The sequence below is a fragment of the Pseudoliparis swirei genome, chromosome 2 (genome assembly GCF_029220125.1).
Source record: "Pseudoliparis swirei isolate HS2019 ecotype Mariana Trench chromosome 2, NWPU_hadal_v1, whole genome shotgun sequence".
NCBI classification, from domain to species: Eukaryota; Metazoa; Chordata; class Actinopteri; order Perciformes; family Liparidae; genus Pseudoliparis; species Pseudoliparis swirei.
The window spans coordinates 14,764,853-15,018,517 of NC_079389.1; the positions used below are offsets into that span (position 1 = coordinate 14,764,853).

General features: G+C 40.4%; 10 protein-coding genes across 17 annotated transcripts; 7 read left to right on the forward strand and 3 right to left on the reverse strand.

Moving 5' to 3' along the window:
* Positions 1-259: 259 nt before the first annotated feature.
* Positions 260-3,065, forward strand: LOC130204417 (olfactory receptor 2G6-like). The gene is made up of 2 exons (XM_056431145.1): positions 260-315; positions 407-3,065. Exon 2 carries the CDS (start codon positions 1,545-1,547, stop codon positions 2,496-2,498), a length of 954 nt encoding a protein of 317 aa, XP_056287120.1. The 5' UTR covers positions 260-315; positions 407-1,544; the 3' UTR covers positions 2,499-3,065.
* A 9,659-nt stretch (positions 3,066-12,724) lies between these two features.
* On the forward strand, positions 12,725-13,648 carry LOC130202122 (olfactory receptor 6C4-like). The gene has a single exon (XM_056427396.1). It carries the CDS (start codon positions 12,725-12,727, stop codon positions 13,646-13,648), a length of 924 nt encoding a protein of 307 aa, XP_056283371.1.
* A 2,899-nt stretch (positions 13,649-16,547) lies between these two features.
* Positions 16,548-17,477, forward strand: LOC130205667 (olfactory receptor 5F1-like). Its single transcript, XM_056433169.1, has one exon. The coding sequence runs from the start codon at positions 16,548-16,550 to the stop codon at positions 17,475-17,477; it is 930 nt and encodes a 309-aa protein (XP_056289144.1).
* Positions 17,478-24,119: 6,642 nt separating this feature from the next.
* On the forward strand, positions 24,120-25,049 carry LOC130206436 (olfactory receptor 6B2-like). Its single transcript, XM_056434417.1, has one exon. The coding sequence runs from the start codon at positions 24,120-24,122 to the stop codon at positions 25,047-25,049; it is 930 nt and encodes a 309-aa protein (XP_056290392.1).
* Positions 25,050-29,787: 4,738 nt separating this feature from the next.
* On the forward strand, positions 29,788-31,433 carry LOC130202124 (olfactory receptor 6B2-like). Its single transcript, XM_056427410.1, is given in 3 exon segments — positions 29,788-30,497; positions 30,499-30,687; positions 31,280-31,433. Coding segments are annotated over 3 exon segments (1,053 nt in total).
* A 1,846-nt stretch (positions 31,434-33,279) lies between these two features.
* On the forward strand, positions 33,280-34,209 carry LOC130202127 (olfactory receptor 6B2-like). Its single transcript, XM_056427424.1, has one exon. It carries the CDS (start codon positions 33,280-33,282, stop codon positions 34,207-34,209), a length of 930 nt encoding a protein of 309 aa, XP_056283399.1.
* Positions 34,210-41,076: 6,867 nt separating this feature from the next.
* Positions 41,077-57,877, reverse strand: agpat3 (1-acylglycerol-3-phosphate O-acyltransferase 3). 3 transcript variants are annotated; one of them, XM_056430630.1, is made up of 10 exons: positions 57,690-57,877; positions 49,127-49,184; positions 48,755-48,985; positions 48,280-48,449; positions 48,012-48,173; positions 46,132-46,285; positions 45,948-46,050; positions 44,542-44,617; positions 44,031-44,229; positions 41,077-43,839 (listed from the first exon to the last, which is right to left on the reverse strand). In XM_056430630.1, exons 3-10 carry the CDS (start codon positions 48,930-48,932, stop codon positions 43,748-43,750), a joined length of 1,134 nt encoding a protein of 377 aa, XP_056286605.1. In that variant the 5' UTR covers positions 48,933-48,985; positions 49,127-49,184; positions 57,690-57,877; the 3' UTR covers positions 41,077-43,747. The 3 variants fall into 3 exon arrangements, with proteins under 3 accessions (XP_056286605.1, XP_056286614.1, XP_056286620.1); XM_056430639.1 differs by lacking the exon at positions 57,690-57,877 and adding an exon at positions 53,309-53,697; XM_056430645.1 differs by lacking the exon at positions 57,690-57,877 and adding an exon at positions 50,674-50,696.
* A 1,255-nt stretch (positions 57,878-59,132) lies between these two features.
* Positions 59,133-65,803, reverse strand: LOC130208524 (pyridoxal kinase-like). The gene is made up of 11 exons (XM_056437705.1): positions 65,565-65,803; positions 64,600-64,654; positions 62,434-62,538; positions 62,078-62,161; positions 61,631-61,665; positions 61,374-61,459; positions 61,194-61,239; positions 60,999-61,110; positions 60,758-60,894; positions 60,591-60,657; positions 59,133-60,260 (listed from the first exon to the last, which is right to left on the reverse strand). Exons 1-11 carry the CDS (start codon positions 65,643-65,645, stop codon positions 60,133-60,135), a joined length of 936 nt encoding a protein of 311 aa, XP_056293680.1. The 5' UTR covers positions 65,646-65,803; the 3' UTR covers positions 59,133-60,132.
* A 3,138-nt stretch (positions 65,804-68,941) lies between these two features.
* On the forward strand, positions 68,942-107,486 carry chpfa (chondroitin polymerizing factor a). Of its 3 annotated transcripts, none has more exons than XM_056432217.1 (5): positions 68,942-69,423; positions 70,494-71,058; positions 72,515-72,697; positions 72,810-73,984; positions 107,302-107,486. In XM_056432217.1, the coding sequence occupies exons 1-5, from the start codon at positions 69,134-69,136 to the stop codon at positions 107,303-107,305; spliced, it is 2,217 nt and encodes a 738-aa protein (XP_056288192.1). In that variant the 5' UTR covers positions 68,942-69,133; the 3' UTR covers positions 107,306-107,486. The 3 variants fall into 3 exon arrangements, with proteins under 3 accessions (XP_056288192.1, XP_056288186.1, XP_056288176.1); XM_056432211.1 differs by lacking the exon at positions 107,302-107,486 and adding an exon at positions 74,367-76,522; XM_056432201.1 differs by lacking the exon at positions 107,302-107,486 and having other exon boundaries at positions 72,810-76,522.
* On the reverse strand, positions 80,570-159,514 carry asic4a (acid-sensing (proton-gated) ion channel family member 4a). 4 transcript variants are annotated; one of them, XM_056432240.1, is made up of 11 exons: positions 158,770-159,514; positions 93,266-93,410; positions 92,795-92,922; positions 92,535-92,688; positions 88,877-88,930; positions 87,087-87,240; positions 84,334-84,425; positions 84,097-84,176; positions 83,477-83,593; positions 83,254-83,319; positions 80,570-82,543 (listed from the first exon to the last, which is right to left on the reverse strand). In XM_056432240.1, exons 1-11 carry the CDS (start codon positions 159,343-159,345, stop codon positions 82,409-82,411), a joined length of 1,701 nt encoding a protein of 566 aa, XP_056288215.1. In that variant the 5' UTR covers positions 159,346-159,514; the 3' UTR covers positions 80,570-82,408. The 4 variants fall into 4 exon arrangements, with proteins under 4 accessions (XP_056288215.1, XP_056288205.1, XP_056288232.1 ...); XM_056432230.1 differs by having other exon boundaries at positions 80,570-82,546; XM_056432257.1 differs by lacking the exon at positions 83,254-83,319.
* Between the last annotated feature and the right edge of the window lie 94,151 nt (positions 159,515-253,665).

Sequence of the window (253,665 nt, forward strand, 5' to 3'; positions counted from 1 at the left end):
CCTTTGCTTCACAACGCTTCAGAATCATTTTTCTTTTTAAAATACATACGACAAAATAACTGAAACACCTGACAGTAAAATGCAATCAAAAACAACTGGCACCTACTGTCGTAGATATTACACATTATTACACATGCTTTACAGATGGCATGGTATTGTGATTTCCTCTTATTATGTCTACCCGTGTTTTACAGGGTAAGAGGGAAAGTGGGGAGCAAAATGTACAATATTATGTATTTTTGTTATAATATAAAACAAACTGAAATAAAGATAGTTTCCCCCTGGCTTTTACCTGGTGAACTTTAAGTTTAAAAGGTAATAAGGTTGCATTGACATATATTGTAAATGCATCCTAAAAATGATGGGAAATATGATTTGATATGTGTGTGTGTACCCTATGCCTTAGACTACACCATCAGGAAAAAGGCCCAGCAGAGGTTGTACTTCCTACACCAGCTCAGGAAGTACAACCTGCCTCAGGAGCTGCTGATCCTGTTCTACTCCGCCATCATCCAGTCTGTGCTCTGTTCCTCCATCACTGTGTGGTTTGGACCGGCCACCAAGCAGGACTGAGACAGGCTACAACGGGTAGTCAGGTGTGCGGAGAGAACTATTGGTTCCAGCCTGCCCTCCATCCTGGACTTGTACACCTCGAGATTCAGGAAACGGGCTGGAAAGATCACTGCAGACCCTCACACCCTGGACACAGGCTGTTCCAATCCTCCCCTCTGGAAGGCGCTACAGAGCCCTGTAGGCCCAAACCAGCAGAGACAGGAACAACTTCTTCCCACTGGCCGTCACTCTGATGAACAGTTAATCAGACACATCCACATACTTGCACTATCGCCACATTCTTCTGCACCAACATCCCCTATCATTGTCACTGTTGTTGTTTATGTTGTTTTATATTGTACATACATTTGTGTTGCTATTCTGATGTCTTCCAAGTCTCTTTTTATATTTATCCTGTTATTTGTAAATTGCATGTACGTACAATGAGAGTGTACGTGAAACCGGAGTCAAATTCCATGTATGTGCACATATATATGACCAAAAAACCTGATTCTGATTCTGATCCTGATGTAAGCACAGAGTCCACCTCCTTTGTCCCACAGAAGTCCTGTGCTCTGTCCTGCTGTCCGCCGGTCCAGTGCAGCTTGATCCGGGATGAATGATGGATAATAATGATATTCTGCATTAACAATTCTGAGGAAACCAACAATTTTTCTTGCCGTTAATTAGATCCATGACATTTGTAGACTCTTTCGTCTGCAATATATTTCAATTAATAAAATCTTCAGAAGAAAACAACTTCTGAGATGCCAGCCAATACCATGCCTGCAGTAGAGAGGGAGTTCCCTTTAATATTCAACTATAAATTTGAGAAACACTGTGCAACACCAATGCTATACAGTTGGACATGCTGTTTAACATACATAGAGCATATTCCTGTCTAATAATTTATGTTTTTTACAGCATTGCATCCAGTCTTCTATTTTTGTTTTTTAACTTTCACACTTTTGGCTTAGGAGCATGACTGCAAAATGAGAAATACATCTAATTTCTCGTTTGTTATATTTTCACTGTCTGGCTTCAGCGCCACTGCCAACTACAAAATAACCCTTTTCTCTCTCACTTTTCTATATTATTGTCTAATTATCTGTGTTAACATGGCTCTCATTTTAACCATAATATTGGATCAAAACTTACATGAACCCATGTATGCTTTTATATGTAATCTGTGCATGAATGTACTTTTTGGGACTGCAGCCTTTTATCCTAAATTTCTTATTGATCTTCTGTCTGATATTCAAGTTATATCATATGAAGGATGCCTTTTACAAGTCCTTGTGATATACACTTATGCAACGATTGATTTTTCTATTTTAGCTGTGATGGCCTATGACAGATGTGTGGCTATATGTCGACCCCTGCAGTATCACTCTGTAATGTCTGTGCGAAGGACTGCAGTTTTAATTGGTTTGACCTGGCTGGTGCCTTTATGCTGTATGGTTGTGGGTATAACTATCACATCTACATTGAAATTATGTGGATCCCGCATAGATAAACTCTACTGTGAGAACTGGTCAATTGTCAAACTAGCTTGTAGTACATCGCGAGCAAACAACATTGTTGGATTGATTATTATTGCTTTTTATTGTGTGCATGTCATCTTCATTGTGTGTTCTTATGTGCGGTTGGTAAATTCAGCTTTAAAATCTAAAGAGGGCAGGAGAAAGTTTATACAGACATGTGTGCCACATTTGTTATGTCTGCTTAATGTCGCTGCTGCTTTGCTTTTTGATGTTATGTACTCTCGGTATGGATCAGCATCCGTGCCCCAGAGTGTGAGGAATTTCATGGCTATACAATTTCTCATGATGCCCCCTCTTCTCAACCCTATAATATATGGACTGATTCTGACTAAAATTCGATACAGAATGGTGGCATTGTGTCTGAAGGCAGGTCAGAGATTTAAGTTGAGACTGAAGGCTTGATTTTTAGAATTAGTGTACCGTCCTGTCTGAAACACGACACTGGTCTGAAGTCTGTTTACAGAGACAGTTTCTATCATCCATTCTGCACATTTTATTATCAAACAATCAGGTTTCATACATCAAATGCATGAAGCAATTACATGAAGCTTACAGCATCTGAACACCTGCATCGAGTATGATACTTCATTTTAAAAAGGAAGATCACACATCTTCTTTACCAGGAGCAGAGCTCAAAGGAAAACATTGTTTAAATCAGGCCAGAGTATTAAGATCTGTATTATTCTCTGGTCCCTGACCAGTTTTCAAACTGTTGTAAAATGTAAAAAGAGTCATGAGAGTCCCAAGTGCAAGATGCCAGTTTAATATATGTGTAACAAGTGAACTGAATGATATAATATTGAGATATGTCTGGCACCTGATATTGATTTAATGTTATTCTTTAGACACTTTAAACTTTTTACAATATTGTACTTGTCTGTGGAAATATCCTTTCACTTACTTTCACAATAACACCGGTTTCGTCGATAGTGAACTTGGTCACTATCTTAGACTACTGCAACTCCCTCCTTTCCGGCATTAATCAAAATCCATCTCCGCCTCAACTAGTTCAGAATGCAGCAGCTAGGCTTCTTACTGGTTTTAACAGACGACATCACATTACCCCAGTCCTGGCCTCTCTCCACTGGCTCCCTGTTCGTTTTAGAATTGATTTTAAGATTTTGCTGATCACTTGTAAAGCACGCCTCGGTCTGGCTCCAAGCTACATCATTGAGATGTTAGCCCCTTATGATCCAGCACACAGCCTTAGATCCTCCGGTGGGGCCCTTCTGGCCGTTCCAGAGTTGAGGCTTAAATCAAAGGGTGACCGTGCCTTTGCTGTTACAAGAACAGCTTTTAAGTGATCTAGTTTTTTTATGCAGAACTTTGGTTTCCCTAATTTAGTGGTCTGTTTTTAATTTATTTGGTTTTGAATTTATTTATTTTTTATTTTCCATTTAATTTTTAATTTTAATATATACTTTTAAATGTAATATTGGTTTCTTGCTATTACACTTGTTTTGCTTTGACTCTCTGTGGAGCACTTTGTAAACATTGTTTTTAAAGGTGCTATATAAATAAAGTTATTATTATTATGATTATTTGGTTATCTTAATTGTATACACAATCTGTCTCTTTTCTCCTTGTGATGACAGCAGACAAAATCCCACTAAAATCTCACTGAAATTAGTCTATTTCTATAAATACAAGCATCAATGAGTTTTTTAATTTGTAGGACATTTTTGATAACAATTATTATAGATTATTTATTTTCATTATGTTATTCAGCATTCACCTTTGCTTCACAACGCTTCAGAATCATTATTCTTTGCAAAATACATACGACAATATAACTGAAACACCTGACAGTAAAATGCAATCAAAAACAACTGGCACCTACTGTAGTAGATATTACACATTATTACACATGCTTTACAGATGGCATGGTATTGTGATTTCCTCTTATTATGTCTACCCGTGTCTTACAGGGTAAGAGGGAAAGTGGGGAGCAAAATGTACAATATTATGTATTTTTTAGGGCTGTGAAACGATTAAAATTTTTAATCGGGTTTCAATACCTGAGTTTCTGTAGATTAATCCAATTGATTAATCATATTACCCGATATTCTCGGTATATTTGTGAGAACATAGAGATTACCATGACAAAAGACGGATATATACATTTTTGGTGCTGCAACTCAGGCCCCATTCTTCTTTACAATGGTGCTGCAACTCAGCAGTTGTTGTGATTTTCTTCCATATGGAACATTAATACATCTTCATCCTAAACAGAATGTTTAACCCTCCTGTTACCTTTCGGGTCAATTTGACCCCATTCAATGTTTAATGTCGGTGTTCTTTGGGGTCAATTTGACCCCAGGCTGTTTTCACTGTGTCAAACATATAAGAAATATCAACTTTTTTATTTATTTAAAGGGCTATTTAGGTAGTCAACAAACAAACATAAAGTACCTCATACTTAAACTTGGGAAGCAATATTAATTCTAATAATTTTCTGGAGGTTTTAATTGCTGGGGTCAAATTGACCCCGAGGGTAAAATATGTGAGTAAATGTAAAGGTAACAGGAGGGTTAAACAGAACATTTTTCTCTTGTTTGTCAACCATTAACTCCACCATGATACAATCTAAAGGCCTCTAGTCTTCCTCGAGCAGCTGCTGAGGCAAACTGACTGTGTGGGTTTTCTTCATGAACTGGACCGTGATGAAAGGGACGGCGGGGACACCGCTGCAAAGCTGAAACTTAAAGGAATTGACCAGCAGGAGTGGAGCCTGCGGCTTCATGTGACTCAACACGGGAAACCTCACCGGCCCGGACACGGACAGGTGGACAGATTGACAAGTGACTTTTTTTTTGCTCGGTCCCGATGCGCGCGCACGGAGCTCTGTGGCGCGCGAGACGGAGATCGATAAGTGTTAACGCAACGCGAAGAGACAGAAATGACATGCTGCTGTGGAGATACGATCAACAACAGACGTTTAGTTTAATAAAAGAACAAAGACGTGCTATAGAGAACATGTCAGGGGGCGGGCCAATCTCTTTAATGTCATGCGATCTACCAACACTACGCCGCGATCGACTGGCAGGTCGCGATCGACGTGTTGAGACCCCTGATCTACAGGAAGTAAAAGTCGTAACAAGGTTTCCGTAGGTGAACCTGCGGAAGGATCATTACCGATGAACAGACCGTCTGCATGAGAGCGGACAGAGTTCAGATTGAAGTGGTGTATTGGAAGCTCATTTTGCAAGTGACTTTTTTTTCGTCCCGAGGACCAACAACAGACGGATTGGAAGCTCATTCTGCGCATGCGTTAAATGCGTAAAAAAACAAAAACTAGTTAAACCTGTAATTGAATTAACTGAGTTAACGCGTTATTTTTCACAGCACTAATTATTACACATGCTTTACAGATGGCATGGTATTGTGATTTCCTCTTATTATGTCTACCCGTGTCTTACAGGGTAAGAGGGAAAGTGGGGAGCAAAATGTACAATATGTATTTTTGTTATAATATAAAAGAAACTGAAATAAAGATAGTTCCCCCCTGGCTTTTACCTGGTGAACTTTAAGTTTAAAAGGTAATAAGGTTGCATTGACATATATTGTAAATGCATCCTAAAAATGATGGGAAATATTATTTGCTATGTGTGTGTGTACCCTATGCCTTAGAGGGATGAAAGGTCAAAAATGTACAATCACAATGGAAACATGCAAGTGACGTCATTTGATCCAGAGCGATTTGCCTATCGTTTCCATTGCTGACTCCATTGCTGACGACAGTGGCGGGCCGTCAGGGCCAGCAAGGCCTTCTCTGCTGGCCTAAACATCATCAGAATATAATTTTTTTTTAAATAAATGTTCCCACAAATATGTATTCAATTATTCCCCAGAGTAAGAGTTCTACTCTTCATTTCATAGCTTTCCTCTTGGTTGCACTGCTTCCAGCCCCAGGTTGAGATTTGGAGGGCTGGTCTTTATGTTAGATCTTTTATCCAATCATATTCAGCCATCATGTGTTGCCAGGGGGCTAAAATCTGCCCTTAGGCCTTCAGAATCAACATTGCGGGCGCTGGTAGCTTAAAGTGAATGGGAATGAAAATGTTGTGTCAACCAATCAGCTTTAGAGTTGGCTCCTCTAGGCCTAAGGCCCCGGAACCGGCACAGGAGCCAGCTAGCAGGCGTAGTGCGTGCACGTCTTTTGATTGGATTACCAATATTGAGAGGCGGGGCCTATGGGCAGGTATATGCAGAACCTCAGAACTAGGAAACTGAATTTGATAAACGAATTAATTCGCGTACTACTAAACTGTTTGTTCAACCCACAATGGCGGAAGGAGGAGAAGATATCGATTTGGTCGAGGATATAATTATAACGCCATTCTCAAGACAAACTTTAAGACCGACGCCGACGTTACAAAGCCCGTCACAGGCGGGGAAGGGGTTCGTTCGCCACTTTCAAAGTTCCAACTACGAGCGCTACCAACGGCTCTCAGGCTCCGAGAAGCTCTGCACACCGGACTGCTGGGAATGCCTGTTATTTGCAAGTGATCGATTTGGTGTTGGGAGCCACACTGGCTTTGCAAACTTGAGTTGTCTAACCGAGGCAGCAACGAGACACCAGAGTACGACTCGGCACCTACAAGCAACGGTGCTTTGAAAACTTTTGGGGACACAGAGCGGATCTACAGATCAACGAACAAGCGCGCAGGGCAACCGATCTGCACAATGAAAAGGTGAAGAACAAGAGGGAAATCTTGAAAAGACTCATTAATTGTGTCATGTGTTTGGGTAAACAGGAACTTTCTACTTCATCATCACGGTGAAGCTGCTCTGGTGACAATGCGCTGTTTAGTGAACACACTGTAAAAAAAAGTTGGACTTAAAGCTCAAAGTTTGTGGACCAGAAATGGATAGAAGAAGAATATTAATAACTCTGTTGCACTAGAGCAGGGGTGTCAAACTCATTTTCACCGTGGGCCACATCGGCCTCATGGCTGCCCTCAAAGGGCCGGTTGTCACTAACACGGTATCATTCTAACTACTCCAAAACATATTGTGAAATAACTGTCTTTGCATTTGTTTATTGTTTATTTAGGTGTACTTATATAAATGTATAACTATATATGCAAATGTATTGAATATTATAAAATAAATCTATTTCATTTTATTTATTTTAACCCACATTACTTTATCAAAGATCAAACAAACATTATTACATTAACTTTGTTAAAAGCTTTGTCACAGTTGAGACAGGTGGTTCTCCACTGGTCTGGGCAGTGGTTCTCTACTGGTCTGGGACGGTGGTTCTCCACTGGTCTGGGGCTGTGGTTCTCCACTGGTCTGGCTTTGGGACGCACTATCACCCCTGAATGACAAGCTGAGACCTAAATCGAGGGACATTTTTAACTTCTAAAATGTATTTAATGAAAAGATGGTGCAGTTTGAACCTGAGAGTTCAGAATATCACAGTATGCACAACAAAACTATTTAGTAATATTCCCTTTTACAGTCAATTATGAACCAACAAGTGAATCTTAAGGACACAAGGTAATACAACATACATTACTACTCAGTAACTTCAGACTTTAAAACATGTCTCAACAGTGCTTTCATGCATAAACATGAAATAAAAAAGTCTGGTTTTAAAAAGCCTCAAAAGATGTAATTCATGTCTCACTCACTGAACCTATGACACATAAAGCTGCTCGACAAGTCAGAGTCTTGAGGAACAGCTTTTATACACAAACTATAAATAAATTAAACAAGGGTAATTAAAAAAGATTCACATATTCAACATTAACTTTTCTTCTGACTATATTATAAATACTGAACAACATGAAGCAGCACTCACTTCAACCTTAGTGACCACTGACATAGACCTGATGGAGGAATTCATAATAGGGGAACTGGGGATGTTTGTTAATACAAAGTCAATGTGGTCACACGCACGCACGCGCGTCTGGATGTCCGCCGGGCGCGTGAATGACAGGACCCGAAAAATGCGCCTCATTCGGGCTGATTTTTTAAACTCGGGCGGTAAAAGTACGTGAGACTGTTCAAATGCTCCGCGTGACGTCACTGACGTCATGCCGTTGAATCAGAACCTACGGAGGATATCGATCGTCTGGAAGCGGCCGTCATCCAGACGCAGCTCCTGGAGAAGCTGCGTGCGGCTACGGATAATATAATATGTAATATTAATATTATTAACCCAGACTCGAGGGCTTGATGGTCCGACGTGTGTGGGACTTTCTCAACAGAACAAAGAGTGTGTATTTCTTCTGTGGTGGACGGTGGTAACGAACTGTTATATGCCACGATAAGCCACGCCCCCTCTCCAGCGATTCTCGCGCGAGTGAAGAAAACCTGACAAATAGTCCGGCGACTGAACTCACGCGAGTACATTTAGTAAAGCAACGCAAGGGTTCGCCTCTCCTCTGGCTGAACGCAGCAGGAAGGAGAGTGAACAGACCGCAGTCCGCTGCAAAAAAAATGACCTTCAAAATAAAAGCACACGATTTTTCCCCTCCCTTTTTTAAAGAAAAGGCATCATATTTATTTCATGCCGTCGCGGGCCACATAAAATGACGTGGCGGGCCACATTTGGCCCGCGGGCCATGAGTTTGACACATATGCACTAGAGTATGTTCTTGCCTATTAGTTGAACTGGACTGTATTGTACTCTTCCCCTGCAATTCTCTGAATAAAAATGTCAATTTCAAGGTGACGCAACGCTTGGTTCTCCTGCGTCTCTGTCTAACTGTATAGTGTCTAGAGCCATGGCATCATAATGATAATAATAAGAGGTGGATTAATTCGGGTGGGACTGTGTAGGACCTCACTGAAGGCCCAGGCCCCAGGCCCACGGCACGCCACTGGCTGACGAAAGGCTGCCGTATCGGGTATGATTACTGTGCGCTCCCCGGTGAGCCCCAGTGGAAAACAACAAGCCTCAGGGAGCAGGGAGAGCTACAGCCAGCTAATTAAGATCCAACGGTCACTGCTGTACGCTAACCTCATGGGATGGTCTGTGAAATAAATACATTCATGCATTGAATAATTAAAGAAAGGACAATGACATTTAATATTTGACAGTGTTTTATTCTCATTTAACAGTGACTTTACCTAAAGACCAAAAGATGTAAACAAGTTTCAATTCAGTCACGAGTACCACCGAGCGGATGCTGTAACTGTTATCTTTAAAGAGTTCCATAGAGTACACACAGTCACTGGTCAACAGGTCATTAACGCCACCGTCCTCTGAGAGCAATTAACAAAACAACACCACTCTGGAGAGTCAGTCTAAGTCGAACATATTTACACAAACAAGTTCTCTCCTGAAAGCAGAACTCAATACATTAAACATAGTTAATGTTTACTTTAGTTTAATACATACAGTGCAGTATATTAAGCTGTTGAATTTGCATTCTTATTATCCATCTTCATGAGTGTAAAACCCATTAAAATCTATTTTCAACATAATTGTATGTATGATGCAACCATTAACGACAGCCATAACATGTCCACAGTGCTAATGTAACAACCCTCATGCACAATCCCAAGTTAAAATCACAAGCTTTTTAATTCAAGATATATTGGATTGCATTGTGCTTTGGCAGAATGTGGTAGCTTAAGAAGATATGGTTTTTTAACCAGCCATGAATTACGTGGCTAAACATTTCTCGACAAATCTTCCTTCCATCATATGATTGCACTTAACTCATACCTGAGTTTTAAACTATGCAATATCCTAAAAAATATGACCTTTGTCCGCAGTTTGTGATGCTCTGACACATTCTTCATCATACATGAAGGACTGATAGCACTGTTTTGTATCTGCATCTTCAGTGTACCTATATGCTGGCGTAAACAGCCATGTGTAACACAACTGCCCCCCCCCCCCCCCCTTCCCCCATTTACCAGTCTAGTGTCATTCCAGCCAGACCAAACCATGAAAGAGAGTACATCATCTCCAACAGATGGAACCTTGGATGTCACCCAAAGGGTGACCTCAACACTCTTCTGCTAAACAAGGCCGCCAACATTGCCATGTTGGGTGTGGAAGGATCTCCTCCTGCCTCCATATCAGATTGGGAACACACTCAGAAAGCCATCCCGCCAGGCGGTTTGTGGATGGACCTTTGCAGCCACACCATCCCGAAAGAACACAGACAACTATTCAGTGCGTCTGATGGGGTCTGTGTATTTTACATAACATCTATACATCCATCACCTTTAACTGCTTATCCTGTTCAGGGTCACGAGGGGTCTGGAGCCAATCAGGGTGACCAGACTATCGCATGGCAGCCAGATAGAGACAGACAAACCTTCAGGCTCACATTCAAGCACACATTTACACCTATGGGCAATTTTAGTGTCAACAATGAACTTATGGACTGTGAGAGGAAGCATGAGAACCCGGAGAGACCAGCATTTAAACAGGGACCCTTTACCAAGGCCTCTAAAACCAAAAGGCTTTCACTTGGGGATGGTCCAGAGCTGGGCTGCCATCATCTAATTAATTTCTGAATACGACTGCCAAATCTGCTTCACTACCTCGGGGTGAAGCCTCTCCTCATTCTGGTAGGCTACCCCGTCTCAACAGCACACCTGTTGCGGAGACCACCGTCTTCAACGGGGCAGCCGACAGAACTCCACCCTGTCGACAATCACATACTTCCCCCATATCAGGGGTCTGATGTGCTGGAGGGCTGAGAACATTGCCTGAAACTTGAGGTTAATGTGTTGGTCCTCAACCAAGTCTACACACCACGAACAGGTCTAGTCCGACAGCCCCCTTCCATTCCCGCACCCCCACTGTACACATTACTTCTATTGCACTTCTGTCCATCCTGGGAGAGGGATCCCTCTTATGTCGATCTCCCTAAGGTGTCTTCCTTTTTTTTCTCGTTAATGCTGTGTTTTGGGGGAGGATGTTGCGGTTGTACAGATTGTAAAGCCCTCTGAGGAAAATTTGTGATTTGTGTTTTTGGACCAAATATAATGATAAACATTTGAATTGAATTAAATGGAAACCAAGCACCGCTTGTGACTCTTGGCCTCCAACTAGAGGTTGGCAAACTATCTCTGCAGGCGTGGCATTTGCAGGAACCCCAACGGTACCACCGAAAGACACCATGAACCCTATTGCCAGCATGGCGGTCAGTGATGACCCCCGGTCGCAGTTGGCTGCTGCAGACCCTTCATTTAAACTCTTGTCCTGCTTGTTTCCCTCAGATGTATATTATTTACACATATGCTTCCGATCAATTAATAATTCTCAGCATTATGGCATATGATCGATATGTTGCTGTATGTCTTCCTTTACACACTATCATAGAAAGAAGACCTTTAAAATAGTCTACACATTGATTGTTTCTGCTTGGATTTGTCCAGCCTGTAACCTTATACATGAAGCATTCATACTGTTGTCAGGCTTTCTCTGTGTGATAACAACATACAAAAGGTATACTTTTGAACTCTTGTATTGTGCTTGCTTGTTGGAAAAGGTCATCAGAGGTCTCTGGAAAAGTATTACAAAGTTGTCTTCCTCATGTTATTTAATTCGGGATTTATTCAGTCACATCATTTAGTGGTACCGCACTGAGCCGACAAAATCCTAAAGAAACAAATCCATTTGCTGCTGGATTTTTATCACAAGCATTTATTTTCATTCCTCCAGTTCTGAATCCCATTGTGTGTGGCCTTAAATTGCCAGAGATTAGAAAACACATTTTCAAGATATTATGCTTAAAATCTCAGACTAAAAAGAATTAATGTCAAACTTTAATTTATTTGCAATGATTGTGTTAATGTTGAATAAACAACATATAAAAGTTTCTAAGCGAAAAGACAACGTATCTTGTGTTTAATTTAACTTTCTTGTACTACGAACAACCAGGCTGATTGAAAGTACATCACGGCTGGCCTTTACAAAAGTACATAAAAGAACCTAAGAGAGTTCATGGTTCATGGTTAAGTTAAGAAAAGACCATAAACAGTTTGAAACATATGTATCTGGTCTCACAGCAACAGACAACAGTAAAAGTATACCAGCATCCACAATACGTATGAGAGTAGTCTGATTCATTCTAAAGAATTTATAGACAGCTGCAGTACAAAAGACAAAGTGCATTTGAGTGTTCTTGCTTGCATAATTGCATATATAAAAACAAATATGTTTCAACTCACGAAAATAAAAAATGAATAAGAGTGTGATTAGTCATGTGGATGCTGCTTTATGGAGTTTGAATGCATAGGGGGCACATCTCGCATCCCACCATGTGCAGTAGGTCTTAATCCTGAGGAAATTAATCTGTTGATGGAAAATAGAAATAGGACATTTTTTGAGTTACAGGACAATTCCTGCATTTTGAAAAGGCTGAAACCTACAGCTCATATTACATCCCCAAGAGAAAGGAGGCCGAACATACTCATAAATCTTCCAAAATTCGACAAACTGAACTTAGGGTGTCGTACACAAAGCAACACACTATTTGATGAAAAGATATCGTAGGAAAAGAATATTTGATTTTGAAAAAATTGCCTACTGGGTACACATCATGTTCAGGGTGGGGTGACACAGAAGAGGATGCTCTTGTTTTCATCTCATGGTTTAGGTCAAACATTTGCAATTTCTCTCTGTTCAGTATTAAAACTAGACATCTATGATGGATAATTTTTCAGTAATAACTATGTTTACTCTGTCAGGCTTAAGTGGGACAACAAACTACAGAGTTATTCTCTTTGTTCTGACTTTATTGTGTTACTGTGTGATTTGGCTGGTAAACTTGACCATTATTGTGACAGTCATTGTGGACAAAAAGCTCCATGAGCCCATGTATATCTTTCTCTGTAACCTATGCATCAATGGACTGTATGGGACAGCAGGCTTTTACCCCAAGTTCCTCATGGATCTTGTGTCTACCACTCACATCATCTCTTATGCTGGATGTCTTCTGCAGGGTTTTGTGTTGCACTCTTCAGCTTGTGCTGATTTCTCTTTTCTAGTGCTCATGGCCTACGACAGATACGTGGCTATATGTCGCCCTCTGGTGTACCACACTGTGATGACTAAACAGAGAATTTGTGTTTTTGTGTTCTTTGCTTGGATTTTACCCTTTTTCTTGATACTCATGAGCACAATAACAACAGCAACATCCAGGTTATGCAGCTCACATATACCAAAGATCTACTGTGTTAATTGGTTAATTTCTAAACTTGCTTGTTCTACCTCTGTAGCAACAATTTTTATTCCAGCTTTTAATTATACTTTTTATTTTGGCCATTGTGTCTTTGTTTGCTGGTCTTACATATACATGATCAGAACATGCCTCAAATCCAAAGAGAACATGACTAAATGTATGGAGACATGTGTACCACATTTATTCTCTTTAATTGTAGTATTAGGTTCTTTGCTTTTTGATTTGTTGTACATGCGATTTGGTTCAAAAGACTTAGTACAAGGTGTCCAGAATCTCATGGCGATGGAATTTCTCATTGTTCCTCCGATTGTGAACCCCCTGATTTATGGTTTCAAATTGACACAAATAAGAAGAAGGATTCAAAATGCACTGTGCAGTAAAAAATAATGTTTTTGAATCATGTCATGAGTTGGTCCACAGAAAGGATACTTCTGTTTGTATATGTATGTCGTTTGGGAGAAATACCCAATAAGTCTAACATTGTTAATCCTGAGTCAATGTGACATGTACAGTACAAAAGTGCCAACACAGAAAGCAGTTTAGAGAAAGGCTCAACTGAATCAACCTTTATTTATCTTTACAATCATATTTGAAATGTTTCTTCAATCGAATGTGGCTTTCAATAAAGTTGGACTTGTTTGACATAGATGTGTTATTTTGGATGCGTAGATTAGATTAGGAAACGTTACTAATCCCCAGTGGGGAAACTCATTTGCCACCAAAAGCTACAGACAACAATAGACACAGTCCACAGTGCACAACAGACAACAAACAAACAGCAATGGAGTATTGAAAGTGATAAAGTAAAAAGGAGCGCACACAAACAGAGTTTGTAGAAAAGGGTGGCTGTTTATTTGGGAAGCCTTTGTCAAGTAGTAGCTGTTGGACACAGCATTCAAAAGCACTCTGAAGCAAACCAGAATATCTAAAGCAGTGATTTATTAATCTTGTAAAATATTGTTTTTTTCTCTCTTTCAGATCTGTGTGTGAACATGTTGTTCTTCCCAAACCGACTTATTTTTAGGTCTCTGCTTGAAATTACATACCCAAACTAAAAAGGTTATTTCTCCTCTACCACAAAAGCTATTTGAATAATGTTGGTGTTATAATAAAGGCAACCCATGTGAACCTTTGTTCAGATGTGTAAATATTAGTATATGTTACTGGTTAAGAGTAAATGAAGATGAAACACAGCAAAAATAGAAGTTTCAGGTTCGCCGAGGGAAAACACACACTTTTAGGATGATTATCTCTTGGAAGGATGTAGAGCAAAGGTCTAAACTGACCCAGATCACAGCACAATATGTGAACATGGCCTACGACAGATACGTGGCTAAACGTCGCCCTTGGCGTACCACTCTGTGATGACCAGAGAGTTTGTATTGTTATGCTCTTTGCTTGACTTATACACTTTTATTTGAATGTCATTGGTACAGTAATAACATTAAGATTGAGAAATATGCGGCTCACATATACCAAAGATCTACTGTGTAAATTGGTTGATTATTAAACGTGCTTATTCTGCCTCCATAGAAAATATTGCGATTCAAGCTTTTATTATACTTTTTATACAGGCCATTTATTTTTCATTATTTGGACTTATGTTAACCAGATAAAAACATGCATAACTTCCAAAGAGAAAATAACAAAGTTTATGTAGACATGTGTTCCACATTTATTCAGTTTATTTACTTTTTCTGTGTGTTTAATGTTTGTTTTGTTGTAAATACGATTCGGCTCAAAACAGTAAGAACTAGAATGGGCACTCGGTAGAGCGCATACCTTCGCATATCACAAGATTGGGCATTGAATTATGAACATTTTGGCATTAGTTGCATGCCAATTGGACAAAAATGTATCGTGCTATGGTAAAAAAAGAGTTTGACCTTTCCATGACCTTGACCTTGACCTTTGACCCGATTGATCCCAAAATCTAATCAAATGGTCCCCGGATAATAACCAATCATCCCACCAAATTTCATGCGATTCAAGAACATTTTGACCTGTTCATGACCTTTGACCTTGACCTTTGACCCGATCGATCCCAAAATCTAATCAAATGGTCCCCGGATAATAAACAATCATCCCACCAAATTTCATGCGATTCGGTTCAATACTTTTTGAGTTCTGCGAAAGATTTTGACCTGTTCATGACCTTTGACCTTTGACCTTTGACCCGATCGATCCCAAAATCTAATCAACTGGTCCCCGGATAATAAACAATCATCCCACCAAATTTCATGCGATTCGGTTCAATACTTTTTGAGATTTGCGAATAACACGCATACAAATAAATAAATAAATAAATAAATAAATAAATAAATACACGGCGATCAAAACATAACCTTCCGGCATTTTCAATGCGAAGGTAACAAAGTGCTCTGAATTTATTGGAAATATAAAAACACTATTTTTGTACAATATGTAAAACGTTAGTCCACTGCAAGCGTAGGTAGGCCCCATAGTAGCCATTCACTTAGTGAGACCATTTAAAAGCTGCTGATCTCGAGGTTAATTACAGCCTCATGCAACTACAACCACAAACTACAGAACTAGGGTATTCAGGGGATGTATATTGCTTATATCTGAGGGATCTTTAATCCCTTTTTATATATTCTCAAGTAGTAAAAATTGTCAGAAAAAAATCGGTGTAACAAATTGTATCAACCTACAAATTGCTGCAACAACGTATAATCCATGAATGAGCATGTGAACATATACTTCCATCATATTGTTCTAAGCCATTTTACACTTTCCCAATTTATTTTAATTAATTAATTATTACAATTTTATTTCTGATGACATCATGAAATCTATCATAATATTATAATGAAAATGATCAATGGTTGCAACCCAAAGCTGCCCACACATGACCAAAACCAATGAGATAACAATACTTTGCCTCTGCAAAACAAATGTATGACCATCAGAAGACAGATTTGATGTGATACATATTTTGCATTTGTAATGGAGTTGCAGATTTTTTGACAGATGACCCAATAAATACATTATACATTTTATTTTGTTCATGTCCGAGAGATTAGTCCACTAGTTGTTTGTAATCACTCATCCTCAAGTGTTCCTGGACTAATGATCAAAGTTTAAATTCCCACATGTGGTGTTGTCATAGTCAAAGCTGTTATTAATAAGTTTGGTGGAGGGAGACCAGAGTCAGAGCACACGGCACCTTCCTGCCTTACGCTCTGCAACCACTTCATGTATGTGTGACACTGGACTTATACAATTTGAATATGTTTTAAAACAGTGATTATTTGCTCTATACACCATGGATAATGATTCTTTTGAAGGAATTTTCATTCTCTCAGGGCTAAATGAGACAGTGAATTACAGAATTGCTATATTTTCACTTACTTTGCTGTATTACTGTATGATCTTGTTTTTAAATATCTCTATCATCATGATTATTATCTCAGATCAAAACCTACATGAACCCATGTACATCCTTTTGTGCAGTTTTTGCTTTAATGGACTTTATGGGAGTACAGGTTTCTACCCCAAACTGCTCTTAGATCTGCTGTCTTCCTCTCAACAGATCTCATATGAAGGATGCCTTTTACAGGCTTTTGTCATGTATTCGTTTGCCTGCTGTGAATTATCCATTCTAGCAGTCATGGCCTACGACAGATATCTGGCTATATGTCGACCACTTCACTACAACTCTGTCATGACAAAGACGAGGCTCTCTCAGCTCATATGTTTCTCCTGGCTAACACCTTTCTGCATCTTTTCCATTAACATTCTGATCACGTCAAGACTAAAGTTATGTGGTTCAAAAATTCCGAAACTCTTTTGTGTGAACTGGGTAATTGTCAAACTCACTTGCCCTGGGACTGACACTGTTTCAAGTAATATTGTCTCATATGCAATAATTATCATTTATGTGTGTCATGGTTTATTCACAGTTTGGACTTACATGCATATGACTAGAACTTGTGTGAGGTCCAAAGATGACAGGATAAGGTTTATGCAGACATGTGTGCCTCATTTAGTCTCTTTAGTCACATTCCTTGTTGTTATAGTTTTTGATTTGATGTATATGCGATTTGGCTCCACATATTTACCTCAGAGCATTCAAAACTTCATTGCTATAGAATTCCTGCTCATTCCTCCAGTGATGAATCCTCTAATATATGGATTAAAACTGACAAAGATACGAAACAGAATTTTAGGTTTTGTTAACTTTAAAAGAAAATGACGTCCTTCACCGAGTTTAATCTCTAATTTATTCGAGCAAGAAAAAGAAGTGATGTTTGAGGATAGATCATGATGACTGCAGAATGTCCCAATCTGCTCGATATGACTGAATACAACACTCAATATATGTTGACTAACATACATTTTCAGTGTTTATTGAAGAGCAACCAACAATGCAACATGTTTAGTTTAATCTGTTATGTGTATGTTTGATATGCTACAAGTAACATGTATGACAAATTTAATATGTTCATGTTATGTTCCTGCATGAAATAAAGTGATTGTAAAGCAGAAATTAGTGCGGACGTTTCAAGGGACACAAATGTTTCACTTTCTTTTTTAAAGCCTACACTATTAGTTGTATTACCCATAAAGACATATTTATCGTTTAACTGTGCTCCCAGTAGAGTGCAGATCTGAGACAGGTTTGTCTGCATTGACCCCGGCTGTAATGTTTGATTGAATGAATACAAACCCTAATTGTCTGACTCCCATCTAGTCAGCGAGCGTGTCGCATGTTCTTCCCTCATGATTCTCACGCAACAGATACTCTCATGTTTATCTGTGCAGCTGTCTGCACTGGCTCCCTGCAGGCTTGTGTCAACTGAGGAGGTCTTCAGCAGTTTCAAAAGTCAGGTTTTTGCTGATCTCTGGGTTACAGTTTTCCAAAAAACATCTGCAAGGTCCCACTCTGGTGAATACAGGCCTCAATATATGTTGAGTAACAAGGCGTGCCATTTTTAGATTTTCCCCTGCATGTAAATGCATTTATTGTAAACCAAAAGATTGTTAGAAACATTTTAATGAACAAAAGCTCCATTTAAAAATAACCCATTTTCCTTCTTCGTTGTAATGTCCCTGCTCCTCATCCTGATTTTTCTATTGGCCAGATGATGTTAGTTGCATAACCTATTTTTGTAAATGTGACTGTCTGAACTGGAGCTTCCTGGTCGTGGTGCCTCATCCATGACTGAATATTTCATTCATCACCACATGTAAAAGAACCCAACTTCTTATTTGTTAAACACACTTGAATGAAGTACATCCGTTTAAGGATGAACAAAAACATATTTAACAATGTTTGTTTCCATAAATAAACTTACTATATAACTCTCTCCCTGTGTACCTTACTGTTTATTAATCATGCAATTACTGTCTATCAACATTTCTTTTTTTTAAATTCATGTTTTGTTAATGTTATCCCCATTTTTAAACTTGTGCACTATTTTATGTTTTAAATTCACATTTTATAAATGCACATTATTCTTTTATAGATGTGAATGAGCATTTTTGGCATAAGCCTGAGATCTATTATTCCACTGCCAACGACTTCTTCCCTGTTATTGTTTTGTATCTGACAATAAAGTACTCGTATAACATATTTCTGTTATCCTGTGAGTAACGGACTGAATATGGAGGCAGCAACACAGATTGTTATGTTTGAACAAAACCTTTTATTTCACATATAGCGTTATATCACGCCCAATCTCCCCTTTTCGGTTCCTACTGCTCTTTATAGGGAAGAGATGGCACAAACACACAGACAGATTATTTACAGCTGGGGCTGATTGATCGGCCGATTAGACCTCGTCTCGGCACTGTTCCCTGAACTACACCCCCTGCTCAATCCACTCTGCAGCTGTGCTTAACCACACCCCACTGCCGCATATCTCTACCGCCCGACTTAGGCCAGGGCAATATCCGGCCTAACCTACTCCCCCTCCCCCCATGAGAGCAGGAGAGGAAGTCGGCCACAACCTTCTGCGCCCCTGGCCTATGAATCACCTTGAAGTTAAAAGGCTGTAAAGCTAGATACCACCGCGTAATCCAGGAGTTGGTATATTTCATGCGGTGGAGCCACTGGAGCGGGCCGTGGTCCGACCAGAGGATGGTACCTAAAGGGAAGTGTGGTGAATTGGTACAAACCAAACGGAGTGGAGGAGGCTGTTTTTTCCTTGGACTCTGGCGACAGAGGAATCTGGCAGTAGCCCTAGGTTAAAAAATGTGCAGTGCCCAGTTGGTCCAGGAGTTCGTCGACCTTGGGTAAGCATCAAACCGTGACACGTCATTCACCCTGCGATAGTCCACGCAGAACCGTATGGACCCATCCTTCTTGACCACAAGAACAATGGGGCTACACCAGGCACTGTGGGACTCTTCTATTACCCCCATCTCCAGCATGGCAGCCAATTCCCTCTGAACCACTTCTTTTTTGTGTTCAGGTAACCTGTAGGGTCGCGACCGCACCGCCATGCCTGGAGGTGTCTCAATCTGGTGCGTTATGAGGTTTGTGCGTCCTGGAAGGAGAGAGAACACATCAGCAAACTGCTCTTGCAACTGGGCAACGTCTGTTCTCTGGGTCCCGGAGAGACGGTCTTCACAAAGGAGCGAGGCCGGATTGGTGGATTTTGGGACCTCAGGCCCCAGCTCCTCTCTCAGATATCGAGGACACCAGAGGAACAGACTCCTCCTCCCTCCATGCTTTTAGGAGGTTGAGGTGGTAAATCTGTGTAGCTCCGCCCCTGTCAGAATGCACCAACTCATAATCAACATCCCCCACTCGCCGTTTAAAGCTGGAAGAAGGAAGCAATACCTTCTCTCCCTGTGCCTGGAGAACATTCTCACGTGACATCTTACCGCAGGTCCAGGACGTGTTGGATCTCACTTTTACTGGTGCTCGGCCCCTCTTCACAGTTTCCTTTAATGAGGTTGAGCACCCCCCGCGGTGTCCTGCCGAACAACAGTTCAAAGGGAGAAAAACCCGTGGAGGCCTGGGGAACCTCTCGTACTGCAAACAACAACAAGTCAATCATTTTATTCCAATTATGTTCATCTTCAATAATAAATTTAGAGATCATGGAATTCAAAATCTTATTCAGACGCTCCACCAGACGGTCTGCGGGTGGTACACACTGGTCCGAATGGACTTGATGCCCAGTAACCCGTAAAGTTCTCAGTGTACATGACACACTGCGTGCCCTGGTCAGTCAGAATCTCTTTCGAGATTCCGACTCGGGAGATGACCTGAAACAACGCCTGCGCGACAGTCTTTGCAGAAATGTTGCGCAATGGCACCGCCTCCGGATATCGTGTTGCATAATCCACGAGGACTAACATAAAGCGATATCATTATCCCCCCCGTGTCTAATTTCCACTGACACCATGGGATACTCGTGAACATCCTCATGCAAACACCTCATCTTCACCCACAATGCCTCCACCAATACCCCGGGCCGATACAGGTTCTGGTGGATCATAGACTGCATTGTTACGACCGGCCGAGGGGAGCCTGAATGTGACATTAATACGGGTCTCCCCAAATTAGGACCAATGCGGCAGCTTATCGTCAACAAAAGGTTTTTATTTGTGAACTCAAGTGTCAACCATTCTTCAGGGTGAGGCCTGGCCCAAAATAACAAACAAAATAATCTGTGCAAGTCACCTAAATTCCCTAGACCACAAAAGGAACAAAGAAAGTACAGATGTCTTACCTATCTCCCTAGCAGAAAACAGGTTTAAACAAAAGGGCTCCTCACCCCTACCGACACGCTAAATAACCCCACCACCCACAAAACTGTGCTGCGCCGCATGGCCCGGTTGGAAGCTGGAGGGGAAGGGCCGGCAACACAGGTTCCCTCCTAAATAGCCATCCAATTACCTGAAAAAAAGAAAAGCACAACACATAACACACAGCACCCCCCCTCAGGCAGGGAGGTGAACAACACTACTAATCCCCTTGACACTAGGTCATAACATCCCCCCACCTAAGATCAAACATTTCTTCCCTTGAAGAAAAGTTTGTTCAACACCCTATCCGCCACAACATTATCAGTCCTTCTAATGTGATGAATCTCGATGTTAAAGTCTTGTAGCCGTAGCGACCAGTGCATCAGATGTTGATTGTGTTTCGCAGACGAAACACCACAAGTGGATTGTTGTCGGCATATACCCGGACCGGGGTCGAGCTCGAACCAATATACACCTCAAAGTGCTGCATTGCCAACAGCAATGCCAAAGCTTCCTTTACGAGAGTGCTGTAATTCAGTTGATGTTTGGTAAATTTCCTCGAAAAACACACGGGATGGTCAATAACATGATCATCTTCCTGTAAAAGAACAACGCCTGCACCATGAGCACTGGCATCTACCTCCACTTTAAAGGGACGCACAAAACCCGGTGCAGTCAAACCAGCCTGGATGGCCTGGATTTTGGCAGATAGAGGGCTAATCCCCTTGACACTCTGGGTCATAACAGCCCGAATCAACCATCACCTGATGTATACCCTCAGTGTCCGGGCTGCCCGCACCTCCAACACTCCTGCCCTGACATTTGAGAATCTCCCCATAGGTCAGGAAGAGTGCCGGTGCTGGCCGTGGTAAGTGGTTTGGGGACCTGCGGGAGGGTTGTCGGTCCCGGAGTTGGCCCCGCCAGGAGCTTGATGGTCGCCTCCTCCGTGGGGTTGGTGTCGGCTGGTCCGAAGCCGGCACGCGACCGCTGTCCCCCTGCTCAGGGGGGATGAACAGTCAGGTGGCCCTCCGCTAGGGGGATGGTGGTCTCTAGGGCCGAAGGGCGGTGGCAGCGGCCCCACTTTGACGTTGGGACCGGCAAACTACCCACAAACTGTTCGAGGACCACCTTTTTCCACCACTTCCCGCATCGGCATCCCTTAGCCAGTGCGCAAAAGCGGATGGCCGGTCGTCAGGTCCGTCTCCCGGCGGTCCTCCGGCGAAAGTCCCAGTCGGTCGATCACGGCCTTGCGTACGTCCACATACCTCTGCCTGGCAGCCGGGGGAAGCCCAAGGGCTGCTGTCTGTGCCTACCCGGCCAGAAGAGGCAGGAGCCGGACCGCCCACTCGCCAGCCGGCCAGCCACATGCCTCCGCAGTTGCCTTCAAATAGTCGAGGAAGGACTGTGCGTCATCCCCTGCAACCAACCGATGCAGGGTCATCCCTGTAAGCGCAGAGGGGGAGCTGCAGCTGTCCGGGCTGCAAGTTGTTCTATGGCAAAATCCTGCCTCTCTTCCTGGATCTTGACCTCCCTCAGGAACTGAGGGTTGGTCTCCGCCTGGTCCCTCTGCATGGCCGCGATCCCCGCCAGCATCTGCCCCAGCGCCACGATCGGCTGGGACAGCTCCTCCGGCTGCTGCTCTCGGTGCGCCATCTGTCCGCCCCACGTTGGGCTCCATTGTATCAGCTTCCTCTGTTATCCCTTGAGTAACGGACTGAATATGGAGGCAGCAACACGGATTGTTATGTTTGAACAAAACCTTTTATTTCACATAGCGTTATATCACTGGCGGCCAGATGAGACCACACGCCCAAGCTCCCTCTCCCACGTCTCAGTTACTGCTGCTCTTTATAGAGAAGAAATAGAAACAAACACAGATTATTTACAGCTGGGGCTGATTGATCAGTTGATGCCGATTAGATATCGTCTCGGCTCTGTTCCCTGAACCACACCCCCTGCTCAATCCACTCTGCAGCTGCGCTTAACCACACCCGACTGCCACAGCTTGAAACACCCAAAAATCTACAAAGATTTTTACAATATTTCAGTCATGATGTGGCTGATTGATGCCTTTAAATCAGCATGACAAAGAAACTCGTTCTGTATCTGCTTCTGTCACCTTACTGTAGAGCCCAATCTTACAAAAAAGAGACAATGTCTGATTGAGGCACTCTGCTCCCCGGTTTGCTGGGGGGTTGTAGAATCCTCTGTAAATTTGCCAAATTCCCGTCGTCAGCCAGGTAGCATGTGAAATGAGTTTCTCCAATCCCGGCGGTCACGATTGAGTCCACTGCAAGCGTAGGTAGGCCCCATAGTAGCCATTCACTTAGTGAGACCATTTAAAAGCTGCTGATCTCTAGGTTAATTACAGCCTCATGCAACTACAACCACAAACTACAGAACTAGGGTATTCAGGGGATGTATATTGCTTATATCTGAGGGATCTTTAATCCCTTTTTATACATTCTCAAGTCGTAAAAATGGTCAGAAAAAAATCGGTGTAACAAATTGTATCGACCCACAAATTGCTGCAACAACGTATAATCCATAAATGAGCATGTGAACATATACTTCTATCATATTGTTCTAAGCCATTTTACACTTTCCCAATTTATTTTAATTAATTAATTATTACAATTTTATTTCTGATGACATCATGAAATCTATCATAATATTATAATGAAAATGATCAATGGTTGCAACCCAAGGCTGCCCACACATGACCAAAACCAATGAGATAACAAGACTTTGCCTCTGCAAAACAAATGTATTACCATCAGAAGACAGATTTGATGTGATACATATTTTGCATTTGTAATGTAGTTGCAGATTTTTTGACAGATGACCCAATAAATACATTATACATTTTATTTTGTTCATGTCCGAGAGATTAGTCCACTAGTTGTTTGTAATCACTCATCCTCAAGTGTTCCTGGACTAATGATCAAAGTTTAAATTCCCACATGTGGTGTTGTCATAGTCAAAGCTGTGATTAATAAGTTTGGTGGAGGGAGACCAGAGTCAGAGCACACGGCACCTCCCTGCCTTACGCTCTGCAACCACTTCATGTATGTGTGACACTGGACTTATACAATTTGAATATGTTTTAAAACAGTGATTATTTGCTCTATACACCATGGATAATGTTTCTGTCGTAGGAATTTTCATTCTCTCAGGGCTAAATGAGACAGTGAATTACAGAATTGCTATATTTTCACTTACTTTGCTGTATTACTGTATGATCTTGTTTTTAAATATTTCTATCATCATGATTGTTATCTCAGATCAAAACCTACATGAACCCATGTACATCCTTTTGTGCAGTTTTTGCTTTAATGGACTTTATGGGACCACAGGTTTCTACCCCAAACTGCTTTTAGATCTGCTGTCTTCCTCTCAACAGATCTCATATGAAGGATGCCTTTTACAAGCTTTTGTCATGTATTCGTTTGCCTGCTGTGAATTATCCATTCTAGCAGTCATGGCCTACGACAGATATCTGGCTATATGTCGACCACTTCACTACAACTCTGTCATGACAAAGACGAGGCTCTCTCAGCTCATATGTTTCTCCTGGCTAACACCTTTCTGCATCTTTTCTATAAGTATTGTTTTGACATCCACGCTAAAGTTATGTGGTTCAAAAATTCCGAAACTCTTTTGTGTGAACTGGCTAATTGTCAAACTCATTTGCCCTGGCACTGACACTGTTTCAAGTAATATTCTCTCATATGCAACAATTATCATTTATGTATGTCATGGTTTATTCACAGTTTGGACTTACATGCATATGACTAGAACTTGTGTGAGGTCCAAAGATGACAGGGCAAAGTTGATGCAGACATGTGTGCCTCATTTAGTCTCTTTAGTCACATTCCTTGTTGTTATAGTTTTTGATTTGATGTATATGCGATTTGGCTCCACAGATTTACCTCAGAGCATTCAAAACTTCATTGCTATAGAATTCCTGCTCATTCCTCCAGTGATGAATCCACTAATATATGGATTAAAACTGACAAAGATACGAAACAGAATTTTAGGTTTTGTTAACTTTGAAAGAAAATGACATCCTTCACCGAGTTTAATCTCTAATTTATTCAATCAAGAAAAAGAAGTGATGTTTGAGGATAGATCATGATGACTGCAGAATGTCCCAATCTGCTCGATATGACTGAATACAACACTCAATATATGTTGACTAACATACATTTTCAGTGTTTGTTGAAGAGCAACCAACAACGCAACATGTTTAGTTTAATCTGTTATGTGTATGTTTGATATGCTACAAGTAACATGTATGACCAATTTAATATGTTCATGTTATGTTCCTGCATGAAATAAAGTGATTGTAAAGCAGAAATTAGTGCGGATGTTTCAAGGGACACAAATGTTTCTCTTTCTTTTTAAAAGCCTACACTATTAGTTTCATTACCCATAAAGACATATTTATTGTTTAACTGTGCTCCCAGTAGAGTGCAGATCTGAGACAGGTTTGTCTGCATTGACCCCGGCTGTAATGTTTGATTGAATGAATACAAACCCTAATTGTCTGACTCCCATCTAGTCAGCGAGCGTGTCGCATGTTCTTCCCTCATGATTCTCACGCAACAGATACTCTCATGTTTATCTGTGCGTCTGCACTGGCTCCCTGCAGGCTTGTGTCAACTGAGGAGGTCTTCAGCAGTTTCAAAAGTCAGGTTTTTGCTGATCTCTGGGTTACAGTTTTTCTGAAAACGTCTGCAGAAAGTCCCAATCTGGTGAATACAGGCCTCAATATATGTTGAGTAACAAAGCGTGACATTTTTATGATTTTCCCCTGCATGTAAATGCATTTATTGTAAACCAAGAGATTGTTAGAAGCATATTAATGAACAAAAGCTCCATTTAAAAAGAACCCATTTTCCTTCTTCGTTGTCCCTGCTCCTCATTCTGATTGTTCAATATAATTTAGTCAAACATGCCTAAACTTGTGCACTTTAACCACCTGAATTAATCCGGCCAGATGATGTTAGTAGCATAATTTTTTTGTTGTAAATGTGACTGTCTGAACTGGAGCTTCCTGGTCGTGGTGCCTCATCCATGACTGAATGTTTCATTCATCACGACATGAAAAACAACCCAACTTTTTATTTGTTGTTAAATACACTTGAATGAAGTACATCCGTTTAGGGATCAACAAAAACATGTTTCCATGTTTAACAATGTTTGTTTCCATACTTAAACTTACTATATATCTCTTTCCCTGTGTACCTTACTGTTTATTAATCATGCAATTACTGTCTATCAACATTTATTTATTTTTAATTCATGTTTTGTTAATGTTATCCCTATTTTTTAACTTGTGCACTATTTTATGTTTTAAATTCACATTTTCCAAATGCATGTTATTCTTATATAGATGTGAATCAGCTTTTTTGGAGGAAGCCTGAGATCTATTATTCCACTGCCAATGACTTCTTCTCTGTTATTGTTTTGCATCTAAAAATAAAGTACTTGAAACACCAACAAATCCACAAAGATTTTTACAATATTTCAGTCATGATGTGGCTGATTGATGCCTTTAATCAGCATGACAAAGAAACTCGTTCAGGTTTTGTCTGCATTGACCCCGGCTGTAATGTTTGATTGAATGAATACAAACCCTAATTGTCTGACTCCCATCTAGTCAGCGAGCGTGTCGCATGTTCTTCCCTCATGATTCTCACGCAACAGATACTCTCATGTTTATCTGTGCAGCTGTCTGCACTGGCTCCCTGCAGGCTTGTGTCAACTGAGGAGGTCTTCAGCAGTTTCAAAAGTCAGGTTTTTGCTGATCTCTGGGTTACAGTTTTTCTGAAAACGTCTGCAGAAAGTCTCAATCTGGTGAATACAGGCCTCAATATATGTTGAGTAACAAAGCGTGACATTTTTATCATTTTCCCCTGCATGTAAATGCATTTATTGTAAACCAAGAGATTGTTAGAAGCATATTAATGAACAAAAGCTCCATTTAAAAAGAACCCATTTTCCTTCTTCGTTGTCCCTGCTCCTCATTCTGATTGTTCAATATAATCTAGTCAAACATGCCTAAACTTGTGCACTTTAACCACCTGAATTAACCCGGCCAGATGATGTTAGTAGCATAATTTTTTTTTGTAAATGTGACTGTCTGAACTGGAGCTTCCTGGTCGTGGTGCCTCATCCATGACTGAATATTTCATTCATCACGACATAAAAAACAACCCAACTTTGTATTTGTTGTTAAATACACTTGAATGAAGTGCATCCGTTTAGGGATCAACAAAAACATGTTTCCATGTTTAACAATGTTTGTTTCCATACTTAAACTTACTATATAACTCTTTCCCTGTGTACCTTACTGTTTATTAATCATGCAATTACTGTCTATCAACATTTTTCTTTTTTTTTCATGTTTTGTTAATGTTATCCCTATTTTTTAACTTGTGCACTATTTTATGTTTTAAATTCACATTTTCCAAATGCATGTTATTCTTATATATTTTTGGAGGAAGCCTGAGATCTATTATTCCACTGCCAATGACTTCTTCTCTGTTATTGTTTGGCATCTAACAATAAAGTACTTGAAACACCAACAAATCTACAAAGATTTTTACAATATTTCAGTCATGATGTGGCTGATTGATGCCTTTAAATCAGCATGACAAAGAAACTCGTTCTGTATCTGCTTCTGTCACCTTTCTGTAGAGCCCAATCTTACAAAAAAAGAGACAATGTCTGATTGAGGCACTCTGCTCCCCGGTTTGCTGGGGGGTTGTAGAATCCTCTGTAAATTTGCCAAATTCCCGTCGTCAGCCAGGTAGCATGTGAAATGAGTTTCTCCAATCCCAGCGGTCACAATTGAGTCCACTGCAAGCGTAGGTAGGCCCCATAGTAGCCATTCACTTAGTGAGACCATTTAAAAGCTGCTGATCTCTAGGTTAATTACAGCCTCATGCAACTACAACCACAAACTACAGAACTAGGGTATTCAGGGGAGGTATATTGCTTATATCTGAGGGATCTTTAATCCCTTGTTATTAGGGCTGTCAATCGATTAAAAAGAATTAACTAATTAATCGCACATTTTGAAATTGCGATTAAAAGTTTTTTCCTTCTTTTTAAAGACAAAACTTCACACAGAGCTGTGTTTTCAAAGAGGCTCCTACCTATAAAGTGCCAGCGAGGTATTTAATATCGTGGATGATAAATTGTTTCTTCAGTGAAACATCAGATTAGTAAAAAAAAGAAGTATATTGAGACCCCATTGGTCCTGTCATCTTTAACATTGAACAGCAGCAGAACCAGTGGCCTTGGTAACTGACTGACATTCAAATATGTCCTGTTCACCCTCTGGAGGCTGGGGGCATTTTATACATTTTACAAAAACAAAAAAAATTCACCGTTTAAAGTCTTTTGCATGTGACACACCCCCATGTGTTATACATCAAACATTCCAGAACAATCTCAGCTCTGTAATGAGGCTCATTGTCCTCGCGCCGTGTTCTCTGGTTCTCTGACTGACAGGCTGCTAAATGAGCCTCACCTGTGAGGTGGGAGGTCCTTTGTGATTTACTGAGTGTTCATTGGTTGTTTTTTACCCGAAATGTTGACAGACAAACGGATTGACAAATCACGTTGAAGGTTTCGTGTGACGAGTTCTTTCCGCGCCGCGTCACCCGACACGTCGCCCCTCCGTTCCTCTGTGTCTCAGAGGGGGAGACGGGAGGAAGGAGGAGCAGGAGGAAACCTGACTGATTCATCTACGAGTTAAACTGATTTCTGCTCCTTATTTTCGCGGAGAAATAATTGTTTTAAAAACGGAAACAGTGTCAAACCGTACTGCCGCGGTTTGACACTCAGAGGAGTGTAAAAACTTCAACGAACACCGGAAGCAAGTCGAAGTGTCCTTGAGCAAGGCACTGAACCCCCAGTTGCTTCCCGGGCGCATCACTGCAGCCCACTGCTCCTTAATAACTAAGGATGGGTTAAATGCAGAGAACTAATTTCCCCTTGTGGATTAATAAAGTATATTAAAAAAATTTAAAAAAAGTTGCGTGAATTGCGTTAAAATATTTTTGTGCGTTAACGCGGTCAAATTAATCGCATAGATTAACGCGTTAACGCTGACAGCCCTACTTTTTATACATTCTCAAGTCGTAAAAATCGGTGTAACAAATTATATCGACCCACAAATTGCTGCAACAACGTATAATCCATAAATGAGCATGTGAACATATACTTCTATCATATTGTTCGAAGCCATTTTACACTTTCCCAATTTATTTTAATTAATTAATTTTTACAATTTTATTTCTGATGACATCATGAAATCTATCATAATATTATAATGAAAATGATCAATGGTTGCAACCCAAAGCTGCCCACACATGACCAAAACCAATGAGATAACAATACTTTGCCTCTGCAAAACAAATGTATTACCATCAGAAGACAGATTTGATGTGATACATATTTTGCATTTGTAATGTAGTTGCAGATTTTTTGACAGATGACCCAATTAATACATTATACATTTTATTTTGTTCATGTCCAAGAGATTAGTCCACTAGTTGTTTGTAATCACTCATCCTCAAGTGTTCCTGGACTAATGATCAAAGTTTAAATTCCCACATGTGGTGTTGTCATAGTCAAAGCTGTTATTAATAAGTTTGGTGGAGGGAGACCAGAGTCAGAGCACACGGCACTTTCCTGCCTTACGCTCTGCAACCACTTCATGTATATGTGACACTGGACTTATACAATTTGAATATGTTTTAAAACAGTGATTATTTGCTCTATACACCATGGATAATGTTTCTGTCGTAGGAATTTTCATTCTCTCAGGGCTAAATGAGACAGTGAATTACAGAATTGCTATATTTTCACTTACATTGCTGTATTACTGTATGATCTTGTTTTTAAATATCTCTATCATCATGATTGTTATCTCAGATCAAAACCTACATGAACCCATGTACATCCTTTTGTGCAGTTTTTGCTTTAATGGACTTTATGGGACCACAGGTTTCTACCCCAAACTGCTCTTAGATCTGCTGTCTTCCTCTCAACAGATCTCATATGAAGGATGCCTTTTACAAGCTTTTGTCATGTATTCGTTTGCCTGCTGTGAATTATCCATTCTAGCAGTCATGGCCTACGACAGATATCTGGCTATATGTCGACCACTTCACTACAACTCTGTCATGACAAAGACGAGGCTCTCTCAGCTCATATGTTTCTCCTGGCTAACACCTTTCTGCATCTTTTCTATAAGTATTGTTTTGACATCCACGCTAAAGTTATGTGGTTCAAAAATTCCGAAACTCTTTTGTGTGAACTGGCTAATTGTCAAACTCATTTGCCCTGGCACTGACACTGTTTCAAGTAATATTCTCTCATATGCAACAATTATCATTTATGTGTGTCATGGTTTATTCACAGTTTGGACTTACATGCATATGACTAGAACTTGTGTGAGGTCCAAAGATGAAAGGACAAAGTTGATGCAGACATGTGCCTCATTTAGTCTCTTTAGTCACATTCCTTGTTGTTATAGTTTTTGATTTGATGTATATGCGATTTGGCTCCACAGATTTACCTCAGAGCATTCAAAACTTCATTGCTATAGAATTCCTGCTCATTCCTCCAGTGATGAATCCTCTAATATATGGATTAAAACTGACAAAGATACGAAACAGAATTTTAGGTTTTGTTAACTTTGAAAGAAAATGACATCCTTCACCGAGTTTAATCTCTAATTTATTCGAGCAAGAAAAAGAAGTGATGTTTGAGGATAGATCATGATGACTGCAGAATGTCCCAATCTGCTCGATATGACTGAATACAACACTCAATATATGTTGACTAACATACATTTTCAGTGTTTCTTGAAGAGCAACCAACAACGCAACATGTTTAGTTTAATCTGTTATGTGTATGTTTGATATGCTACAAGTAACATGTATGACCAATTTAATATGTTCATGTTATGTTCCTGCATGAAATAAAGTGATTGTAAAGCAGAAATTAGTGCAGACGTTTCAAGGGACACAAATGTTTCACTTTCTTTTTTAAAGCCTACACTGTTAGTTTTATTACCCATAAAGACATATTTATCGTTTAACTGTGCTCCCAGTAGAGTGCAGATCTGAGACAGGTTTGTCTGCATTGACCCCGGCTGTAATGTTTGATTGAATGAATACAAACCCTAATTGTCTGACTCCCATCTAGTCAGCGAGCGTGTCGCATGTTCTTCCTTCATGATTCTCACGCAACAGATACTCTCATGTTTATCTGTGCGTCTGCACTGGCTCCCTGCAGGCTTGTGTCAACTGAGGAGGTCTTCAGCAGTTTCAAAAGTCAGGTTTTTGCTGATCTCTGGGTTACAGTTTTTCTGAAAACGTCTGCAGAAAGTCCCAATCTGGTGAATACAGGCCTCAATATATGTTGAGTAACAAAGCGTGACATTTTTATGATTTTCCCCTGCATGTAAATGCATTTATTGTAAACCAAGAGATTGTTAGAAGCATATTAATGAACAAAAGCTCCATTTAAAAATAACCCATTTTCCTTCTTCGTTGTCCCTGCTCCTCATTCTGATTGTTCAATATAATCTAGTCAAACATGCCTCAACTTGTGCACTTTAACCACCTGAATTAACCCGGCCAGATGATGTTAGTAGCATACCATTTTTTTGTAAATGTGACTGTCTGAACTGGAGCTTCCTGGTCGTGGTGCCTCATCCATGACTGAATATTTGATATTCATTCATCACGACATGAAAAACAACCCAACTTTGTATTTGTTGTTAAATACACTTGAATGAAGTGCATCCGTTTAGGGATCAACAAAAACATGTTTCCATGTTTAACAATGTTTGTTTCCATACTTAAACTTACTATATAACTCTTTCCCTGTGTACCTTACTGTTTATTAATCATGCAATTACTGTCTATCAACATTTCTTTTTTTTAAATTCTTTTTTTGTTAATGTTATCCCTATTTTTTAACTTGTGCACTATTTTATGTTTTAAATTCACGTTTTCCAAATGCATGTTATTCTTATATAGATGTGAATCAGAATTTTTGGAGGAAGCCTGAGATCTATTATTCCACTGCCAATGACTTCTTCTCTGTTACTGTTTTGCATCTAACAATAAAGTACTTGAAACACCAACAAATCTACAAAGATTTTTACAATATTTCAGTCATGATGTGGCTGATTGATGCCTTTAAATCAGCATGACAAAGAAACTCGTTCTGTATCTGCTTCTGTCACCTTTCTGTAGAGCCCAATCTTACAAAAAAAGAGACAATGTCTGATTGAGGCACTCTGCTCCCCGGTTTGCTGGGGGGTTGTAGAATCCTCTGTAAATTTGCCAAATTCCCGTCGTCAGCCAGGTAGAATGTGAAATGAGTTTCTTCAATCCCGGCGGTCACGATTGAGTCCACTGCAAGCGTAGGTAGGCCCCATAGTAGCCATTCACTTAGTGAGACCATTTAAAAGCTGCTGATCTCTAGGTTAATTACAGCCTCATGCAACTACAACCACAAACTACAGAACTAGGGTATTCAGGGGATGTATATTGCTTATATCTGAGGGATCTTTAATCCCTTTTTATACATTCTCAAGTAGTAAAAATTGTCAGAAAAAAATCTATGTAACAAATTGTATGGACCCACAAATTGCTGCAACAACGTATAATACATAAATGAGCATGTGAACATATACTTCTATCATATTGTTCTAAGCCATTTGACACTTTCCCAATTTATTTTAATTAATTAATTATTACAATTTTATTTCTGATGACATCATGAAATCTATCATAATATTATAGTGAAAATGATCAATGGTTGCAACCCAAAGCTGCCCACACATGACCAAAACCAATGAGATAACAAGACTTTGCCTCTGCAAAACAAATGTATGACCATCAGAAGACAGATTTGATGTGATACATATTTTGCATTTGTAATGGAGTTGCAGATTTTTTGACAGATGACCCAATAAATACATTATACATTTTATTTTGTCCATGTCCGAGAGATTAGTCCACTAGTTGTTTGTAATCACTCATCCTCAAGTGTTCCTGGACTAATGATCAAAGTTTAAATTCCCACATGTGGTGTTGTCATAGTCAAAGCTGTTATTAATAAGTTTGGTGGAGGGAGACCAGAGTCAGAGCACACGGCACTTTCCTGCCTTACGCTCTGCAACCACTTCATGTATGTGTGACACTGGACTTATACAATTTGAATATGTTTTAAAACAGTGAGTATTTGCTCTATACACCATGGATAATGTTTCTGTCGTAGGAATTTTCATTCTCTCAGGGCTAAATGAGACAGTGAATTACAGAATTGCTATATTTTCACTTACTTTGCTGTATTATTGTATGATCTTGTTTTTAAATATTTCTATCATCATGATTGTTATCTCAGATCAAAACCTACATGAACCCATGTACATCCTTTTGTGCAGTTTTTGCTTTAATGGACTTTATGGGAGTACAGGTTTCTACCCCAAACTGCTCTTAGATCTGCTGTCTTCCTCTCAACAGATCTCATATGAAGGATGCCTTTTACAAGCTTTTGTCATGTATTCGTTTGCCTGCTGTGAATTATCCATTCTAGCAGTCATGGCCTACGACAGATATCTGGCTATATGTCGACCACTTCACTACAACTCTGTGATGACAAAGACGAGGCTCTCTCAGCTCATATGTTTCTCCTGGCTAACACCTTTCTGCATCTTTTCCATTAACATTCTGATCACGTCAAGACTAAAGTTATGTGGTTCAAAAATTCCGAAACTCTTTTGTGTGAACTGGGTAATTGTCAAACTCACTTGCCCTGGGACTGACACTGTTTCAAGTAATATTGTCTCATATGCAATAATTATCATTTATATGTGTCATGGGTTTTTCATCTTTTGGACTTACATGCATATGACTAGAACTTGTGTGAGGTCCAAAGATGACAGGATAAGGTTTATGCAGACATGTGTGCCTCATTTAGTCTCTTTAGTCACATTTGTTGTTGTCGTACTTTTTGATTTGATGTATATGCGATTTGGCTCCACAGATTTACCTCAGAGCATTCAAAACTTCATTGCTATAGAATTCCTGCTCATTCCTCCAGTGATGAATCCTCTAATATATGGATTAAAACTGACAAAGATACGAATCAGAATTTTAGGTTTTGTGTATGTTGAAAACAAATGACAATTCAACTCTAATGTATGTATTATATTTTTTGTTTGATCAAAGGAAGTAATGCAACAAATGTAATTTTATATTGCATACACATCATCTAGCTGAAACTAATATGTCCCTGGTTAGACAGATACATTTAATGTGTCAAAGAAGAAATTCTATAAAGAAGCAAGATATGTGAGAATGTTTGAGTTTCCCTAAAATGTCTGAACACCCCAGAAAGCAGACCTCAATATATGCATACGAACAAAGCATTTCACTTTCACTTTTGCTAATATATATATATATATATATATGTTTTTGTTCTGATTTTGTATTAAATCAGAGTGCCTTTAATCATGTAAATGTGTGAAACAACATCGTACAAAGTAATAAATATCCTGACATGCAGACACACAAACACCTCTCTTGAATGTATCAGAAGATGTAGAAATAAAAATTAACTTTTTACTAAAGCTTTTGTTTGGGCCTCTTTGTGAATGTAATTCATAGAATATGTCTGTTTTCAACCCACAGTAGAGCACGGCATTGAGCAGCCATGTTAAAAACACACGAGTTGAACCGTAATGAATTATTCACCGAAACTTGAATATACACATAATACATATATAAATGAGGATAGCTTTTTCCATTCATACAAATATTCCAAGTAAAGCTTAATTGTTTAGATTCATTTCGACATGATACATTTTTCTTTTAAACAACATCCACACAGATGTTTTAATTTATTTCGTCTGATCATACCTGGTGTGAATATGTACAGACTTTGCTTGATGGAGAAATAACGTATGAAATAACAGTTCAATTCCCTCGAGATGTTCTGCTCCTAATTAGTCTCACGGTAGAGATTTACATACTGTTGTGGTCTGCCTCTGTTTCCTCCTGCTGGAGCCCGGCTCCTTGGACCAGTAAGCTGCCCAGCAGAGCCCCCGCAGCGGCCCCCACAGCTAACCTGGTACTCACCCCTGTGGTCCCCCTGGAGGAGCCAGCAAGAGCCCCAAATACAGCTCCCAGTGCAGCACCTCCTGCCCTCAGACACGAAGGAGTCCAGTCAGCCTCAAGTTGCCACACTTGGCTAGCAGTCTCTTTCTATGGACCCAATACGAATGACTGAATTAGTATACGTTAAGTGCACCATATCTTACACCTGATAAAGAATCTGTAAGTAAGTGTATGTACAGTATATGTAGCAGAGGAAGCTGTTCAGTAGAGGGAGAGGAGGATTAAAATACAAGTAATTGGTTGAACTAAACCATCACCAAGTTCCTGTTTCACTTATAAAATATTGTTCTCTCTTCGAAGAAAACAAAATCAATGGTGAAAATTTACATTTGAATGCAATAACCGTGACACTTGCAGGGCAGGCAAGACAGTAGTGGTGGTGGGAGGGGGGGGGGGGGGGGCTCCTGCTGTTCTTTCTTCAGGCGGGCCTCTTTTATCAATTGAATGTAGAAAAATCGAGGTCAAGGCTGCGTCAGCAGAGCAAAGCTCCCCATTGTCTCCCCTGAACCCCCGCAGGACGACGGTGGCGTGCTGGACCCGGCGTGCTCCTGCATCCACTCACCTGGTCATGGATCCCTGTATGAGCAATGGACCGCTTACTGACACGCTTCTGATGCCGGACACCAGCCACCAAGTAGGAAATAGTTTGACTGCATTTGGTTAACTGATTTTCTATTTGCAAGAAGAATGTGTCTCAAAACGTTGGACCAAACCAATGCATGAATTAATTTAAAAATGCCAAAATAGAGCTGATCTCATAGGACCATGGATAGGCATACCCTGAGTATGAAACTAGTGGCAACTGCAGGTATCTTGTTCATTGCTCATGACAAAGTGCTTCCATTTATTGCTCGTCTGCACCCTGAGAAAATCAATTTCGCTCACCTTCTTGTGGAGCATGATGTCATTGTCCAACACAACCAGTCTTATCTTTCCTGTCTCTGTGAATAAAAAAGGTTACATTTACTTCAATATTCACACCGGAGACATATCGCTCAGAATCTTGGCTGCTGATGAGTTTGTACTCACTTGATTTAGCTTCTTCTTTCTCATGGTTGTTCAGTTGCACTGCAAACGGCCATTTTTGTTGTCGGGCAAGCTCCTCTAATGACTTGATGTCCGTCATTGTTTTCCTGCGTCGGTTACTTTTGTTAAAGTCCACAGTTTTAGCCCCATTTGTTTTCTCAATTTCTTTCTTCTGATAGTGCCTTTGCATCCCTTCGATTGTGGCCTTCAACACCTTCTTTATATCTTCATTTTCTTTCTTCAGCCATTTAATTGTCTCTTTAAGCTCTGTTGCTTCTCTTTTATGATTCACCATCATTTCATCAAGAGTTTGATCTTTCCTAGCACACTTTTCCTTAAAGACTGCTGTCTCTTGCTCGTGTTTCTTGACTCTTTCCTCCGCCACTTCTTGTTCCACCTCCCTGCTTTGCTTTGTGGCTTTAATCACATCATCTTTGGCAGCACATGTTTCACTCAGGCTTACTATCATTCTTTCTTTCCCTATAATTACTTGTTTAAGCTGGTTGTTCTCCCTCTTAACTGCTAATCCTTTGCCAATCTCTTCTTCAAAGCCTCTATCTTTCTTCTCCTCTGACTCCCTCTGCGCTTTCAGAGCTTCAATCTGTTCATCTTTCTCTATAGCTGTTTTAATGCTGTCCTTCTCCATGGCTGTTTGTGTCAGCAGATCAATGTCCCTCCTTGCCTTCTTGAGCTGTCTTGCTCTCTTTTTGGAGCTTTGATCCAGCTTTTGGTTTGTTTCTTGGAGTTTAATAAAACGATGCAATAACTGTTCAGTATCATTCTCCACCTCCGTTTCCTCAATCCTTTCCAGCAGTTCTTTAACCTGGATATCTCCCACCTTGTTTGAGTTATCAAACACATGATATCTATTCCCACATTTGTCCACCAACCACTTTAGGGCAGGCCAACTCTCAATGTGCTCCTCAATGGGAGTGACTCCCAGTGTGTCTCCCCAAGTGAACAGCACGATGACTCGAGTCCGCCACCAAACTCCAAGCAAGCTCAAGTGTTCCTCCGCTCTCAGGCGGTCCGTTTCAGTGAACGTCTCATCGCTGCGTACGACCAGCAGGACAGCACTGGGAATGGGGGCACACAGAGACACACCATGGGCCATCTGCTGTTGGACCTCCCGTGGAGTGTCTTCAGAACAGTACCTCCCATGCCAGCCGGGAGCCTCAACCACAGTCACTTGCTTCTTCAGAACTTCTCCCCGTCCCTCGGTACACTGTGGTGTTGGAAGTTCGGCATGGAATACTTCCTCTCCGAGAATGGTGTTTCCAGCTGAGCTTTTCCCAACTTGCTTTGGTCCCACGATGAGAACTCGAAGCACTGAGATCGGAGGACACTCTGCTTGATAAAAGAAAAGAAAAAGGTCAATAACAAAGGGATCAAATAGGATAGGCGGAGGGTGCCTGAACTCTTAAAAAGGGGAAAGCTTTGTTTTAAGGATCTTCATTAGATAATATTTGGAAGAACCAAGAACCATAACATTGTTAGGATCAAGAGTAGCATTACAATTCTTTGTTGGTTCATCACCTCAAGTGATTCCTTTCACATCACAGATGGTCATTTGATCCAGTGTTACCATAACATATTCATTGATGAACTGATATTTTACCCATGAGGGATCTGAGTGTCTTTCTGGACTTCTGCACATCCATCCGCCTCAGAATCGTCCTCTCTTCTAATTCGTTCCTTTCTTTACCAGTTATTCGAGAGAATTCCTCATTTGTTGTCAACCAACCAACTCCTCCGGCCTTTATGTTTCCGGCAACCATTGCATCAATCTTCTCCAGAAGTTCTGCAACCTGAGCGTCATCATCTCCTCCCCAAATGCTTGTATCCAAAAGGTGGTATCTATGAGCACACCTCTCCAGAACCGCTTTGAGGAAGCTGTGACTCGCAGCGTAGCCTTCGACGGACGACCCTCTCAGTCTCTCACATCTGGTGAATATGACGATCGTGTTTCTCCACACGGTATCACTCAGCAGCTCAAGAGCACCCTCGACCGTCCACTCCCTGCCTCGGAGAGGGCCGATGGGTATGACCATGAGGAAGGCATGAGGACCTGGCGGGCACATGGTCACCCCGGTGGCCATGTTGTCGTTCACCAGGCCGGGGTCTCTGGACGAGTAGTGGATCCACCTTTCAGGGCTATTGATGATGATAACTGGATGCCTATTTTCAAGAGCACCCTGTCTCCGAACACACATTTTCACGTCTCTGCTGATATCAAACATCTGGCAGCCGAGGATGGTGTTTCCTGTCAAACTCTTTTCCAGCCAGTCGTTGCCCAGGAGGACAATCCTCAGCTCCTGAAGACAGCGTTTGTCCCCTGGCAGCGGACGAGATATGTCAACAGCGGTGTGAATGTGTCATCATATCATATCGTCTTGCTGTCATGCAGGTATTGTAAATGCTAACTATATCCTAAATGATTAGGTATTTCAATCTTATTGAATGAGCATGAAATATATCAAGAACACACCTACATTTTCCAATGAATTTGGAAACAATTAAAAGTTATTTCTGGACCATGGAAACAGTAGTTTATGTAGTATATGATTAAAAGGTCCAGCTACAATATGGACTGTGTTTGGCTTGTTTTTGTTGTTGTTGAAAAGGTCAAGAATCTCAATTTTTAAACCATCAGGGATTAGACGTCTTGAAATTCAGAAGTGTGAACATGACAGCTGGGCATACTCAATTAATTAAGGATAATAACTACATTGAACTTTCTGGGAGATTGATCAGTCAGATCTGTGCTCCTGCTTGCTCTTATTTGACAGCTGTCAACTTACAGTTATAAAAATGTGATATAACAGTCAAAAAGACCCACTGCTACTAATTAATACTCAGTTAAGTGTTAAAGACCAAATGTAATCCACCAGCATACCTTTCCTCGTCTCCACTGCAAACCTTTCTTCCATCTTTCATGCCGTCACAGACCTCACTGTCCTTCCTAGATGTGGAGCTGCGCTTTAATGTTTCACTCAGCTTTCTCTCTGATAAGTGGTCAAAGTTCAGCCAACTCAGCCAGTCATACAGGTCGATAAACATAGTATCTCTCTAAGTAGAGATGTAATCATCTCACACCTTTAGAGCTGACAACAACCTTTTCTTAATCTTCTACATGTGCTCTTCTCTTGACTTTGAGGTGGGCGGGGCTAAATTGGAAAAAAGGTGATGACATTTACTTCTGTGCACCAATCAGGGCTGAGTGACATATTATCACTATCTGTATTTTAAAACTGTACATACTAGCACCTTTCTTTTTCTTGTACATATTACCACCTTCTATACAGGATTTTTTTTATATTTTGTATTTTCTAAACTATTGACTCGGAGAGCCCAGCACTAGATTTCCGATGGGTCTGGACTGTTGGTCCAGGTACAAATGGCAAATAGATCCTTGAATCTTGAGTGACCTTTGACCTGTTGCAATCTGATCAGTCTAATCTGATTAAACCACACCCACACAGTCCCGATGAGTGTTCTACATCAAACTCTGGATGAGTAATACCTCACGAAGTTGTACTTTCTCAATTTGATATTGAACAGAAAAAACATGACTTGAAACTCAGGGTCATTTGGCCTTTAAAGAGGACAAAGCAGCAGCAAGCAAACCATTTTCAGCACCTTAAAAGCTGGTCAGCACTGTACTCAGAGCAAAGTTATTATGGCTCGTATTAGTTACTTTTATTGGGTTTTATCACTTACTTTTAATAGTATGCATTACTAACTTGTAATGTGCTGTACTGTAGCTTCGCATTGTGTGTATTTGTTTTCTTCTTACCACATATGCTGTTGTCGTGCATCTTATCCTGTACCGTTTCTTATTGTTCTATGTTTGTTATGATCGGTCAAGGGACTACAGATGCAAATTAGCTGGAGCTACAATCTGGTGCATTAAATGGTCCCTTTTAAATAATTACACTATTTAACAAAAAGGAAGTCACACTTCTTCAGCTTGCTCAGAAAGCGTTTTATTCAGGTTCAAATTCAGAGTTAATGCCACAGCTGTTGCATTGCCAGTCTTCAATTAAGAGTCCCTGATTTATAATTACCTCGATTCAGTGACCGTGCAATAATGCACATCATGCAAAAAAGTAATCGACTACAGTAAGAAACCATCATTAATTACAAAGTTGGAAAACTGCTATGTAAGCATCATCTGTGCATGCCTCCAGCATTCCGTCTGGCTGTAATTAGAGAGGCATCACTGAAGGCATCAATTACAGCTCCAAACCTGAAACACTGGCAGATCATTTTGTAAAGTGAACCCCGGAGGACAGCTCAGTTTAACTCTTCTGCTGTAGCTTTTCCAACAGTGGAACATTTGGTTGTAGCCTGAAGTCAAAGCCAGTCATTCAAAAGAACTATTGCAACAAAAAAACAATAGAAGAGCATTGCTGACATTTCTAAAAGTGATAATTCATTTACATTATGTACATATTTATAGTCTTAACATCCTGCCACACATCCTCTAATTATATATACAAAATGTCCTCAAGACATTTGATGGATGATTGGTTGGTGTCATTCATAAAGGTCGACTGCTAAAGAACAGCTCCTTACATCTCTACAACTTCTAAAAGTGAATGTGACAGTCATCATTAACCATTTGTACATATTTTCAGTTTACGCCGTCTCTTCATGTAGTTACAATCTAAATGGCAAATTGTGGAAGTGTCATAATAAATGACGGCGGATAGATGTAGATGTGCCTCTGCGATGATGGTTCTGTTGATGGATGGGAGATAAACGGCTCAAACTAAAGTCTTTGTATATCGACCTTCTGGGCAAACGGAGAAACTCACACATACAAATGAGTCAAAAGAGTAAGAGTTGCTGTGTGATTAAATCCTTTAATATTATCAAGTGTTTTAATTGAAGAAAACATTAAAATAGACTTAAAAAACAAAACCTGACAAGTGTCACAAACTCAATTATCCTTGATCAAAATTAAAAAAAAGTAGTTATATTGTGTCAATTTGTAATGTTATTTGATTCCATTGGAGAGCTCAGAAAAAAAACAGCAAACACAAGTTCCATGTATATTCCTTTACTGAATAGAAAACATCCAGTGTACAAAGTTATTCTAGCGTAACTTTTCAGCATTCTTGCTTCTGTATATGAGTTTTACTGAATGACAGCATGAATTGGATGAGTTGGTATCCGATCAGATCTCTTGAGAAAAAAAGATAGCAGGCCAAGATACTAAAGCTGTAAACAAATAGGTGAAGCAAAGTATCTTATTGTAAAAAAATGTGAAGTGATGACAAACAAAGCTCTTTGTGCACAAGAGCAGTCTTAACCTAGTCTCATCTCTCTGTAATTCTTAATTAACTTTAGGACAAGCTGCTTGGCAACTAATTCCGGCAACTTGCTTTCTATACAGGACGACACAACAGGGGCTCAGTTAGCGTCTACACTTCCACACACAATTGAAGCAGCACTGTCTATTAAGGCTTGTATGAAATGACTCCAGAGGGGATGTACACGACATATTGCTGCTGAGGAGTGACGCAGGATGAACACGTGTGGAACGGGCGGGTTGGAGAGGAGACGAGCGGGACACATGTCCCTTCCATGTCTTGCTACCATTGTTTGCATTTTGGACCAGGACAACGGGCCGTTAACACGGGAAGAGATCCACTGCAGCAGCCAGTGTTGATTTTGTTGCGGCAAAAACAACCAACTCTGGGATGACCGATTATAAAAATGGTGAAATGTATGGAGCTGTGCAACAACAATGGCTGGGACAGCAAATGAAACTAAGCTTTGTGCGCAGCTTCCTTTATCTGACGACTACGTCCGGGTACGAGGACGCAACAAACTAACAACTTCCTGGGATTTGGCTTTCAATTACTCATTTGCTTTGGTGATCCAATTAAATGAACGCACACTGCTCAGTGCTCTTTGATGCAGTGTGATGAGGAACTGGGTGACCGGTCACAGCGCAGAGTGAAGAGGTGGGTGACGTTTTAAAGAAGACGGTTCATGACCTTTTCCAGGAATCTGGTTACGCGGAAATTCACACAGAAGCAGAGCAGAGCAGAGTGCACTGCATTGAAGCGGCCAGCAGAGGAGGAGGGCGAGTTGAACAGCTTCAGTGGTTGAACTGGGATTGCTGATTAAATAATCATCACACTTAGGGAGTAAAATTAAATAGTATGTATGCTAATTCCTATTTGTGTAAAGCAAGTGAAAATAGGAATAGAAACCGAAGAAGAAAAAAAACTGTTTCAATGAAGCCATGGGAGTTGGTGCTGCGGGCTCCAGAGGAGATCTGTAACCGATGGCAGGTGTCCTCGCCGGGCTTTATTTGAGCCGACGGCAACATCTCCATGCCAAGACGTCAATGGGTCAATTCACCAAAATCATGATAAAAAAAACTAAAAGATGTTGAGACTTAAGACCCGTGCAGTATCGAGCCCTGGAGATGATGTGGGATGTGTTCAGAGATCTCTGCCATGAGACTTCTGCTGCTAAACAAACACAAAAGAGGTGGACTGATGACGTCAGTGGTGCTGCTCAAATTATTGAAAACTAAACATGAAAAACTGTAGTCGATTCCAAGAAACAATTCTATTTGGATAATCCAATGAAGTCAATGTGGTCTTTTTTAATACTATTATTGTTTTTGTTGTTGTTATTGTCATAATTAATTGTTTTACAACGACAAATCGTAATAGTAAAATAGTACGAAATTATCAAGCGGAGACAGAGACATTGGTTTCTGGAAAGACAATGCTGTTACATTTTTCAAGTGTACTTTTATGGCATATTCAACAATTCACTCAGCTACATTGTACTGGAGGAGCAGGAGAAGTGTCAGTGAGGGCTCTCAGACTCTGGGCACAAACTATCCGCCTGGCCGGGCACCTAGAAGTTAAATGGTAAAAGTTTTGCGCTTTGGGTGAAAAGACCCTTTAACATAAGGAAAGCAGGCTGGGGCTCAAGGCATCAGTTCCCATTACGAGTCCCACTAAGTGAAAAAGGGGGGGAGTGAAATGTCCTGCATGTTACAGACACGCTTTGCCCTCGGGTGGTTCCGATTGAAAAAGATCCGAGACAAATCTGCTTGGTTCTGTGGGCTAAAAGAATGAGCATGTCACCACTCCGATTGGCTGATGACTCATGGTTGGGAGAGCAGAGCAGGAAATGGGCCGACTGGCTGTCCATGTGACCTCAGACAGGTTAGGAGCTTAAACTCGGGTGTTAAATTGGATGTAGGCTGTGGGATTAAGACAAAAGCAGGGGAATACAGTGCTCATCTCCCCTCCTCGTGTTCTGTGTTACAACAGAGAGCTTGAACCCCAGACCCGCCATGTTCTCTCTCACACTAGTGCCATTAGTATTTCTAACTCTGGTCTCCATGTTTTCACGGGTGGGTCTTCTCCCCTGTCTGCCAAATGACTCAACATTGGAGGAGAATGGAGTTGGGTAGGGGTGAGATACCGCAGGGTGACCGTACAGAAACGGCTGTACACAGAGGGGAGGGGGGTGACACGCTTCAGTTTTCCTTCTTGGCCTCCGGGTTGCCGTAACTGGAGCCTGTTTTGTTAACCTCGGTGACCCCTATGAGGCGACGGATCGCTATTGAGGCTGAGGAGAGAGCAAAGGAAGACAAAAAAAGAGTTGAGTAAATGAGGACAGCAAATCAAACTTGAAACAAAACTGTGCATTCAGAAATTTGAATAGTTTCCCCCAGGTAACGTCTAACCAGCTCCTGGTCAAAGAGGGTGGAAGCGGTGTTAATATTCACTCCAAGAGCCGCTTGCACAGAGTTTACTTACCGATAATGAGGAACATGATGAAACCAATGATGAGGAGGGGGGAGCCACTGACAACCACTCCATAAGCAAAGTTGATGAGGGGCGAAAGCAGCAGGGTGGCCCAAAACAGGAAGTTCAGCAGTGTCCATGGCCTGCGATGCGTGGTTATTGTGGGTCCGGGGAACTTGCCTTCCTTTTTGTAGAATTCCTGTAAGGCATCCTAAGCAGGACAGGAAGAAGAATAGTTTGTTGATCACTTTGGGCTCTTTCAACCAGAGGCATAGTAACCTCCTTTATACTTGCATCTAACATACTATACAGACTGCAGCTGATGATCAGAATCCAAGTGTATCAGGGCCAGAGAGGCCTCTGGGGCACGAAGGAAGTTTTCCCTTTTATACTATAAGGATTCAATACTTGTCCGGTCTACATGCAAACAGCTGAAAAGGAACTCATCAGTGCACAACCAGTGAGGGAAGATATCTCAAAGTGCTGAGGTTAACTAGGCAGTGTTAAACATTCCCCTAGTTACCTTCTCCTGGTAGAGCTTGTGCAGCCAGATTGCACACTCCTTCTCATCAGCTGGTATGTCCTCGACAGGAAACCGCCTGGTTGAAAAACAACAACATCGTCATGAACTGGCAACAGACTTTGAGATTCCTGAAAGTACAACGATTAGACACGAGCTAACCAACAGACACAGATCTTTTTCTTTTCGACAGTGAGAATTGAGCACATAAAGAACTGAGAAAACTCAATAGGACAACAATTTTCTAAACTATGTTGTAATATAAATGCAGAGCTGAAGGTGAATTTAAAAGAATGCTGTGAACTTCAGTTGCATTGTAAACTGATGATGTTGTTTGAGACACCACACATTTTACTCCTTGATCAAGTTTTTTCCTCCGCGTTAAGATTTGTTCCAATACGAGTATCAAAAATTGCTCTGATACGACCCAAAATGCTGGATCGGCTATTTCTGTGTGTTAGTCTATGAAACGATCGGCTATCACAGCATCATTTAATCCATCAACTCATTTTCGTTACGGAGGAACAACAACGCATCACTGGCCGATCTTTACCGCAAATGTGCAAACTAGTACGACACACCTGTGGTTGAACATTCTTGTGCTCCTCATTTGTACTCTGATAATACCAACAGCACAGATGATGTATCAAGTTATATTGTGATGTGTTGGAGCTATAATATAAAGCTATAAATACAAATAAAAATCCTGAGATGACTATCCGGTTGTGTTGAAAAATTGTATCTTGTAAAATAGTTTGACAACCATCAGTAAATTACAAATAAAATTCATTCACACATTATCTAGTAATTAATTCATCACATTAGGAAGATTTAAAAAAAAAAATTGTCGTCACAAATGTGGGCATTCAGTGATCATTTCATAAAAGAGTATGACTCAAATCCTAATGCCATGGACAAGAAGATGTAACGTACATTGCAACAGAAAATATTTCATGATGTAAAAACACTTTGTATGATGTTTCACCACCAGGGGGCTCCCTCACCTAAAGCTCTTACACTCTGCACCATAGATCCTCTATTTATGTGCCAAGAGATTTCTTTAAAGTCACTGGTATGTTTAATTAACTGTAGTCTAATGAATTATATTACCACAAAACAACAACAAATGTATTTTGCTGTGCTCTCCTTTTCTATCGAGTACAAAGAAGAAACACTACATTTCTCTAAGTTTAGCTGGCCAGACAAAAGACTGCTTGTCCCAGCTGAACGTGCTGCAAAGCACTCTTAGGTCTCGTTCATTGCTATGGGACAAGATGCAGTTGGTAGGAGGCATACAAGTGTAGAATACATTCGTCTTGTTCCTTTTGAAGAAACTAAGTACAGTTTGCATGCATGGTAATTACAAGTGATGATTCAAAAGGTAACTTGAGGGCATCAGTGGAACTCACCTCACACTCAAGTCAGCTTTGTATTTCTTGCCGTTGACGATGCCCAGGAGAGTCGGAGTTTGGTTGTCTTTGAAGTTCAGAGTCACATCGTATACAGCAGTTACTGTAAGAAAGAGAAACATAGATTAAGAGCAGACGAGTCATATGTGAACCGAGCATGATGAACTTGGTCTCCACACATTACCTGTGCCCTTAAGACACTGCAGTGTGGTGGTGAATCCTTTGGTTCGGGGAAGCAGGTGGTATTTGAGCTTGGGCAGGCCTTTACTCTCGGCAACCTGCATACTGATTTGGTGCTTCGTCTCTGTGAAGCGGGTTCCCTCGCAGTACAGCAGAAACTGTGGAGGGAGACGAGCTGCGTTAAGCACAGATCCATAACAAATACAAACTAGAATGGGCACTCGGTAGAGCGCATACCTTCGCATATCACACGATTGGGCATTGAATTATGAACATGTTGGCATTAGTTGCATGCCAATTGGATTAAAAGTGACTGTGCTATGGTAAAAAGATGTTGACCTTTTTATGACCTTGACCTTTGACCCCAAAATCTAATCAAATGGTCCCCGGATAATAACCAATCATCCCACCAAATGTCATGCGATTCAAGAAGATGTTGACCTTTTCATGAACTTGACCTGATCGATCCCAAAATCTAATCAAATGGTCCCCGGATAATAACCAATCATCCCACCAAATTTCATGCAATTCGGTTTAGTACTTTTTGTGTTATGCGAGAAACACGCATACAAATAAATAAATGGCGATCAAAACATAACTTTCCGCATTTCCAATGCGAAGGTAATAAAAGTCTGCTACCCTTCTTCTGCTTCACAGGTCAATTCACCTCAATGCAACACTGCTGAGAGTTACCAGTCTCTCTCAATCGGCAGGTGGATGGCAACTCCAGAGTGTTAAGCTTGTTTGTCTGAACACATCACATCTACGTCATCAGCAGTCTCCTAATGCTTATCTTAAGTTAATTAGATCAACTGCTGATCTGCCTAATCTCAGCTGGTGGACTGGTTGAGTCAAACTGAAAATCTGAAAGACACCTTCAGGAAAAGGTGCACAACTACCACCAGGTGAGTTGCCACAAATGTAAGTCACTTGCTTGTTTACACAGAAAAAAGCAATTTTGCCTGCGGCCATAACTGCAAAGTGGAAAGCTCAGTTCATGAGGTTTCAGAGAAAGAAAAAAAAAAAGGAAAAGAGAAACACACACCCTCCTGTTGAGAGCTTTTTAGATACAGCTGGTGTGGTGTAAGACGTGCGTGTCAAGATACAGTCGAGAGAAACTATGTCAAAGGGCAGCGTCTGCATTTCCTCATGTTCTTGAAGGGAGTATTATATACCTATGAATCCTTGAGGAATTCCATTAAATTAATACAATCGAGTTCATCATAACCTGGATTATATCTCTTTAGTTTGTACTTAATTTTTGTTTTTGGTTGTAATGACATTGCATTCTCCAAGTTAACAGCTGAATATTGACACAAGCGGTCATATACAATTAAAGTTGTTTAATGAACTTTAAGTCAGTCAAATAGCTTTGAAGAATAAACAAAAAGGTAAATGGTTCTCATACCCAAACTGCTCAAAGTAAAGAGTTTACTGGCAGAGTTTATGTTTGACCTTTGACCTGCTATACGAGGTGTGTAGATGTTATGGTTTCCTCTGTGCTCTGAAGATTTTTTACTCAAAGTAGATATAAATACATTTAAATAAATAATGTCTTGCCTCGTAGGACTTGTTAGTGAGTGCAATAATCATAACCAGTAAAAGGGATCCAATATGCCACATAAATTAGACGAACGTTGTTATTAACCAGAACTACAATTTTAAAGCTAATTTACTTGACATGTCGTCAGGTAAAAACGTGTCTGATTGTTCCCTAAGAAGTTTACTCCGAGACTGGGTAAGAGTTGAGTGATCGCAATAGTACATGATATGGTGTTTTTGCAAACGCATGTGCAGCAGCAGGATAATGACCGAACCAAACTGCGAATCCTTCCACACTCGCAATAGAACAAAGACAAACAAAGGCGCCTCACGTGTACCTACCCACATATATTCAGGATAGTCTTTGAGGTCGCTCAGTCCTTTGAAGACAGTCTTTCGGTCCTCCTCCCACTTTCTTTTGCAGAAGACTATTTCTAGGAAGTACCAGGTCCAGCCAATCAGAGGGACCTTCAGCAGCTCGTGTTTGGCTAGCACTTTTGAACTCTAGAGGGAGGATGCGTAAATATGTGTATAATGATGAAGCTTGGATATCTCGCAATTGGGATTATGACAAATAATTAATTGGATTCATTTTTGCTACATTACTAACCCCTAGGATGCCAAATCTTTCGCACATGGTCCAGCCACACAGGAAGTCGATTTCATAGTTGTGGTTGAGGATGGTGATGACATGCTCTTTGCCAAACTTGTCCACCGTAGCTTGGTCAGCGTACAGGGTGCATTCTGTGCCTGACCACCACTCTAGCATCATCACCAGCTCTGCACAGAGACAACAAAACATCATGTGAACTGACAAGTCCAGATTCACAGCATTTCCTTAAAAACATAAATCAGGTTTGTTAGTGGGATTTGCTGATTAATATAACACAGATTTATGCTACAAATCAGTTGCTCACGGTGAGAATGCAACATAATCACAATCAGCAAACGCAGTAACTGTATGGAGCTTTGTGTGTAAACTTTTGTGTTTTCTTTTTTACACTTTTGAAATGACATTTTCTATTGCATAAAAAAATAAAAAACTACAACACATTGAAAAAAAACCAAGAGTATAATGTACTCACGACTCCAGAGGGAGTAGGCCAGCCGGCAGTTGATTTTGCGATAGAGCTGCTTGTTTATTGGCCAGAGGATGCAGGTGCAGAGCTGAATGAAGTTTATGATGAGGCCGCTCACCACAAACACAAAGCCCATCAGCAACTGCAGGATGAACAGGCTCTTCAGGCAGGCCAGCACAGCCATCGCTGAGGAGCCTGGAGAGCTGAGTCGGCTCCTTTCTATACACTATGACCAGCCTGAGAGAGGGCAGAAACACAAGAGGCAGGGCCACAGTAATGAAGACAACGTTACAGCGATGGAACAGCGTAGACAGAACGATGTGGTCCGTTTAGGTCCGTTGTGCTATCACAAGTTGAATAAAAAGTTGTGCTTCTTACCCCGATGGGATCCTCTTACAGGCCGCGTTTACACGGTCCGTCAGCTAATACTACAGACCTGATGGAGACAGAAAAACAGAGGTTGAGGCAACAGGTCATAAAACAGGCTGAATTGTGTTGGCTAATAGCTGTACTTTAGTTGTGGAGCGGTTCTTTCGATGCAGAAAAGTGGCGTTACACTTTACCCAAAGTATATAACTAAATCAATTTAGTCCAATGCACGTGCACTGCAAATACAAATCGTTGTCATTATCCCATTGTCTTTTTAACAATAAGATGAGATGTCTGAATGCACAGTGCCAATCATTGTATTTTCTTGTGATCGGTATTAGTCAGATGGCCGGATCCATTTCTGATAGTTCCAGGTTCAAACTTGATAACTTTCTGCTTTTGACAAAACAAAAATAGACAAACAACCATTAGTTGGTCAAATTCCACCAATGCTGCTGCCCACCAGAAGAGACCTGGATTTAAACAGGTTCGGATTATTAGCACTGCAACAGACTGGGGACCGATCCAGGATGATTCTGTGGTTTTAAAAAGCATGCTGGGAAAGGTTCCTCCCCTGTGTGATGGTGAAAGGGAAAAGGGTTCAAACAACTTGTATGCCGACTATCCAAGGTTGGGTTTCCCATTAGACCAGCTTGCTACTCTCAACCACCGAGCGCCATCTAGTGGCTGAAAACTGAAGAAAAAGTTACTGCAAAGTGCTTATATCAAAAAAGGAACATGTTAAAAAACAAAGCAACTCAAACTCAGCATTATTTCAACATCTCCACCACAACTATGACATCAGCGGTCAACAAAAGTGCTTTGCCACCGTTTGCTAATAATGTTTCTGAGGATGCAACAACACAAAATGGATCGTTATTTTTAAAAGAAAAAGTTATGTCGGAGACAACTTTAGGCCAGTAAAAGCACCAGAGTGTAGTGTGGAAATATGATTGTGAATACATTAAATTTGTATTCACAGTGGCAAGCAGAGAGGGGGAGACTTCTGTCAGTCTGCCCCAGGGCAGCTGTGGCAACTGATGTAGCTTACCACCACCGGGATGACTGTGTGTGTGTGTGTGTGTGTGTGTGTGTGTGACCTCTGGACTCTGTAAAGCGACTTCGGGTGCCTTGAGAAGCGCTATATAAAATAAATGATTATTATTCCCCCCAAAATATCAAAGTTCACAGAAACACGTTTGTAACTGTTAAGCTTAAACTGACGACTAACGGTCGTGCAAAATCTTCCGTGATTGTTATTTTGAGTGAGCACTGATGTGCAACGCTCAGATAAATGTAAACAGCTGTGACATTATGGCTGGTTAAATTACACCTTGTGAATCACTCAACCAATCAGAATGCTTGATTTCATCTAGCCGTATTATAATATACATTAAAGTACCATCTCAGAAAGAAAAAAAATAAGCCAGCCACTTCACTGTGGGCAACTAAAGAGGACAAGGAGTCTAATCCAGTGCAATCAAACCCTCTCAAACATTGCAACACAACACACAGAATAACAAAGGAGCCTCAGAGTGAAGGAAAATAAGTCTTACATGCATTTGCACTGCAGCTCTCCTGGGCAAACGGACAGACAAGGTTTCCTAAGCTCTGAGGTGTTGAAATGCACCCGCCCGTGTCATCTATCGCCTGATGGTACTGATCAGTCCAAACATCCAGTTGTCTGAATACATTATGATCCAGATATGACCTTTGATCCTACTGGGAGAAAGTGGCTAGCAGGGGTAAAGTCACACTAGTTCATGTTCATCACGTGGCTCCCGTAATATTAGAAAGCTACAACACAGAAAAATCATGGAGGGGAGTTTGTTGTAAATGCAAAATGCCACAACAGATACATGTGATTGTTTGTTTGATAATGAAATATAAGCTAAATGCACGATGGACTTTACAAATAAAGTGGGTAGTTCCTTGAAAACCTCAACCTATTAATCGTTTTTGTTGAAAGTAAGACTGATCAATACATTTCATTAATGTTGTATATTCAGTAATGTAATCTAAAACTATTAACCAAATTTAGAATAAATAACTGCTTCAAACCATGTACCATGATACCTTCATTTATTTGGAGCGTAGCATCTTAACTATTTGTTTCCCTTTACACTCAGACACTGGTTTCAATGATTGTCAATCAACGTGTGATACTCAGAAAAAGACTCAATTCAATATCGTTTGGCCACAAGCAGCTAAGAGACAAGTTTTCCAATGAATATTTATTGTGGCAACAAGCAGTTATCTGTGCGAGAGCTTAGAGAAACAGATTTCCCCCCAAAAGACATGAATCATTTTCCATTTTCTTCCAAATTTTTTTTTTAGTTTCTGTACATGAGAGTTCTCCAACTCGGACCGACAACGCATTCCCATTAAAGTTAAAATGGAGGCCTTAATTCACGGTGCCGGGAGCAACCACTCACAAATGAATTTTTGTGGATTCATACCGCCTCCAAAAATAACTTGCCTTTGCAAAAAGCAACCAACCAGCAGCACTCAACTCATTTGCTTTGAGAATTATGGTCAGATGACGAAACAAGCTCTTATGGGAATGTTGGTCCATGAGAAACACATAGTTATATTCTTCAGATAGATTTTTAATGATGAATTAAGATTTGATGATACCAGTATTCAGTAGACGACCCCAAGTCCATTCACGTTCCATTTTTTCTTGGCTGCATCAGTGTACAGAGCAACAACATGGCACGCTGCAAACTTGACAAAAACTCTCGTCTCAAAATTAACAAAATACAAAACTAGCTGTTAAAGTGAGACAGGTAATAGAAACGGGGAGCAGTGCGAAGGCGGACAGCGCAAGGCAGTGAGGCCAATCTGGTGCTTGTTGGCTGCTCCACCGATCTCAGGTACAGTGTTGAGTGTAAACTACTTCTGAACCCCACGCTGCTCCAACCTCCTCTACCTTCAGTGCTCAACTGGGTTGTTGGTATTTTGTAAATGAAGGATATGCAGCTGGACGCAGATCTTTACTTTCTCTGACTATCTACAGATTAAAAAAAAGACAAATGAATCGCATGCCAAATCAGCATACTGAAGGAGACCCTCCGACGTTTAAGAGCAGAGCGATTCAGAGACAGCCCAAATACAGGAATTTAAGAGTCTATTGTTTGCATTTGACACAAAAATAAAAAAAATTCTACATATCCCAGTTTCATAGTACTCTTCGTTAAAAGTATTGAGGGTATATTGGTCCGTTTGCCACTTATTGTAAATCGGACTGAATCCTGAGCTGAATTGAATGTATTTGGCGTTCGGGTTGCATTTCCACCACAGTTATGTTTTAGTTTGAAGGACATCTTTAAATTATTTATTAGTTGGAATGTTATTTAACCCGGAGCTTAGGCCTAGTGGGCCAACTTGCAATACACTGTCGGAAAACCTGGTTATAGACAATGCTCTATTTTCTGACATACAATGCATTTACAGAGAATATAACATGAAATAAGGACCACATGAAGTTGCTTATCAAACATTCATAACCAAGATACAAACTGACTTCAGACAATAAATGAAGTTCTGTGGTGTTCAGCGTAATCGATTCGATCCAAGCTCTATTTCAGTTATTGAGGTTAGTAGCGAGTTAAAAAAATATTCACATCAAGTCCAATCAGAATATCTCCACTACCAAGTTCAAAACACAATGACTTCATCACATAATCACACTAATCAAATGCATCAACTTCTCTCTGTAGTGTGGTGGTTGAACCAAACTTCAGGTGTTCTCTTTTCAAAACCATATTTATTTGCATTGGGGTTTTCAAGGACCTCAAAACAATAAAGGAATAAATCATTCAGAGAAACAAACATTTGGTTCGACCATAAAAGCAGCCAGCGGAGATCCACCTCGCTGTGGAGACGACCCACCTGTAACCACACAAGATTAGAGATGCTGACTGAGTTAAAGCTGCTTACGGCTGGACGGGCGCTTCTGCTCTCAATTGCTGCTGAAATGCACATACAGAAATACTCGAGTCTTATCATGGCAAACACTGCCCCTTGTCAAGTAACTTTAATGTAAAAACAACTTAATTTGAACTTGTCTTACCACAGTGAATGATGAAGCCCTGTGGAGGCCATGCCGATTTCTATCTTTTACAAGTTAATAAAACTTGTCGGGCCTGACCTAGCCCGGCCAAACTACCTCTCTCGCATTTAACTTACCAGTAGACATAGTAGGCCATCGCCATGACCACCAATCCCCCACAAATCCCAGTGAAGATGATCACAGCGCTCTGGTTCAGCATTCTGGCTCCTGGTATTTCACCAAATTAAAGCCAGAATAATAAAAAAGGACAAAGAGAAGTCCAGCAAAGAGCAGTGGATAGTCACAAGCTGTAGTGCTTCATCGCCATGATAATCCCACAAAAGGAAAGAGAGGGATTATGATGAAGACAGCAAGAACACCGCCAGATCCCAGGTCCTGTTGGAGGAGCTGACTATTCAGCCAAGAGTCCACCGAGGAGCAGATCATTTCATGAAAAGAGGACCGTTACCAATAAGAATGGATCTTCATTGAGAACAAGGGCCAAAACAGTCCAGGAAGAGTGAGACTCACGCACTGTAAGAAGTGTCTTACCTGCATTCCCATCCTCTAATCCAATGGATCAGATTAGGGCTGATTAGCAGGCTATGGGCACCCTGGATATGTCACATTTCATTAAAATTAACAAAGAAGGCAGGGCTCCCCCCGACCGTGGTAGAGTTAGCAGAAGGGCATCTGTTACGCTGAAGGAACCAATCATAATGGAGACCTTCTCGCCCCACCTTGCCATTGGCCACCTGTTAGTCACCTCTAGCATTAGACAGCAGTGCTGACCTGAAAGAGGGCAAACCGTTCCTTAAACAACCTCTTCATGCGTGTCGTCACGCTGTGCGTCGTTTCTCTCTGATCAAGCGCAATTGGGGACGAATTAACGAAAATCCTGGGAATCAGTGATGTTCATGCACGTCGTCTGCCCGTCTCTTTTGGCAGGACGTGGAGAGCTGGTCATTTACAACAGATCTGTATTGCTCAGCCACACGAACATGGCAGACGGTGCTAGTGGGCAAGCCAACTCCAGCCTTTGGCTTCTCACACAAAGTTAATATCAAATGCGGTTCAGACAAGCTGGCAGAGAAATGCCAAAATTAACTCCAGCATTTACTGAAGCAAATAGATCAACGGTTAGAGTCCAGTCCCGAGGCCCGACAAGCAAATATAAATAGACACAAATACATTGGGATAGCTTGACAGTGAAGTTCATTCATGTTTCAAAGTATTAAGTGCTCTCAATGCTGGACATAGCAACACTGTAATGACGAGCCTTCAATAGCAAGGTCAGTGTTACCGTTGTTCATGAGGCCAAGCAGCCGCACCGCAGACACAAGGGACTCCACAGTCACTCGACAGGTGACACAAACTGAATGTGCATTCAATTCATTTGATCATAAACATACACACGAGTCGAAAGAAGAATATAGATTACACTGAGGATAATACACATGAAAAAAATTACCTTTCACTAGGAATGGGTTATAGTTGGGATTTTTTTTCCAATACCGGTGCTAAACCGGTACTTTTAAAACGATACCGGTGCCTAAACGGTGCCTGAACCGATACTTTAAGAAAAGAAGCACAAAACGACGATTGACAATGACATTACAAATCTCTTCGGCCATATTCCCTATAAAAGCCGTTTTCATGACCGCACTGACAAAAAACGGACATCAGACGTAGCTACGAGCTAGCTTAAACATGGTTATAATAGCGTATTTAATATTTGCGGGCCTACTTTTATGAATGCAAGACTTGCAATCAACGTTACGGTACCAATCTGAGTTGGCACCGGTTTTCGGTACCCAACCCTACCTTTCGCTTGCCAAAGTTAAATCCTAATTTTCATTCAATATTTGGATTTCAGTTTTAAGGATGGCCCGAAACGGAAATGATCACGGCAAAGTCATGTCTCATGAAAAGATTAAAATATGCAATTCAGCGATCCTAAAAGTGTCTGTAGTTATCTACCATCCTAAAAAATATAAGATATTTATGACAACAATTATTGTGGGTGTAGTTTAGTTCTCTCTGCAGTATAAACATTGTCCTTGAGCACGCTCAGTGATGCAAACTGCTCTTGAGAACAGAATAATGCAAGAGCAGCTTTGTGAAATAAATCACCGATTCACAGCAGTTAAGAGGAAATCTTGAGATCTACTCAAACATTCCATGCAAAGCCTCAACTGAACGGCTTCTCACCAACGACATTCAGTATTTAACAAATAATGTAAATGTTTGACTGATTTAGAATGGCCTTGCGTCTTTAAAAGGGTTACAACACTTTCAAAGCTCCCTCTGAAGTCAAGATGTAGCTAGAGTAAGAGGTGATGACTGATAAGACTCAAGGATATATAAAAAGGTCCTTCTTGCTGTAGTCAGCAAAAATAATGGGACTAATGGCAAAAGGAGGGGGGGGGGGTTATTGGGTAAAATCAACTGCTTGAGTATGGACACTGGGTGTGAACACTAAGGTGAATGCAGTTAAAGTCACAAACATGATTACAAGGTTAATCTAACTACACACTGCTAGAGGGATTACCTTTTATGGTGCTGCTAAGAAAAGAGGCGCATCTACAAATCTGTCTCAAAGTCCTATTGAACAATACTTGATTAGCTGACAAAGAGTTCAACAGGTTACAACACGCAGACATGTTTGGACTTTGAACAAACAATTTGTAAAATTACCAAGTGTGTTTTTGTGACACTTCTAAAATCCGAGCAGTTTGGAAGTAGTAGATGCTTCAATTTGGCCACTAATGTAACGCATGCCAATCTCAGTCTACAATTTCTGTTTGCACTTAGTGTTTGAGGCCAACCAGGTTGAGAGAGATTGTAATTACACAAATTGACAGAGGCTCATGCACAGCATAAACACCTACGCAGACGGCTAAAATGCTGTGGACCGTAAAGAGATAATCAAAATAAAATAAACTGACTGTGCTCATCTTTTAAGAGAAACTGAAAAAGTAATAAATGATTTGATTTGTTACGCACTTAAAGTAAAATAAGAAGCTAATGACCTAATATTGGCCTGAAGGATTTCTCACCATGTTGAAAGCTGCACTTTATATATGTCTGCATTTTTCTAATTTACTGTAGATCATAATAATTAACATTTTCTAGAGGTGATATCTGATTAATTGAGCAATGCCTATTAAGAGTCCCTGTGGTCAGCAGGATACAATTGTTATTACCACCAATACAGAAAGGATTACAGTCAAGGGGTTATTTAAAAAAAAAAAATCAACAGATTGCAATTTAGATAAGTGTCTCTTTGTCAGTCATTTATTAGATGACCAAAAAGGATATACACCGTACAAAATGAACTGTTAATGTAAATCAATAATCACTCCTTACTCGCGTAGCCGAGCACTAAAGCAATATACACATCTGTCAAGTTGTGTTGCATGCAGTCGCACCTGCAATATCAGTGTGGAACCAATAAGTAAAGACACATATTTACATTAAATATTAAACTATCTACCAAGACATATCCTGTATCAATGGACTCGGTTGTAGTCTAATTTAACTATGTGAAAAGTATTGCACTGTTTGTTCCGTATTGTATTGTGTTGAAATGTATATGTTGTGTAAGCACTGAGAGACACTTTACCTCGTCAGATTCCTTGTTTGTGCAAACTTACTTGGCCAATAAAACTGATTCTGAACACAGCTGCCTCTTGCGTCAGGAACATTCAAATAATTGTATGATTAATAGTAACTAATAAGCACATCGTTTCATGACCACGGTGACGTTATGTTCATCTTGCTCAACGAGGAGAATGCACTCCAGTCACCTCTGATGATGTGGTGCCACATCGTCACGCCACCCGGAGCTAACTGCCCCACGTGACGTACAGCGGGGCAGCGAGTGCGTTTAAAACGAGCCCAAAGACATACGACCATCGAGCTAGCTGGTTAACTCAACGCTGACACGCCGCTCTGTGTGCTACTTCCGTAAACTACGTTACTCGGCTGACGTGTGCAGCCCTTTAGCCCACTGAAATAAAATGCACGAGTGCACTGGTGCGATATGGCTAGCTTAGAGGAGGCTAAATCACCTACTTCTGTTCAACCAGTGACCAGGGCACACATGTTATGACTAAGATAGCCATTAGTTGCGCAGAGAAGTGAGTTGCAAAACAGGGATCATTCTACGTCTTTAGCCAGGTTACATCACAACAAATAAACATGAATAATATATATAGAGAGAGTGAGAGAGAACACATACGTATCACCTGCCGCTAGTGTGCAACAACGACAGAGTGGGCAGCTAACTGTGCGAGCTAGCGTGCTAAATTAACTAATTCAGCAACTATATTTGGGGAGGAGCACGTGGACGGCTAGTTCAATATTCAACAGCTAATAGGAGCCACAGCCTTCATATACACATATAACTAGCGTATCTGTCATAAGTCAAGTGACCCGTGTCACTTTATGCCGTGCTATGCTAGTTCGACAGCTAAAGCTAGCAGTCGGTGTCAGTAACGGTCTGTAACGGCTCACCTGGAAATGATCCACTTGGGAGTCGGTTTTTTCTTCTTCTTATACTTCTTCGCTGCTTCGTTTAGGGCCGTAAAGCAACTCGGTGAAGGAGTTGTTCTTTCTTTCGTCCGTTTCCCGAAACGCAATACAAATGACTTCGGGTAATGGGATTTGCAAAGAGCGCTATTGTTTGTCTGTTAAAGCCCCACGTTTCCTCAAAGCGCATCTGAAGGTGGCATGTCTAACATCCGGTCCGGCCCCTCGCTCGTTCTCAGAATTACATTCAATAAGCAATCTTTTTAAAGGTTTCAGCAACGGGCTTCTGCAACCGCAAACATGCCAATTATTATATTAAAATTCAAGGATAGTTGAAAAGAAAAAAATATAGCAGCAGCGTAGTGAAATTAGCGATGTTTTCTTCTCGCATATTACTGATTTCCTGCGATCAGTTGGATTACATCAGTTTATACATTAGGTTATTGCTTTAACTGTTGAAATTGTATTTCATGTTTAATTTTGATGCATTTTACTAACAAACGTCAACCTTACACATACATGTAACTAAAGTCATATCACTATTGACCTCTTTAGCCCTCTGCTGGTGTTTCTGCAGAGCTGCAGTATAAATTGTAAGGGGAAGTCATAATCTCTCAAACATGAACCAGACACTATAATAAATTCATCCCTTCTCTTACACAAGTGAATGGGAGTCCATCATTTAGTTTACATTGTAGATAATGCACACATATAATGCGTCCTTCTACCTTTGCTCACAGTGTCCAGGTCTGAGTTGAGCAGACATATTGGCTTGCTGGGTTATTTGGGTTAATGCTGGCTTTTCATACTGTGGATTAGTGATGTCAAAACAGAGCGTCACCTGGCCTTAATCACACAATATAGTAAGCACTTGGAAGCTGACCAGTTTGTCTTTCTTTGTTTCTTGCTATTATTTCCTACACTTTTAAATTACAAGCACATGATTTCTTTTTTAATCCTCTACAAATGCAATCATACTAGTTTTAAATAGATCATTAGAATTTTTTTTAATTTTTAATAAGACACTTTAGACTTTGTTTTTCAGTAAAAATGTAGTTGTAATTCTAAGTTTAAATGTACTAAAGTACTGAAGTGAACAATGTGTCACTCTATATCTATATAGCATGTTTATTCTATTTTGATCCCAGAAATTTGCTCTCATCCTTACCCAACCTGAACTTCATTTGGGGGATTATAGGTCTGGTCATGTTTAACACTTACAAAAGGAATAAAAACGTTTTTTGCACATAAGGGAGTACAATTCCCTCCCTCATGTGAACACCTTGTAGAACAGTGTCTTCAATGTGCTTTTACCCAGTTAATAGATTGAGAAAATGCATCAGGTAAAAGTCATGTATCACGCTTGGGTGACTCTTCCTGAAACCTAGCAATAAATAATAAATATCTAAAATCAAAACACAGTGTCAGTAAAATATGAATAATTTATTTCTGTTATATTGTGGTTTCTTCTGTCAGCGCAGCAGCTCAAGGTTTGGCACTTGACTTTCTAACATTTGTGAGGATACATTTTTACATTGTTACATGAAAACAGTTACAACCAATGTTTTTATTCTTACCCCCATTAAGGCTATTATAGAGCATGGTCTCTCATACCGACTCTTTTATTGAGATATGACAACAGTCAAAGAAGAAATTAACATTAAGAAATATATTAAAAGATTATCTGTGCAAATACCTCAATTTGAGATGCTTAAGACATGGATCTAACATGTTGAACATCTGCTACTTCAAGACATCAATGCATAATTATAAAGGAGGTGAAACACATTTTCAGAAAGTTGATTAAAAGACCAATATTAGTTTAATTATTATTAAGTTGCAATTGAAGTGAAATAAATTGGGTTAATGAAACTGTATAGACTACATATTCAATTGCATACAATGTTTACCAATTCATGGGAGTGATGATACACATTTCAGGACTTATAATGCATCCAATCTGCACATAGAAGACGATAACATTTTACTTTTAATGCATGGTAAACTATAAACTAGTCCTTACTTACGATCATAGTCAAAGCAAATAGAGGCATGGTCATGCATCTATTATTGAGTTTTTTACAGCAAGAAATCCTTTACCATGTTAACGAGGATTGAAGTACGTTAAAATTATCTTTATACCAATCCATAGTTGGCCAATGGTGTTTTTCTTCTTTTGAATGGCAGATGAAGTCTACACAGACCATAGTACAGACGCGTATGGCAGTGATACCAGTGCGTTTGTGAGCAGAATGTACATGCACCACATCCTGCAGACAGTGCTCATGAAAACATATTTGTACTCCCTCAGTGTTTCTGTAAGGCAGAGACACGAGAAAGTCTAAGATGTGAAAATCCTACAGTTCTCTGGTGGCCCACCGAGATTTGTACCAGCAAGATGTCAATGTCCGGAGTAATGGTACGGTCTTCAGCGTGAATACTTTCGTAAAACCTGAGCTTCCACTACAACGACAGGTTTCTCAATGTCCGCTTTGCTCTGAACCATCCTCAGCTCCAGTTGTGCAGGACTGGGCCGTTTCCCAGGGCCAGCCATCTCTGAAAGACAGAAGAGCAGTTTAAAGAAAACAAAGTGTAGGACTTGGGGTGGCTGGTGAGGAGTGAAAGGGTCATTCTTGTGTTAGTGCATGTCTTCAGGCTGTTAATCCTCTTTTGGCATTTTACATGCAGTTAGCAATGGTTATGACATGTTTTGTGTGCCTCCTTTTACATGTAATCAACTTATACTCGATACCTATACATAGCAAACCTACATAATGCACACTTCTGGTTGACATATTGCTACTGCTTGTGTAAATATAAGGCTAAAAGAAGGGGGCACACAGCGATCTTTTGTGTCCAAAGAAGCCATAAACACACAATCCTTACGATTGGCGTAAGTCATGGTCCTCTTAATGACGTGGTGCATGACGGAAACAGTCTTTTCACAGGCAGTCTGTGAAATCCAGAAGGAAGACAAGGTTACAAGCACATTGGGATTCATCGAAGCAGTGCAAGTGCAGCAAAACCAGATTTCATCCAGGTGTGCCACTGACCTTCAGGTCTTGAGGATGATGGTGAGTCCAGGCTAGCAACATGGCAGCAAACAGGTCTCCTGTCCCCACAAATACAGCATCCACTTTGGGGATGTCCATGCAGATTTTCTGACTGGTTTTAGTCCCATCTGCTTTCACTACATTGAAGACACATCCAAATTAAGAGTAACATCCCCAAATGTCTTACAAGCAGCAGAAAGTAGTCATTTCGCCTGGAGAAAGTTTTTTTCTGGTACTTTACCAATGTTTTGGCTCCCGAGGGCCACCAGGAACTGGTCCCCACGTTTCGAGGGCAGGTCTGTACTAGTGAGGACAACGGTCTCTGGACCCATTTTATGAAGCAAGTCCATCACCTGGAGAGTAGTAGGGGTCACAGAATAGCGTTTTACTTTTTGGTGTCACAAAATAAATACAGCACAGTGAGGAATATGTTTACCTCAACAGCATCTTCCTCTGTGGTGATTTTCCTCCCAGTTAATAGTCTGTGTAAGGCAGGGCAATAGATACACATACCAATCAGGTATTTACCTACATTGAATAATGAAGAAATGGCCCACCTTATATTCCTCCATATCAGCTAATATTGCCATATTAGTATCAGTATTAATGAACTCACTCTGCTTCAAACTGGTTGGGGGTGAGGATATCAGCCAAAGGCACTACTTTGTCCCTGTAGACTGGCAGCAGATACTCTGGAACGTACTGAAACAGACACCAAAAAAACAGGGTTTCCATGCAGTTTTTAAACCTCCTGACAAATGACTCCATCTATCTGAAAAATAGTTAACTTTCAAGTACAAAAATAAGTACAAAGTACATTTAACCCTCATCAGGTGTGAGGTTTAAAAAAAGAATGAACTGTAAGATGCTTACCATTGAACCGTGGTCTCCCATAACAGGATCACACACTGTGGACAAGAAGACTAAACATTAGACTTTGGACTATGTTAAGAACAACGGTTGCACTCTGTTACGGCTGGATTTAATTAATGTTAAGAACAAAAGTTACATTCTGTCAAGGCTGTAGCTAATGGTGATTTAATTTAGCTGAGTATTTGATGATCAATAAACATAAACTGTTTGGTCTGTACAATGTCCTACATAAAAAATAAATAAAAATAAACTCAGCATAACAGTTTGAAGCCTAAAAATTGCAACGATGGAAATAGTGAATCCTTAGCCCTTTTGCTTAAAAGAGAAAGATGGATTATCAAAATATGTAATTAGAAGTTTTCTGTCCATCGACTGATCACGTCAACTGACCAGTATTGGTTCTCAAAATTTGAAATGTGAACAATGAAAAAAAAGAAATATCCTGACCATATACCAGGCTTGGATTGGCCTTCTTCAGCTCCTGAATAATGTCCACCACCATCTCCAGGAAGGACGTGTCTCTGCTGTACCCTTGGAGATGAAAGTGTGAAGAAGAGGAAATGACCCAGGGTAGATGTGTTCCCTCTCAGAGTACTCCAACTACTAATCAAAATGTATTAATCCATTTATGGCATAGGGTCAAACCTAATGAAGTGAGACATGCTAGATACACTGGTGTTCACACGTCAATCACTTTAGAGGAAGTTTGGCCCCTTCATTCTTCTAGTAAAGGGCAACACAAAGCTGTAGCTGCTGAAGATCCACATTGCTTTACTCGGCAGTGACCCACTGCTGGGACTCACCTGTGAGGATGTAGTCATAGCGGTTCACCTTATTGAGCTTAATGCCCTCATACAGCTCATTTAGCTCTTCTGCTGTCAGTACTTGCCCTTTCCAATGGGCGTAGCCTAGGGTTCAAGAGGGAGAGCAGAGGTTCAAAATGACGTGACATTTTAAGGATAGAAATCAAGATTCTTTCAGACTTTTTGAGGATCCTTGGAAACCCTGACACAGTTAAACCAAGACAAACACTGTAATAAAATATTAACCCTGCTGTGAATCAATCTTCAGGGTTTTTCCGACATGTTTCTGCTTTTCTTCTCCCCTCTGCTGAGGTTCCTCTACTCTGTGCAGTGTCCAGGGCAACACAGGGGCCCCCACACTGACTGAATGGGATGCTTGTCTCCTGACTGCAAGCTTCCCCCTGTCTCCGCTGACCTAGAATAAACCCCACAAAAGCTGCTCCGACTGCAAATGATTGGACACAAACAAACGCCGGTGTATTCTTCATACCGTTCACACGGAGCCCAAACTGACCCCGAGCCAGCGAGAGACCACCTCCTGCAGCGAGGACTTACCAGAAAGCTTGAGGCCAAGTAGAGGCATGTGCTGCGCGGTTGGAGGGGAAACTTGTGTACCAACGCCTCCAAATTAGAGTTAACATTCATTTTCTCAACATTCGGAACACCGACTAGTTTCCTCTCAAAGAAGAGCAGACGTTTACATTAATATGATCAGCTCCTGCCCCTGTGGTGAAAGCACATTCTTCAAATACTTTGGTACATGGACCCCAGATTATAGTTGTGGAAATAACTGTATTTCCTTGTCGGGAGGGAAATCAAGGTGAAACGGTGAATTCAAGCAAATATGGCTTATTTAAAACAGGACATAAATAATAACATATAAAAGAATAATTATCAGATGGGGGTTAAGCACAGACACAGCATCTGTGCACGGTAGAATCCACATAGAAAATACTTTACGATGCGTTGTTACTTTAGTAGGCTGGGCTATCGAAACCCCCCTTTCTCTGCAGCATGGCTGTTGGTATGTAACAAGAGCTGAAAGTTGAAGGACAAACAATAAACTTATCTCGTGAGAAAATCGAACGGTTAGTAAAAGAAGAAACAAGGAGTAGCAGGTGTAACATTGGAGAGAGCCGAGAGTCGATAGACTGCTCAGGAGAATAAGTCCTTTGCTAGCAGACTGCGAACGTGCAGAAGGCCTCAATGGAAATGGCTTCAAGGTGCACAGAGCGATTAACTATCATCAACAACATTTTTCAAATTTTCCATTGTTTCCATAAATTGACACACCAGTTTATAACCCTGTCCTTTCTGGAGGTGTTTCAGATAAACAAGTTACTTATAATGTTGTTTTCCTTAATGGTTCGGCAGTTTTACTGCCCCATTTCACAAAATGACTTCAATAAAACCCACACTGTATGTGGGTTGCTGATAGTGCTGTTGATTGATTTGTAAAAAAGATGATCAACAAGCCAGAGATAAATATTTCTGCCGTTTATATACCTGATCGACCTGATTTTGCAATATTCAGAGAACGAATGCATAATGAACAACACAGGATGTTCTGCAACACAGTATTCATGCAAGATAGCGTACAGATACGCCCAATGGAAAGTTACCTGAAAAGGAAGCTTAACTTATCAGGGAGAAATGGTTTGTCAAAAACATTAACTCCAAACCCAGTAACTGATGACCAAAAAGATTATATTTCACAGTTAGCTAAAGCATGCATGCAGGGCACCAAAGGATTATATACAAGCAGGTGGAAAGAAAGAGCTTGGGCAATGATTAACTCTGTGCGTTACACTTCTGAGCCCCTTGCTTTGGTTTTTGTGTCCAGTGTTTCTCGCTCAAACATGTTGTGCATGTCCCTGACAAATACCTTGACTATGTATCTTCCCCAGTAAATCCTTTTCAAAGCCAATTATTGTTTTCAACATGCATTGACTTTTTGGGCTAAGATGCACACAAAACAACTGCTCAGGGTTAAAGGCTACACAAACTACTCTGAGGTACTTTATGACAACACATGGATCACAACGTCATAGTTTTTGACTGAAGAAAAAGATGAGAGGGTTGAGTGGTTAAGAAAGTGGAACAAAACTTAATATAAATATACTTTGTGAAACAGAATAAAAAGCACTTGGAAAGCACTCGGCCGACCTGTGTGATTGGAGAACTGCACAGAGTTGATCGAGTCCACTTCGAAGCCCAGCACCTGAGAAAAGAGAGCACAAGAAGCCGTTTACAGAGATGATGTTTACCAAGTCGACAGGAATGTATGAACTCCAATGTACTTCGGGAACATCATGGTGACAGATTCAGTGACACATTACACCGTCTTTTGTGATCACTGAAAGGACTGATATCCCTTTTGGAATATTGCAGTACACTTTATGTAAATCACATCACATAATAATACAGTTAGGCAATGCTTTTGTTTCTGAAGGCTTTCCTTTGAGCTTAAATATGGAGACAGACAAGTTTGGGGACTGAAAATTATCCCACGGATCCTTCTGCAGGAAACTTGTTTGACATAAAAGGGAAGGTAAAAGGAAATGTTTCAGATCAATTCATTCCATCATTGAAAAAAAACACTCAGGCCTACCTAATTTGAATGTCCAAAAAATCATGTTGACTAATGAATGTATACTTACTCATGTGTGCTGTAAGTCTCAGAAATGTGATTGATATGGGAATGAAAATGAACTAGAGTATGGAATAAATGCACAATGGTATTTCTGAACTATATGCTCTACATCATTCTATAATTTCAGATTTAAAACGGGCTTTTGGGTTGTCCCATTACATCGGGTGATTAAAAAAGATGTTAGTGATATTTCTGTATTTTCTTTTCTTCCCACAGCCATTATCTAATAAGATAACGTTAAGTGTGTAAAGTCGACACATTGGGAAACGGCCTATGGTGTTTAGACAGAAGAGGAAAGGTTTCCATGACGTTTCAATGAAGGCAATTGCCTTCAGTCTTAAGACTCGTCTCGCTATCTGGAAGCTACGCTCCATACTAAATGCATGTTCTCTAGCTTTCGTCTTTCTCCGTGTTAAGCTATTTCCTACGTGTTGATGAAGTCTCGTGGACCCACCTGCATGTATGATCAAAGTCTTACCTGCAGAGGGAATGTTGCCGACTTGTTCCCAACGTATCCCCTGACAACATGACTCTGAATGGACAACACACGACACTCCATTACCGCAATGAACTACCGTGACACCGGCTGCTCGTCGAAACACCGAACAGAGAAAACAGACGTCAGGCTCTCTAAATCTGCATGAAAAGCGATTGAACAGGTTCGGCCACGCTGATTATTTAGCATGTGAGGAACAACTCAAACACTGAAGGGCAGAAGAGGCGCTGTTGCTAGTGACATTTAGTTTGTCTACAGGCAGATATAAGGATACCTAAACTGGTGCATTCAATTGTTCACGAGAAATGTGGGAGCCCCCAGCTTCTAGTCAAAAAAATACACTTCACGTTACAGCATATCTTTCAGATAGTTAGCTACATTTTACATTTGAGTAGTTTTGTAAAATGTTAACTAAAAGGATTGGTTCACATTTAAAAAAAGCATTCTCAGATAAATCAAGTTGATATCTTCCAAACGAGCAAACACTGTTTTAATGTTATTTGGGTACCTTACGAGGAAAACCGGGGAATCATAACCTTTAATAATAGCTGGATAGTTATTTATACCACGTATGATGTCAACGAAAATGATTGTAAAGCAAAATGGAATATTGTATTTCAAGAGTTTTGTGTGACCTCAGGATGCATAACATACAATTAATGAATAGATGATTTCATGAATGAAATCTGAAATGTCTTATGACTAATAATAATGTGTTATATATGTTCATTAAAATACAGTTACTTAATATGCATTTAACGTTCGTAATTTTTTTTACCCACATTGCCTTTCTTCATTCGTAGCCTATTGTGGAGAAACAACTGGTTCACCTTATGTAATTTAAACATGTTACACTGACCAACAGTGTTAACTAAAAGGATTGGTTCACATTAAAAAAAAAGCATTCTCAGATAAATCAAGTTGATATCTTCCAAACGAGCAAACACTGTTTTAATGTTATTTGGGTACCTTACGAGGAAAACCGGGGAATCATAATAATAGCTGGATAGTTATTTATACCACGTATGCTGTCAACGAAAATGATTGTAAAGCAAAATGGAATATTGTATTTCAAGGACAGATACAGGAGAACATTCCTGCCGGCGGCTATGAGGCTCTATAACAGTTCACCTCTTGCCAGATCATAGTGCAATAACTACAACAATAACTGAATACTTACACTATGTTGATCTGCACTTCACACATCTCATTTGTTTGCACTACACACATACACACACATTTCATTTCATTTGCTCTGCACTCATACACACACTTTGCTTTTTGCACTCTGTCTATATTTAATATTTTTTGTATTTGATCTGTCAGTGTTGTTGTGTGTTGTGTATGCATGTGTGTTGTATATTTACATATATATTTTGTTTTGTATTTTACTTTTATTTTACTTGTATACTTCTATATCTTTCATCCCTGTTTCTTATATTTTGTGTTTTGTTTTTATTCTTGTGTGTTGCTGCTACTGTCACGACAAATTTCCCCTTGGGGATTAATAAAGTATATATCTATCTATCTATCTATCTATCTATCTATCTATCTATTTAAAATAATAAACATGATAACAGTTATCCACACCTCGATTTGAATGTCTTCAGTTATATATGAAGCCAGATGTAAAATAGTGTTGGGCTTTGTTTATTCTGTAACTCCTTGAACAACCCCTTTATCATACAAATTCAGATTAACCAAGACAAGTATTTTGGTTACCACCAGAGAGCACAAGAGAGCTAAGAGACGATTTTCTGACAAAATGCAAAAATGAACAATTGAGGATGTATACTAAAGCCCAGCAACAATATTCCAAGCTCCATATATGGAGAATGGAGGTCTTAGTAAGATCATTGGCCGCAGGTTTCAGATAAGGACTCAAAAGATGCAGTTGAAAGGTCGAGAGGCAGGAAGCACGCTGGCCCTGACATCTGGGTGAGGAGCACAGAGGCCAGATAGAGAACAGTGAGAGCCAGGTGGGTGAGCTGTAAACTGAGCTAATCACTAAAATACACATGAGGCAGCTGCAGTGAGAGAGAGAGACATCTGGTACTGACTTATTACTTGTCTTTTGGATCCTTGATATTGATCTTGAGAAACTTGAGGTCTGTCAGCGCACAATTGTTCATGTTTTAATCTCTGGATAAATCTTTTAATGAAGAAATATGATTGCAATTAGTTGCTGGTCAATATATGAAAACAACAACAACAATATGTTTCATTAGGTTTTAAAATGTGTGATAACAGTCCGTTTTTTAATCACTCTCACACAACACACACAAATCAACCCTCTTCACTTGTCTAGCCCAAAGCAAAAGCATTGACAACATCAAACCGACTGCCAAGCGAGAGCAAAACAAGTAAACAGATTCAACTTCATACAAATATCTTTAATCAAACATCTGAATCATACACATTATACAGAATGTATTGCACAGACATATTGGGTGTTTACCTTTTGAGTGCAACAAAGATGATGTTATATATATATATAAATATATATATATTTATCATCATTGCTGTTTTTATATATGAGAGATACCGCAAGATAGAACTTGAAGTCCAATGAAAGTGATAAAAGCAGTGGGAGTTAACAACCTTTGGAGTTTTAAGTTTTAGCATGAAAACAATCCTTGTCAGTGTAAAGTTTTCGGTGTTTTCAGCGGGAGGTAATATCTGTGCATTCAGTGATGTTATTGGCATGAGTCTGCTGAAGGAAGGTCAATCTAGACAGCCATGAAGGTGCATGTCAGTCCCACGATGGCGGAAGTATTCAAAACCTTTAGCCTAACCACACCCACAAATAGTCCATTACTGTGCAAGTAAAAGTCCTACATTGAAAATGTAATGTAAACTGTTATACATGACTATAAGCCTACTGATGCACACCACTGTCAGATGGTCGATGTGGAGCTTATATGTAAAACAAACTAGAACTGTCACATAAATAAGGTTTCCCTCTGAGTGTGCTTGTAAGTTGTAGGTGAACACTATCATGTCAGTGACAAATTGTTTTTTATAACTTGTAGTTTAGTTATGGTATTTGCAATATGTAAACATTTGAAAAAGTCAATAGCTGTATGTTATTTAAGTTTCTGTAAAATTAAAAAGTAAAAAACAAAACCGCACAAACATGATTCATTTTTTATTTATTTGTTACAGTTCGGTAAATACGACCGCACATGAATGGACGTCACCATGTAAACAGACGGAGGGACTTTGGTTGTGTTCCAGTTCACATTTCCCCGGTGGGTCGTTTTTATTATCCCTCCGCCCTGCGCAGCCGAATCCACCCATACAGTCTGGAACTAGACCCGCCTCTGATGCTATCGTCTGGCCGGGGAGGAGCCAGGCAGCAGCTACACTGACACGTACGAATCCTGCGTAAGATTTAAGGAGGAAGTTACATATTTTCCTTAAGTTAAAAACGTCCATACGGGTTGCTTCGACTCAGATTTGATGTAGTTGACCTGTCCCGGACAAGAAGGCCTGTTCGGACGCGTTTGAAGCGCCGCGGGACTCTCAGACAGAGGAGCCGGAAGAACAAGATGAGATTTTCGGCGTTTTTTTCTGTCCTGCGGTCGGTCGGCCCGGTGGTAATCGGTATTTCTTTAGGGTTCACGTTGAGTTTATTGAGCGTAAACTGGACGGAAGAAGCGTGCTACCTAGATGCCAAACAGGGTGAGGATGTGACTTCGGGTCACGATGGGCAGCTCAAGGGAGCCCGAAAGCCCAACTCTATTTCCAACATCAACGATGTGGAGTCCGAGGAGGATTTTGAACCAAGAATCGTCCCGTATAAACAAGTCCAGCAGAGTCCCACAAAGAAAGTGTTCAGGTAAGCGTTGGATTGCAGTTAACTTAAGATGGTGAACACTATTTATATTAAAATAAATACATACACACTATTATGGGCTCACGTTTGCAATCCAGCAGGCCATAGTACATAGAAGTCACTGGTTGCCATGTGGCTATGATATTTTACAGTGACAACACATGATGAGTTAGACGAATAATACAAAACCAAATAGCTGGCATAAGAAAGTATAATTATATATAATACAAGTACGTGTTGTTCTCCCTCTCCTGATGCCACTGGCCTTGATTAAGCTGTCACACACACAGACTGATGGAATAGGACGTTTACAGTTTACAGCCCACTGCTAGCTGCCAACATTTGCTGCCACAGAGCTGAGAGCATCCACATGTTGGGCCATGCCTGCATACTGAATGAGTTCTGCTCACATTTTCTTTGCAGACATGCAGACGTTTCCTGGACTTTCTTGATAGAGACCTTGTTCGAATGTTAGTTCTCACACTCATAGTGGTTGCATTTCATTGCATTGCAATTCTGAGAAAGAGACTTTTCCCCTGTGGCAACCAGTGCAATGCAGTGGATTGTAATCTAAAAGGGAGAGCAACTATCAATAATTTTCATTGTTGATTAATGCCAATTGTTTGCTCGAGGAGTTAGTCAAACGTTAAATTTATGCAGTGTCAAAAAGTCAAAAAAGGCTCATCAAAAGTACCCGGAGCCAGGTGGATTCTGTCCAACCAACAGCCCATAAAAACAGTGATGAATCACAATTCCAATCCTTACCTGTTAACTTTACCAGAGAGCTGATTCTTCTTGTTTGTCTGTATTTCTGCAACATTTAAAAATAGGATTTCCTTGACATTTAGTGGGCAAAACCACAGATTTGGTTTGGATCCAACACATTTTCTTTAGCTATTATTTTCAGTCGTTGTTATTCCCATTGATTTCCAGGTCAAGATGATGCATTTTGCTGTGACCGTAAGATAAATGGTTGAGGACAGTTTTTTCCCCTGTTTTTTTTCTCCCCTTTGTGTATTTTTAATTCAAACAAATTTAACATATTTTCAGTAGCTGTTTGGTGTCTTTTTCAGGGCTAAATACATAAGCACAGAGTTGGGGATGCGAGAGCGTCTGTTCGTCGGGGTCCTGACATCCAAAAGCACCATGAGCACTCTTGGCGTAGCTGTCAATCGCACCATCAGCCATCACCTGGACACTGTGATATTCTTCACCGGCATGCGCAACCGCAAAGTCCCTCACGGCATGTTTGTCGTTTCCCACGGAGACGAGAGGCTGATCTGGAACATGTTTCAGAATATCAAGTACATTTTGGACCATTACATCAATCAATACGACTGGTTTTACTTTGTCCAAGATGATGCCTACACAGAAGCGGACCGGATCAAAGCCCTGGTGGATCACCTGAGTATGGATCGAGAGCTTTACATGGGCAGTCCGGAGGAGTTCATAGGGGGAGAAATGGAAGGGAAGTACTGCTACGGAGGGTTCGGCTACATCCTGTCCCGTACCTTGCTCCTCCGACTCCAGCCCTTCCTGGAAAACTGTCGGAACGACATCCTGAGCGCGAGGCCTGATGAGTGGCTCGGAAGATGCATCATTGATTACACCAACACGAACTGCGTCAGTGAATATCAGGTAGGTTGAGTCTTTCTGGGCACGTGAGCACAATACACTTATTCAACACCATCTCTTTTATAATTGTGTGTGTGTGTGATGCTCAAAGGTAAGAGGAGGCTCGTAAATTAAAATGAATGAGGAGGGAAAAAAGGGCTACAGCAGGGGTTCTCCTTACAAAGAAAAATAAAACGTTCACAGCAGAAATCCCTTTAAAAAAAGTGATAGACAGCTTTATAAAAGTGTAAATATCATTCTACCACAGAGGTGGTATTTATACTACAGAGTAGATTGCTGATAGCCTTTTTTTCCACAGCTCCAGCAGCAACATGGAATAGGTAAACGGGCCAGCGCAGCTCGGTTCAGTCTTGCTTAGGTTCAACGGTGTGAAAATCCCCTGTGGGTCAACATGCTCTGCTCCTGTAATGTCATTAGCATTTAAGGTCAAAGAAGCTCTGTGGAGACCTAATCTGTCCCAGTGCCCTTTCAGGTGATTGTTGTTTTGCATTCTGCTCCCTCTATGCTAAGAGTGTGTGGTCTTTGTTAACATATTCAAATATATTGTCAGAAGGTTATCGATGTTAATTTGTCCTTTTGTAGTCAAGTCATTCCACTTGCTTCCATTTTCTCCTCCTTGGCCACAACACAGTGCTGGAAACCATCTTGTCTCACAGTTGAGAGTGAGTTGCATGGCTAACTAAAGTGCCCTGAGCCAGAAGAACTCCAGCAGAGCCCCTCCATGAGGGAGAGGAGCAGGGAGAAAGTTAAAAGGGCCTGGTGTGGGTGAAGAGAACATCTTGAACACAGAGCCAGACATGCATTTTTATGTGAAGAGAGAACCCTGATGACAGTTAGGCACGGATGATGCTTCACTAAGTGTACCACGACAGGCTGTTGGAAAACATTTACAACAGAGTGGCCTCACTGCTCAGTTAATCTGCGTCTCCATTCTTTGTTCTTTTAATAGCTTGATCAGATTGGATTCACTTTTTTTAATCACTCAAGCTCCTTAGGCGATGACTCGGTTTTCGGCTTAAGTGACTGTGTCTTTAAGTGGGATTCTGGTGCCAGTGTCACTCATATTCTGTTTGGTTTCAACATACAATATTTTTTCTCATTTGATTTTAACCTGATGCGGCACAGGTCCTATTTAATTAGAAATAAAAAGTGGCAAAATTAAGATAAACTTTACTTGAACCTCATGTTCCCAAAACAAAGGTAATCACGAAAATGATTACAACTTGGGACGACCTTTTGTTGTTGTAGAACAATAGTATTAAAATCTTAAAAAACGGAATCTCTGTTTTGCCTTCTCTATGTAATTATGTTTTGAACCAGATGCTGTCTAGATGGCGTGTGATGTTTGTTCCAATGGAAGTAGCACAGCATAACAATTATGCTTTGGAAAACATAAAGCATGTATCTGCCATTCAAGATTTAAGATGCCTCATGAATAGATGTTTCCCTTTTCTTTCAGGGAATTCAGTACTACCATTATGAGTTGGGAAAAAACTCTGATCCAAGTAAAGAACAAAGTGAACTGTTCAAGAAGGCTCTGACTGTCCATCCAGTGTCTGACCCTGACCAGATGTACAGGCTGCACAGATACTTCACTGAGATTGAACTCCAGAAGACTTACGATGAGATTTCTAAACTGCAGGTAAGCCCAAATCGCCCATGGTCCAGTCCAAAATAACAAACCTTGCTTCTCATTGCTTACTTCTGGCATGTCAGAAACTGTCTAGATCTGAAAGATTTTTGTGTTCCCACAGGCCGAAATAAAAAACGTGAGCGTGGTTGCTTTCGATGGCAACCGAAGCTCCCAGTGGCCCGTTGGGATCAGTCCACCATTTGAGCCCAAATCTCGGTTTGAAGTTCTGAAGTGGGAGTACTTTACAGAAGAGGAGATTTATTCGTGCATTGATGGCTCTCCAAAGTGCAAACTGCAGGGTATTGACCGCATGGATGTGGCCGATGTCATCGAGGTAGCCATGATAGAGCTGAACAAGAAGTACAAGCCTGTCCTTCACCTTAAGAAGCAGCAGCTGATTAACGGGTACCGGCGCTTCGACCCTCTCCGGGGCATGGAGTACACGTTGGATCTTCAGCTGGAAGTCGTGAACCAAAAAGGTCACAGCCGGTCAATCGCCAAGCGAGTTCATCTGGTGCGACCTTTGAGTCGGATTGAGATCATCCCCATGCCCTATGTCACTGAAGCGACAAGGATTCACATCATTATACCTCTTACTCTACACGACCGGGTCCATGTTGACCATTTCCTGGAAGTCTTCGCCGCAAATGCTTTTGAGACCAGTGAAAATGCCATCTTGACGTTCCTGTTCATTTATGACCCAGTGGAGGCGCAGCATGTTAACCAGAATGATATATTTTCCAGCGTGAAGACACAGATCAACACGTATGAGCGCAAATACCCAACAGTTAAAATCCCATGGATAAGTGTCAAGACGGAAACGCCATCCCAGATCAAGTTCATGGACATCATCTCGAAGAAGCACCCGGTTGACTCGCTGTTCTTCTTGGCTAATGTCAACACAAATGTCAATTCAGAATTTCTGAACCGCTGCCGCATGAATTCCATAAACAACTGGCAGACGTTCTTCCCCATCCATTTCCAGGACTTCAACCCCGACGTGGCCTATCACAACCAGCAGCATCCAGCCACGGTCGATCTGATCAAGGACGCAGGCCATTTTAACCGCAGGTCATTTGAAGAAGCGTGCTTTTACAACTCTGACTACATGACGACACGCACGCGCATGGTGGCAGACGTCCAAGAGAACGACGAGATTCTAGAGACCCTGGACATCTTCGACATGTTCCTGAAGTATTCGGGTCTGCACGTGTTCAGGGCGGTGGAACCAGCGCTGCACCAGCAGTACAGCTACCAAGCCTGCAACCCGCGGCTGAGTGAAGACGTCTACCACAGGTGTGTTCAGAGCAACTGGGAAGGTCTGGGTTCTCGCTCCCAGCTCGCCATGCTGCTGTTTGAGCAAGAACAAGGAAACAGCACTTGAAAGCAACAGTGAACTTCCCGCTCGTCTTTTTGAAATGGACGGTAAAAGCTCTGTTTTTACCGTACTAGAATTTAGGGCAACCCATGTCTGGGGGCTAGAGTACCCCGTGTGACCCCCGACTCCACCGCTCCGTGTCAATCAAGGATCGTTCGGATTGTTCCGATTTTTTTTTAGCTAGTTTTGAAAAATGAATTCAGTACATTCCCAATGAAACCTCTCCTTAAATGTTTACAATACCCATTTGTACAGATGAGTTGCTTGAACCAAATGTTTTCGCTTCTCTTGACGATTCAGAAAGCTACGTTCAGTAATGTCTGACCATTGGCTGGCAGAAACTCCCAGCAGCAGAGCCTTGGCTTAGTGCTGGCTCATCCAGTTATGCTTCAGGGTGTCGACGACACATCCAGCGGACACGCGGCGACATACAATCTGAGGTACTCGCGCAACGCTTTCACCCATCTAGACTGTCATTAGAATTCATGTTAATATTAAAGAGTTTGATCAATGTAACGTTTAGCTCACCAGAGGTTGTTGGTTGTGTTCTCCTTCACATGGAAACATTTAGCTTTAGATTTTTACACACTTTTAGTATTTACAAAAAAGCATTTTATGTGCCTTGACACTTCCTTTTTTATATGCCGACTGTTTTGAAAAAATATTTATGTTGCACAGTTTTGCAGGTCACTCCTTCAGGTGATGCACAGCTGATGTTTTTCATTATAACTTAAACATGAATAATAGTTCTGAGCAGGAGGGAGATATTAGCTTTTACTGTGGATAAAGTAATGTTACATAGCTGGGAGAACTGAATGGGTAGTCTGGCAACCGTACATCTATTTTTAAAGGTGTCTGAGATGTCCTGATCTCAACCGTCCACAGGTCGAGTACGTGCCTCCAAGCAGGGAGGGCCTTGGTAGAAAGGATCTTCAGAGGTCATAGATGACGACTGGTGTATTCCAGCAGTCTGCACATGACTTTTCTCCATGCAACCTTTTGATGTTACAATAAAATCTACATGCAGGAGGCAAAGGAGAATTATGAATAATGGGGAAAGTAAAGCACCTTGGTAAATGTCTGAAGTGATTGCCAAGGTGAGTCCTCATAAAACAGGATTTAATTAGTTTAGAAAGTATAGCAGAAAGTTTGTATACTCTGAGGGTGTTTTAAGTGCTCCAAAGTATTTTGGACCACATTGCTAAAAGTTTTTGTAAGTTATTGAATGATGAGCTCTGTCTTGGTTGCGTGACCCAGTCACAGTGCAGTCCAAAGGGAGGCCTTTTCGACATTACTGAGTGGTGGAGGTAGCTGTACTGAACACGAGAGTTATTGATATGTTATAATGTGCAATATTACAGATGACACAACTGGCTCGGTGTCCGATGGAGGGCAGGACTTTTCATTTCAAAGACATTAGCTAGAAGTAGAGCAGTGTGTATACCAAAATATTATTCCATAAAAACTTTGACTTCTTTCTGTTCTATGTCGAGTAAGTACACTGTAATTTGTTTTGATAATAACTTTAATGTATTTTACTGACACTAGACACTTTTCATCATCAAATTGACTTTGAAATACATAAAATGAAGGCATGTCATTTTATTTCACTTTAATTGGATGCATACGTACCTATTGGAAACACTACATCCACAGGGGTGATCCTCAACACTTGCTTTTCCGCCACATGAACACATTTTTCTAACGCATCTCTTTCTTGACGAGAGCAGAAGAGCACGACACTAATGTGTGCAATTGGAGACTGAATCTTCCAAAAAACACTGTGAAAGAAGGTGGGCTTAGATTACAATATCAAGTTATTGTGGTGATCCGCGTCGTCTCTGCCAGTGCAGTCCAAAGGGAGGCCTTTTCTACGTTACTGTCGACGTGAGGAGCTTCCATTTAAGCGAGCGTGGCAGATTAATCACCCAGTGTTGTTTTAACAGCTGCCGTCGCTGACTGAAGTCTCTTAAGTATTTTGTTCATAACTTATTTATCTGGCATTTCTCTATGAATTATGCAGATTTTGAATACTGCACTAACGAACGGAGGCTTTCATGACATTCTCTGTATAAATATTTTATAGATTCTATTTTTAAGCTTTTTGTAGCTTCATGTACACAGCGATTGATACTTTATTTTTGGTGACAAAAACATACTGTATCGAATTTTGTACTTTGAAAATCATAGAATTTGACCAGAAAGATGATTTATTCATATCCTTTTGTTACGCTCGCTTTCAATCAAGCAAATCATTTAAAAAAAGCAGGCAAATACATAGAATCGTTTTTTAAATTTCCATAGATTTTTGGATGGTTTACACTATTTTATGCATATGGGTACGAGTATAACCAAAGCACGTTTGAATTAATAATCATCACATTTAATTGTGTGCAGTAATTTCTAATGAACTGTGAATTATTGTGATTTTTAAATAAAGAGTATTTGAATATAAATATTTCCTCTTTGTTTTATTTATTTTTTATGGATAAGAAACTCGTATTCATAAGTGCAGTTTGTCCTTTAGGTGTCAGCAAAAGAGCACGTTTTGTGTCTGCAGCACAGGTCCTCGACCGGCCTTCAGTCGCTCAGGTGAACGGCGTTACTCAACAGCATTTAGAGAAAATACTTCTAACACAAACATGAATGCTTTTCTAATTCATGTTCACAGCGTGTGGTCAGTCGGACTGCAGTTTGCATTCTCATGTCAAACTAGAGGTCTTTCTGATGTCTGGGTTGGGTAGAAAAACTGGAAAAATGTTACAACCTTAACAACAGCTTTAGTTATTTCAAGGGTCCGCATGCACTACCCTGAGGCATGCTGTAAAACCGCATAACTACAGAGCAGCTGGGAGTTAATTGTAAGTCATTATTTTGTACTTTGTTTTACGTTCGATTCCAGGACTTTCTCCTCCCACATGGGGACACGGTCGTTTCAAGTCCCCTATAAACGAGAAGCTCTTAGTTTTCACCAGCAGAATTACACAAATTGCGAGACGATAAATAGAATTGTCAAGAAATTGCCCGTTTTTAAAGGCGCTCTGAGTCATCCCATATTTTCCAACGCCTTCAATTATAGTAACCTTGTACTCGAAATATCTTATAATAAATGTCAATGGTGGAAAGTGTGGTAAAATTGAAATGCATCTCGAGTGTGTGAATAATGAATACACAATGTGGAATTGAATTGGGCTCTGGATTTATGAGGCATTGGTTTTACCAATCTAAACTTTAATAGCTTTTTGTATATTTACCATATTTAACATTTATAAAATGTGTTCTAACAGAAGAAAATAACCACAAGATCACACATCTTTAAAAAAATTAAGTGTTTCTTGTTCCTGCAGTCTGTCAGATGTGTGATGACCTTTCTTCTTAAAGGTTTTCCTAGGAAGGAATTCCTGACAGCTGCTTGTGTCACTCTGCACTCATATTCTTTCTCTTCTCAGATGACCTCTCTGACCTCAGCCAAAAAACAAACGGCTGAAAAAGGAGAACAGATCTTCAAAAATGAACATCAGTGGCTGTTAAAATAGATTTTTATATAATAATACGAATAAGATGCAACAAGCACATATAGCGCTGCATGTGACTGAATGTCACGCAGTGATAAAAAGACAGACCCACCGAGATGCGCTTGAAGGGAGCTCAGAGTGGAGGCTTGAAGAATCCCTAGAATGTGAGCTCCATGTTATCAAGCAGGGAAGTTGTCCCATCTGCTACACTACCTGTAGTGTGGCCACCCTGGTGCATGCTGGTCCTGTGCCTATCCACCTCTACATATAACCACAGGTGCCCAGTGTTACCCAATCAGTGAACCTACAACTAAATATATTAAACTAAATTACAACTATCCTAAGAAACAACTAACATATCAAAACATAACCTAAATAAGCAATAATAAACACGACCGACTTGCAGCCCACCACTCGGTCCCGGGCGCCTCACGCGGACGGCATGCTGATGTAAGATCAATCATTTGTAATCAACTTGTCTTTAATGGCTTTTGTAATAAAAATGAATGGGCTCGTGTTTTAGCATCTCGAGGAGAGAACATCTTTTGACATTTGACATTGACATTGACCTCTGACTCGACCATTCAATCAAGTCTACAGTGATGAGCAGCCCAGTATTCATCCCAACACGCCAGCCCCTGCGTGACTTGTCTGAGGATCGCTACAATTATTGATGACAGAGGAGAAGATTGTTATGCATAGCCTGTACAGGATGCCATCAGAGAATGTGATTGGGAACCTTTTGAAAATGTCAAAGTGACATATGATTATGAATATTAAACAGCCACGTATAGCCCATGATTACTTGACAGGAGGAGGGGATTTGACAGATGGAGGGCTGTGAATCTCATCGTGAGTTAGAGTGATGAATGGCGATATTGCGGCAACAGAATGCACCAATCAAATTCACAGAAAAGTGATGTTGTCCTTTGTCAACATGATATCTTCTAATGTGAAGAAGTACACACATTCCCCAGACAAATGTTCTGAATTACATGAAGAGTGGATTGTCAAAGGCCTGTCAACATGTCGGGGGCATTAAGCGGGCTTGATTTTGTGCAGTTTAGGGTTGGACTTTAAAATGAAGTCCAAAGAGATTTGTTGACAATTAGCAACGAGAGAGAGAGGATGTGATGTTTTGATAGCGAATGACTTGCTGGCATGCTATGAGAGAAACATGATCAACAGCTACACCATAAATACAATTGTCTTGATTTAGCACAAGCAGTCCTGCGGTTCAACTGAATGTGAGTTACTTTATTGTACGCCAGCATTGCTGAATATATTAGTTGAGGATGGGGCAACGTAATAAATGATGCTGCACTAATACGGCAATACGTCAAGTATTTGTGCTTAAAGGGTACCTGTAGTGCAAAACAATATGTAGCCAGATCAAAAGATAATGTGTTTCTAAAGTGTATTCATGCACTGACGGTCCAGTATTCAATAACAATACGTAGTTTAGGCTGTTCAAAGTCCTCAAATCCGACATGCGACATTGCACTGGAGCTTGAATATGTCGCGGGTGGTGTGACGTCACATCGTTGAGAGATCGACAGCCAGCCACAGCGGATGTGTTCAGATACCAATGTAAACAACGTCGAGCGCTCGCAAACAAATGCTGAGAGATTGAGAATATGGACGATGAAAGATTGTCTGATTCAGCAACTGGATACTTGTTTGAACCTTTAAAAGCAGACTATCCCCATTTAGTGAATTGTGACAGCGATGATAGCGATGATTCTGATGAAGTTGATGCCGAAGGACCGCCGGTCCAGATGCTTCACCGTGCGGACCGTGCACGCAAGTCGGCGGATGTTTGGTGCAGTTGTGGGAAATGTGCCACAAAAACAGACAGAGAGTGCATTTGTTGTAAAAGCACGAACTTATGTCCGATGATATAGTGTCATTAGACCTCATCTGCTTCACACAAAAGAGTGAGCTTGATAGCTACATCGCGCATAAGCCAGCGCTGGAGATGTCTTTCATTGATGCAATGTTCGGCCGACATGTTCGGGGTGCTAGTGACTTTTCTTTGCTCCGTCCGTCCCGATGCGCGCAAACCGGTGTCGGAGCTCCGCGGCGCACGAGACGGCGGGCAGAGGACTGTCAACGCAACACGTAGAGACAGAAATGACATGCTGCTGCTGTAATGTGGCGCTATAGAGAAAGTGACAGGGGGGCGGGCCAATTTTTTTTAATGTCATGCGATCTACCAATACTACGCCGCGATCGACTGGCAGGTCGCCGCGATCGACATATTGAGCACCCCTGATACAGATTGTGTAATTCTTGAGGCCACCGATCTATCCCAAGAAGCAACGCGTGTAGAAGTGGCTCCGGATTGGCTGAATTCCTTTCAACGACTCTACGTCATAGTTAGCTTTGAGCTGGAGTAAATAACTAGCAAAATGGCTGCGCCCACGGATTCGGAATTTTGACAAAGAAATGTAAATCCTCGGGCTATGCGTGACTTGTTGACAATAGCAGCGGGGTAAATATGATTTATTTGATGCGCCGAATGGATGTAGCACGTTGTTGTTTTGCACTACAGGTACCCTTTAAAAAGACCACATTTTTGGCATTGCATCATTTCTGAATGCACATTCCTGAATGCTTCTTCAATGAAGACAAATAAGAGACTTCTTTAAAGTGTGTTCGTACTATAAGCAATATGAGATTAAAGCCCATTGATAATTGAAAAAGGGTGAGAAAAAGCTTGTTGCAAGTTCCAGGTACTTTCAGTTCTTAATGGTGATCTGCAAGCAGATGTGTTGTCACATCTTAGCAAAAATGACTATAACACCAACAACTGCTAATTTACTACTGGATCCATATTGAACAGGACAACCAATATAAAAAAAAGAACAAAACTGAAACAATGGTTGTTAGGCAAAACAAAGATGTCTGGGTGAGGGAAACATAAAAAATAAGGACAAGAAGATGTTTTAGCATCTGGCGACGACACACAAAATAAAATGATCAAGATGCTGAAAAACTACAAAGTGATTTTAAAGAGCTGGACCCCATTTTTGACCACCGACAGTAACAATGCCCTATAAATGTGCCGTAAAATTAATACCTGAACTACTTTGTTTGTTGTGGTTGGTCCCACTTATATGACAGTGTAGTTGGGACCGTTGTTGATTTTTTAACAGTGTAATCCAAAACATCTCAATTTATAGAGTTAGTTCTGAAGAAGAAGAAAGACCAAAGCCTCACAAAGTCGGGGTAAAGTGTTGTTTAAGTTCAAATAAGCAAGCCGACCATCCGTGATAACAACATGATTATGAGTGAATCAATGTGAAGGTCTCCTTTTTTAGTCTTCATTCCCTCTTGGCTAACTTGTGCTCTTCAAATAAGTTTTGTCTTTGTCCCGTCAATTGAGGATTAAGTTACCCAGTAAGACTATTTTAGCTTCCAGAGCAATTTTTTAAATCTAACTCTACGTTTATTAGATATAAACCTTACTACTGCAATAACACTCTATGCTTTTTTTTGCTAACTATGTCGATTTTCAAACCTTTTTTTCCCACCGAATCGCATCAGCCTAATGTGCTCAGTCATGTGTGCAGGATGTTAAAGTGCACATGCAAACAAACAAACAAACAACCACATACACACTCACTCACACACACATGCACACAGTAAATAGCTGCTACACTTCTACAGAGGCCTCACAAGCTGAAGGAGATGACTCGGCAAAAAACTAAATTCGGTTTCTTATTGCTTATGTCAGCTTGAAGTTATGGTGCTAACCAAAGTGAAGAGTGGACGGTGGGCAGAAATGCATTGAATAAGAATAATCTGAGTACAAACATGTCATAACGGTTGTACTTAGATCACATAACTCCTAATCCAGGATGTGTGTGTCATCTTAGAAAAACCAGGACTCAAAAAAGAAAACGATGTAGATAATAGTCACGATCCATACAGTCCATTTTGGTTTTCTGGACAAATGTATTGATTGATGTTTGGCAGTCTACCATACCTGCAGATTGTAAATGTGAGTATTTGCTACAATCGTGACCGCTTTTGTCATAGAAAAATCTCCTCTATTAATAACTCAAATTATTATGACATTAATTATATATTAACTGAATCTAAGCGACAACCATTGAAACAGAACTTTAAAACGTTCTCATTTTAAAGTTAGACTTTATGTACAGGTACAATGCTACTCTCTAACACCTCAAGCACAAACCAGACACAGTTTATCATGTGGAAAGATGCTGCTAGATCTAAAGCCAAGGTCTACAGTTCAGCCTAAATAATTCCCCTCGTATTTTGAGTGGATGTAACACGAGTACGATTTGTTTTCTGTGAGTATTGTCACCTTGTATACAATATAGAACATATATATAATAGTATCTCTTTCAATGAATACATCATTTAGAACATGTCTTTCAATGGTACAGTGTGTTTTCCGTGAAGTAGGAGGAACAGTTGGAGAAGGGATGAATGGAGAGATACAGACAGAAAGAAATCAGAGACGCTAGCTGAATAAATAAATCACTGGGATTTGAACTTGATTAAGGTGAAATACAGTCCTCTTGTCCCATTGTCGTGATCATGTCCCAAAAATTGGTCCTGATGCAAAAAGTTGAGGTGTCCCATCCGGGAGGAAAAAAAAGAAAAGCGGTGTCCATGTTGTGCCTACTGTATATGTACAAGTGCTTTGTTAGCAGCACGAGTTCGGTGTTTGACTTTTGCTGTAGCTTTTCACTGGTGACAGCAAATGAGAGACGTAAATGCCAAGGGTCCGTTATTGATCTGAACACAGGCGTTTTTTAAAATCTTTTGGCGTCACCAGGACGACGGTTGGTTTTAGCAAGCGAAGTCCTCAAATACCCCGTGGTGCCCGGCGTGGTGGTGGGGGTGTGGGACAGGGTGGTGGTGGTTGGGGAGGATCGTGTTGGCGTACGCTCCCTCTGGGTGGCTCTGGGTCGTGTCAGTCGGCTCCTGCTGAAAGCACAACACACGTCGACTTCACATGGGACACATATAAGTGATAATGCACATCGATATTACATCGATCCAGAAAGATCTCTTGACGAGGTCCTTATTAACTTTCTAGATGAGAGTGAGATAAATAGATATTCAAATAAATTTATAACAAGGCGCTTTACACACAACATCATACAAACTTTACACACATGACATCATCTGACCTTTGACCCTCACATTGGCACAGGAACTCCCCCCCCCCCCCCCCTCCGGTCCCCCAAAAGAACTTTAACGAGGAGAAAAAGGGAAGAACCCTCAGGAGAGCAACTGAGGACGGTGCCTCTCCCCGGATGGACAGATCCCAACAGATGTCATGCGTACAGAATGAGTAATATCTGTGTGTTAAGTACGCAGCTGGAGTTATGAAATAGTTAGCCTTGCTAGTGTATCCAGTCTGTCTGTGCAGCGGCTATAGATTTAAATACTGGGGTCTTCTCTCCATATTGTAAAACTAATTTGGCGTCTACATCTCCACTGGAAAGTCAAATGTGATGTTAGCCATCCACACCAGCCAAACCCAATCAAAGCTGCAAATATTGAAAGGTAACAAAATAAATTGTCTATTCGGTTTCTCTGGCAGCCTTGGTTAAAAGTGAAGACCCTATTATAGCTTTTGTATTTCATGTGGAATGATGAGACAAAAAGTCTATTGTTCAGATACGCACAGAATGAAGTTGTGCAATCATAAATCCAAGCTCCAGGGGAAGACGTGCTTCGCACTGTGGTAAAGACTAATTAGGAGGAACAATGCAGTATTAGTCATATCATTATTTTAGAAGTGAAAACATATGAATTTGTATATGAATGAGTTATTCCCTTGTAGTTTCCTGGTTACAGTGCTGCATGGCAAGTTGTGGAGTATTTGTTAGAGTACAGCGTGTGCTGTACCTTTGCTTTTATTTCCTCGAGACCCACTGTTGCAACAGTGCTGGTCGGCGGCTTGCTCTTGTTCTTCTTATCCTCTTTCTTGGGCCTCAGCAGGCGTTGGAGCCGGTGCTTGATCATCTGGTTTCACCCAGGGTGGAAGAGCAGAGATCAGCGAGGGAGACAAGAGACCAAGCAGAGTTATAAGTTTGTTCACTGTGATGTCCGCATTAAAGTCCCCCCCCCCTCCGACTATGCTTTATTCATATATGATTGGTAGTCAGCAGGTCGTCGGGTAGTAAGCTATATATCAGCTGAGGCAGCTGTTGCTAGTGGCATGTCAGACCTGAGCGGACATTGCTGCAGTTTCTCCAGCCTGGAAATACAATACACCTTCTTATAATTAGTAATACTATTTAAACGGTCAGTCCCAAGATGTTCTGATGACTAACACACATGTCACAAATACAATAACAAATTATTAGTCAATATTAAGGAAAAATTTAAACGTACAACAAATGCTCCAATGTGTTTTCAATAGTTACAACAGTCCGTAACATATTTCCTGCTCGAGACAATAGCCATACGTGTGTGCTCATTACATCACGGCTAGTTCTAGTTAAACAATTGACTGAAGACCATACCTCATAGATATAATCCAGTATTTCTAAGACTGTCAGGATGCTGGCTCCAATGAATAAGCCCATCTGTCCACCAATGTCACCTGAAAAGAGGGAGCACTTAGAGAGAAGCACATTGAACGTAATGTGTGCTGCTAATGTTGACGGAAAGTAAGTGCAGCCACAACACCCTTCACTTTGCTCCTGCAAGTCTATCGGAATAATCAGTCGAGAGAGGAACAAAAGTGACAGAAATCTTACCTAATAAACCTGCAACATCGTAGGCTTTTTTTTGCTCAATTGTTTCATAGTTGAGAGCTTCGAAGAAGATATCTAAGACCAGGAAGTTGTCTCTGGAAAAACAAGTGCAGTGTGGATGTCAAACACAGTGAAATGCATGCAATGTTTTTATAACTCACAACAAGTCTAAGGCCATTTGAAAAACACCATCCCCAGTCATCTTGATGCTCACTGTAAATTGTCATGATGGAATTGCCAGGCCTACAGCACTTCACACAGATCCAACCAGTCATATCTTAAGGAGCTTGTCGTACCATATTGCCCCACTAGAGAGCTACGCTCACTAAATGCGGGACTACTTGTAGTTCCTAGAGTCTTAAAAAGTAGAATGGGAGCCAGAGCCTTTAGTTATCAAGCTCCTCTTTTATGGAACCAGCTTCCAATTTCAGTCCGGGAGGCAGACACAGTCACCTCGTTTAAGAGTAGACTTAAGACCTTCCTCTTTGACAGAGCTTATAGTTAGGGCTGAATCAGGTTTGCCCTGGTCCAGCCCCTTGATATGCTGCTATAGGCTTATAGCTGCCGGGGGACGTTTTAGGATGCACTGAGTACCTATCTCCTCTTTTTCTCTCCTTAAGGATGAATTTTCATCTCTCAATCACACGTTACTAACTCTGCTTTCTCCCCGGAAGTCCTTTTGACTTTACGTCTCATGGGGTCATCGGACCCTATGAGACGGCATAGATCCTATCTGCCTGATGGATCGTCTGGGTCGTGGAATTCCTGCTCATGACTACGCCACTGTCCTGTTGAGACTCCGCCCTCCTCCTCCCCACCGCCATCTGCCTGATGGATCGTGGAGGTCTCCATCGTGGAATATGCCTACTATGAACTATTCATACACTCTGTCATATTCATTGAATGTATTTTAACTCTAAATCTGTCCTTCTGTACACATTACATCTATTGCATCTGTCCATCCTAGGAGAGGGATCCTCCTCTGTTGCTCTCCTCCAGGTTTCTTCCCTTTTTTTCCCCCTGAAGGGTTATTTGGGAGTTTTTCCTGGTCCGATGTGAGGTTTTGGGGCAGGGATGTCTATGTGTACAGATTGTAAAGCACTCCGAGACAAATTTGTAATTTGTGAAATTGGGCTATACAAATAAACTGAATTGAATTGAATTGAATTGATTGTGAGATAATGAGGTGTTGCAGGGTTTAACTGAGATGAGGAGAACGAGCTCCGGCAGCATGCTCCGTCACTGCCACGTCTCTGATCTCCCTGAGTCTGGTATTAAGGGATGTACGGCATCATGAGCTCTTTGGTTTAGGCATGTTTACCTTTTATGAGCCGCTGGGAGGAATGACAGTTTAAACACATTGTAAATGCATTAAATTGATTATAATCGGAATATTAGCAATTGTTTCTAATTCTAGTAAATGTTATTATTGTGCTAAAGGGATTTCACTGGGAATTTATCTCTCTCTCTTATATATACAGGACTGTCTCAGAAAATTAGAATATTGTGATGAAGTTCTTTATTTTCTGTAATGCAATTAAAAAAACAAAAATGTCATGCATTCTGGATTCATTACAAATCAACTGAAATATTGCAAGCCTTTTATTCTGATTTATTGCTGATTATGGCTTACAGCTTAAGAAAACTAAAATATCCTATCTCTAAATATTAGAATATCATAAAAAAGTATACTAGTAGGGTATTAAACAAATCACTTGAATTGTCTAATTAACTCGAAACACCTGCAAGGGTTTCCTGAGCCTTGACAAACACTCAGCTGTTATAAATCTTTTTTTTTACTTGGTCTGAGGAAATATTAAAATTTTATGAGATAGGATTTTAGAGTTTTCTTAAGCTGTAAGCCATAATCAGCAATATTAAAAGAATAAAAGGCTTGCAATATTTCAGTTGATTTGTAATGAATCCAGAATGCATGACCTTTTTGTTTTTTTAATTGCATTACAGAAAATAAAGAACTTTATCACAATATTCTAATTTTCTGAGACAGTCCTGTATATGTACCTTGGAAGAAGAGAAGGTGCATATTTCCCAGAAACACCTTCTCTTCTTCTGCAGAAAACATGAAAGTCAGATTGGCTTATCCCCAAAGCTCCTGGCAATTCATATTAGCTACACATACAATATCTTGTCAGCACTTTTGTAAAGAAAGTGTCCAATATTTTCAAAAGTTGTATCCGCAAAGGATTATTTGTTGTTCATATGATACAATGATCTTCTCGTTTGATATTTTCTGTAGTAGAGGGGTTTCACCCCAAAACTGGTGCTCTTAGGAGAAGACAGGAAGTCACGGACACCTTCTCATTGTTCTTTGAGGACCACGTAACACACATTTTGACCTCATTGTCAGTATGGACACTTCATAGGGTCATTCAGACCACACCAAAGTATTAGCTACTCAGTGTGATGGCAATCTGACTTTTTTTGTTTGACAGACCTTCGCAGAGTACAACTTCTCAGAATCTTATAATTCACAATCATAAATACATAAACTTTCCAGTAGAATACTTGTAATAACCCCATAATGCCTTACAATCAATTTGCAATCACCAGATTTTCTAATTCCAAGAAGATCAACTATTCACCTAAAGACGAAATACAAAATGCATGCATGTATGGAAATATAATTGTGTGTGTTTGTTATCACCGAATGGAGGTCATAGTTTATGGACCTTATTATTGAGCGCCACATCGCTGCCCATACGTGAGTTTAGTCATGGTGAACATCCCTGCCGTACCTGATGTAGTCCTCTGACTTGTCGTATTTCCTGGAGAGATAGCGAGCAGAGCCCTTGCTGGGGATTTTGACCATGGAGAGCTCTTTACCGTAGCGGGTGAGATTACAGGGTGTCTCGCATGGACATGTATCCCCACTGTTCTTCTGTAGCTGGGCTGCAACACAATTGAAAACGTGGTTTAACAGGTACAGACCGGCTCAGTTTCAGTGATGATTTGATGGCAGTCACTCTACCAGAGAATCACACAAGATAGATTACACAGAGGGAAGAAGCAAATTCAATCTTCAACAAAGGAAACAGTGTGAAGGAATAGAGTGTGTCCTATATGAGAACACTAGTGTGTTTTTTGGGTGTCTTTTTTTACCACTTAGGTGTGGCAGTACCTGCTGTAAACATAGCACTTACATATTATCACCATATATAGATGCATTAACAATAATTTCGAGCTGTGTTTCTCACTACTTGTCTTTTAGCTTTGTTTTGTTCTCCCCCAATATGTGGATGCTAAATGCTCCAATAAGCACCTGCAAACAAGGATGATTTAATTGTGGTGAGAGTAAACCAAACCACTAAGACCAAAACAATTAATCCATTGCTAGAATAAAAATATGAATTGGTCCATGTTAATGTTGGTCCATTCAATAACCATAGTAATGTCTGGTAAGCAGGCGGCCATTAATACTCTCTAATATACGAACAAACTTCAATTACAAGTTCCAGTCAACACTTAAGGGTTTGCAAAATCATTAAGACTTCTGTTGCAGTGGTGAAATCACCACATGATATTAACGAACCAATACTGGTCTGGATATATTAAAACAATTATGTGTTCGTCTAATTTAATAAAGAACTGCGGCAACACTGTTTACAGTAATTCAGTCACGGCACATTTAAGTAAGTGCCACTAAGGGCTCTGCCAAGCATACCTAGCATTGACACCCAATTAACTTGCAGGCATGAATTTTTCGCACATTAACAAATACATTTTCATAACCCGCACTCGTAAAAACAATGCAACATACACAGGAGAGTAAATAGCTTTTCACAATCGCTCTTTTCAAATTCTAAATGCATTTAGTCTCAACAAAAATGGAGAGAGGGAGCACTGAACATAGTGATTAAAAATCGATGATGATTTTATAACTCTGACAATAAGATTATGTATATGCAGGAGCACGTGGCATATATTCTTTGTCTGATATGGGAACAAAACCGTTATAATTTAAATATATTAATTATATTCTAATTTATTACTTTCTCATGGAGGGTGAATGTCTTCTTGGATTCAGGAATATGACCCACATTAATATGGCCAACTCTTGTAAGATATAAATAAGATTTCATTCAACCAAATTTTAAATAGGGTTTGAATGCAGCAAAGCGAGACGTAATTACATTTTCTGGCTTATTTGGCGGAGTTATGATAATTATATGTCTGCCATGAAACATATCTTTTTTACATCAACTCCTGATGCCTTTGAAACCAAGGCACTTTTGTTCATTCAAGATGGAAGTCATAGTTGAGGGTTAGGGGATGCAGATAGGTAGGAACTGAGGGTTGGTTTAATATTAACAGTACAACAATAGAAGCAGCTCAACCATCTAGCACTAAAGTGTCTAAATCACAATGAGGAAAAGTAATTTTAAAATATCAAGTATTTTATACCTCCAGGTATTTTTGTTACAGCAAAAAAAAAAAATCCTTATCATGCTTACAGGGTGTGTTTCCATTTCCCTTTTGGTGGAATCTATTGTGATGAGAAAAGAAATGAGGGAAGATTGTTTCTTACCGAGTGCTTTATCAACACAGTTGATTTTATTGGGAGGGCAGATATCTGCAGTTCCTGGAGAGGAGAACAGAAAAATGAGTCTGATAAATTTGAAACAAAATGATTAGTGACCCGAGTCTGCTGCAAGGAGGAGCCGTGGCTGCCAACAACACTCCACATCTTATTAGTCATCTTCAAATGAGGACAGGCACACAGAGGGTGACTTGCATCCACGGAGCACCGAGGACGCCTGTCCTCGGATGCACCGAGAAATGGAGCATCCTGGCTTCACCCATAACGCATATTTAGAAAGTCTTTAAAAAACAATCAATGAGTCCATTTCCTCGCAGACAAACATATCGCCCAGGCCATTAATGACCGGTATTCATTAGCAGCACAATTAATTGGCAGAGGTGTGTTCGTCTGTCTGTAAAATGTTCATGTTTTGTTGAAGTCTCCTTCGCAATCATGAAAACATGTTAATTAATAGGTAGTTCAATAATGTCTGATGAGCTGAAGAGTCATTTCAGCGGGTTCTGAACAGTTACACTTATTCTGTTGTGGAAATAACGGGTGATGATTTCACACAAAAACAACCATCATTAAATCTTATTGATGGAGAAACTTTTAATCATCTTGTGTATTTTTTAATTTTTTTAATTATTGTGCGTGGAAGAAAATCTGTCCATACAATAAGAACAAGAACAACTTTAAAGCCTTTTTTGGTGGTCATCCAAATATAGAAATAGGATGACATACTGAAATATTAATCTTGGAATAAAGAATCCAGGAAAACACAATTTTACTTCTCCACCTCCCAGTTCAGGAGCCCTGAGCAAAATATAAAATACTTTATAAATAATACCAAATGGCCACATTTTAGTAACAGCACACACAACATGAAAAAAAACTTAACAATATAATATAAATTCAGCAGGACAAGAAACATGAACGTACAAACCATAAAAAGACAATTGAACGTGCACAAAACTATTTAAAAACTGAAACCAACAGAAAAAATGAGACGAATTCTGGGATTACGCAAACACATGTCAATCAAAATTTACTGGCATTTTAAATTAAAACTGTGAACAGAAAGAATGAAACATAAATAAATGGATTTTAAACATTTGGGCTGTTCTCATAAAATCAACACATAACTTTAATGCTGTGGATGCAGCCAGCGGAGTTCTGGGGAAATAATTGTGACTGTAACTTGTGTAAGGCGCAGAGCTCCTGCCTGACACAGCACTGTGTTGTCACATCGGGGACATAAAAGGATTTTCAATTCACAAGCTGGCCTCAGACTCCTTTGGCGAGCATTTGAATTAATCGCTCTCTAAAATCTCTTGAAAGAGTTTCAGCAAACTTAATATGTAACCATAAATTGTATCCCCTATTGATGAGTGCAGTGAACTAATACAAGCTTCCCGCTACCTCACATAAGCTCTCTTCTAAATCCACACTGGGCAAATGGCCTGGAAAAGCTCCCACATTTATTACATTTGAGATTATAAATATAATATCTGGTGTAATGGAGCATCACAGATAACAAAGGGTGTTTTGCTGCTCTCTAAACACACCTGCTCTAGGAACAGCAGCACTATCTATTAGACTTCTTCTGACCTGTGACTGATGGGTGGCTCGGAGGGCTTTTCATAAGTTAGAAGCTGATACGCGGAGCACACGATGTGTTTGCACGTGTGTGAGCTAAACAAACAGGGATCACTAAAGTGAAAGCAGTGAGATGTGTCCATGCAGTGACCAGTTTTACAGGGAAGTCAACAGCCATCTTGGTTAGTTTTCATGAGCTCATAGCTGACTGCAACACAATCAGGATCTCGTAGCGAGGCACCGACACCCTGCAGAGCACACGGATCATAAATACACGTCCGCTTCACAGCCCGTCCTGATAAAATGATTGGCGGTGATTTCTCTTTGCAGATGGGACCGCCACTTTGGTGCGACAGTTATAGCAAGTCTAAAAATGTCACATAAGATGCACAGCAAATATATTCTAGAGACGGGTGAGCCTCCATTTGACCAAACTCCATTATGCAACAGTTTAGTTACAGCAGTGTGGGGTAAAATTAGGATTACAACTGGTTTCTACCTTCGATGTCTCTGACTGTGATGCTAACTTTACTTACATCAATAGACGCATTTTCAGGCGTGCCAAATTGATTGCTGCATCCAGTGTGAGTTTCCTTTCGTCACTTTAAATGCAACCACCTCGAACATGCCCACTTGAGCCATGAGGCAACATCAGTTTGCATTCAGTGAGTCAGCTCTTTGACTGCCTGCAGCCCAGCCATGATGACGCATGCGCTGAGCGAGTCCAAACATCTTATTATGTGTTTGTGACCTCTGCAACAAATCCCAGAGCGGCCCAGAGACACTTCGTGAATGGTGGAGCCACCGTGACTGTCCACGTCTTTGTGTGTCATGTCTTCAATCTGCTGGATTTGTGTCATTCTGCTCTGCTCATAATATCTATCTATCTATATATATCTATATATATATATATAGATAGATATATATAGATATAGAGGTGCACCATAATATTGAAAAGATGAAATCATTGGAATCATGTTTATGGTACACATATGATCATAAATTGTAGCTTTGTACAGTTATGGTTACCGACTCTCGCTCCACCTCACTCCACTTTTATTTTGAGTGTTATTATTTTGCCAAAAAAAGGAAAGATAACACACAACAAACTAAGTTAATGATTCCGTTTACCAATACATTGTTTAAAAAAAAAAGTTTAAATAAATATTGCAATATTGCAATATTGCAAACTCTTTGGGCCATAGTACTAGTGTAGTGAAAATCGTAGAAGGGCTTGTTTTTTTCCCTCTTTGTATTTAGCGATCAAAGACTACTATAATTGCTTATCGTTGAAAAATATTTTTTTAATCTTAAAATTGTCCTGAAAATGAAAACCTTCTGTAGGAATCCCAATGTTCTCTGTGCTACATCTTTGTAATCAGTTGACATTTTAAATTGATTGTGCATTGGAGGCAATCTCCCAGTGTGTAAGTCAATGTTAAATGAATCATTTAAAGGGCTGTTTGAAAACCATCTAGCAGTGGAAACTAAGCACGGGAACCACCGGGACTGATTACAAAAATCAATACAAAATAATGAATGAGCGCCACAGAAGCACAACAACTGAGATGAACAAACAAATGGCTCAAAAAGTCATTGAGAATTGTAGTCTGAAGAGTCAGCGTCCAGAGAGCCACCACCTGGAAAGCATCCACTCAAGATATTAAGCATCAAGGTCAGGCATGTGGCAGCCCACATTATGTCCACGCTGGAATTATTCAAGTGAGCAACAAGATAATGACTTGTTTTGTACATTGTGTCATGGGCAAACACATGTCTGGCTGTTTTTCAATTATACTACACCAAACAATCTTTATAGCAGAGGGAAATAATCTTTTGGAGGATTTAGATTGTCCCAATGTGAGTTGTCTTACTTTATACATATGTCTTGTATACATGTATACATTATGTCTCCACATAACATTGTCCAGATTTATGTTGGTGTGTTTCTACAACCGCACATACATTTTATTCCTAGTTTATGAATTTACTAATTCAATCACTTCAATACATCTTACTCCCCATGTGACCGGCTGTGTGAATGGGAGCTGGGGCTTGATCTTACCGGGCATGTGCACCATCCTGCAGCCGCACACTCGCAGGACCTCGTTGGTCTCGCAGAGCAGGCGACATGCACTGATGCTATATGTGTCGTATCCCGGGAACTTCTCTTTGCTGGTGGAGCGGCAGTTCCCCCAGGGCTGGGGCAGGTAGGTCAGCTAAGTACACAGAGATGTATTAGACCTCAGGCTGAACTACCAGGCGCCAACAGTTGCATGAAGAAGAGTAATCTTGGGGGGGGGGTCTGTGATGAGGAAGACCTACCCTCTGCTCCTGACATGAAACAAAGGTCTGGAAACCCGGAGAGACGCCAAAGCCCAGCTGGTGGATGTAGGGAGGCTCGTCCTGACTGTGGATCTGAACTCGGATGCCGGCCTCCAGGGACGTCTCATCTTCAGGATGAAACGGATCACAATCACGGAGCATTGCACAGGGAGAGAACAGGCAATTACAGATGGCTGCCTCGTATGACAGCTAACTGCAAGCTCTATTTCAGTCATGTTTAAAAAACATGGCAGTCGGGATTAATATTATGTGACAACGACAATGCAAACCCAAATCTGAGGTATTGTGTTCAGACATTTCCTCTCACAAATCACATTTTCCAGGTTGCAGGAATACATTCAAAAAATGCATTATTTACAGTGCATGAGCCAGAAAAATGGATGCAGGTTATTATAAAGCCCAGCAGAGTTTATGATGGGATTACATGGGAAAGATAGTTTTGAGGCTTACTTGTCTCTCTCCAGATGGGCAGATACTCATCCTGCTGGATATCCAACATGATCTCCAGCCCATTTCCCATTCCACCCTGTTTGCTTTTCCTGGATGTCGTCTTGTTGCCATTAAAGGTATAGCATTTCCCATATCGGGTGTAAACCTGGAAGAGAATAGATTCCTATCATGAACATCACCATAAACATGACAAAGTCCACGCGCTGTCTGTGACAAGACCATACCTGTGGTGCATTGCAATGAAGGCAGAGATATGGATGACAAGAATAGATAAACAAGCGGCGTGTCTGCTTGGGCAAGTTACTGAATAGTACACACAAAGCTCTGGATGCAGTCTGCCAGCTGGCTCAGCCCCTCATGGACTGTATTTATAAGCTGTATTTAAATTAATTCTCATTACCTACTACATTGATTGATTGATTGATTGATATATTTATTTGTCGTTTGCCAGAGTACGGGTACAAAAGCATCGAAATTACAAGAAAGGGTGGATGAAAGATTACAGCATAACATGAGGGAAGAAGGCGAAAACACCAACCCCGACTATGCCCCGAGAGGGTACAGTGTGGAGCAGGAAAACACCTTACCACATAAGCACATACATTTTAGACTTCACTTGCAACGAGTAGGTAGGGGGGAGCGGAGGGAATCCAACAACTGGGTGATCTAAGCCCATCCATTGGGGGCAGAAGGTAACCAGCACCGACAAGCAGCCAGCCGGTCCGGCGCCAACTCAGCAGCGCCAGCCACAGCCCCGTCCGGTCCCACTGGGGGTAAAAAGCAGGCGAAGGCGTGGGATGGGGGAGGGGGCTAGAGAATGCAATCAGTATTATTGAAAGTTCGTGTGCGTGTTCTGGTATGTCGTCCTCCCCCAGGCCACAACAGACAGAGTTCTCAGTCCGCAAGATGGTCGTTGCCATGGAGATAGCCTTGAAAGGTCCTGGGAGAAAACAACCACAGGTGTCTGTGGATAGGGGGAAGGGAATGAGAGAGGTTCTCACTTCAGCGATCTTCAGGGGAGTTGTTGTTCCAGTAACGGCCTTGGCCAAGGCACCGTTCTGGTTGAGGGAGCAGCAGATAAGATTGGGATTGTTTGGTCTGCCAGCAGCTACATCCAATTTGCGCACCTGCTATTCCACCACTTTCCTCCCATTTTTCAAATCGATCCAATTTCGTCGGGCAGCCTTAGGGGGCTTTTAACGGCTGTCACCGTTTCCTTAATTTTCCGATAAACCAGGGCAACGCCAAATCCAAACAGCAGAAATCCTGTAATCATAGTTCCGAATAGGTAGATGTCATCTACGTCCTCCACGGAAAGGCTGCTAGGCACACGACACGTCAGGACGGGCAGGTTCCCCCAAACCCAAGCTTCTCGTCGAGAAGACGGTGTCAATTGCGTTGAGAGACCAGTTGATCAGATGATCAGTTGATCGGTCCATGGTTTTTAGTTCGAAGAGCGATGAGGAGAGAGTCTCTCAAGTATAAAACAAGACAAGACATGACGAGAGAAGCCAAGCAGGGAAGGGAAGGTCATGGGGAGGAGAGGGAGAGAAAATGCGACCGCCTCCGAAGAGAGCCAATATCATAGAACCCTGCACAATACTGCGCAACAGTACTACCCTCCCACTGAAATAGCAAATGGCATAATAGATTTTTTAATCTTCCTTCAAGAGCAAACTAAAAACAATAAGAGAGAGACATCACGTCACCATCTTTCAGAGGAGCCGTCCCTGTGGGGGACACGGTGTCTCTTCTAAGCCGCTGCACTGCAGAACATCTCACAAATCATTTATCTGGTATCTCCCTGCCAGTTTTAAAGGGACAATCTTGGATCTACATGGAAACAATAACATAACTAGGGCAAGCAGTCAATAATATGAGGGGATATTTGGCTGCTTACATGTTTTCTCACAATTTACAGTATTATTAGACAGGTGTTCTGTGAAAAATGCTACAACAAGGAAGACAAATAAGATTTAAAAAAAACGTTGCCTCATGGTTTTTGCTGGCTCTTAGGAACACGTTCTTTTGAGAATGCCTCACATGGCCACGACTATCATGGGTGAACATCTCTCTCCTCCCAACACATTTATAATACATCATAATACATTTTCACACAGCGAGTAACCTATTGGATTTGCTTTGTTCGAACATCAAATAACAAAGGACAGCGATAAAGTCACAAGATTGGCTGGAGAAATGACAGTGAGAAGGCAATCGAGCTGAGAAGACGGCAGACGCATCATTAGAGAGACACCGCGACGGTCCTGGCAATCGGCGAAACATCGACATCTGTGTTCTGACTTTGATATCAGCTTGCTCCACCTAATGAGTGCTGTGATGTCTAAATAAGGGATCCTGGTGGAACAACAGACACTCTCATTTGCAGACCACAGGGTGTATTCACATCTGAGATGGTTGAACAACAAATCAAAGTCCCGGTTGTGAGGTTCAGTCAAGCAATTCCCTGGAACAGTTGGCAATTTAGCAATATCCACAACAGTGATTAGAGCAAGAAATGAGTACCAGATACAAAAGCTTGAGCTTGTGTAGAAGGAGAGCTGTATTTTACAGAATAATAGGCCTTGAGGCTTTTGATCTGAGTGTGTGTGCATGCATGTTTGTATTGAGTGAGTTTTTGAATGCATCAAAGTGAGTCGTAGTTAAGGATTCAGAGAAATGGCAGACTCAATTACAGATCTCCGTTTGGGATCTGATGCAGTAAAAAAGGATCTCCATGGGGAAAAATTGTACAGTTAGTTCTGCATTTCTTTGTAAATAGTAGACATTTCTTTCGGGTGGTGTGATTAGAAAATGGGAGGCGGCAAAGTGGGGGCGGGGGCCGGAAAGAAGTTTTCAAGTGTGACTTTTGACTGACACATGCTATTAGGTTGCAATGGTTTAGTCTCTATCTGGCTGGTGCGCAGCAGTTGAGGAGGTAAGCTGCACTTATCATTGATCCTCCCCCCCGTTCATTGACACACTTAAGCCTCCGCAGGCAGACGTTATCTGATGGAGCAGGCAACAGAGGCAAAGGAGGATTTCACTTTAGAAATGCTCCAAACACAGCGACCAAGTGCCTGGCTTCCGCTCTAAAACTTTGGGCTCTGGAGGACGCCGTTGAGTTTAAAAATGTCCCCAGAGAGTACGGCGAAGTTTTCCCATCATCTCACGCAGGAAATGGTTGTTGGCAGAGCTTCCGCTGGTTTGTTTCTCTGCCTCTGAGCCCCCCCCCCCCTGTCTGCATCTGCAACGTGATTGATGGATGCATTTTTCTCTTGTTACATCGTGCACCAAATTTAGCAAAGGCAACAGGGCTGACTTGAGCAATTCCCAAGAGGGGGCTTGGCACTACTGTTGACAAGCTGAAGCAGAGCAGCAGCATGGCAGTTACAAACCAAATAAAAAAAGGGTTCGTACTCCTCTGAGTGACTCAGTTGTTTACAAGAGCTAATTATTGCAGCTGCTAATGTTGCATTGTTCACTTTGTTGCCATTCGGAGAAACAATATCACTGCAATCAACAGACATTTAGATGGTAATGGAAAAAAGATTCAAACATGAGTTCCAGGTCTGTATTATTGTTATTATTATTATTATTTTTATGAGTTAGGTCTGAACACAAACATATTACACTTAATATTATATGTTCTGACCCTATGTTGTATTATTATTTCTGTACTGATTTTACATAATATTATTCTGTTTATCCATATTGTTATTTTACCATTCAAGGATGGATTATCTACTGGGCAAATGACGCTGTATACTCAGGGGCCCCAAAGTAGCAATTTGCTTGAATAACAGATATTTATGGCCACATGACATGACCAGACTTTCCTTGTCGTAGGACCCTGAAATTAAACTAAATATAGAGTTCAACCACTAAAGTCATTTATCTGGTGAACATACTGGAACATTTGGCAATGATTTTTTCCATAACTTGATGCTCGGTATCTCGTGTTATTATTCAATTATAACACCTTTCTTAGGTCTCTGTGCACTGTACTCAACACAATGCAAAATGAATGGGAGGCCTTATTGAATTTTTTGTACCTATATTACCTTGTTAATCTGGCAGTATCCCTGTCTAATCTATATATAAAAATATCTATTCAATGTGTGAGGGATCTTTTTGTTGTTGTGTGGATTGTTGTACTTATTAAAGTTGAGGGTCTCAGGGTAGAGGGTGTCTAATTCAAGATTCAAGATGTTTTATTTGTCACATACACACACAGGGTGTGCAGTGAAATGAAAGTGGCAATGCTCAGCAGGAATGTGCACACTATTTGTGTGTGTGTGTGTGTGTGTGTGTGGGGTCCTGGTGAGGTCGGAGTTCGTCCTGATGGCCTGAGAAACAGTCTGTTGTTGGGGTGGTGAGGATCCTTCCTGTCCTGAGCGGAGCAGTTGCCAAACCAGGCTGTGATGCTTCCCCTTTCTCACCAGAGTGTCTGTGTTTGTTGACCATGTCAGATCCTCGGTGATGTTCACTCCGCCAAGCCTTCTGAGGCAAATCTGTGATTCTGGACTTATAAATGCATTAAGATGGAGCCTCATCTATTGCTGCAACATATTATGGAACAATGCCCGACTTCATGACATTTGCATATACTGTATCTCACCAATTATTGCGTCAGTGTCCTAAATGTCAATTCACTATGTGTCTCTTGGCCATGTTTTTTCTTCCAAAGAATCTTGTTTTATTCTCCGTCTCTCCATGCTAAATGTATTGAGAGACCAACCCCATAGCATGTCATTCAGAGGCCCTAGTGGGAGGAACACTTTAAAACCTCTTTATGGCCGTGATCTGACAATCCCATGCCACTTTTCTATTTTAAATAACTTCAGTGCTTCTCCGGAGGACATCCATTTCCAGGCAGGCGGCGTGTCACAGGATAGCTCTCCGAGTATGAGGAAGGTGGATTTGAATTAATTTAAAGAGGGGTAGAATATGCCAGAGCACTGATTGGCAGTTGAAATCCATTAAGGCAGGCTCATGCAGGTTTAAGGTTGAGACAGTGCGTTCCTTGATTTAATGGCTTCATTATGAGCTCCCAGCAGTAAGACTTGAGTCGTGATGTGACATGAACTGAATATTTACATGGTATTTCTGAATGTTTTTGCGGTGTAGGCTGCTGGTCAATGTACTACGCTGAAGAAATCTTATTTTAGATATCATCACCTTTGTAATAGATAATGTGGTCACCATTCAGTTTGTTTCAATAATTGTCCTTTTTAGTTAAGTGATTATTCTGTCTAATAAGTCTAATTCTTTCAATATACTCTTTTTTAGAAATCCCTGGTATAAAGAAAACTGCACTGTAAGCAAATGCAAATGTAATTTTACCACATTTGGCAGACATGTTGTAAGAAAAAACTCTATTTGAGACAATGGGCAAAATTTGCATGAAGGAGCTGTTTGACAAAATATATTCCTCAATTTTCTGCCATAAAGGCAACGAATTACAAGGTCATGCATCCAGTTTGTATTTTAATGCACAGACATCCCTGTTAAACAACCAGGCGAATACATCATCATTGCCGTGACAATGCAATAATCTTGCATCAGAGACAGTGTCACTATTTTATCCAATCTGAACTGGAGGACAAACGAACATCCTGTAACAATGAGGCAATGTTGACAAGCGGAGGTACAAGAAGGACAGAAGGACTACATCTTTAGGTCATGGCTGACAGAGAAAATGTTTTGCTTACTTCCACCTTTGCACTCGATACCCTCATTTGTGTCCTGGATACAGAACTTTCCTCCATGAAGTTTCTCTTTCACCCAAAAAGAACAACAACGGGTTTATAAGGTGACACTGTGAGTTTCTGGGAAACAATAAAAGAGGTAGAGGAAAAAAGGGGGACGTCTCATCTTCATCGCTGATATTTATGTGTACAATTCTGTTTTGCTGTCTTTTATTGACACAAATGAAACAAAGGGCTTAAGGTGCAATTCTATTGCCTCTCAACGGCTCTCACCATGGCGACGACAGTGCCTTGCAGCTAACGGTGATAACAAAGCTAACATTGCAAACTATGGCAAACGTGCTGACAGAGATAACAGTGCCCGCTCACATGCATTTAAAGCAGGCACATATGTGAGTTCCCTCGCTACATTTTCAAGACATTCAGTTTTTAGGTCTGCTTGCACTATTCAGTATGATAGCACTGAACCTCTCGTGGGGTGGAAAAAACATGAGCAACACCTTTTAATGAAAGACAATCGTCAACAACACGACAGCCGTATGAATGAGTTGATAAAAACCTGTAACAGTGACAAAAAAAACATATTTAAAAGCTTCATTTAGATATGGTGTATTTCAGTATTTCAGTTGAATATTTTCTTCGTTTATCCTAAACTCAGCGCCAATAATCCTCTGCTGATGACCTTCGGTCTTCAGACAAGGCTAAGAGCAAGGCTGCAGAGATTCAGAACATGTTTTAAGGTCAAGATCAGAGAATAAAACGATAGTGATGTGTTAATCCAGCACACAACTGATAAACTGAAAAAATGAAAAGTACTCATGACTAAATCTTTCTTCTTCTTATGCACCATGGCTAAGCTTCATAATTCATAAAGAATCCTCAATCAAATGTCAGGCAGATTGCGTGTATCCTGGGTCAGCGCTTTGAGATCTCGACAACAGTGGGGAGTAAATACCAAAATAGCAAACATCATAACCCCCCTTCAAAGAAAACCAGTTTGCCTAAATAGAGGAGAGGATATGACATGTCGCACCAACAGTGCAGACTGGGATGTGAGGCGCACACGTTTTGCACCATTAACTTTCATCTGAATGTCGGCACTGGGAACGCAGCTTAGGTTTGCTATTCAACACGTTACAGTTATTGTGTATCAATTCCAACCACCATTACACAAGTGCCGAGATCTTAATGGTAGTTTAATACAGTCATTCAAGTGAGATAAATACGGTGCAATCAGAGGGCTGTCATCATGGTTGGTCTTGCTCTGCCGTTGGACAGAATAATTTTTTATTAAAATGCAATCTTTTCCACAAATAGTCACAAGAAATGTAAATGAAGACCGGCTAGCATAAGTGTTCCCAGAAGAGCTTCTGATTAATAATAAGAAAAGTATTATTGAATTCGGTCACTGATGCGCTGTGTTCATGATCAAACACTGGGGCTGGTTTACACTTCGAGGTGGTGAACTTGCTTGAAGTAGTCTCTTTACATTTTGCTCTTGTGTTTAAGTAAATACCATACATTAAAATGATAAACTCTGGTATAAAGCCGCAGGGCTCGTTTCCGTCATTAGTATAGGAGTTCTGACTCGTCTCTTCTCTGCCTTTGCTGCCTTCTTTCCGGTTTCCTCCGACAGAGCATCAAAAATAAGTAGAGTACCAAAGTAAGAACAGTGCACTCAGCAAACCTCTCTCTCTTCAACTGTTAGTATTCACATTTTTCTTCTGTCCCCCCATGCTGCATATCCAAGCATAATCAGCTAATGGAGCAGTGAGAGAAGCTCTTGAGGTTGTAAATGGACAGGCTCTCCAGCACAACACAGCAACTCACAAATAGAATAGTCATGACATGCAGCACTCCCAGACATGTGGAAGCTGTTTTACAAATGTGAGGATAAACTAATGTCAAATTGGGGATAATTCATCTCGAGCATCACAGAGAAACAGGTCCCTAATCAGTCTTTATGTCTAATTGAGATGAATCGTTTCCTGCAGCCCGTCCCCGGGTCTAACCAAAATGGTACTAACTCTTGACCTGAAGAGTCAAACTAAACAGATCTTATTAATTATGCTCCATCTGGAACAATAGTTGTCAGTATCCATGTATCTATGTACATATGACTCAACAGGAATGGTGATTTTGTGTCAAAATATCTTCAACCCTCAAGATAATGGCTCAAAACTGCGTCAAGAACATATCATTGTCTAATCCCTGGGGTGTTTGAGGTGTCCTGTCAACTCGGCTTCATCTGAGCCATTTAGGATCCTCTGTCAAAGTCTTACAGCGCCTCTGGTTAAGCTATGATTATGTTTGGGCCTATGGGGGTGTAGGAACAATGTGCAGACTATTTATTCCACTCCAGCGCTCAGGGTCATGGCTCAGAGGAGAGGTCTTGCTCAGTACAGTCATGCTGAATGTATGAGCTCATGGTACGCTCAAGATAGCAAAAGAGTATCTTGCCCGCTGTGCATCGGCCAAGAATGCTTTGCTTTTCCACTTCATTTCTCACACAGTTCTGATCAGTCCTTCCGTACAGTCGGCTCTGATACTGAAGAGAAGTCTGTACCGGCAAACATTCCCGCCGTAGGCATTTTTCGAACTGTCGACTTTGTTCTTCTGCAGTCATTTAGATATTCAGGTATAATTGAGGCACCTCTGTCATTAACACAGGGTTTTTATTTCCTAAGCTTTCAATCTCACACCATTCTCTGCTTCTCTCAGACTCTGGCACACAAACACTCCCGCCCAACTCTCACTGAAGAAACACCGCCACAGTACACTGGCCCAACTTATATTTAGTATTCATCATAACAAAAACACCCTGTTTGGTTGTTCTCCTTTCCAGGGAGCTCTAGGTACATGATATATGTTGGATTGGTGCTACATGTTAGGGTTGATGAAACTGCTGAGCAGGAAAAACAGGATCTACTATCTCCTGACATCATCAATATGTTTTTTCTTCATAGATATGAGAGAGAGATACAGATGCAGATACATATCAGTTGCTATCTCCTGTCATTTGGAGACACGTGTTTCATAACAAGTGATGAGATAGTTATGAATACATGTTTATGTTCCCTCCTCTTGTTCCCCAGTGGAACATGTCTAATGTCCAAGGACTCCTCATGACATGCAACACTTGCTTTGTTCACAAGATGGTGCAATAAGTGCACTTAATTACCCATTTACTGACTCACCAAACCTTTCAGGGAGTGCAAGAGTGAAACAATATTAGCCTCGTAACATTTATGAGCATGGGGATTCATTTATTTTATGCTACATAAATCATCCAAGTAAACAAGTCTGATTAGTGTTTTTGCTCAGACGAAAGAGCTTGTTTTGAGTCAAAAGCAGATCTCACAGTCCATTAGACGAAGCTGTATCTAAAGCCAGAGCCCAATGAACTTTGGTAGATGCAGGGGTTTAAACTCCTCACCTAAACACGCCCACTTTAATTTGGCATCCAATCTCTCTAATTGCTGAGTTAATGAAGGAAATTGCAGCAATGGAGCAAGGGACTGGCAAATTGAAGAGAAATCAAGATCTTCAGACCTCTTATCCTGTCCGTGACCGACTCTGATCAAAGTCTCAGCTACAAGAAATGCCCTAACTTCTGCACTGTGTATCGGGAGGTATGTATGCAAAGGCGAAACTGTGCTCAACGTTGACATTTTGTTGTAGTCATGAGTTGTCACTGTCCTGATTCATGTGAGTTGTTACCGTCCACACACAACACACACACACACACACACACACACAATCACACTCATCAATGAGTGTTGTTGCAAATCCAACTGTTCGCCAATGGAGGTCGATAAAGATCATTTGATGCACCTTTAATGCCAGGTTATTTAGAGAGCAGAGGACTACTGTAATCCCTGTCTGCAGATCAAAGACAGGCCTGCTATTAACTGGGTGGCTGGACGCCACCTGCCCAGATGTTCGGCATGTGGACTCCCAAATGGGAATCATAAGACCACAGCTCGCCTTCCAGGAATCATCTGAGGTTCCAAATTTCAAGGACAAGCCTGCAGTCAAAAGGACTCCACCTGGGCTGTCGGATGAGTGATGACATCTAGGGAGTGAGCCCGGGACGCCGGATCTCACTGCTGAACCCTCTGGAGATGTCGTGGGTCAATCAGCGAAACATCGAAGAAGGAGGGCGCCCACTTGATAACCCATAGGATGCCATCAATCATTCGACCAGCCCACGGAGTCTCGAGTATGCAGAAAGGGATATTTACACCTTGTCCTACATAACAGATGAAAAAAAATTTTTTACATAGTTTTATAATAATCTATGAATCCTTTTATGTTTGCCATATATGTATTCTGTTCAATGTCGAAGTTTTGTAAAACATTTTTCTAAAAATCTATTTCAAACCTTGCTAACAAGGTTATTACATTTGGTACAGACACCTTTCGAAGTTTATGACACCGCTGCTGCATTTTTAATTTAAATTTTCTATCAACATAACAGGCACTTTTGATATCCTGCATCAGAGGCCACAAAGCTCGGTGTGGATTAGAGAGAGTTGATGTGGGGCTCTGCATATCCCACCGCCTGTTGCCTCGGCTCTGACTGTCAGTTAAGAACTTGCTTGTTGTGATAGGGCCTCACAACATTGGAAGGCTTCCTGTGGTTACAGCCCCGACTGTCAATGTGCATTGGAGCTCCTTGGAGTTTACTCACACTGGAGCTGTTTGTTGTTTGTTTACAGCCACAGCCTCAGAGTGAACCGGTGCCATTGTACACTCGGCCGTGCTGTGGTGAAGCTGGAGTTGATTCTTGCCATTATTTTACCCATTATCGAAACACATTACTCACTGTCATAATAAGCACCGAGACAAAGACCAACATAAAGCATTCAACATCCCATTCAGAGGTCACGAGGCCATTTTGTTCCATGACCCTCATGTGACCTCACCAACTCTTTAGCAACAATGTGATATTGCAGTCCAAAACAACCACATAGGTTAAACGCATGTAAACGTCTGTCATGTCTAAAAGAAGAAATTATGAAATGTTATGAGGTCAGTCGGTTGGTCGGTTCCAGATCAAGACTAAAATATCTCAACAACTGAGCTGGTCTGGCATGACGTTTTGAACAGGCATTCATGGCACCCAGAGGTTGAACCCTTAAGACTTTGGTGAACCTGCTTGACTTTTCATCTAGTAATTACACTATAACGTATTAATAATAGCATCATAAACTAATTTATTTCAAGACATTAATAAGTATTCATAAAAAACAGGGCACCAGTATATACACAGCCTACGAATGCTAATAAAAGCCTTGAGGGGGTTAGTTTCGTAATTGGTTTATAATATCATCACAAACACATTTTATTGAATTTGACTAAATTGTATTTTTGTTAATTAGTTACTTTATTTTGTGCTTTTTTACAGTTATTAATGTTTTTTACAGCCAACAGATTCAAAGCGAGAACAATTCTGTATTTAGATTAATAAAGACATCATTTACTATTCAGTTATCAAAAGTACGTTTTTTAAACCTCTCTATTAGCACGTAGCACTACAAATGATCTACTAACCTGAACATTCAAACAATAATTTGTAAGGTTCTGTTCTGTTCTGTGTGTACTCTGTGTCTCCTCGGTGTCTCCTGTGTCTTCTGTCTCCTCTGTCTCCTTGATTGTTTCATTCCCTGCACCTGCCCTCAGCCACTCTCGTCTCGTTAATGTCTCATGTCATACACCTGTTTCCATGTCGTACACCTGTTTTCCCCCCTATATATTGTGCCACTCTTTCCCTTGTCTTTTGCTGGATTGTTGTCTTTTTTCCGTCGTCCTGTGTTTCGTGAGTTTACCTGATCCTGCCTGTTTCGACGCTGCCTGCCTGCCCCTTTTTGGACTTTGTTGTGTTTTTTGTTGTAACCTGTTTTTTGCCTCATTAAAGAGCGCCTTTTTGTTATTGAAGTTTCGATCCGTCTTGTTTCTCTGCGCGTGAGCTCCTGCACCTCGCTACCTGTGACGTCGGCGTGACATAATTTGACGAAGGCCACAAGAAGCTCACAAGACAATGGAAACTGTTTCCAGGGAACCTTTTCCCTCAGAAGCTAGATACCCACTAGGTGTAAGAATGGAGTATAAATACAGTATATAAAAGGGAAATATTTAAGATTGAATTAGACTGTTAATTTACATTGTAATTTAACTTCACCTTGAATATATATTTTTTCATTTTAACAATTGCAGAAACAGGAGAAAATCAAAGACTTCAAAATGTAGTCAACAGATACATATTTGGGTTAATATGAACAGATAAATAATTGCCTTTGTCTTCTTATGCAGATGGCAGTGTTTATACTGGATTTCTATCTACAAGACAATACTTTAATATATTGTTCCTTCTCTGTGTCACAGATGAATCTGTCTTTAACATCCATAATATGAAAGTATCAAGCGCATGCATTTTTTAGCAGACATTTGCTCGATGCGGATAAATCTGTGTCAAATCATTTTCAAAGGTGGCACCCTCGACTTTGACCTTATCCCAGGCTGCTCAGATTTGGACTGAATTCCATTAATACAACGCAGAGCAATTTCATTGCAAGTAACAGACACAAAGCCAACCTTGATGCCTCCAGTGACGAGCAGTTTTGCAAGCAAAAGTGAGACGATATCATGCAAACGTTTCATATATCTATCATCTAGAAATCCTTGCATTTCAAATATTCACCAGGTCATTTTAATTTTAATGCCTAGGGTTATGAGTGTAGACATACAATTAATGTATCATAAAGTATGAAGGAGTATTTCTCTTGCTTCAATATGAGTTTCATCGCCACACACGCACATACAAACACACACACCACACACACACACACACACAGAATCAACCCCATTACCCGAAGGTGTTAAGCAGCTGCAGTGTGTTTCTCCTTGTATTCTGCCTCTAGAGCATGTGTAGTATACGTCAGACCCCAGTCAGGCATTACAAACGCATGACTTATTGTAACTAACAACAAAGCTGTAAACCAAGAATAAGAATTGTGACTTCTGCAACTCTTCACGAGATCTATAATTCACTTTGACAGGTGTCAGCAACAGAGCATGTTTATTTTTGCTGTGTTGTGACAAGCAGCAAAATATACCTCTGAAAACATCAGAGGACTTAACATCCCACAGTCTGTGAATTCTGTGCTGTGCATGATATATCATTAGCGAGCGTTGACACCATTGAGATGACTAAATGATGATAACAAAGCCCTGTGTATCACAGTCTTCAGTGTGATGGAGAGAAGGCCCACCTGACTCGACACAAGGCGTGTCTGTTCCCTTCAGTCTTTAGTCATTTTACTAAACACGAGCAGCTGACTTTAGGTAAATGACAGTAAGTGCAATGCAGTAGAGCAAGCCGACTGTTCTCACTCAGACACCCCTCAGGATAATCACATTGGTTGTCATCATAGCGTGAACAAAAAGTCAAGACTTCTTTTTTAAACTGACAAAAACAGTCAAAGTAAAGATTTTTACCCCCGAAAAGAAACCAAAAAAGAAAGCAGCCTTCCAGTGAAATGAAATGAGTATGGCCTTTGACTCTATCACTCAGTCTGATAAAATTCTGTTTGCGGACTTTCAGCTCCAGCAAACATTGGCAAACAGAATGTCTCTAACTGATCGGTACAGCAGTCAATACATCAGTGTGTGCATTGGGATGAAGAAATCAATGTCAGTGCATTCCCATGCCTCATCCATCTCGGCCAGCGAGCCCTCATACAGGGATGGAAAGCCATCAACTGAACTTACCCAAAGGGGATGGCGCACACCCGATATTGATGTTTGAAGGGTTGCCTTGGTGCCAAGAAAGGCCCTTGTAAAAGCCATGGTAAAAGATTACCCAAGCAAGCATGTCCTCCTTCAGCACAGCCGAGAACACTAGTTTCCACCCTTGGTACCGATTTGAAGGGTCATTTTTAAACACAGCAAGGGATGAAACAAACAACAAGGGAGGCTAGCAGGAGCCATCCATCACTCCTACTTGGCTATACCCTGCTGTTTGTTGAGCTGGAGATAAAGCTGGCCCTATCTTCAATTAAACTTGATCAAACCTTATTAAGGCCCAATCTGTAATGCTAAACTAAATCAAAGAGGCTCGCCTGGGACGCAGTTTCTTTTGTCTGATAAAAAACAATTTTATTTTATAATTTTGCTGTGATGGGTATAATAGTGATGCAAAATTCTGCACCACTATCACTTTTACCTATACAATGTTGCACTTAAGGATGTTATGGTTGTGAAATTCCAGTCACATGTGTGACGGTCCCCGTGTCTAATCACTAATCATGCCCTTGTCCCTAGGTGAGTGATTGCCTGATGCAGCACACCTGGTCCGAGAGCAGGAGGGCATAAAGGCTTTGAGCTCTTGCTGTTAGTTTCCTTGGGTTTGGCTGACAACACTTACACTAGATTACACACACATGCACATGGACACTACTGATGTTACTGACTGCCACACTTCACTACGTTATGTTTCTTTATTACGTTAAATAAACACTTTTCATTAAATTACTGCTGTGTCCGCGCCATATTTGTCATGGCCTAAGAGCCGGGTTGTGACATGTATATCATTGGCCATAACGTTACTGCTGCAACAAGTCACATTCCACACATGGATCAATCCTGTTTTATTTTGCATACTCTCTCCTTATTTCTGTAAATCTAAATCTATAAATCTAAATATGTAAACCAATTCATATAATGTCAACACACTGTATACGGGTATATTTTCAACATTCACACTCATTAAAGTCAGTTGTGATCATTTCTACATGTTTAATATTACAGATTCATTCATATTAGACAGAAGGTAAGATTCTAAAATGAAGAACAAATAGATTTTCTGTCGGTATTGACAAAACACACAAGCAGATTCACTTCTGTTGCAGGTGAGAGGTTTGTGGCTTGTTGCATGCAGTTTAGTAGATACGATTGATGTGCCACTGCTCTACCACACAGACAATGTCATTAAAGTCATGCAACCATGGCCTGCAGCACCATAACTGAGGCACATGAAGCCACTTCCTTTTTCTCAGGGTACTATGTTGAGGACACTGACACAGAAACATTTTTGTTTCTACAACAACAAGACACTTATTGTTTCAAAGTAACAGCCTCTTATGTCTGGGTACACACACGTTTTAACTCAACATTTATAATCCATTGCCTCCAAACTTTGTGGTGCATTTCTATCCAATAGAAGAAAACAATTGGTAACGTCGACATCTGGAACATGGTAATACAGTAATGTAATGGACTTTTATACCATGTGAAGACAGTGACACATTGTAATCATTTCAGTTGGAGGAAATGCATGCTGCAGTTTAAGCCTTCACAGAGTTTGAGTGTGTAAGGCAATCATGAATAAGAATAGGAGCAACAGGATTCAGATGAGGTGATCAAATGCAACACTTTGGACTTTGTAGAAGTTGAGAGAGATAAAATAGAAATACTGAAGAGTACATTTCAGGACAAGTGTGAGCTCAGAAATACTTCACTCATATCGTTCTCTATACAGGCCCAGAACCCGTTGGAGCCAATAGGTGCATATGCCACAGTAAAGCCAAAGAGAGTGAATTTGGCAGGATTCCCTGCTATGTGACATAATAGTTTGTGGTTTAACTAACAACCAGGTGAGACGCCGACTGTTAGGAAAACCAGATTTGACATTAGAAACACTGGGGCAGGGATGTCTATGTGTACAGAAATAAACTGAATTGAATTGAATTGAATTGATCGATATCTACTGCGCAAGTAAGTTTATTCCCAGCTAAGCATGCACTGAGAGAAGAAGTGGAAGTCAACAGGGAAGTTAAAATATAACAAAGTTATAGCAAACCCAGTAAGTCTTGAACAAAAATTTACAGAATCTGAGGAACAAAAATGTACAGAACGCTTGAGAACAAATACCATTTAATTAATTTAATTTTTAGACTGGACACTGGCGCAGACTGCAATGTCAGTTAAAAACCATCCATGCCCTGGATGTTAACAGTCAGGTTAAAGCAAGTACGAGAACATGTGTTGCTTTCTCGGGTCGTCAGATAGCACCACTGGGCAAGTGAGCGCTGTCATGTGAGTACAAGGGCTAAGAGCAGTGACACAAGTGCACGATGTTAAAAAGGGAAATGGCTTTGTTAAATTCTATGAAGATATTTTCAATGGTCAACACCATAAATAGATTGACCTCACTGTTATCAATTGCTCATTTTTGAGGAACTACTTCATCATGGGCAAAATGCAAAGTATTCTTTGTGCTAATCAGGGCTTCTGGCAAACACAACGTAATATTGAAAGCTCAAAGTTGTTTACCTTTAATAGCCCCAAAAGAAGATACAGATTATTATGATTGTCGTGTGAGATTTTCATCAGCATCTGGGATGTTTCAGTGAGTCATCGGACAGATTATTGAAGGTCATTGCTTGTTGGGGACAGCATGACCACTGGCTGAGATATTGCTGGTTAGTGCAAAGGCGTATAACCTCGAACTAAACAAGAACAAAATCATAAAAAATACTTTTGACACACTCACAGCCGATTGAGACCAGAGGAGTGAGAGCGGTGACAGCTGTCGGCACCACAGGACAAGCAGGAGCTTCTGAGGGTCACGAGGGGGAGCCGGTATCTTGCCAAGTTCCTTCCTAACCTGTCAGACATCAGCGTGTCAGATGCTTGAAGGTGACACACGCTAGCACTGGCAGGAAACGCAAACGATCATTTTTCAACGGCTTTAACATCTGGTCACCCATGTCCGACACCAATGTCAACAAACCAATCACGCAGTCAGTAGATGCCAGCTCGCACTGCCCGTCGTATATGGGTTAGGAGCACTCATTGACTGCAAGCACAGTCAGCGTGGATACAAAGGAGAAGAGCGATCGGCATTCGAGTTGAAAGGGACCACACACCACTTCAGAGCGTCTTTAAAAAGACACGACACTGTGCACATTTGAGGTTGCAAAAGGGTGGGCTGCAAATATACAGTCCTAAAACCGCCTATTGGCCAGACCAGGAACTTCACTCTGCAATTCCTTTATGTCGAGCAGAAAGATAATTTAATTCTTCACAGGAAAAATGGACAAGACCAGGAGACTCTGAAATGCAGATGATAATGAATAGACGGTGAGTAAAATACGTGCAGTATCAAGATCTCGTTCACGACAAAGGAAAGTGTGGATTCCCCAAAGATCACAAGATGAGCGACACCACCAGAGTAATTATTTTTGGGGTTGGAATGGATGTTTGCTTGCAATGCATGGCATTCCTGATCTTACGGTGCATTTATGATCTTAGAGAGTAACATTTTGAGAAGATGTGATGTAGGATATGTTTAGAGTTTAACAAAGTCCATGCACCATCATGTGGGAAAGGGAAAAAAAAAGATGAAGACGGTCGTGGATTGTAGATGTGATGTAATCCGTAAGCAAAGACAGGGCGTCTAAAATGTTGCTGCTATAAAGCGTGATGAATAAAGTTATTTTCACAATTAACCAAAGTTGCCTGGCTACATTTATAGAACAACAGGAAATTACTGATTGGGATCACTAGTTGTAATTGTGAAAACAAAGCCCTGATTAAATCCTTGTGTTGTAAACACTGCCAGCAAATGTTGTTCATCCAAAGGAAATGACAAATAACATGAGGAACACACACAACTGACAGCGGTACTATCTGACATCGCAGCTTCTAGATGCTTCACAGCTTTTTACCAGCTTGTTGTTAACTTTGTGGGTCATCTGGTGCTGGACAATCCGTATATCGTTCTCTGGAATGATCCAGGAGTGTGGTGACAATGAAATAACACGGTAAAACCACTGTAAAAGGGGAACAATGAATAGCAACACGGTGAAACACTCCGTGAACTCGTTGATTCAGGGTGATAATTGCCTGGCAGTGGAGCTACAGGAATCTGGAACACAGAAATAATCAAGATTCATTCATCGAGACAATAAGATGTCCACACCAAACAGTTTTAATATTTCGTTTCACATCGTCCAATTTGAGCAATCCGGGGAACACAACCCTGATTAGTTTTCATCACAAGCAGGACAGCAAACAAATCATGCAGTCGTATTCAAGAAATACGACTGCATGATTTGTTTGCTGTCCTGTACAAGAATTATTAATCATGCCCGACCACAGTCCTGCTTCAGACACACACACAAATAACACACCCACAGAAAAACAACATCAAATATTGTTTGTATATCGCCTGCCAACCAGTCTGCAATTCAGTCAAGGCTGTTAAAAACATTAGCCTCAGGTTTAGTATCTTGAATTAGAATAGATTCACAGCGGTCGGCTGTGTTAGAGCAGTAAATTGCGAGTGTTTGTTCTGTTGTGAAACTGCAGGTAGTTGGTGTGTGATCATTTGTAGATCGTAACAGAAATACTGGCTGACGCGTACTGGTGCTTATCATTTTGTTGGGCAGAAACTGAAAAGCCTTGTTAAAACATACTTGCTCAGCACAATCTGATAATTGAGGACATAACAGCACATTTCTCACAGGGGAAGGCCCCTCGATGTCAAGTCGGCAAGTCAGAATAACAGACAAGAGAACTTTGTGAGATCTTCCCTCACCCTCCGCATTGCATTTTAGGTTATTGTAACACATAAATCATCTCTGTAGCATACTTAAGAACATACACATCTTTGTTTTACCCATGAGCTGTGACCTCAATACACCATACAGTCTTTACAGAAGACCAAAGCATGGGTATAAACAGATAAATATGAGAAGTTGACCCTTCTGAAATCCCCAGTTTAATTAATGCCAGGTCCCCTCTCTGTAATTTGAAGTCTCCTTTATTAGAAATTTTAAAAGTGCTCTCTCCAGAGACGCTCTGAGTCACAGGGAAATTGTGGCACAATATGTTTTTAATTTCCCAGGAGGTCTTTGCACAGCAACTATTTAACAATGGAGACGCTTTGCTGAATGAAACTAAAAGGTATGCTTTCCCCCCCACCTCTTTTGTCATCATGCATGGCCCGAACATGAAATATTCTGCCCATAAGCTTAGTAATACTCACTCTTGCTTTCCACTGGGACACACACGGTAGTGCTGCTGCAATACAACTTCAACTAAATGGAAATCCCATCAAACAATTAAAGCAAAAATTAAATAATTTTATCAGAATACAGCATTTCAGAGATATAAACATATCCAACATGCTGATGAATGTTTCTTCATTATTTGCCTTTAAATCATGCCGTAATTAGGTTTTCTAATTGAAAACATAATTGACAAAACAATTGAAAGAAGCTGACTTTAGCTGAGAATGTTGACATCCACACGCCACGACACAATATGTCTCATTGTGTTGTTTTACATTGAGGCTACACGAAGAAACCGAATGTTTCAGTTAGTTTAGAGGGGAATATTACATTACATTACATGTCATTTAGCAGACGCTTTTATCCAAAGCGACTTACAATAAGTGCATTTCATTTCCTAGTACACAAACTAACACAAAGAAGAACACAGGAAGTAACATTTCTCAACATAGTCGTAACACAAAAAAACCATAATAAGTAAGTACATCTGCGCTATGCTAATCTAATAAGTTTTAATCCAGATATAGTCGATAAAAAGGTGTTTTTGTTTTCTCCGAAGATGGAAGATGTCTCTGCTCCTGATGTCAGTGGGGGTCCTGTCACCACATGAGGACCACTGAGGAACAGCAAGCAGTCGGATTGAATAGCTGATTAGCTCGTGATCAGTCGACAAAGTCGATTGGTTGTTGAGCGGCGCCGCTGGCAGCTACCATGTGGGGTGATCCCGGATGTATCCAGGGGGAGATCGGGGCGCAGGCATGCCGCCAGGAGTATTTGCCAGTAGCATGAAGCAGCCACCGAAGAGCCAGGAGAGGAGCCGGGAGAGCTGGAGTGAGGGTGGAATTGGAGTGGTGTGAACCAGTGGAGGCTGAAGACCAGTCGAGCTGCTGCATCGGATGGATGGCAGTCAGAGGTCCAGGGGGGGTAGAGGCAGGTAGAGTTATGGAATGATGCAGAGACAGAGATTGGATCAGAAAGCTTAGGATGATTGCAACCAGGATCCTTGAGGTGAAGCAGGCACAGGCATGAACTACAGGAGCAGCCGCCATGGCCAGACAGGTGTGGAGGTCGAGCAGCGAAAGTGTCACCCCGAGGTTCCTGGGGGTCGCAAGGGGCCAACACAGGTGGGCAGTCCAGTAGGTGATATGAGTGGTGCTGGAAGGGTGGCTCGTTCTGTCGTGGGTGGGTGAGCCAGTCTTGTCAGGGGTGATCAGCAGGTCTTGAGCAGACATCCACTGAGATGAGCAGAGACCACAGACAGAAGTCAGGAAGACCTGCAGTGTGTCATCAGCATAGAAACAGGAGGGACGGTGCTAACGCAGTCAGAGCATGGACAGAGAAGAAGAGCCATGAGAAGAGAGAGAGAGAGAAATTCCTAATGACAGAGAGAGAGAGAGAGTGAGGGGACGAGAAGGAGAGGGGAGGAAGACACCCATCCTTGAGGGATCAGATCCAGAGGAGTGATGGAGTGTGCGGGATTTAAGTCCAGGTCCTGAAGAGAAGAGATCAGGATCCGATCATACTTACAAACCTGCTAACATCTGTTTGGCAACAGTCTCCCCCCCCCACACACACAGACTTGCCAAGTTAAGATCACAGGGTGACAATCTAATCATGATATACAGTATATCATCAGCTATTCTAATTAACAGGCGAAAGATAAGCCAAAACCAGACTATTGGAATGCAAATATTTTTTTGATTTTCATGTTATCACCCAGAAGGTCCAGTAGGTTCCCTGTGTTTCCTGTTTCCCTGTCCTGTGGTCTCCTGTGTGTTTTACCCGTCTGGTCTTTCTGTCGTCAAGGAGGCGTGGCCATCCCCTCCTCCCTCTCCTGGGCAGTTGGCACCAATCTTCCATCAAGACACACACTGCAGTATATCAACCCTGGTCTTCCTGCTCTTCATCGCCTGATCGTTTCGCCGCCACAGTGGTAGTTACCTATTCACTCTCCGACATCATTGTCCACTCTCCTCGCTCCCTCTAAGACTTCCAGTCGCAATCCCAGCCTGAGCAACCCTGCCCTGGCCACCTTTTTTGGGATTTTAATATTATTAATAAATCCTTTTTGTTACAAGCTTTAACCGTGTTTGGTGTGTGCTGCTTTTGGATCCACGTTTAGTTTAGCAGAAAATAACATGAATATTTGGGTACATTTATTTAAGTCAGATGAAATAGGAGGCCAAAGAGATTAAAGGTCAGATCGATGCTTTCCAATCAACGTGGTACTCGTGGAGATGTAATTTCCAATGGCAGAATAATTATCGTAGGGCTTCTCATGCAGTTTTTCCTGACCATCTTCGTCACAGTGCACAACGGTATCAGTCATGCTCATCTATCTCTTCATCTACATCTATAATAGAAATACACCAGCTTGTCACCCTCTTGTGATCCCTAAAAGAGGCACCTCAGATTGTTGGTCTTTGAAGTCTGACAGTAGTTTGACCATTGCTGTCATCAGGCTCCTCTCTACTATGAATGTGTTCCTCTGCTATAAAGTAAGTTTTGATTTGAATCAAAGCTGAGGACGGCCCTTCATACAATAAGTCAGATTGAAAGGATACGGGTCCATTGAGGCCCTATTTCCCCACGTCTGGACACTGTGTCAAGCCTGTCTCTTTCATCTTCAGCTCACTGGCTGAGGACACATCCATCAACTGCTCCTGCAGCTTAGCAATCAGTTCTACCGAGAGGGTTCCTGGCCCGGTCCAGATAGTTTAACAGATGTCCTGTCAATATCACTCAAACGTGAGCTCAACTCACTGTGGAGTTCAGAGAAAGACGTCCTGCCCCTTTGCACCACAGGAGCTCTGCCGGTCTGAGAAGCAGCTCCAATGTTCATCCTCACATCTCCTCTCCAGCAGCATGACCTTGCTTTTTAAACCATTATCCTTGTAACCATTTTTGTTTTTTGACCCTGTTGCGATAAGTACATTTTGTTCACTTGGGATAGTTTAGGTGCTCGTTTATAAAAGCACGTACAAGGCTGCGAGTGGAGGGTTTAGAGACACTAGACGGCAGATGAAGAGGCTGAGGAGCGAGTCTGATCCGCCGACTTGACAAAGGCTTTGAATGAGTCTGTGATTCACAGGCCCGGACTGGGCGGTGCCAACAACTTTTTGCTGTTGCAATCCATACTTTTCTTTGAAAATTTTAAGTGGCAGCAGCATGTCAACCATAGCTTAGCAATTTGGTTTATCTGCAAGGTGTGTGTTTACAGTCGGATGTTTTGGTGTTACTATTCACACAAGCCTTCCGGAAAGTGTGTGAGCTATGGATCAGTGCTCGGGTATTTGTTTTATAATGAACTAGCTGCAAATCCACCTCCTGTAATTTTGTAACGTCTATGATTGTAGTTCTCTTTTAACCCCAACTATGAAAACATACAATATCTATCCTTGTATAAACTAAGGTGCCTCTGTGATTGACCATCAAAAAGCAGTCGAACATGCTGGGATATGGATAAAAGTGATTTAGCTTTGCTGGACACGGTTAGCTATTCTGACTCAAGTTCAGCATCTGTGCTGGTGTGACTCGGTGTCCACACATTGCAGAGTCAACACCCTGTCAGGCCTTGTGGGAGACTTGAGGCCGACAAAGCCCTGAGGACGGCTCCTGGTGGAGTTCTGGTCACTGCAACCTGTTTTTGAAGTTCTCTCAGATGTTGTATCCATGAGCTTTGTGAAGTTACTCCATATACATTGAAGTGAAGTCCTCAGCCCTGGCTAGTAGATAAGGATTTTTTTTGTTTTTGTGAGCCCTCCTCCGCATCCACACATTCGGAGGTGATCACCTCAGACAAAGGAAGCTACATGTGAATTCCATCTTTCCCACACTTCTTTGAAACAACATGTGCTCTCATTGGCGTACGAAGAACCAATGAAGGAGCGGACAGCGGGCAAAGCAAAAGGAGCCAATATAGATGTAACGTAGAAGTCTACCGCTATTTCTTACCTGAGGAGGACGAGCAAGAGAGACCCCGGACGGACCACTGCTTGCTACCACCTAAAAAAAAACTGATCAAACACCGTTACGAAACCTCACGTGTCAACGCAAGCTCTAGTCTGTTGATTGCCGAGGTGATAAATGGATTTATTGAACAACGAGGAAACTCTGCTAACAAGAGCAGAAAAACGTAGGAGGAGGAGGAGAGATGCGCTGCGCTGCTCGCGCGGAGCGCACGCGCTTCACAGAACAGAGTAGCCCCCCTCCCCACACACATGCAGGCTGTTTTTTTACCCTGCAGGCCACACACAGAGAGAGAGAGAGAGAGAGAACAAGACGGAGAAGAAGATTTTGAATTAGCCCCTTATCTTGTTAGCAGCCTTCCTCCCGCTTACCCTCCCCAAGCAGCTTTGATGTTGGAGCTCTAATGAGAACACATTACTCCATACCTGTTGGGAAGAAACGCACTCAGCAAATCAGTAAGCTTCTAAGCAGCTGTTTGAAGTTCCCTGCCCGGTTCCCTTTGCTTCAAATTGTAATGTGGAGAGATGCTGTCTTCTAATGTGCTTGTAATATACTGCGTGTTCCTCAAGATGACACAAATCAATAGATGTACTAATCCGGGTGTATCCAGTGGGGCATTCTCTGATCCTGCTGGATTTTCACACACTAATTTAAAAATCTGTTGAGTGGTCTTTAGGGCGAGTTTCTTATTCCTGTCAGAAGCAAGAGGGATTATGTACGATACTTAAAGCTTCACCCACTTAGAGATGAACTTTTTTCCACATGAGGCTAAAAAAGGAACTAGAAAAATAAACTATTTACATTAGCTGACGTTGTAGGACGTGATAAACAAACCTAAAACACAGGGGTTGTGCCGAAATTACCCCACCAGACAGTTTTTAAACTCAGAAGGGAAAATGGCAGATTAAAAAAAAGAAAGTGAAACTGAATCAACAAGAGTGTAATTGCTCTAAAGGGAAAACAAGATGACGGTGCAGTGATGTTGGGTGGAGGGAGCGTGCATTTCAACAGCTACACCTTATTCATAGTTTGAACAGGATAAAACAACATCTGCAGCTCTGACAGTTTAAGAATCACACTTCAGCCATTAATTGGTGAGCAGTCCTGATACATCTGGGCAGTAGCATGCTACAGCCAGCCATTGGACAACATAGGTTTAGTAGGCTGTGTCTATTGCCTGATTATTCACTGTGTCGAGACTTTAACGTGCCACCAATATGTGAATGACTTCTTAAATACTGCTGAGGCACCTCGGCTCTGATTTACTTTGCAATCTAATACAATCTTTTTAAGAATATAAGCCTGAAGTGTTTCAGTGTTTTTTCTCAAAACTTGTACTTTAACCCTCCTGTTACCTTTATATTTACTGACATATTTTACCCTTGGGGTCAATTTGACCCCAGCAATTAAAACCTCCAGAAAATTATTAGAATTAATATTGTTTTCCAAGTTTAAGTGTGAGGTACTTTGTTTGTTTGTTGACTACCTAAATAGCCCTTTAAATATATAAAAAAGTTGATATTTCTTATATGTTTGACACAGTGAAAAACAGCCTGGGGTCAAATTGACCCGAAAGAACACCGACATTAAACATTGAATGGGGTCAAATTGACCCTAAAGGTAACTGGAGGGTTAAACAAGCCAAACGATATCGGTACCCAACTCCCTCTGACTATTGAAATTTACAGCACTGTTCGTAGCACTGAAATGGAATCGAGGAGATTGAGAGTGACACTAACGACCAACGTGACTAGCAGCGTACGCGAATCTCGTCCTTTATACCACGTCAGTGGCTCTGGGGCGGTAATAAGGACCCAGGTGGGTTTACATTGGAGTCAGATGCGAGCCCGGTGCGTCGCGTGCAGGAGCTAAAGAGTGCGTTGTGTGAGACACCGAGTCACTGGGAGTGAGAATGGGTTGATGTTCCAATGTACATGCCTCCTTTTTCAGATGTTTTTGGGTGTTTGGTGGTCCATGGTTCAAAATTCAATTCCCATCTGAGTTTGACAAGTTACAATTTGTGTCCTCGAGAGCAATAAGTTTTAATTATCTTGTTCAAATAACAAATATGTTATGAACAATTTCCAACACTTGCAGTGCGGGTAGTCTTGGCCAAGCACCGCTTTTAGGCAGACTGGTGATTAAACTCAAAACAGAATATGTTTGACTTTAATCCACTCCAGCGTTTGCTTTAGTGATCCTCTTACTATAACTTATTCCACTTTAAGGGTGTTTAGAGTTGACATATTCCTGCATGCTCCCTCCTTCCATCAATCTACAACGCCATTGCTGCAGTTTGTTGCTATTTTGAGAGGATCCAAAGAGGATAAAACGAGACACCTGACTGATAGTAAATTATTCGTCCCAATCCTTGTACTGTGCGTCAAAGCTCACATTTATGACTCAACTCACATCTAAGAGGGCTTGATATCTGACATTGTTGCAGAGTAAAGAGCTGGCGTGTAATTGAATTGAAAAGCACAAAGACAGGGCTTGATCGCACTGGAAATTCCCAAAGCCTGCAGATTTGAAAACAAGTCACAACCCTAGTAACCATAAGTGCCATCCAAGTCAAATCACAGTTGCTTGCATGTGCCTATCTCTCTGTCACATAAAATCCAAATTCCCCAATCATTCGTGGCAGTAGGCGACACAATCCCTGACAATTTTTCACATCAGCCTGGGGATTAGAGGCATAAGGTTTACGCTGGCCTTGCCAGAATCCAGGATAACATTTTTTGATTCAGCAATTTAAACTAATTTCAAGGCTGGCTCCGCAGCAATTTTCTGGATCAATGGAATGTCATAGCTCACTTGGTCACTAGTCCTCTTATCGCAGGTACCTAACACAGGGGGATGCTTTGCTAATTGCCTGGTTTGGAGAGCAAGGAATTGTCATTTCATGTCTGATGGCCAGAACCATTTGATATGACATATTCGCTATCTGCCAAACAAAAGCATATACATGCAAAGACATATTGTTCTTGTTGTTCTTCAGTCAATCATTGCAATACAATACAATATTATTCTATATAATTTGCAAAAAGAAAGACTGAAAAGGTACAGGTAGAAGCAAAAATGCTTCTGTATTCCTATCCTAAATTATTATTATCAAATAAATTAGATAATTAATATAAAATAAAGAAAAATAATAAAGAGAATACAATATTATATTTATATATATATATATATATATATATTTACATATACATACATTTCAATCACACTTATAACCCTCAAAAATTGTTTTATAAATAATCCTTTTGAAAACCAAAAATGAGTTGAACATTCTTCCATCCATTTTAACGTTGTTTCTAAAATACGACTTCTACAATAGAATTACATATTCTTTTGTTTCCCTTTTTAGCTTTTTGTGGAGTAAATTTACAAGCATCTCTCAAATCATATTTACAGTCATGTATTAAAAAACATTCTGGCAGTGACTTTGCTTTAGCTCTGTACATTGTCTGCATTATTTTATAATAAACCGAATCATTAAATTTCATAACGTGATCTGTAAAACAAAGGGTTTGTGTACTCATAGTAGCCAACATTATTCATGATGTGTATTGTTCGTTTCTGTAACACAGCTGTTGAATTTATAAAGGTTTTATAGGTCGACCCCCACACTTCCACACAATAAGATAGATATGGAAGTATAAGTGAGCAACACATTATATACATAGCCTTAGAAGTTAGTACATCTCTACATTGATACAGTATTGCTATTGACTTGGACATTTTACCATTTATATATTCAATATGTTGTCTCCACCATATGTCTTGTTGATATGATACGTTGTGCTGTTAACACTGAAATGTATTTTCAGTAAATAGCAAGGCTCTATTATGAGCCACTGCAGGAAATGCCTGCATAAACTGCAAATATGGATACATTAGAAAATGCACGAATATAAAAATAAATCTAGTGGAAGCATAACAAAACTGTTCTGTTTCAAATGTAGTTTTTATATAATTGCAACATAAGCTTGAGGCAAAAACACTTACAATACAGTGATTTCTAAATGCTGACTGATTGGGCCATATACTGTAGGTAAATACATTAAAAAGGAAAACAACTGACAATATCACCACGATTGCTGTAATCTTGGACACATTCAGCGTATTCCTCGTTTCTGCGGACATGTTGTTCCAAGACTGATGAGGGACGAGACCAGAAAACATTTTGGGGAGAAAAGTTAATGTTGTGCCCCCCTGACAGGGCCTGTTCCATTTGCTTATATTTCAATTGCCAAGGACAGAGCACAGCGACATAAAGGGTTAAAAAGCAATTTCCTACATCGTGACAACTGTAGAAATGTATGGTGGCAAATGTTGGAGGAGAAAGTGGGGAGGTGGGGGTAGATAAGGGTGAGAAAGACACCGTGGTGGCAGTGGTGGGGGAGAGAGGTTAATCCTGCGGTTTAATCTGTGGAGATATGGGGGGGCCTTATCTCTGCCGCCTGCTGCCGTTGGGCTCTCCCTCAGCATCCAGCATCCCTGACTGTCTGACATCACTCAGCGCTGGGCTGTGGTCGGCCGAGGTGAGGGGGGAGAGGAACGACAAGCTAGCTGCAGCTACATTAAGTAGCAATGCTACGTCAGCCATACACAGTAGCCCACCTGTCCCACCACCCTCCCACATGCCGTGCCAGGTGGCTTTGTGGTGACCACAGAGCGTCAGATTAAGCTCATTTGGTTCAACATCCTGTGGGACTGAAGAAGGCAACTCCCATTTCTATACTTGTTTTGGTGAAACTGCGATGAGGGAATAAACCAACGAGGACAGGCTGGAACTCACTGGCTTGCTATCTGACAAGACTGTTGGCAAACCGAACAGCGTGGATATTCATATTTAAAACCACATCTCACTGCAACTTAGCTTATGGCTCTGATTAGTAGATGCCAGTATAATATGCATAAGGGCAGCTAGTACTAAAGGCCTGAGGCAAGATCTACTCGACTGTTATTGACAGCAAATAACTGGCCTGCCTCCAGGACGTGGGACAAGAACACTACAGCGTTTGATGATGACTTCCACTTGACCTCATAACCATCATTTAGGTTTCAGCCCTGGATCCAACAATATTTTTTGGAGGCTGTATCACACAGGAGATTTGATGACTGCAAATGGAGAGAGGTATTTCTGTATTCACTGATTTATAATAGCAGTAATTAAAGAAATCAACATAATGGAGGCGACGACTCTCTGACTTCCTCATTCATTTGATTTCCATCACACTCCGGACTGAAAGTGGAAGCTGATTCCATAAAAGAGGAGCCTGATAACTGAAGGCTCTGGCTCCCATCCTACTTTTTAAGACTCTAGGAACCACAAGTAGCCCCGCATTTAGTGAGCTTAGCTGTAGTGCAAAATAAAAATATACTGCAACAAATGATATACAGATTGTTGTGTGTTCATGTTGCGTTAAGTTGCAAAGAAAACTTTACAAACCTTTAACAACAACACTGTCAGAAGCCTTTAAAGCATTACAATGTTCAGCCTTTCAGAGGTTCCAGCGGAAGTTTGACAGACAGTTACCAACACAACATGAAGAAGAGTTGCAAGTGTTGACAGGAAAGATGCCCTGTTTTGGACTTCTGGACACATGTAAATTATCTGGCATCCACAGTTATCCAGCACTATATTCATGTAGAAAATGGGCAACCTTTAGCTATGATACTGAAGAAATAAACAGACCAACGAAACCAATCGCCATCCCCAGCCTCAGGCTACAAAAACAATTACCAGAAAATCCATTTCTACATATGCAGCGACCTATTCTTCTAACGACTCTATTAATGATAACATTCCATTGACTGGCTAAGGTCCCAACTCTGTTGTCCGTTTTGCTTGTTTTTATGGAGCAAAAAGACAGCAAATGTTTTAAGATAAACTGCCTGTTATCTTTACAGAGCAAATCTGCAATAAAAACCGTAGTTATGCATCAGCATGTGTGAGAAGTTGGACAGCTCAGTCGATACAGTATTAGTTTACACGGACAACTTCATCCAAATGCCAGAATCAGGAGAACATTATGATGTTTCTGGAGGTGATTCTCTGACAATGCTGCTAAGGGAACTTTAACAGTCTCGCATCTCTGAGCCTTTTCATAAAAATGAGATTTGCAGAAATGAAACTATATCCTCTGGATTGTTGGTGTTGGCAAATAGCCATTTTAAATGTAACAGTTCCAACACCTATAAGCCCCAGGAACAACATTTGAAAGCACATGTTTCTTTAGTGCATTCTTTTTGTGTGTTTCCGCTGCAAAAAAAGTGTAAGTGATTGGGCAACTACGATTGCTGTCACGTTAACAAGCAACAAATCATTAGCATGCGACGAGACTTGAACACCGAGTCATCCCAGAGATGTTCCCTGCAAAGGACACGTGCACAGGTGGAAAGGGAGATTAAAAACACCGGAAAGCAAAGACAGTTGCCTCAAAGGGGATTGTGCTCATCAGAAAAATGACCTGGGGTCATTTATGGGAATACTTTAAAGCCGTGAAGGCAGAAGAAGTGTGAGGGTCTTTCTACAGCCAGCATAACATCTTAGACAAGAGGTCAACGTGGACAGTTGGGTCGGAGACTGCAGCGTATGAGCTACTAATTTGTATGTCTTTAATCCACAATATTGCTGTGGATATTGTCGTGTACCAGTGGCAATACAAATTGGGAAGAGTACACATAGAAAGCCAATATAAAACTACTTTATTACAGTTCTGAGTGTAGAACAAACAGATTAAGTTAGTTTCTTTTTTTTCCTCACAGGATTTGCTCCCACACTGTACCCCTCTAGGGGCATAGTCGTTTTTTTTCTTTTTCTCGCCTCTCTTCCCTCATGTTATGCTGTAATCTTCCATCCACCCTTTCTTGCAATTTCGTTGCTTTTGTACCTGTACTCTAGTCAATGACAAATAAAACCAATACCAATACCAAAGTGACTGTGCAGTGAGCGTTGGTGTGAATATCATCGATATTCAATTCAATTCAGTTTATTTTGTGTAGCCCATTCTCACAAATTACAAATTTGCCTCAGAGGGCTTTACAATCTGTACACATAGACATCCCTGTCCCAGAATCTCACATATTATCGCTTATGTTTATTGAATATAATTATTATTATTTATTGAAACTACAGATAGAAGGTGTTCAGAGGTCGTAGAGGACCGAAGGCCGCCGAGCATCATCATCAGGGCAGTCCATCATAGGCTGACAACTTTTAAGTACTGCCCGGTATACGTGTTGGAAGAAGATCAGCTGGTGGTGCAGCCGCTGAATGCATGTAGCATGCATTGCAGGGAGCGTTGTGCACGCCTGTTTCTCTGGAATACACAGTTGTCTCAAACTCAAAACTTGCCACACTGCACCAATGTTGTCTCGTGAAATGTTGTGTTTTACGATATGATGCTGTCTTGTGAAACGTCGTGTTTTTTCGAAAGGTTTTGATTTCTGAAAAATCAAATATTGTCGCGTTTAAAAATGTTTTGTGAGAAGTGAAATGTTGTTGTCTTTTGTGACTTTTATTTTTTGTGTGAACAAGTATGTCACAAATAGGTGTCCTTTCTTTATAGCACTTAACCACAATTGTGACCAGACACATTGACATCATTTGACAAAAAGGACTGACTGTGTTATGTTCCTCCTCCGTGGTTATCCCCAGCTAGCCGTGTTAATGCACAGTTGATGGCTAATGACAGGTGTATTAAGTGATCATGGGATTTTAATGGCCACTTATCCCTGGCTGTCAGATACAGAGTCTCCTGTGCAGAAAGCCTCTGGGAGCTGCTACAGCTGCTGTCTGTCTGCCAAATGGGCATCTTTCTGTTCTCAGCCTCTCAGATTCTCTTTGACTTTGTTCTCTTGAAGCAACACACTCATTTAACTCTGCAGACCACCTGTGTCAGTGTTCACAACGGCCTCTGTCATGTTGGTTTCCAAGCACTTTCAAAAGACCTGTCCTTCCCTATTTCTTGAAACCTTGTTGATAAGGCAATGGATGCGAACATATTTGTAACATGATGCAAAACACAATGCATATTAGTTAATCATGAAGCTAATGTAATCTGTTATTTCTTATTTTTGCTCTTATCAAATCCTGCAGCCTGCTGATAACATCAGTTTTTAATAATCAAGAGTGATTACAAATATAATCAGACATCAGCATATTAACATTTAAACAACAAAAGGCCGATCCGATTAGAGCATCACAATTATATCTTCTAGTCCTCCTACTACTATTCACAATTCTGACAGTAGGGAATTCAAATAACAAAAACTGATTAAAGTGTGCCCTTTGGAAAAAAACGAAAATGCAATGGGTGGAAATGCTCGTTGTAAGAGAGTTGGTTTAGTGTCACACATCAGCAGAGAAGGAGCCTTTGCACTGCATGTATGTGGATCATTGGCTTTACAAGGGACACACAAAAGCAATGCAGGTAATGAAATGTTTATATTTTTTGTTTTAAAATGGCAGGAAACATTATTTGTTGTAGAAAAATGAGAAGGTGAGATGAGAGGTTTGTGGATAACCTTTGAGCTGTGTATCGAAGATAGGAGATGTAAGAATATATTGCGTCTCCCTTTTCTTCCGGCAAAGAACATTTCTCACTGCGATTCTCGTGGGGAAGCTTCTAAAACACATCCAACACCCACATAACTTCGATTTAAGATCTGCACCTCAGCTAGTACTATCACACACTCACATTTCACAGTTTCCTGCCCCGATACTTTGTCTTTCGTAACTGCTGGTGTGATTACCCCGGGGCATCAGTCCTCTGTGAGCTCTTGGCTGGAATCCCCTACGGCAATATTACACATAGGCCTAGGTCTTTTTTACATAACGGTGGTTGGGTAACAGTCCGCTACAGGTCTCTCAGCCCGTGCTTGGCTCACATCCACAACCATCTGAAAAACATTTTAAAATACCAGCCTTCAGGCATCCATCACTTTATTCTTTCGATCAAAGTATCGCTTTTCTCTTGCTAACTTCAAACATCTCATCAAGCGACATTTAAAATGCCAGTGGTTTCATTGATTTCCATTTGCACAGTTTGCATCCCTTGGGTGAAGCCTCAGACCAACAATCCATGACATGCTTCCCTTCCCCCCAGTGACCTTCATTGGCACCTTTCCACCTACCTGACTACCCGAGGAGCAGCTCAAGAGTGGTGCCTTAGGTCCATTTGGGAAAGGAGAGGTGATCAGTTCATCCCCTGTAGGATAGAGGGAACCAGAGAGCCGGGTCTCTTCTGAAGGCACACAGCACTAAGAGCTGTTCCCTGGTTCAGGGGACACACTTGAATGTCATGTTGGATCACATCACACATACTGGGAATAAGGTCAGCATTGCAAACGTGGAAGACCGCTGTGGCTACAAGGACGAGGCTCAGTCAACATGGGAGTATTATTAAAAAATCACAGCTGTCTCTCAAGGAAAAAGAGTTGCACTTTCTTCGTAAATGGAGCAGCGCGGAAAAAAAAGTGATTACCCCGAGAAATCTTGCCAATGCAAAGGTTGTTGGGCCTCACACCTTGCAGATACTGTTTAATGCTTTCCCAAACAATAATCTAAGTGGCAACAGCCTAAGAGGAGTGTATTATCAATTCTCGATGGGTTTTTAGAATGGAATCAACATAATCACTTGAAAACCTGGAGTGAAGAACCCAACATAAAGCTCAACAGATTTTTATTCAACCATAATGTAGCTGGATAAATTAATTTAATTCTGGGCTGTTTCAAGCATTACATCTTATATACAACAATGATTAATAATGTAACATTCAGCATTTAATGTGTTGTTGGACTGTAGCTTTATATTGAAAAGACATTATGAAAAAAAGCACAATTTGATGGACATAACACTAACAGTTGTATGTGATAATGTGATGTTGGCAAGCGTTATAGCAGTTTGTACCAGTCTGAGACAGCATTATTACATGTTAATTATACGTTTTCATTACAGTGGATTAACATTCAGTTTACCTCACGCTATAAATTCTATGCTAACATACTCCACAGGTTAACCTCCAGCTCGAAATCCACAAAACTGGCCTGACAATGAAGAACAATATAACCGATTGTCTGAAAGTCTTTGCAGTAAAGACGGTTAGTTACTGGACTTTGGTCAGAGCTGGCAAAAATTAGAAATTTGTCAATTATGGGCCTGATATTGGTCCAACCCAAATAAAATAAATAAGCTTGATTTTCATTTAAAAAATAAACTGGCTGCACCTATTGCTCTGTAACACATGAAATGCAAAGCAATCAAGACTCCTTGTCCATACTGCCGCGAGCAGGACCATTAATGTCATTCACAAAATTGCGCAATCAACAAAATCCCAGCAGGGTGCTTCTCTGTCACCGGATTAGTTCCTCGGACCGCTTGTACGATGATCGTGCATCTGAGCGGCCAGCTTCAGCACAGAGCTACACGTGTCCGGCTTCTGTCAGCAACATGTGAGCGTCTTTGCTCAATGTCAGCTCACAAGGCTCAAGGAAAAAGAAGTGCGCGCACACACAAACTCATTAAGATATACTATGATCTCCCCGGCCTCCAGCGGTATCACTAGGTAGTTGTGATTTAGCCGGGGAGAAAGTCAATGAAGTGATGATGAAAATGAGCCCCCGATGCAGCTGATTGATTTTTCTCGGTGAAAAATGGCAGCTGCGTGGGGAGCACTTGTCGGCACTAGACACATCGCAGATGGTATGGGGAATCGTTTTCACGAGGTGTTCTCGTGATACTTGAATTTATCTTGGAGAGGTTAATGCAGTATGTCGAGAATTGAAGGTGTTTGACCTTGACTGAAATTACTTAACACTTTGGGTACATTTGGTTGGAGACTATTTGTTTTTGCAGACAATTTTGATTAATTTTGGGGGGAAATGATCCTAATTCCTTCCCCCAGAAAAAAGTCTGCTATTTTTGTGAGATAAGTCAGAGAAAAATACATTTAGGCGAAGATCAGAGGAGCTCAGAGCAAATAGATATTAATCGATAATGATAGTCTAACCAACTAAAGGTTAACAGTAATATGCAACTTAATCGGGTGCTTCTCAGCTCAAGGACAGTGAGCTTCAGAAGGGTGAAAGGACTGGAGCACATGTATTGACTTGTGGCCCTGAACTGGGTCTTTATGGGTGTCAGAATGCATGAGGAAAAGGTTTGGTTTAAATAATAACTGTAGTGTTTGCTGTGCTAGCAGCACGGCCCGAAGGACAACATATACTGGATGTGCCGTGTATTGCTGCTCTATATCAAACCTTCACAATATAAACTAGATACAGGACATAAAAGATATGTGGGTATGAGATGCACCACTACCTGACCTAGTAGAGATCCAGCTTCTGAGGCTGAGTTCTTACCTCAGAGGCTGGGGTTTAAATCTAACTCCCATTCCTGATTATCACAATTGAAGAAAGACAAAAAGCAAAATAATTGTTGCTATTTTATCTATTTATTATTGCCATTAAGTTGGAGGACTAAAACCAAAAATGATACAAATCAAAGTAGCAGAGGCTGTGCTATCTTCCCATGATGTAACTCAATTTAGAGCTAAAGTGCAGCCAGACCAAGAGAACCCTGACATCCACCCCACACCTTTGATCCAAAAATAACACCCTCTTCATTCCATGTTTGGTCTAGCTCTCATTTTTCATTTGTTAACCAATTGTGAGGAACCGATTTCAACACTAACAACAAAAGGTTCCTTTCCGTTAAACAATATCATGAATGTGAGACCATTGTTAGATTTGTGGAATGTTAAAGCTCGGAAATGAGGTGTAACCGGACATTTCCATATGCAGCAACTCAAAATGACAAATTTCTGCAGTTGAGTGAGTTCACACAACAGGTGCCAACAACAGGTTCCAATATCATCTCAACAACCACTAACTGACAAAAATGTTTCACAACTTTGACGGTAAGACAAATATCTAATTATGACTCCTAACTCTGATCACGTAGTGGGTACCAACATTTTTACCACAAAAAAATCATCAGCATAATGTTGATTCCATCTCAATCTGTTTGAATTTATCCACGTCCGCCGTTTTCTTAAGTGCTTACTGCAAGCTTTCAGTCGGCTGCAGTACAAGGCTGTACATAGGGAAAGGACAGATTGAATGTAAAAATGGAGAGAATGTATCTTTAATGGCAGCATCTTTCCAGCTGTTTTTTTCACTGAAGTGGAGGAGGTGGAGGAGGAGGAGGAGGAGGAGGAGGAGGTGGGGACGGGGGGTGAACAGATGAACTGATGGCCTTTTGCTGTGTTTGACAGAACTACTGGCCGGGCCAGGATTGTTCTCTGCTTCCCAAAAGACACCAGCCAGCTGCTGGAGGCTAATGTTAATTAGAGCTTGTCAGCAGAGCAGCCTTTTAAAATAGAGGGTCAGAGAAAAGGTCAGTGTACTATATTGTAATTATTTTACATGTTCAAATGACAGCCGTTTTTGTTCCAGAAATCTGACACCAACGCGATCGAATGACTTTCTAAATAATAGAAAAGGGGGCTTCACCCACACTCACTGTTGATAAAACTGTGATTAATTCTTACGTCTAAAAAGATTTAAAAGATATTTTACTGTTGTTGACTGACTGTCGACTCATACAGTCTTTGTGATGGATGTTGAAAAAGTAAAAACATCAGCTGAGTACTGATAGTGATGGAATAGAATGGAACTGACAACATTTTTTTAATTCTCTCTTTCTACTATGTATCTATCTGGGCATGGCAATGACATCATGTTCATAGTTAGAGAAATACTGGTGCTATTGCACATCAACTATGATTATGGTGTCATTAGGAAACTAAACACTTTGTTAAAGTGGAAAGAATAGTTTGACTTTTTGTTCAATATTTAGCCACAGAAAACCATTAGCCAGCTAGACAGGCTCCATCCAAAGGAAACAAATTCACCTAAGAAACCCTCTAGGGCAAAACATAAAACACATCTTTGTGTGTTGTTTTTTTAATCAGTCTAAAAAAAAAAATTCGTGAATACGAGGAGTCGCAGTTAAGGTTTAGGGGTTGGCTGTAGCTCATGGGCATGAGTTGTTGCATGTCGAAGTGTCCTTGAGCAAGACACTGAACCCCCAATTCCTTCCTGGGCGATTCACTGCTCCTTGAAAACTAAGGATGTTAGCATCAAATGCAGAGAAGATATTCCTCACGTGGATCAATAAAAGAGTTACATTTCTTTACTTTCTTTCTTCTTTACCTTTCAGGTAATTTCATGATTTTGGTTAAAAACTACTGTTATGGTTAGAAACTGACGTTTGTGATTGTTAAAAGAAACCAACATCGGTTGTCACACGCTTTACTGATGTCATTCGTTCTATCCCTAGGAATTTTAGACATGTAAAATGAATGTGTTCTACCTGACAACTTCCGTCTAATACCAACCTTAAGGAAGTAGTTTGTCCTATACGTGGTGTAGGACACACTACCAAACCTTAATTAAAACACATATTGTTGTTCAATTTGGAGAACTTGTGTTGCACTTTGGATTTACATAACTAGAGATTTGTTGTCCGAGTGGAACATGTTCAAAGCCACAATTAGTTTCCTCCGTAGGGTGGCCGGGCTCAGCCTTAGAAAGAGGGTAAGGAGCTCGGACATCAGGAGGGAGCTTGGAGTCGAGCCGCTACTCCTTCGCGTTGAAAGGAGTCAGCTGAGGTGGTCCGGGCATCTGATTCGGATGCCTCCTGGATGCCTCCCTTTAGAGGTTTTCCAGGCACGTCCTACTGGGAGGAGACCTCGGGGAAGACCCAGGACACGCTGGAGGGATTACATCTCCCGGCTGGCCTGGGAACGCCTCGGGATCCCCCAGAATGAGCTGCAAAATGTTGCGGGTGAGAAGGAAGTCTGGGTCAACCTGCTGGGTCTGCTGCCCCCGCGACCCGACGACCCTCCCAAAAAAAAAAAAAAATCCGATCTGATTGACAAGCGAGAAGAACATGATGCACCTTTGCAAAGGTAGTTCTCAAACCGTGGGAGGAGATACTCGGCTGGTAGGCGGTATGTTCTGATGAGCCCACATGTGACATAGATGCCAACTCTGAATGGCTTTTTGAATCACAAAACCTATCGCTGATCTTGGCAGAATACACAAACTGATTGTGTTCACAGTGCTATGGTTGGAGCTCAGGATACAAGCACAAGTTATTCGTTGATGTCCCCTTTCAACCTACATAAATTCAGTAAGACAAGCTTCAGTTGCGCAACATCAGAGGCATGCAGAGAAGAGGAAGGAATTCAGCTTTGTTTTATGGATGTCTCCATTGTAGGCTGATGCGATGGCAACATCACTCGAAGGCTGTTAACCCACAATACATCAGGTGACACCTGTTGGTCCCGTGCTGCCCTTCCCATTCTGTCCTCGACCCACTCCCGTCTATCCTCCCTGGCAGTGTCAGACAGAAATCTCCCTGGGTCAAACCGTGCCACGTCCATTCACTGCTGCAAACATCTTCAGATTGCATCGCCTGACCCGACTTCCGCCCCCGCGGCTAAATAGATTGCCCTCATCCCCCCCCCCCCCCCCAAAGCCAGGTGGAGAGAGGTAGAAATGACTGACTCTCTCTGCTAGACATTCATCACACCTGCTTCCTCTCTCGTAGCCACTAAACAATGTAGCAGAGATAATGCAGCATTAGAGTCCTCACCTTCATCACGCTGACATGTGATACGCCTCGGCAGAGCTGCTGCTTCAACATCACATCTTTAATCTGTGTAAACAAGCCAAAGGCCAACGTGGTTTAGGAGCGAGAGGATGGGGAAACATTATTCAGACTGAAGCACGCGGCACGCCGGGTGAACCCAAACGGAGATTAGAGTGTATAGTCATGTCACAAGGAGTTAAGAAAGTCACGTCTCGTGTGTGCGTGTGCACATGAATGTGTCTCTAGCAGGTGTTTTCTCTCTGCCAATCGAGTGGAGGGTCCTTGTTCAGATTCCTCTAAGCACGTCCAAGCCCAGGCGGTATATCATAAAGAAAAGTTTGACGTTTGAAATTGACATTTTTAATCTACAGAGCCGCTCCCTGTGATGTTATCTACTGTACTGTCTAAGGACTGACAGGAGGGGCACACATTAATCTAAGAAACACACTATGTTATAACCGTCATAAAACAATATTTCATGTGGATGTAAATTACATGTCGAAGGTAATATGATATTTTGAAACGTTTAGTATTGAAATCATATGTCAAATCAAATCATATTTCTACAAAGTAATCCATAATGGAAATGTTCACATTAACTAGGCAAACAAAAAGTGTACAAAACACTGATATTTAGAAGTATATTGATAATACAAACTGATGTCCTCCATCTTTACAATGTCTGTTTCCAGCAACAGTGAACATTTATCTGTGATGACTAATGACCGGGAAGTTGATAACAGATATCATAACAACCTGTGATGCATGTGGACTATTATGCTGTATTATTACATTTGTCATTTGGTTCATTTGATTTGTTATGCCAAGTATTCGAAAATGATGTTACAAGATGATATGATGCCGATTATTATTCTCAAAAGTCTGAGGTCCTTGTTGAGATTGGCCACAGTGAGCTATTTCATGGGCATATTCCTTGCAAACTGCTCCTAATGTGTCCTATTTCTTAATATTGGTTCGTGGTAACATATTGTTTTATAAAAACAGATGTAGAAGTTGAGAAAGCAATTGTGGTCCCACGAGCAGAGGAAACACAGTGCAGATGAGGTAAAGGATGAAATAGATAACATCACATGTGTGCCCTCAAAGTGAAAGCCCACAGCTCAGATCAGACTCAGGCCTGCTGAGACTTGACAGTGCATGCAAGTTGGCATATCTATCCAAAAGCACTCTAGAATATTTCACTGACCAGAAATAGAGTGTGCATCTTTCATTGAGTGACACGGTGAGATGAGAACATCAGTCAGAACAGACTTTCTATTTGAGGTTTTCAATTGGTACAAAGTAAATAACAGGCTTGCAATGTCAGTTCCACCATTTAATGTGATGCAGTTTCAATGCAATGCGGATCCTTTCCCATATTGAATATGGGAGTATTTACAAAAGGCAGACTTATTTTCATAGCTTTTCAAATGTAATGAAATCAATCTTTTAAAAACACTTTATTTGAGAAGCACATTTTGTCTACCACGTTGCACAGTAGAAACCGCTGGACAACCATCGGGTGTTTGGCTATGTCATTCTTTGAATTCAGTTTGATTTAGGAAGATCTATCCCTATTTATACAGACATTATTCTGAACTCCACTAGATCCCTTCAAGATAATGTTTCATCTTACCAGAACGCATTTGTCCTTTTCATTAAATCCTCTTAAAATGGAAAATTATTTCCCTTCTTTGACTAAAGGGTTTGGATTCCAGATCATATAAAATAATAATATAATAAAATAAAGAATAAATAACAATTTGCGAAAGCATTGCAATTATATGTATGTTCTATTATAGCAATGCTATGTTTCAATCAATACATCCATATTAATTTGAATAATTTCCAAGAAGCAAAAAGGATAACAACTAAATAAAGGAAACGAGTGGAATGAAATATGGACATCAAGCCAGAGCACGACCGTTTTATGCTTTGTTAGTAAAGGTCAGACCGGCACATGATGATGTGCTTATTATCTGTCTCAGCGCCAATCTGTTTAAAATTACCTCATTATGTTGATGACCAAATCAAGTGCACCCCTGGGCCCCATGCACTCCTCCTTAGATACTGCTTATGCCAAGTCACGGCGACTAGTGCTGTCATGTTAGACCTGATGAGAGCTGTAGGGCATCTGATACTACATGTATGCCAGCCTAGCCGTGACAAAATATTAATTATGTTAATAGGCTCGCTGTGAGGCTGCCTGATCTCCTTAGGAGGATCACAAACAGGTGAGGCTTCCGGCTCCTTCACCCTTTCTGAGTGTGCAATGAGCTGAACTTTTTAAAAAAAATTATTCATGTGGGAAACTTGTATGTGGCCTTCATAATTCCATAACATTGTTGCCTCCTTTTGCATATAAAAGACAAAAGGAATTAGATCACATATGTTATCTTTGTGCAGGTGAAAAAACAAGCACAGAACCAAACCTTAATGACAAAACAAAATTATTTTGGGCTCAAAGGTTTGAAAGAAAATGTGCTTTTAGGTTGTACATATATGCATACATAAGTATAACATGCTAAATCGGAAAAAAAAACATCAGACTGGATTTGTTTATTTTTCTGTAGTATTATATGAAAATGTTTAGCCTACATCTGTTCTATGAATTAACTGGTCTATGCATTAACTCGTCTATGACTTAACTGGTCTATGCATTAACTGGTCTATGCATTAACTGGTCTATGCATTAACTGGTCTATGCATTAACTGGTCTATGCAATAACTGGTCTATGCATTAACTCGTCTATGACTTAACTGGTCTATGCATTAACTGGTCTATGCAATAACTGGTTTATGCATTAACTCGTCTATGCATTACTTAGCATTTTAAGCTTAAACAATCTTGTTGTCGTCATATGCATAACAGTGCAATACAAACACGTCCATTATTATTATCATTATGTCTGGCTATAATTTGTCCAAGATGCAGGCAGGGAGATTCCCCACTACAGAGGGAAATGCTGACGAAGAGGAGGCCGCCAGCGACTTTACCTGACGACAGGCTTTGAAAACATGCCTGTAAGGTTTGATTTTGAGAATAATATTATATAAAGTGCTTCACATCCCCACTTACTTTCCAGAAAACACTTTGAGTTGTGTATGTGCGAAGCCTGTAGTGTAGCCTGAAGAAAAGCTCCTGTCAAAAACACATCTGACGCTTTCAAGAAGTATTGAATTAGTATTGTAAGGTAGTTCTGAAACTGGGCACTTCGCAGATGATGGAAAACAGGCTTCCGGACGCGCGTGAATTAAGTTATCAACATTTAATGGCAGGAAGTGTAAAACAAACATTCAAGGCGCTCTCCCTCGACTCCCGGCTGTAGAAGATACCTGTAGAAGAGACCCGATTTCTCCAATCCATGGAGTTTTATATTCAACGTCACCGTCCCCGGTCAAAACGTCACTTCCGGTCAAGTCGCTAAACAAGTATTTTCACAATAAGAGTCCCGTCTTGTTATTGTCCTCATTAAAGTCACTTTCACAATAAAAGTCCCTTGTTATTGTAAGTCACTTGACGGATTTCAACCGGCCTCGTCAATCTATAATACTAACATACATTCACTCTCATGCAATATACATTAATTCTTGCCATTTACATTTGCATAGAGTAAACATTACCCCTATGCTTCATAATACATTAATAACAATATCAATATTCTCCCTAATATTTTCTATTATAATATCTTTCTATATGTATTAATTTAAAACATAAGACCTCTGCAGATGTTATCAAAATAAACTATTACAACCTAACAGTATCCAAAAAAAGATTCATGTACAGTAGGTGGATTGACTATTCACTCTTCCTTTCACTCAATTTCCTTGGTGCTTTGTTTGTTCTGAACTGTTGAGTGAATGTTGTCATGTAGAACGTGTAAGTGGCCACCCAAGTTGTTATTGATTAGTCTATAGCAAACTGAAAGATCAGGCACTCACACTATTTTGAAAGGAATCGAAAGCAGTCAAGCCCTGACACTTATCCTACTGGGATCTGTACCATTCAACAGCTCTGTATGATGGGCCACTGCTTCACTTGAAAACGGTTTACAAATACCAACAAAAAAGTCAAATGAAAGAACTATATGGCAGTAGGCCAAAATACACAACTGCTTCATAAACATTACAGGACATCCACAAGCTGGACAACACTAAGTCTCCAAGCTGTAATCATGCAGCAGCCACATTAAATGCAGATAAATAAATAAAAAGACTGTGTGGAGAGCCACCCAGTTAATTCTGACCATTATTAACCTCTGGCTGACCCTAATTCTGCTTCACAATCCTCCGGATTCTGAGGATTAATGCTGCATTTAAATAATTAGGGTCAGCCCTGGACAAACAGCACATATATATATATATATAAAAACCTCTGCTGACATGACCGCTATTGAATTGAATAAGACTGTGGAGCCACAATGAGCTGTCATCCTATATGGAAGCGATGGATAACAGCTGTGATTTGTGTGCTTTATGCTGCAAGCTGTTTTGTTTTATTCGTCAATAGTTGGTATGCATTATAACAATACTTCAGTAGTATTCTCATTAATCAGAAAACCTTTGATAAGCAAAGCCTTAATACACACCATGTGTAAGGATCAGATGTGGGTTTGACATGTTAGTAGATCAGCTATTGACCATAAAAACAACTCTGAAATAGGTATTAGCAGCTAGGTACTAGATTCAGAGTCCCTCAGGAGTCATTAGAAAGAGACAGATAGGAGAGTGATGTTGGACACATACATATTTGCTGGATGTGTAAATGCTGTGTTTGAAAAAGGGTTCCAATGCAGTTGAAGCGGTCCTGAAGGATCCTACCTGGCCCTGCATCATTACATTAAATGTCATTTAGCTGACGCTTTTATCCAAAGCGACTTACAATCCTGTTACATTCATACATTGTAGACACAGCTACAGGGAGCAATGCAGGGTTAAGTGTCTTGCTCAAGGACACGTCGCCTAGGGCGGGGATTGAACCTAAGACCCCCTGATTGAAAGACGGACCTGCTAACCACTGACCCATAGTCGCCCAGCACTCTGGAGAACAGTTTTGTTTCTATCTCTTGCAGCCACATGAGCATGTCCATGCTCAGTCCTACAGATGGTTTCATGTTATTGACAGCTGGAGGAAATGTAGGTTTAGGTGGAGGTGAAGAAGACTGCTAGCAATGCAAGAGATGTAGGTTTAACAGTTTTAAACAACATCTTTTTTAATTGTTTAATGAGTAAGGAAATGCATTTAACATGCGCATTAGGTCTCAAAGATACACACAATGTGTTTGGCGGGAAAAACTGAATCGAAACCTAACTTAGATTGAATACAAACATACTCAACAAGGGGCCTCTAATAGAGGACACATTTATTGTCACAGCACACAAATGGAAACATGCCATATGAACTAAAGCCTCCTTTTGGATTAAAACAACTGGCTAATAGCGACATCCATTGTATGCAGCACATACTGTACGGATGAAGGCATACAGTATCTGTGAACACTGAATATAAAATAACCCCCCTACATAACACAAGGCGTTATTTCCACCTTCATCAATCGACTAGCATTCATCGCACTGCATCTCATTTAACACCTGCGGTTGGTATTTTGGATCAGTGTGATATACAGCATTGAATGCCATTTAAATATAATGCATCCAACTCAATGTTAAGTTACTGTAAATTGCTTTTTTAAAAGAGTAGTTCACCTCCAATAAGTGAATTAGAAATAGAGGAATCTTCTATCGGGCTAAAAGAGAGAATTACGGTAGCACAAGTAAGATGACACTCCAAACAACCAATTCATCCATGCATTGGAAAATATCATCCTAAAATCAGAAAAATACTTTTGACAGCGTCAGAAGTGCGAATTAAAAATATAGATCCCACATCGTAATGTCTAAAAACAGAACGTCGATCTTTTACCAGGTAATCTTCTGTCAGACTGAGGGGGCCAGCTCACCACTTTAGTGAAGGGCATTTCTCCCTGAAAGCATGGCTGGTATAACGTCTGTGTTATTTAGAGTGTGCATGTGTGTGCATGAAGGTGAAGGGTGTGTGCTTGGTAAACATCCCCCCTCTCTTCTTTTTCTTCTCTTTCTGTCCCATTTTCTTTGGTCACAGCTTACTACTATTTGAGTTTAAAATCAGCGGTGCCTTCGGCTTGAATTGCAGAGTGAGTGACAGGTCAGTGACAGGAAACAAATGTGTGCCTTCATCACACTGGGCAACCACATAAACATTCGGCAACCCCAGGGGCACGCTCTGAATTGCTAATTCCCTTGTGATGAGGGAGACAGGGAACGCACTTTGAGGGGAGAAACCATGGGTGTCACAAGTCTACCCCAGCTTCCATTTACAAAGTCATCAATTCAGAGTGTTTCTCACCTCCCCCACCGCTTTCAGACCGAATGGACAGTTTTCTGTTTTCAACAACATTGATCAGCTTCTGCTGCCGGGACTCAGATATTAGGAAGGAAAATGATCAGCTAGACCTGGAGAAATGGCTCACCGCCGCGAGGCTTTGATTGACTTCTCTTGGGGGGGGGGACGACGACAATGCCTTAGATCTGCTTTGGGCTCTGTAGATATACTAGTCCACAAATACAGCTGGAAGGGCAACATGTATATGTTTGTATGTGTGTGTGTGTGTGTGTGTGTGTGTGTGTGAGATGTCTGGCCCACTCTGTGTGGGCTGTAAACTACTTGTTTGTTTTTCTATTTTGGGTGAAGTGCTACTTTGTGTTTCATAATTGAGGCCAGAGCTCCAACGTGAAATGTAAAAACGCTGCAGTAAAGCAGAAACAAGTGTAGAGATAGACTTGTGTTCGAGGTAAAGAGATGACGATCCCATATGAACCGAGTTTAGGATCCTGTGCGATCCACGTTTTAAAAATAAAGTCTGACATATTCATTTGCAAAACAATAAGCTCTTTATTAATTTACTCACTAACTAAGGCACCTTAATAATGCAGGGGGGGTATATTCAATTCAATTCAGTATATAGGAAGAGACGCAACAATACTGTGTGAGGTTAAAGGGACAGGTGCATGCTGCAATTCTGAAAACAACGGGAAGTTAGTTATTGCTGTTTGGCCCACTGTCAAACATGGTCAGCAGTTGCAGCTGCGGCAGTGGTTGTGACGCTTAATAATGGAGTCTTGGAGTCTTGGGAGTCCACGTCTTGGAGTCACAGCTTGGCAGAATTCATTGTCTTGATTTCTCTGACCAGTGTCTAGAATGCTGTGATGAAAAGTGTGGATTTGATCTTTTGCATGTGTAGTCAGTCAGTGCGGTTACATGCAATCGAATTATTGGCTTAGTCGGACTGAAATCGAATTATCCGTTTCATGTAAACACCTTAGTCGGACTATGTGCGGTCCGACTTCGGTCCGATTAACACCCCTGGATAGCTCGGTCCGATCCAGTTGATAATTCGACTCTCGCGGCATGTAACTCTGAATTCGATTCGCAACTGGACTTTGCGTCTTTGCGCATGCTCGAGATCCCGCCGCCCTCCTCCCTCCCTCCCATGTCGTGACCCGGAAGTCGAAAGAGACGATAAATTAAATTCTCCGTGTACCTTCGACGGCGTCTTCTCTCCGTTATCAACTCAGCCAATAGCGCCATTTGCATTCGCTGTACTCCTATTAACACCATGGAAGAATAGTAGAGAGATGTAGCTTCACCTTGCTCTCTGTTCGCCATCTTTCTCGAAATGTTGTTGTTGGTGGTGGTGAAGAGGTCAAGCGGAAATGGCTGTATCACCATGAGTTGTAATGAAAACAGCGCCACCTATCGTATCGGATATGACATGCTTTCGGCCAATGATTCGAATTACTCACTGCCATGTATATTGGGATAACAGCAGATCCCCCAAAAGATAGCATAGTCCGACTAAAGCAAGATTCGAATTATACCATCATGTAAACGCACTGAGTGGCTCTTAAAGTAAACACTGGGCCAGCACCACACTTTTGTTATTTTAGACAAAAAAGGAAGTCAAGCTCAACGGCCAGGGATGCATCCAGCCATGAAAAAACGGTTTGAGTAGCCAACATGTTAACCTTTCTGTTCTGATCTGTTTTTTATATATATTTAGAACAGGCTACGAATATGATTTTGCTTTTCATGTCCCCCATTTGCATTATTTAAAGGGCCAGTGTGAAGCATTTCTGGGGATCTATTGGTTGAATTAAATTCCAATATTAATCACCTGGACTAACTATTTTTTTTAAATGAATGCTTGATTTAAATAGTTTTAAAAATATAGTTTTATACCTTAGATTGAACCTTTTATATGTAGATATAGGAGTGGGCACCCTACATCAGGGCTGCTCACACTTTTTCAGCACGCGAGCTACTTATAAGATGACCAGGTCAAAATGATCTACCTACTGGGGGGGGGGGTGCAAGTGACTTTTGTTTCCCCCCGTCCCGATGCGCGCCATGTAGAGACAGAAATGACATGCTGCTGTGTAGATACGATCAACAACAGACGGCTGTTTAGTTTAATAATAGAACAAAGACGTGCTATAGAGAAAATTACAGGGGGGCGGGCCACATTTTTTTAATGTCATGCGATCTACCAATAATACGCCGCGATCGACTGGCAGATCGCGATCGACGTATTGAGCACCCCTGCCCTACATGAAGTCTTCTGACATTTTCCTACGGCAGCCAAGAACTGGGATTATTCATGTTTTTGTGTCTGCCGCATTCATTCTGTTTCAAGCTTGGTACAAGGAGAAGTTTCAGCTCAATGACACCAAATCCTAAACACAGGGCCTTTAAACAACATGTTCATTATGTCAGAAGACAATGCAAAGAGCTGTTGTAATTGACACAATTTGTGGTCGTTACATTTACTGGCCCGAAAAAATTAATAATTGTAAAATGGGAGAGGCAAAAAAATGAAATACTTGCTCAAGTGGTAAATTTATTACCTGATCTATCAAGGCCACCATGCAGGCATCTGTGTAGTTTATGTTCCTGTCTAGCTGCACGTGGCATTGAATGATGTGGTTGAATGTGGAGGGAGTTGAGATGCAGTCAGACAAACAGTATCTTCGGGCTGCCAGTGCCTCCCGGGATCTGGTGCTCTGTTGTAGCATGCTAATGCCGAATGGAAATAATGACCACGCTAGGCTAATATAACTCAATGGAAAGGAAGGATGCACTACGAGAAACATGTCAGTGTTCCGATCGAGGTTTGTGTTCATATGAGTTATTAGCAATGCAACATAAGATTTAAATAGAATTGACTCAAACCCTGATGTTAGAGTGAGTCACGCTGTGCAGAAACTCAAACCTCCTCACATTTGAAATGGTGGTATACAATGTATATATACAAGTAAAATGATGGCGCTTTATTATATCCACATCCGCCCAGTACAAAATGCCTGTAAATCAGCTCATTTCCCTCATTTTGATCAAAAGTAAACCTTCAATCAACAATGTGAGTGAGTTGACACCTTTTTTCTTTTTACAAAGCACCATCTTGTCTGCAAATCAGTCTATTTCCATTCTACACCAGCTCCCTCATTGTCGACTAATGGAAAACGATCCCTTGTGGTGCAGCATCCTTTTCCATCTCACTGCCAATTGTACAGGACATCTTTCATATTGTCTCTTCTTTGACATTGTCCCCTTTGGGTTGCCAAAGCAAGCAAGGAATACACAATACGTGGGTGCATATTGATACCTGGATCTGACTGGAATACTGATTGACAACATGGTGTCCATGCCAGATGTATTTCTTGAATTTCAATGGCTTCCAATTTTTTACTTAGAAAATGTGCGCACACTTCCGGCACTTCATAAATGGTTGAAACATGAGCATGAAATGTTGAGAAAACATGGTCTTAAATTACGATGAACTCATTACAAGTGAAGAGTTTGTGGTTGTGGCCAGCCTCTGTATCAGTAGAAGAAATACAGGTACCTGGATATAAAGTATAATGCCATATTTAACAGATTCCAAAAGGCATTGTAAACATCCGCCTGCAACCGCTGGCCTGCTGCGGGGAACCAAACAGAATGCAAAAATAATCAAACATCCACTCCCTCTCGCTCTAATCTCCATGACTTTCTGCACTATGGCTGATAAAGTCCATTAGAGCGAAGTTAATATATCGAGACTTGACACATTTGGCCTCTGAAGTAAAGCCACCGCGCTTTCCCCCCCCCCCCCCCCCCCCACGCATCAGTGAGATGACAGCAAGAATAATGTGCAGCACATACGGGAGCAGTCCAGTACACGGCGCAGTAAACAGGCTCAGTGCATGATTCTGAGCAAGAGATGTCTGAGGGGGGTGCAGAACAAACAGTCCCATGTGAATAACTGGAATGGGTTATATACGCAGATATACTGCAATGACGGGATGTGTACATCAACATTTTGCTCCGTAACAGAGGCAGTGGAAGGTTTACATTAATTTACTATGAAGGCTCAACTGACAGGAGCCGAGATCCTGTAGAATTCAAAAGAAGCTTCCACCCAGTAGACTGCACTTTACTTCAAGCCGAGCCCTGGTTAACATTCAAATCATGAGCCTCTTGGCTAGTTCGAAAAAATAAATGTCAGGTCATTATACATCGCAATTTTTGCCGGGGTAAAACGAATACATGAAACCTTTATTACCCACAAGGCCGAGCAGCAACAGAGAAAAGACACCTTCAGAATAATTCCTTTCTTCTCCTGGTTTACTGGTCAGATCACACCTTCTCCTGACCCCGCTTCCCCAACCCACGCTTCTTTTACAAGTTCCTGGGCCAGTCATGTCAGGGTCACTGCCGAATCACATTAGGGCTTGATCAAAGTTGGAAGAGCAAGAGGGAGAGCAGGGGAACCTCATTTCTCACAGTGTGGGGATTAAACCTCCAGCAACATCTCAGGATGGTCGGCAGCGCGCCACGTCCCACAGGTCCCACAGGTCCCACAGGTCCCACAGGTCCCACAGGTCCCACAGGTCCCACAGGTCCCACAGGTCCCACAGGTCCCACAGGTCCCACAGGTCCCACAGGTCCCACAGGTCCCACAGGTCCCACAGGTCCCACAAAAGGCTTCCGCTGAGTGGTGGGTGGTGGACAGGCTGCTCAACCTGTTGTAATCTGGAAGATAGAATACAGAGGGCAAATCCCGGCTCCATGTGCTAGGCCAAGATAGATGATCGGACGGATTAAATATAAAATAAAATACGGGGAATAAATCACTGCTGCGGATGTCTCTGAGGTGGGTGATCAAATGATCTTAACTTTCCAGCATGGGGAGACTGTTGGAGCAGTAGTTCCCAGACACACATATCAATATTTCACAGGAGGAGTTAGCAGACTGAAGATTGTTTGAATTCTACCCCGAATCTCCACATTTACAGTGATACATTTCTAGATATGCATTTTCCCATGATCATTTTTGTTTGATCTTCTAGATTATGGGCCGATTGTGGGCGGCTGTAGCTCAGTGGGGTAAGGGGGTCGTCCTGCAACCCCAAGGTCGTCGGTTCGATACATGAGCAAATCACTGAACCCCCAGTTGCTCCTTAATAACTAAGGATGGGTTAAATGCAGTTAATACATTTTGTTACCTGTGCAATGACAATAGATTGTTGAAAAAAATATCAAAGAACGCATTGCATGGAAAAATTCCCACCGGACAATAAATAAATAAATAAAAAATTTGTTTAGCCAACATCCAATTTTCATGGTCCTTTAGATGAATTTAAATATTGAAATGTTTTATTTTGTGAAATATTCCATTTAATTAGTTTCGACCAGAAGAGTTTATCAATTCTATGTCAAATTCTTTATCATTACTTGTTCTAATGCAGGACAGCAATATCACATTTTATACGTGTTCTTCAACAATCAAGCACATATTCAAATACAGAAAACTTGAACAACATAATGTTTATCTGAAACCAAAGTTTATTCAAAACAGAAGTAGACAATTATGAATGCCTTGGTTCTCATACATTGTCCCTGCTGGACTACGCTCACTGCCCGCCTGGAACATCGAAGAAGAGTCTTGCTCTGAGTAGCTCTCCATCATTCTCAAACGCGTGAGCATTTAAACTTCTGTTATTGCGCTGTCTGACGGTTCTGAGCAACTGTAGCTTTTAGGTTTTATCATTTTCTTTCTGTCCCTGTGAATATGAAATAGAAATTACACGCCTTGCCTATGAAGAGAATAAAAATGCCTCCCACCACTTTTCCATTTTATGATTATGTCTTTTATCTTTCCTTATACATTATGGAAATAATACATTCCATTTTTGTAATCATGCATCAGCCGTCTTCCACGTCAACCCGTTCTCACTTCCAATGTGTCTCATACGCAGCCCGGTCAGTGCTCCTCGGCGGCTCACATTTAGCGTGCGTTTACTCTGCACCTGTAAGGGTCTGTTCTGTGTCTGTTCTGTGTCTACTCTTTCTTCTCTGTTTCCTTGATCGTTTCATCCCCTTCACCTGCCCTCGGCCTCTCCTGTCTCCTTGATCGTTTCATTCCCTGCACCTGTCCTCAGCCACTCTCGTCTCGTTACCGTCTCATGTCGTACACCTGTTTTCCCTCCTATATATTGTGCCACTCTTTCCCTTGTCTGTGGCTGGATTGTTGTCTTTTTTCCGTCGTCCTGTCTTTTGTCTCTGATCCTGCCTTCTTCGACCCTACCTGCCTGCCCTGACCCCGGACTCCTCTGCCTGCCCCTTTTGGACCTTTTGTTTTGTTGTAACCCGTTTTTTGCCTCATTAAAGAGTGCCTTTTGTTATTCAAGTTTTGATCCTGCTTGTTTCTCTGCGTTTCAGCTCCTGTACCTCCCTACCTGTGGCGTTAGCCGTGACAGCACCGGCTTTGCAACCGACACACTTGCATCCTTCTTACACGCTCAGAGCAACCAATGTAGTATAACGTGCAAGATAGTCTCTGCACAGGAACGGCGGGGAGGCGGTGAATGAGTTAAACCATATATTTTTCTGCCAGGAGAACGCTTTTTCATGTCTAGTGCGCAACAAAAACTAAACATTGACATTTAGTCAGTTCAACCGCTATGGTAACCCTACTAATCATGTTAACCTTTTAAGCACCTAGGTATTTGTATGCTGTTGCTCGAAAATTGCATACCCAAACTAAAAAGGCTGTATCTGTGCTACAACTAACGTTATTTCAATATTTTTTATTTTTTTAAATTCACAAACATTTATCGTTTTGTTCAGATGTGTAAATATCAGTGTATATGTTACTGGTTAAGAGTAAATTAAGATGGCACACAGCAAAAAGAAAAAAGTTTCAAGTCCGAATTGAAAAGCTTTTTCAGGATGATTATTTCTTTGGAATGATGCACTTGAAAGGTTTCAAGCTCTCACAAATCAGAGAACAAGATGTGAACATTCTCTTTTCAAAGTTTGACTTTGAAAAAAAGAAGCAGAACAAAGTTAGAGGTTTTAGGACAGAGAGTTCAGGCGAGTAATCCAAAATGGACATTTTGGCACATTCTGGATTTAAATTTTCTCATGTACCAAAACATATATTTCACAAAGCATTTGTAAAATGTGTAATCCGATAGGCTGAAAGTTCCTTCCCTATATCTGGTCACATGTTACCTCTTCATGTCCAAGAGGAGTTGAATGAGGCACAGGGTAGAGTGGATCATAAATCAGTGTGCATTGTGTATTGCAGTTAAATAGACTTGTGAAACATTTCAGCAAATCCATCCAACTGAAAGCCAAGTCCGACTATCAGGTACTGTCCAGTACGTGATTAGCCTACAGCCGGCAATTGCAAGGTCCATGACCCCTGTTGTCAAAGGATATGTTTTTATAATAACATTTTTATGAAAATGTTGTCATAAGTACCTGCACATTAATGCTGTGAAAGCCTTTTTTCGATTGACAAAATCATGCCTCGTTTGGTACAGAGGGAGATTTGATGGCTCGAGAAGGTCTGTAAATAAATGATTCCCTGTGGGCAGAGTGGATAGCGCTCGTATAGAATCAGAATCTGATTTATTGCCAGGAATGTTTACACAAACGAGGATTTTTTTTGGCGGAAGGTGCAACATTTAGACATGACAAACAACAATCAACGCGACAGCAACAGTGAACTTAAGTATAAGATAAGATAAGATAAAGATAAAGTGCTCGGACAACAAATAACGTTAAAGTGTTTAGGTGTGTGTTTCAAGTGACGTGTGTTTAAGTTAAAGTGCATGTTAAAGTGGCATGTGTGTGGAGGAAGTCATAGGAAGTCATCATGACGTGATAAAAACTCTCTCCATATAAAATGATAATCTTACTAATATCAATCCTTCATCAATGGGATCTCTGAGGAAAGGACCTGTAAGCTTATCCAGCTAACTTAAGTTAGCCTGCGCTGGAGCAGTTTTTAAATGTGTTGCTACGGTGATTTTGCCAAACTTGCTTTGTGGAACTGAAAAGCCTGATTTATGTAATCTTATCCTGAAAATTATCCGGCTAACTCAGTTAGCCAGATACAATTAATAGGGCTCTTGACGGGTAATTCAATCAGTGTCATCTCTAGTTCAACCCTCTTCCACTGGAATTAAACTGTACATATTTGGTCTGTAATGTATGGCAAGTGTGTAATAAAACTAATCCGCTTGCAGAACCTGACTCCATTGAGAAAACCCTCTGAACGTGTAGTGACATTTTTCTTTGAAAAAAACATAAATATTTTGGCTGATAAGGGACAGTATTCTTGGCAGGTAATTTTTTTATTAAAAATCCCTTGGCAGTGAGCTTACAAGTTGATTTCAGACACTGCCGACTCGTCACAATGAAAAGGCAGAGCAAGACATTTTAACTTTCACAGTGTGATTTCTTGCTCTGCTCATAGTGACAGGAATATTTGTATGATAGTGTTGCACACTAACGAGGAACAGTCCTCAAAGTTGGAAAGAGATTATGGCACGATCAACAGCCAGAAGTAAACATACCACTGCCATTTCATTCATTTCCATACTTCAGCCTCCATTTTGAGCATATATATATAAATGCCAGGGATGTCATTTTACCTGAGATATGGAGATGTTTCTCAATCTCTATGGGAATAAAAACTGTCTAGTTCAACTTGCCACACTGCACACCTGGGAATGCCATTCCAATAACTTTATTTTAAAACTTTGTTTCATGCATGTCTGTAACAACAATGCTGCACAGTGCTGTTTGTATGGCTACATCTGGATGGTGGTGTTGGATTGTCCAGGCTGTCCAGGTTTGACTAATTTATTTCAAATCTGTCAGTTATAGTACATCTCCCAGAAACATATAGTGGAGCCATGCAAGAAGAAGAAACTGACATCCATGTTTTGGCTTAATGAATAGATGCTCCAGAAGAGACCACATGTTTACTGCAGGCTGACAATCTGAATACCTAAAATCTTCTGGGTTTAAATTAGTTTTCTCAGACAGATTATGACCACTGTCTTTTGGGCTCTTGCCTTTTGTAGTTTACTGCTCTGCTCAATGTGTTTACTTATCCGTGGGAAACACAATCAAGGGGAAATTGTTCATGGCGCAGATAACACAGACTAGACACGAGACACTCGCTGAGGCCAAATTATCTCAGAAGCAAACTGTCACCTCGTCTTTCAGTGCACGTATTCTCTGGATAACACTGTGGATCGACCGATTTCAGCAAGAATCCTACACTTTTAAGGATATCACACGGGTGAATTTGTTCTTTGTCAGCTTGTCTGTACAGCCAACTAACATCACTCCACCACTATTCTGTAAAGATGCAGTTGGCGTAACGCAGGCAGCGATCATGCCTCATAACAAGCTCACAGTACCCACAAAAAGACAGATCCTTTCCAATAAACATGAGGCTGCAGTCTCTACATTTATAGGGTTGGCTGTAGCTCATGGGGGAGAGTGGTCGTCCTGTAACCACATGGTTCGATCCCCGCTCTCCTCATAGTATGTATGTCAAAGTGTCCTTGAGCAAGACACTGAACCCCCAGTTGCTTCACTGCAGCCCACTGCCCCTTAATAACTAAGGACGGGTCAAATGCAAACAAGTATTCCCGCACGGGGATAAATAAAAGTGTAAATTCATTTTTCTTACTTTCTTTGTTTATAAAAGGAAGGCAGACGCCTACATTGCATCTACATACAGGGAAAGGACCTCAACCAGAACCTCTTTTGCTCTGCTTTTCACTCTTTTGTCCACAAACCACCAGCGCGAGGACCGTCTAATGAGATGCTAATCCTGACATCTTATGGTGGTGTTTGGAGGGGTGAGGGTTTTATTTATTCAGTGGCATCTACTCTGTATACAGGCAATGTCTGGTGAGATCAGGTCATACTTCTGCATAACCTGCATCACATCGAGGCACGTTTAAAGGTGACTTCTTCTGAGTATCATAAGCTCTACCAGGATCAGTTCTGATTCGTATTTCACAGAATAATAAGAGTTGAAAGTTCAATGATTCAGAGGCGTAAGAAAGAAAACCAGCCTTGTTTTGGTCATACTGAAAAGAATATTTGATTCATTAAATGAATGCTGACACTTTGTTCCTCTTGTTATGCTGGTAAAAGTTAATTGGCCTAATAATTGTCTGTAATGGATTGATTGAATCCCTTTTCAAAGCACTCACCTTTAGATATGTTTCTAAGCGGCTCCATAAGAGCTGCTGACTTACTTTGAGTCAAGCAGCAAGGAGATGAAGCAAATAATGGCTTGATGTGGAGCACTTGGCCTCATACAGCAGGTGGAAACAAGGGGGGAGGTTCTGAGGCTGCTCCTAAAGCAGGGATGCAGCCGATCTCACTGACCGCTCTGTTTCCTACTGAGCTGTTCCAGAGAAAGGAACTGTGCCAAGAGGTGTAGCAACACTCTTTTCAAATCACCTTCTTTTCCAGGCTTTACGAGGCTCTTTCCGGTTATAATCGCAACATAATCATGCCCACGACATTTATCGATTTGCAGCCAAATAGTATCCTTGGGCGAAGCGTGCCGAGAGAGACATGGTGACACCAATCAGATGACTCTGATATTCAAATACACAATGGATGTAGCTGGGGTTGGTGAGAGTCTCCGACTTACTTGATTTACGGTGAAGGTAATTTGGTAATTTATCCAGTTGTCCCAGAAGTCCCTCAATGTCATGCTAATTAATTATGTATCATTACCTCAACGCACTAATTAATTGTCAGTTTAACGGCATGCTTTCACAGAAGACATGTTCTATCTGTGTCTGGGAAATAACTTTCATCGCTCATATTATTTATTAATATGCTGCTTATTCTTTTTAGTGAAGGTCAGAGAGCAAAAACAAATTGCACAGTGATTTGTGAGTGAAGCCCACTGACATTTATCCCTTCCGTGGACTTTCAAGACCTGTTTAGAAAGATGCCGTTGCCCCCTTTCCTCATTCTTAAAGTGAATGTCAAGGACAGGCGTAAACAGCGATGTCATACCTCATTAATGGCCATATTTATTCTAAGGAGATGCCCTTATCACAGTGATTTGTAATTAAAGAGACAATTTTGGGTTGTGTGTGTGTGTGTGTGTGGGGGGTAATGGATGAGCTATTGGTCTTTTCCAGCTATGATGCATGATAAATGCTTTTCATCTCATCTGAAGATCAGACAATCACAGTTTGAGTGGGTCTAATTATAGAAGCCTCCGATGAGTTGGCATTAAACTACAGATGCAAGCAGACATCTGGTAATAATTGGCACATTAAGAAAGGCTCCGTGGCATTTTACAGATGTTCCTGTGCACTGTTTCAAAAGTGTCAGGACACCCATTAACTCATTTTGAGATGACATTGATTAGGAACTCAAACCTCCCAACCGTCTGATGTGAAGGGCACTTCAAATGCCACATCGGCAGGATCCTAAAACATAGCAACAAAGAAAATAAACAACCAAAAAAATAGGTTAATGTTTACTCATTAATAATGTTAGAGTACAGACTTCCATGCCACAAAGTCTGGATGTCTTTAACATTTATCTTTGGAATAATTTAGTGCATCATTGCTTAAGCATTCATAACATCGACTATTAGCTTTACATTAATACACATTGGCTCTTGCTTCTACTGTATAATAAGGGAATACTGTAGAATCGACAATATACTGGAGCTTTGGCCACATTGTACCATCAGCAAAAAAATGGTGGTGTGGCTTCGAATATCCCCTTGAAATGAAACACACTGATCAACAAACAGCTCCCAGAGAAGGTTAAAACGGTCCTTATTGTTCTACAATGTACATGTTGTTTTGGCCCTGCGTGTCTCATAAATTTAAGCATTTTATGTTTTCGAAGTAAAATCTAGGACAGTGGGCTATTAATGTCCAAGGGACTCCTCTCCTGGGGCAACGGTGTTAATCGGAGCAATAGGTCTCCTTCCTGCTGGATCAATGTCAGCACAAATTTCAGATTGCTTTCCTGATGTGCGCCAAGTTATCTGTAATTCAACTTTAATAGGTTATTGAACGGAGCCAGCATTTAGGGAGCAGGGCCGTATTTCACGTTATTGACAATCAAATGCACACAACTTTCTCATTAGCATGCATTCGGAAAAAACTGAATTAATCTTGACTCCACCATTGGGGAACAGGAGGGGAGTTACACGCTTGTTTAAACAAACATGCCGAACAGCGGCTCGGCATCACGCGATCGGGGGGACATTTGGAATGTAGCTAAATGCAGCACGAAGAGAAAAAAGGTGAGCAGAAACAATATTTCTTTCTAAAAAATAAAGGAGACGTTGCATTATAAATATACAATGATAAAGCAATCCACAATATCATCTTCAATGTTGCAAGGCCTCAGTGCATCGGGGCTCTGCTCACTGTCATCATGGTTTTCAGCATGAATGCCACGTCAACGATTTGTGGAGCATGAATATTGTTTCTGTTATCCAGGGCAAAGAGGTCTAGAGAGTTCACATTTATTTTACCAATAAATTCGTATCAATTTGAAGAATACCGTGTCATGGACAGTCATCCATTTTCATATTTTTTACAATTACACTGGAGAGTACACACACACACAAACACACACAAACACCCACACACAGCTATGCAAATAGTCGGTCCAAATGATTTGAGGACATAGGATGGCCATGACTCTCCAGCTTTAAGCCAGCTCATGGTACTGTAATGCTTTTGCTCTGACAATTCCCAACCGATATGCAGCGCTTGAATGAAAAAATGAGTGGAGGCAATTTAAACTGGCTGTGCTAAATCAGATGACATTTCACTGCACCTGAAGGTCACGTGTTTTTGTCAACATGGACAGAGCCTGACGACGAAGCTGCCAACATCAGATGAGAGATATACAGTCGGCTACATGTATTACTCAAACAGGAAGTGCACATACCACTTCTGAGAGGAGGGAAGAAAAGGTACATTTATAATTATAGTTTAGGGTTACATGTAGAGTGATAATATTCATAAGCCTGTATTTTAGGCTTGTGTAAGGTAAAGTGTTAAACAATAAAGAAAAGAACAAATACATAAGAGTTGTATTGGCGCTTGTAGCTTTGTCGCCCGTAGCATAAACATAGCATCACATTTTTTAATCAAGACGTCCAGGATTGAGATCTGTGAAGCGGTGAGAATCCCAAAGATCTGATATTTTATTCTCAAATCATTCTGCCCCAGTAATCACAACCACCAAGATACCAAGGTCAAGACAATCACCTTTCTCTACATTTAGTTGGTGAATGTGGCTCTGACTGACTTCACTGCAAAGCTTATTGCTCTTGAACAGCAGTATTTAAAAAAAACAATGTTCATTAGAATTTGCTGAAGAAATGTATGTAGCCATTGAATCCTCTCCATCTTTTCATGATCTCCTTTTTTAAATATGTCAACTCAGGTTCAATACCTGACATCAGCTTTACACAACCGTATTAAGACATGACCAAGGTTCCTCCACAGAAAATGACCAAAACAATTATAGCAAACTATTCTTTTCTCCTGGCATACATTATTTAGGAATTGATGTCAGGTATTTACAATCAGTATTAACATTGCTCTGGAGAAATAAGAGTGTTTGGTGCATTTGCTGCTGACCCAACCTCGAAGCCGTTTGACAAATGATTGCATCTCCCAAGAGAAAGCTACAAAGTATACCGAAGCTCCGTAAAGTTAGTTTACACCACAAAGTCATAGAGTTTCAGACAAAATATCACACCTGTCATGGCATCCCAGTGTTCATGTACTGCAGTTCAAACCTTGTTTGCATAACTGTCGCCAGCAGTAATGTAGCCGGAGAGGGGACAAGAGAAAATGGATGTTTAAAAGCATGCAAAGGCATATACATAGAAATAAATCGACACTTTTATTGGTCCCTGTAGGGAAATTCTTCTCTGCATACGACTCATCCTTTGTTTTCAAGAAGCAGTGGGCTGCAATGAAGCACCTGGGCAGCAACTGGGGGTTCAGTGTCTTGCTCGAGGACACTTCAACATGCACTTTGGGGAGAGGGGGGATAGAACCAGGGACCATGTGGTTATGGGACGACCACTCATCCCCATGAGCTACAGCCGACATATCCCGATCTTTCAGCGTGCCATTGGATCGCATTTCAGTTTTTTTCCCATGGGTCATTTAAACGGTACTTTGTGCATGTCATTCATATGCCACAGGGTTAAAAACGGCTTCACTCACGCCATTTAAAAACATGCGTTGTTGTAAAATGGTCGCAGTTACGTTGAGGCAACAAAACCACTTAGTTAGGTTTAGGAATAAAATCAAGGTCTGGCTTAAAATAACTTTATTAACTAAGTCAAATATGTGCTCCATGTCATGAGAGGAAGTGTCATCAATGGGAGATGCTTCCTCTCCCAGTGGTTGGAGCAGAGACTACAACCCATCATGGCAGCTGGGTAATACATCCCCATCGTCAGCAGGGCAGGCGGAGCCAAGGCGGCTGCCCAGCTGAAAGAGATGGGCTGATTACCCTGGGAGGACGGGCATGAGGGAGAACAAAGGAGAGGAGCAGAGGAGAAGAAAGTGGTTGACGTTACGTTGAAGACAATGAACCAGAAGAATACTTATGTTTGTTTTGTGTAGCGGCTTTCCTGCCAGAGTTAAGTTAAGTTAATCTTTTTCTGAATACAGCATTTTGAGTTAGAAACCACTGCTTGTTGTCCTGATTTGTGCACCCACGCCTCACAATCCAATCTCGACCTCTCAAGACATCACGGTGCGTTTACAACATGAATCCAGAAAAATAAGTATCTTACTTTGCTTCAAAGTTATGTGTTTGTTTGACCCATGTAACTCCACACCCATCCATCAAAGCAGTCTCTCTCACATTAAATATGTTACTTGTTAACGGTTCATCATATTTGTGTGAATGCTTTTACATTGCACTCACTATGGACTACATGGCCATTACATTACATGCAAAAAGCAAATATAATACATGTAAGAAAAGCACAAAGATTGCACTCAGATTTATTTCACATGATTCTATCATTCATACACCATTTAGAGAGAGCGAACTGGTTGCGCGTGGTCACAAAGTCCAAAAAGCAGCACGGGGCAGAGGCAAGTATTTGACATTCGACATAATACAGACTCAGGGCCTCGTGTCCAGCCAAGCAGACGGACGAGGCCTTCATATTTCGACGATGCCAGGGGTAAATATTCACTTTGACATTTGTGTTGTATGCTATTTCCATCGGCTGACATTTTCATCAAGTCACACTGGCGATGATTTCTACATTTCAAATCTATTTAAAATATTGAATATACACAGGGAGCAGCAACACTGAAAAATATTGTACGGTATTTCTGGTGTTCTTGCAGTGAAGACCAGTTACAACACCTCTCTGGAACAGCCTCACCCGTTAGTTGTTCCTGCCTTATTTTAATGACCTTTAGTACAAAATATGTATATTCTTTTGTTAGTTTTACCTCAATTTGGTAATATTCAAGTTCCAAACCGACAAAGCACTCTGCTGAATTAACTTTGGTTAAAGCTTGGTTCGTTCTATCTTTTGAAGGTTTCACATAATCTGTGAGACATACCACAGCTCTCGCTCTCTCTCTCTCTCTTGTATTCTGCAGACTTCAGACTTCAAACTTGGCATAACACTGGCGAACCGCTTTTCTCTCGATCACGCTAGTTATTGTATTGTTAGCTATCCTTTTGGCATCTATGTCGTTCAAATGTTGTAACACATCTTTATTGTGACAGTTGAGGTGTGTTTTTCAGACTTTTCTTTTTGTTTAAATTCACAAATTGCCAAACTGCTGCAAGGAGACATTAGGCACTTAAGGTTGATACTTTCTGGTATGAACTTAACATGATCTCACATACTGATTTCTCATTTGAAACCTCTTAATTGGTGGCTGAAACACATCACCATAAACAAACACTTCTTCTGTGAGTAATGTGATACATTCAAAGTCATTCTGTGCAGTTAATAGACATTTAAGATAAATAATTAGTTTGAATAAACAATTTAAGTTAAGTTTTCATTACTGCAAATAAAACTATTGCATTGAACCAAATACATTGTACGGTGTCTCTTTTTTTTTGTCCACCTCTTCCATGTGCTATCTCTCCTAAAGGAATTAAACCATATGAGCGAATGGAATGAAGAAGCACAAACCCATTATGTGGCGGTGGCCTAAAAGCAAGCTTGGTTAATTTTTCAGAGGAATTTCCACTCATGTATTCAGAGACTGGGAAACATGACAAATAAAAAGCTCACAGCTAAGAAGAAAGTGTGTGTCCAAAGTGTGCATTATTCTGAGTGCTATTCATTATCAATGTCAATAATAAAAAGTTCCATATTATGATGAATGTGCAATGGGTTTTTTTAGGTATAAGTTGACTTTATTTTTAAGAAACAATGTATATCCTATACTTAAATAATGATTTAAACATAAATCAAAGTTTTTCCCTGAAACACACCCATAGTAACATTCTTTCAACAATGAAACCATCACGGTGGGCCGTGCTTTGTGTCAGGCTGAGATGTTTTTGTTTGATGGGGTCGCTGAGGCAAATGAATCCTTTCAAACTCATAATACAGACCCACACATTTAAATGCCACGTTTTATTAGCACAGTTGATGTGTGGAACTTGAGGAGAAGCTTACATACATGTCATTGCTCCAGCACGACACGGCAACACACTTTTCATTTGCAAGCGCTAATTCAAATTCAGCAATCATTGAGTTTGTTAAAGTTCTGAGTTATCTAATCAGGCCCAAGGGTGCAATATCCATTAAAAGTCCACTTTGTTCTTTATTAGGTCCCTCCCCCCCCTCCTATCCGGACAAAGTCCAAGCAGGGAGTCATCTTGTGTTGCTAGATTATTTCAGCGCCCTTTAGGGAAAAAGGTAGACCGTGTATATTGATTGATTTGGGCTGTATATACGCGAAAACAAACAGATATCTTGCTCTAAAGATCGAATTATTCACCAGCTCTGGCGGCATTAACAAATGCAGCTGAGACTGGGTCCAAAACACAGACACAAGATAATTAGTCACACCAAGCTTGGAGTTGGAAGGGCAGGGAAGCAATCTGACTGAAGGATGTATTGATCCGCAGAGAGGGAGGGGCCACAGTCAGGAGTCATGATCAATCTTGCGAGCTAACGCTCAATCTGTGATGAAACCTGTGTGTTTGAATGGGGAAGCATTCTATCTCTACCATACACAGACTAAATACGCACGTTTGTGTGTGTGTGTGTGTGTTTGTGTGTGTGTGTTTGTCTGCAGCCACATTAACACCACCAACAGTTTAGTGTATAACTTGTCAGAAAGAGACAAATGTCTGTGTGAGTAAAAGACTCCCAGCGGTCAGTGGAGGGGGGTTTGGCGGGAGCACAACATCCGAAGCCTTGATCATTGAGTTAAAAGCCATCTCTGAGCCGGAGATTCGTCCCATCAAACCGAGCGCTCCAAACCGCGTCACATTGAGAGCTTTAAAACCGGCGCAGGGAGTGATAAAAAAGATAATTCTTCCCAAATATAAACTGTTTGCATATTGGTGTTATCCAGTGGCTGGTCACAGGTGGGTTTCATCTGATTAGACAGTGGTGATGCATATCAGGAAGTGCAGCCGACCAATGGCACTGTAATTCATCTTCCTCTGATAGGAGAATGAGGAGGATAAGGTGGGGAAGGAGTGCAGTGGGACTGAAGTGGATAGTAAAAGCTGTAGACCTCCCTTAAGCCTTAAAAAATCTGGGATCAATGTTAAGTTATTTATTTTTGCATTTTGCAAGAAGGATAAAATAACAATAAAAAGACAGGAAAGTGTTTTGTTTCTGTGTTGTGGGGGTGTAATAATGCTCAGTTAGGCCTCCAGTGTTGGGTGTGTGGATCAGATATCAGACAGCACGCTAAGCTGCAGGGACACCCACGGCAGTGGAACTGTAGATGGCTAATTGACAGGCTGTTGGAGAGGAAGCAGGTCCAGATAGCCAGTCACTTTCACGCTCCCACACGCCGCGATCTCCACCAGGGAGAAGGCGAGCAGCACGGGAGAGTGCGAGTGTGTGCGAGTGTGTGCTCGTGGGAGCGTATGCTGTCAAGGGGTGTGTGCAAACCCACTGGGGAGGTGGATGTCACTCTCACAGTCATCTGCACATGCAGACGGGCCATTTCACACAAATATATCTGCAGACACACACACATACTCACAAATCTATCTCTGTAGAGAACTGAGAATGAGAGGCTGGGCTTGTTTCACAGGACTCGCAAACAACCAAGGGAGATGTATTTCTCATGGTTGCACGGACAATCACACTTATTTATGAAGATGCGAGAAAACCACTGACCGAGTAGGAGACCTTGCACCTGAAAGTTAAATAAAAAACTGCAAATGGTTTCAGCACGGGAGAAAAATATTGAACTTGGTTTTCAAAAGAAGTAAAGCTGGGTCACACATATTGGAATGATTGCACATCAAAGTCTGTACCCTTCTGGTAACAACCCAAAAGGTACAATTCACATGCTACTCTGTGTGCAGTCTTCTAGGTGTAAGTGCTTGCTCTACCCAGCGCTCTTGATCATCAATTTGCTTTTCATACTGTGTGTATGTGCTGTATGTCATTTGCTCATGGTATTTTATTTTCTGATTAACCACCCTTATTGAGAACAACGTGTCCTTCTTGTCCCTTTTTTGTGCCATTTGTTCACAGTATTGATTTACAATGTGGTTTAAGATGTAATCCCGGTATGAAAGACAGGAAGGGGGTTGAACGTCTACAGCTTACACTATTAAACTTTCAATTATCTATAAAACACACAGTGCACGGGGACTTCAGTGTGATGACAGATCACAGGTGTAGAGTCCCGTTAACCTAGGTTTTTATAACACATCTCACATGCAGCCCTATAGCTGTTTAGTTATCTCCATGAATATATGCAGAAGGGATCTGTCCTTGCTGAGAGCAAAATCTGATAATGCAGCAGCAAACACAGCTGAGAGTCAGAGCAAACCAATTCAGAGCTCTGTTTTTAAAAAGCCAAAGGGCTCGCTGCTCATCTCTGCGACAGCACAGCACAATAGATGAACAATTATTCAGTGTTAGACTGGAAGAAAAATAATCTATTTATTCATGGCTGGTTGAATTAGCTTTATCTTCTGTGATTAATCCAAGTCAATAATGTAATCTTTAATTATAAAGAATGGCCTTATTACCGCCGTCAAATAATCACGCTGGTCCACAATATTGAAAAGGGGAAAACAAATTTCTCTAGTACGTGATTATGTATTTTCCTGCCATAAATTAGAGCACCCGGACAATTTAGTTTGGGTCCTGAGACATGTATTTATTTAAATCTTTTAAACAGTGAATTCACAGAAGCCAATTAATGGTTGTCTGTGATAAACTAATAACTTAAAATGGACGGAAAAAACGTATAATTGTGTCCTTTGTGATTGAAGCATTTTGTGTCGGTGGATTTTGGCTAAATTTACCATTAAAATGTAATGATGAACTATTATGTATGGTATGTTAATAATGAGCAATTACTTGTACAATAAAACACATTTCTAACCAGAGGTCTATTGCACAAATCAGTGTACACAACATCGTATTTTTACAGAAGAAGCTTAAATGACAGAAATTATTTCAATTATATTTCATCATGCATTTTTCCCAAGAGCCCCAAATGCATGTAGCTATTATCAAAATGAAACATCTGGAGCTCCCGGGAAAATCAATCGGAAAAAAACACATTACAAGAAGCCGATCCTGAAGGAGGGCCCCATGAGAGGACGAATAACGGCTGATGTGCGCAAGAGACTTTTGCGTGTGCATGTAGCTCTGTATATGCTTACGTGTGATTAATAGCACACCACCTGTAGTAATAGTGTCCTGGCTGGAACAAATGATGAGCGATTTGTCGTTACAAAACACACACTCGCAGCAGCACGAGCGGAGGAGTGAACGCGCGTGACTGGGTTTGTGCTCTCCTGCCGGGTCCCACAGCTCCCAGTCCTCCCTCCACACAAACTCACAGTTTTGTTCCCCACCAGGAGTCGGAGTAAGTGATTTGTCATGCGAGGAAGCAGCAAGTAGCCTCTAACAAATCTAACTGACAGCCCCCGAAAATGCAGATCACATAGCCGACAGAGAGGAAACAGCAGCTTCAGGAATTTCCAACAGGATTTTAATGTGTGATGAAGTCACCCAGTGTCCAAAGAGAGCTACCGGACGCTTCACGGGCTGACACGGGACATACATTTCCACGATGTCACAATTGTGCGCTAATTAATGGACGCAGAAAGGACTGCGTGTCAAAGTGTCATCGGACATTGTCGTCAAACGAAAGCACATTATTAACTTTGAGTCACGTTGCTGCTTCATATTGCATTTCGTCAAACTCTTCATCTCCCAAGGAGCGAGACCTTTCTTTTTGCCCGATAGAACAAATGAGAATTGGTTTTGGAGATGGATCCATCCTCAAGATCCAACTTTAAGTCTCCATGTGAGCTGTCTTAAAGACCACAAAGACAAATTAATACACCAATAGGCTATTATTGAATCCAAAAAGGAAGACGTGAAATATCATTATTTCTTTGGTGTAATTTGACACATCGAAGGTAATGTAGTGCCATCCATGTAATAATACAGAACCGTTAGGTCTCAGGAAGGTGAGCATATCAATGTTCAACATACCCTATTAAGACTTGACACACACACTTTATCATTTCTAAAGCAATTGCATATTCCTATTCCTGCAGGAGAGATGGGGAAATCCATCTCCTGCAAGGACAGTGCCTTTAATAAATAGTGCACAGAACACAGGCACAAACTCTCCCTCTCTCACCTGATCTCTCACTCTCTTTTTTACCCTTTCTCCCTCTCTCACATACACACGCACACACACGCATGCACACACACTCCCTCTGATGGAAATTGTTTCATTGCTTTTAGTCAATCTGGCTAATGCAAAAATCATGTATGTCTGTCTTTAAATATTTAATCTTAACAGCAGCGAGATTGAAATACAACGTTGAAGAAGCATTGCTCCGTCGCTCCTGATGGGTACGAGAGCTCAGCGAGAGAGGCAGCTGCTCGGCAACGTCAGAAAGAGAGAGCGACAGGGAGAGGTGGAAGAGAGAGGAAGAGGAGAACACTATTTTCTAAAACAATTAGGTTGCCATGCACTCTCAGCTGCTGCATGAAAGCACAGTTTGCTTTGGAAAAGTAGACAACCACATGCGACGGCTCCCTGCTTCTCTTCGACATCATGGATTCTGGGAACAGGCTGAAACACACGGCTGGCACTGTTGCTGCTGAGAACTTCATGAGAAGACATACAGCGTGATGCCGAGGTCATGAATCTTGCATACGGAAATGTATCATGGGAACCACATGGCCCCTGGAGATGAGTACACGCAGAATTTCAATTGCTCTTGCCTTAAAGTGTTCATTTTGCTTTTTATGCTCATCGGTAGTTGTGTGTGAACAGGACGAGTCTCGTAAAGTTGAGTTTGTATAATTCCTTGAATGTGAAACTGTTACTCTACTTGTTTTGTTCACCACGTTTTGTAAAAGACGACACATCACGGTGACGTTATATATTCAGAGTCTGACAAAGACAGAACTTTGAGAAACTTTTTCACTCACCACAGAGAAGTCCTCGACTGAACAGTTCTGTCCACTGAAATTGCAGCTCTTGAGCATCTCTTCTAACTGATGTCCTGTCCTGTTGAAGATGTCCTGCATGTCAGGGGCGGGATACATTAAATCAGTCGGTTTGTGCCCATCCTTGTTTTTGGGGGGCAGTCCCGTCAAGTTTGCCAGGTGGTAGATGTCGCCATCGGTGAGCGCAGAGAAGCGAAAGCGGTTGATATTGCAGATGGTCACAGCGGGGAAAACCATCTCTGGGCTCGCCTCCTCATTCAGAGCAGTCACATGAGGGTGCTCCAAGTAAGAGATGGCACACTTAGCAGCATGGTACAGAAACAGTGCCAGGGAAGTCAGAAAAGCAAGAGTCCAAATCGTCTGCCGGATGCCCAGGCGACCGGAGACAAAGATGTGGTTAATCCCATGAAGAGAGCAGGAGTTAGCAAATCCGGCCAAGTGCTTAGCCGGAGGTGTGCAGCTCTCCTCGATCAGGCTCTCCTTGTCCCCATCCGGCTTGCTTTTCTGCTTCTCATCCTCTTCTGCAAATTTGATTTTGCAAACAAATTCGATAGGCATGGGGGCAGCCAGGTCTGCGTTTTGGTTTAGTTTTTAATAGCAGCTTTCAGCCCCGGATCACTTCTCTTCTACTTCCTTGGCTTTTGTCCTCTGAGCAGAAAGCAACTCCAGAAAGGAAAGAAAAAGACAGGAGAGAGTTAGTTGCTGCTGCTGCTGCTGCTGCTGCCGTTACCGCTGCTGCCTCTGCTGTGACTGATAGTGCTGCTGCTGTGCTTCTGCCGCCGCGGCTCCTGGTGACTAGAGCGCTGCTGCTGCTGTGCTGCTCCTGCTCTGAACGCTTGTCTCACTACTTGATCGGCTCACACAGTCTCGCTTATCAGCAGTAACACAGCTGTCAAATAAATTTAAAAAACACCCTTGCACACTTGCCTCCGACCCACAAACGAAAATGCAGCATTTTCAGTCGGACAAAAATAGGCACAGTGTAGTTAATAATTCATGAGAAGGTAACATTGTGATTATTTCCTCCTTACTGGCGTGAGTCGCAACTTCCTCCGGTCATCCCAGTGCTCCCATCAGACAGCCCCGCTCCGGAGTAATCCTCTTGTTCGGAAGGCTCTTCGACATTTTGACCTGAATAAAGTTGGTGTCAAAGGTTGTTCTGCCGAACATCCGGTGGTTCAATGCACCGCAGGAGGTCAGCGCGTTTGAATGCCACCCCAAATAAGGTCTCTAGAGAATGCCTAATTGGAACGATAATGAGGAGTGCGAGTAGTGGAATTAAGCTCAAGCGAATCTTGGCAATCAATTTTGTCTTCGCAACAAAAAAGTAAAAGACTATTGATTGAACGAACGTGTTTGTCAGTGATTAAGAGAGGCAGCGCAACAGTGTTTTTTTGATCAGAAACTACGGGGTAGCATCACACGACTCCGGTGTGAATTTGAATGAGTGAAAGCCTCCTGAACCGGACCCCGATGCTGCTAAGGATGTTGAAATAAAGTATTGATCCGCCTCCGACCCTATCCTTCACAGTGTGTGTCTTAGTGCTGTTAATGGCCCTTTTCCAAGTTGCCAAACAAAATTATGCAAATTCCAGGCTGAAAAGGGAGAGCCCTAATGCATGTTATTCCTCTTTAAATGGAATTAGTCATGCGGGTCACATTCACATCACAAGGGGCTGGGACCTCGAGAGAAAAGGCATATTTAAAAGGGAGTTGAACCGCAAACACGTGCCGACTCAAATCAGAGAGAGCATGAGAAATGCACGATAAAGGGTAAAAAATACCTTTCTTGATGATGTTGACCTTTGAGATATTTAAAGAATAATTTTAAGCATATTTGTTGTAAATAAATGAAACATTTCAGCATAAACAAACACTAAATGATAAGATTAATCAGATCTAAATCAGATACAAATTGTGAAACTCTTTTGGAGGTTAAAAATCAGCATCTCCTTGAAGGACAAAACACTCTAACAACAAATGTCCCGAGCCTTTTCTCCTGTATGTTTCTTGTCATTGCAGTGACTCAGACATTTTCTTTTTATGCTTTATTTTATCGTAGGATTGCATTTCGATGGTAAGATTAACAGAAATGTCTTGGATATTGCCTTTCCTTGATGGAAATGAAGCGTCCATGGTTTGGCTAAGCCTCTGGCAGGCACCGAGGTCTGCTAACCACAGAGTGTTTTATGTAGTCACTCCCAGAGGATGCTGGGCTTATTTACAGTCTCACAGAGGAAATGAAAGCTCACAGTCCACGCCATGACTAAATACCAAATGTGAATAAATAACACACAGGCACATCTGGCACATGCAAACAGTTCAAGGAGTGCATGGCATTATGTTTGTTTGTCAGAGCCAATAACCTTCCAAAACCGAGGCCTGTTTCGTGTTTGATGCCCTAAAAATGACATACAATGGTCTAAATGTCGCTGACATTCACGCTATCTTTCACACTGATAATCATGTCTCATTTTGGTCGAGAACACAATACTATAATATATTGAAAATATATTAGCAATTTTGGAGGGTTTCAAGGTCACTTCTAACGCAAGTAATGTGAATAATTTTTTTTACAGTTTACCATTGCCATGATGCTTTTCTCTATTTTAAATTCAAGGCTCATCTGGGAATGAAAATGTTCTAAAATATGCTTGAAAGGCTTTACAATGTGTGGATAAGTACAAATGGAAGGAATAACTGAGGGATGTGGACAGATGATGAGAACAGGGCCGGCTGATCTTATCCAAAAGCTGTGACTATTATACATCTCTGTGGTCAGTTGATGCTGTGATGTAAACGGCAGTTTGGCAATTCAAGACAGATTCAGCTCACTGTCCATATGTCAAGGAGGATGGTTTAGGCCAGACATGCTCATAATTTAATATTATATAATATATATATATATATATATATATATATTATAAAGAAACATGGAATATGATTAATATATTTTTCTTTGTTTGTACATATTTCAGATTTTCAATTCCAACATGTTTTAAAACAGAATATAAGACATTTAATTATTTTGTGAAACCAACACAGGGAAGAGTGAAACAAAGATGGCAACTAAAAAGCTTAAAATTTAAAGATATTTGACAATAACAGATATTATACATTATAGCTACGTTGTATTTTGACCACCAGAGCTTTTACTTGCAGGAACCTAAGCCTTTAAAATGCAGCGAACAACTGCTCCTCATCATCAGCCAGGAAACCGACTTTGCTCAAGACTCCTGAAGAAGAATTATCCAAACACGGAGCACCGCTGTGAGCTGGAGAAACCTTGTGTGAATAAAGAGTTGTGAGACAAACATGGAAAATACAATAACATAAAACATTGAAAAGACAATGTGTTTTACCTTAACATGGAAATATGGACACAGTGTTTCAATTCAATTTAATCAAGGGACAATCTTTAAGTTAGAAGAGAAGTGAAAAAGGATTCAATTCAATTCAGTTTATTTGTATAGCCCATTTTCACAAATTACCAATTTGTCTCGGAGTGCTTTACAATCTGTACATATAGACATCCCTGTCCCAGAACCTCACATCGGATCAGGAAAAACTCCCAAACAACCCTTCACGGGGAAAAAAGGGAAGAAACCTTGAGGAGAGCAACAAAGGAGGATCCCTCTCCAGGATGGACAGGTGCAATAGATGCCATGTGTACAGATTCTGCCTTTAGGTTCTATGGATGACACTCTGACAGTGCTCTCCATATCTTGAAAAGTCAATTTCCTTTGTGTTACATTTTTATATTATCAGATAAAGGAGACTTGTGGCAACAAGTTCCTGCGTGTTTGTAACTGGAAGCTGTAGTACTGCGAACAATTTCGACATTTTTCTAATGATAAAAAAAGAGCTTCTCGCTCTTGCAAGAAGGGTTTTTCAATTAAAAGAGTAAATGTTATCTCTCTCACGATGTTCCCTGCTGAGGAAGACTGTGACACGCAGTTGATGGTACTGGATTATAGTTGACCTCAGATATTTTTGTCAAGCCTGAGTTGACATAACATAATTCATAAACTAATGTAACATTTGTTCCAACAAGCTTTGTCTATACATTTGGATTGAGTGTACACGAAAAAGAGATTGAGACACATTTGACACAGTGATTTTTTGTGTTATACAATTAAACAAACACAAATGTGCAGGTCTGAAGTGAATAATATTGATGTGTTACTCAGATGACATTTCTTTTATATTTATTTTATAATGTTTGTATATTAAGTGGATTGCCAGTTAAATATTATTATTATTATAAACTCTACTTCTAAAAAATGATTCCCTGACGTGCTCCACATTGGGTCTGCTGAATTGGAGTTGTTATTTTGTATATAAGGCCTGTGCTGTTTCTTTCAATCTCCTTTCAATAAAAACAAATGAAAAACAGCTGGCCATAAGAAAGACCGGTTTACCGATAGATCGTTTGACATAAAATTTTTAGACTTGCATGTGTGAAATTTCGATTCGACAGGTATTAATGTGTCCATAACTATAATGAAGACTCATGTAACAGAGGCTGCAGCGGCGCCAGCAGTCACACAGGCAGGTATCTGCGGTCAACAGAGGACATGGCTCTGAGGAACTGGCAGGGGAAATGTCATATTTCCATAAAAGCCATCAAATATTGTATTTCTTGTTTTTCTCGATGTTTCATATTTGAAGGCGGCAGACAGCAGGCTGATATTTTGTCTCCCCCCCCCCTCGAGTTAATAACAGAGATCTCCACTGAGGAAACTTTAGAATTACAATCTAATAAGGAAATGTCCTAAAGTGAATGTAATCAGTTATGTCTGTGTTCCCAAAGCCTTTCATTGTCGTGTTTTATCTGCATCTCTATCTGATGATAGAGCCCACATTTATGCATGTTGTAAAATGACAATTTTCTTAAAAGCTCATGTTTGAACTGTGTTTCCAATGTTTCATATGCACCCTCTTCAATCAATACAATGAATGTAATACTCAACGTCATAGCTTTCGTATGGATGTACCTGCTCTGGGGAGAGCATTGTTCACTGAAAGCTATCGAGTATAATTGTGTTGTGATGGAAATTTCTGCAGTTTCTGAGTCTCAGTTTTTTTAGCTAAAAGCAAAGCAAACGTGTCTTGTTCACGATAAATGTCTGCACACCAAGATGTGCATAATAAATAAGCCACGATAAAGAACTCTGCAAGAAGCGATCTCCATCACCTTGTAAGCTGTAAATGTCATGGCCAGGGGACGGCATCCATGCCCCCGAGAGCCCATATTTATTGAAAGATGTCCCCAAGATTTCACATAAAGCTGCCAAACATGTAATTTGCTTAAACTCACTTCCTGTGACACGGGGAGCATGCCCAGTTGTCACAGACTCCAAGGAGCTGCTTTACTTTCAGCTGAAAGTACAGGACATAAGAAGGACTGGCTTCGCTGTAAAGGACTGAAATCACTGAACTATACTTCACATGAGGAACCTTGCTCTAGTCCAGACCTATTTCAGGGTTTCTCATGTCCGCTGTCATGTGAGTTGTTTGCGCGTGCATGCTGTACGGTAACGACACATATAGCAATCTATATTTATCCAGCAATAATTGGTTTGTGTGGCAAACTGAGTATGAATAAAAAATGCATGGCCTCTATAATAAATGTATATTAAATGTTTCAAATAAAATTAACATTTAATTTGCATGGCATCATGACCATGACGCCCACAAAGTGGTTTCATTTTGCGATCAGCACCACTTGACTGCTCTCCCCTCACTGCAGATGGTTAGTGAACACCATGGCAAACTATTCTGGTCATCCTGAAGACACTGCACACTGAATACATAAGCTGAGGGCATATCAGAGCACACATTGTACCAATGTTTGTTTTTTTCGAGAGAAAAGACAATTCAAAACACAAGTTTAGAGATTGTATTCATCTGTAGACCACAATGACTGTTTTTAAATCAATAAATGCATGATGCAATTTCAATATTTACAGTGAGCAAAAGGCTAAAAAATCACAACAGGCCGACAATTCAAAGTCTATTTCCAGTAGAATTATAACAAGACCTACTGTATGATACTTATACTGTACCGTGTTGTCAAAGTAAAGCATTCTGGGAGTCTTCATGCTTGCTTATATGATCCCAATGGTCAAGAGTGTGTTTACACAATCATTTACTGTAAACTGTCCAGTATCTTGCTGGTCAAACATTTGCCAGTTAAATACTGTACGTTTTTAATCATTCCAGCAAGTTACTGCATTCTTTCATGATAAGTAAGTTGCTAAATGCCTTTGATACAGTAGACACTGTTAACTTAACAACTTTTGGTCAAATTGCTGCCTGTAATTTACTATAATTTTGATTTTTAAATGGTTTACAGTAGGTGGTTTATAAGTTGAAGAAAATACATAAATAAAATGATCACGTCCATTCCATATTTTAATTGATAACTCTGTAGTAAATGATAAGACCTGGTGAAACGGCATAACAGACAGTGAGACAGAAGGATCAAAGGTCATGCAAACCCACACAGTCTAAATTTCTTTTCATTTATGATTAGGCTGATACTATACTGTGAAACTACTGAGGGAAATCTGGAGGCTTTCACTCATAACACTTGAGTTTTACAGTAGCTTTAATCACTATGAAAATGCTGAAATGACTGCTGTAGCTTGCTAGGTATCATATCAGCATTTATTAATGCTGAGATTGGACATGGTGTGGTTCAGTAGCTTAGTTCAGCCTTGGAAAGCACAAATTTTGCTAGCATGTTATAATAGTAGATGAATGTCAGAGGTTCCACTGGCCAATGAGAGCTCTCATTATTAAGGTTGTACTATCTGCTGAAGGAACATATGGTTACAAATGTTTTCGGTATAAGTAAGAACACACTGCCCAAAGGGATGAGACAGATATGGGAAGCTTGTGCAGTGGACTGAGGAATTGCCATGCTTTGCACATGAGTGCAAAGAGCAGGGTTCAGGGATTCTTTTTTTAAAGCCCTGAGGATCACTTCTCTTCAAGTTCACACACAGCACGATGCTTTATGTGGCATTGCAACATATTACTCATACACACCCTCAATATGTATATGTTAAACAGTGAAAACAAGTGAATGTGACCATGGTGTCACATGCTGGGGATAAAATGATCGTGCAAAACCTCTCCAGAGGCTTAAAATATGTGTCAGAGCATGAAGAGGGCTCAATTTGGCGTTAAGTTAACTCTGGCATCAGATATTTCCACAGAATGACTTGCAGCTATTCTCACATGAGACGATATAAAGTAGAAGAAAACAAATGGAGGTACATGTAAAGTTATTGATCGAAATCTGAATGTAAAACAGGTTGCTGTTGACAAGGGCACCTAATAATCGACTTGCGCAATGGCGGGGATCCGCCTTTATAGCTGAAGGTCACAGCAGCAAAGCAGGTGACTGAGGCGAGCCTTTGCTTCCTCCTTCTAAAGTGCTTTTTGTTATTTCTCGAAACTGACCCCCGCATGAAAAATAAAAGAAATTCCCTCCCATGAGAAAGTGGAACAAAAAGCTAAATGTCACCGGTTGAATCTTTTCTGTCCAAAAAACCATTCATGCGAAACATCTACGATTTATGTTGTTTATTATAAATAATAAATGAGCTTACTTTCGTAAAGCCTTTAAAAAAAAAAGCACACTCTCACTTCTCTTTTCAGAGTTCATGCCGTCAGGTTTTTTGAGCAGGCTGCGATTGGATGAGAGGAGGAAAACCACACAGAGAATAACTATTGTATTCTTGCAGTCAGGAAGAAGGATGTGACAAACACTAGCCTATCTCGACAAAACATTTTTTAAATGTATGAGATTAGAAGAATTAAAATCTTGGCAAATATCCATATATCCATTTTGACCTGGAGTTAAATTGTTGTTAGTCCATCTTAGCATAGCGGCTGGAGCCAAGGAGAAACAGCTAGTCTCTGCCCAACCAGAAACAAGCCACATTTCATTTTGTGTGATGAATCCGTCCCCTGATAGCCGGCTGCAGAGACAAGTTTTAATGCAAGTGCATAGTCTCGTGATGAAAGGGATGTTGCCAGGTTTGGTCCCATTGTGCCCGTTCAAAGACCAAAGCCTGTGCTCACCGAGCACATCGGGCACACTGCATGGCTCAAGACCCTTGGGACATGGATACACTGTTGTTTGTCAAGAAATAGTGACAGGACTACTCCTTAAACCACAGTTGGTTGTTTTTAAGTTTTCTTTAAAAAAATGATGTGTTCATTGGTGAGTTTAGAGTTGTTGGAAAGTATATGGTTCAACTTAGGTGTTTCCCAGTTTCTGATCCATTCTGTACTAGCTCTCTGTATTTTAATCTTAATAATTTAATTGTAAACTTTTAACGAAAATGAGTTGTGTTGAAATTGGATGGATTTCATTCTACAGCACACTTGCACACAACCCATCCAATTGCTCCCATTGTAGTTTCTGCCCTGAACACTTGAGACTGTCTTCAGAGAAGTACACGGTGTAACAGGTGTCAGTGGGAAGCTGAACTGTCTGGTAATTATTGTTCAGGGTGCTCTCTAGAGGAGTATGTGATTACAGTGAGGGAACTGATGGGGCTACTCTAGTATCATCATCGACCTGTTAACATTTGATATCTCGGTGATGATCGGGGAACCTCAGCGCTGGACAGATGCTGACTTGTTATTCTGCTAACCGGACAGATGGGATGGGGGGACGGGATGGGAAGCCTGGGAGGTACCGCTGACCCTCTTCCCCTCCCCATCAGCTGTACCAACAACATGCCACACGCATCATGGGCCCGACCCATCCTCTATGACTGAGGCTCACCTGCCCTCAAGCCCTCCCGAACAACAAGGCATGCTCTCCTGCCAGCTGTGTCTAACTCCCACACAACTGGCCCGCTGAACCCTGAACAAATTCTCTATCCACTCGGAGACTTCTCTTGCATTAGGGCTGTGACATTTATTAAACAATGGCATAAATATGTATTGTGGGGGAATAATAAAAAAGAAATGAGGAGAATAGATGCTAGGCACTGAGGTACTAAGATGATCCGTGTTAATAGACAATATCACTTTAAGGTGCATTTTAACATCTGGCCAAGGACAAGAGACAAATTTAGGTATATGAAATGTAATGAATACTCTAGCATGTTGGGTTAATTACTACATTTAGGAGACTTGAATTGTATATATATATATATAAAAAAATTCAAAGGTCAAAATTAGAGCAACTAAGAGATATCCTGACTGTTATCCTCTAGGGAAAACTCCAAAAACCCTGAAGCCTAAATTTTCCTTAATGCAACGTAATAGAATATTTTAATTAGATTTTAATTAGACAACTTTTTTAACTTTACAAAGCTCATCTTTGTGGGTATTTAGTAAAATAGTTAAAGAAGACATCAAACAACAGTTTTCACAAGCTGACAAGTACTCTTTATAACCGGTAACCCAAACTTTATGTTTAGAAGGGAACCCATCTTGTTATATTCTTTATATATCTATATTTCAACTTTTAATATAACTGCAGTGCCAATGTAAATCTAATGTGTGTGTTTTGTTTGCAGAGTTCCAGGGAGGTGATTTAGAGGTGGTCATAAAAGTTGTATCCTGGTGCACCGATGAAGGTCACAGGCTAAAACGTTTACACTTCTGTCAGCTGTTCATTAAATTGAATAAAGAGCCTCTGGCATCACATGGTAGTCTTGTTTTTTTTTCTTCTTTTTTTTTCTTGAGTACCAATCTGAAGTTATTCATCATCAGCTGTGCAGAACAGCATGCTTCACTGCCCCGTGAACGAATTCTCCGCTTACCACTGGGAGACAGTATGAGGACGATTTTGTGAACATTAGGTTTTTGGAGATTTTGTAAACAAATGGCGTAGCTACTCTTAAGTACAGCATGCACATGCAGTGGGTATGTCTGATGGTAAACATATGAACAACTGCTGATGCGAAAGCTTTACAATGTGCCAACACAGAATGCAAATTGTGGGACTGATGAGGGAAGTGAGAGGCAGGAAGGAATAACAGTTTTCTATCGACAAATAATGGATACAAATGTGTTTTCAAACTTGTCGAGGTTTGTTTGAATAGTCAGTCTCACCACTAAGAGGAGACTCTCACTGCCTCTTGCCTTTGGAGAAATGTAGGCAGTAGTCTGTGAAGAAGGTCTGATACCTGGATGGATGATGAAAGTACATAGGGCTTCGACAGAGGGCAGTCCTGACGCCAGATATTAGAACCTGAATAAATCATGTAATGTTGCTGTATCATCCCTGCCCTGATGAATCTTGCTCGGACAATACATCAGTCTCCAGGCATGATATCTGAGGGACAGTAGAGCAGGCAGTTGGTCATTAGCATGAGGTGAATGATCGGCTGACAAAGAGGCTTGGTGGTGGACAAGATAGCAATTATAGCTGGAGCATTGAGGGGTGAAAAGCATAAATATTGCAAAACTATCTCCCAATAATAGCATTATTGCAATAGAAAATAGGCTTTCACATCAGCCATATGCTCTGTGAAAGCTCTGGAGATGGGTCCTGATTATTATTTCTTTCAAATAATACCATACTCTGGGTCAGTTATTCATAACACAATCTGGCTATTCACGGCGAGATGTTCAGTTATCTGACAACACCTCCTATTGTTCAGTCAGTTTATGAATGCATGTCGATTGTTATTTTGTTGTGAACCAAAGACAAAGAAAGCAATAATCCTTTGTGTTAAAAGTATTGCCATCGCTGCCTCCATTCCTCAAAGAACTCAGTGAAATAACAACACACCCTGCTAGGAGTTACTGATTAATTCATATAACAAAACAATTGCTCACAGTACGAACAAAGAGTCACAATCTACAATCTCACAGGGAATTATGTTCTCACTTTTATTATTAGGTAACATTTAACTATACTGTGCATCATTTTGTTTTGTTATTGTGACTATGTATATTTTATTCACTTCATAGGCAGAATCACTTGTTGTGTTTGTTTTCCTCCAAACGTTCTTTGACACATTTTTTCAAATGATTTGGTGATTTGAACCTAATTGCCATATTACCAAATTCATCTTGGTTGGTATGTTGGCACTTCAATCAACACTTAGCTGTTTGCAAAATTACAAATTACACTCCAGGTCCCTTTTACAACTGTAATTGTGCTTTCCTCCCTTATACTAACAATAAATAAATAATTGATGACAAGAAAATAATTGTGCTGTGAATTTTTCCAGATAAATTATGGCTAACCAGCCTGAAAACACAAACAAGTTTAGACAAGTCCTTTAGTTTGTACCAGAAACACAGAAGTGCGAATTTGAATACAAATGATGAAACATTGGAGGAATCTTTGAATTACAAACACTGTTTGAAAAAAACAATTATGAATGCAAAACTGTAAACTTAGTCGGTCTCTACTGGAGTGGGGACTCAACTTATGATCTTTTATTTTAAATTATGATAAGAGTTTGGGCAAAGTATGACACAGTCATGCTATGGAAACCTCAAAACACCAACGGTAGCCCACTGTTCAACATTAAATATATCGAGCTTCAGCGTCAAAGAGTTCGCCTCACTGTCACCGCCCTCATGCTTGTTTTTTTTATTGAAATATCCAGACCTTTTAATATAAAGATGTGTCTGTGGGGCGAATGAGGAGCACACTGAGTACAAAGCTTGGTTAGTAGCCAGGTATAAAAGTTTGATTTCCAATAAAGGTATTCATAAATATGATAAGGAAGAATCAAAGATATCCTACCTTCATGCATCCCACACATGGTCTCTACTGAACTTTATTTCTTTTTGTAGCTCCAATTATGAAATGTTCTCTTCCATTATAAACCATGATCTCTCTGTTGGTAGTAGTGCAGTCAGCCACTCCTGCACTGGATTCAGATTACCTTCACAGGCCTGAGAGATCAACAGAAAATGATGCACGTACATCATCTGGTAGAGTTTCCTGTTCACTTAGCGATATTACGTTACTGCTCATTCTAACTAAACTAAAATTGTCATCGTTGAAGTCTTTGTTATGTTCATATAAAGTAAATCTACAGATGCAAGTTGACTTGAATTTGCTCCAAGGAGGGGTGAGTTGGGTCAAGGACAGTGTCAGGGCCAGTGCTTGTATAAAATGAGGTTGTTTCACAATCTGAAATGGTGAATATTCTCTCTTTTACTTTTATTTTCTTATTAATTTGAGTTAAATTGTATTAAAAAAAATAGAACAACACAAATAAAAAAACCTTCATCAATTCTTATTGATGAATAGTTGTGTCAATAAATTGGTGATGAGAATGAGTGAAATAAGTGCCATCAAAAGAAATGGGACCGCATGATTCTGATCAGTTGTTTGTTTGGTTTAGGTTTGTGCGCTCTGCTTTGTTGACATTTACTCGAGCAAGGTTTTGCCGCACAGCTGGACTCTCGCACCATTCTAGTCATTCTAACATGGAACATTAATAAAATAAACAGCTGCAGGCTCATACATCAAGGCATATTTTTTGTTTAGAGACTTTGTAATCTGAAAGGTATATTTCTGTTAATCAAGATAATACACTTTGTGTGGATTTTATTTTTTAACACTAAAGCTAAAATAGAAATGACTGACTTTCCATGATGTTGAAATAAAAGAAAAGTACAATAAGTCTTGTCTATGGCACCAAATATTACAAGACAGCTACTGAACGATACATCCTATTTCACTAAGTAGTTCCTCTTCTTTCTTCATCATAAAATCACTGTAAGTAGTATCTTTAGAATGGAAACTATATTCTCTGTACACCATGGCATACTGTTGGCTATTCCTGCTGCTGTAGATCATGTCTGCGTATAGTTTTAGGAGGAAATTCATGAAATGTCATGCACTAGTGAAGATATACACTTAAAAAAATATATATATATATATACTAAATTAGGCAGTATCACTATAAAAGACATACAATCCTTACTGAGTAATTCCATTTAACCCCTGAAGTATTTTGCCTGTGAATTGATGGAGGGTCTTTTGACAGACTGCCGCACTAATAAGATCAGGACAATGTATAATGGCATGTGACCTTTTACAGTGCTTTTGGCTTCATCTCCAGATTGCAACATTTAGCTGTCGCTGTGGCCAATTATTTTTCAGGTACCTCCTGTTGTGCAGGATAATAACACTGAATTAGCCAGAGAATGCAGGGCGGGCTCTCTCTTTTTTCATCTCATCTCCCATTCTCTCTACCTCTCTGTCTTTCCCTGTCGGAATGCAGCTCTCCGACAGGATTTGCAACGAGAGTCAATCATGTCCACTCTACTGCCTCAACACTCACCTGCACAGTGAGGGGCCGCGGGCCTATGCAGTCTGTCCTCGCCATAATCAGGGTATTCACAGATATCATGCTTTCAAGGGACGTGGAGGTCATACCAGCTGCGAGGGCTGGGAGGATGAGGGCCCATCTGCCTCTCTAGCCCCAAAGCTACTTGCATCATCATCATCATCATCATCATCATCATCATCCAAAAGAACACATGGAGGAAATATTGGCCAGCAGCCATTGAAATGCTGTGTATATTCTGTTCATACAAACTGTGTCAACTATGAGGTCACATCCAGGAACATGGCCCAGTAAAGACTAGGTTGCGGTCGAATAGTCCAAAAATTACATCCTGATGTTCCTAACTACTTTTCCTTGACCTTGGTGGGAAAATGTAATGTGTTCAGAAAGATGTGAAAGACTCTTGTCCACTTTCTCCCTGTACTGCGACATCATCTGCTTCGCCTTCCCCCGACCGCAGGCCAATTGCATGCAGCAATTTAATCAGGGAACTTACTTGGGAACACTCAACCCAAAATTATTTGTCGAGTTTTCGCAGTGCAGCAGACAACCTCCAAGGGATTATGAAACTTAAATGTCTGTAACACAATCTGAAGGAATGAATTTATTTGAGGAACTACTCTCTGAACCCAAATGTCACTTCATGGTTGAACACTCAAGTCACCATGTGTTTGGACAGACTCAGAGCAGATAAGACTCTAGATAAGGAATTGGGGTGACGCTTGGCGCTGAGACCGTTACGGTTTATCATGTTTTATTATGACCCTATCTTGGTGCCGAGGGGTGCGGAGGGTCTATGAGCGCAGTTCTGTGCGTCTACAGGCTCGAAAGTATCTCCAACAGCCTGAGAGGACATCCAGCCGACAGGAGAAACAGGAATCTGAAGAACCTGTTTCTAAAATACTACAATCATGATTAATATCTTTGAATCCTTTACACCAGATATCTCCCTCGTGGCTCTGCCGGTTCCGCCTCTTCTCCGGTTTTGGGTTTCTGAACTGTCCACATTGGCAAACCCGTGCTATTTAATGTGCTCTGCAGATCCGACCTGTGATGCACCAACCAACTGAAGATTTATTTGAGGAACTATTGAGAGCAAGAGACTCAAAAAGACAGACTCTGAGATTAAAGACTTTTTAAACTGGCAAACGGTGCCGTAATGACCCCTGCTGCTACGAATGGGAGTGATAAACTACCTCGGTATCCTGCTGAGAGAGAGGAAGATGAGGAAGAACAGTTCTAGCTGAACCTCAACAAAGAATTCTGAACTTCTGAAGTCATCAGAAAAAGCCAAATCCAGTGCGAGATGGAGAGTGCGATTCCACGAACTTCAATCATCCAACTGGATGCAGATTTCTAAAGAGGTGCAGCCGCCGCTGCAAGCAGCTCAACCTCCAATCGGCCCATCAGAGCCGTCAGGGGAAACAACAACATTCCCAGGGGGAAATGATTAATTTGTTGTTTTTAGGCCAAATATATTTAAGTCACATAATAAAATAATCTTAGATATAAATATCTTAGACTAGAGATCTAAATGAATATGTAAATACAATTAAGGTGATTCACAATTTTTCTTTTTGCTGAACCGTACATAAATCATTTAAACTAAATTCAATGTGAACCATCAATGGACAAAATAAATTAATCAGTCAATGATATGAGTCACTTATTCTACCTTGTCACATGAATTCCTTTTTATTGAGTTGTAATTAATTTCTATTCATTGTGTTCCTAATCCTATTTGTTCATTTATTTGGTTTAGATTATCGTTTATTCATGTATTTTCTGTTTAGTGGTTAGTTATGTTGTTAGCCCAATACATATCTAATTTATAAAAAAAACGTTTTGAAATAAAAGGTCCCTATCGAATTCGAGAAGAATGCCGTACCAACTGAGAATAAAATGTCGTTGATAATATCACATTTTGAAGTTTTCCCTATTTTTCAAAAATGTAATCTTCTGTTAGTCAAGCTAATGGTGGCTTATGATGTAGGCTGAGTACCATCGTTATTTTATACTAATGTATGCTGACTGCACCACCTGAGCTTCTGAAGAGATGGCCCTCACTCAAATCTACACTTCCCCAATTCCCACCAGCGGTCCCTCATCGCTCCCCTCCAAACCATCTTTCCGCGACCCCCTGAACCCTCCTTGTTTCTTCTCCCCTACACCCCTTCATCCCTCAACCCCCATATTTTTTATTCATTGTGTATCACCAGTTTGCAGTATTTCATTGCATAGTTCACAGGCCTCTCTCACAGCAGCCCCTGATCGAGCCCTCGCTTTAGATTTACAACCTGGTTCCAAGTAGATGATGCAACTTGTGGCTACAAAGAAACATGAACACAACTAATGAAGCAGAAAGTCACTTGAACATGAACCAATTACACCTGCTATGTCCAGACAACAAAGGGCACTTGAGTTCCGTTGTCCAAATGCAATTTTTCGAGCGTTATATTCAGTGATGTTTCTGCCTCTTTGAAGTGCAGCTCCCCATGTGATTGTTCTTTAAAATGAGGTAGTATTTTCTTATGTCAGCCAGGAATCGTATTTAAAGTCCATTATAGTTTTATCAAAAGACTAAATAAGGTTTGGGTCACATACCAGGTCTGCATTTGTATGGCATTATGCCACAGTCACCTCTTTGGTACAAAAAGTTTTGATCCTTTTCTTTTGTATTGGAATGAACTATTTAATGAATACTGTGGGTTTTGTTACAGTATGCTCGAATAAAGGCTCGGACTTACTTTCCATGTTCTGTCTTCCCAGATAGCAGCAGACTTGCGCGATTCCATTCATATTATTATTGAAGGTACACGTTGTCCATGTTGGTCTGATGTTCCATGATTTCACATTTACCGATCCCCTACTCCTTTAAAAGTTATCAACATTTTAACTGATCGAAGTATGATGATGCGTTCGCATTCAAAATTGATAATAATGAGTTAATATTAAGACAACTTCCTCCCTGTGTGCTCTCGCTGAACATCCTTGTAGGCCTATATCTCTCTCCTCTCTCCAGTGCTGCTCGAATGCATGCTCAGTGTGGGGCACACAAGCCTCGAAAGGAGCTTCATACACCATCACACAAAAATTAGGTCTGTCATCTTAGAAATCATGACATTCTTTCGCCAGGAACAAATGCTTTCCATAGAGTGTCAAAATATGTACATTTGTAATTGTATCTCTCTCTGGGTTTTTAAACCACAATGTTGGGCTATGATAAAATTGGTTTCCGGAATAATAAACTTAAAATCAGATTTACTGATATACAGATGTATTATTCTCATGCCACATATTTGCTAAACTGTCATTTCATTAATTTAGTTTAAATATGTCAAAAACTGATTATATTGTGTGACTGGGATTATGCTCTGCAAAGAATAGAATAGCAACCCAGAGAGAGATACAATAATTTTGCCAGTTGCAAAAATAGAATTTCATTATACTCCTAATACAACAAACAACAACATAAACAGTAGAATAGCTCTGTAGTTATGTAGTGTACTGGACTTTCTGTGATTCATTTGTTTGTATTTGTTGACAAAAACACCTATGTATGGCTTTATTTGTATAACAACATTACCAGAGAGTTACACTTTTTGTCCAGCCTGGTGAGCAATTAGCCATTATTGCACACAACCAATTATCCAAATATGTATCATGTGAAACCTTTTGGACATTTGCGACAAAACTGCAGATCTACTGTAATATGCTCTTTCTTCTAAAAATACTTTCTGCAGCTACATTGAATGTTTCTGGTAAAAAGACCACCAGAATATGACTCACGTCCATATTTAAAGTTCAAACATACTCATGATACTGTAAGGCACAGTTGTGTTCCACATTTCTATGGATGATTATTTTCACAGTATAGAGACATTTAACATTTATCACATCTTTTCAGCCAACTCTGGTCTAAAAAAAGTGCAGGGATACCAAAAATTGCTTAACAAGACACACTATTTCCCTTTTGATGTGGCCACAGTGAAAATCAAAGCCTTAGAAAACTAACTGATTTCTGTGGTCTTGGTCAATCATTATACAAATGGCAAACAGTACGGCTGAGATCAGAACAATAGAGCAGACAGTCGGTAGATGACTTCAATCAGTCATCAATTACCCATGTGGGAAGTACAAAAGCTACCTAATTACATTTAATATCGACTTTAGATGTAAAACAGGAGGTTAACATAATATCACTTAAGCATCTTCATGGTTCAGTGATGCCAAATGACTAGGCTAATGAAAGCCAGTCTGCCTCGCTAACATCCTCTGACTGGTCATTTTTTGCAAGACAAGGCACTCTTGAAAATCCAATTTTCTGTGTGCTTGGGTTCTTTTTTTATGTCTATTCACTTGTCATGTCTCGCGTCAAAGAGATTATTAGTTTTTTTGCAGTTTTCCTGCCTCTCTAAATCTATCATTTACAGCAGGAACAATACAGGAATAGGGCAAATCCTTTCTGCATGAGCTACCCTTCTATGGCAAGGACTTGAAAGGGGATGGAGACTCTTGAGCAGAAGGAAATAGTTCTTGGGATTTTGAATGTCATGGCCGTTCTAATCTCAGGAGGTAAGACTTTAGTGCAGTTAAAAACACATTAAGAATTTAAATAATAATAGAAAACACTGCGCAAGCTGCACTTTAAAAGACACAAATAAACAATGCTTCAAAAGTAGATCACAAGGAGTTATTATGGATGTTGCTTATAATGGGTCTGTACAGGTAATGGGAGAATGGGCTGTATGTGACATAAAAATGGCCAATTTTCGCTCTAACCTCAGAAGGCCTCCAATACTCCCCCATATGCTTTGTGCTCTCATAAGACACATTGCAGGACTTTTGAGCTCTCATTTCAGACCCAACATTTCTAGTAAAAAGTAGTAGGAAGGAAGATCTACAGAAAAACACCAGCACAGGCTTTGTTACAAAGAATACATTGATGTTGAAAACCCTGTTTCCAATGTTGCAGTGAGCCTTGTGATTGTCAGACAATTACCCCAACCGTGTTTACAGAGACCAATGCGTAGAGGCAAACTCTACAGCAACCCAAGGGCATTCAACATCGAACTGTACAACAAAAGGCATGCCACCGACTGTACACATGCTTATAAATAAATGACTTGCCCTGAGGCTGACATTGACAGCCTTTATAATACAGATGCTAATGAATCTTGATTAGGTTTATATGGCAACATTATGCTGGGTTGAACCTTTTCAAACACACCATTGAGTAATTAAAGGAGCTATATTTAACATCCTGAATATTAATACAGCAGCAAACAACTGTTTGTTATGAAAAGATATATTGAAGTAATGTCTTCCTAAGCAGAGAGTGAAGTCTCCCTCTGCGTGTGTTGTTATCAGAGCTTCTCCTGGCTGTGTTGTCATGCTTTTAGTGCCGGTCCATGGATGTGAGCGCGTCCCACTGGTTAGCTCAGCTGCTGCTCTGCATTGCTCTCATACGGCATTGCAGCTGAGAGCGACAGCATCGTGGCTGAAGCATAGCTCCCACCCTCTGGTTTCCTCTCAGGTAAACCCTGTTCTGTCAGAATTTGCCGTAGTTTGCACGGTTAGCCCCAGCAGCTTGTTTGCTAGGTCGAGAGGCAATATACAAGCTCCCAATCTCAGATGTTGCATCTTTTAGTAGAGCAGTGCCATTATCATCTACAGCCCAGACACAACTTTACAACCCCTTTATCTGACTAGGGTAAAATTGCACAATGAGGGTTATTTGGGTGTCTACTTTTTGGGCAACGACGATAAAGAAATTGTGTTTGTGTATTAATATATTGATTTTGCTTTGTAGTTTTGGAGGTGATGGTGGGCACAATACCTTTGGATAGAGCCCCTTGTAAGCATACCAGGCTGCTGGCTGTTGCTTTATATTTACCGTACAAACACAATAGTGGTATAAATCGTATTATCTCTCCAAAAGAAAGCAGAAAAGAAAAACCTGGGACCTGACCTGGGCTCCTAAAATGAATTTTTTTGTGATATAAAACTGTATTTTACCTTAAGCCTCATACCTTTGTCCGATGTTCCTCTGATAACTTATCGCAAACCTTTTTGAGTAAAAGCCTTCTGTCTGGTGACTCAGATTGGACTAAAAAGAACAAGATAAAGATAGAAAAAAGGGCCCTGTTGACACCTTGTTCCAATAATCTCCATCAGCTGCAGGCTAGTTTAAGCCTCTGGGGTCAGTCTGCTGTTTAGTAGCAAACTAGAACATGGACGTAGATTTCCATTCAACACAGAAATAAATAAAGACTGATTTTATTTAAGGGCTCAGGCTAACATTTTCATTCAAAGAAGAATGCCATCACTGGCATGAGGAGTGGTTCCCTTTGAACTGTGTGTGCCAAAGTGCCCTATTTTTAAAACCTTCTCCAGCTAGCGTATGCCTGTGCCCAAATGAGACACTTTCAATACTTAACTTTTGACCTATGATGTCACATCAGAAGGGAATTTGAGATTGCCTGATGACCCTAACCATGCGCCTTTTATTTTCACCAGCCCCTAAGAGAGTCCATGTATGCCACAGATATGCGTGACCAAACATAATTCAATTCAAGGAGTGGGCGGGGCACATCAGCAGGGCCATGGCATCAGAGCCAGCCAGGTCCAATGGACCCTGTGAGACGTGAAGTCACAAGTACTCCGGGGAGGAAGCAGAGTTAATAATGTGCAATGGAGAGATGAAAATGCATCCATAAGGAGAGAGAGAAGAGGAGAGATGTGCTCAGTGATATCCTAACACGTCCCCCAGCGGCCTATAAGCCTATAGCAGCATATCTAGGGGCTGGACCAGGTGAACCTGATTCAGCCCGAACTATAAGACTATCAAAGAGGAAAGTCTTCAGTCTCCTCTACATGAGGTGACTGTGTCTGCCTCCCGGACTGAAGGTGGAAGCTGGTTCCATAAAAGAGGAGCTTGATAACTTGATAGTTATTTTATAGTAATTTATAGTAATATGAAAACAAACACTGCTATGCTGTGCAATGAATTGTGAATACTCTGTACCTCAAATACAAATTATGAGTATATATATGAATATACAGGACTGTCTCAGAAAATTAGAATATTGTGATGAAGTTCTTTATTTTCTGCAATGCAATTAAAAAAACAAAAATGTCATGCATTCTGGATTCATTACAAATCAACTGAAATATTGCAAGCCTTTTATTCTTTTAATATTGCTGATTATGGCTTACAGCTTAAGAAAACTCAAATATCCTATCTCTAAATATTAGAATATCATGAAAAAGTATACTAGTAGGGTATTAAACAAATCACTTGAATTGTCTAATTAACTCGAAACACCTGCAAGGGTTTCCTGAGCCTTGACAAACACTCAGCTGTTATAAATCTTTTTTTTACTTGGTCTGAGGAAATATTAACATTTTATGAGATAGGATTTTAGAGTCTTCTGAAAGCCATAATCAGCAATATTAAAAGAATAAAAGGCTTGCAATATTTCAGTTGATTTGTAATGAATCCAGAATGCATGACATTTTTGTTTTTTTAATTGCATTGCAGAAAATAAAGAACTTCATCACAATATTCTAATTTTCTGAGACAGTCCTGTATATATATACACATATATATATATATTTTTTAGTGGTTTCTTAGTCACAGAATGAAAATACAGCATGTGTTGCAAAAATGGTTCTCAATTGTCTGTAAATAACAGTAACGTGCACCAACAAATAATTCCAACAACGCAGTTGTGTGGCCTTGTTTCAGCCTCACACAGTCACATAGTGTACAACATGTTGTGACTCCCGGGAAGACCCAGGACAAGTTGGAAGGATTATATCTCCAAACTGGCCTGGGATCACCTCGGGATCCTCCAGAATGAGCTGGGAAGTCTGAGTCAGCCTGCTGGGTGTGCTGCCCCCGCGACCCGAACCCGGATTAAGCAGATGAGAATGGATGGATGAATGGATGTTGTGTTACCGTTGCTTAATCTTTCCCTCATCATTACTGCCACATTAATGGCAGAACATAAAAGATGAATATGTTTTATGGTCATACTCTCAGCCTAAACATCTCTCCAATTCAATGTGCTTAAGAGGTTTGTGTGCATGTGAAGAGAGTAGCCCCTGACATCGGTGTATGAATGGTGACATGTAGTGTTAAAGTGCTTTGACTGCAGTCCAAGTACAGTCTACCATTTATCATTAAATGTGTGACATTCTTCATTGTATTTTATAGAACTGAGACTTGCATGCACCAGGTGTAACTAAACATGTACAATCAATGTTCCAGCACGGATCAACTAATGTAGTGTAGAAATAACAATGGTTGAAAGTAAAACTTCTGCTCTGGGTAAAACGCCAAGCCGCCCTACCTTGTGCAAAAAATAGACGATTTTGAAAATGTAACTTTTTCTCTTTTCTTTTTTTCTTGAATTCTACAAAAAAGAAACTGCAAGTTGTAAAGTATCTGAACCATTTGCATAACCTTGAAAGTACCTGGGACAGGTACTTTTGCTTTCAACTTGTTTGTTTTGCAATTCAGAATCCACTTACGCTAAAACATCGTGGAAAACCAAAAAAAGCACCTGTTCATCATCTTGTAAATCTTTCTTTTTTACATTACAGCTTGAAGAGGATAGAAGAACAGAGGAATGATATAAACCCCACTGCCTTCTCATTAGCACACAAAAGGCATCTAATAAAAGGCTGACCTTCACACCATGTTTTTCAAGGAACCTGCAGTTTTAAATTCAAAGTCTTTATTCCAGATAAGCAGTAGTGTATTTTAATCCTCTCTCTGCTGAGTGGGCCATCTGGTTAAATAACTGCCTTTTCACCTCTTCTCTTTGTAGTGGGGATTTCTGTTATGGCTCTGCTTTTTTTCACAGATCCCCAAGACCTCCGAATCACCCATTGTAAAGGCACATTGTGTCAAGCCTAAGCTCCCGCCCCAAATAGCCTTCACAGGCTAAGGCAGCGAGAATATGCTGCGTCCGTGGCATAAACCAATCCTTATTTCTGGTGAGTTCTGATTATAAAACCATGTTAAAAATTTTCTGAACCCCTTCTGTGTTTACAAAAAGCTGCTGTTGGTCAGTTGTAGTTGAATCTCAAAACCAATCAACCTATTTACTCTCCTCACTGAGCTGATGCGGCTTCCAACGTGATCTTTTCCACTGCTTGTTGCTTACAATACAAGGTTTCCAAGGCAACAAGGCATCAAGCAAGATGCTGGGGGTTTGCCATTTCAACTCTAGCAATTCAGTCAGGTTAATTACTTATTTAATATGTAAACACACACACACACACACTGACATGGTCAAGACATGTAGTGAGAGGTGGGTGGATTATAATGAACCCCATTATTCTTACTTTGCGAAACATACCGTAATAGAAAGGAGGGGATCTTTTGCTGATGTACTGGTCTGGGAGGCAGTATGTCTAATCCAAGTTGTCTCCCTGCCATATCTGAAAGATGACAGGAGATTTCAGCATGACCTGTGCTGTTGGTTTTAGGATTAATACTGTGGTAATCTCCTTCTCTCTATGACGCTTGTAGATGATACATACTGGTTGAACTAAGTAGCAATTAATTCACCCTCTACTCCTGCTCTACTCTAGTATAATGATTAAAAACCTTCAACTTCCTTTTTAAAGTCCTTATCAGATGGGAATGTTCAGGAACTAGATGCACAAAGTGCGGCGCTGTCGGTAACCATCAAGTTAAATAAAAGAGGAAGCCAAAGCGTTGGCGTGAACAGCATCTTAAATCGAAGATCAGGTTGGAATGACCTTTCTGCCAGTTGGTGTTACAGTACATAGAGTCACAGCATGTTGCATGATAAGGGTGTACAGCAGGCCTCTTCAACTAGCGGCCCGCGGGCCGCATGCGGCCCGCTTGAGTTTAACTCTGGCCCGCGCGACTCTCACTAGCACCCCCCCCCCCCGTCAACAATCCTTCTCGGCTCGCGCGCGCCTCTCACTAGCACCCCCCCCCCGTCAACAACTCATCAATATTCTGTGCGGCCCTCACACCCCCTGTGATTTTCTTATTTGGCCCACTTGCTACTGAAGTTGAATAGCCCTGGTGTACAGCCTCTGTCCCTAGTGACTGGCACACTGATCTTTCTAACTGCAAAGCCTTTTACATAAGGTTACCCCGACTGGATTTATTCGCAGATATCTTTCCTGGTCTGACTATCTGCATAGTTAATGTATGTTATATGTAAAAAAAAAAAAACATTTTAAACATTTCAATACTTTTAGAAGACACTATTAAGTGTTTATATTTGGACATGCATTAATTAGTCAGTATGAGTACAATACAGATCAAGCTGTGGTTGCATCCTGTGTTCTTCAATAATACATAGACAACTGCAAATACATGTTAATAGAACTCCTGTCCCAGTTGCATGTGTGACGACCCTCTCTTCCACTGGTTCTTGTCTCTGTAGGTGGGCGTGGCCAAGTATCATCAGTAGAGTGGAAACACCTGAGGTAATCAGCAGCATTGGCAACACCTGAACCTTGTGTGCCAGTGCTGCATTTAAAGGCCCTCTGGTTTACGCTACCTAAGTTATATACAACTCTTTCTCTTAACTACTTACTGGTGTGTATCTCTTTTTGTTTTGGCCATGCGACCCGGTTCGTGACACATGACACATGTTTGGTTTTTTATTGGTTTTCATTGCCAACGATGCTGGGGGTTTGCAAGCATCGTTGACAAGAAGACTGCATATAGGGCTACCATGCAAGGTTCCACCTGTCCATCAAGACCATGTAATCATTCACACCCATTCATACACCAATATCACAGCCCGGGAGCTATTTGAGGTTAAGTGTCTTGTGCAAGGCCACATCGACATGGAATAGAGGAGCTGGGGATCGAATCGCCGATCTTCTAATTGAGGGCTGACCCACTCTATCTGCTGAGCCACGGTTGCCCCGTGATAGGATAGAGGTCACACTGTAACACCAGATCCACAGCATAAGGTCAGGAGGTGATTTCAGCACATTCACAAAGTAAATACCCGAACAACTGGAAGGTATGAGAGCTGTTGGCACATTAGCCCTCTTGGACAGATAAAGGGGGACGATGTGATTCAAACCCAACATAAAGTCAAAGCGTACACAGGGCTGCATGCACCTTCGAAAACCATCTTTCCTCCTATCTTTACATTGTGCATTACATGTCATTTAGCAGTAATGACTGCAAATTATTGTAAATAATGTGAAGATCTTTACAATGTTGCCTTTTGAATTTAAAATGATAAGCATGTCTCATCCTTGGTTATTTGGTGTGAGATGTCATTATACATGTATACATTATTTGTTGAATCAAACACTTAAACAACTGTACAATGCATTTTTAAATGTTATCATGATCTTATTAGAACAGTCTTTAATATATATGGGAAACTCTTCCTGCGTGAGCTTATGGGTTGACCGCTACATTACCGGTAATACTAGTCTAATATCTCTCGTGCATTCTTTAAAGAAAAATTAAGAAATCATTATTTTTTACTTATTTACATATGTGAATGCAATTTGACGGTGTGGAGCTTGAATACCAATTTGAGAATAAATGGGGACACTTTCAGTGGAGCTCACAACACATGATTTAGAATGAGTATAATGAGGTGTGAGGAATGGCAATTAACATTTAAAAGCCGAGCCATCCTCATTGTAGATGGCTGTGGTGCAATGGCTCTGTATGACTTGGCACAGTGCAAACATTTAACAAGGTCCTCACTGAAATGGATGAACGTAAAGGATGTGATAGAATTTCAGAGAGGAAAGGAGAGAGAGAATACTCTCTCTGCATTGCACTTGTTGTTTATAGCTAGAAGCAAAAATAAAGATTTGTTAGCATTATATTTAGTGAAATGATTAAGTGTCGAGAAAGATACACGCTTGAGCAAAGTTAAAAGCTGGTGTTCGAATGTTATGTGTTTAGATTAGCAACTCATGACAGAATGTTCAATGTTTCACTCATAAAGGTCGCAATAACGATAAAAGTGTAGTGGGCACAATATAGCTGCCTGGCAGTATTCTTCAAAGAATAAAAAAAGCTAAGTGTTTTGCTAAATCAGTTGATGACAAATTATGTCGTGGATAAGATATATGGACTGACATAATCTTGCTGATCCACCCCATGGTGCAATGCACATCCAATATTAGCCATGCAGCTTCCACTGAATTTGGATTTTCACAAACACACTCTGATGCTAAGGCCTTGCATTTTGGCAGTTTTGCATGAGTATGAAGAAGGGCAGTCGAGGCAGGAGGCACTACTTTATGAGTCTATACCACTTGCATCCATCTCGTTTGACAGAAGCGTTTCCAGTAGAGCTCATGCACGTCAGATGCCGTGGGAATGACAGTGACAGTGAGAATTAGTTTTGCAAGATGCAAACTTCTTGGAGGAGAGTGAGAGCATCCCGGGCCTGCTGTCCTTGCCTGCCCATTGTGAAGGACATTTCCCTCTTCATGACTGCCTGACTGCCCAATCAATCAGCCTCCTGCAGGGTGGAGGGAGCTTCCTTGTCCCTGTCACAACAAGTGATTGCTTGGCTGCAGTAGGAGCAGAACATCAAGCTCTCAGCAGCTCATAAGCGTCATTACCTGACAACAAAATGTCCCAGCAGATGAAGGTATGGAATTGAGTGAAAAAGATCATAAGATGTTTTATCACAATGTCTAAATTATTTTGTGTAAAAAAAATTAAGTGGTTCCGATTCAAGCAGATTAGCACATTAACTTAAAAAAAAACTAAGGTTGAGATAAATAATCGGTCACAATGAGCAGCGTATTTGGTTTTATTGGTCTCTTGCATGCAGAGTTTTCTAATTACATAATCATCACTGTCAGTCTGCATTTAACCCCGTGATTCCAAGCTTGTAAGTTTTACCTACAGACACTATATTTATCTCTCTAATGGCGAGAGATTCTGTCACAATGTTTTAAGTAATTAAAAGCCTGAAACTTGAAAGCTTAAAAGTCTTGAAAGGATTACTAAACACAGACCTTGACTCGCAATTACATGAACATCTTTTTGGCACTTCATCTTGCTGATGATATGTTATTAAGTTGGTCAACAATTAGGGGCTGAAATATTTAAACAATTCATGTATTACCTTACACAAATGAATGGCAATATGGCCCAAGTTCTGGCAGCAGGAAAGAGTAGAGTTTTAGTGGTAACTTAGAAATTAATATAATTCTGGATTAATGCCTGATAATGCCAAGTTTCCAACTGCCCCGAATGTTGGAAAACCAAAATATGTATGCCGAAACTATTTTGCAATGAAAACCGATGGAATGAACTTAATCCCAATTGATCCTGTTGCCAAGTATTTGCCAACTACGATCAACTGTTGTCCTCAGTTGATCGTAGTTGTAACACCCTGTTCTGTTTCTCCTGTGTTCCGTGTCTCCGATGTCTCCTCTGTGTCTTCTCTGTCTTAATTGTTTAATTCCCTCCACCTGCCCTCAGCCACTCTTGTCTCGTTACTGTCTGATGTCGTACACCTGTGTTTCCACCCCTATATATTGTGTCAGTCTTTCACTTGTCTCCTGTTGGGTTGTCGTCTATAGTTCCGTGTCCTTTTCCCGTCGTCCTGTCCGTATTCCTGATTCTGCCTGTTTGACCCTGCCTGCCCTGAACCGGGATTCTCTGCCTGCCCCTTTCTGGACCTTGTTGGTTTTTTTGTAAACTTTTGCCTCATTAAAGAGCGCCTTTTTGTCATTCATATTGAGTCCAGCTTGTTTCTCTGCGCCTGAGCCTTACCCTGTGACAAGAACCTGACAGAACAGCTGTTGGATTGTTCTGTCAGGTTCTTGTCACGGGGTGACAGTTCAACTATTTCGAAAGCAACTAAGCACAAAATCTGTGAACTACACATCTTCATTGGCCACACTTGTGCACCTAGCAGATCTTTGTCTGTCTATGTATCCTGTGTATTCTATCCTCATAGATGTAATTTCATATCTTCATAATATCACAATATAGCACATTTTATGGTAATTCAATAGGGGTTGCAGAATAGCTGTGCTTGGGCTAAATCTGGCTCTAAAAACAATCTTTCTCCCCAGTTAAATCTTTTCCTGAATGTAAAAAACTTTACTATACACACAAAACTATTGTAATTAAAATTGCAATTCAGAAATCATCTTCTCATAGTAATACTGTCTGTTTAAAAAGCTGTACAATAGACGGCACAAGGTTTTTATTGCCTTCCTTTCATTTGCTTGGTTTTGAATTAGAAGTCTTTTATCTGGAGGTGCTGACTTTGACTGTAGCCTATCTTAATGGAAATTGTCATGAATTTCCATTCACATTTGTCGGAACTTTTAATCCATACTATTGCAGATTTATAAATTCATTTTATTCCAAAAATACAGGGTCAAATATGAATACCAATACCTATTCACCAAGTTAAAGCTTGGAGGACATCAAGCCAGCATCTCTGCAAGTACTGGATGGGTGTTGGCTGACTAGCCTGCTCCATGTCATAGATCCTTAAAACAATGTGGGTTCAATCTGTCTCACAAATTGCACATAATCTAGTCCATCCTTTGTTTTGTATGCTGTAACAATATGTGCCATTGTTAGAAAGTCATATATGTTATATGCAACACCAAATCACATGTTTATTTATGAGAGCTTTTGAAACTGAACTGTGAGTGAAATACATATCATTTATAAATATGTTGATTCATAGAACTGTCAATCTGCAAGATTTTTGATTTTGTCTAAGCGCCTCGTAGCTTAAATGACCTCTGATCTGACCTCTGCTCTGGCTGTCGTGTGATGGTGAAATGAGACATACGGTGAATGGGTTGCCATTAAGGTAGCCTGACACGAGAGACAGGGAAACAAAGGCACAGTTACAAAGTGAGAGTGGGTGCTTTTAGTGCTATTTCTATCCTTTTTGAATCCAGGTGAGTGATGTGGAGCTGTTGCTTGTCTGCTCTACTCAGCCTCAGGCACAATTTTCTCCTTTTTTTTTTACACTGAATTGTCAAATGAGGCCTGCTGTCGGATGAAAAAGAATTTCCAAAATTAAATGCTTGAGTGCAAAAAGAAAATATCTTTCAAAATAGAGTACAGTAGATTATAAGGGGAACATTATCCTATGTATTCATCCTGTTCCGCTCTGGTAAATCTATGAAAGTGTTCTCTTGTGAGAAGGCAATAATCTAAATGTTTGTGCAGGGGTGCAATTATTAAATATTTAAATGTCCCGCTATTGTCCATCGATACATTACTAGCTACATAAGGGGTGGTTAAGAGTACCATAAAGGTTTCTTGGAATCACCAAGATATTCTGTTTTCATATCAGACCAAAAGGAATCAGAGTTGTGTTGTGCTCACTGAAAAGAGAATTATGGTCATGTGGTGGTAATAATGAAAAGCAAAGCTGAAATGAGTTTTGGGAGAGAAATGTTTTCCTGTTTTTGCTTCGCAGTGCATGTTATACAGAAACATGACTGCGAACCAGATAACCTTTACTGCATATTAGACGGGAAATCGTCTTTCATCAGGAGAGAGGCAATGGAAGGCGCATGTCCCCACGTATGCCTCCATATCCTTGTGATGATGGGTGGACAAAAAGATCAGGGATAAAACAAGCCAGCCAGAGAAGTAATATTTCCTCCGAGGCTCTAATATAATGGCTTGGATCTTAGCTGTGATAGATTTTGCTTTGACACTGTGTAAAGAACATTTCCACACTATCCAGTTTCCTAAGTGCAAACAATGCCGAGATGGGTGGACGGCGAGTTATTTGTTTCACGTTTGTTCTCCGCTCCCTGTAGGTAATAGTTTGCACAGTCAAGTGTCATTGAATAAAACAGACAAACATTTAAGCTGAGCGCTGCCTTGATTGTAAAACAGTCTCTGAAACCAGCTGCATCGATTTCTTGTCCTGGTCACACAAACACAGTAACAGGGTAGAGTACCATCTTATCTTGACTTTCCATCGCTGCTGTGACTGATAGGAGGGGCCCTTTGCTAACAGGTCTGTCCTCTACAGTACATGGACAGCTCAGACCAGCGATACATTGTCCTCTGCACACACCCTGCCAGCCCCCGAGCCAACAGTTAGAGTATTTGACAAATGGACTGATGCTATCTCGCCCAACAATACACTGACTTCAACAAAAAGCAATTCACAGGGACATTTCGGTATTTATAAATGTCAACTTAAGTCAAAGCTAACGTCTCCCACTGCAAAGGTTTTGTAATTTAAAGGTCAGAATTTGTGATAAAGCTATTGTTTTTTCAAACTATTCCCTTTTTCCATTTACTTTTCTCACACTGAGGGAAAGGACAAAAAACAATCTGAGATTAGAGGTAAAGGTCTGCATTTCAGAAAGATTCGAGAAAGCAACCGATGCTAATTTTAAGCTTCGCTCTATATTCTCAAGGTGTGATTCATAACACAGTCCACAGAGCAGGGGAAATAAATGCTAATAGAAAAGATGTAGCTAAGAATATGAATGCACCAATCTTATACAGTCTTAAACCATTTAAAATTAAAGTCTCAAGCCAAGCACACACGGTCATCATTTCGTCACAGTTTTTTCCAAGTTACCTATCAACACTGAAAACCTGAATGTGAACTGTTCACTGATCAATTTGCGATGTCGACCTTCTGAGTAGATTATTGATGGCTACTGTATGTGTCTTTCTACTGCCCATCAAGCTTTTCCCTAGCCAGCCCAGGAGCTGTCAGCCAGTCAGCAGAGTGACCCTTTGGGAGGAACCACTCAATTTGAGTCGAGCATGTGAAGAATTGAAGCAAGAAAAAAAGTTAAACATCCAGAAAACTCATTGAAGGCCTTGAGAACAAATGAGACATGTGTTTCCCCTCCAGTAACATGGCGACAGATACAGAACGAGGGTAGACTCCCCTCTGTAAAGCAGGATCCTCTCAACCAGCCACATCATGACAGACCAGCTTTATGCAGAAATAAATTGATAAGTTTTTTTTTTTTTTTGCTTTTTGATGGTGCTTATTGTTTTGTTGTTGTTGAGGGTTACAGCTATTTGTATTATATGCTGATTCATTGTTCGACATGTCCAACACATTCTAATTAACGTCCCTGAATGAAGCTGAAAGTTGTGCAGCTGTTCGCTGTGTGGAAGTGACAGACGAGAGCACCGCAGTTTTAAATGAACCAACACAATCGCACTACGGATTTTTGTGTGATAAGTGATCCCGCTATTCTCACATGATGTTGTGACATTGCAAGAATCCAACTGCAGTTCTAGGGAACACATCAATATTTCACATGTGGCCTTTGTGTACCATGTACCATTAATCTTAAATATACTTAATATGAGAGATAACTGATCACACGTGCATCAACACTTCTATCACGGGGAACATCACTGTTTATAAATGTTAACATTTGAAGTAACCAACTTAACTCTTTCTTTAATTCAGTTATAACCAAAACAGATGACACCTTTTCTGGAATAAATCTAAATTTACAAAACTTAAAACCTCTGTTTTTGCAGACTAATGCATCTCTCTATTGGTTTGTCACGTCTAACATTTCTTGATGCTGAGGCAATACTTTACCGTTTTGTGGTTGTTTTTTGAGTAGGAAGTGTCATCGGGGAGTGTGCAGTGGGTGTGCGGGTAAAAAGGGATAGGCAACACAAACAGTTCCTAATTTGCTCTAGCCTTGAGTTTAAGGGCCAAGCGCAACAATGCTGGGTTTGTTATTAATTGGAGCCAAAAGACATCTGATTAATCATAATATTCATGAGGCTCCTGCGACAGAGAGTGAGTGACCTTGACTTCTCACTCAATGTGCTTATGGGAGCCCTGAAGTCATGGAAGATCAAAGGATACGCAGTCCTGGAGATCAGGGGCACAGACACAACCCACATCCGTCACAGATCTCTGGGCTAAACCAACTCTTGAAGTTGAACCACAATCCGAGTAAAATGTCTTCCTAGCTGAAGGTATTGGCCAAATCCTGAGAAGGTCGAGGAGTGTGTGTGTGTGTGTGTGTGAAAGAGAAAGTAAAATGGATAAAAGTACAGCTGAGCAATAATATAACCTGAAAACTGCAGCGCACTAACATTTACATAATTAGAGCTAGGGTTGGTAATCTTAAGAAATTAGTTAGAAGAGTACGATAGATTTTTTTTAATGATCCATCCGAAAAGCCCATCCCAGCCCAATGATGCCAACTCCTTTCAAAATAAAAGTAGCGAGCAGCACTAGATCCAAAAGATGCTGAATCTAGGGAGAAAGTCGCCCCAAGTCGGCAACACCGACAACTCGTCCCTTAAGGCCTCCCTCAAAAGCCACTCCCACTGAATTTATCATTATGAACGTAAACAATGAACATGCTATTGTTGGTATTCACCATTGTAAATGTAGCAGCTTGTCTAAGACTCCGATGATAAACAATGGTAGGTAGCCCTTCCCGTCATTTTATTCAGGCTCAATGAAATTATTGGACAGGCGTATTAAAGAGCTGCATCAACCAGGAGAACACCAGATTTTTTTTTCTTCTCTTTTTTTTGTCAGAGCATTTTTCGGGTATCTAGTAAACCAAGGTAGTCCAGACAAATACATGTTTCATGCGAGTCCAAATCCGGAGAGCAAAAATTAGTAATCTCTTCACCTGTATAGGCACCAGTACACTGGGCCTTATTTACATCTGGGCCTCTGATTCAATTGTTCGAGAAGACCTCAGAAAATAAAATGAAATACTCAGTTTCAAAGTCTTTATTTTTGTTGTTGTTGTTGTAAATATAAAAATATAATGTCAAATTTAATTGATATCATTTCAACTTTTCTTCAAAGAAATGTTCTTTTAAAGATGATGTCTATTTATTGTTGTTTTTGTCCTGAAGCACAGCCAGAAACACTAGCCATACTGTAGTAGCAACATCAATCACTGAGGGTATCGCTGAATAATGCATTTAATGCCTGAGTACAAATTCAATAATATCTGGTTCATCAATACAACTGAAATGTGAGAAATTATTTAAATTATCCTATACGTATATGCTTGGGGCAATGCAATGTAAGTAATCTTGGCTAATCCTCAATTGTTTTGTGTTGCACTAACTATTTACGTCCCAATTTGAAGTCTCATAGTGTCACATTAAGAATGAGGAGTGTTTCTCATTGGAGCTATCTCATCTATTCTGCACTGTCTCCCTTTTCTGTCGATGTAAAGCACTCAAAGGGAGGCACCTGATGACCAGTGAGCCCAGCTCAGCCTTTCTCGAGGTTCACGATTTGCAGCTTCAGCATTAGCTGTCAGGGACATTTAACACTAAATTTGCATTATTTATGAGGCTACCTTTGAAATGCTTTCCTTAATTATTTTCCAAATTTCCATACAGAACTTGTGCAGTCTACTGAAATCATCCTGAACACATTTGCCTCACGCAGCAATCGAAGGACAGAGCTTGCTGTCTAAACAAATTGAGTTGTGACACAGTTGCTGATTGATCATGTTTACCTCACCCATTTCACAACTCGCATTACGGATAAACGAGTTTCAACCAATTTACAAAACTTAAAGCGGTCTGGTTTCCTTGGTTACTTTTCTGCCCAATCAGAAAGCTTGATGCATGTCCTCACCCCCCACCATTCAGCCCATAAATGGCAGATTAAGTTAGGGGACTTGGGTAGATCCATTCTAAACAGCCTTGGGTTACACTAAACCAAAGAAAATAAGGAAGGAACTAAATTACCTTTGTTTGTGCCTGTGAATGATATCACTCAAACTCAATTTCGCAGGGGGGGAGGAAAATCCTCCTGATTGTTTTCGGGAATGCTTAGTGAGACAAAATTCAGTCTATTTTCAAACATTTGACAAAGTGTCTTCATTTGGGTTTTAGACTAACCACAAAAAAAAACAATAACATTATATATATTGTATATAATAGACAGACCCTGCGGTGTGTAACATACTATCTGCCACATTCCTGTCTTTTCAAACCTAAACATCTGTGTGGAGTTTTAAATTTTAACACACATTGCCTCATCAAAAAAACACTTTTAAGGGACAATAATCAATTATTATTGTTTATATTTTGGCTGCCAGCATTTAAAGGTGGCATTTAGCATTTAAGTGACTGTGGAAAATCAGCGTCCCTGCCAAGTGAGTGATGCCAGCTAAGGCTACTGCTATTATACTGGTAAATAATGTCATTTTTAAATATGGAGACATAGTTAATTTACATTTAATAATAAAAACTACTGTGTTCCCTTCTGTAGACACCCAATTCAGAACCTGGGATTTGGTAAAGCAGATTTTGAAAAAACATAAATTGGATAGAAAGATAAATGTGTTTTCTTCAGTGAGAAAACTTGGCTGTATTTCTCGTATGCATGACTAAATAATATCTCCTTTCCAAGTAACAGAGAAGTAATCAGGTGTTCCCTTAGCATCTGGCAGAATGATGAATTTCCTCATCGGATCCTTCACTGAGATGTTAATGTATTTAACAGATTGCATTCCATTCAGAAGCTGATGCATTGTGGGGAAGGGGTGGCTGCACTTCTCATTTGCCTTATTTGCGCTACTTCTAATGCAACCTTGACAAAAGCAAGAAAAACATGTCATGTGAAATTTTGTGTCGACGTTTTGACATTTTTAGGATACGTCCCTGTTGATGATCCTACAGAATGTATACGTTTGTATTAAAAAAAAGACACAGTGACAGTAGCGAGGTGGACCGACCCTGAAGTGCTTATATATCTTGATAACTGAAAAAGAACTAGAATCACAATAATATAAAAAATCATTTGGGTGGGTGGTTGACTAATAATAATAAGACGCAATTTACCTGCATTATGAAAACTTGTGTTTTTGGAGCTTTATCCAAAAGGCAATACATCCTGTCCTCCAACTTTATGGAAGTACACCAGTAAAACACTGGATTTTCACTGGATTAAACAATATCCAACCTTTGAAGGAAGTATTGTCCCCCAAACACAAAGAGGAAGAAAAAAGCTGACCATGAGAGCAAGAAATCTCAGTACTCACTCATGTCATGGACACAGAGTGGAACACAAGAACTGTACTTTTATGATAGATGATGCTGCTATTTGGTACAGGATCTTGAAATGTGCATACAATGAGTGATCAGGCCTGATTTACAACCATATACAATCTGTCTGTAAACTGTAACTGGGAATACTTATTGATATGTGACATCGCAAAGACTAATGAATAACACATAAACAGGGGAAATGATCCATCCAATCTGTAAGCATGCTCTTGGCTTTTACATGAGGCCATTGGATTTCTCTGAAGCACATCACAGGGACTGCATGCAAACCCTATTCCACGATGCCTTTGTACATATTCACAAATGACAGGATCTTAACAGTGCAGCTTACAAACAGGGAGGAGAGACAAGTGAATCAACTATGAGAGTGGGTGGTGTGACACTGCTTTAAGGGGACAACGATGTGGTGAGAATGTGGGAAAGACGCGAGGTGGAGGAGAAATCTCAAAGAAAATGAAAGAGGAGAGGGAGATTTGCAAGATTTAAAATAAAAGTGACATTGTCTAGAGACAGCACTCATTGTTTCTCTATTCAGTGCGCTCAGTGCTGAGGGGACATCACTGAAATGCAACTTCAGAACACATTTGACAGCAAGAGCAGAGACGAGGCGGTGGATCTTCAGTGCCATACAGTATCAGTGTAATATTCAGGTCCTGTCATCCCAAATCACAGCGTGCTGCACACTGAATAAATCCTGCAACTTGTTTGCACTGGAGAGATATTTTGTTTCAAGGGAAAGGTAAGAAATATAACGGCCATTTCATTTAAAAGCCCAGATCAAATCGTGTGCTACAAACAACAAACCTGAGTATGAGATCAAATGTCCAATGATTTGTGGGCCATCAGAGCGAAAAAGTCGCTCTGAGTTTGAGTTAGCTTCAACTGCTATTTAGTCTAGGATTTATATACATGATCTCCTGGTGCATTTAGCACATTCAAAATAATGGTCAGGAAAATAACTCCCATTCTGCAGTGCTGTAGTGCTGCAACAAATGGTAGTATTTTCCTAATGCTGCATTTACCTGAATAAACAATATCTTTGCAAATCCAAATGTCATTCAGCAAAAATGCATTTACTGTGCACACAAATAGTTCACATTTTCTAAGGATCAATTGGACTGTGTGCGATAACTCACTGAAAGTCACTGTTGTCTTGCTTCCAGTCTCTTTGTTGTGTCTGCCTGGTATGAAGAACTGTGATTGCAATAATATGCCAATGCTTTGGAACAAGAATGATGTCAGTCTGGACAGTAAACAGAGCCGGTCTACGCGTGACATCATCCTGTTTGAATGATCCTTGATGAAAGGTTACTGTGGAGAAAAACTACACAGGGATGAAGAGGAATCTAAAGACATCAATAAGTAAGTAAAGCAAATCTGTCTGCTTGAAATGAGTCGCCCATATTAATCAACGAAAATGACTGCGTATGAGTTGCCCTTTAAAATCCCGGCTGTCCCTGGGGAAGTGCTGGCTGTTAATATTTAATAGGAACACGTGTCGTGTCATGAATCAATCTGTCCTGCAAATTAGCTCAAATTAATGTGATTGTTGGTCAAAAAGTCATCTGATTAACATGAAGTGCTGACATCGGTACAGTGGGGATTTAAAGTGCTGTTGGCGTTGTCACAGTCACTTTTCATGTGTAACATGATGGCGCTTTCATTTTCCTGTCCAACATGCACACAGCGGCTCACCGTTGTTCATGTTTTTGTGCCACCCAAATGTAAATGATAGTGGAAAGTTGTCCTGTGGTTTTGTTAAGGTTAATGTGGCAAAAAGGCTCTATTGGTATTAAAGAGCCGTTTTGTACCGGCTCTGCTTTGGTAAGCATCCGACTGGGCCGGGTGTGAAACAGATATTTCTAGCTGCTGTCAAGGTGGCAGCGCATCATAAATATGTATGTACCTGAGGCGCTCATGGAAAGCAATAAGACATCATCATCATCACAGAGATCACCCTGCTGTCACTCCCCTCGGCCGGGCTCATTAATAAACACTGACAATCAGAGCCCTTGACCTGCCCCTGCCTCCCTGGAGGGGTGAGGGAGCGGAGCATCCCGATTTCCCCAATGGCCTTTTACACTCCTTTCAGAGGTCCCGCTTTAAGCTTTTTTACATTTTGATGAAAAAAGTAGGACAACATTTTCACTGATGACCATACTCAATGTATCCGAGAAATATACTTTGATAATCATTACATAAAATCAAAAGCAAAACTGAAAGATTGTTTACTAAACTATACTATGAAGATGCAACCAGTATTGAGACATTTAAACTCAACTATACAGTAAAAGCATTTAACCCTCCTGTTACCTTTCGGGTCAATTTGACCCCAGGCTGTTTATCACTGTGTCAAACATATAAGAGATATCAACTTTTTTATATATTTAAAGGGCTATTTAGCTAGTCAACAAACAAACAAAGTACCTCACACTTAAACTTGGGAAACAATATTAATTCTAATAATTTTCTGGAGGTTTTAATTGCTGGGGTCAAATTGACCCCGAGGGTAAAATATGTTAGTAAATGTAAAGGTAACAGGAGGGTTAAAATGTTCACAGAAAAAGGTTTCTTAGGAGACTGATCAAAGTAGGCCTTCAGCTGTCGGTGAATCCTCAATACATATATATATAGTATATATATATATATATATATATACTGTATATATATGCTGGCCATTGTTTTGTGGGTGTAGTGCAATAATGAAGTATGCAATAAGCCACGAAGGCGTAACTCCCTTTTGTGTCCTCTTACAGTCTAACCATCAGAATGGGAGATGGCAGACCCTCTGAGTTGTTCAGTTATCATGTGCACTTGTGGCATTTAAGCTTTTCAAGCTCAGTGTTTTATTTTGCCCTGGATAATGCATCTCAGACGAAACACAAGCTAGATGGCTAGATGAAATAAGGTCTCGCAATTCCCCTGCATTTTTTTAATTTACAGATAATCCTCTTAAGAAAGCCACAATCTCTAATCATAGCCTGACAAAATAGCTTTGAAGTAAAGATAGAACTAAAACAGAATTTAACTAATATGTATTGTTGGCATTGGGAATGGTAGTTTACATTTGTTATATAATATATCTAACACAATATGCGCTCTAATTTTGGTATTTGCCCTGAAAATCTAGAAGGCTACTGGGTGTTCTCTAGTGCTAAATACAAACCCTAAGAGATGTGGCTGAGTGCTGATGGGTGAAATGACATATATGAAGAAAATAACTGAATTACAGAGCAGAATTCCACACTTCATTTTCATTCACTCAAGAACATTGTTAAGTTTTCAGAAATCCCCTGGTGCTGAACCGAAGAAAATGTCCGGAGTCGAAAAGTTATAATAAAATGTATTTAATAAAAAGTATAACCAATCGTTGATAATAACTAATAACTGTTCAGATACAGAGTATACATTCTCGGCCGAGGACTTCTAAGGCTTCACAATCCACAGACCACTCCTGGCTAAACCAATTGTAGTTAGCTGTCTCTTGCTTCGCCTAAAAGAAGTCTCTCGCAGCATCCGAAAGTTCATTTTATATTTCCCGGGCGTCCCGCCCCAGGGGAAATATCCACTTCTCATTGGATACATTGTCTTGGTAACACCTTTCCCCAATTCGCTCATTGGCCGAGCCGTCTGGCTGTTGGTAGATTTGCATATCCACATGACGTCATCACTCCGGCCACCATTTGCTCTCTGACATGCGGTCCACTGCATGAATGGGGTTTCTTTCAGGGGCTCTCTCCATGCCGGGGGGGAGGGGAGGGGATTCCTTTCTGCCACTGATCTGTGTTCTTGGAACACAAAGAGATTCATCTTTACCAGTGTGTTACAGCAATGCATTAAACAATAATACACAGACACTTACCAAACAATATTGTAAATTATTAAACAATAACACACATTCTATAACAACATGTATGAAGTTATGGTATATTAGTAAATCCTAATTTACATATTGCTTTAGTAAATTATCTAATTCAACAACATCGAGTGTCTATTTGTGTTCAACCAAATAGCCTTGATGGCGAGACAGGGAGGATTGTGCCTCCAGGTAGCGGAGGCATTGGCGAATGAACAGGAGACCTTTCACACCGGAGTGGTTCTCCTCTGCCTGTCTCAGAGGATTAACCTTTGTTTATCCCTATACCTCCATCCACAGCCAGCCTCTCCATGAGATGTTTTGGGGATGTGAGTCATTATTACGATTTCAAGTTGTATTACTATTAGTATTAAGAAAGATTAAAAAGAACTAAATTGCTTTGTGTGCAACAAAATCATTTAATTTGTCTTTAGAACAATGCGATGCATATTTAGATTGTGTCCAGATGAAGCAAGACAACTTCAAAGAACGAGCAGCTACGATGGCTGACTGTTGCTTCACCTCACAAGCACCTGGGACTTGGCCAAAGACAGTAAGAAGTGGTTGTAGATCTCATGACGTCACCCATTGTTTTGTGGAGCATTTTATTTGTTCAACCAGTGGACGAAAGTTCCCATTTTTGGACTGTGGCGTTGGTAGTGACCTGACAATCACAAGGTAGCCATGCCTTGAAGTATACCTTTCTGTCTATTATGGGTCCATCATCTACAAAATGGACATCATGCTCTGTTGAAGTAAACTTGAAACTAGCGGTTGATACCATAAACTCATGTTCACAATGTTTATTGGGGTAATAAATCAAGTGAGAAGTAGAGTATTTTAGTCATAGACTTCTATAGAATCATACTTATTTTTGCAACCAGAGGAGTTGCCCTCTGATGGCCAGTAGAGAGAATTGGCTCCTGGTCTTGGCCAAAAATATGCAATTTAACACACTGTAAAGTCTAAAGCCAATGGCCAATTGATATGTATGTTCGATTAACAGTACCAATAGTTCAGTAGGAGTAATGTTGTAAACCACGATGTACAAAAAAAATCTGATGTAACTACAATTCAATACTTTGCTCTGGATGTATGCCAATTAAACACACAGGGTGTCACATCTCAAAGTCAAAACAATCCTGAAAGATGGAATTTGATGATTATTGCAAAGTAGCATTGGATCATTGTTCTCTTTATTGATAATAAAACAGACGTGTTACTAATTTCCTTTCATAATAGACATAAAAAACAGCATAGTTTCATTCACATTGTTTGGTCACGTTTATTGTTTTGAATTTCATCCAAATGTTTCAGTAGTAACATGAGCCAATGTAACACTAACTTGCATACATACAGCTGTAGCTAACACTACAGGTGGTTCAACTGTGAGGTTGCCCAGCGCTGTCATCTGTGGTCAAAACAATCTTATTCAAAATAATACGATTGTGTTGAAAATTGTTGTAATGTTATTGTATGCATTAGCTTGTGAGCCACTTGTCATACTATCACATTGTAGTTAGCTGGATCAATATTAAAATAGCATATCAATGAATTAGGACTGTTGCAAAATGACATGCAATTATAATAATAATAATAATAATAATAATAATCATTTATTTTATATAGCGCTTCTCTAAGTACCCGAAGTCGCTTTACAGAGTCCAGAGTCCAGTAGTCATACACACAGTCATCCCGGTGGTGGTAAGCTACATTAGTAGCCACAGCTGCCCTGGGGCAGACTGACGGAAGCGTGGCAGCCAATCAGCGGCTACGGCCCCTCCGACCACCACCAACATTCATTCATCCATACGAACCGGGGTGAGGCTGCGGTGCATATCTTTATGATTAATGACAAGTGATGCTAATTGGCAGAACAAAGCTGTATTGCTATGTGACAATGTACACCTAATCATAGACATATGTCACGATGTAGTTGTGTCATCTAGTGTTTGCCGTGTTTTCCTGTCAGGTAGTGCAACTAGAGGGAGTAATGGGAGGGGGACATGACACCATTGACAGACGACTAAATTAAACGTGCAGTGAGCTTGAATAAAATCACACTTTTATGGGTTTAACATTCAGGAATTGGGATGTTGTATGTAAAATACATCTCATAGACCGAGTGTTTTTTAGGCATTTTATAAGAGAATGTCACACATCATAAATTATCACATTCAATTACTCTTTTTATACGTACTGTATGTAAATTTAGAATCAAAGTCTTACAAGATGTGTAAAAAAACTAGTCAAATGAAAATGCTCTGTGAAGAAATAGGAATTTGAGTAATTATTTATAGCAAATTAACTGGCAATATACATGAGTAGACAATTCCAGTGAGAAAGCACATATCTTTTAGCTTCACTCCGCTCTCTTTCCTATTAAGCTATGATTTATGGCTTCATAACCATAATTGCTGAAGGGCAGCTGCACCATTGCATGATTCAACTGAGTTTCCAGGGTGTCAACTGCATCACCTGCTGTTCTCCTTGGAACTCGACATCACAGGTAGCAGACTGCTGATAAATAACACCACGAGCATCCAGGCTGAAGTCAAGAAAACCTCAGCAAGAAATGACTTGAACCGAAGGCAAAAAATCACCAGAATGTCTTCCTTCATTTCAGGTAATTCATCAAATAAGAACCCTGGACCCCCTGCATAAACCTTGTGATTTAGAGAAGCTTAATACAACTAGAAAATGCATTTCCTGCTGAAAATGCGTTGGAATGCTAACATCTGAAAGCTTGACGCTGAAAAATAAAAAATAAATTGCTGAAAATGTTTGAAAATAGCTGAAATATGAAATGAATAACTGAAAATGTCTGGAAATAGCTGAAATAAATTTTTTTAAAGCTGAACATAGGTGAAAATAGCTGCCAACAGCTGAAATAGGCTAACAATAGCGTAAACATCTGAACATATCAAAAAGGGAAACTTCCTGCTGAAAATGTTGAAGCACAAACATATTGGGTGGAGTCAGTTTTTTGTGACAAGGGCAGAGCCTGTCTTTAGTTACGGGGGCGGAGCCTGTTTTTTGTGACGGGGAGGAGCCTGTTTTTCATTACGGGGGCGGAGCCTGTTTTTTGTGACGGGGCGGAGCTTGTCTTTCGTTACGGGGGCGGAGCCTGTCTTTCGTTCCGGGGGCGGAGCCTGTTTTTCGTGTCTTCCCCCTCTATTCTTGAGGAAGCCGAATTTTTTCATATTTGAATGGTTCAAATAGCTGAATATATGAAGGACTAGAAGAGGGACAAAAAAAGTATGGAATAAATTGAATAATAAGTTTATTAAAGAAGACAAGAACAATAGTTGGACTGCTGAAGCATTCCAACTAATTACTGCAATTGTCTGAATAGGAGTAGGTGGATATAGGAGAGAGGCCTGTTGTGTGCTGTCATTTGGATATACATTTAGAGATATCTAATAATAATGTGATGACGTTTGCATTACCTTGCAAACTGCTGGCATCTCAACAGCCATCCTGCTTTAAAAGGCTTTCCTCGTTTTGCATTTCAAATGCAATCACGACAATTCTGCCGCAATTTATTTGAGTGACAGGATGACGGTGGAGTAATGCCTGCGAAACAGCAGTTTCTCATGTCTTCACTTCATATTCCAAAGATACAAACCAGAGTGTCTTGACTTCCCGAATGTGGAAGTCAAATTGTTGGTAAAGTATTTTTTGGGCCTCATTTACGTTGAAGCCCTGTCTTTGGAGGATAGGAATGTCTGTATTCAAACATGACCATCACATTATGTATTGATACAAGTTTCCACTTTGATCGTTAAATCTTTTAACCAACTTCAGTCCTGAACCTACAAATATTCATTTTAAAAATTGTAACACTTTAAATGCTAGTTTGATTACTTATTGCCACTGATGTTAAGGAAAAGAAAAGAAAATATTTGTTTATGTTGTTAGAGGGGATTTTTTTTCTTTCTAATCTGAGATATGTCAATGATTAGGAACAACACTGATTATGAAACTCTGCAGTGCTCCATAAAACAGCAGCAGTAATCTAATTGGGACAATTATTAACCCAAAACTGAATGTTGATGCCAACTGTGAAGCCGTGTGCAAAAAGGGGCACCAGCATTTGTTTTGATTGAGGAAACTGTCATATTTCCACATTGCGAAAATCATGATGACCTTATTTTATCATGCTTTTATTGAATCAATTTAATCTTTTTCTTTGGTGTCATGGTTTGGAGGCCTGTCTTTAAATTAACGAACAAAAATGATTTACATCAGATTGTTAAATGGTCTAGCAGGCTGATTGGTGAGTCCCAGCTGAGCCCAGAGTCCCTGTACACCAGACAGTTACAACAGATAACCGGCTCCATCTTAAAGGACGACTCCCACCCTTTGCACAGGGATGTTCAGCTTCTTCCCTCGAGATGGAGGTATTTAGTACCACGGTGCAGAACAAAGCGGTATCAAAACAGCTTTGTTCCAGCAGCCATCTCACAGATGAACACATTAGAATGAGAACATTGATTTGTGGCTTGTTGTTCTCTTATCATCAAGTCAGTCTTGTTTGTTGTGTTGATTGTAATGTCTTGTCAAGATGAATGCCTCACTTTCCACTGCGAACCAAGTCTACCGACGGGTACAAATACAGTAACCTGAACCTGAACCTGAGGAAACGAGGAAAATAGCATGTCTTTTGCTCTTTCGGGCAAACATGAGAAAATAGCTCAAACAAATGGTCAAACAGTGACAGCTAAGTTTTTGAAGCCAGGGATCTAGATTATTAACCTGATATAATAGAATGCATGATTCTATATGGCGGGATACATTTATTTCGTTATAATGTGGTTCAATGGGCTTTCAGTAAAGACCATTGAAACCCTATCAATGGGCTTTGTCTATCAGTGTGCACACAAAATCCAGCATAGCTTTAAGCTATCGACGATGGAACTAAAAAGGCATAGGTTTGCTCAATGGGGCAGTTTATATATATATATATATATATATATATTATATATATATATATATATTCTGCTGTAAATATATATTTATTCCTAAATTCCCAAATCACACAGACTACATCTCATCAAATCAGTCCTGAATCAATCTTCTGACTGATCTAATTCACCTTAAGTTAATGTAATTTGGCTATATCCAATGATGCCCTTCTGAAACATATTAATGTGTAAAAAACATACAACAATATGAAGTGTACAGGTCACTAACGGCAAGAAAGACTAAATGAAAAAAATACATAAAAACAAACTGAAATTTCAGTATCTTGAATTATCTCCACTTATTCCAGACTCGAGGTTGTATAAATGTGTATGTCGTTAACAAGTAATGACTTTTGGTTTACAGAAAGAGATAAGAGAAAGAGAGAAAGAGAAAGAGAGAACATAGGCTAAATTAGATAACAAACATGAAGATATCTGTACGACAAATATTATTGATCCCTAACAGAATGATATCAGCACAATATTGCTGCGCAGTTCGGAACAATAAAAATGAAGCTGCCTTTTTCACACAAACATAATTTTAGGGGCTGAGAGTAGAATGATTTAAATTGTTAACGCACAAATAGAAGAGATCAAATGTACGTACGTATTCAGCAGGGACATGTTGTGTTAGCTGGTGATATCAAATATAGCATTGTCAGATTTTCTCTTTCACTAAATAAGTCCACATTTCATTGTGATTGTAACTGTGTCACAGATGACAACGAGCTCCATGTGATTTTCCTGTCCAAAGGGGGAAAAACGGTCTCAGAGATCTAAATACTGGCTGCAATGTCGGGCAATACATCCCTTCTATTGATTCCTGGACATCGGAGCCTTGTGTTTATACAATAATTGATGTGTTTCCTTTATGTTTCTGGAGTCATTGATTTGAATACACCAGCAGCTGTTATTGTACGGTGCTAATCGGTTTTTGGGGGGACAGGGGTGGGGGTGTTAAAAATATCTTATGATGAACCCAAACACGAGAGCGTTTGATGTTCTGACGTTTGTGGGATTTCTTCAACAAGTATAAAGCAGAAATAGTGGTTATTTATTCCATGGTGGATGGCGGAAATGAGAATTGTCCGGGCAGCACGTTTAACGCATTTTGGCCGACGCGTTTTGGCCGATGTCTGTCTGATATAGTCTGTTTTTGACGTGTTCCTTGATATAGTCTTCAGGTGATAGTAGGCTGATTTTGATCTTGATATGTCTGTTTAGGTTAACGTCTGAATCCATAACTACACCTACATGTATGGCTTCATTTGTGGTTTTTAACATCAGTGATTGAAGCTAAGCACTGACTTTCGATCGTTCATTTTTGGGACCAAAAACAATTACTTCCGTTTTATCTTTATATAATTGAAGAACATTCTGGCACATCCAGTTGTTGATTTCTTCAATGCATTTAGCCATCCCTTGTATGGGAGTATAGTCCCCTGGTGATATAGTTATGTAGATGTGTGTGTCATCTGCATAATTATGATAACACACTTTGTTGTTTTTTCATAATCTGAGCCAGTGGAAGCATGTAGATGTTTACAGAAGAGGCCCCAGTGTTGAACCTTGGGGAACACCACATGTCATTCAAGCAGTGGCGGGCCGTGGGCCTGGGGCCTGGGCCTTCAGTGAGGTCCTACACAGTCCCACCCGAATTAATCCACCTCTTATTACTATCATTATGATGCCATGGCTCTAGACCAGGGCTGCTCAATACGTCGATCGCGACCTACTGGTCGATCGCGGCGTAGTATTGGTAGATCGCATGACATAAAAAAAAATTGGCCCGCCCCCGTCATTTTCTCTATAGCACGTCTTTGTTCATTTATTAAACTAAACAGCCGTCTGATGTTGATCGTATCTACACAACAGCATGTCATTTCTCTCGGCTCTCCGTCTCGCGCGCTGCAGAATGCGCGCATCGGGACAGAGAAAAAGAAGAAAAAAGTCACTTGCACTAGTTTGTTCACTAAACAGGGCATTGTCGCACCCAAAGCAGTTTCACCGTGATGATAAAGACACATAACTATTCACTGAAAATAAAAGAAAGAAAACAAATAATTTGCAACATAGGCTATTTGCCATTTTATTTTGTGCCAAACATACATACACATTTAATAAAAAATAGAATGCATTGTATGCCTACTCACCAAAGACTGATTATTTGAACACAAAATCCATCCTTCTTTCTTTCCTCCAGAAGACTTCAATGACTCTGTTGTACAGTCTATCTGTGCGTTTTAGTTCCACCAATAAGTCCTTTTCTATCGACATGGAGGCTAATGCTGAAAGCCGAGTCTGTCCAGTAGTAAAAGTTTGTCTTGAGAAAGGCGTTAAAAGTATATGCTCGACCAAATCGACATCTTCTCCTCCTTCCGCCATTGTGGGTTGAAAAAACAGCTTTGTAGTCCGCGAATTAATTCCTTTATCAAATTCAGTTTCCTAGTTCTGAGGTTTTGCATATACCTGCCCATAGGACCCACCTCTCAATATTGGTAATCCAATCAAAAGACGTGCACGCACTACGCCTGCTAGCTGCTCCTGTGCCGGTTCCGGGGCCTTCTCGAAGGCCTAGAGGAGCCAACTCTAAAGCTGATTGGTTGACACAACATTGTCATTCCCATTCACTTGAAGCTACCAGCGCCCGCAATGTTGATTCTGAAGGCCTAAGGGCAGATTTTAGCCCCCTGGCAACACACGATGGCTGAATATGATTGGATAAAAGATCTAACATAAAGACCAGCCCTCCAAATCTCAACCTGGGGCTGGCAGCAGTGCAACCAAGAGGAAAGCTATGAAATGAAGAGTGTAACTCTTACTCTGGGGAATCATTGAATACATATTTGTGGGAACATTTATTTTAAAAAAAAATTATATTCTGATGATGTTTAGGCCAGCAGAGAAGGCCTTGCTGGCCCTGACGGCCCGCCACTGCATTCAAGTCAGCTCTGATATAGCTACGGACCCAAAGTATTGTTTGTCCTTCAAGTAGGATTCAACATAGGATTCAAACCAGTTAAGTGCTGCCCCAGAGAGTCCTACCTAGACCTTGAGACTGTCTGGTCATGTATGTCATGGTCAACCGTGTCGAATGCAGCACTGAGATTGAGTAATACTAAGACTGAAGTTCTTCCGCAGTCTGTGTTTTAGTGGATGTCATCAAAAACCTTAACAAGAGCAGTGTGGTGCTGATGAACATTGCCTCATTATCATAAGATTAGCATATTATTATTTTTTGATCAACAGGGGAGTCGTGAGCACCAGCAAGCCTGCTTAGTGTGTTTATCTTTGGAGAGTTGAGGAATAATTTGAGAAATGGCCAATAATGTAAACTATGATATATTCAGTAACACTGTCCTTATTAGGGTACATTAAACCATGCATACTGACTTCAGCTTAATCAAATTGAGACTGGATGTGACTGTTTACCTTCTGCTATTTAAGAATGCCACATCATATTGTATGTCTGGAAGTAGTCAATAAAGTGCACCTTGTACACTTTTCATACTTGAAAGCAGGTGCAATTTAAGTTAGTTTACTTTTCAAATGAGGAATTCTTGAATTTAAAGAGTGCCTTCTGTGACACTGAAAATAAATGAAAGATTGGAAGTCTCCAGTACTTTGTTTATTTGTTTCAATTGAAGCATTTTCCACGGAGATCTGTCCTTCATGGAGTTGAGTTCTGAAAACATCTTCTGATTTGTATACATCATTGCAAAGCTAAACATGAACTGACTTCTCCCAGGTTAACCTCCTGAAACCCTGCTGTCTCAAAAGTGAGCTCTTCACTCAGTGCTTAATTGCCTATACATTTAGAAAGCAAGTATTGAGTGAATGCATAGATGTTTTCAGATGTATTACAAAAAAGACGCAGATTAAGAAACAGACCACCGCAACAATAATATTATAATATTTAGGAAGAAAGATGATTTACACATTTGAAGTATCAAGGGAAGGAAATGAATAGTTAATTGATGGGAACTGATAAGGACTGAAATTCTTAAGCGAGAGATTGCGCTTTCAAAAGAAGGAGTCATGTGGATCGTGCAAGCAGCTACATTTAGTTAGTGCACCCTAATACATGGGGGTTTAATATTATGGTGAGTTATAAAATACACAACGTGTACTTAGTACTCCTTCCAAATTGTAAGAATGATAGATTTGGTCAGAGCTCCAGATTTTAATAGCATGTTGGCTTATTTAAAAAAAATAAGGGCTCGGTAAAATCTGTTTTTAATGAGCAGCGCAACAGTTTGACAAGCTGTGATCAGTGCTTCACTGACTGATGTGCAAAAACAGGTCATGTTGGCCATAAAACTTAAAAGATGGTGGGACATAGAGAAGCGTGTGTATGGATGTGCATGTGTGCATGTGCTTCCCTTATATGGTGCAAAAACAGGATTGTTGCAGGTTTACACTGATGCAAATAAATCCAGAGGGTTCATTTGGATTGGGCTGATCAAATATCAGATGAAGTTTAAGGCGTGTTTATGGCTATAAATCTTTAGGCTGTAAAATTAAATGAATTAAACCTAACTCTAAAAGGTAAACGTTTCTTGAATACTTTTTTCCAGCTGTTCAAAATTACTTTTAAAATTGTTCGATTATCTTAAGAATTAGGGATATTTTCTCAACCCAGAAAGGAAAAACTTGATCCTTCAGTTTATTATATACGCTCACATACACATTTACGAAGTATGGGATTTCTACTGGACAGTAACGGTATGAAATATTATAATCTGAAAAGTATCTCAAATTGTTAGACAAATGTAGTTAACTACAGAGTGTAATATTTGCCTCTGTAGTATGGAGTGGAAAAGTATAAAGTTGGACAGAATAAGAAATACTCAAGGGAAGTCTCTGAAATGTGTGCGTAAGTACAATACTTGAGTGAATGTACTTATTTACATTCCACCTGTATGTGTAAGTAAATGTATATTTGCATCCACTAACTCCATGTTTTGTTAACAGACTGAACCAGGTATCAAGAAGCATGATGAGCAGACATCTTTGAGCCGTTCAGTACAAACGGCACGCTTTTGATTTCTACGGGATCGACACAGACACAAAGACATGACGAGCAAGAATGTGCACAAAGCAATTAACATTTCATTTATGGCACGACTATTTCTCTAATCTAATTTCAAAACAAGAGCTCTGACTTCCGGATGAAAGTTGATCATATTTTGAATGAATGACAGTTAGTTGTTTGACTATATTTGTTTGATTCTCGACAGGATTGATGTTCAGTGATTACTGCATTGGAGGCGTATACACTACACTCTCTTCCATCGCTGCAACTCGGGAGAATATGGGATAACTTTGTGAATATTACATCTTTTTAGACTCATTAGGATTACATAAATATAATAAGAGTATGTCCACAGTTTTCTGATCGTCAAACATGTCCCAGTAAATCATAAATGCAACATTTTGATTAGATTTCAAGGATTAGTTTATTTTCTGTAAGTCAATATACTACAGCATACATTTGCTTGCACTTTTTCTAAAGGCCACAGGTGAGTTGAGCTGTTGGTGGCAGGGTTTGGAGACAGATGAGCTGAGAAGAGGTTCGTAAAGTTTGTGAGAAAATGTAGTGTTCTCAGTTGGTTTTCCTTTTACCACCAGTCTCTATATTCACTTTTACTACTGACAAACACCAAATAAACAGACACAATACACTTCAGAGTATTTCATCATATTATACTGCCAGAGACAGCCACTCTGAACAGACATAACTGTCCTGCATGATGCAAATAAAATGTGACTGTCCCTGAGCTGTATTTTCTGAAATCAAACACAGCTATTCTAAATATGAGAGCAGAGTAGACTGTATGTTTTCCTTTGGGGGGCTCCCAGTGACATGTTTCCATCGCCTTGGCTCTGATTGCTGCATCCCCCAGCAGCTGGGGATTGTAATGTGCTTATTTTGTGAAGACCAGATGCACAATAATTCTGGAGAGTGAATGAACAGTCAACAACAACCTACTGTTAGCGATGGACATCTGGACACATGCATTTGTGTTGACAAACACATCAAAGGCGCTGCAAAAAGCTGTTTTTTTAATTTAAATTCAGGCAGAACTGTCAGGTCAACAATTGGACATAAAGCCCAACCAGGACAAATATGATCTGCTCAGTACATTTCTGGTGACATTTCTCTTAACAGTATCTAATCCAGCTTTTTATCTATCAACATCTTTCCTTCTGTTGTCTTCTAAGTGCTGTCTATTTCACAGCCCATGTGTGTGCTATTCACATAATCATAGTTTAAGGTTGTATTAATGCATTCTGATGCAAGGATATTGCACTTGAATGTGTGAGTGCTCTTTATGAAAAATATGTATTTGGCCTTCCCTTTGACAAACACTTTCCTCCAAATATAAATTATGTCAGTGCATTTATAAAGACTTTTAAACGAGGGACCACTTCAGCTAGACCCTGGGAAGTTTGTCGGTATATTATTTTTTCTTATTTTTCAAGAAAACTTTATAATAGGTTCAAATATTTCATATTCAATAGCACATGGGCAAAACCAAGCTTTGTAAATATTCCAAGAAAAACTTTACAATGTAATGGAATTGTTAACAACCATAACTGGATATACAAAGAAACATTTGGCAAACAGCAACTATAGTAGGAAAAAGTCAGCTCACACTCAGCGTCACTGTTGGGGGACGTTTGCTCCATTCCACCTATATTCACACCTCATATTGATGACAGAGTTGTCCTTTAAATGTTAGTGATCAGCGTCAAAGTCAGTTTGTAGAATAGAAAGCGTTATTATTATATTCCTACCTTGTGTTGGTTAGCAGAGATGCTCCAATCACATTTGTTAGTGCTGATAAGGATTTGAGGTGATCAATAAGAACCACTTGGTTATACAAATGGTGATCAGCGTTCTCCTGTAAAAGCCACCTTTCTCACATGAAAATGTTATAGGCACAATTTTCCAAAGTGGACTCACTAGTACAAAATGTTATGATTATAATACAGGTATATATGTACTACCCTTTTTCGGTGATCCATTGGTTTAAAAGTTCTTGACAGATCTAGATAGTGTTTCTATAAAGAAAATATACTGTTTATCAAAAAGGCACTGAGAAAAAACGTAAAGGCATTTGGCTACTTCAATGGGTAATAAAATCCAAACTAAATTCCAAGTCAGTGGAGCCAATATGGATGTTTTCAAATTGCGTATTTGTGTGATGAACAGTCCACAAGTCCCAAGGTGTGTAGAAATAAACCAAAAAAGGTTGTATAGGCACGAGAGACATAAACAGCCTCTTCCTGGACTGGGAGTCACTGTAATCCCAGAAGGCATCGTCAGATTTTTTAACATAAAAAAACAAAATTGAATGTATGAAAATGCTTCAAAACAAACACTTTCAAATAACTTCTGCATACGTAGGTGATCCAAGCCGGAGAAAAGACTGCCTGCACCAATCTTTAAAATACCAGAGCAAGAAGAACAAGGCTAACCTGGGGAAAGTGTGCAAAAGACCAGTCGCAAAAGTAGATTTTTTATTCATCCTCTTATTTTAGATTACAGTTAACATCAAATTAGGCAAAATTGTTGTTGACTGAAGTTTCGAGATTTAAAATATTCGTAATCGTGAAGCATGTCCGATGTGTTTCCATTCGCATACCCGGCAGGAGGAGCAACGGCATCACACTGTCCTCGTCTTATGAACAACTTTATCTCTCTTGCTGTTGAAGCTGACCGCTAACCCGCTGGTGGGTCTTCCAGCTCGGGGGTTTCCCTCCCGTTCCTCACAGTACGACTAACTCACACACCAATCGACTTGTCGTGTTAAATTCAGCATATGCTCCAGGCGGAACTTGTGCTCTTGGCAGAGTTTAGAGCACCTTCTTGGATGCCTCTGAACATCCCCCCTCCCAATTAAAAAACTCATCAGCTCTGCACGAATCACGTAAGTGAACTTTTTTGCCGAAAGGTGACACGTTTGCATGCTTGACCAGAAGTTCAATGAAATTCTCGCATCATAGCCGTAATCGTGAGTTTACTAAGATAATCAAATTGTTTGCACTGCGTCACGGCCTCAAAGTATTAACACGTCGTAGACGTATGCTGAAATATATCTGTGTACAGTAAACTATAGCAACTCAGAGAAATTGTGAGCCGTGAAAAGTCCTGATCGATTTTGCAGTTGCTATTTTCTGGACAGGATTAAAATCACTGACCAGTGCATTTAATATTGAAATCATCAGACCACACCAAGATAAAAATCTAAAAATAGCTCCCAAAATGAACATCCTGTAATTTCAATACAAACTGCTAGCCAGAATGGATATCACAAGGAAGCAAGGAGGGGCATGCCAGTCCAAGCTGTAATGAGCGAGCAGATGTCTGTACATGCACCGTTGCTCATGATGTGATCAGAGAAATTAAACTTGGAGTCAATAGACATGATCAAACTGTCTCTAATCTGACAGGCTCATTCATCATCACCCAAAGGACGATTCCTTCCTGTCAGTGTCAGCCTGTCAACCTGTCCTGCTGAGCTGCACTGATTGAAATATGAACGTATTGTTTGGGGTTAGTGAAACTTTTCAGCAAGCTCATGAGAGAACTTCATTTAAAAAAAGTCTTGTTGTTTCGTTTTTCAGTTGTGATTATAAATGCTTAGGACAGAAACACTCTGCACAGATTAACAGCTTATGTTGTCGAGCACAATACAGAATTCCTAAAAAAAGAGAATTAATTGGCTTATATTATGGATTACCATATCTCATTTATTTGGGCAAATGGCACAGGTCAATCTGGCACTCCGACTTGCTGGGGTCTTGTCCTCAAAATATGTTGCCGTCATGAGAAGCAACGCATGTATTAGGAAGCTAAAGGGAAAAAGAGCTGTGCATTAGTTCAGTAATAATGACGATACTGTCTTCACCACAAAGGAGATTGTCTGCCATCGTGCATTCTGGTCGTGTTGTGGAGATGAATTCCTCACTCAAACCAGGTGATGCACAACTCCAAATAAACAATTGTTATCAAATAATTTACTTACACCCCTTATATCTTAATTAGGCATGTTTATTTTGGCAATAATCATTTTCAATTTCACGCCATTTTAACTTGAAGTTAATTAAAACAAGGTTGTTCATTAGCATGGTTCCAGACCTTTCCCTAGCCCCTGCACCTGCACAGTTTTGCAAATGTAAATAGGTAGCAGGGGGAAACTAAAGTGCTTTATAAATAACCCCACACATATTATTACGGATGAATAAAACACGAGGTGAATTGTACTTATTATTAAGTGTTTATATTCATAGAAGAACACAATGGACAATAATGTGGACAAACTACAAGTTCAATTTATTTCTGTTAAAAGAAAGATTTTAATTTAATTTGCATTAAAGCATTTAATTTTCGTTAATATGTTTATACAAAGGCCCTATTTTGACCCTGCTATATATAGCATCCCATAATGCAGATGACAGGCACATGAACAATCAGGTGCTTATCAACATGTTAAATGAAAGACTCTCCAGATGCCTGTGTTTGTCCCATGAAAAATAACCCAATTAAAATCGCAGTGACAAATTACTTTTCTGAAGGTACAAATAAAGAACAGAATAATGCCTGGTAAACAGTTGTCCTGATAAACCCCAAAGATCCATGACTTGAAGCAGCGTACCCTGCGCTTCAATGATAAATTAGGACCGTAGGTTATCTCCGCTCTATTTGTTTTAACACGCACAGAATCCAATGTCTCCAAAAGTACCAATTAAGTTGAAAAAACATTTCAGATATAGGTTTGTTGAGGGTTTTTAAAGCTGAAATCCTGCAACATTAGGTTTGTAAAGGAGCAATAGAAAATGGAGATGATCCAGTCATACTTGCTGTGGAAAAATAGATTTGCTCGTGGAAGGCCTTTCAACATAAAAGTGATGCAACACAACCTACTACTTTCATGTGTCAAAATTCAAAGGACAAAATTCACAGCTTACTTTGGGGGAAGAAACCACATTCCAAGATATGATTCATAACCATGAACTGTCTTATTATATTCTAATGAAACCACTTCTACACAATGATGTTAGACTTTTGCAATTTATTGTTGGTAAACCGAGAATTATGCCGTCCCAGTTTCCTATGTCGTGCAATGGGGTAGCTCAGGTTTTCAAAAGTAATTATCTTCTGTGCCTGCGTCTCGCGCAGTGTGTATTTACGTTTGATCTGAATAAAATGTGGTTGTAGTACTGCTGTGGAGTCTATATTCCACCAGGTTTATTTATTGTAATCCAATCCCATTTGGCACGGGCCTAATGAACTGTCTCTCCTCCCACAACCGAGATGAAATGTGTTGCGTCGCAGGCGCAGAGAGCATTACGACAATGCAAAGACGAATCCACAAAAACGATAACCACTTGTTTTCATTATTTCATTCTTTCAGGAAGCACGTATCCTGTTCTGTGCTTGTGGCCGTGCAGTATGTGGCCGACTCCACGGTGTGTTGCCTGTTTGTTCGCAGCTCTGGGACACAGCAAAGGTTGTGCTCTGGTTTGCATGACGGCAGCGTTGTGATATGTTTCTTCTGTATGCACAGGGCCGGCGTCTTCGTTAACCGGGAGAAGGAACCGTACTTCCCTCTGAGGCAGGGCTTGTTCACAGTGTGAAGAGTGGGGGTGGGGGACCTCTGGTGTTTCGCAATCCATGGCTTCACAGACCCTGCTCTCTGATTGATGTTTTTATAAGAAAGACCTTGCACTTCTTTCCCCTGGGCCGTGCCTATGCTTCCTGGTATCAATCACATATCATTTCCATCCTCTCGCCGTCGCCTGACAGGAATACTGTAAAGGTGATCTATGTTTTTGTGTGTGTATGTTAAGTAATTATTAAGTGTCCAGCTACACAGATAAATCATTCACATCACACCCCTCCTTCTAACCTCTCTCTTCTGCTTCTTTACATTTCTTTTCTGCTTTCTCAAACAATATCAAAGCTGCAAAGTAGTAATTATGGAATGGTTCATTTATTTTTATCCGGAGTACAGTTGGTTTCTAGGGGGCTTTTAATTGCAGTGCAACAGCATGAGAGAGGAGGGACACGCCAATCGGCTATGTAAGGAGGCCTTTGACTGCTAAGGCGTTAATGAGATGGCTGCCATCAATCAAGGGTTGCGGGAAATGACTGTAAATAAGGCTGTGATCATGGGAGGTGGGTGGTGACTGGCGTGTGGAGTTTTAGGCCATATGTACGTCTCCCTCACATTCGACTTATCTAAACATGTCATGTCAAAGTGGCCGAGGTCAAGGGTTGGGGTAGATGTGGTACATGTTGACTATAGTGCTCGTAGAGAGGAGTCCATGTCTGATTCAGATAGATGTGAATCTACTCGGGCGTAAATAAATACTCTTTTTGAGAGTAATAGAATTCTGCTTTAATTTCTGTCGTTACCTTTTTAATGCTTGCTGCTGACTTTTTATGACAGAGTTGCTGTTATTGTGTCAGCCAGGTGTTTGTATTTACTTCTCTGTGGACGGCTTTTGTCACCATGAAAGCCTCACAACCATGCAAACTGCATCCGCAAAACATGATTACCTTCGCATTGAAAATACGGAAGGTAATGTTTTGATCGCCGTGTATTTATTTATTTATTTGTATGTGTGTTATTCGCATAAGTAAAAAAGTATTAAACCGAATCGCATGACATTTGGTGGGATGATTGGTTATTATCCGGGGACCATTTGATTAGATTTTGGGATCGATCGGGTCAAAGGTCATGGTCAAGGTCATGAAAAGGTCAACATCTTCTTTTTACCATAGCGCGGTCAATTTTTATCCAATTGGCATGCAACTAATTCCAACATATTCATAATTCAATGCCCAATCTTGTGATATGCGAAGGTATGCGCTCTACCGAGTGCCCATTCTAGTTTATATATAGTCTGATATTTACATGTGAAAATTAATTTTGACAAATGCAGCTCTTTATTGTAACATACAATTTTACTGATCTCAAACTCATCTTGTGAAAGCATGCACGTGATCCCTGTCCATCTCCCTCTTACATTCACAAGTGTGTATGTAGTGCCAAACTGTTATACAAAGTTACTTCTCCAATATCATTGTAATGTGTTCTGTTATGTAAACCCCCATCTTATTGTATTGAGTTGACCCTTATATATTTTGTAGACACCAATTGCAGTCCTGTCTAAAATCTTGCTGTTTAGACAAACTGATATCAGATTAGTAAACATTAACCAAAACGGTTTTGGTAAAAGCAAATTGATTTTATCTAATGGAACCAGAAAGAGCAGTCTCATATGATGTTGCTGTACTGCAATATATATATATATATATATATTTAAACTGAAAGCCTTGGAAGGAGAGTCTAAACCTCCCAAAAATAGAATAGTGGTTTCTATTAACTCCATATACACAACAACGCAGATTTCGTAGCTTCGCTATGTGTCAGAGCAGAACAGCGAAATCCGTGTAACTACGTTCCCTGTGTATTGGATTGGGATTGCTTCACAGCAGTACTCTGTCTGAGTGGATCCAGAGGAAACAGACACATTACGGCACCTGCTGCTGTTGTTTTGCTGATGTGAGGCGTTTTGTTACATGTGGTTGATGGCAAGATGTGATACATGCGGCCCCTTTCTTTGTCAAAGTTGCAACTAAATAATCAGTTTTTCATTTTGATATCATACACGGAATAAGAAGTAAAGTAGCCAGGATCGAAGACGAAGGCCCACATAAAGCCCACGCACCAGTCCAACGCAGGACAATCAAACACTTTGTGACGGTTTTCTGTTGGTGCCAGTGTTGCCAGATTCACTGTTGGCCCACAAGTCAACCAGCCTACAGTCGAAGTCCCCACTCCTCCAGATGGCCCGCCCATCATCATTGACTGTTTTTATTTTTTAAAGCTAACTTTGATCACATATAATCATTGACAATTCACCGTCTCTCTTCCTTGTTCATTTTTGGATGGATAGCAGTCTGATCTGAGAGACTCAAAGACACGGCTATATTACAGAATCTGCAGACCGACACAGCTGACACACTCAACAGCAGCCAAAGAGATGCACATGTGACTACAAGACAAGTATCATGAGGCCAATAAGTGTGTCACAGATGATCTCATGGTCTGCAACACACAACAGGAAAGACTACCAAGTGAGATCATTTTATTTTTTCAATTTGATACCAAATTTGCAGTGGTAGATCATCAATTATAATTGTAGCATGATAAAACATATTCTCTGTGTGGGGAAACATCGAAGAAAACATTTTCAACGGTAGATTGTTCAGTCTGTGACCAATTGATGAGCTGATTAGTGAGGTTTCAAAATAGGCTGAAATGTAACTCATTTAAAGTTGTGAGTGTGTGTGGAGATGTGTTTGTGAATTTTAGGAGCTCTTGTGCCTCCTTCCCTGCAGATCGGCTGGCCTTTCCTTTCCTGCAACCACATGCATGTTAGCCACCTACAGTAGCTATTGATGGTGGTCTTTGGGGTTTCCTTCAACTAGGTGCCCACCCACAGTGATGTCTGTGTTATAAAATAAACACGCCGCTGTAAATCAATGCCCCAAAATGTCCTCGCACCCGGGAGAAAATCTGTAGATGAGTGCATATTGTGTGGTATGAAAACAATGGGCTGATACAAATAAGAATGTTTCTTACAAGACAAAATAGCTGGAAAAGCATCCGTACACAGCACTGTCAATAGCATGATGACAAATTCCTTCAAGATGTACATTGCCTCGCAGCTATTCTGCTACAGCCAGCTGAAGAGGAGACTAATTACACATTACTGTTCAGATGGGCTTCAGAAAAGCTTAGAAATCAGAGTGAGGTGAAGAGGTCGCCAGAGAAGGGCTTTGCTACATGCATTACCTTGTCTATTATGAAGCAGTCATTGTAGATGCAAGCCCTTAGGGTTCACAGGGGCCTGGATTTCAAGACTCGATATGCACACATGCTCTTTGTGATGCAAATTTGCTGGAAAAGTACCTCTTTTGATTTTTTTGTCCTGGAATAATACTTTTAAAAAAGGAAATGGGATCAGCATGTATCATAAACAATTCAGATAAACTATTTGTTTTTCTGTCCATTTTCTAAATCACCTCTCCTCCAGCTCTTTCAAAAGTCAATGCAAATGCATTGTTTACATATTTACTGCATTAACAGTCTCATGAGAAAGAATACAGACTAGAGGCATCACAAACAATTCTTATACTGATAATTAGTACTTTATTGAGTTCTGTGTGAGGCAGAAATATGAAAATTCAGTTTGAAACAGATTCCATGAAATACCTTTTTTGTGGTGGACACACAAGGTGTACTTCTACATCCTCTCACATCGGACTGAAGGAAGACTAGACACTACTGGGACTCACTCTCATGGTGGTATTATGAGATTCCAGAAGATATGTCGACAACACAATACATAGACATCTTTGACATAACGTCAACACTGTGACCTCTTCACCTACAATTGTCAAAAAGACACTGCCTCTGATATCTTTACAATTGTACTTGTTCCGGGACTTGTGCTACAACCCCTGACTGTCCATCTGGTCAGTCTGTTAAAGTCATAAGAGCATGGCCCCCATGGGAATGTATGAGAAGTTGGCATTTTGGATGTCAGTTTACTGCCTTGTACAAAAATGCAGTAAGTTTAATTAGTGTCGCTCCATGTGAATCTCTCCAGTCAACTAACCATCCCCTGAAAGAGACAGTAAAAATAGGACCATGCAGTTTTACAATACATATGTTCGTATCAGATTAAAATAGTATACGCTGAGACTCCTTTGGAAAATGTAAAGTGATGGCGTTGCTGTTTAAGTCTACAACATTTAAACTAAAACGCAAAACCAATTAGTATAAAGAGCCACTGTCGAGGCTTGTCACTATCATTCATTATATGATGCAAAAAAACATTTATATTCCATTATTTCTCCTGAGTACTCCAGTGTCTCCAATTACAGACCTACTCATCCAGTTCAGTTGTTTGGGAACTGCCTGCATGTTTATAGTTTCTTGTTTCAAATCAAACTACTTCTTTTTATTTACTTCATTTATTTATTTGGTCTCATTGGTTCTGATGTGTAGTTTTCACTTTGTGCAGGGGATTGAGAAACTATGTCATTATATTGGATATTGTCAGAAATACCCATCTAATTTCAGAACAAATATAATATATTTACACTCATGTTTCAGACATGATGTTATTTTTCATTTATTCATTTCAATTTCAAATTAAAGACAGCAAACGTAAGATAACTTGTAGCCTCAGTGTAACAGGTTTGGGTTTCTTCCTTAGCTGGTTAGTAAATGTGAACAGGTGGATGTCTTAAAACAAACGCGAGGTTGTACTACTTTTTCCTAAGTTCATGGTTTCCGCTTGGCTCAGTGGGACCCCAGTCTCGTAACTGACTGCCCTCGGCTTGCTCGATTAAGCATCTGGCTCAGTGAGATCACTGCATGTACTTGTTCTACATGGTACAGTAGCCCTTGCCTTGGCTGAACTGGGCTCCTGCTTCCTGCCACTGCTCCTATGGCCCCTTCATCTTCATAACACTTCAGATGATAACCACCCTTTAGACACAAACAGACCCCCTCCACTTTGCATCCCCCCCTCCTCACCCCATGCACATCTGTCTAAATCGATTTTCTAAAGCTGTCATCTGATGTGGAATGATTTAGCGGCCCTCATGCCCCTCCCTAAGTTTGAACTCCACGTATGAGCCTGACCAGAGCAGGGCAGGGCTCAGACTTGCTGAAGGATTTAGATGAGATGCTGTCCGCCCTCACGTCGCCATAGCAGCAGTAATGATGGCAGCAGCGCCAGTTAAAGTGCACAATATGCAGACGGCTATTCATATAGATAGAGGGACAAATCAAACCAAGTGTCTTTCAACTCAAATTAGCATCCACCCCCTTGAATTGCTGAGCCAACCTGTGCCTTATCTGCCTTATCAAGACTTCTGTTGTCAATGGTGGCACATGTCGATCTTCTTTGTTTTCATTTGTTGTGTTTTGGTGTTAATTACTCGAGCGCCCATGGCATATGATAGAGATACACTCGAAAACATCAGAGAAGTGGGGATTGGATAAAGTGCCGGCAAGACCAGCCAGACCTAACGCCCCCAAAAGCAGAGTTGACCGCTCCAAGAGGAGAGGGAGCAGGCCGAGATGGAAGGTAAGCTAACCCCACTCGGACCTCAGGATATTCACTTCCTAGCCTATTCCTGGGTAATGTCCGGTCACAGGAAAATGAGGTGGAGGAAAAAAGACTTCAGGCTAACCCAGCAAAGGGAGCTCTCTTACTGTTGTGCCCAAATCTTTACTGAGACTTGGCACTCGAATCAAGCTGGCCTTGACGGTTTGACCGCAGGACCGAGTGCAGAACTCCAGTGAGACCAGAGGAGCCAGACTCTGTATGTACATCAATGGTGCTCAAACAATTAAAGTTGATGTACAATGTTGATTTTTTGAATGTTAAGATGTCAGTCATATTAGCTGCCCAAAGAATTGTTTAATTGTAGCTTTTTATGTTCCTCCAGATGCTAATTTTAAAAGAAACACGACAGGAAAGCACCATTTTTTTGTGTTCTGTTTTTCTTGTGTCGTAAAGGACCTCCAACTATTTTCCATTGTGTAACCCTGTGTTGCATAATATTCATAAATTATCATTGAATCCCTATTAAATATCAAGCTCAAAAGGCCACAGGGCAGAATCTGAAGAATAAACACATTGCAAGAAAACACTAAGACTAATCTATGAATCAAATTGTCATTTAAAAAATATATTAACTTTTAACAACAAAGGGAGAAAGGCCTGGAAAAATATCGTATTGTCTCTGGATGCTTAAGCTGTGAGGACTATCCCTTTAGCTGCTCCCCACACACTCAGACATCACCCAACGGTCGGAGCATGGTGATTTTCCAGGGAAGAGGGAGAACGCCTTAGAAATCGGCTGTATTCTTCAGCAGTTTAACATTCAAGGCATGCAGCAGCACCGAGATGAGAGAGGGGCTCAAAGGGTTTAGTTTGGGTTGCAGAATGAAACGACTTCACTGTGTGTATATAGTAATATAAATGTTAAGGTTGCTCTGTAATAATTAGAGAAAGATCGGTTCAGTTGGTTTAATAATATTTTCCAAATCAATTTAGCATGGCTATAAATGAAGCTGACTGCAAGACAGACAATAAGTCATGCAAACCTCATTAGACTTTCCTTTTGTGACTGTGAGTCTGCAGTAGTTATTGCATTTAACTATAATACAGATGATGTGATAATAGCTTATTAAATTCAAAGTTCACTGTGGTTGTGGAAATAAATTTCAAGCAGTAAGCATACCTTTCTTCAATATTTAGCTATGCAAGACTTCCTTAATTGCATGACAGAGTTACCCCAGCAGATAAGCTAATAGAAAACCCCAACACTGCATTATTGAGTGGTGCACACTTGGTGAGTTCCACAGCCCCTCAAGCTTAATCAGTGAATGTTTACTGTCGATGAGAATTTAATTCATACTCAGTACATAACCGCTTCCTCTCTGTTTTAGGATTGAAAGTCAAAATATCCTTCCTGTATGTACTTCAAACGGCATGCTTTTGTAACTGAACCCGTGTTTTAAAGGCAGTTCAACCAGTGTGTTTTTCGCCACTGCTCTATTTTCTGTGGCTCACCATCCCAACCTTCCACCTTTTTTTTAACTCTGCAGTCTGAAAACAGTTTGATTTGACATGGCAGACAAGGTCAGATAAAGAATCTTGAACTGATAATCTTTAATCTTGGACCTTCTCCAACAATAGTCCTTTTAACACAATACTTAACTATTGTTATACAGTGCTTTAGGTAGAGTTTCTGTTTTATAAAAACCCTCTCAGGATTAGCAAAGACTAACGCCACAGGTAGCGAGGTGCAGGAGCTCATGCGCAGAGGAATCGAGGAGTCAGTGTAGATTAACAAAAAGGCGCTCTTTAATGAGGCAAATGTTTCCACACAAAAACCAACAAGGTCCAAAAGGGGCAGGCAGAGGATCGTCGGTCAGGGCAGGCAGGCAGGGTCGAAAACAGGCAGGATCCACGATGGGAACATATACACAGGACGACGGGAAAAAAGACACGGAACTAGAGACGACAATCCAACAGAAGACAAGGGAAAGACTGACACAATATATAGGGGGGAAACACAGGTGTACGACATCAGACAATAACGAGACAAGAGTGGCTGAGGGCAGGTGCAGGGAATTAAACAATTAAGACAGAGAAGACACAGAGGAGACATAGGAGACACGGAACACAGGAGAAACAGAACAGGGTGTTACAGTCTGTTATCATAAGCTTTAGAATAACCATAAGTTTATCAAGTCAACTGGAAAGTAAACAGAAGCAAACTGCAGTCTTTCCACATACGTATACCAAACTGGTTACAACCTCGGGGCACGAAAAGCTGTTTCCGACAGCGTAGGACAGTTGGAGATCTGTGTTTGTAAGGATTTAAAACAATTCACAGTCTCAACAGCTGTACAATCGATAGCTTCTGGTTAGTGGTTCATATTGTGCTCCCTAAAATCAATAATAATACATTTGGTTTTGTATACACTAAAGAATGAATTGTTATCGCTGTACCAAAGCAAACATCCTCTTCCCTCTGTCTTAGTGGCCATATGTCGTTCACATTTTTGTATCATAGTTTATAACTTATCATCCTCAAAATGTACAATTTGGCTATTATGACGTTTAGTGACGTAATCATAGGTGAACACACATAAGGCAAAATAGCTGTGGTGCATTAGTGGTCACCTCCCAACCGTACAGCTCTGACTTTGCCAATTGAAAAATACATTACAATTGATCACAGATGGAGTGAAATAAGCAATCTGGAGTTTTAACACCAGTTTTGTTGGCACAATGGCATTAAAGGCTAAAATCAATGAACTGAAATCTGGCAATAGACATTCTTTCTGTTAAGGAGTTCAAGAGCAATCTACATGACAAGGAAACTGCCTCTCTAACTGACCCATTAGGTGATAGGCGAAGCGTAATGGCTCTCTGGAAGCAGATATACTACATGTCTCTCAAAGAATTCCATTAACACAGATGTCAGTATGATTGGCTCAGAGTGATTTAAAGGTGCTGTATTGGAAATAGGAACAATAACAGTTGTTCAAAGAAAATGTCAGCAAAAATCAATCCCAGTAAATAGCTAAAAAAAACAGCTGATTTTAGCACACATGTACGACCTAAAATTCAATTCCAAAAAGGGCCTATACATTTCTTTTTGGAAATCTGATTAATCTCAAAAGCTTTGTCCACTTCCCTTTGGGACACTTGTCGTGTATGAATCAGATTTGTGTAAACTGAAATTTATTATCTTTATAACCAGTTGAATTTTAATTCAAATATCAAACCTTTAAATCGAAATGCACAACAACCTAAACAGTAGTTATTCCTTTGTGTAGAATGTAATCCCTTACAGCTGAGCATCTTTCAGTAGTAGACTAACGCATATCCAAGTTTTGAGACCTCGACTCTGTTGCTGGGCTTTTGCTGGGATATGTGTAATGGGTTGCTTCTCATCTTGGTTAATAACTAGCTCACTCAACTCATGTCTTTCCTCTTGGAAACACATTTGGAGCTCTTATCCTGGCAGTGATTTTAGTATCACTGGTGTCTTCGCAGACCATCACTAAGGCTAAGGAGCTGAAAGCCTCTTGTGCGTTGCCATGCCAGCCTACTGTACATCTCTCTCCATTAGTTGTGTCAGCCTGTCCCTCTCTGATCACAGCCACACACATACACAAATAACCAATACACACGCACAAACACACACCACAAATGAATGCTGGAGATACATGTGCACACAGCTGGATTTGCAGATGGGCTGTGTCAGATAGCCTTGCTCTGCAAACAAGCTCGAGAGGAGGTCATCATACCGAAACGGCGTATTAAATGTTATTAGCCTGTCATTTCATCTAAGTGAATCCTTTCTCGATTATTCTGCTTAGCAAACAGCTTTGGGTCACAGCTAAAGATGGGGGGGGGGGGGGGGGGGAATGAAGCAGGGCCACTCACCCTAATGGTGCCTGTGGGAATTATGTATGGGGTCAGATCAGTCTCAAAAATTGTAAATGCGCACAGAGACTCACAAACGTAACACAAAGATTCACAAATGCACACAGAACAATTCACAAATATATTCGATTTACAAATGCACACAGAAGGATTTACAAATAAATGTGATGATTCACAAATACATTCCAATGCACACATACATAAATTACGATTCATATAAATGTAAAAGAAAAATCACAAATTTATTTCTGCATTTCTTTGTGGATTTTTCTATTTGTTTGTGGATTTGTATGTATTTGTTTGTCGATCGCACTGCATTTGTTTATGAATCGCTCATCATTTGTGTGTGGGGTTTTTGAGACTCCCCTTTTACATTTATATAAATCGTAATTTATGTGTGCATTGGAATGTATTTATGAATCATCTAATTTATTTGTAATTCCTTCCGTGTGCATTTGCATTTGTAAATCAAATATATGTGTTGATTGCTCCGTGCGCATTTGTGAATCTTTGTGTTTGCATTTGTGAGTCTCTCCTATGCATTTGCAATTATTGAGACAATTCAAATGTAATTATTTTACTTTTCTTCCACTCTCTGCATTTCCAAAACAAGATTAATGATTTTATTCTGTATAACAAGGATCATTAATGTGTATGCTTGAGCAAATTATTAAATTATATGATGTCTGAGCTGACGTTGTTTCAATAAAAAGTCAAAGGGCCGCCATTTGAAGACCATGGATCCTGTATAGTAAAGAGTGTTTTAATGTTACAGATTTATTTATAGATTTGTCTATTCACCCTGACATAGAAGCAGAAATGGCGCCATTCAGTCCTATTTGAAAAGCTGTTGTCTGGTGCCTCCAAGCAGATGGCTTTATAAATCAATATGACTCCGCAAAGTCAGACCACGGACAAAATGGAGACTAAACAAATGATTAATATGGCTTACGGTTTTGATAAAGGTCAATTTGGTAAAAAAAGGTATGCATCCGTTTGAAGCAATTACCACCAGTGATCTGGCCCCACCTGCACAAATGGAGTTGCCATGGATACTTGCAAAGCAGGAAATGGAGATGCTTACCCGACATGACAATATCTTAAATGTATTCATTACATCTCTGTCTGCTTATGGCTAAAGTTGACTACACAGATTTCTCCTAAATATTCAACAAGAGAAGCCGAAAGCATTGCAGGATATTACATGATTGCACAGAAGAGATGTACTTCTTACTGCCAGGCTAGTAGGATACAAACAGATCTAAAGTAAATCTAAGGTAGTTATAAAGTTGTAGTAGTGTGAGATTGCTGTAATAATATAACATGTCATTTTTTATTGAAGCATTTAACAATGAAACCCCACAAATTGGAATAATCATAGAACACAAATGTAAGTTGTATGGTACTCGTCGCATGGTAACTGATAACTGCTGATATTAGTGATACTTCATTAGGAGTTCAATGACCTGCACTGGTGTTCTGTGCTCCACCATCAGCAGCATATCCGGCATCCAGCAGAGAGAGTGAGCTGGAAGCAATGAGCTGCGGCCTATAAAGCTCAGCTGGGAATGATATGCTTGACTCAGTCCGCTGAGCCCTGAAGCCCCGCCCCCACTGCTACACACAGCTCTGAGCTTGTATATTCAAAGTTGTATTCATTTTGAAAGCGCTGCATTATCTATGAACCACTGAGAGTCAGTATCTCCAAGTGTGAGGTCATGGAAAACTGCCAGAAAACTGTGAATTGAGACCTCTGAGTCAGGAGTGAGTCTTTGCAGCGTAAAATGCAGCATTTCTGGGGAGTGGGACATCTGAAATACCCTGTTGGGCCTGTTGGGCCTGCTGGGCCTGCTTGGCCTGCTGTCCCCGCAACCCGGCCTCAAATAAGCATAACGATAATGGATGGATGGATGGACCACAAGGTCAGAGAAGCAAACTCCCATATGTATTGGAACATGACAAGGATCAAGCACGTTGCTCCCTCTAACCCCACTTCAAGTGTTCCACCTTAAACTGGGCCGCGTAGTCACGACCATCTCCTGGTGGTGCTGAAAAACATCAGCCACATTATTATCTTACATTTGGGTAAGTAAGCTAGGAACTCAGTGTTTCCTCCCTGGCAGAATATTGGATGACATTTTTTCTTCGTGCTATTTCAAAGATATGGCTGTCATCAATATGATTTGCCAAACATTGTAATTTAACAGATAATAACATGGGGTTGGGACAAACATAATGATAAAACCTTATCTTTCTTCCTTTTTTTGGGTGGAAGATATCTCTGCCTTGTGAGTGCAGGTTTTAATTAAACCTCCAAACACAAGAGCTATCGATAAAGTCCTCACAACGTAATGCCTTCTGAGTTGCTGCCACAGAAGTGGAGAGATTGGTGGAGTTATTTACACCATAGGCGCAGAGTTAATCTGACTTGATGCTCTTAGATCTATAATCAAATAGAAAGAGATTGTAAATACCACAGAATAATCCACCCAACTCGGTCAGATGGCTTCCCGAGTTTATAAACTGACATAATTCATGTTTGACAGAAGACAGCCGAGTTGAACATACAACATGAGGAGTAAATAGTCTCGTGAGAGTAGTACGTTGTGTCCCTCTATGAGTGCCGCATCATGTTACTCATAGGAATATTAAGTGCTCATCCTGATTGACAAAGGCCACCGAAGGCCACGTCCTACATTAACATCTAACGTAGGACATTAAAGTCTTTGCAATTTGCTCATTTACTCTGAAGATGAATTGGAAGATAACAAGGTTCATTTAATGTCATTGTGCAACACAGGGTTGCTCAACAACATGCAATTCCAGATACTAAGAGCCCTTCCCTCTAATTATTTGCCGACCAAAAAAAACTCTCTGCTTGTTCTTTATTGTCCCATGACGACCATCTCTCCTTCTCAGCCTCTTACACGTGCTATTCTCCATCCAAGGATTCCCCAAATGTATTAGACTGCACACCATAATGCAAAAATAATAACCCGAGTAGAATGTGGATATTGAATTAGATTGCGGCTCTGACATGGTACAATTCCACCCCATGTTAGCCCTCATAAGTATAACCTGAAATCTCTCACATTTGCACATATATAAATTGTTTGTTCTAATTATTTCCCAAATTGTAACATTGTCCACTGGAATCAACCTGTGTAATCCCTCACTCATGCAGTTCACAGTGCAGAAAGAAAAATGCCCCCCCCCCCCCCCCCACTACCTCGATAAAAATGAATTCTAGCTCTTGGTAATCACACTTCTGGTTTTAGTTAATACATTGCACCCTTGCACATTATCTGGAATATTCACTTCTTTTTGGGGAGAGAATTATGTAGGATTCAGATTTTTTTTCAAATGTATCCTCCCCACAGTAGCCTACTTTAGAATACACATCTGCTCCCCATGTCAGACATGGATCATTTTCTATGTGGAATTGGGGAATTGTCGCCAACAAAATGCATGAACCTTATTCCAACAGAATATACCATTAACCACAATCATCATACATGCACAACCCTCACTAAAATGCAAATGTATTTGGAATAGAGGGGGCATTTCAGTGATTGAATGCGAGATGTGCTCCCAGGTCGGTGTGCCTGTTATCGTGCACATCTCAGCATAAAGCGCACAAAGAAAATGAGGCTTTTTAAATCATGTCTTTAGTCTTTAAAATGAGTTACTCCCATAGCTAAGTTCTTACACATGGAACATTATACAAACTAAAAACACACTTTAAGGGGTGATTAATCACATTTTAATTCAAATTATGATTATCATGATCAAAACTAGATAATCAACATGAACGGTTATTGTGGAACATTCTTTTTCACAACGATGCTCTCGTTTTGTTTATTATTGCTGAGGAAAATAAACATATATTTACCCAAAGAATCATGATTATGATTCTTGCCATAATTGAGCAGCCATGGCACACATTATCACATACTCAGGTGTAAGAACACCTGTTAAAAAATACAATGAAATGATACATGAAAATAGGCTATACAAACTGAATACAGATTCTACAGTAGGACACGGACATCAAGAAGGACACGTTTTTTACTTTGATGTCTCGTTACTGTCTTCATAGACAAAATAGTTTCCAGTGATCTTGTCTAAAATGAGGCATTGTGCACATCCTCTATACAGGAAGAAAATAGCTATATATATAATTCCATTGTCCATCTCCTATGAAACCAATCACACTCTGAAACCAGGTAAGAAAAATAAGGGGGGAAGTCTTTGATTCTTCAATACACAGTGGTTTTATATGCATATTTCCTGGTTTATTCATATCTCCCATACAACTGTGAGAGCCTTAAGGCCAAAACCTCTTCTCAAAAGGATTAAGTTCAAAGGCAAGCGAGAAAATTACTCACAGACTCAAAGTCTTCAGCCCTGCAGTGGGCCTTCTTAAAGCGACAAGAGTCCACCATGTCCACGGGCGCTGAGCTGAACGGTCATCCAGCCTTTTCCAGGCAAACTGGCCAAAGCATGGTCGCTCTGCTCTGGTCCCATTGAGGTATTTGAAACTTTCCCTATTCAACTCATACATAAGACTTGGGATGTTCGTTGTATGCTTTGCAGATATCTGCCAGATCTCCCTCAGATGTTCTATGTCACAGGCATTGAGCGTCTCTTTCGAAGAGGATTGATATTATTATGTTCATCTAGCTAATCCAGAATACAGCAGCTCGACTGGTCTTCAGCCTCCCGAAATTCACTCACCCTCCTCCGCTCCTCCGCTCCCTTCACTGGTTACCGGTGGCTGCCCACATCCGCTTCACAACATTGGTTCTTTCGTACCGTGCTGTGAACGGATCGGGCCCCATCTACATCCAGGATATAGTCAAACCTTACACCCCATCAACCAATCGACTTGTGACTCCGTCACTTCGAGCTCATCACTCGACGAAATCCTGGCTGTTTGGTGTCCTGGCTCCTCATTGGTGGAACGACCTCCCCACTGACATCAGGACAGCAGGAAGTCTCTACATCTTCCACCGGAAACTAACAACACATCTTTTCCAACGATACAGTATCTGGCTTAAAAACAGATTAGCACTTCAGTGGCACTTAAAATGGCACTAACTTATGGTATTACTTATGGTATTACTTATGGTATTACTTATGCTATTACTTATGCTATTACTTATGGTATTACTTATGGTATTACTTATGCTATTACTTATGCTATTACTTATGGTATTACTTATGCTATTACTTATGGTATTACTTATGCTATTACTTATGGTATTACTTATGGTATTACTTATGGTACTTTTGTATTTTGGCTTTCTTGAAGAAATGTTACTTTCTTGATTCTTGATGTTTTCCGAGTTCATACTCATGTTTGAACGCACTTATTGTAAGTCGCTTTGCTAAATGACATGTAATGTAAAAGGTCTTCTCTGATGCCACATTTTCTTTGAACTTGCGATATGATGCAACAGAAAGTAGTCACTAATTATATGCTCGAAGAAGAAACACCCAATAAAAGTTAAGGTTTCGAGGCATTGCTGGACTCGATGGAATCCCCTGTAGACGACATGCATCAGACTATGTAGAGGGGTCTTTTTTGGAAAACTGCTGAAAACTCAGTTACTCTGGATTAGTATGGGAATGGCTGAGGCAGGGGGTTGGCACTGGAACAGTTTCACCCCAGGCCTGAAACGAGAATGTGTTGTTGTGCATCAACTAAAATAGAATCGAGGGGTTTTTAGAGGATACAATGAGTGCGGCAGACACCAGTTCTATTAAAATGCATTATCTTTATCCATAACAAAACCTTTCCAATCAACAATCCATCTCACACAAACAGAAAACCAAGTTTCAATCGATTCAGCCCATTGTGAAAAAATAAAAGCAAAGTTAATGCAAATAGTGGTTGATGAAAGCTTGTGTTAAAGCTTTTTTGTCAGAGTGAGACTGGGGAAATTCTAATGAAACTTGTTCCCACTGCTCCTGATAAATAGGTATGATGAAGGTTTACTGATCTACAATTAAGTTTAATTTATCTTCTACTGCAGCAATACATCTGGGTTTAAAAATGTAGTCTTACCTTGAAAGCACTAGAACAAAACAACATTGTGTTGTGATTCTTTCCTCTGAAAACAATGACCGTATAACTCTGGCTTGATTGTGGAGTAAAGTACTAAAAAGGTGTGCGTACAAGATGAGTGTAGGTGTCATCTCTTCCAAAGGCCCACAATTAGGTCAATATACTGCACACTGCAGTTGAACAACTTCTCAAAGAAAGCATTTCGTCAAAGGTGAACTCGAACCAAACCGAAAAGTATTTACAAAAGAAAAACGGCAATTCACCCAGACTGCTTGTGTGTTAACAGATGGACAGTGCTAAAAGTTGTTCTAAAATGTGCCCTGAATGTAGTGGTACATAACTTCTGGTGCAATGTTGGGATGAAGGTCAGAGAAGCATGCACTATTCCTGGTAGGGAAAGTGAAAAGCAGCCCTCCTCTCATTAGCACCACTGAGGTGCCCTTGAGCAATGCCCCAAACCCCAACGGCTCCAGTGGAGATGCTCAGCGGCCAGCAGATCAGGTGTTGGTTGTATTGTACAACTTGCAGGTGTTAATGTGTAACTGTGTGAATGGGATCAGGGCATTCCTGGAATGATGAATTGATGAATTAATATATCATGAAACTTGTGCCAGTCCTGTGACATGTCAAAATGTCCTCTTTTTACAGAGGTTTTGGAGAAGTGTCTTATGCAGAGACCCCTGTCAGCATGGTTGCTATGGACTTTTAAGTGCCAATTCAGCAAAATACAAACGTGAACTCAGGCAGTAGCGACAAACGGGAGTAACACTGACACCACTTCTGCATCTTACAGTCACTGGCAGAACAGTGCTTACACTGGTAAAACTGATGTATTAGTGCTAACCACATATTATTTATAAGCACAGTATGTTTCTTATTGATATAATCAGTGAGAGTAAAACCTACAATGTTGTAACATGTCACTTTTTTGGCATTTTACGCAGACGGAGAGACCTTTTAAGTTAAGATGTACCCTTCTTGCAGAACTTTATAATAATACAATAATAATAAATATTTGGAAGATGTTGGAAAGACATGGTCGTACTGTATTATGATCAACCGTTATCTGTATAGGGCAATCCCGCTTGCAGAGCGCGTCTCCACTAAAATGCTTTCTTTATTAAAAGGTCTCTCTGTCTGCAGAAAATGTCTAACAAGTGACATGTTACAACATTGTAGTTTTTACTCATGAACATCAACTTTTGCAAAAGGGACTCGAGTGAACGGAATGCAGGAAAGGGGTACGCTGCCAACTTCACTGGGCATTGTGGCAATGGAAATAATCAACATTAATTACATTTCCGGAGCACATTCTGTTCAAATAATTTTGAAATCCCCCAAAGCCCTCCACAATGACCGTTTACAGTTTCCTTCATAACAATATTTAAACTATAAAAATAGGCATACTCCCTAAATAATTTCAATGCAGTTTAAACTGAGTCTTGACACTGGATTTGGAAAAAATACACTTATTTCAGAGTTGTTAATTGAATTAAGAATCTAATTGTTCCTGATAAAGCCCAAGCCTATCTCCTGTGTCATCACATATTAGGGATGTAACGCTCCTGCCTGCAAACACCGAACAGCCTGCTGACATCTGGATGACTTGTCAATTCTGCTTCAAGGATACAATCTTTCTGAGATCAAACAAGTCCGTTTTAAGGAGTGTTAAAGGTATAATATGTGTCACTTCACTACTGCATCAATGGTATTACTGATATCAGCTAATTAATGTGATGATCACCTTTTGTTTTGGTTATCAGAAGCAAGTTAGTCCCAAACACGGCATAACTGTCTATAGACGGGATTGTGCAGCTTCATTTTTACATTACATTGTATAATGTTAAGCCGCCAGTGGTCATGCGCCATAAAATATAACAGTCTGTTTGACAAAGCAGCAAAATAGAGACAAATAATAATCTGTAATCTTGTTAGTGTTTGTTTATTACAGCTGCAATGTATAAATATTACAATCATAGGGTGACAATGGATGTTCATTAAACAGTGACAATGATTTTTTTTATCTCACTCGATTTGAGCTTCTCCATAATGCTCAAAAATGACCCTGATGTAGCGGAGCAGTAGCAGCCATGGCTTTACCTCTTATCCCAAATAAACTGAAAAACATGTTATGTCTATATAATTAGTTTGACAAAAGTGTAACACCCAGCTAATTAATATTTCCATGTCCATCCACAGCAATAAGATATGATGGATTGGATGAATTACATTGAAAGACTAAATAATCATGAATATATGCAGAGAGGAGCATTTGGAGATCATTTAGGGCGGTGGAAATTATTTTAAAATATATTCAAGAATTTCCTGGGAAGAGAAAACTTCAACCTTTAAATGACTGAAAGTCCATTATAGCATGCTAAAATGCATTTCGTGTTTTGAGGGAATGTGTCAAACACAACATTATCTCCTACTCCCCATATCTAGAGCTTATCTTGGAAGACTAAACAGGGGTGCCATATTGGCATTAATACACTTCCTGTGGACCAAATGACAGTTGCCGATGACCTTCCTGTTTCCTTATTTTTTATATGCTACCTCTAGATTTGTATTCATACATTTCTTGTGTTTTGTGAATTTGGGACTCATATACAGGACTGTCTCAGAAAATTAGAATATTGTGATAAAGTTCTTTATTTTCTGTAATGCAATTAAAAAAACAAAAATGTCATGCATTCTGGATTCATTACAAATCAACTGAAATATTGCAAGCCTTTTATTCTTTTAATATTGCTGATTATGGCTTACAGCTTAAGAAAACTCAAATATCCTATCTCTAAATATTAGAATATCATGAAAAAGTATACTAGTAGGGTATTAAACAAATCACTTGAATCGTCTAATTAACTCGAAACACCTGGAAACACATTTTCAAATGTTTGATTTTGTTTTGCTGTTATAAATCTTTTTTTTTACTTGGTCTGAGGAAATATTCAAATTTTATGAGATAGGATTTTAGAGTTTTCTTAAGCTGTAAGCCATAATCAGCAATATTAAAAGAATAAAAGGCTTGCAATATTTCAGTTGATTTGTAATGAATCCAGAATGCATGACATTTTTGTTTTTTTAATTGCATTACAGAAAATAAAGAACTTTATCACAATATTCTAATTTTCTGAGACAGTCCTGTATAAATGAAATGAGCTCACTCGCGTGTTAAACCGCACCACTAGCTGACGCGCTGTCAGGACAACTGGATGACCTCTACTCTGAATTAAATGGATTCAATGCGTCAGAGTGTTAAAAGCATGGGAGACTATGCATCTTTGTTCCTGTGTTTTTCAAAGTATCAAACATGATGTGTTTAGATCTCACTTAATGTTAAACCTCTCTGAACTGCCATGATAGAGGCATTGTATCAGATGGCAAATCTACTTTGGCACTCATTATTTTCCAAATTTAAGTTAATTAAGTCATTCTAGGGAGCTCTGTGATTTGTCTAATATTTACTGTATTAACATTCTCATTGCTGCTAAAATGTCACATATGGCAAAATTGACCATCAGTAACCGGGCTGGATAAGTATTGAGCGACAGCTCCTGTAATGTTTATAGACCGACATATTTATTTTATTGTTTCAGAGCTAATGTCAGTTTGTGACACTGACATATCGTATCTACTATTTCACGGATTGCTGTGAAATTTTATACAGGTATATACTGACCTCCTTTATAGCGACACATTGAGATTTATATTTTTGTGATTCAGACGGAAATAACTTAACATTTTCCACAGATATTCAAAATGTTAAGTTATTTAGTGTATCATGTATCGCGTGGTGACTGTAGACTCTTCATTTAAAAAATTCCCGCTCAGTATTATGGTCACAGTATAGTTTAATTATCAAATGTAAAAGATACTTATTGAAATGTTTTTGTTTTACTCTCTACATTACTTTAAAATATTGATGATTGGTATCAACCGAAAAAAATCTTTTATCATCCGGCTATAATTGTGTTGTTGTCTTTGAGAAAAAGACAACAACACATGAGCGTCTTTTCAGTTCCCACTGTATTAAATGTACATCCCAAATGGAAATGATATGTAAATGTAAATCTCAAACGTTTTATATTTGAAGGGGCCATGCTTATAAAGAGTCTGCCCAATTCACAGACACTTCACAACGCTAACTCTGCCAGATAAATGAAACTCATCGGTTTAGAATGAATGCGGTGACTGCTGTAACAGAGGGTTCTTCATCACCAAGCCAGGAGAGAGGAGAGAAGCTCTGACGAGGATTCAGCTGGCAGGTCCTACGACTGCAGCTCAGGTCATGATTGTTTTTACAAAATGCTGTTCTTCTCTGGTCCTCTGTGTTGTGCACCGACAGATATGCTAGAGAGGTTCATGTCATTTATGTTCGCTTTCTCTCATTCCAGGCTTCCTGATTGTTTTCACCTGTCATCACACCTGTCTCCTATGCTCATCAGTGTCAGCCCCGCCCCTGATTGGTCCCACCTGTGTCTTGTTACCATGTGCTTAAATTCCCCTGTCTCCCAGTGTTCCTTGTCAGTTCGTCTGGTCTTTTGCCATGATCAGGTCGGGTTATGTTGTGCTCTTGAAAAGTTTTGATCCTCACTACGTGAGCGCTTTCATTTTGTTCACTGCAGAACCGAAAAATAAAGTACTTACAAATACTTTATCTCTGTCTCCGGTCGTGCAATTGGGTCCTACTTCCTAAGTGTCTGAGCTCGTAACAGAACGAACTGACCACATTATGGACCCAGCCGACCCAAGAACGCTTCACGCCGCTCTGTCGGTACAGGGCGTGACGATTTTTCATCACGAGGAAAAACTGGACAAAGTCAGCCGGAAAATACAAGAGCTGAGAGGACGCCAGGCCGGGGTTCAGGAAGAATTATCTACACAGATGCAACAACTGGTTGCCCAAATGAATAATTTTTTCACTCATCAACAGACTGCTCCTCTGGTGACGTCATCCACAGCTGAGAATTTGCCTGTCAATACTCCAGCTGACGACCCAGGTCAGGCTGTTTCCTCCCGTTACGGCTGGCTCTTCCGGAGAGATTTTCCGGAGACTCTTCGAATTGCAGAGCCTTTCTGGTACAGTGTGATCTGCATTTTCAACACAACCCAGCAGCTTTTTATCTGAGCATGGTAAAGTGGCGTTTATTGTGTCTCATTTAACGGGAAGAGCTGCAGCCTGGGCTACTGCAGAATGGTCTAGAGACACCGAACTATGTTACTCATTGGCCGATTTCATAGAGACTATGAGGCGCATTTTTGACCACTCATCGCCTGCTACGGAGGCCAGCAGAAGACTGTTTAAAATACGTCAGCTCAACCGTCAGGTGGTTGATTATGCCATCGAGTTTCGTACAGCAGCAGCGGACAGCGGATGGAATGTTCCGGCTCTTCGTGACGCCTTCATGACAGGACTTTCTGAACCGATAAAGGACCAGCTGGCTCCACTGGAGACACCCGGGATCTGGAATCCTCATCGCTGTGGCCATCCGGATCGATAACCGTCTTCGAAAGAGAGAGGAGCGTCGACGCAACCGAGATGTTATTCCCAGCTTCCAGAATTCGCCTGAGGGTCGCGCCGCCAGCGGAGGATTTCCAGCTCATGTTACCGGACCATCAGAGGACTACACTTCGAATGACTCCGTGAACCCATGCAGCTTGGAAGAACCAGGCTTTCTCTGGAGGAGAGGCAGCGCCGTCACGGGAGGGTTGCTGTTTCTACTGCGCCAGCCGGGTCATCAACTCGCTTCATGCCCGGAAAAGATCGTGCTCACCAGTCAAAAGGAGGGCGCTGGTGAGCAAGTTTCCGCAGACTTCCTCCTCGACCTGTTACTCAGGTAGACATTTGTATTAACAATCAGACCATTGACCAGGGTGTGTTAATAGACTCAGGGGCTGACGAAAGCCTTATAGACTGGGGCCTAGTCAAACAGCTAAAAATAAAAGCTGTCCCGCTATCTCATCCTGTTAGTGCCAGTGCCTTAGACGGCCGCTTGTTGTTCACAGTTACCCATTGCACTGAGCCCATACGGATTACTATAAATAAGGACCATACCGAGAGCATGCAATTTCATATTTTTGAGTCGACTCAGCACCCGATTATTTTGGGGTTTCCTTGGCTGAAGATCCACAATCCTCACATAGACTGGCCTTCAGGGAAAGTTATAGACTGGGGAGAGGATTGTAAGGGCAGGTGTAAACTGCAACCTGTTAATGCACCAACAGACTCTAGTAGGATCATTATAGATCACCCTGACTATCCTGATCTACACAAGGTACCTTCCTGTTACCATGATTTAAAAGAAGCGTTTAACAAGTCTAAAGCCTTGTCGCTACCTCCTCACCGAGATTTTGACTGTCCCATTGATCTCTTACCGAGCCCCATTCCCAAGGGGAGACTTTACTCGATTTCGAGACCTGAGAGAACAGCAATGGATGAATACATCTCCTCTTCACTCAAATCAGGGATTATCCGTCCTTCATCGCTCCAGCCGGAGCGGATTCTTTGTGGGAAAGAAAGACGGGTCTCTGAGACCTTGCATAGACTACAGTCCACTAAATGACATTACGGTGAAGAACCGCTATCCTCTGCCACTCATGTCATCTGCTTTTGAACTGCTTCAACGGCCAAGATATTCACCAAGTTGGATTTAAGAAATGCATATCACTTGGTTAGAATAAAACAAGGGATGAGTGGAAGACTGGATTCAACACTCAGAATGGTCACTATGAGTACTTGGTAATGCCTTTTGGACTGTGCAATGCACCGCTGTTTTTCAAGCTTTTGTGAATGAGGTTTTGGAATTCTTGAATATTTCAGTGTTTGTGTATCTGGATGACATACTGATTTTCTCCCCAGACGCTAAATCTCATGTTAACCATGTCCGCCAAGTTTTGCAGAAACTACTGGATAATCAGCTATATGTCAAGGCAGAGAAGTGCGAGTTCCACACAGAAGAGGTGTCTTTCTTAGGATACATAGTCTCACCTAATCATATCCAAATGGATCCTGCGAAAGTCAGTGCAGTATCCCAGTGGCCCACACCAGACTCCAGGAAAAAGGTTCAGCAGTTCCTAGGATTTGCTAACTTCTATAGGAAGTTTATTAGGAATTTCAGTTCTGTTGCTGCTCCTCTGCATGTTCTGACTTCTCCTAAGGTTCCTTCAAGTGGACCCCCAGGCGGATCTTGCTTTCAAACTTCTCAGAGATAGATTCACATCAGCTCCCATACTCACCATTCCAGATCCCCAGCGCCAGTTTATGGTCGAGGTGGATGCTTCCAATGAGGGAATTGGAGGAGTACTGTCTCAACGTTCTGCAGAAGACAACAAGATGCATCCATGTGCTTACCTGTCGCGAAGTTGACAACGGCAGAGCGGAATTATGACGTGGGAAACAAGGAATTGTTAGCTGTAAAGCTGCCCTCGAGGAATGGAGACACTGGCTAGAGGGTGCAGAGCAACCGTTTTAGTCTGGACAGATCACAAGAATCTAGAATATATAAGAAAGGCTAAGCGTCTCAACTCCCGTCAGGCCAGGTGGACACTTTTCTTTAGTAGATTCAACTTCACACTCTCTTTTCGTCCCGGTCTCAGAATCAAAACCCGATGCTTTGTCTCGTCTTTACGATCCCGAACCACTTGCGGTAGAGCCCAAGACCATCCTTCCACTTAACCGGGTGATCGGAGCCTTTTCCTGGCAAGTGGAGTCAGACGTTAAAGAGGCAAATGTCATGAATCCAGCGCCTAGCGAGTGTCCCAACAATCTGCTGTTTGTTCCTGAGGCTCTTCACCCAAGGTCATCCACTGGGCTCACTCATCTGTGCTTTCGTGCCATCCGGGAGTAGCAAGAACAATGTTCAGGATTCAACAACGTTTCTGGTGGCCATCCATGAAGAAAAATGTGGCCGAGTATGTAGCGGCTTGTCCGGTGTGTGCGTGTAATAAGACCTCATCTCAAGTTAAGATGGGCTTGCTCCAGCCGCTGCCGATTCCCCATCGTCCTTGGTCACACATTTCGATGGATTTTGTGACAGGATTTCCTCATCCAGAGGCAAGACTACGGTTCTAACAGTGGTTGATCGATTTTCAAAGATGGCTCACTTCATCCCATTGACCAAGCTTCCTCTGCCAAAGTCACCGCAGAGGTCATGATGAATCACGTATTCAGGATCCATGGATTCCCTAATGACATTGTTTCCGACAGGGGTCCACAATTCATTTCCGCCTTCTGGAAAGAGTTTTGTCGACTAATAGGTGCCACCGTCAGCCTGTCATCAGGATATCACCCTCAGTCAAATGGACAGTCGGAGCGTCTGAACCAAGAACTAGAGACTACGCCACGTTGTCTCGCCTCCCGAACCAGACCACCTGGAGTGACCACCTCACATGGGTCGAGGTTGCCCACAATACCCTTCCTACGGCGGCCACAGGTCTCTCTCCATTCCATTGTGTCAATGGTTTCCAGCCTCCACTTTTCCCTAACAACGAGGAAGAGGTGATGGTTCCATCGGCACATGCCATGATCAGACGTTGTCGCAGAGTTTGGGCTGGTGCTCGCCAGTCTCTTCTCCAGTTCAGCTCGGATGAAGGCTGTTGCGGACGTTCATCGCAGGGTCGCTCCTCCTACAGTCCAGGCCAAAAGGTTTGGCTCTCTACCAAAGACTTACCACCCATGTCGCCTCAAAGAAACTGGCTCCGAGATTTGTGGGTCCGCTTCCAGTGTCCAGAGTCATCAACCCGGCGTGCACGCTTGCAACTCCCAGGACCTTGAGAGTGCACCCAACGTTTCACGTTAGTAGAATCAAGCCGGTGTGTGAGAGCACACTTGTTCCCGCCTCCAAGCCCCCTCCACCGCCCCAGTTCTTTGAAGGGGGTGACGTTTACAAGGTCCGTAAGCTACTGGAGGTCCGTAATAGGGAGGGCAAGCAATTCCTGGTAGACTGGAAGGGTTACGGTCCTGAGGCTAGAAGCTGGATAGCTGCTTCATTTATCGTAGACAAGACTCTTATCCACGACTTTTACAATCAGCCTGGGCCATCAGGAGTTGGCCCTAGAGGGGGGGGTACTGTTGTGCACCGACAGATATGCTAGAGAGGTTCATGTCATTTATGTTCGCTTTCTCTCATTCCAGGCTTCCTGATTGTTTTCACCTGTCATCACACCTGTCTCCTATGCTCATCAGTGTCAGCCCGCCCTGATTGGTCCCACCTGTGTCTTGTTACCATGTGCTTAAATTCCCTGTCTCCCAGTGTTCCTTGTCAGTCTGCCTGGTCTTTGCCATGATCAGGTCGGGTTATGTTGTGCTCTTGAAAAGTTTTTGATCCCTCACTACGTGAGCGCTTTCATTTTGTTCACTGCAGAACCGAAAAATAAAGTACTTACAAATACTTTATCTCTGTCTCCCGGGTCGTGCAATTGGGTCCTACTTCCTAAGTGTCTGAGCTCGTAACACTCTGGTACAGTAGCAACACTAAAGATCCAAGATGCCCAAAAGGATGGCATGAAAAGCATTAGATATTTTATAAATTGTTCTTTGAAGAGAAGGAAAATAATAGTAACAATTAGTAGACACATAAATAGTCATGTTATGATTTTCCTTATGCTATATTATTGGCAGTCCTTCAGATAAAGAAATGTAGTGACATCTTGTCTTTGCAACTGGATATCTGCCAATATTTCTGAATTATATGCTGGAGGAAAATGGACTACTCCTTGGACAATCAGGATATTAATGTATACATGGTAGTGCAAGAAGCATTCAGCAGCATAGTCTTGAGAGGTCATTATAATTGGTGAGGTTACAAAAGATTACAAGTCTAACTCTGGAGTGCTGGATCTGCTCTGAGAAACTCTTACACCTGGTCGAGGCCTTCAAACGATGCCGTGGAACAGTTTCTTTGGATTGTTTATCGTAAATGGTCATTAATATCATCTCGTTAACCTCAGTCACGGAGTAGAAATCATTGAAGATGGAGATGTGCCTCACAAGATACTTTCAACAAATTATTTCAATCGTGATTAATATACATACCATCACTTCCACAATGTTCAAAATTCAACAAAGATATCTCAAAAAGATAACAACTGTTGTTTTTAAGCTGCTGGTCATAGAGTCCAATTGTTTTCTTTCTTCAGTTTGTAACCTGTTACGTGTCAGTGTTGGCCGTTCTCCCCTCCCTCGGAGGTATGCGTGGGGTACTCTGTACATGTGTGCACTCACGTAGGAACTTTGTGTCTCGAGACATGAGGCTATTGGTTGGTGCTGCCTCTGTATTGTTTTGATAATGACTTTGTTAGAGAAGCAAGTGAAGCCATTGTGTTTGTTTCTTTTCATACAGGTAGATAGACGGTCCTAGTTTTGTTATCTTGATTTAATTTATTTGGCACAACCACAACTTTCCCAACCTCTCCCACTTCATGGAACCTTTGTTTTTTTGTGTAAAAATAAATATAATTTCAACCCGTTCCTCCTACTTTTGATCTTTTCACGTATTGGTTGACTGACGTGTTCGTTCCTCCCACTTATCCCCGAGACCACAAAGGGGACGTAACAAACCCCTCAAGACCTTCCTGTCCCCAATCAATGTAAACTGGTTTTGCAAAGAAGACTTTACTTTCAAAGGAAAAGAAAACATATCTCAAGAGAAACGTCTCAGATGAAAAGAGTGAAGTAATAAAGCACATCTCCAGAGGGGACTGACTGATTCTGTGTGACCTTGATAATCAGTGACAGTTTTACTGCCACAAGCACAATACTGCCAAAGTGAGTAATGAGATCATAAAGAAAAAGAACAAACTACAATTCATAAAAAAATCCCAGTTTGATTTGAGTTATCTGGGTAGTAATCTAAAAAATATTGATCAAATTAAATCGTTGTATTATAAAGAGTTAAAGATATATAACCACTCATCCCCTGTTCGCATGTTTATTTTTGTCCTCACAACTCAACGGAACTGATGCAGCATTGAGGGTGAGTTGAACACAATCCAATAGCTCAATACAGTGGAATATGTTGGCACAGCCTTACTGACTAGTTGCCGTGTGAGTGATGTTGAAATATGCAATTTTCTTAAAAGGGAGAAGAAGAAAAAACATGGTTTCACGTCGTTTAGCCTTTGTGGTAACGTCAACCATGCTCTACACTCTGGGATTGATTTCCTTGTATCGCAGTCCCGTTTCCTTTTAAAACCCTATGGTGTTTAATCTATGTACGTTTGACAACTGTGACAGGGGTAATACTAATAATAATACATTTCCAGAGATTTCAAGAGCTCCCTGTCGACTTGTAAAGTGTTTCTTTATTTGCTTTTGTTTTTATCGATTTTCAGCACATTTAATTATGTTGAGTATGTGCGGTCAATACAGAAGATATTTTAACATTTCAGTACAGAAAGTGTAAATAATTTGTTTTAATGATGGCTGCATTCAATTAAGCTGCTTTAGTTACAGGTCCTGTAATTATGCTTGCTGGCTCACTGTCAGTATACTGGAAGACTTGTATAAAGCAATGCCATGATTCATGTTTTTGGTAATACAGCTTTTCCTCACATGATAAGACAAAAGAAATGATGCATTCTGAGCTGGTGTGTCTTAACACTTTGAATCAATAGACGCTCCCAAGTACAATAAAAGTATGACTATAGCCATGGTGTGATGAACTTCAACTTTATGTCCATCTTAATTTGAGTTATCTAGGTCGTACAATCTAAAATTATATTTTACAATGTGTGTATTATAATGACCAGAACTGACGAAGCTTCTAGGGTAAGAGGGAAAAATACAAACTTCAACTCCTCTTGTTTTTGGACAGCCTTATGGACAAGTTGCAGGGTTTGTGACATTGGAATATGAGACGGTCTTAAAAGGAACAACATATTAATTCAGTCAGCCTTCTTCTCCCCATCCGCCATCCATTTTGTCAGGGTATCGTCATTTTATCCTCTTCTTCTTCTTGTGGTTGGTTTTAAGAAATGCAAACAAACCGGAGCATTTCCTCTCTACTAGAATAAAAATGTGTGTTTTAGATATAGTGTGTGTGTATATATATATATATATATATATTATATATATATATATACACACTGTATATATATATATATATATATATATATATATATATATATGGACGATAAATGCAGTGGGAAAATGAATTATAGACTTTAGAAGTGTATCATTAAGTTTTACTATGTATCCTCAACTTATTATTGATTAACTTAAAGTTTCACAAGCATCTAACAGCGTTCTTGAAGAACACTTCGCTGTGTGTCGTCAGTGTGTTTTCTGTTGATTTAAAACTAATCTAATTCATTATTCAAGGGTATTCTTTTCTACGTTGAATCTATTTCCTGCATCAGCGATGCCAGTAATGGCTCCCAGAGGATTCTGGAGTGCCAGACTTTCACCTCCACTGCTTATAACACACTGCCTTCATAATAGTTCTGCAAAGAAAGCACACATTCACATAAACACACACATCAATGTGTTGAGAGCTTGCAGCATTTTGCAAAGTACTTTACTAAGTGAAGTTATGTTTTTGGCAAGGTTTGACGCACTGAAGGCATGCAGAGACTTAATGCAGAAACACCCGAGTATGGTTGTATGTAGCACTATGGGTACATTTTAAGACGTCTGTGGTCCTACTAAGCCGAACATTGTTCATTTGCAAGTATTAAAAGACTGAAAATCTGCAAGGTTTCTGTTTCAGGATTTCCATGGACATAAAGCGGGGGAAACAGTGTGATATCGGATTTTAAATTAATGCAAACACAGTTACTGGATTTAGAAATAGAATACAATGTGGAAACACCTCTTTATAAGCAAATGAACACAATTACCATGAAGCTATGCAGGTAAGTAAGTAAAGTGCATTTATATTGCACTCATCACAGACCAAGTGTCACAAAGTGCAGTACAGTAGTCAATGAAAACTATTTGGCACAAACTAAGGAACAAGTTTTGTACTTACAAGGAACAAACCAGCTTTGAATGTTATTATCATTATTGATATTTGGTACAACTGGTACAACATTGTTTTTTCATAAACTTCCCTTATTTACAGTTAAACTGTTAATGTTGTTTTATTGTGTGCTCTATTTTTGAAAAGTTTGACGAAAAACCAAAATGACGAATTGGTTATATTGTCAAGTATGTCAAAGGCTGTAAATTAGCACAGGTTGTTTTTTAAATCAAGGTTAGGAGGTCTAAATTATTATAAAAAATGGTGGTTTGGTTTTTAAAAATGGGAGCTGGTAAAGGGTTCACCGTACTTGCAGATTGGTTGTGCACCAAAGATCAAGGCAAGCAATGCCTTTTATTTTGTTAATTTATTTATTGGTTCATTAGGACAATGCACATTATTAATCATTGCTATGAATGTAGGCCTACCAGAGTTAGACAAAAGGCTATTTTACAACAAAGTCATCCTAAAGCGAAATATTCAAATTCCCATGTTATTGAGATGATTTATAAGCATGCAGAGCAACAATAAAAAAAGAAAAAGATTATTAATGTTAGTAAAAAAACAACATATTACAATTCTAGCTACATTATAAAACATGTAACAGCGAGGTTCACAGCAGTAGAGTTGGACTGATCACACTGTGCTGCATTATTAGATACTAATTGAAACATGCCAAGCAGAAGCACTGACATAAAAAGCATGTTCAGTATATAAAATAAACCAATAGCCCTGATACTAAAAAAAGCTTTAACATGATGTATCTTCAGCTCAATGACAGACTGGCAACAGCAAGACAGTGATGGGTGACAGCCGACAGCAATGCACGTTCATAGCACACTGACTGCGGCTCAGGACAGAATAAGATACAATAGATTTTTAGTGCTGTCGGAGATGAGTGCACTTTTTTATTTTTATTTGTATAAACAGGATGGTTTCAGTTATATTTTCTGAGTTCCATTTCAGGGCAGCTAATTTTTCTCGGTAGGATAATGCAATCCCCTCTTGCTGAGCCCCTTGTGAACTGATTTGCAGTTGGTTTTGATAAGCTGTCCGAGCGGAGGAAAGGTCAAGCCAAGTTTAATATCGTACATGAAGCAAATCTACAGTTTTGTCCACCAAGCATTCAATGATTTCAATGAAGAACGTGTGGTACTAAATACTGCTGCTATGTACATATGATACAGTGTCATCAATGTGGATGTTGGCGTAAGGAGATACTGGCACTGACATAGCAGCTGAGACGCTTCCCGTCAAATTCTCAAACTGGAATTTGTGCAGGGAAAAAAAGTTTTTGCCACATTCATTCAGTTGTGGCAGCATGATTGTAACAGTTTAGTAGTAGTAGTAGCTTTATTGTCAATTTCTTCACATGTTAAGACATACAAAGGAATCGATAGGACGTTTCCCACTCTCCCACGGTGAAACATATAGAAGTGCACAGGCACAACAGATAAGACAAGACATTTCCTAATACTAAGTAAACATAAAGATAAAGATTCACATACAGTTGTTATAAATACTATACATATAAATGCTATAAATACGTAATACAATTTTAAACAAGTTTAGCTCCATGCCTTCCTTTTTGTAGTAGTTGTTTTCTTCCTGTCACTAAGTATCATGTCATTCCAGATCCTGCTTCCCATCTCGTCAATCCAACTCCCCTCACCTGCCTCTGATCACTCCCTCGTTAGTCCCTCATTCCCTTCACCTGGTCCTCACGCCCTTCTCACCTGCAGCCCATCCCCTCATTAGTCCCTCACTATTTAGCTCCCTCACTTCCACTTGTCCTCTGCCAGATTGTCTTGTGTTTTCGTGCCAAGTTCTCCAGCGTTATTAGAGTATATTCCTGACCTGCCTGCCCTGACCTCTGATTCTCTGCCCCGCCCCTTTTTGGACTTGTTTGCTTCTTCGACTGATCTCCCGGTTTTGACCCAGCTTGTTTCCAACCAAAGACAGTCATCTTTGTTACTCCTGTCTGAGTCGTGCTTTTGGGTCCACTCTAATAGCACCGTGACAATGATTGTCCACACACCAGAGAAATGGCTTGAGCTTATTGTCAATAATAAGACAATGTTTTCTTCTTCGGTCTTTTCATTTGTGGCTAGCTTGTATTAATGTTTAAATCAAATACAAAAGCATATAATACATGGCAAATACATTATATCTGTGATTATCTCATTCCTACATGTAAGGGTATAGCACTAGCAGCAGAATCAATGAAAGCCCGGGGGTTCTTGAAGAAACAGACTCCCAAAGGTTTTTTTGTCTCGTAAAATAATGTTAAACTTAAGTGTAGTCCAATACCTGTCGCCTCCAACATAACATTGGTGATAAATGTATTTAAAAGTTTTCAGTTAAAAGAATGAATCCCCTGAAGGCTGCCTGGGGGTGTAATCTAGTTTTCATGACAACTAGCAGTGCTTGTTGTTGCCATGTCTCGTCTTCACACTTAATAACAATCACTGTTTGGGTAATTGCCTTGGTGGCAACTTAAGCAAATAGCTTAAGAACAGGTTGTCGTATGAGTGGGGCCACTTGCAAGGGGAAAGAGAGAGGAAAGCTTTTCTGGTAAAGCTCACTGCAAGAAGGTGAAACACAAGACCATGTGTCAAAGACTCTTTTTAAAAATTGTGTTTAATTGACAGAACTTTCAACACGCGGATATACAGATATTGTATTTTTGTAGATGTTCCTGCTATTCTACTTTTAAGGTTCAATAAACAAAGTGTGGACTGCCATAACCTAAAAAGCACCGAAAAATGTCTGGTATCTTTGTGAAATAAGGCCAGCTAATACAGTTATCTAATATCCAGTTTACAGACTTGACTGCAGAATAGAGGACAATAAACAGCAATGTCAGTTCACGTCTCACATAGATAAATCCAATTTCATTTAAATAGAGTATACAAAGTAAGCCCAATGTCTTATTGCTGCCTGCTGATAATTTTGAATGTTTTATAAATAATGTTTTGTACAGCCAGGTGCAGCACAGTTTCTGCACCACTGTTTCCATCATAATGACTTCATTTATCAAGAAGCTTTGGAAAGAGCATTTAATTTAGAGAGCAAAACTATTTCTATAATCATGGTCGGATTATATACATAGAAAAAGCCAAATGAAGAGACTGGAGAGGACACTAGTAATGTGTGTGTGTGTGTGTGTGTGTGTGGGGGGGGTGTATTTAAGAAGAATAGTAAGGCTGGTGGGGCGGATAAAGAAAAAAGATGCAAAAGAGAGAGTAATCTCAAATCACTCTACACGAAAGATCCAGAGGATCCATTAATAAAACTCTTCCTGTTTCTTAGTCCAACAGGCAGGATTATAGAGACTTGATGATGAAAGTGCTCATATAGTGGAGTCTGACCTGCGAGACTTCAAGAATAATTTTTCGTCTCTGGTGTATCAATTCTTATTTGAATGAATGTCAAATAAATATTCAGATTTTACCAACATTTTTTGATATTAACACTGCATAAAATCCAGTCGAATAAGTCATGAGATATATGTTTACATGTCTGAATCAACATCCCAGTGATAAAGGTCCTCATGAATATACCAACAAACACCTGCTTTTAGGCTAAAGCGTGAATCTGCATCTAGCAGTGGGATCCCAACCTTCTAATATGCTGCAAAGGTTTGTTAGATCAATAAGAAATGTGATGTATTTTAATGTTGTGTGTTGCTGTCCTTACAGGTGATCAGGGGGTGCTAGAAGAAAGTAAAGGTTTTTAAAAAATCCTCCCTGCATCTTATGGGGGGGGGGGGGGGGCACACAGAGCCACACTAGACATGTCTGGCCTTCATGAATACCCACAGTGCCCTCTACTGGCAGAGGAAATGCACCGTGTCAAACTTTCCTTTGACAAGAGGAATGCTGAACAGGAGTCCTGGTTTAGAAAACAGGTGTTCACATCAATAAAAAATGACATTTTGGTCCGACCTGTAATTGCTCTGCCCTGTGCCTCAGCCTCGCTCGGGGTCGGGTGGAAAACTTGATAGGATCGTGAACCTCTGGAGATCTATGAAAAGAAAGTCCAAGAAACAAACGAACAACAAAAATAAACAAGGCAATCTAAATTATTGTATATATTTATAGTTATCTTTAAATAATAGCAATCTAAACAAAGTTAACTTGCTAATAGTAGGAATAATTGTTATAATATGGGTTTATTATCAGTAGGAATAGTTGTTATAATATGGGTTTTGGCAAGGTTTGACGCACTGAAGGCATGCAGAGACTTAATGCAGAAACACCCGAGTATGGTTGTATGTAGCACTATGGGTACATTTTAAGACGTCTGTGGTCCTACTAAGCCGAACATTGTTCATTTGCAAGTATTAAAAGACTGAAAATCTGCAAGGTTTCTGTTTCAGGATTTCCATGGACATAAAGCGGGGGAAACAGTGTGATATCGGATTTTAAATTAATGCAAACACAGTTACTGGATTTAGAAATAGAATACAATGTGGAAACACCTCTTTATAAGCAAATGAACACAATTACCATGAAGCTATGCAGGTAAGTAAGTAAAGTGCATTTATATTGCACTCATCACAGACCAAGTGTCACAAAGTGCAGTACAGTAGTCAATGAAAACTATTTGGCACAAACTAAGGAACAAGTTTTGTACTTACAAGGAACAAACCAGCTTTGAATGTTATTATCATTATTGATATTTGGTACAACTGGTACAACATTGTTTTTTCATAAACTTCCCTTATTTACAGTTAAACTGTTAATGTTGTTTTATTGTGTGCTCTATTTTTGAAAAGTTGTACGAAAAACCAAAATGACGAATTGGTTATATTGTCAAGTATGTCAAAGGCCGTAAATTAGCACAGGTTGTTTTTTAAATCAAGGTTAGGAGGTCTAAATTATTATAAAAAATGGTGGTTTGGTTTTTAAAAATGGGAGCTGGTAAAGGGTTCACCGAACTTGCAGATTGGTTGTGCACCAAAGATCAAGGCAAGCAATGCCTTATATTTTGTTAATTTATTTATTGGTTCATTAGGAGAATGCACATTATTAATCATTGCTATGAATGTACCAGAGTTAGAAAAAAGGCTATTTTACAACAAAGTCATCCTAAAGCGAAATATTAAAATTCCCATGTTATTGAGATGATTTATAAGCATGCAGAGCAACAATAAAAAAAGAAAAAGATTATTTATGTTAGTAAAAAAAAAACATAATACAATTCTAGCTACATTATAAAACATGTAACAGCGAGGTTCACAGCAGTATAGTTGGACTGATCACACTGTGCTGCATTATTAGATACTAATTGAAACATGCCAAGCAGAAGCACTGACATAAAAAGCATGTTCAGTATATAAAATAAACCAATAGCCCTGATACTAAAAAAAGCTTTAACATGATGTATCTTCAGCTCAATGACAGACTGGCAACAGCAAGACAGTGATGGGTGACAGCCGACAGCAATGCACGTTCATAGCACACTGACTGCGGCTCAGGACAGAATAAGATACAATAGATTTTTAGTGCTGTCGGAGATGAGTGCACTTTTTTATTTTTATTTGTATAAACAGGATGGTTTCAGTTATATTTTCTGAGTTCCATTTCACAGCAGCTAATTTTTCTCGGTAGGATAATGCAATCCCCTCTTGCTGAGCCCCTTGTGAACTGATTTGCAGTTGGTTTTGATAAGCTGTCCGAGCGGAGGAAAGGTCAAGCCAAGTTTAATATCGTACATGAAGCAAATCTACAGTTTTGTCCACCAAGCATTCAATGATTTCAATGAAGAACGTGTGTGGTACTAAATACTGCTGCTATGTACATATGATACAGTGTCATCAATGTGGATGTTGGCGTAAGGAGATACTGGCACTGACATAGCAGCTGAGACGCTTCCCGTCAAATTCTCAAACTGGAATTTGTGCAGGGAAAAAAAGTTGTTGCCACATTCATTCAGTTGTGGCAGCATGATTGTAACAGTTTAGTAGTAGTAGTAGCTTTATTGTCAATTTCTTCACATGTTAAGACATACAAAGGAATCGATAGGACGTTTCCCACTCTCCCACGGTGAAACATATAGAAGTGCACAGGCACAACAGATAAGACAAGACATTTCCTAATACTAAGTAAACATAAAGATAAAGATTCACATACAGTTGTTATAAATACTATATATATAAATGCTATAAATACGTAATACAATTTTAAACAAGTTTAGCTCCATGCCTTCCTTTTTGTAGTAGTTGTTTTCTTCCTGTCACTAAGTATCATGTCATTCCAGATCCTGCTTCCCATCTCGTCAATCCAACTCCCCTCACCTGCCTCTGATCACTCCCTCGTTAGTCCCTCATTCCCTTCACCTGGTCCTCACGCCCTTCTCACCTGCAGCCCATCCCCTCATTAGTCCCTCACTATTTAGCTCCTCACTTCCACTTGTCCTCTGCCAGATTGTCTTGTGTTTTCGTGCCAAGTTCTCCAGCGTTATTAGAGTATATTCCTGACCTGCCTGTTCTGACCCTGCCTGCCTGCCTGACCTCTGATTCTCTGCCCGCCCTTTTGGACTTGTTTGCTTCTTCGACTGATCTCCGGTTTTGACCCAGCTTGTTTCCAACCAAAGACAGTCATCTTTGTTACTCCTGTCTGAGTCGTGCTTTTGGGTCCACTCTAATAGCACCGTGACAATGATTGTCCACACACCAGAGAAATGGCTTGAGCTTATTGTCAATAATAAGACAATGTTTTCTTCTTCGGTCTTTTCATTTGTGGCTAGCTTGTATTAATGTTTAAATCAAATACAAAAGCATATAATACATGGCAAATACATTATATCTGTGATTATCTCATTCCTACATGTAAGGGTATAGCACTAGCAGCAGAATCAATGAAAGCCCGGGGGTTCTTGAAGAAACAGACTCCCAAAGGTTTTTGTCTCGAAATAATGTTAAACTTAAGTGTAGTCCAATACCTGTCGCCTCCAACATAACATTGGTGATAAATCTATTTAAAGTTTTCAGTTAAAAGAATGAATCCCCTGAAGGCTGCCTGGGGGTGTAATCTAGTTTTCATGACAACTAGCAGTGCTTGTTGTTGCCATGTCTCGTCTTCACACTTAATAACAATCACTGTTTGGGTAATTGCCTTGGTGGCAACTTAAGCAAATAGCTTAAGAACAGGTTGTCGTATGAGTGGGGCCACTTGCAAGGGGAAAGAGAGAGGAAAGCTTTTCTGGTAAAGCTCACTGCAAGAAGGTGAAACACAAGACCAAGTGTCACAGACTCTTTTTAAAAATTGTGTTTAATTGACAGAACTTTCAACACGCGGATATACAGATATTGTATTTTTGTAGATGTTCCTGCTATTCTACTTTTAAGGTTCAATAAACAAAGTGTGGACTGCCATAACCTAAAAAGCCCCGAAAAAGGTCTGGTATCTTTGTGAAATAAGGCCAGCTAATACAGTTATCTAATATCCAGTTTACAGACTTGACTGCAGAATAGAGGACAATAAACAGCAATGTCAGTTCACGTCTCACATAGATAAATCCAATTTCATTTACATAGAGTATACAAAGTAAGCCCAATGTCTTATTGCTGCCTGCTGATAATTTTGAATGTTTTATAAATAATGTTTTGTACAGCCAGGTGCAGCACAGTTTCTGCACCACTGTTTCCATCATAATGACTTCATTTATCAAGAAGCTTTGGAAAGAGCATTTAATTTAGAGAGCAAAACTATTTCTATAATCATGGTCGGATTATATACATAGAAAAAGCCAAATGAAGAGACTGGAGAGGACACTAGTAATGTGTGTGTGTGTGTGTGTGTGGGGGGGGGGGGTGTATTTAAGAAGAATAGTAAGGCTGGTGGGGCGGATAAAGAAAAAAGATGCAAAAGAGAAAGAGTAATCTCAAATCACTCTACACGAAAGATCCAGAGGATCCATTAATAAAACTCTTCCCGTTTCTTAGTCCAACAGGCAGGATTATAGAGACTTGATGATGAAAGTGCTCATATAGTGGAGTCTGACCCGCGAGACTTCAAGAATAATTTTTCGTCTCTGGTGTATCAATTCTTATTTGAATCAATGTCAAATAAATATTCAGATTTTACCAACATTTTTTGATATTAACACTGCATAAAATCCAGTCGAATAAGTCATGAGATATATGTTTACATGTCTGAATCAACATCCCAGTGATAAAGGTCCTCATGAATATATCAACAAACACCTGCTTTTAGGCTAAAGCGTGAATCTGCATCTAGCAGTGGGATCCCAACCTTCTAATATGCTGCAAAGGTTTGTTAGATCAATAAGAAATGTGATGTATTTTAATGTTGTGTGTTGCTGTCCTTACAGGTGATCAGGGCGTGCTAGAAGAAAGTAAAGGTTACAAAAAAATCCTCCCTGCATCTTATGGGGGGGGGGGGGGGGCACACAGAGTCACACTAGACATGTCTGGCCTTCATGAATACCCACAGTGCCCTCTACTGGCAGAGGAAATGCACCGTGTCAAACTTTCCTTTGACAAGAGGAATGCTGAGCAGGAGTCCTGGTTTAGAAAACAGGTGTTCACATCAATAAAAAATGACATTTTGGTCCGACCTGTAATTGCTCTGCCCTGTGCCTCAGCCTCGCTCGGGGTCGGGTGGAGAACTTGATAGGATCGTGAACCTCTGGAGATCTATGAAAAGAAAGTCCAAGAAACAAACAAACAACAAAAATAAACATGGCAATCTAAATTATTGTATATATTCATAGTTATCTTTAAATAATAGCAATCTAAACAAAGTTAACTTGCTAATAGTAGGAATAATTGTTATAATATGGGTTTATTATCAGTAGGAATAGTTGTTATAATATGGGTTTATTATCAGTAGGAATAATTGTTATAATATGGGTTTATTATCAGTAGGAATAATTGTTATAATATGGGTTTATTATCAACAAAGCTCTGTTTGTGCAGTCATGTGAAATGTAAAATGGTTGGGTTAAAATACTTTACACACACAGTTAGCACAGAACCCTCATTACGAACTAGTCTATGTGGATTTTGATTTTTTTTTACAGCAGATCATGTTGGAAATTAACTTCAGCTTGAGCTTAATGTTATCATGTGTTGGACACTTTGTTAAACTTGCCTGCTAACCAAGCACCTGCACATTTTCAGTCCCGCAGTCTTTCCAAAACCATGTAATTTATAGGGTCATGTGTTAGTTGTAAACACTGGTTTTGATGATGATAATTGCAAATCCGAAAAAATAAGTCGTAACACGCATTACTGCTGCTCGGCACAGAACCTTTCATGTTGACTGCAGAATGTGCGCTCCATTCTAATAGTATTCTAGTAACCAGCTCACTGAGGGGAAGGGACGCTAATGTGTTCGTGAACATAACTACACTTTGACAAGACATCAATATACATAAGTCTATTTTAATGCAGGAGCTGTCTGACAGCTGCTGCCAGCACAGCAGAAGCAAACACCCCCCAGGACAGGATGTCCCTCAGACGCTTTAATCTTAAATGTACAGAATGTGCAAAATTATGATTTTATGGAAATGATGCAAATAATCACACTGCCATCCTCCATTATGCGTGTTTGACAGGTCGGCATTATGCAATGCAGTGCATATAGTGCTCGGTCCACCTACCTCTATTGAATTCAGAATGCAGAGTGATGGTGTGCATGTCAAATAAATATAGCAGGAGGATACATTTGGACCATCTACCCCGCTGCATAAATCAAGGAGCAATCCAACCCCACATCATCAAGGCTTCACTAAGCTTCATGGCTGATTGGCACTTCTGCTCTCACACACATCTGTGACTGTAACGACATGTTTACTAGCGCTACAGAATGGAGTCTGACGCCACACTACATACAATTCAAAGTGTAGTCTGTTTTTTAGTTCAATGTAATTGTATTGATTTAAGCTTTTATAACGGCTTTTATTTTGGTTTGGCTTTTGGTATTGTTGTTTATTGTTTCTCTTGCTCTATTTACCATTTAACTGCATCAGAGAACCTTTTAAAGAGTGTCACAAATACGATGTCTAATTAATATTATGAGTAAAAATGCTATAAATTATATGGTAGAGAACCTTCCCCAGAAATGTTTGTATTTTAAGAATGACTTAATTAACCCTATTACTTAATCCATTTCATCACAGCTGCAGTTTTGATCAGTTTTGATCATTGTAACTGACGCTCTCCCAGTCAGGCAATGGCATCCCAGAAAAAAAATGTAGCTAGTTAGCAGCTTGCTTTAACCTAACTATATAATATATCATCATGTAATTACACAGACTAGTTCTTACTTGAAACATAATGAGCTGATTAAAAGTTGTAATTACTCAGCCAAATACACAAACAGGTAAAGGTAAATTAATCACAGTTCTCAATGATTCAACGTCACCTACGTCCTAACGGCATTTAACTTTACCTGCATCCTCAGCCTCCTTCATGGCAGTTATATGTGTCCTCATGGCCTCCTTCATGGCTGTTATATGTGTCCTCACGGCCTCCTTCATGGCAGTTATATGTGTCCTCACGGCCTCCTTCATGGCAGTTATATGTGTCCTCATGGCCTCCTTCATGGCTGTTATATGTGTCCTCATGGCCTCCTTCATGACTGTTATATGTGTCCTCATGGCCTCCTTCATGGCTGTTACATGTGTCCTCATGGCCTCCTTCATGGCTGTTACATGTGTCCTCATGGCCTCCTTCATGGCTGTTACATGTGTCCTCACGGCCTCCTTCATGGCTGTTATATGTGTCCTCATGGCCTCCTTCATGGCTGTTACATGTGTCCTCACGGCCTCCTTCATGGCAGTTATATGTGTCCTCATGGCCTCCTTCATGGCAGTTACATGCGTCCTCATGGCCTCCTTCATGGCAGTTACATGTGTCCTCACGGCCTCCTTCATGGCAGTTACATGCGTCCTCACGGCCTCCTTCATGGTAGCTGCCCCGTCAATGCAGGAAAAGCGTGTCGCAGCTGACTAGTTAAATCCCCACTGTTACGGACAAATGTTTTTAAAAGTCACAATTTAAATTGAAGATTGATTTTTTTGGTTTTAACCCTGTGAAGTCTGAACAATTAAATAATAGCCAGTATTTTTGTTTTTAGTGGACCTTTTGAAAGAAAGAAAAAATACATAATAATGTAACTTTATATCACATTTGATATCAGGCATTTATGGCAATTAATTGATCACAAAACATGTCCTTCTTTTATTGTATTTGGAACATTTTCTTTTCTTTGGCAGCTCTGTTTACTGACTTTTCCTGTTTCTGTAAACCATATGCGTTTATCTGCTCTGCAAACTTCCTGCAGCATCTGCCCAGTAACAAATTAATATACTTGTTTGGTGTCCAGTCAAACCAGTCTACTGAGTCCTCATCAACACATTCTTCAGGTTCAAAACCTTGAATTTGCAGGCCAGTGCTCTTTCCTCTTGACTTTGCCCCTTGCTGATTGCTTTGCTGTTGTTGTTGGCGAGAGGGCAAAGGTCAAATCCAAATTCTGTTGTTCATTCTGATTGCATGTACATCCAGCGGGTTTCAGGGAGTTAGGAAATTATTGATCTTGTGGGCGGCATCGAGGTAGCAGAAAATTGTTTTTCCAATATTTTAGATGGCATGATAGGGTATTTGTAAAAGTAATAATAAAACACAACAAATAAGTAGTTTTTTTTTATTGTCGTTGGGATGTTTCCATTAATTATTGTGTGAGAGGCCTTTTCATTTTTTTTTTTTTTTTGTTTGTGCTGGATATACTTTAGGATTTTTACAATTTACTTTTTTCAATTTCCATCCAAAATTCTAATTTGAAAGTTGATGCCAAGCCAAAGTTGGGTTTTGACCAATTGGAATTACTAACTACAGTTCAACATCGGACTTTGAATTTTCAGTGTTAGATTATTTTCATTTATATTATTTTTATTTGCCGATATAATGTATTCCTTTATTTTGGTGGGAGTATCAACCCCAATATGAGTCTGTTTATGAGTGCCTGTGGGAGATTTCCAGGAGTCCTAAACAGCGGTTTAAAAAGGAGCACAGGTGACAAACAACAGTGTGTTGTGCATGACAGTAAAAGTTCACACAATTTCATGTTCATGCAGCCTTACTGCTCCACATTTATTAATTTCTCGAATTGTTTTTTGTTTTTTTCTCTTACATTTTTTAATTCGTTTGAGATATATTGACATAAAACAAATACAAAAATTTAAGACATAAGCATTAAAAAGTATATATAAAACAGGGCACAATGATACAAATATAAATATATAGATATACATATATATATATATATGTATATGTATACACATATACATAGATACACATATATCCACAGACACATATATATATATATATATATATATATCCATAAAGGCCACACGTTGGAGCACTCCCACATCGCGTGTAGAAAAGTTATTCCTTTATTAGTCCCACAGTGGGGACATTTCAGGATAGTGAAGGCTACCTTGTATTTTATGGATTATAAACAATTGATCCGTCGTTTTTGTGGCATAAATGCAACTTGAAATGTTCTGTCTTGAGGCAAGTTTGGCGTTTCCTTGGTTTTCTGTTTCAACATTTGTCAAAGTCAGAAAGTCTGTTAAGTC

Coding starts and splice junctions, on each gene's coding strand:
- agpat3 (XM_056430630.1), bottom strand. CDS start 48,932: ATGGCTGTGCTGGCCTGCCTGAAGAGCCTGTTCATCCTGCAGTTGCTG. Junction 48,450..48,754: donor GGCCTACTCCCTCTGGAGTC/GTGAGTACATTA, acceptor GTCTCTGTGCAG/AGCTGGTGATGATGCTAGAG. Junction 44,618..45,947: donor AAAGCTGACTTGAGTGTGAG/GTGAGTTCCACT, acceptor TTTTTCAACCAG/GCGGTTTCCTGTCGAGGACA.
- asic4a (XM_056432230.1), bottom strand. CDS start 159,345: ATGCCTATCGAATTTGTTTGCAAAATCAAATTTGCAGAAGAGGATGAG. Junction 84,426..87,086: donor AAGTCAGAGGACTACATCAG/GTACGGCAGGGA, acceptor TTGTTTTTCCAG/AGACAACTTCCTGGTCTTAG. Junction 84,177..84,333: donor CGATGTTGCAGGTTTATTAG/GTAAGATTTCTG, acceptor CCCTCTTTTCAG/GTGACATTGGTGGACAGATG.
- LOC130206436 (XM_056434417.1), top strand. CDS start 24,120: ATGGATAATGTTTCTGTCGTAGGAATTTTCATTCTCTCAGGGCTAAAT.
- LOC130205667 (XM_056433169.1), top strand. CDS start 16,548: ATGGATAATGATTCTTTTGAAGGAATTTTCATTCTCTCAGGGCTAAAT.
- LOC130202127 (XM_056427424.1), top strand. CDS start 33,280: ATGGATAATGTTTCTGTCGTAGGAATTTTCATTCTCTCAGGGCTAAAT.
- LOC130204417 (XM_056431145.1), top strand. CDS start 1,545: ATGAGAAATACATCTAATTTCTCGTTTGTTATATTTTCACTGTCTGGC.
- chpfa (XM_056432201.1), top strand. CDS start 69,134: ATGAGATTTTCGGCGTTTTTTTCTGTCCTGCGGTCGGTCGGCCCGGTG. Junction 69,424..70,493: donor CCCACAAAGAAAGTGTTCAG/GTAAGCGTTGGA, acceptor TGTCTTTTTCAG/GGCTAAATACATAAGCACAG. Junction 71,059..72,514: donor ACTGCGTCAGTGAATATCAG/GTAGGTTGAGTC, acceptor CTTTTCTTTCAG/GGAATTCAGTACTACCATTA.
- LOC130202122 (XM_056427396.1), top strand. CDS start 12,725: ATGATGGATAATTTTTCAGTAATAACTATGTTTACTCTGTCAGGCTTA.
- LOC130208524 (XM_056437705.1), bottom strand. CDS start 65,645: ATGGAGTGTCGTGTGTTGTCCATTCAGAGTCATGTTGTCAGGGGATAC. Junction 61,666..62,077: donor CAATCCAAGCCTGGTATATG/GTCAGGATATTT, acceptor TCTTGTCCACAG/TGTGTGATCCTGTTATGGGA. Junction 61,460..61,630: donor TGGGAGACCACGGTTCAATG/GTAAGCATCTTA, acceptor TGTCTGTTTCAG/TACGTTCCAGAGTATCTGCT.